At 41.7% G+C, this 278778-nt stretch overlaps 13 protein-coding genes and 1 long non-coding RNA gene across 31 annotated transcripts; 4 read left to right on the top strand and 10 right to left on the bottom strand.

Annotated features, from left to right (window-relative positions):
• Nucleotides 1-370: 370 nt before the first annotated feature.
• atp8b3 (ATPase phospholipid transporting 8B3) lies at nucleotides 371-38110 on the bottom strand. 10 transcript variants are annotated; one of them, XM_046392163.1, is made up of 31 exons: nucleotides 37748-38110; nucleotides 34831-34949; nucleotides 17073-17197; nucleotides 16564-16607; nucleotides 16225-16273; nucleotides 15639-15730; nucleotides 15377-15490; nucleotides 14532-14630; nucleotides 13826-13887; nucleotides 13087-13159; nucleotides 12745-12815; nucleotides 11251-11342; nucleotides 10957-11115; nucleotides 9838-9926; nucleotides 9553-9746; nucleotides 9227-9435; nucleotides 8337-8368; nucleotides 7938-8094; nucleotides 7368-7556; nucleotides 7092-7204; nucleotides 6083-6250; nucleotides 5747-5858; nucleotides 5534-5609; nucleotides 5328-5451; nucleotides 4486-4672; nucleotides 4094-4317; nucleotides 3914-3997; nucleotides 3133-3357; nucleotides 1939-2077; nucleotides 1545-1675; nucleotides 371-977 (listed from the first exon to the last, which is right to left on the bottom strand). In XM_046392163.1, the coding sequence occupies exons 3-31, from the start codon at nucleotides 17083-17085 to the stop codon at nucleotides 729-731; spliced, it is 3570 nt and encodes a 1189-aa protein (XP_046248119.1). In that variant the 5' UTR covers nucleotides 17086-17197; nucleotides 34831-34949; nucleotides 37748-38110; the 3' UTR covers nucleotides 371-728. The 10 variants fall into 10 exon arrangements, with proteins under 10 accessions (XP_046248119.1, XP_046248117.1, XP_046248113.1 ...); XM_046392161.1 differs by lacking the exon at nucleotides 37748-38110 and adding an exon at nucleotides 37431-37589; XM_046392157.1 differs by lacking the exon at nucleotides 37748-38110 and adding an exon at nucleotides 16918-17003 and having other exon boundaries at nucleotides 34831-34958.
• Nucleotides 25396-28532, top strand: si:dkey-172o19.2. Of its 2 annotated transcripts, none has more exons than XM_046392167.1 (2): nucleotides 25396-25493; nucleotides 26580-28532. In XM_046392167.1, exon 2 carries the CDS (start codon nucleotides 26589-26591, stop codon nucleotides 27687-27689), a length of 1101 nt encoding a protein of 366 aa, XP_046248123.1. In that variant the 5' UTR covers nucleotides 25396-25493; nucleotides 26580-26588; the 3' UTR covers nucleotides 27690-28532. The 2 variants fall into 2 exon arrangements, with proteins under 2 accessions (XP_046248123.1, XP_046248122.1); XM_046392166.1 differs by lacking the exon at nucleotides 25396-25493 and adding an exon at nucleotides 25516-25648.
• Nucleotides 28617-36446, top strand: nfil3-4 (nuclear factor, interleukin 3 regulated, member 4). The gene is made up of 2 exons (XM_046392169.1): nucleotides 28617-30913; nucleotides 34690-36446. Exon 2 carries the CDS (start codon nucleotides 34725-34727, stop codon nucleotides 35469-35471), a length of 747 nt encoding a protein of 248 aa, XP_046248125.1. The 5' UTR covers nucleotides 28617-30913; nucleotides 34690-34724; the 3' UTR covers nucleotides 35472-36446.
• A 4596-nt stretch (nucleotides 38111-42706) lies between the features above and the next one.
• On the bottom strand, nucleotides 42707-73901 carry lingo3a (leucine rich repeat and Ig domain containing 3a). Its single transcript, XM_046392382.1, has 2 exons — nucleotides 73117-73901; nucleotides 42707-46545 (listed from the first exon to the last, which is right to left on the bottom strand). Exon 2 carries the CDS (start codon nucleotides 46482-46484, stop codon nucleotides 44652-44654), a length of 1833 nt encoding a protein of 610 aa, XP_046248338.1. The 5' UTR covers nucleotides 46485-46545; nucleotides 73117-73901; the 3' UTR covers nucleotides 42707-44651.
• Nucleotides 73902-95246: 21345 nt separating this feature from the next.
• LOC124061000 lies at nucleotides 95247-96098 on the bottom strand. The gene is made up of 2 exons (XR_006843663.1): nucleotides 95767-96098; nucleotides 95247-95652 (listed from the first exon to the last, which is right to left on the bottom strand). It is a non-coding gene; the product is annotated as an uncharacterized LOC124061000 (long non-coding RNA).
• Nucleotides 96099-96824: 726 nt separating this feature from the next.
• Nucleotides 96825-98726, bottom strand: org (oogenesis-related gene). 2 transcript variants are annotated; one of them, XM_046392482.1, is made up of 6 exons: nucleotides 98551-98726; nucleotides 98357-98428; nucleotides 98060-98279; nucleotides 97488-97675; nucleotides 97065-97172; nucleotides 96825-96935 (listed from the first exon to the last, which is right to left on the bottom strand). In XM_046392482.1, exons 1-6 carry the CDS (start codon nucleotides 98605-98607, stop codon nucleotides 96888-96890), a joined length of 693 nt encoding a protein of 230 aa, XP_046248438.1. In that variant the 5' UTR covers nucleotides 98608-98726; the 3' UTR covers nucleotides 96825-96887. The 2 variants fall into 2 exon arrangements, with proteins under 2 accessions (XP_046248438.1, XP_046248439.1); XM_046392483.1 differs by having other exon boundaries at nucleotides 97488-97660.
• A 103-nt stretch (nucleotides 98727-98829) lies between these two features.
• Nucleotides 98830-100682, top strand: LOC124060998. The gene is made up of 2 exons (XM_046392481.1): nucleotides 98830-99386; nucleotides 99506-100682. The coding sequence occupies exon 2, from the start codon at nucleotides 99559-99561 to the stop codon at nucleotides 100513-100515; it is 957 nt and encodes a 318-aa protein (XP_046248437.1). The 5' UTR covers nucleotides 98830-99386; nucleotides 99506-99558; the 3' UTR covers nucleotides 100516-100682.
• Nucleotides 100683-103365: 2683 nt separating this feature from the next.
• Nucleotides 103366-107633, top strand: peak3 (PEAK family member 3). The gene is made up of 4 exons (XM_046392855.1): nucleotides 103366-103805; nucleotides 104041-104189; nucleotides 104555-105105; nucleotides 105493-107633. The coding sequence occupies exons 1-4, from the start codon at nucleotides 103741-103743 to the stop codon at nucleotides 106576-106578; spliced, it is 1851 nt and encodes a 616-aa protein (XP_046248811.1). The 5' UTR covers nucleotides 103366-103740; the 3' UTR covers nucleotides 106579-107633.
• On the bottom strand, nucleotides 107214-113331 carry oaz1a (ornithine decarboxylase antizyme 1a). The gene is given in 6 exon segments (XM_046392857.1): nucleotides 107214-107857; nucleotides 108924-109009; nucleotides 109383-109558; nucleotides 110219-110305; nucleotides 110307-110373; nucleotides 113144-113331. Coding segments are annotated over 6 exon segments (666 nt in total). The 5' UTR covers nucleotides 113263-113331; the 3' UTR covers nucleotides 107214-107726.
• A 3098-nt stretch (nucleotides 113332-116429) lies between these two features.
• Nucleotides 116430-119471, bottom strand: amh (anti-Mullerian hormone). The gene is made up of 7 exons (XM_046392856.1): nucleotides 119252-119471; nucleotides 118798-119064; nucleotides 118553-118722; nucleotides 118351-118462; nucleotides 118178-118277; nucleotides 117664-118092; nucleotides 116430-117478 (listed from the first exon to the last, which is right to left on the bottom strand). The coding sequence occupies exons 1-7, from the start codon at nucleotides 119370-119372 to the stop codon at nucleotides 117046-117048; spliced, it is 1632 nt and encodes a 543-aa protein (XP_046248812.1). The 5' UTR covers nucleotides 119373-119471; the 3' UTR covers nucleotides 116430-117045.
• A 1622-nt stretch (nucleotides 119472-121093) lies between these two features.
• On the bottom strand, nucleotides 121094-144620 carry dot1l (DOT1-like histone H3K79 methyltransferase). Of its 3 annotated transcripts, XM_046392851.1 has the most exons (29): nucleotides 144102-144620; nucleotides 139696-139739; nucleotides 139519-139593; nucleotides 139104-139167; nucleotides 138542-138770; nucleotides 138112-138206; nucleotides 137536-137598; nucleotides 137374-137429; nucleotides 136944-137023; nucleotides 135951-136019; nucleotides 135744-135850; nucleotides 134583-134624; nucleotides 134397-134492; nucleotides 133944-134166; nucleotides 133721-133834; nucleotides 133422-133513; nucleotides 133138-133239; nucleotides 132360-132497; nucleotides 132127-132252; nucleotides 131396-131835; nucleotides 131210-131306; nucleotides 130938-131087; nucleotides 130695-130737; nucleotides 129561-130177; nucleotides 129114-129319; nucleotides 128160-128233; nucleotides 127379-128071; nucleotides 125830-126660; nucleotides 121094-125667 (listed from the first exon to the last, which is right to left on the bottom strand). In XM_046392851.1, the coding sequence occupies exons 1-28, from the start codon at nucleotides 144180-144182 to the stop codon at nucleotides 125993-125995; spliced, it is 4884 nt and encodes a 1627-aa protein (XP_046248807.1). In that variant the 5' UTR covers nucleotides 144183-144620; the 3' UTR covers nucleotides 121094-125667; nucleotides 125830-125992. The 3 variants fall into 3 exon arrangements, with proteins under 3 accessions (XP_046248807.1, XP_046248808.1, XP_046248810.1); XM_046392852.1 differs by lacking the exon at nucleotides 125830-126660 and having other exon boundaries at nucleotides 144102-144617; XM_046392854.1 differs by lacking the exons at nucleotides 138112-138206; nucleotides 138542-138770; nucleotides 139104-139167; ... (1 more) ...; nucleotides 139696-139739; nucleotides 144102-144620 and having other exon boundaries at nucleotides 136944-136988; nucleotides 137536-137551.
• A 3699-nt stretch (nucleotides 144621-148319) lies between these two features.
• On the bottom strand, nucleotides 148320-181244 carry ell (elongation factor RNA polymerase II). 2 transcript variants are annotated; one of them, XM_046390720.1, is made up of 13 exons: nucleotides 181032-181168; nucleotides 167285-167329; nucleotides 160995-161116; nucleotides 160056-160113; nucleotides 159800-159963; nucleotides 158395-158645; nucleotides 158141-158265; nucleotides 155649-155718; nucleotides 153287-153914; nucleotides 152782-152848; nucleotides 151337-151508; nucleotides 151161-151205; nucleotides 148320-151066 (listed from the first exon to the last, which is right to left on the bottom strand). In XM_046390720.1, exons 2-13 carry the CDS (start codon nucleotides 167296-167298, stop codon nucleotides 150962-150964), a joined length of 1821 nt encoding a protein of 606 aa, XP_046246676.1. In that variant the 5' UTR covers nucleotides 167299-167329; nucleotides 181032-181168; the 3' UTR covers nucleotides 148320-150961. The 2 variants fall into 2 exon arrangements, with proteins under 2 accessions (XP_046246676.1, XP_046246675.1); XM_046390719.1 differs by lacking the exon at nucleotides 160056-160113 and having other exon boundaries at nucleotides 181032-181244.
• A 671-nt stretch (nucleotides 181245-181915) lies between these two features.
• fkbp8 (FKBP prolyl isomerase 8) lies at nucleotides 181916-189915 on the bottom strand. 3 transcript variants are annotated; one of them, XM_046390721.1, is made up of 9 exons: nucleotides 189760-189915; nucleotides 188881-189155; nucleotides 188497-188666; nucleotides 188286-188374; nucleotides 187623-187843; nucleotides 187080-187252; nucleotides 186923-187000; nucleotides 183750-183890; nucleotides 181916-183488 (listed from the first exon to the last, which is right to left on the bottom strand). In XM_046390721.1, the coding sequence occupies exons 2-9, from the start codon at nucleotides 189137-189139 to the stop codon at nucleotides 183402-183404; spliced, it is 1218 nt and encodes a 405-aa protein (XP_046246677.1). In that variant the 5' UTR covers nucleotides 189140-189155; nucleotides 189760-189915; the 3' UTR covers nucleotides 181916-183401. The 3 variants fall into 3 exon arrangements, with proteins under 3 accessions (XP_046246677.1, XP_046246678.1, XP_046246679.1); XM_046390722.1 differs by lacking the exon at nucleotides 189760-189915 and adding an exon at nucleotides 189416-189576; XM_046390723.1 differs by lacking the exons at nucleotides 181916-183488; nucleotides 183750-183890 and adding an exon at nucleotides 186164-186432 and having other exon boundaries at nucleotides 186894-187000.
• An 844-nt stretch (nucleotides 189916-190759) lies between these two features.
• ssbp4 (single stranded DNA binding protein 4) lies at nucleotides 190760-273164 on the bottom strand. Of its 2 annotated transcripts, none has more exons than XM_046391200.1 (17): nucleotides 272966-273164; nucleotides 262191-262263; nucleotides 258377-258438; nucleotides 250455-250539; nucleotides 212633-212722; nucleotides 202569-202652; nucleotides 200222-200348; nucleotides 199999-200066; nucleotides 198715-198779; nucleotides 197948-197993; nucleotides 197813-197848; nucleotides 197611-197665; nucleotides 195878-195948; nucleotides 195656-195734; nucleotides 195234-195262; nucleotides 195049-195150; nucleotides 190760-193764 (listed from the first exon to the last, which is right to left on the bottom strand). In XM_046391200.1, the coding sequence occupies exons 1-17, from the start codon at nucleotides 273019-273021 to the stop codon at nucleotides 193687-193689; spliced, it is 1206 nt and encodes a 401-aa protein (XP_046247156.1). In that variant the 5' UTR covers nucleotides 273022-273164; the 3' UTR covers nucleotides 190760-193686. The 2 variants fall into 2 exon arrangements, with proteins under 2 accessions (XP_046247156.1, XP_046247157.1); XM_046391201.1 differs by having other exon boundaries at nucleotides 190760-193951; nucleotides 272966-273162.
• Nucleotides 273165-278778: the final 5614 nt, after the last annotated feature.

Raw genomic sequence — 278778 nt, 5'->3', positions numbered from 1 at the left:
CCTAGAAGACAATGTTCAGCTCTCTGGGCTGCTCTACGGGTCCTGTGATTTACTGGCATTGTGGACATTCCACCTATTGCACTTAAAAACACATTGACGCATATACTGTATATATACACACGCCCTGGTGTAAACTCCCACCCACACACAAACGAGGGATGAACCCTCTCACAACGTCTGGTCAGAAAGCCTCTTTTCCCTCCTCCCACTGCAGAAGCCGGAGAGCCTGTGGAGGACTTTTAGTTTCACTCTAGTTGAGACTTTTGAGAAGGAAAAAAATCTGAGTAATAACTGTTACAGAAAAATAAAAACTTAAAAGGATAATATGGGTAAAATTGCGTGTTTTGAAATAAATTAACAAATAAAACAACTGTAAAACAAAGCGGTGCTGCCGGTTTATTGTGTTTGGTTTGATCCTCTAAGGCAATCCCCTGTGGCCCCCCGCAGATGGAAATTTGATTTTTTTCTTTTTATCACAGCAGTTTCACACAACAAACATAGAGAAACTCATGCAGAGGTAATGTGTCTATGTAAAAATAATAAACAAGATTTATAGAACATAATGCTCTTCATTTTATACATTGTATAGTCTATTATATTGGAAGGCAGTAGCTATACAAACCGGTAAGAATTGCAGTTTAGAGTACAGACATAATGAATCATCCTTTCAGGTCCATGTTGCAGTAACTGTATGATCAGATATTTTCCCACATCAAAACCTAAATCAGTCAATATTTAGTGCCTTTCAGTGCATCAGTCTTGTCCATCATGTGAATTTGACCTTGTGAGACAGTGGGGTTATCACTCGCAATCACCCTCTCATCCACTGGCAGCGCTGTGCTGCGGACGCAGGTGCCAGAGGAAATGTGGCGTCCGAGCCCGGCTCCCTGAGAGAGGGCGTAAGAGGAACGACGAAGAGACGTTCCTCTTCTCAACTCTGACCTCAGCTCCACTGGCTGAAGGGATACACTGTGGACCTGCATCACAGTCAGGTCACAGTGATGTTAGTGAGTGTTTTACCGTTACAAGTGTACGTTTTCGTTTTATGGTTGTTACACAAGCTCAGCCTCTAAAACAACATAGAATAGGAAACTAAATTCAGTATAATACTGACATCTGGATGTTTTTAATTTGTCACCAGCAGTGAGGACATTTTCCTGTCAGAGCTCAGAATTGAGAAAAATACTGAAAATATCATGCAATATCAACTGTTGGACACGTTCTCTGCACCCGAGTGAGGCGGCTGTAGGTTGTTCTGAAACCGTCTCTTGAATAGTTGGAAAAAAAGTCGAGGTGGATGTACATGAGCTAACTTGTTATGAGCTTAGTTGTCACACAAATTTCAACGCATGGTACGAATTTCCCCACTGCAGGAGTAAAATAAAAGGCCTATCTTATCGTACAATAATTTTGCTGAATAATATTTTTTTCTAACATCCAGCTGAGTGCAAAATGTTTTAATTTGCAATTTTAGCTTTAACTGATACTAACCCTCTTTTTCTTACAGCTTCAATTATCTTTTACTTTTCACGCAGACGCCTCACCTTGTGTTTGTCGCGGACTGTGAGGACGACACTGAGGGCCTGGGCAGTGACAGAGGGTAAAACAGCCATCCAGGCAGTGAGCAGAGCTGTGAGCCACACAACTGGATCGACAAAGGCCTTATTAGATGTACCTGATGAAAAACACACACACAGAGCAATCAAACCTGTTCACAGGGATGATGACATATCATCAGATCAAAAGAAAGAAAAACCATCAAAAATAATCACGAAAATAGACACTGCGTGTTCGGTTGTAGATATTTGTCTACAGCTTTGTTGATATTATTTGTCTCCACGTGAATCAAATCCAGCAGTTCCTGCGGTAATGGATGTTGAAATGGCCACAGCTAGGAGCAACAACACTGCAGAGACACTGAGATGGACAGAAGTGTACCGATAAAGTGATAGTCCCTGGGTGACCTCTGAAACAGCTGGGTGCCGTGAGTGATCCTGGAACAGATGAAGAAAAACACCAGAGACACGCACACAGCTGCTATGTTGAACTTTGTCCAGTATCTGGTCACTAGTACTATCTGAAAGACAGAGACAGGAGACAGGAGAAATCTACAGTCTGGATGTACAACACAGCAGATATCAGTGGTAACAGAACGGAACTGAATAATTTTATATTTTTCATTTCTTTAAATGAGACTGGATCTTCTCCTTCATGCAAAGTCAAAAACAAATGTAACAGCACAGTTCATGTGGACTTCACTGTATTGATGAATCTCTGTATAGGCCTTCATCACTAAGTGTAAAAACCAAAAGACTAACAAAACTAACACCTTCAGTATGAAATTAATAAGAGGGTAGAATAGAAAATAATGGAACAGACAAGAATAATAAAACAAATGACCCACCAAGGTGGATCCATCTGACACACAACATAAACACAAAGCACATAACACTGAGTCTTCATCTTTCCCGTCTGTTCCTGTTCACTCATCCAATGGTCACATGAATTCACTGTTCAGGTTACTAAAAATGCTGAAATAACTTTTATTGCTTTTCACCCAATACCTCTTAAACACAGATCAATGTTCTAATTAGTTCAATTTCAAAGAACTAAGCCATCTAATCATTTTATTTGTATAATTTTATATGAGACGCCTCAATCTGAAAACAATAAATGTAAAGTGCAGAGTTGTATATTTAATTATTTAATATTTCAGTGTGGATATGATGACACATGATTATCTCATGTTCTGCTACATTTTGATGCAACAAATGTGTGATGTAATAACTTCGCATTATGACATAATAGTCCTTTATCATTTCACAGGTGGTAGGGTTGTCCAAAGTACTTTGATACTTTTCATACAGCCCCTGTTTAAAATATGCAACATCTTAATTTGATAGAAGCAAAATACCATGGCTATAAAAAAAAAAGATACACAGTCATATATTAAAATTATTTCAAATGTGTTTGGTTGCGTTACGTGAAAAAAGTCACCCATTTTGTGTCCCTAGGTCATTTTGTACAGTATTGAAATAGGTATCAAGCATCTCTTTTTAAACTTTTAAACTTTGATACTAGTAAACTAGTATCAAAGTTTAAAATTGTATCTATGAAAAGTTCAATCCTGACCTCAATTGTGGCAGCGAACGTGGCTGCCATGGCCACAGTGACTGCCATGGTCTGGTAGTCAAAGGCCGTATCGTAGAAGACTCCAACTGGGATGAAGAAGAACACAAGTGATGCATAGACAGCATAGAGGAGCGATAAGAGCAGCATCAGAGGGCTGGACAGCTCCTGTCTCTGTCCAGACTTGTACAGCTCCGGCCACTTCAGACTGCTTTCAGCACTCACGTCCTACAACACAAGCGGAAAAACTAATTACCGCCTCACAGTTATAAGTAGTGACTGATCTACATCACATGATGCAACGACAACCATCTGAAGCTTCATATCATCAACTGGTGGACTACACTGCTCCAAACACGGATGTTGCTATCAAGAAGCTACAAATTCTAACACACGGATGCTTCACGCACATCTTCAGCCCATCGGCACAGATGATCTACACAATCAGCTCAGTTTGTAGTTGGACACCAATTCAGTATCTGACCAAATGTGAAATATGGTCGCATAATATATAAATATGGTCTCCCTTTCTGTTCCTGAGTTGTGATGGTGATTAATGGCCTGAAAAAGTGTCTGCAAAACATTATGATGTCATTGTGAAGCTGACCTTTGACCTTGTGGATATATATTATCCTATGAGACATTTGTGTGCAATTTTTTTCATAATTAGCACACGAATTCACGAGTTTTGGTTAAAGAATTGTTTTGTAAGGTCACATCTAATCATTTAAGAAAATGATGACTACTGAGTTCTTGAAAACACCTTCATCTTAAACTGTCTCACCTGTTCAAAGAAGGCCACAAGCATAATTGGGGACGCTGTGTAGAAGACAGTGTAGAGAGCGATGAACCACGTCTCATACAGAGACTGCAAGACAGAAATAGACAGTGGAATAAATGCAGGATGTTTCACCTCACTTCATGAAGTCTTTATGTTGCTTATTTTCATCCATGTACATCTGACCTGCGCACTGAAGCCATTGAAGAAACCAAACCATATATGCACGAGAGCAAAGCCACAGGTCTTAAACAGGAAGTAGCGCAAGAAGAGGGAAATGCGCCTGTAGGACCAGCGCCCATGGACCAACAGCAGCCTCTGCAGGAATCTGAACCGGGACAATGCAAAGTCCGCGTTCTGCACCGCCTGACCTCCCTCCACTCCCGCTATTCCCACGCCAACATGAGCCGCTGGCGTTGAGCGAGGACAAGAGTGAAAAAGGACATGGAATAGAAAGGAGGAGTAAAATGTAAAAACATAAGAGCAGCAAGCAGAGTCTACAATTGTCTACAATTTACAGCTGCAAACACACATTGTCAAAGCACATCTCTGCCATCCTTTCATTCAACCTGACTTACTCTTGATCATGTTTACATCATTGGCACCGTCCCCGATGGACAAGGTGATTGAGCGGGTGTGTTTCCTGACCAAAGTGACGATGTCAGCCTTCTGTCCAGGCGTCACGCGACAGCACAGCACCGACTGACACTGCTCTGCCAGGCTCATGAACGTGGCCCCCCATTCTGGTCTCTTGTCAAACTCTGCCTGGAGTACAACACCACCTCAACAGCTCAGTTCAGGTCCTATTCATATAAAACAGCCCTACTTTTTACTGGCTTTTAGAGAAGTCTCTGCCTTGCCTTTTGCTCTGCTGACAGCCTCGACATTTCATAGAAGAAATCTTGTTTTAAGGCTCTTACTTTTGCCAGTATATATTTTAAGGCTGCTATAATTAATATACTCATAGTAACAATGGGTCAGATTACTGTGTGATGTGAACGGGTTGTTTCAGCTCATTGTTTGGGGTTTTACAGCCCATGCTGTTTGGCTCATTGTCGCCACTCTCATTAGCACGGATTCCAGATGCGCAGGCAGCCGTTTTCAACTTTGCACTACCCACTCAGAAGCAAACAGCCAGACAGACACAGCTAGGTGGCTAATATAATGGAGCATTTCTCAGTTAAAGTGCCAGATCGGGTAGGCATGACAAGGTGTGAGGTCTGCAATTTTGTACTGATGTGCTTTTGTCAAATAAATTAAAGTAAAAAGAGCCACTCATTTCCACTTTCCACTATCCTATCCCATTCTCTGACACACACTGTTTCACAATACTGTGTCATGGGTAAACTATATGATGACAGCTATTCAAGCCATTTGAAATTTTTATCAGTAAACTATTTCCTGCATGTCCAGTGCTTACCAGCTCAGGTCCAGTGAGGACCACAGCAGTCTTGGCTGGAGCCTTGCCCTTGTCTACAGCCCACACTTCTATCTGTCTGGCCTTGGAGAAACTAATCCCTGGGTCTGGGGACTGGAGTATCTGTCTGCAGGGGCAAACACACAGAGATCAATCACACGGTGTGAGTGCGTGCATGCATGTCTTTGTGTATTTTTATCATTGCTAACCTCAGCTCCTGCCATTCCAGTAATCTGGTATCAGGATCCAGTAGTTTGCAAGAGTATCCAACATTCACTGCAGTCTCTACAGGCACAAAGAACAAGGGAGCAGGAAAGAGAGGAAGAAGACAGTAACCGCAATAAGATTTTGTTTTCATATAGCTACAGCACAGCATTCAAACTGGCGCCACTCCCACGCCCTGCTACAGATTGTCACAATACCTTTTTTGTCCCCAGTGAGTACCCATATTTTAAGTCCAGCCTCCTGAAGCAGAGCAATAGTCTCAGGAACACCCTCCTGAAGTCGGTCTTCTATTGCCGTCACTCCCAGAAGCTACAAAACATTAAAATTAACCTTTGTTTTTAGCATTTTTACGGGAAATTGAATTTATCAGCATGGCTGTCACAAGGAGACCAATAGATGATATGACTGACACTGAAACTCAACATGAAAAAGCACACAGGATTTTTAAACAGTAACGGGCAAAAAACATCAAGCACAAGCTCCTTCTGAAGAGTCATCTGTATTAGTCATTCTCACACCGAAAGAGAGCTCACCTGCAACTCTCTTTCCATCTGATCATATAGCTTGTCCAACAGTGCATCACGGTCACAGGTCGCCATGGCAGCAGACTGGGCCAGAGTCTTACTCCACTGCTCCCACGATGCCTCAGGAACAGATCGAACCGCAACACACAAAGTCCTCAGACAGGCCTGGGCAAACAACTGCCAGAGGACAAGTTAACACATTATTTTATTGGCTGCACAATATTTACTGAGGGATTGTTTGCTTCAATCTCAGCAGGATTGAGGAAGGAGAGCAGCAGGTCTGATCCTATCTTAAAAACTCCATTGATCTTTGATGGTCCAACAGTGTGTTTGCACTTTGATGGATCAGACAACATAACAATAATCTCATGCCATTCTGTCAGTTGTTCCGCCACTTTAGTCTAGACAGATCGCCATTAAATTTTGTTCAGACATTTCAAGATCCCCAGAGGATGAATCCTATTGACTTTGGGGATGTCCTTACTTTACCTCTAGCACCAACATGAGGTTGACATGTTGGGCTTTTAGTGAAATGTCCTGATCAATTGCATGAAATTTGACACATCATTAATGTCCCCCTGTGGATTAATTCCAATAATTCTGATTCCCTGATTTTTTTAGGAATTAGGAAGCTAGGTATTAGGATAACACATGGCTGTAGATGTTTAGTCTTCGTAGTTTCTCTGTTAGGAACACTAACAGTGTCATACACTGGGCTTTTTCCACAACTTTCCCAGTCTTTTGTTGCACCAGTCTCAGCTTATTTGACATGTGTTGCTGGCATCAAATTCGGAATAAGCATATATTCACAAAAATCAATGAAGTTGATGAGGTAAAACATTAAATAAACTGTCTTTATACTGTTTTCAATTGAGTATATGTCAAAGAGGATAAGTAAATTATCACATTGTTTTTATTTATATTTTACAGAGTGTTCCAACTTTTGGTAATTGGGGTTGTAAATTGTAGACTCAATATCAACACACACACTAACGGTTCAGTGGAAAACCTAGTTCACCTCCAAGGCTCTTTCAATCTGTTCCTGATATGGATAGTCCTTCTGCAGTCTCTCCAGGATCACTATGTCTGCCCCTTTACAGTACAGCTTTAACTCACCCTCCGGCTCCCGCACTGAAAGAAAAATCACAACCAGCATAGCTAGATAACTTATTGCTATACAAGTTGACCTGGAAGAACTTGATACAAGTGCAAAAAGAGGTAAGTAAAAGCAAAAAGTACAACAGTTTGTAGGATTAAATGGGTTGTTAGTGTGTATTTAGAGAGCTTCACTCACCCAGCACAGACATGCATCTTCTCTGACTGGTAAAGTCCAGCAGGGCCAGAAGCTGATACTGGCGAGTGACGCCCAGCTCAGACACAACGATACAATCTCTTGTCCTGGAAAGAAAGACCCAGCCCAGCTCTCTGGCTGCACCGACAAGAGCCTCCTCATCTGGGGACGCGGCCTTGTAAACCAGAGCCTCTGCAGGGATGCAATCAACACACAAGGTGAACATTAACATGTTGTTCTGCAGGAATGGTCAGCTGTGCCAATCAATAACTTAATCCACATATGTTATTATAATTGATTCAGACCAGTGATTTAACTTTTGAAAAAACAGCAGACAAAAATGAATCAGTCAACATCACACAAAAAAGTAATTGCACACCTATCAGGTCAGTCAGTGTAATACAAAGACACAGTAGAAACACGCATCACACACTGTGATTTCATCAAAAACACACCAGTGCTTTCTGTATAACCTAAAGTTCAACAGTTCTATCAGATGAATGAGGAGAGCTGAACTGCTTTAATACAAATCATGAAAACACACACACACACACACACACACAAAGACACAACCTTTGTTCCACTCTGCCATGACAGTGTGACATAAAGACAGCGCTGTGACAAATTGTCTGCTGAGAGGACACTGCTGTTTTCTGAGCTTCTCCATCAGGCTGGGAGCCGACATGAACAGACCACCGCATGAGAACGGATTCCAGCTCAGGTCCATGGGCTGCACGCACACAAGGAAAAAGATGGTACAACATATTGTGAAAGGACAGGACAGTGTTACAACAGTGGCTAATATGGAGGGAGCCTAATGCCGATGGCAGCAGAAATTAGGACATTTAAGCAGACACATAGACAAGACTTCCACTGAAGGAAGGTTAGAGAATAGCTTTTAATTAATTTGGAAACTTGTAATGAAGAGATAAAGAAAGATGCCGATCAGATTGGAGGGTAATTATGTGGTACCTCTGTGTCCTCTGCACTGACTGATGCATCACCTGTGAAAGTAGAGAAATTATTACATTTAATGACTTTCAAAAGCATGTGTAATGGAGGTAAAGACATGTGGTCTGACATGTGACACATGGCTGATGTGATTCTGACAAGGTTTCAATTACAGTTTGTCTTCAGTGGGCAGAGCCAGTGTTAAATATTTAGTTGATAGATATTGGCCGTTGGATATGAGCGTGCTAAGGTTCAACTGTTATCTCATCTGAGTTTTATATGAAGTCATCTCTCCAGAGGGATCTTTGTTCCATCATAATCCAGCAGGGAAACTTTGCTGCCTAGTTATTATCAAACTCTGTGACATAAATGAATATTTAAAGAAGAAAATGACTCTGTTGAGTCAACAGGATGCAGTCTTGTGCCTTCACACGTTCTTTGACGCAGACTGAAAAATCAAATGTCAAACGAGGGCTCTTGAGCGAACACAGACTTCCCATTTCTCATTGCCAGAACTCTTTTCTCAGTCTATCTATATCTATTTCAATCTATTGAGCAAAGTTATAATTTCTGTTTATATTTTATCTTATTTTATCTTTCTCCTAAATTAAGTAAGGTCATCCAATCAATAATGGCCTGTTAATGAGTATCCAATTTCAGGATTTTAACAAGATAGGAAGAGAAAGAATATTATTTGTCTGAACTATATATTCAACATGATCACTTCCTGATGTGTCAACAGAGATGACAAAGTTGCTTAAAGGCCTGTAAAGATGCATTTTGAGAGAATGTTCCATTCATAACGTGATGTACATCCTGTTTTTTTTCTGACAATTAAAATATTATGTAGAAATGTAGATACAGAAAATTATTTCTCCAGGTGGAAAATCATGAGATTGTTTCATCGTTACCATAGATCTCTCCAGCTATGCAGCACTGTCTGAAGAGCAGACGGTTCTGGGTCAGTGTCCCAGTTTTGTCACTCAGCAGGTATCCCACTTGTCCGAGCTCCTCAGTCAGCGAGGTATTCCTGGCCTGGGCTGGTCTGTCTGCCTGCTGCCAATACATCTCTATGTCCCAGCCTATAAACAGGCTGTGGACCGTGTGGATCACCTCAAACCTGTGGACACACACGTGAAGGACAAGTACACAAAAAGACAGAATACACATAAACACAGGTGTATTTCCAACTTGCTGCCTTTGTTAAAAAGAGCCCAGTGTTGTAGATGGAACCAACGTGATGTATAGAGCTATGGGCATGGCCGGGCTGAGCAGGATGATGTAGCTCCAGAAGATGAGGAATCCTGTGTAGGCGGGGTTGCCGTTAACCACCAGAGGAGACAGAACCCCTGTGTGGCTCATGACCCAACTCGAAAACACACCACTGCCAATGGCAAGGAGCAGAGCAACCAGCAGAACTGACAGGATTATCTAAAGATCCAGAATACAGACACACACACACTTGATAATAACTCCACAAAAAACCTCATGCTTGTCATCCCCCTGCCCTTTACCCACTCACCCCCAACACCACTCTGTTGAAAACTTTTTCCGTTCGAGTTGTCTTCACTCTCAGCTTCCCGCAGTTCCTCAGGATCTTAGTGTCCGCGCCTGGTACAGAAAAGACAACTATTAAATGCTATCGCCGCAGCAGCCTGGCTGAGCAAAGTTGGGAGTCCATTCTGCAGCCAGAGGGTGAAAGTTCAAGCCCTTGTGTCAGTAAGTATCTGCTGACGTGCCCTTGAGCAAAATGCTGAATCCCTACCAGTTCCGGGGGTGTCTGACCCCGCTGCTGAGAGGTCAGCAGGAAGAGAGAATTTCCTTTGCAGGATCAATAAAGTATCACATTATGTTTTCCAGTGATGTTGTCTCGTTCCCACATAAACTGCTGAAGTACATTGAGCTGCATGGGTAAAAATGACCAACAGTGAGAGTGTGTGCCGCATCTTCAAACTGTTCAAGGACACAAACTGATTCCAACTAAGTCTTCCTACAACAACAATATGCCAACCTTGATCCTGCATAATTGAAAGTACGAAGTGTCAAGTGGGTGTCAGGAGGGTTGGAGATATAATCAGGCTGAACTGGGGTCAAACCAATAGACAGCCTCTGATGAACGGTATAAAACTCATCGCTGGAAGAATTTGATCTATTGATCTGCTTTACCAGAACTGAAAGGGTCAGAGCAGTGAGATCCACGACACCTCTGCCTGGTCCAGTAATATCCGATCAATGATCACTTAAAAGACAGGAGGAGCCTGTAATCTGAGTTAACGTTAACAGACCCCACATTTAAGACACAGCTGCAAGAGTTAAGTACTGTCCATAATTAACAGTATAATGTATTCCACCTTATAAAATTTGTCATTGAAACAAGTGAAGGCAGCAGTCGAAGGTGAAATGAGAGCAGATGGACATTCTGCAGTCCAGAAAACATTTCGCAACTGTTATCATCCTCCACTACTCAAGAGTTTCTCTTGTTTTTGTCACCTTTATACTCAACAAGCCAATGGTGATGGTTGCTAGCACCCATTTTATGAACAAAAACTATAGTCCTACAATCCCACAACTGCACTGCAATTCCACGGAAATCAATGCCGATATTTCTTGTTTTAAACTGTATAAATTCTGCCACACGTACCAGCGTATATGGTCAAGCCGTAGGCAAACTCTGTGTTGCGTAGGACTGTTCCCCTCAGGAGGATGTGCTCATGGTCCAGTAGGAGACACTCTCCTCTCCAGTGCAACTGGCCTCTGAAGGTGTACATGCGATTGTTGGGCGCCTCACAGAGCACGACACCTGCAAAATGAACGGTTGCATTTGCTCTTACTTACAAGTCTCTAGTTTTGTTAAAAGCTCACTTGTGTATTTTTTTTGTTCTACTTTAGAATGAACATGTCTGAATTTGCATTAAAGACAAAAACATTTATTCACCATCAAAGGCAGCAAGCGCCTCCTCTGAGGGGTGAGAGGTCAGCTCATAGTGTGTAGCACTGAGCGCCTGGCGTAACTTGAGGTTAGTCTCTCTGTATGAAGATAAGACCACACTTACAAGTTATTATCAACACTAAACAGTTGATCCACTCATCAGAAATAAGGAGAAGACAAAGAAGTGTGAAGTTGGTGTGAATATACAGAATTATACATTATTAATTTCTGCAGCTGTGAATCAGGATGAGGATATTTCCATATTTTTAGCAGTCCAGAGAAATTAATTGGAGCTGTTTTTTAAAAACAGGTTTCTAGTCCCCAAAAAAATTAATTCATTCACCTTATTAACAGGATTTCAGTAGTATTATTTCTGAAGCATTACCACCAACCTTGTCGTCTAGGCTAAACAATGTATATTAGATCAAAATTTCGCAAATACAACATATGTTACTGACTTAGTTTATTTTGCAAAGAATGACACCAGTGTGCCAGTTAGCGCTCCAATAATACAATCTAACAATGAATGACTTTCGAGATTATTTACCAATTTTTTATGTTAAAAAGAGAGTTGTTGCTATTTGGCATGATTGATAGTTGTCCATTGGGAATCCCATGAGGCTTTGAGTTTAGTCTGTTATCAAACAAGAGGCCGTGTTTCTGAAAAAGATATGTAATACTGCCCGGCTTTCGATTTGTAATGAACTCTGACAAGACAGGAATGTATTTGAGGGGGTGGAACACATCCCCTAATTGTTCAGATATGCTTGAAAAGCCCCCACATATTAATGTAAAAATATAAATAAAAGAAATCGCTATGCTATGACAGGCAACCCCACACCAACCAAACTACTTCCAATACCCATACAACCATACTATTTAGTGCGCCAGCAAAAGATTTAGAATGTCCCAATATGTTGCATGTTAAATGCTCTTAGCTAAAAATACACATTTTGCATATGCTCACTGACAGATGGTAGTATTTTCAAACATGTACTACACATATTTTGTTACACATTTATATACAGACAATGACGGATGCATGAGCAGGGGGGTCACGGTGGTAGTATGTCCCAATTGTATGCCAAATGCATGAAAAACACTGTACACTGCAAGGGCAGTAAAAAGGAAACATTTACGATTTGCAACGCAGCACATATATGTTAATACCCGATCTGCTACAGGTAAGAAAAATGTGCATTTTTGATTTGGGGTGAATTATCCCTTTAAAGGTGACTCAGTGTCTGTCGTCAGTGGCTCATGGCTACAGAACCACCTGCACATCTTAGGTCTCTGAAATAAATATCACCAATTAAAATTGCATTTACTTAAAACTTTTTCACATAAAGCTTCTTATTTGACTTCCTAAACCTGTTATTATTTCACATATTACATATCATATATTTTATGTTGTAGTACTTCTTTCATTAATGTACTGCATAATGATCATATGACAAATTGTCATTGAACAGTTCAACAGAATGAGACTGTGTTCCTTACCCATCAATATCTGCTGTCTCCACATAACACACACTGTGAGGCTCTGAACTACACAGGAGGAGAAGGTCAGCCTGCAAAAACAGAAAGAAGGGAGAAAAACAAAAGAGAGAGGGCTAAGTGGAAATGTACTGGAAATACAAACAGAGCTACAGAGCATTTATGTGAACATCTCAAAGTTAAGCTGTTTCGTTCCAATAAGCTGAAATGTTCCACTATGAAGATTCTCTCTGGTAGGTAAATAAATAATGAATACAATCTTTTCCTACCTGTGAAACAACAATTCATCACTTTGTTTTCTATATTGCTGTTAATCTCTCCACTTTAATACACACAAAATCTCACAGGGATAATTTGGTCTTTGTGGATCCTCAGGACATCTCCTACAAGCAGATCCTTCCATTGTGCTGCACTGAAACTGAGACAGGAGGACAGACAAGGAGTCAGCACATTGAAGGAAAAAGAATCAATGGCTTTCATATGCTGAAATTTCATATAATTTGCTGCTCACAAATGCAATGATACCACACATATGAACAATAAATATAGTGAAGATACCGATCAATCATCCAAATTTAAAGAAATTTACAACTAACCTTATACTAACACTTAATTTCACTTACGTTTATCAGACATAAACTTATGAGTCCTATGCGACTATACCAGTAGTCTACAGTTCAGCAAAAATGGGCCTTAGACTCTAATTATATCCATTAGAAAACAATGCACTTTTCATTAATCCTCACTTTGGAGGATAGTGGAAAAAAAGATAGAGAAAATAAAATGATAAGTAGTCTATTAGTCCACAAGGGAGAGCATATCATCGGGAATGTAACAGTTTCAGAAACAGACAGAAGCAAAAGCGTCTCTGACGACAGGAGCTGTCATCAAGAGGTTGGTCACAGTTCTTGTCTTTCGACAAAAGCTCTGGAATATGCTCTGTGTTTTCATACCAGTCCAATGCTCAAAGGGACCATCTAGTGATTCACTCATTCACACTTCATTAGAGCTTCATTAGAGGGCTGTTTCAAACTGGAGCCGCTTGCTGAGTCCTGAGAGAATAACCCACCATCTTTGTCCTCACCTACGGGAGATGAGTATGTCACAGGGTCGGGAGTTAATCTGAGAGTCACTGCGTCTCCTTGCCTGGACCAGAGACGGAGAGAGGGAGAGGCAGAGACACCGAAAAACAGAGAGAGAGAGAAGAAAGAGATTGATTCGAGAATCGTGATGAGGACTGAGAAAAAGAGTGATGGACAGGGAACGTGTGAGAGGGAGTGAGGGTGGCCATGAAAGGTTGAATGGGAGAAAGGAGAAAGGAGAAACACCATTATGGGGCTCTACAGTGACACCAGCTGGGAGATTTACACCCTCCACTAAATGATTAGTCAATAGAGAGGGGTCAAACAAGCGTTTCACCCAGAGCTGTTAACGACCGTAACTCAGTGATGCACTTAACCAGAGAATTCTCCATGCAAAACATCACGCCTGCATTTAAAAGGAAAAGCTTTAATGATAGGAGAGAAAATTAATGCTACTGGGATGACTGGTTTTGTCAGCAAGGAGAGGACAAGGAGTCAATGAGGACAACGAAGGAGAGAAAAGTGTCAGGTGCATAAATGCATGCTTATGCATTTATGCATTTATGCATGCAGGCCAGTCGTATATTTGTGTTTAAGCTCATGCATTTGTGTGCGATCACACATATTCACTGCTGACTGATGTCCCCCTCTCCCAGTCTCCCCCAGGGTAAGAGAGGAAAGGAGACTACAGAGTGGCTGTGGTCTCACCATGTCGTTGGAAAGATCTTTCAGCCCTCTCACTGAGAGTACGGTGAGCAGTGGGATGATGGTGATGTACCAGGGTATAGATGAGATGGCAGGGACACACTGAAAACCACATGCAAATCACGGATACACACACAAGGGAAAGGAAACAGAGTCACATATACCATATAAACCATACACTCACACACACAGAGTTGTGTTTCCATCATTTTTGGGGACATCACACAGACCTACATTCATTTCCTGGAGGCTTAACCACCACCTAACCACAACAGTAAACATTACTTGCCTAATCCAAACCTTACCTTAACCTGACCCTAACATCAACCTGACCTAAAAGCAAGTCTTCAACCTAGTATTTAATTATTTTTGTTGTGAAGACTTGCCTTTTGTCCCTATAAGTAAGGTGGGTCATCACAATGTGGCTATGTCCACACAACTGCAGGAATACGCATCCACACACACAAACAAATACACACAAAGTGCTTCACAATTAATAATAAATATGCTAAAAACAGACATAACAATCAAAAGCACTGGATAAAGCTAGCGGCTAGAGGAAGAGGAATTCATTACATTTGGGTTCAATTATTGTGGTCATTACTCCCTGTTTAGACTTTTTTTGTTAAGGGTTAACATTTCATTTTTCTAAAGAAAGTTACCAAAGGGGACAAGTGTGTTTATTTAAGCTATATCACAAGATATGCAACTTTTACTTTTAATCCTTCTTTGCTTCCAGAAAAACAGACAGTCCGCATGTTCATTGAAGATCATATTTTGTCCCACAATCGAGACAGCTATGCTTCTTTGGACACAAGAGAGAGAGAACAGCAGAGCCTTCATCTGACCTGCAACACCACCATGAGGAGGAAGTAGAGATTGGCCACTCGCTGGAACTGCTCAAACAGCGTCATGGGCAGGAAAGTCAGGAGGGAGTACCTGTAGCTGCGCACCAAATTGTCCTGGCGACCAACAAAAAGAGCAACAGAGAAAGAGAGGCACAAGAGGGACGTACATGTCAACACATTATCCTGTTTTTCAATGAATCGGCACGTACGCAGGTGTTAGGTTAGATGTGGAGGGAAGGAAACACCTGCATGATTGACTCACCGCGCACTGCCCCCAGCGGAAGCACAGGAAAGACTTCTTCTGTTTGTGTTTTTGGTAGTGGCGGCTGTTGGCCCTCACCTCCCATGTGAGCCCTGTCAGACACACGCGAGGCTGACTCTTGGCTCTTAGATAACATTAACACGCAACAATTTAATGCACCATTTACATGAGCAGACAACAGGTGGATGAGCACGTCTGTGTGTGAGTGTGCGCGCGTATGTGTAAGAATGTGTGTTAACATATAAGTGTATGGAGCGTACTGCTGTAAACTAAATCTGCAAGTGGTTCTTTCACCGCACAATCAGAGCCTAAAGCAAGCAAAACTGACTCTGACAGCATCTGTCAAAGAAACACGAACCTCTAGATCATTTATGTCTAGATAAAAGACCACATGCAAGCTGCTACGTATGACACTTACAGTTTGTTTTATATGCATGTTAGAGTACGTTTCATTTCAAATCAAAAACACTGAACTCCACTTGCCCCTGAACGTCTCTCAGTAAATACAGAGAGATAAAGAGATGGTGAGCAGCAGGTGAAGAAAAGACAAAGATAAATAAAAGAATGGAGATCAAAACAAACATACCAGATTCAACACTTTTCTTGGCCATGATGCTGAGGAGACCTCGGTTATGCTATATAAAGAAGACAACAATATTTGCTGAGGTAGCTGTTTATGTCCCCCTCTAAGATCCCTTTCTTAGTCTAGTAACTCATTACACCGCATTACCATGCCAACCCACACCACAGCAAAACAGAAAAAATAATAAATCATCTGCTGCTGATGTGAACAAATTTCCCTGTCAGCTGTAGCTCTACAAGCCATCGTCTATTACCCACTTGTTTACAAAAACAGAATTTTACTAATGTGAATTTAAGGCAAATCCAGGCTTCTTTCTATATGATGAAACACTGAAAAATTTACCAGATCTTCTGGAAGATTCTCTGCTGGAATCTGCATGACCAATCCTGGTGAGAGAGAACCAAGGCTGCTCAGATCCAACCATCTGCATCAAGTCTGCGAGGATTAATGTGCATTCATTAGCACAAGATCTGTAATTAATCACTGTCACGTGTTATATTTTTAACTGTTGCTAAGTAATTAGCACCTAGGCCACATTTGTCAACAAATTAATAAACACAGAGCAAAGCCGAGCCGACATTCTGCTTTGGCTGTCAATGAATGTTGCCTGTAAGGCTGTGAACAGTGACTCTGTTGTTGAAATGAAACATGAGCAGCAGTATATAAACAACCCACACAGGTTAGAAAGTCATTTACCTGTGTTGTTTGCCAGTAGTGTCATTGAGCACTGTACAGCACTTGTAGCCAGGTGCCTTGGCTGAGCCACCAATCACAAAGTCCTACTGAGCATAGCTAGACATTATAATGGTTGTTTTCATAACCATTCATCAGCTGGTTTTTATTGCTCTCACCTGTTTCATCCATCCCCTCCTCTCGCTTTCTGCTTATCCTAGTGCAACATGTCCCTGGCCCCACCTTCCTCTGACTCCCAGGTGAAGGCTCTGGTATCACAGACAGTATTCCCCACGCACCTTACCTGAGGAAACAAACCGGAATGGAGGAGGGGAACAACAAGTGTAGGCATATCAAATCACTGTTTACCTCATTTTCAGTGGTTTTTAAACCATAAAAGGGGAACATTTTTAGTTTTTGGAAGTAACTACTACTAACTACTGAAACTAAGATTTCAGACAGAAAAAGGTAGAAGCCTTTTTTCCAACTACTTCAAATAACTTCAGCGTCGCAGAAAATCTTTTGTTGTGATGTTGCTTACTTGTATTGGCTTACAAGAATGCAGAAAGCAGCAAACCCTTTCAGTCACAGCCATACATACAGAAAAACAGTAATACAAAAGCCATACATCAAAAACATCAAACATATATCTTATATATAAACATTTTGATAAGTTTGGTCATCTCATGAATAGAAATCCATAGTACCTACGGTCACAAATATATTATGTTAAAGCCTTGCACCTACGTGACATGTGTATAACAACTCTTATTATCAACCTGTCTTACCTCAAGTCTGTTTATTGTTAACCTGCTACAGGTGACGACAGTTTGTCATTTAAATCAGCAAATACCCCTGAGCTAATTAAACGTGCGCTTCCAAAAGCACGCAAAAACACTTAAACGATCCAATACGAGGTCATGACCTAAATTTAGGTCATATTTGCAGTTTCATTTGTAGTGTATGGAAACCCATGAAGAATAAACTGTGGCTTGGCTGCCAGTGTTGAATGAGTCAGAAAAATAAATCAGATGTCTATTATCAAGTCAAACAAACCAAATTTTTTATATATTCTCAGAAAGAACTGTTTTTTCTCAATTTAAAAGTACTTACAAAGTACACAGTCGCACAGTTAATAAAACACTGAAATGTATTTTTCATATTGCTGATATTATTCGAACTAAATTCATCTGTAGGCAAAAGACAAGCCAAACATTATTTGTTTATGTGCTTGAGTTAACCATTGTGCCTTCATCATGAATCTAATGCCACCTGGTGGAGGTAAGGATCCACTACAGTTTAACCATCAGATGAAGGTCAAAAAGAGTAAGTACGACAACAACGGCTCATCTGAACAAAAGGCAGATCGCTGAATGTATATATTCACTCAATGTCAGTTAAATGTACTTTTTGTGGTTTCATATCTCTGTCACGGTTCTCTTCCCTATGTAAGTGAGGTCGTTCCCACAAATGCCACACATCAACAACTGAAGGTGTCTGTGTTTTACATCTTATATGTGTGTATGTGAGTGCTAGTGCATATCTAGGACGATCTTTCTTATCTATTTTTACACCTGGGCTGCACAGCAGGGTGGTTAGGGTGATGTGTTGGTGGCGTGGCATAGATGCTCTCACGCTTCCACAAACAATGACAGTCAATAGGCCAGGCTTTTCCACTACAGTTTAACTGTTGCCCATCACGGCTGCCAAATCTAACAACAATAACATGCAGAAGAATGGTCTTCTTTGATCCTGCAAGTTCTTGTCATACATTTTACTAATGTTTAGCTAAAGCTGACAGGAGGCTTCAGCTGTCTGACTTAGTTACATCAAGTCAGTATCTTCCAAGCTTATTATCTTTTAAGTGCAAAATTCTTTGTTTTTTGGGTTGTTGTTTTTTTGTTCCTCTGCCAAGCAGCAAGGAAACACTGCCCAGGGATATGAAAGGGGGACTTTTCAGACTAAAAAGATAGCATCCTTGCAAAATATCTTCTTTATTTTACTAACTCAAACTGATGACTTTTTTTAGCTTCTGCTTTAGCTTTACTATACAGTACATGATGTGGATTTTTAATTTCACCATCAAGGAAAAAAAGGGACATGTGAATAATGTTTCGAGAAAGTGAAGCTATTCTTTGAACAAATGTTGATGTTATATTTACATATAGCTAAAATGAAGCCTAAGAGATATAAGCCATATGTTATCTGTGCTAAGACAAATATACAACTAGTTTGTCCATGCCAGAGCTAGTAAAATTAAAAAAAAAAAAAAAAAGGGAAGTCAAGCAGCGAGCAACTTAAGCTATTCTCACATTAATCATGCAAGAAACCAATGGCTGCAAACATTAGTAACAATTCTAATTCATTTCAACGTGTTTTAAATTCTTGGAACTGACCAACTAAGATCTCACTTTAAAAAAAATTCATGTCACATCGAGCTAATGTTTACTCTCTTACTGCATCAGCAGGCAGTGACAAAATCACAAGAGCATCATGTGGCAACAACACGTTTAACTTCATGTTTTATTACAAAATGGAAATATGAACAAACTGCGAAGCACATCAAAACTTCGGGTACAAATAACGCAACGTAATTTCTTGAAATAAACTGAACTTGTCTCATTCTCTTTAGTTATTGTTAGCTGACACATGGCAAAACTTGTGCAGCGAGATGTTAATTACAGGAAATGTCTATTTTGGACATATCACAATTATCACTTTAAACAAACCTTACACTCAACTATGAAAACCACAGTTGACAAGAACCACGCCAAAGCACATTCATTATCTCTCTGCGATTTACCACACTTCATAAAAAATACAGGCAAAGTTTCCACTACACGTTTAATGTGAGGATGTTTGCTCTGGTCTTATTCTGTATCTGGTAGGATCTTAGCAGAGCATGACCCTCAGACCAAGTCAGACATCAGTACATCGAGTGTGAGAAAGTCTGTTTTTGGGCTGTGGCAAGCTTCTCAGTGTTCTGAGGCCTACTGTTAAGGTTTTCATGTGGCCCTGAACAAATGTCACATAAAAATTTACTATGAAGAGGCTTGCTGAGGCTCAGCTTCCTGTACAAAGAGGTTAACAGTTCAGGCCAGCACACTTCAAGTCCAACTCTCACATCTCTCTCCTAAACATGGTTGTAAAACAAAGTGAGTTTGACAAACACATGTTCAATAGGTTAAGATTAAGCCAAAAGCAGCAAGCAGTGCTTCCACTGAAGTGGACTTTCAATGTACAGCAGCAAGAAGCTGAAAGTAGAACATATTGGGTTTGGGTGGGAGTGTGTGTTTGTGTGTGAGGACTAGGAGTGACATAACAACATCAAAGCTTACGGGAACCAACAGATTAGACTAACCCCCACTGATGAGTCACCTCATCACTTTCACCTGAAAAACACGGTATCACTTCAGTGAAATGTGTGGGCATGCTGAAATACAGAAGAAAAAGAAGGAAAGAGACACATAAGAAGTATAGTAAGGTCCATCAGCAGAGCTATCTAGACTACACTTATCACTAAACATGTAAGTTATTTATTAGTTACTTTTCAATCTTGGTTCTGGGGACTGACTGTCCTGCTTGTTTAAGATGTTTCCCTGTTCCAACACACCTTATTCAAATGAATGGGTCATTATCAGACTTCTGCAGAGCTTGGTGACAAGCTGATCATTTGAATCTGGCTGAAATGCCTCATCAGGAGTTCAGCTTTTACTTCCATAACTTATCTACATCACATAGCACAACCTTGAATTCAGGACCGTCCTGCCCACCTTGCATTTGAAAACATGAAATTATCGGATATTTTTGATCAGATGAAGGCTGGTATGAAGCTATGTGCTAAACACAGGAGTTGCTCTGTTGTTAGCTGAAAGAATCAACACAGCAGTGAATTATTAACTTCACTTGTGATTTGTGAACTTTACAAACTTGAGGATGTGTGAATTTCACTATTTTACTGTTCATTTGGTTGATTAACCTGTTGTATTATGTGTTAGTATGTTGCTTAGCTAATGAAGCTACTCCAAATCTGGGCTGTTGTTGGATTAATCTTGTAATATTGATGGACAGTCAAGAGAGGATGTCAGTGACTGTGTTTTTCATGCTGCTTTTTGTAAATTTATACTGCAGTGTTAGCACTCAGCTAGCATTAGCTTCTTTGGTCTGCAAAGTCTTTTTGCTATGGGATCATTATCTATATATCTGTATGTAAAATAACTTGATAGACAAGCCCTACACGTGAACAAGAAATTGACAAACAGCAGGAATTCATTTGCTTGGAAACTTTGTGTGATTTTGATCATCAGCCAGCAGTTACCCTGCTAACACCTTACAAAGACAGATACAAAGACGTAATGGCCCACTGGGCAGTGAGGCTGAGGTTAACACGTCAAATCTGTGCATATGTTAAGATTGGTACAGCCTTGGGTTGAAAATCTGATTGTAGAGCTGCTTTTTTATAGCTTCAGTACTTTCAATACTATAAAACTCAGACAGCGCTTTGGTTTAAATGCATTGTACTGAAAAGGTATCGATACGTCAATACTATTGACAAATTTAAATGCAAGAGCAAAAGATGTAATTGAATTTGTCATCTGTAGGTCTTGTATGTCAGTAATGATGGAATTGTGGTTGACAGGATACTGGTAAGACCATGTGGTCCTGTGGAGAGCATATCTGGAGAATGATCAAATAATGTTAATTGATATTATTTTCTAATTGTTGGCAAAGCCTACTAGTTATACAGAGTCCAATATGACTAAAGAATGTGACCCTCATTTCTGGAGGAAAACACTGGGAAGAACTCTCTGCAAAATCTTTGAATAAGAGCTTATTATCATTTACTGCTGACACAAATTTTCAACATAAAATCAAGCACATAGTTTGGATAGAGTCAAAACCCAATATGTTTTAGAGTAAGAGTAAGTCTGGTGCTAGTCTATATGAAAACTAAAACCTATATTGCTGGTTTGGCCAGACTACATGCTTAGGTCTTTGCTGACAAACAGGCCGTTCGAACAACTGAAGAATCAATTACAATCTGTCATATTTACTATACCATCAGCAGTGCAAACACAGAAAACAGGTTTAGCTGGCAACCCCAACCCCAGGAAAGTATGATGAGTACAAGTAAGCAAGAAGAAAGAAAACAAGCAAATGCAAGGCGTTTTGATAAAAAGGCACGTTAAAGGTTTATGTTAGGCGAAATAGAAGCTATGTGTATATAAACATGTATGTTTCAAGTAACGTGCTGTCTTCACTAACATTTTTATTTTTATTTATTTTTTTTAAACAGAGAACTGACACAGAGCTTCATCACATGGTGTAACAACAATCACCTGAAGCTCAATATCATCAAAACCAATGGGACTGGGGTGGCCTACTGCTGTGTGCCTTGTAGTCTGTAAGTTCATTGATTGATTATATGTGTTCACATGCTCGGACAATAAAGCTTATTCATCATGAAGAAGCTGTAAATTCAAAAAAGTGGATGCTTCACACACATCTGCAACCTGGCAGAACAGAAAATCTATACAACAGCACAGTTTAAAGGTGGACACCAAAAATTAGTGTCATCAATTCATTATCTGGCCAAATGTGAAATACGGTCACAATCTCCAGTTCGGTTCCTGAGGTATGGTGATGAATAATCACAGAGGTGTTTTTGCAGAACATGATGATGAAGTTGACCTTTGACCTTTACAAAATAAAATGTCAACACTTCATTACTTTATTCTATTAGAATTTTGACATAATTTACCATATGAATTCTTGATTTATGGCCAAAAATGTGCGTTATGCTGTCACGGTGGCCTTTGACCACCAACACCCAATCAATTCATCTTTGAGTGCAAGGGGATTGTTTGGAGAAGAAGAAACTCCTTCAATGTAATTATCACATATTGCGTTCATAAGAATGAGACAAATGTACAGACAACCTGTAACATGAGGCCTGTGGCAATGACTGTCACTAGCACAAACACATAAAAATAGAATTTGTCACCAACCACAGCTATCAACAAAGTGTCATGCGAAGGGGCCACTGCATTTGCATTCTGTGCACAAGTAGCGAGGTGTTAATCAAACAATCACCAAACAAGACCGTTCAGGCTTTAATCAGCTGTGTGACTCCCTCTCAGACAAGGGCGTTTACTAAAGTGGACACTGTATCGTTACAAAACTAAGAGGACATATACTGCATAAGATCATTTATCAACATACAGTGTGAACATCTGCAACATGCAGTCAGGATGTGGGTATCACCACACAATGAGAAAGTGACAAAGGTTCAAAATTTGCAGGCCCACCATGATACACCACAATGCATTCTGTGCATGTTCATTTGAACAATGAATCATTCTTAAAGGGAGCACTGTGCAGTACAGCCAATCAAAGATAAATAATTTCAACAATACAGTCAGTCAGTCCTGTTCTGATTAATGAACCAGTGGCTGTATTGTTTCACACGTACTGAGAACATAACAATCCCTCTGTTGTTACACCTTGTTGCTCTTGCCATAGGGTGGTGCTAAGTCTGTGTTCTCCCTGTGCGTTTGTGTGCGTGACCATGTTTATGTGTTTTTTCCTCATCAGGGTTACCGGACAAATCAGAAAGACTCAATACAATCTGATATGTTACTACCTCTTTAAAAATCTGGAGACTAAGTTCTTACTGAAAGATTAACCTGACTGTTGGAACATGGCTGACTGTGGCCTCTGTGGTTACAGTGAGTCAGAAAGAAAAATCTGTTGGAGTTTTCTACAAACACACAGCTGAAAGCTCAGAGGACATTCCCCTCATGATCTGGACAGCCCCCACACTCAGCACAACACAATGAAATCCACAAGAAAGTGAACTTGTAAAATGCATTCTGGTTTTGTGATTTGGTGGTATTGTTTACCGTCGCTGTGCTGCAAATCAGGTGTCTTCCCCACATGGGTGAGAAGCTTGAAAGAGGAGGTGGTAAGGATGGTGCTTCTTGTATTGACCTGAACTCAGTAAGGTCTTGAAATGGAGTGCAGGTTTGCAGCTGATATTTCTGCCATTATCCTCTGACAAGATGCCTTGCTGCAGTTTGGTCCTGTCCTGCATCTTTAGTGATTTAACCATTACAATCTATAGATTCATTCCAGTTATTGAAGAGGTGAGGAGGGACTCAACTGAAGACTGCAACTCCTGTGACTCCAGGAAAAAAAGTGTAAAAATAAGACATGCTGACAGGCCATCTAAAGACGCAGTGAATGGTATCTGGACAATCTTGCCTTGTGGATGACAGCGCAGAGCCAGTGCAAACAGTAAGAGGAAAATAAATAGACAAATAAATGTATGACATGTGTGCACTGTCAATTGTACACCTCCAAACCACTTAGCATTTTAAGAAGACAAACTATCTGTAGCAGCACTAATAGCAACTTTTTGAGATTTGAATAGTTGTCACACAACAGATTAAATTGTTGCGTAAGTAAGCGTACATATTAGTATATTCAGCATGCGATCAAGCTGAGTGCACCGCACTGCACACCTTGTACACACATAGCATGTTAACATTTACAGCATGTTTGGCAAAATGTCATTTTCCCTCAAACTGGGCAAAAAAAGAAAAAAATAAAGATGATGCATTAGTGTTTCAAGTTAGGAATAAATCAAGCAGTGTCAAAGAAATGTGTATGCTTTTTGACCTACGGTGACGCCTGCAGTATTTTGTCTAACAGAGAAAATCCTGAAAAGCCAAAATGTAACACATGACTTATGGCGCGCAAAAACACAGTTTATATACATGCTAATGTGTGGTTGAAACAACAGATGGGTGAAGACACTTGCTATTCCCTCCTCAAACTTAACTGTGGCTACTTTTACAGTAATATGTGCCAGGGTGGGAGGGGGAAAGAAGAGTTACAAATGCAAAATGAGGAGTTGAGCATACAGCAAAAGTCATTTAACCCATCGAACTGGAAGACTTACTAGGTTGTCATCTTTTGCTATTACTAATAATATAAGATAGTAACCTTCTATAGTAACATTTGCCATTGAAAGAGAAGGAGAAGCCATGAGTTCTGATGCTGAAAGGCAGAATAGTAGATAATTACAGAGCCACTTCAGAGGATGTTTGCTGGTGCAAATAAGTTAATTCATCTTAACAAAGCTTAAATGTGTGGTTTTTCATTTTGTTTATAATTTTTTTAACTCATTCGCAAAATGGATTCTGGTTTATCTTATTTTTACAAGCTACAAAGTTTACCATTTAAACAGTCGCCCACCAATATGATTCACATTTTAATGCAAACCCCTGCCTGAAGGAAATAAAGCTTAGTGGATACGGCTGCCAGTGCTCTCTTCTGCAGGTGCACGAGAAAAGATGTGCAGAAACAAGAAAAAATTAAGTAGGTTAGCTGATCCAATTTGAGTCATTTCAGAATCACCTGTTGGTTTGAACTTGACCACAGTGAAGTCTTGGACTTCCGCTCTCCAAGTGAAGTTGCCTGAAGTTTCCACAGCGAGTCAGCACGATGCTACAACCCGATTGGCTGCATGCATACAGCATATGTGAGCACCGCCCAGCAGCTCGGCTCTCTTCAGCACCGTTGATTGTGATTGACAGGTAAGCGCATTACATCCTCAAACTTGTAGTACATGAGTATATAAGTATATGACCTAAAACTGTACGTCGCAGTGTGTGTTGGAGAATCACAACAAGCCCTCTCAAAGTTGATCGTGTCCTCCAAACCGTCCAACAGGTGTCATCTTTTCATTCAGGTCAGTGCGGCGCGCCGTCTAAACAACAAGTTCGACTCGGTTATTGAGACAAAACATTAATGCTATCTATTAATCTATTCATTTACATACTCGAGGTAATCTAAGGTCGAACACTTCATTGTGCTGTGGTTAACCGAAAGAATCATTTATTTATTATTCTGCGATGCAAAATACTCCACTAGCGCTCGTGTTAAAATCCTGCGGTCAAAATTTGACTCAAGTAAAATGTGAATCAAATCTGAATCAGCAAAATGGCCCCTTTCATTTGAATAGTAATATTATTGAATTATTTTACGGATATGTATGCAACAGTTGGAGCTGTAGCACTCAGTAATTTCCCCTATTTTGAACTTTGGGTATAGTCTTTGAACGCGTGAACTATAGCCTATATGTGGCATGACTCTGAACATAAAGTAACATCATATCAAAACAACTAAGTAACCACAAAACCTTAAGAGTTGCATATAGAATACAGCCCAACTAAGAGATGCATTTTAAGTATATTCTGTAGGATATTTAGATGCATATAGTCGCCAATTTATGTTTACGCCCGTGGGTACCCAAATCAGTAAAAGACCACCAAGGTGATGATTGTCATCGCTGCTGTCGTCTGTCCTACATAAACACAAACCACAACGAGACGCAGCGCTGCTCTGCTAAAATCTCTACACAGTACTGAGAGATGAGGATTTACATTCACATTGGTAACAGCGTCCCCGTGTATAATAGCAAAGGTTAAGAAAAAGACAACCATAACTTTTGGTATTCACCATGCAATGCTCACACACACACGGAGACAGTTAAATGGTTTAATTCATTTTTGATCAGTCTTAACTGTGTGCACTGGAGTATCCATATGATAACTGTATATGTATAGATCTATTACAGGATGAAATGAAAAGCTGTTTATTGAAACATTTGAACCCCACAGTGTAGAGCCATGTCCTCGAGGAGCCCTGAACGTCCTAGTCCCGCTGCTCCGTGCCAGCCCTCTTCCTCCTCAGCTGAAAGCAGTAGCTACATGGTGCCCGATCCGTGGGACTCTGGGCTCCTCTTCCCAGTGACACGGTCTACCCTGCTGGCTCGACATCTCCTGCGTTTACGCGGCTGCAGCAGCCACGGGCCCGTTACGCGCCGCAAAAGAGAGATGATCCCCTCCGACAAGAAAGATGCCACCTACTGGGATAAGCGAAACAAGAACAACGAGGCTGCCAGGCGGTCCAGGGAGAAAAGAAGGATGAACGACCTGATGATGGAGAGTCAGCTGCTGGCTATGGCCGACGAGAACGCACAGCTGCGGGCTCAGGTGCTCAGCCTGCAGTATCACAGTCGTCTGACTGCAGAAAAGAGCAAAGCCGCCTTTGCTGAAACGTTTGCTTTGCCTTCGTCAGCTAAACCGAAGAGCCGGTTTGAGCCACCTGGCCTCTTCCAGGCAGGACTCTGGTGCGACAGCAAGAGCAGCCCAGCTTCTGTCCTCAGCATGAGAGAACAAGAAAAAGCGATCCACCCACCTGAGGCGAAGATCCCCTGTTTTAGCTCGACTCGAGGTTTTGGTGGTTTTGATGGTTCTTACAGCTGTGGCACACAGCAAGGCCTCTCCCCCCTCTCCGGGCCCCGTGCCGGCTCTCATCGAACAGTCCTTGAGGGCGGGAGGTCAGCGGAGGCAGAGATGGATGCTCAGCGACAGGTCTCCTCCAGCGATGACATCCCCAACTCCCTCGCCTCTCCCATCCGTGCGTTGCTGTCCACTGCAGACACACTCCACAAGGCCTCGGTCCTCTCATACCCTGCTCCAGGTTGGGTGGTGCCCCACGCGGATCACCCGGCAGTGTGTAATAATTTTATACTGCCTTGGCGGTCTGCCTACCTGCCCCCACCGGCCATCTGCCCAGGCCTGCCTCTCTACATACAGGAGACACAAGACCAGGGTCTCGGTGTGGAGGCAGACGCTCACCGGGGGTTCAAGGGGAGGTTGAGCAGCGCAATTCCACCGGCAGGGCTGTCTCAGCTGGGGATGCACCTTCGTCCTGATGGACACTAACGGGACAGTTTGACTGTCATGGCGTGAATTACAAGGGAATGATAAAAACAACTCTTACTGTGCACTATTGACGTTGCATTGATGTCTTGTAAAATAAAAAAAATTCAGAATTAGCTGTGGATGTTTTAAATCGCCAGGGAATACTAAAGAGGCGTTGTGATTTGGATAACAAGTCCGACCGCAGCGTACAGGGCTTTCAGTTTATTTTGTCATAATGAAACACATATTTTTGTATATAATATGCATGTGTGTATGGAGTATCCGTCGATAAATTTTCCAAAATTGCATTTCAACGCAGCTCATACAATGAATTTAGTATCCTGGCTTTCTGTGGGCTCTTTCTGTTCATCACAGTGAAAACTGTTGTTACATCGCACAAACAGACCAGCACTGTGGGAAAAGCTCTAAATCTCTTTAACAATTACGCAGTCTATTTCAATCGTTTATTAATCGCCGTTTTGTTCTTCACTATTAAGCAGTGATTGATGAAGTATCAGAAGATAAACAAGTCATTCCAAGTATTATTTTTCGGCTATGATTAGAGATATAAATGAGGCTAAATACTGAACTGATTGGATTGAAAGATGGGTTGAGATTTTTGCCGTTTTTCTGCGGTGAAAAACATCGGCAAAATGAGCCGGTGGCAGTGGGTGCTTGTTGACTTGGTATTTCCCTTTATCCCCACTGCGTGATTTCCCAGCAGACTTTGAATGGAAAGCCAAACGTTAAACCATTCATTTGTAGACCTGCAGCTTTGTATGAGACAGGAACCTCCACTGTACAGGGTCAGGCCTCTCTTTTTGCTTCATTTTTGTTTAAGTCAGGACATGTCAATGCTAAATGCTTACAAGCAGATGGTTCACTAAGCAGTTTGTACTGTCATATAAAATGCTAACAAAAAAAAACAAAAACAAAAAAAAAAAAAAAACGCGGGGTATTTCCCACCTTCAAAAAAGATATTAATAGTACGTAATATCTCTCTGCAAAATGTTTCTTCGGAAAAAAAGTATTCATTGTTCATTCTCGCAGCTTGTGCTTATTCAGGCTTGTATTCATGTTGCACGCAGCAACACAGGTGTACATGAAGCCAACACGGTGGTCGGACGGTGTCAGAGCCTTTACGTTTCTGCATGCACCGCAGGGAAAATCCAGCCTGCTCACTTTCACTGCCACCATCAAACACGTTTCAATAAAACAGTAATCCAGGCTGATGAATTATTACCAAGTTCAGCTTCCTGCTGTGCTTTGGTTCGTTCGTTTGGTTCAATCTTAACTAATGTTGCGGGGGGGGGAGGTTGCTGCACGCGGTTTTCTTTCTCCTGGTTATCACGTTAAGACTGTGGTGGCCCCGCACAGTCTGTCAGCATGCGTTCCCAAGGCCACCAGCTGAGGGCGGCACGACACAATATTGATAGAGCTGCCTCCATCCTGATGCTGTAACGTAATGAAGCAGTGTATTGCTTACCAAAAAGATAAAGTTTTTGAAACTGGTCTCTGTATCCCCAGTATGCAGTTTGTGTATTTTTTTTCTCGTGGGGTAAGAGGCAAAAAAGCAGCTGTTGAAGAGTAAATGAAGTGATTACGGTTATTTCTGCTGATGTAACATTTACACTGATTTTACAGAAAATATAGGAGTTGCAACAAAATTTGATTTTATGGCTCTGGTGCATTAATGAAGAAGTCACCTTATTTTTTCCAAAAAGATACAGAAGTCTGCTAAACAAAGCTTAAAATTTTATGCTTTGTGAACAATGGTTCATAAAAGAAGATATCTCAAACTTATTTCCATAGACTAAAACATAAAAATAAATTGTACCTAATTGTTTCTGCTCTACTTGCAATTTTGCAATAGGACAGAAGGAAGGTGAAGATTTAATCTAACTTCATGGCTCATCTTAACTTGAAAGTGTCACCACAAAATCATTTATTTTTTCAACAAAAGGACTTTCTCACAATTTTATCCATAAAAAACACACACAGGCGTCTTAAATTTGAAAACTACTCGAGTAGACGTACAGCTTAGGCCGCATCTTCTCAGTCATGTGACGCAACAAAGGAGTCACATCTCCGCATGGACCTCTGGTGTGCATTTCTTTTTTTATATATATATTAACGGCCTTAGTGCATCACAACAGGAAGCAAGAATATTACTTGTCTAAATGTGACAGTGTCTACAAATAGAAATGGAGGTTGAGGTAAAATTTCCAGCCATGACGACACCATGCTTTATAATTTCGATTTCGAAGTTAATTTCTTTTCTTATGTACAAAAAGTGGTTTTGCAGCAGCCTGAGTGTACTGCAAATAGCAGATGAGTGGTGAGAGGACATTAAATGTGAAAAAGAAAAAAAAAATTAGGTGACAAACACTTCTCTTTTTCTGTGAATCTGAGGCGTCAAAGATTTAACCTTCATACAGGGAAAAAAAAAAATCTGTAATTTCAGTTTACTCCTCCCAGTTATGCTTTGCTGTGAATATCTGTAAGACACATAACTTTGTTGGTATCTTTTCTCTGGTTGTTGTGGCTTAGTTTCTTGTACTACTACTAATACATACTAGTATTACTATGACCGTTCCTATTACATTTAAGTGTTTTCTGGAAAGAGGCATGAGCGAAGTGCTTGATATGTATAAGCATGTCTGAGTGGATGAAACGTGATTGAATACAATACAACGCATTGTAATGTAGCTAGAATACAGTGAACATAGCAATGCACTGCAAAGACAAAAAAAATATGGCAAAGTTCCACTTGACGAATGAGATAATGGCGTGGCATTACTCTATTCTGGGGTGTTAAAAGCATTTCCCTCTGCAACGCTAGCATACAACAATACACGTACACGCAAAAACGTCTCTTTGAAATTGACAGCAACATCATACAAGCGAGAAGCCAGTGTGGGCAAGCCACCTACACCACAACACTATTAAGATCAATGAGTGCACTCAGACATTTTCCATGTGACAACACAGGTGGACAGTCCAAATTACAGGAAAACAACAGACAAAGAATGAGAAAGCAGAAGGAGGGAGGTGAGCGGGCAGGACTGAAATCATCAAGACATTATCAGCCCCCCTCAGCTTATTTGCGCATCACTCTCATGACACATTCTCAAAGGAGTGTTAGCTGCTGTAAGTTGCATATTACATTGGCGAGCACAGGATTTCTCTGAATTAGGTTGTTTACACCTCTGCAGCTGGGGGCTTTCTGTACACAACAGTTAAAGGTAAGGCCTCAAGCTCATTTTCACATTAAAAATGTTTAGGACCCTGTACGTTACCAGCCAACAGATTCAGGGGAGGAAATAGTTTAGGAGCCATTTACGAACAGATAGATTGCTCTTATGCATATATGGTCGACGGTCAACTTAGTAAATTTTTTTCATATGTTGCAAAAATATAGGAATAGGTTAAGAGCCTTTATAAACTGTGCGTGTTTGTGTGTGTTGCTGAAGTAAAATACCGAGCCGCAGTTACCAAACTTGTCTTTTCGAATCATCAAAACAACATATGAGTCATTCGGGACATAGAAGCATAAAATGTTATTTGTTAAAGTTCAAGTTGTAAAGATATGTGCAATCAGTTACGACTGTAGTGTGATACAGTGTGACCGCAGGAACATATATACTGTATATATACACATACATACACAGCCAGAGCTAAAGCATTAGTCTCAGCAAAAACAGAACATTTTAAGTACACTGACATTTTCTGATGCGTTAATGTGCAGTCCACTGCATCACAAAGGTGTTTCTATTCGGTATTAATTATAAAAGGAAAATATTTGTTGTGTGGTATATTTGGTCCTGGCCCTGTGTTTTTCTGTCTCCTGTTTGTTATTGTGCTGACTGCAGCAGCTATATGTATTCAATCTGTGAGGAGCTAAGTTCTTGTTGTATACTCTCCGAATGCTTAAATTATTTTACTATTTAAAGGAGCTGGGCCTCCTTGAAATTCCACAACCCTTTCATACCTGTGGGACAGATAACTTAATAGCAAGAGCTTTTAATGAAACACATCTAACCTGGATGCTTTCAAGAGCAAATCCTACAAAAACTCACAATAAACTACCCTCTGAAAGTACAACTATTAGATTACTGGGCATGAAGAGAAATCTTGTATACACTCTCAATGTAAAACATTGCATATACTGTATATTCTATGATTCTAAGATTTGACTTGAATTAAAAAAAACTGTCCATCCATCCATTATTGCACACTGATGGCTCAGTACCATACTCTGTATTGATGGAGAGAATTCTTCATACACTTGTTTTCTCTTTCCATAACACTAAACACTTTGATTACCTTTTAATTTCCATGTATAGTCATCGGTTCAAAAGAGTGAATGTTAGGTTTTATAGTGCTTTCCATTTGCAATATACAAAGGGTCCAAGAAAAGACGGTGCAATGAGTTATTATCGCTGATCTTCAAGGAATTTATACGTTAACGGACAAAACAAGCCAAGAACTGTGGGATGTTCCCAAGAGAGTATCCAGTGTCTCTAATTTCCACAATGGCAGTTTACAAGAGACATGCACAGTGTATACTGAGGTGAAAAGCCACAAAATACTGACTGATCAATTTTTCCACCTATGGGCAGTTATTTTAACAATGGCTGGCATGGCCCACAACAAGACAGCAGCAGATGGTATGAGAGAACGGATAGACACAAAAAGAAGAAGTTCGAGAGTTCCTTACTAAAAAGCAGGCTGGCTATAATTAGTCAATAAGAAACAGGTGCAAATATACAGCAGAGAAGCGAGCAGGCTCAGCCTCAAGAGAGATTTCACTCAGGAACCCTCTTTTTTTTAAATTCTCTCTCTCTCTCTGTCTCCCTGTATGATTATTGTTTTCTCTCTTCCTGCTGTAGCTTTTTTTGGGTTTGCTAGCACCGAGTACACAGCGCTTAGTCTTTTTGTCACACACGAGAATGCAGGTGTGCACATTCTCACACAGACAAACAAACATGGGCTTTACATCTACGTTCTCACTGGGCACAGGCTTGAATATTTTTAACCTGATGTGCATTCTTGCCACTGCACTCAGCGTACATGGCCGCTTTGAAACTTTTGTTTGATGCCTCTGGCTCAGTTTGACTGGTACGTAAAAATACGACTACACGGTCAGTGAATGTGTTAAGAAGCTGCTCTCGTGTGTGAACAACACAAATAAAAATGAGAACTTCCCACTAAACAGGACACCGCATGACAATTTTTGGGGTAATGGACTGTGAAGTTATGTTTGTGCTTTAAAAAGGGCACGTCAGTTCCTCATGCATGCAAACCTGAGCGACACTCTGTGTTGCAGCTCATCTATGAGGTGTCATATGTAAATGCTAGCATGAAGCACTATTTAACATCTGAATAAAAATGAACATATATATATTGGTGTTTCCAAAAAAAAAAGGTGTGAGGAAAACATTAATGAGTTCTAAGTCGTGCATGGAAGATCTGTGTGTGTTTCTGAGTATGTCTGCATGCACATAGGGCTAGCTGTGGTTTCAACATAATGTGCATCCTTCTCACACAGCGTCCGATGAAACCGCCCACAAACCCACGTGAATGAAAGAGACTATATTAAAAGCTGGCAGCTTTCCTTGCAGACTAGTTATTCCAAATATTCACTTTACTTTCTGCTCTATGAAATGAAATGGACAAACCCACTCAACTGCCGTTCCCCAAATGTAGAAGAATGAAGTAAGTAAAGTAGATAACAGAGATGGAGATGAGGGAAAAAAAAGTGGCAACTGGGTGAACAAGTCCATTAAAGAGGCAGATGTGAGAGATAAAAGAGAGACACAAAGCAGTGTCAGATTCAACTAAAGAATGGGCTCTTTTCAAACATCTCTCAACTCAAGAGATCTTGAGTTGAGAGGTGAGAGAGAGATTTGCTTGTTGAGAAAGATCTCAACAAGCCAGATCAGGTGAAGATCAGTACAGTAGTTATTGTTTGAAATACAGAGCCAGTTACAGTTGTTGCTTCATGACCTCATTCTTGTAAACAACTTTACATACCGGCATATTGATTATCAAACACATTAGTCAACATTCATCTTTGTCTATTTAATGTTTCCTGTCTCATTTTCTCATGTGGTCTCCAGGAGTGGGAGGCGAGGTGAGGACAGGAAAAAGGGGGGGGGGGGCGCGGTTCGAGGGCTGGAGGTGCTAGACGAATTTCGGTGCAACTGAGTGTGCTGTAGTAACATCTGCAGTTTTTTGGAGAAGGAAATAACATCTATGCGCAGCCTTACCTACCTGTTACTGGTTAATCCTTCGGATGTACAGGCTTTACATGGCAAACACAAACATACAAGTGCATAAAAACTGACAAATCAAGATAAACACAAATATGCTCAACAGCATTTATCATCATGAACCTTCAGCACAATCCAATTACATTTTTTACAATGGTGTTAAAAGGGACCCGTTATGCTTTCTCATATTTTCGGATGGACATTCACATTAAACATGTCTAAAGTTTCAAATAATGAGGCAAACGTATGTAAAGGTGATCCCTGACTTCAGACTGCTCTGAAGACTAGAATTCAAATGTTTTACTCTACTTTCACAATGGGCTGATAGCGGCTTGTTGAGGATTTCTTCACTGGTCATCTGCTCAAGTCCACACAGTAGGCGGACATATTCAGTCTGTCTATTTGAATGAAGGTTATTTACAGTAACCAAAATTCCTTCGGCTCTTTAACAGCAGTTAGCAGTTATTTTCTGCAACAAGAAAAGCTATCTGTCCATCATCATTATATCCAAAGTCCACAGCGAGAAACTAAGTAAAGCTGTGAACAGTCTGGTCTCATACAGACCAATCACTGCATTCAGAAATTCCACAGTGTCTTCGGTGAAGACAAACCAAGATAAGAAAAGGTTAAACCAAGATAAGAGAAAGTCAAACAAAATGAGATAAGTTTAGAATTTCATAAGAAGGAAGTACACATGTTACTCAACCTCCAACAAAAAAACTCTCCTCTACTGTTGTTCGTTTCAGGTCTCGGCTGGTGGTCACTCATTTTTCATATACCCATGGAGTCCCTGTCTTCACCTTTTCATTCACGGCAAGACAACCACACCTTACTCATGGAAAATGAACTGGTACAGAAGGGACCCCGTCGCAAAAGGGAGTTCATACCTGAAGAGAAGAAGGATGCTCTCTACTGGGAGAAACGTCGTAAGAACAACGAAGCAGCCAAACGGTCAAGGGAGAAGAGAAGGATGAATGACTATGTGCTGGAGAGTCATCTTATGGCCCTGAAAGAAGAAAATACCAGGCTTAGTGCTGAATTAATGGCCCTGAAGCTGCATTTTGGCCTGGTCCACCCTGCAGCCTACACTGCCCACCACAATAATCACCAGCAGCACCAAGCCCACAGCAGCACAGCCATGAGCACACATCACCAGTACCTGCAGAGGGACTTCTACTGGAGTGGTAGAGATCCTTCTGTTATGCCAAGCCACCAACCATCTCACCCTGTTTTCATCCCTGCATATGCCTTCAATAACATGAGAGGCTATTCATATTTTAACACATCCAGTACTACTGGCTCTGGCCTCCTCACTCCCCTCGTCCTCCCTCAAAATCTCTTGCCCGCCCGTTCATCCCATCGTGGAGCTCCCATACTGAAGCCCATTCCCACAAGAGCTGCCTCAGATGAAGAGGAGGAGCAGCAGGTCCCAGGGGTGTTGTCCCTGCCCTTCCCTGCTCCACCACAGAAAATCACCTCTAGAGGACACAGAAACTGTTCTCTACCAAAACAGTACATGTCTGACTAATATAGAGGGGTTTATCTATGGTACAGCTGTTATATTAACTGATAGACAAATCGTCCATTTCTCTTTATGCACCTGCTCACACTGTAAGTGTCAGAGCTCTGTTTTTTGGGAGTTAATGGTGCATACTGCAAGAAGAACTGTTAAAGTGCACAGAGCGTGGAAACCTCAACACTCTCCACTTTTTGTGTCACAGTACACACTGACAGTATATGTTGGATGATGAACATCGTACTTCAACCACATTAAGAGTTTTTTGCCCATAAAAACTAAAAGTAATCCAATCATATACATGTTCACAGCATGTCCTGCTGTGACACAAATATAGAAGTTACTTCAAATCTTATCTGTGTGTACTTTCTTCAACATGTCAAAGTTCAATGATCAACAATGGGTTAAAGCTCACCATTCTCGCATTAGAGGACTGCTCTTCATTAAACCACTCTAAGCTGCAAAAGTGTGATTTTTTTTTTTAATTTACATGTATAAATGCTGACTACAACTGTTACAGACATATTTTGTTGATGGATTAATATTACTTGGTGCTAATGTACATCTGTTAGCAGTTGTAGTCAAAATCAGACTAATGTAGTATTACGCTCCTTTTATCATACAGTGAAATGCAGCTGAAAACGTGTTAGAATAAACTTGTAGATTATATGCAACAACATGGTTTCACCCGCGACTGAAATTACCTAAACAAACTGTTGGCGACAACCTGCCTCTGAATGGAAACAGTGAATTATGATGCTGTATTGCTTTGGTTTTCCTGTGTGGGCAGAAACCTTCACCTTCTTCCACAGTGTGTTTGACTCTTCCAGTCTGCCAGTAAGTTTGGAATGACATTGTTGTGTTTTATATAATTCAAATAAAAAAATTAAATTGAAAACAATGTCTTAAGTGTCAGCTTTTACAGATCAGAAACCCTGCAAAAAAGAGAGAAAGAAATATCTTTCTCCATAACCCAGGAAATGATGTTAAATCATCATGCTGCTTGCTTTCTCAACAGAGGAGGAAATAAAGCTGTGCCCAAACACAGAGTCCATCTCCTATGATGTTATGCCTTGGGAAGGCCAAAGGCTTGTGGGCTTCAGCACTCTAAAAAATTAAGTCTTTGGTGCAGAGAAAAAGTCAAACTTTTGCATTATGTTACAGAAATGGTCGCCAACTACGCCATGTTGGCATGTGTCGTTTCTTTCACTGTATTTGTAAGTAAGCAGCACCCCAGGCTACAGCAGGTTGCTGGCTACTTAGCAGTGCTGATGGCAACATTGCTGCTGTTCAGGCAACCAGTCAGTCCTGCTGGCTCAAAGACAAACTCAAACAAACAGTCAAAGTCAACACACAAATAAAACAGCAGCTGAAAACTGACAAAAAGTCTCTGTAGTATAACACTGCTGTGTACTACAGCCAGGGATGCATTCACTTACTTGCTGTGGTTGTGGCTATTAGACATGACCAGTGAGGCCATTAATAGCAAGTAGTTAGATGTGCAGATGAGCAAATCCATCCTACACCACAGACAGGGCCAACTTGAAAAATTATTTAATTTTTGTGACACATTAGGCCAGTCCCTGTAGGCTAATTTGACTAATAAAGAAAACACAGTGTCTGGCATCATTTCAAATAAAAAGTGCACAAGAATTGTTTTTTTTGAGCTTACAAATATTTTCTCCTGATAAATACTACGTTGCGTCCTTGCATTAAGCAAGCCAATCTATTTATACTGGCAGTCGACACAGGTCGTTTGTTGGGCCAGGTTTAACTACAGGAACACCATGACTGGTTCAATTCCCTGAAATGACTCCTATTAAACTGCTATGTTGAGCATGTCCTCCCTCTCCAATCCAAAGCCTCAAGTAATCCAGTGCTAATTGTTAGCTAACTAAAACTGAGGCAGGTTAACTAGCGAAAAACTAAAAACTGTTTGTTTGTAATTAAGGCAGAGTCAGACATACTTACAAGAGAGAACGAGCCTAAGCACCCACACTGGTCATGTTAGCCGTTTACTGTGTACACCTGAAAAGACAAATACAAAGTTAAGAACAGACGTGTTTTGTATGTTTTACTCCCTAATTTGAAAAGCCGCGCTCCGCCCACATAAACACATGGGTCACACAGTCGTGTTTTGTTTGGGGTTTTTTGTTGTTGTTGTTTGTTTTCTGTTTTATTTGATTTGTTTGTTTGTTTGTTTTCACAATAACACTATTGATTTCTGTATTATCCTGCAGTGTGTTGACCAGCTACCTGTAAACTGTTATTAGGGGAAGAGTACTCACCTACTTCCTGCACCATCTTGGCACCACCTTGGTTTCACCCATTAGCCTATCAGCAGAGTCCCCACTAGGAGCGGTTCAGGTTCGCCCGTGGACTGCATAGTAAATAGGACTCACCTATGGGGCTCACCCCGTTGTTGTACTAATATTTCACCTTCGCTGTTCTCCAACTGACCAGTAGGAGTCGCAGGTGCGGCGACAAGGACGAGACCCGTCGTTTCCTTGCTTCCTTCGCACCAGCAAACACCGAAGTACCATTAGCGGAAATGTAACTTAAAGTATTCACCGTCCTTTCTGGGTCTGACTCATTAGATCATCATTAGGAGGATATTCCTGTCTCAGCCGTCAAGCTATCACAGCATATTTTACAGCAGGCCTTACTTAATCACGCATGCAAAAGCTGTTGCATAACTATGTTTGTGTGCGTCATTAGTTGGTACCTGCTGTCATTAAGTAAGCTTAATGACACGAAGGTTTTCCATAAAGGAATGTGGGACTTTCCTGCTGAATATTTATTTTTATTATTATTTTGTCAAGCTCAAATGGGGTTCTCCATGCAGTGTGTATTATCCTTAATGTGTTTGAATATTAAGCATAATACACGGACCCACAGGTCTTCTTGAATTGTGAGTTAACTGTGAGTTTGACTCCACTTCCTCTTGTTTTGTCACTGTGTGTAAAAACAAAAACCAGCGGGACGGTTGCCTACCATCAATTTGTAGAACTTGTCAGAATTTGTATGTGGTCCCTCTTTCAGTCTTGTGTGAAATTAAGTACAACTGTGAAATGATTTTCTGTAGCCATTTTGTTACTCTGTCACTCAGCTCTGATGCGTTGTCCATATTAGAGCAGATGGGCAGTTTAATGGGATTTGAAAGTGTGATGCAGTTTTCACTGTTTTGTGGCTTTGAAGTGAGAACATGTCAATTGTCAGCTGTCTTCTGTTGACACTAAACCTGTATCTGGTCTTCCATTTAATTATAACAGCTTTCTCCCTCTTCAGTCACCTAACCATCAGCAACAAAATCACCATTCACCACTGAACCTGCAGGAAAGAAACTAGCCTACCAGCGCACACAGTTGAGAAACCGAAACTAATCTTTGGTTGGTTCTAATTTAGTGACATTATAAGTCATTTTGATCCTGGGACACTTAAGTCATAAGGCAAGTTAAGTCAGCCAGGGTTCCAATTGTCACCAAGTAACTGCTTCAAAGTAATAGATCTGAAAACTTCCTCCTAACATGCACGTACACCTTTAAAATGGAAAGTTTTCATTAGAGCTGGAGAATTTTAATGCATTCTCAGCTGCTGAAATCAGAAGCATCTGATTTTGTGGTACTGTCACTTCCTAAGAAGAGACTTCCTAGAAACCATTCTTTGTAAATTATAGTTTGTGTTATACTGCAAGCAGATCATATCCTGATGAGCAGAGGAGCAAAGCTCTTTGCATACTAGCTCAGAAACTGTTAACCACTACCATTTCATGTAGATCTTCACATTTCACAAAAGTCACAAAGAAAGTGTGATTACTACCTACACAAACAAACTTGGAGGGGCTACTGCAGGGGCATTCATGACAGAGGGGGGAGGGGGGTAAAATGCTGTAAAATATATTGTAAGTTAAATGAATATTGTTTTTATAGGGAAAATTAACAAACAAGATGTTGATGATGTCATCATGCTGAACTTTACTTAACTAAAATACAACCTGGATCCTTTTTTATGAGCTGCTTCTCTGTCATTGTGGAGTAGGGGGCACGAGGTTTTAGATAGGTTTCAGCGTCACCACATAATACACACACCTACAAACACACACGCATGCATGCACAAACATTGTGTTACATCATTGCAATCACACATCAGTGTTCCCACGGTAAAGCTGTAAATAGTTTACTGAAGCAGAAGTAAGGGGTCTTTGTGTCAGAGTACATTTTCACATCATTTCCTCTTAACTAAATTTGAGAGAAGATTTAAGAGCACGGTGCACTTTAACACAGCTATTTACTAGGTGTAAATGAAATGAACTATTAAACTGATAAAAATCTATCTGAATGATTAATTATGTAATTTCACAGTTTGGTGTCTAATGCTGGGCTGGTGACACATCTTTCATCTGAAATGTTGCAGACTTAATCACCACCTCTACACAGATTGCCACCATCAACAAAGTAGGAGGAAGTTCCACTTGTATTACTTTGAAGTCTGCTTGCACGCTGAAAAACTAAATCGTCACAGTGATTTATAATGACAAGAAATGTCCTCTGTCCCCAGTCTAATGCCAGTTTCAGCAGGGTTTTACAAAGTGTCTAATTTGGATGCAAATGGTCGAATCTGGCGTGTGAATGAAAAGTTATTTTTATCTGGTCACAAAATATACTTTCATTTTGCAATTTGCGCTATGAAGAACACATAGAAAATAAACAACAACAATTCTACTTCTGCAAAATCATATATCATATGTGCTAAATGAGTGGAGCTATAATCTGTTGCTACTACAGATGGTTGAAATCTTTAAGATAAATCTGAATAAATGAGTGGAAAAAAAAATATGTAAATGCTTCTATACAGGTGAAGAACATAATACAAAAGCAAGCAACATCACATTGTGCCCTCTAGGACATGTTTAACAGCGCTGAAGCTGACAAGAAAGTAAAGATCTAAGTGACTCATTACAAAGACAAACATTTTGAGTGGTCAGAGGTGCCAGAACCAATTTACGCTGTTCTATATTGGTGTGGAAACGGGTGTTATGGTGAGATGAATCATACTTTACCGTATTCTTGACTAATGGGCGATGTGCAAGTCTGATGAACATCAAGAAAATGTGTGAGTCACGCTTAAGCCCTGACAGTGAGTGGGGCAGTGGTTTTGTTATACTTTGAAGGAACAATTTCTTGGTTGCGATCTACTTGTCTCCTGAGTGGGAAGGGTCGCCACAAACCCAACGAGATTTTGGACTGACGTGTTCCTGTACAGAGTTTGTTTGCCCAAATGAGGTAAAATCTTTTCAGAGTGATGTTCATTCCTCCCGATGGGTTCTTGGTCTGTGCCTTGGATCACTGAAGCTGTTCTGGAGGCCCCTAACACCTTATAAAGACAGTTTCAGTAATGTGGCTCATGGGTCAGGTCACGGCCTGTTTAATTCACCTTGACACAAAAAATATTTCACATTTTAAGCCATACAAAAAAATACTCTACTTGGAATAAATAAATTAAAAAAAAGATGCAAACTAATATTAAATGTAAAATTTACTGGACCACAATTAAGTGAAAAGTCCAGCCTGAATAAGCATAGTGGATTTGTAATGTCACCAACTTCCAAGGTACATGGAGAAGGGAAAATGTCTAAAGAGGCCAAAACTCCAGCAATACATGTAGTAGACATACAGAAAAAAAAAAAAAATATTGTTAGATCAGTTTGTTTTTGCTTGAGGCCAAAGCCAAAACTCCTTGTTTAAAAGTCACGCAATAGCATAGTTTAAGTTTTGACATCTTTAGAGGTTTAAAGTTTCCACATTGTAGAATACAGAATATCCACTTTGCACACTTGATCACAATTAGCCTTAAAAATTTAATTTGAAAACAGCCTTCTTGTGTCAAATTCTGGCCATTCATTCACCATCGTGTCAAACATCAAAGTGAGGTAACATTAAGAAAAACACATTCCTGATGTCATCAACAAATCAGCAATTTAAGGGTCCCATGTGTTGAACACTTTTCCGATCCCTCAAGGTGTTCCTGAAGTGCACACCGATTTTTATACCAGTAAGAATAGTACAGTGTGAATTCACTTCACCACTAAATAAGAAATGGGCTTAGTTCAGTTTTCTAACTTACTCAGTAAGTATTACAGTAAACTGAGTCATTATATCAAAATGAATCCACAGTCAGAATGAAGAAAACCTTTAACAAGCAAAACACACAGTCTGAATGCAAAAATATTTTATGTGCTTATAAAATTTTATTTATTTTCATGACTATGCGATGAATGCATAGAAAATAAACTGGAGTAAAGCTCCTCATATAGTACGCATATAGAACGCAGTACCTAGCCTATACAATTAATTAAAGTTTTGTTCTAAGCAGTACTTCTTTATATATAATGTAAATAACATCCACTTGACTAACTTATTTGAACTGTTATGACTTAAAATATGTACTACCCCTGGAAAAACATCAAAATGAAACTTTTCAACACAAAATTTCACAGTGACGGGGTCACAGGTTTATTGTAGACTTGCAGTTGACTTGTTAAACTGCCACCATAAGGAATGACTGACCACTTGACTGATATAAAAAAATGGGACAACGGGCAAGACATCATTGTAGCATAATATCGCATGCTTTATAAACGCTGTGCTTCATTTTTATAAAACAATACAATACAAAACAGTCTAGCACAATTTCCAGACACAATGATATCCATATTTACAGGACGGAGGATGATGAAAAGTACCATCGGTTGTTCACATTTCTAAAATGCACTGCTGTCAAATCAGTCCAGCAACATATTCGTAGTTCATTATTAACAAATCCATATTGTCAGTTACAGATCTAGTTTGTAAAATGTGATGCTAAACACAGATGCCAAATGAGGTAACATGGATGTTTATTCTGTCTGCAGTTCTTCCTATCCTCCTATTTGTTTTAAGCTGCAGCAGCGGGGAGGGGGTTGCTGTGTGAGTTAAGTTAGTGTCATTTAAAAATACATTTAGCTCCAGTACTACTGGATCCAGGTCAATCCTCCACCAACTTAACATTCTCATTTGGGGAAACTGAATAGATTGCTTACTGTCAAGTTTGAAGGTTGGGGAGATCAAATCCCATGTTACTCTTGTAATAGTGAAGATTCAGTATCACATATAACCAACAGAGGGCAGCAGAGTAACACTGTTGAATCTGTGCAGGCGAGCTTAATTCTGGACTGGATGATGTTGGTTCCAGGACAAAACCAACAGATCACTTTGGAGTTAGAGCAATATCAAGATGCTTAGTCACTCTCCAAACTTCATGGGCTGTTAACAGGGAAACTGAACTTTATGCTCCCAGTTTCTGTTTTTTTATAGTAATGAAACTAACACAGAATCTGCACAAGACCCATATCTGACACATTTGCATTTCTGTTATTGTCAAGTCCTGCAAGTGCCAAACACTTCATATTACATTCTCTGTAGCAGAACTGTATTCAGCAATGTATTAATATACAACAGTTTTCAGTTACGTGTGAGGGAATACAAAAACATGGTTTGTCAAGGTAAAACACTTTATTTTTTGATCCCACGTTAATTATCTTAATGCTGCATGAATCATATTGAAATCACCTTCATAATAACCACTTTTACAAAATGTTATACAGCTATCTAATGAGGAACATGTGACGTACACCTCTTTGCATCATAGTGTCAGTGTCTTGCTCGGACACCCTCAACTGCTCCTACTCTCTGGCTCAGTTTCATGATTTGTTTCAGTATGCAGGTCTTTATCACGTTAGCATTTTTCCCCTGCACGTCTGAGACAGATTGAGGTCCTGATGAGAACCCACTTAACTCCTTCTCCTGCTGGTCAACAAGCCTCCCCGCTGTCACTTACGACCAAAAATAGGCAAGTGAACTGAAACCTGACATTAACACCCTTCATGCGTGAGCTCATGGAGTGAGCAGGCATGTCTCAGACGAGAACTATAAAAGCTCTGAACTTCGCTGATTTGAAAAAGAGACGTTAACAGCAGAATTACAATAGAACAGAAAAACTCACTCAACAGTACTATAAACAACCACAATAATTTCAGTGTCAATGATTACAAATTATATAATACATCTTATACAGTATATATATCCTATCTATACACTGTGACCTATTCAACTTTGGGATAAATGCCTCCCTAACAAATGTTCAATTTACAAATAATACACGTTCTTCAAAGCAAGAAGCCAACACATGCGTTCATCTTTTACAGTTTAGTTTTTTGTTTTTTTTTTTGTTTTATTTTTCAGATCAAAACAGTAAGAGTCTTGTGACGTATGTACAGAATAAACAACAATGGAAAAGCTTTCTAGCAAGTGGGCATGATTTGTCACTACACAAATGTGCACTGGGGCCTTTAACTGTAGCTTAACTTGTAGAGTCCCAGTCTTATTAAAAACAGCTTGGACCGACATTTAGTGATTATCCAATAAGAGGTGACCCTTCTCTACACGACATTGCGCCGACGTTGATATTACATGGTGCTTTTTGGTCAAATTGGCAGTGTTCCAGAGAGTATTCTCTTGGTGGCTGTGCAAATCGGCGAAAAAGCAGAGCTTCTGTGTTTATGTCATAACAATACTCTAATATCCTGATAGTAAAGAAGTCTAAATATTATCTATATAGTGTACACCTGGAACTATTCAAATACATATTGGCAGGTCCTTGGCATTCATTGAGCACCACCCTGTTATAACGTATTCAGGAGTTTGGAGTGCGAATCACCTCAGACGGAGCTGAGAGGTGAAGTCCTTTAAAGATGACGAGGACAGAGTCCCTCGTAGGGAAGAAGGATGGAGTTGGCAAGAGCTTTCCAGAGGTTAAAGACTGATGGGACTCTTTTGTTGCTTTTGTTGATTGGTCTTGTAACGGCCTATCCAACATTTGAGACATCATTAACCATAATCCAGTTCTGCTCTGCACAATAATGTGAAAACACAACAAAGTGTTAGAAATATATCAAATTTATACAGACTTCCCTTTTTCTCATATATACAGTAGTTTCGAAAACAAAACTTTGTCTCAACAAAATGTCCTACAAATAACTGTCCTTAATGTTTTGCGGGCACAGATGTCCATTTCAGTGTCTTTTCCCTCCCGCTGGAGACTGCTTGTAAACAGTATCAGGTAAAGAATACCAATGAGAGACACAGTCCCAAATAATCAAATCATTTTCATGTTGAACTTGCGTGCCCCTCCCTGTCCTCCACTGGCAGCAGGTCCATCCACCTTTCTGAAGGAATATTCCACCGAGAAATTGTTCTTGTGCTGCCCTCTCCCTCGACTCCACACAAACAGCAGGATGAAACAGAAGAGAACTACCCCCAGGAACATGATACAACCCATAGCTGTAGATATGAGGATGGTCTTGAGGTCCAGAGTAAACTTCAAGAAGACTCTGGTGTCGTTCAGGTTTGTGTCATTAAGATCCCCAGCATAGTAAGTGCGGTTGGACATAAGAGCTGCGTCCAGTGGCAGCCCACTAACTGTAAGTGTTGCAAAATAGGTGTCATTTCCACCAGCATTGCTGGCTATGCAGATGTAGGTTCCACTGTCTGTTACCTGGGCATACCGTATTTCTAACGTGCCTTCTGGTAACACAGTCAAGCGGCCGCTGCTCTTTGTCGTGATGCGGCGACGTTGAGGAGAGATCCAGAATATCACCGGTGTTGGCTCGCCTTCTGCTCTGCATATGAATGACACAACCTGCCCCTCGCGGGCAGATATCTGCTGCAGTTTCCTGTTGCGGATTTTGGGCTTCTGGCAAGTAAAGTGATCAAAGAGAGCCGAGTCAGAGAAAGCATTAAGGGCCCTTCCCTGCACCTCCACGGGCGTCATACACACTGGGGAAGCGCCGTCAAAATTGAGGGTCTTCCTGCGCTGAAGGATCCATAACAAGCGGCAGTCGCAGGCCAGAGGGTTTCCATCCAAGCGCAGCGTCTCCAGGGTGTTGACAGACTGAAAGGCTCCCTCTTCCAAGCTAACCAGGCTGTTAGTGGAGAAGTTAAGAAGACGGATTTGCCTGAGACCACCCAGTGCATATGGCTGCACTACTGCTAGGTTTGTGTTGACCAGATGCAGCTCTTTCAGCCTAACAAGGTCCCGCAGTGCCCAGGATTCAAGCACAGAGATAGGGTTGTAGGAGAGGTTGAGGCTGGTGAGGTGAACCAGACTGCGGAGGGCAGAGGTGGGCACAGAGGTGATGTTTGTGTGCGTAATAGACAGCCAAGATAAGTTCAGACCCTGTAGGCTGTGAGGGGAAATGTACTCTAAAAAGGGCCAGTGATCGATCTCGAGGCCCCTAAGGTTTCCAAGCTTACGGAAGTTCTGGTCCTCTAAGGCAGAGATGCTGAGGTAGCGGAGCTGCAGAGTCACCAGGTTATGCAGGTAAGACAAAGACTGGCTTGAAATAGAGGTCAGATTGCACCTCTCAATGGTGAGCTCCCTCAAACCCACTAGACCCATAAAAGCTTTGTTGGAAATATAAACCAAATCATTGTCTCCAACTTCCAGGTTTTTTAGACTTTTAAGGTCTTGAAAAGTAAAGTCCAAAAGAATCACAATCTTATTCCCACTGAGGTCCAGTGAAGTCAGGTTGGATAGACGTGAGAAAGCCCCCATGGGGACCAATTTCAGTTGGTTACCCCTCAGTGAAAGCGACTGCAGGTTCTGGAGACCAGAAAAAGCATTTGGTTCCAGGACACTGATCATGTTCTCACTTAGGTCCAGCTTTTCAAGACGCTGAAATGGAAGCAGGTCACCGTGCTCGATCCAACGAAGTTTATTCCCACTTAGGTCCAGGATCTTGGTGTCCAGTGGGATGCCATCTGGTAGTGTGGTCAGACGTTTACCAAAACAGGACACAGTCTTGAGTTTTGCAATACACTCACAACGCTGGGGACAAGCTTGACCCTGGGTGGGTGACAATGTGATCATCTGTAGCAAGAACAGGAAAGGCAGGAGCCAGTTGACATCCTGGCCCAGGTTCACCCCCATGGCCCTCCTTTCTACTCCTTCCTGCTGCTCCTGTCTGGGGTTGAATCACTGGGCCAGATACCTGAGGAAAGTGAAAATGGGAAAAAAAAAAATGGGAGGGGAAGGGGGAGTGTAGGAGGCCAGTGAGAATGAGAGGGCGAGACAAAGAGACAGACAGTGAGACAAATTAATTAAACTCAATTCTCCTTCAACAACAGCAATCAAACACTCTAAGTGAGTGGAATTACACTTCCAAACTCTAATTGACCTGGCAGAATAGTGAAAATTAAAACTAGAGCGCTAAGATAATTCTCCAAGGACTGGGTCTGTATTCAGTTCGATTTGCAATGGCCGCCTGTGCCTTTCAAGCTGCCACGTTTCAAAATCGTACGGCAGCACACACAAAGGAAATTCCCCTAATAGCTATGAGTCAATTTTATATCTGGTTGTTTTGTTCCCGAGCTATTTCATGCATTGTAAATGAAAACAGGAACACAGGGAAATTGAAAACCTATTGTATTCATAAGAACTCATATGAGACATCTTAAAATGCATGAAAAAGGAAAACAATACAGGCTCTCAAAAGCCTTTAACAGCAAGCAGCACAACAAAATGGCTCATTTGTACAGTGTGAGACAGAATACTAACTAACTGCTCTGTAGAAGAAAGTACCGTCATGTAAACAGTTTGAATAAAATATGAACAATCCAATCAACAGTCATATGGCACAGTCTATCCAGTGTACAGTGTTTTGGAGTAAATGCTTGACAAGGTCACTCACCATAACGGAAAGCTATGACTCAGTGCATCACAATAACTCGGTTCATCACGTAATCTGCATAAGTCTCTGAGGCATGAGGCTTATCATGAGAGGAGCTTGCCTAGTCTGACCTGCCTATGGGTTTCATATGACACACACGGACATACACACTCAAGCACAATTACTCTCTCTCTCCTCCTGTCTCACCACCCTTCCATCTGCTGGTGGATGTTGGCAGCAGAATGGTAATCCCTTTATAAACCCATTGTGAAATACCAACTAGTGGGAGGGGAAGTAACTCGAGAAAACATAATCCTTAACATCATAATAATTGACTGGCGAGGCTGACAGTGTGTTAAAACATATTGAAAGGCCACGACTCCTGTGACTCTCACAGTTTCACACATGAGGACGCGCACATATCTGCTGGTTATGTCGCTAAAATGTGCTCACTGACACACACACAAAAAAAAACTGCAGACACATATCACAAGAAGCTGCTTTCTTTTGGCAGCCACTACTCATTTGCAAAGTAAAAACAGAACAATATATCAATGCTGTCTTTAACAGTACTTACAAAACACACGCACACACACACACACACCAAACTCCCACAATCAAAAGGAAGTCACATGATAGGAACCGTTTTGGTGTTCAGAAGAAGACTCACAGTGTTAGAAGGTTTTAAATCCCCACCGGCTACTGTTGCAGATGATTTAATAACCCCTTTAATGTCCCTCACCTCTACACATGTTCTAATTTACGATTCGGTCTGGCTCAGAGATGAATATTCCCATTAGCCAACCTGGCACTGAATGAAATTAGCTGTCTGAAATGTGCACAGAGCTGTCTGATAGCAGATAGGCTTAAAATGAACAGAACATTGTTGAAAATCACAATATGAAAATTTCTGATTTTTACAAACCCATTAGAAGTATCAAAAAGGACACAGATGTGGACAGAAATACATAGTGCCAACACCCCACACATACACGTCAGATATAAGAGCCTGACACCCAGCCTTTCACATGCAGCACACAAATTCTGAGGTCAAACAAGGCCACTAGAAAAAGCAAGTGCTCTGTCGGCACTCAAAGGTAGTCCTTAAGTTTTGTTTCTGGCTTTATGAAAAACAAAATAGCAGCTTAAGCTATTTTTTAAGCTTCCTCATCAAAGCCTGGTGTCTGCATTATTGCTCACTTCTTTCTAACTCCACTCATTGCAGATTTTTGTCATTTTACACTGTTTAGCTCCAACCGGTGCTCCTTTGAACAGACCAATGGTTCCCCTTTAACTACCACTGAAAACAGTATTTGGATGGATTTGTTGAATGACATTGGCCTTCAAGATTTTCCAAAGGTTTGGGACTTGAGGGTTATTTTTACATTTAACATTTAAAATACAACACATGCTCACTGATGTTATGATCTAAGATAAGATAATCCTTTATTAGTCCCATAACTGGGAAATGACAGTGTTACAGCAGTAAACAGGGCATAGAGGGTTCAAAGCATGCAAGGATAAGGGAAGGATGTGCGTTCAAAAAAGAATAAACACACAGGAAACAAGTATCTGCAGTTGTACACAGTACAGAAAAGAAAAAGACTATTTACACTAGAGTCCCTCCAGTTATGATTAGTGGATGGATTGATTATTGTACCGATTTGTTTCAGGAAAGACTAAGTATGTATGTACTGATCCTAGTAGTAGTGTTAAATCTTGTCTTTCACTGAGTGGACCTGCAGGGACATTTTTATAGCAAAACTTTACTTTATTTCCTTCATTTTAGCGCACACTGGGACAAAAATCATCTGCCGATTCTTCAACCAGACGATATTATTTCCATAGGTGCTTACACCATTGTCTATGTGTGATGATCCTACGCAAAAAAAATCTGCTCTATAAAAAATGGCTTCAGCGACTACTTGATGATGTACTTTGTAATCCAAAATGTTCAATCCACTTCATCCTCAAAAGAATTTCTTTTGCTTAAATTGTTTAAGTGTACTGTGATTGGTGATAATTGTCTCAAAACCGAATGGCTGCTCTTATTAGATAAATAACTGAAACATTAAGATGTGCTTTAAGCTGCCGTGCCATCTGACAGTTGTTGACAGTTGTGAATGTTATTTGGAATGACAGCACTGTCTGTATGGACTTCAACCGTCCACGCTCCGCATGCCTGTAGACTGCTCTTAATCCTTTAGCTGGTCTGACATTTTATCCATGTCAGCATCTCTTAGGGGTCTGCTTTAGAAAACTGTAGCAACTCACCTGCTTCTGCAAAATGTTTCTCCATAAACAGCAGGTGGCCAGTGACTGAAACAGAAAACCACAAACTTCCTCCACCCTACATTTAAAAATGTCAGTCACATGGGCGGTTTTCCGAAACCCATATCTGGTAGCAGTCACTCACTAATATGCCCAGAGGCCCCGGCCAGCTAATGCAATGCAGGTCAACAGCAGGTGCATAGAGCAATGTGCACTCTACTGTATACAGCCTGACCCTCCCTGCGGGCACCGGCAGCTCCACACAGAGCTGCTGTCCAGGAGGCTACTGTTACCTGGTAGTAAGCTGCAGTCAAAAATAACCGCTGTACTCTTTGATTACGCAGCAGGAGCACAAGTCAGCCCTGCCGACCTTCAGATGATGCAGGTGACAGAGGGCAGAACAGAGGCGCTGCAGAAGGGAAGGATCTGTTTCTCCTGACAGGAGAGAAACTGAATCAACACTCTCAACCTCTCCTTTTATTTCATTTGCCTGGTTATATGCAACAATGTGTAGAGAGTATAACATGAGAGGCACTTCAAAACAGCAGTGGATTACCTTTGCAGTGAAAGTCACTCGGTTGCAATTTGACAAATGAGTAGAACACGGCAGGGTTAAAAATGGCTGCTTCATCAGATAGACATGATGTTCCTGGCAGAGAGTAATGCTCAGTAAAGTTCAGTTACGTAAAAACTGAAGTCAGAGGATGTTCACCAGACCGAACTACACCAGCTATGTCTTGAGGGCAGAATCAATATGCAGTTCTGATTCAAATGCTCAGATCGGCTTTGAAAGGACAATATTGTAGGGCTCTAATGTTGTCATAGCAACCGTCTCCCTCAAACAACCCCCCCACCCCACCCCCCCAAAATCAAGCTTCAAACTTTCTCCACAGTTCCCTTTTTTCCATACCCAGATGAAGCACACCTGTCCACCAGACATCCTCAGCCAGTTACCCGCTTCTCTGCACTGTACCGTGCACACATCCAACAGCATTAGACAACAGGTCAGTTTTATTTATCTTATTTATTCATCCAGTGCTTTCAATGAGCAAGAGACTGCCTGTAATAGTGCTCTATTCTGGAAATGCTTGAGTATTTATACACAAATTGAACTGAAACATCTTTTTTGGTTTGTTTCTGTTCAGAGTGTTAGCCACACCAGCCTTATACACTTTGGCATCTCAGCTGTCAACAGACTGTAAAATGGTTCATGTAATGACTTTGTAAGGCCAAAGGCCTTAAAGAGACACTGACAGTATCAGCAAAATCGTTGTGCCCTTCAAATGCATGAAAGTATAAGAGATCATATCAAGCTACGAAGCTCAGACCTTTTTTAAACCAGAGATTTTATTACTGATAACATGAAGATGGTTCTGTTGTATTCAGGTGTCCCAGTAAGTCATGACAGAGAGCCAGCAGGCACAACATCAGGATCCTAAAACTGAAGCAGCTATATAGAATTCAGCCACCTTTAATTTTTATGATTTTACACTTGTGCTCTTAATACTGCAACGTGTCAAAATGTCTTCTGTGAAAAGTCTCTTAATGGCTGTGCTATACACCTCAAAAAGTGACAGATTTCTCTGAAGGGCATCATCAAAGGAAAAGTGACCAGGTGTAAATGTGATCTGTTGTGAGTTGAGAGACACTGAAGGTACGGTTTTACATGCTCTACGTGTCTTCTCGTCAGGTAAAACCCCCCAAGTGCTCTACTAAGTAGAACAGAAAGACTAAAACTAAAACACAAGCAGAAATCGGAGAAGATGGCTTCACACTGTTGTTGGCTGCTCTTGTGATGCTTGAAACTGTGGTTCACACAATGTGAAACAAATTTTAAGTGACATGTTTGCAACAAGAAATAAATTCATGTAGCCTGAAGCTTTCGTGTACTTGTAAATGGGCATGTTTCTGTCTTAATAAAAGCCACAGTACAGAAACTCCACTCTTACATTTAACATTTAGAAACACTGAAGTAACGGGGAATATTACAATCTTGTGGAATTCTAACAGCATAACATATTTTTTTCCAATTGTACTATGCTTTGACTGGGTCATAAAACAGCCAAATTAAAATATTCAGTACACATCTGGATGAACGCAGTCACGTGCAGTCATTGCCATGGTATCAACATTGAGCAGTCCTTAGTCAGAAGCTGACAACAACAGACAACAACAGGGAATAAGATGCTATTAAAATTTAATTAAAGAGACTTTGGAAGAGGATCTGCTGTTGTTGCCTTCTTTTTCACGATCTTTCATACAACACATAGCAGCTGCTGGTACAAACAGAGGTGCTGATTGGCTGTTAGTTCCACTGTTTCATTTTTCTTCAATCTCCATTCTTGTTTAGATGAAACTTTAATATAAGTTTCACTTCAGGGTACTTCTGTGCTTATGATCAGTTATTTATGTATTCGACTCATCTTAAATCTTTATTATTAAACACTAATTTCATTTTTACATGTTTTTGGTAGAGACTAGAGATGAAGCTAAGTTCAAATGCAATGTGTCCCAAATGACTTTTCCTCTTGCGCCACCAAGAGGTTGATATTCAATTTAGATGTTTCAACGACTGCTGGATGGATTCCTGTGAAATTTGGTACAGACAAATCTCATGATGTGAACTTTATACTTGCTAAAGATGAACATATATTCACTTTCATCATTTTAGCATAGCCTCTCAGTCTTCTTTAATTAACTAGCTGGATATCACTGTTTTGCACTTGGCACACATCTAAGCTAATAATGATAATGTCGTCTTGATTACAGTTGGAGTACAATCATTTGGAGTAAAGTCAGTAGCTTATGTGGTAAGCAATCATTTACAGTTACCCAGTTCACTTTAGGTTGCCAAGTCTCTCCTCTCCATGGCCAGCATCACTCCTCCTGAGCTCAGTCTGTGAAGTGCAGCTGGCCGAGTGGATGACCCGGAATTCATGTGCTCTCTGACCACTGCCTAATTACCATCCAAACACTGCAGTGGTGGAGTTAAGGAGGCAGAGAGAGAAGTGTGGCTTTTAGGCTAAAAAAAAAAAAAAAGCCAAGTGCAGGTTAGATAGCAAAAGAGCCATATTTAGACAGTGGGCTGTGGAACTGCAGGGGTAAGGGGGCTCAGTGAGATGCTCTGCCACCTCCCTACCCCCTCCTCTCACCACCTTTTCCTGCATAAACCGCTACATCATTTCTAAGACCACCTTTAATCCAGCCTTATGTCCTCTACAGCCTCTTTTTTGTTTCAACAGAAGCTATTAGGGCTTGACAGACAACACATTAAGCTAATGGGCCTTATGCAAACCTTGTCCTTCTCAGCTATTCAAAATAATAGATCGTGAGGCCACCACATGTTTCAGCATTTGGACATTAGGATGGGATCATACAAAGGGCACTGCTGATGCTTGGCTAAATCTTACACATTAAACACACTCACAGCCTATTAACATATGCTTAAAGCTCGAGTGCTTGTGTGTGTGTGAGATTAAAGAGTCAAATGTTGGGCTAGTGAATTGGGCATGTGTCTGCAAATGCAAAGCTATGGCCATGTTAGCTCACATTTTGTGAGATGTGACACATTAAAGGATAAGGCTGGTGAAACTCTATGTTTTCGTTCTTCGTGAAAAATCTCATGAAATGACCAAAACCAACATTGCATTAGTCTGTGTCTTAATATCTCTCAAATTCGCCTACTGAGGAGGTAAAACCAGGCCGCACACATAGCTGGGCACTGCGATTCTGAACAAACATAACAAACGTTGGGAGTAAACAGTGCAATTGTTGAGAACTGTTTTTAGCTGTGGATTAATACAATTTTTGTGCTCCACTGAGTATGTACAGCAGCAGGATGGTGTATGTGGGATGAACTCAAACTGCAATGCCCATGTTAATCAGCAGGAAGAAATATGTTAGCCAGGGAGGCTAACAGTGTGGCTCAGTGATAAGTGTTTAATAGTTTTTTGGAAAACAGTTGTGTTCTGTGGCACAAAGGAATAAGCTGTTGGTTTTGTTCATTTCATAAGATTTGTTGACAATAATAAAAATATAGAATCATCAGCCTTATCTGTTAACATCATGGAAAGAGCATCTTAATCACTGTACAGCTCTCTATAAAGAAACTTATACAAATGTGTGTGTGTGTATCTATAGAAAAAAGGGCCTGGAAGAATCAACAGCACTAGAAAATAGGGTGAGAGTGATAATCATGCTGCAGGTGTAGGACACAGCTGACAGATGAGCAGGAAGTGTGTCTAAGAGTGTGTAGGTGTAGCCAAGCGCTCTCCAGAAAAGGCACACAGACCAAAGCATAACATCCATAAAAGCTCCTCAAATGGCTGCACTCGCACTCATTTCTACCATGCCCACTCATCGTGCTTTACATAAGCACATACTGTGTGTGTGTGTGTGTGTGTGTTTTTATGTCTGTGGTATATGTGTCCACCAGAGAGAAAACACATTACTCATTTGCACTGAGGGAAGCCATCGTCAGTGTCCATCAATCCGTGTAGGGAGACCCTGGAGCCTCTGGCACTGCACGGTCCAGGGAACACACACCTACTCACACAGACCATTTCACACACACACACACACACACAATCTCACCTGATGAGAGAGGAGCAGAGCAAAAAAGAGAGAGAGAGGGGGGAGTTGCTTGTTCCAGGGTTTCATGACTGCAACTTCCATCTTGCAGTCTGGTGATGGATTGTCATCACTGGCAGGGTCATGTGACCCACCACAGGCAAGGACACCCGGTCACTGGGTGGAGGATAAAAAGCTGGAGGTGCTGGCATGGAGTTTGAGCACCTGTACTGTGTGTGCATGTAAGTATGTGTAATTCTAAAGAAGACTTAGTGTGTAGTAAATACAATATGTGTAGGTATTAGACCACACAGGGGTTGTTCCAGCAGCTGTGGACATTGAGGTGACAGCAGCAGTGAGAAGATGGATGAGTGGCGTTGTGCGCAAACAGTCCACTTGTATAATGTGGGTTTGTCCTCGGGCCCTGCATAGAAAAACTGCCGCAGTGAAGTGATATGTTGTAAATTACACCTATTGCCTATTGATATGAAATACTAGTCAAAGGGAGCCAAATGGGATTTTAATTATAATAATGGATTACAGAGAGATTCTTAAATTGCACTTCTGTCCTATGCAAGGTAGCAACAGTGAAGCCAAAGGACACAAAGGGGTGATTAAGAATGTGTCTTGCCATGTGCCATGAATCTTTAATAAGAGAGAACTGTTTCAGGGCTTATGGACGTTAAGGCTTCTATGAACAGGAGCTAAATAATTGAAGATGTTATGCTGCATGGTCATGTCCCACTGACACAGAGACTTTGACCTTACCTGGAGCTGCAATAGCCTCATATCCAAAGACACGGAGGACAAACACATGAAACCTATCATCCCTGTACAGTGACTGATGGGAGATAAGACACATCAGTCATACAGTGATACAGACACTGATCTTCCACTTGACCTGGAGTAAAACTATAAAGCATAAGGTAAACTTTTTGTGGTGTGTCTAAAGTTGAAGATTTGTGTGGCATAACCTGCATCTCTCCATGACAAACCTGAATCTCTCCACACAGGTGACACAACATGTGTGTCCTGTCTTTTCAGACATAAAAAAAACAACCTTAATGAGCTCATTAATCACACTAATGAACGTGATTGTTTAGTATATTACAAAGGCAATGTCAAAACATATTTCCCATCGGTGCTCAAGATTATGTTTTTGTCCTCATTAACACAGTTTTTAGGCAGAAAGAAACTCTAATCAGATCATCTGGTCTTAAGGGGAAACCGAGGGACGAATTGTTCTCGAGTTACTGTGCTCATAATCAAATTATTAGACAACATGCATTGTTTTCTATTTCTTTGTTTCTTTTATTCTAACTATGGGACTACTTCTCCTGGCACTGTAGCATTCATCTAATGTTATAAACTTGAAAATTAAAACCACCTACACGTACTAGAGGTTCACTAAAATGTATGCTCCGTTTATAAGCCACAATTTTGTGGAAAACTTGATTGCTTCCTACAGTCTATCAAACCGACAACAAACGCCTCTGTTCCTTCAAGCTGCACCGTCTTTAGAATCAGCGTATTACTCTCCAAGCTTATTTGCGTCTACTTGTTTGTGAAGGTTGTTTAACACTTGTGGGTAATTGCCACCACCAGAAAAAGTACTTTCATACTTTAATTCTGCGTGGAACTGAATCAGCACTGCAAAGTTTGATGCCAGTTTCAATTGCAGGATATCCTCAGATAAACCTCATTCCATTAGAAGACTTCTTACATTAAATCACACCAGTGAATTTCAGGTTTTAGTTTCCCTCAGAATAAGAGAAAAGGGTTACATTCACTATCCAGCATCAACACTAAAGCAGATTCATTAGTGACCACGATAAACCAGAAAGCAAGATGTGCTCAGTGTGTTTCCATTTGGGAAGCATAAGAGATCTGCTGAGCTGAAATTAGGAACAATCCAAAGAAAATTATAACATTTTTTTCTAAAATTATAACCTCTCCTCAAGATGTCCAGTTTTATTAAATCTGTCCAAATATTGTGAACGAATACTTCAAAGTATATCACATACTATAATGCTACTCTGTTTATAGTGGGGTCTATTTTTCATTCAGTGAGAGAAGAGGTGAGCCTGTAATACCTTACCAACTCATTATCACAACAAGGTCTGACCTGGCCTCTTTTTTTATCACTTTGTGCTGAGGCATGTCCACAGCTGAAGGTTAAAACTAATATTGGAGTTCCTACACAAACACTCCCACACAAGCCGAACCAATCCAAGCACGGTCAGACTGAGTTACCACAAAGGGCTTCATGGCTCAAAAGAACATTAAGTTCGATGCCACTCACTGAGGGGCCACCGGCCGTCGCTGTAATACGGGGTGACATATACACACACACACACACACTCACACCCCCAGTCACATAGGGAAAGAGTCAATGTTGCCAGTCGAGGCTGCCGAGCCCTCGGCAGTGCTATTGTATCGACACATGACCTAACACATTTTCATTAGCAACGTTTTGTAACAGTAATTCATTACTGTGCTCCATCAATTTAGGCCTATTACGTGGGTGGCCGACTTATTTATCCTGTGCTTATTTATTTCAAGGCCTCATGAGACTTCACAGTGAATACACTAATGATGATTAAAAAATCTAATTACACTCATTAATAATTTATATTAAATATTTGATATTTTAGCACTGAATGCCTTTACATTAAGAAAAGCATCGCTTCACTTTTGACACAAGAGACAACATTTGTGAAAGAACTATGGAAACTAAGGTTGAGGCCAAAAATTATGCTCAGGATTAAAGTTTTCTGAGTGGATCCAGTCCATACAAATGGAACCTGATAGGCAGGTAATTTAAAGGAACAGTTCAACACTGTTGAAGCAAGCATTTTGTTTTGTTTATTATATGAGAGTGGTATTCATCTTCTCATCTAACCCTTGGTCAGCAAACATACCTCCCAAAATGTTGATGTTATTAAACATCTTCTATTTCTCACTCATTTTAAAACTGTCTGAAAAAAAAAACAACAGCGGTATGAAGTGATCTGGAACACTTGTGGCTTTGCTGTTCTTTGCTTGTGGACACAACGATATGGGTGTCACCGTGGGACTACTGCACCGACCAGCCACCCGTCTGTCTTTTCAGACAGCCTGCCATGTGGACAGGCTGCCACTGGCAGCTAGCCTATTAACTGGCCATCCTCACTTTAAGCCCCCATGATCAGAGTGTGTCAGTCAACCAGCAGTCCTGCTCCCCAGGCAGCCTCCTAGGCTACTTACACAACTTCAGCAGGGATGAGAAGTGACAGACCACCAGGACAGACAGGACCTAATTGGAGGAATTGGTAGAATGGACAGATTGTTTGTGCTCAGTGAACATATCAAAATGTTCATTTGTCCTTGTCCACATCATTTGGGGCTGTTTTTCAAAGAATGAAAACAAAGTAACCTAGAATTTGTTATTGGATGCTGACCTGATTGTGTCTGGCAATTACTGATAAATTGATAGAATAGCACAATCCAGTCTAGAGGCGTCATGGACCATTTAACAACAAGATTTGTGTCCTTGAACGCACTCAGATCAAATACTAAATGTAATGACTTGGAAACATCCATTACTGTCTGACTCCCATAACTTTAGAGTAAATGGCTGGTTGTCAGCTCCTCTGCCTTGATTGCTTCAGTATGCACGGCACCTGTTCAGCCTACAACTGTATAATGCTCTCTTTTATTTCCATTATGCTGGAAGAATAGAGAACTGGGGGCAATTTAACACAGAACACTGCTGCTGTTTTCCCTCTTTTCCAATTAGTCCAGACACAGTGGACCCCTGCAGTTGTAAATTTGTACAAATAATGACAATTCATCATCTGGCTTCAGCGCTTATGGCAAAATAAGCAAATACTGGGTAATTCCAGCACAGCTTTCCCACATAAAAGTAAGTAAGAAGTAATAAATCAAGAAGCAAACTCCAGTTTCATACAAAATTACCCCCCGAGAAGTGATTTTCCATCTAAGCATGAATACAACCTCATATCAAAGGTTAACGAGACTCATTTTCACGAACTTAAATGACTAGCTACCATGTCGGCAGCCAACTTTAACACCTATAAACAAGGGGTCCTGAATGTGACTGTTGTGATGCCTAATTTGCACTGATTTATCCCGTAAATGCACAACTAGAGCTGTTAATCAGCATCAAAAAGACACTTTGCAGTTTTCAGAGAGACAAGAGCCAAAAAGGCAAAGTCATCAAGAGGTGGAGGCGAGTGTGATCAGTATCTCTGCTGGCATCTATTTCCTGGCTGGCTGGCCTGCCTGCCGTGTCACCAGCCATCACTTTTGGCTCGACTTGCCATCGCTCTCAAACTCACTGCCACATCCAGAGAGGCAGAAACAGGACGTATTAGGCCGGCGTTGCACATCACACGCTTCACATCATCATCATCACACACACACACACACACACACACACACACAGATTCTAATTTACACATGAAAACGAATGAATGCACAGAGATACAGAAAGAGACAGACAGGCATGCATATTCACACAAACACACTGCATTCAAAGGTTAGTGTCTTGGGGACACTGACCTTTAGAAAAATCCTTTTGTTTACCAACATCTCTGAATGAAAAGCAGCTAAGGATCAAGGTATGAGGAAGGAGGGGATAAATATCGAGTATTGCATTTCAGATACATTGTAAAAGATTTAAACTCCCATTCTATATTCTGACAGACTTGTCCTTTTTCAGCACCTCAAGGTTGAGGCACCATAAGCCTAAATCGGCTGGAGGCTGCTCTAATCCTTCTTGAAGCCTGCAGGCTCTCCATGTCCTTCTCATTGGCTTCATTAAAAGGATCCCTGTCCTTTCTACTTCCCTTTCACTGCCTGCTGCCTGCTCATCAACCAGGCCAATTACAACCCGTTATCAGGAGTAAACGACTCTCTGAGAGGGGTCACGCATGCACTGTGTCTTCCTCGTGCTTCCGAAGGAAAGTCAGAAATGAGGTGATGCCACTCATGTAGGAGTCAAATACAGGAGCAGAAACAGGGTCGCTCATGGTGTAACTGTATACAATACACTGAGCATCCATGGAGATTCATTTCTCAAACTTTTTACATGACTGGTGAGGTTTAGGTTTCAGACAGCAATCTGATACTGCCCTTGAGGTCCCTTGAAAAAGAAGTCTGACTAGCAGTGCAAGTCTGTGAAAGAGCAAGGGGAGCAGTGCGCAAATTGAAAGTAATCCTTACGCCTGGGCAGCACTGCTACTGGATTCACATCTATTCATAATTCATCACTCGACAGCGGTGAGGTGGAGAAAGTTTTTTCCATGTAATAAACCAGGAAGAGACATCTTTGAAAGGCACTGATGGAATCGGGCAGATCAGCCTCAGTAATACTGAAGGTCCCAAATGAAAATGGCCCAGGCAGGAAGACAGATGGAGCGGATAGCTGGGAGTCTGCGTATTTCACATCATATTAGATCCTACAGCTGTCCATCCACAGTGCTCAGGAGGACATAGCTGATAGCTGAGCCACTGTCAGTCAAATATGAACTGTCAAAAGCCTAATTAGTCAGCGTCCAAGCATCGCTAACAATGACTTATACGTTCACGCGCAGGTTTTTCTCCAGTTGGAGCCATTTAAGCTTTCACTTGCATGACCGCAAGGGAGTCAAACTGCTCAGTCCACCAGCAAGTGCATTCACTGAACCAAATGGAAAACACAGGGAAAACTAGTGAAGCTTGAACCTGCAATAAATGGTTTTTTGGCCACTTGGGCGCAGTGGAAACAAGTTGGGAGGTGTGAACACAATGATATCACCTTGTAAGTTGACATATGGACTTGCTAGCATCCAGCAGATATGGAAGCAACAATCTAATTCATTTGGCATTGTTGTCTTGACCTCCACCAACTTTTGATTAAAATATTTGGTTCTTTATCTGATTAATGCTAAATGCTATATGAACAGCTGCTAATTCACTCTTATTTTGTGTCACGCGGGATCCCATCAGGACAGCATGAGTTTATCTCAATAATGTCCAAGAAATGTCTCATTTCATCTCTCATTTCTCAATGCAACTGCAGCTGTGACAAACTCAAAGAAGAAACAACCTGATTGAATCACCATATTTCAAATCAGACTTGAGGCGTGAACATAACTAAAGCTGAAAATGTAACTCATGGGACACGAGGCGCCATCAGCAGGTTGATGCTGACAGTCTTGGAGAACAGCTACAGTTCCTGGACCACACTCACTAAGCTCAGACAACACTATGGAAAGTGACTCCTGAAAGTTAATGAAAGTTCAAGAAGAAAAGGCTTCACACACAAAAAAAACCTGACACATTTAAGGGGGATCACATTTAAGAGGTGTTTCACCTTCAAAGCACATGTTCACTGAAATGTCTACGCTGAGACGCACACAGCTTGTCTACCAACAACACGCTGCACACTGTGGAGGTGACTTTGGTTGTCAGGGGTGTTGGCTAGCCCTGAAGCAGAGTGGCCACCCATAGTTATGACACCAGAGTGACCTGAAGGCGACGAGGGAACAGTGAAACTGAAGAAGGTGAAAGCAGAGAATGAATGAAGGACAGCTCTCACGGAGGATGAGACATAGTGAGACAGGGGACACGAGTACAAATACCAGTGGGGGTTAAAAGACGTTGCAGGTTTACAGGGGTTATGAGCTAAACTATTTTCAGCAACGTCCTGGAGTTTTGTCATTACTGTACCCAGCAGAGGAACAGTCCAGCAAATAACCCGCCGTGTGAAATCTGATGTTTTACACTTTTTGGAGTTTGTCCTTGTTTTCTGTCAACTTAATATTAAAAAGAAAAAAATGTTGATCTACTGAAATCCAGGTCGGATAAGAGAGAGGTGGAGAGTCATTTTGTCGTGAGGGCAGTAGTAGTAGCATAAAGGGAAATAAGACATTAAAGCCCACCACGAGAATGTATTTGAAATCTGAAACTGGCTTTTTCTGCCCCTCTCTGCTGTAACATGATGCTGGCTGGCATTCCTGACCTCTCCTTCACCTCCCTCATCTTCGACTGTCTTCGCTGACTCTGAACTGCACAGGCTGATCATTTTCTCTGGAAAGCGGGGAATCATGGTGCTGCGTTGTTATTGTGTATCATGTCATTTCATGTAGTTAGTCTCTAGTTTGTCTGTTTTGCTCCTTCAAAGATGCTTAACACCTGGCAATCAAGTTTTCCCAACGCCATTTGAAGAAATGTCTCTCTCATGCCTTTCTTCGCTTTTTATAATGAATACAAACTACAAAAGGTTCCAAAAATAAAATGTACACTGCCAGCCTGTTTTTAGCATATCTGGAATCCTCACAGAGCTGTTCCAAATCTTTATTTCCTAAAAAGCAGACAAACATGAAATAAGACTCTTCCTTTTTGAATCTCATACCTGATACAAACCAATCTTGCACCAAAAAACAATTTCCGATAAAACAGGGCACATCTGTGTTCGAAATCTTGTGATTCTGCATCAAGGTGAAAACAGTAATATCCACAAGTGTTCCTGACCAAAAACTATCCCTGTCTGACACACATGCAGCCAGCACAGTGGCTGGCCTGGGATTACAGCATAATGACATGCTGATGAAATGTACTGGGCCATCCAGCTCTGTCTATGTTATGGTCTGCTGTCCATATTTCAGCTGAGCCTGTTTGTATGGCCTACTTCACTGTCCCACCCTCTAATCCTGTGCCGCTGGGAACTGCCACACTGCCCGGTCCACTTCCCATCTCTCCTCCACTCAGCTTTAATCTCGCCGCAGCCAAGACAGCGAGCGCTGAATTGGGAACGGCTGACTGTCGAAAACAGCCTCAGCTAAAATGTGCTCACATTTGTACCCAACAAATCAGTGGGGCATACAGAAATACTTAAGTGGAACCTTTTTTTATCTTATACAGAACTTAAATTCTCCACATCAATGATAAAAGGAGTAAATAATCTCATTTTGCAATATACGGTCTTAGTAACACACTACGTGTCTGCACAATAACGTGAGAATAGTGAGGTCTGGGATTCTGGCTTAATTATCCAAGAGTGTTAATTACAGGAAGTATTCTGAGGCAATTATAGGAACTCAGGCAACAACGCTGGCACTGAATCTGCTCTCACAGCACACAGACACTAAAAGAGTCTCATCACAGCAGCTAATTGTTGATTAATCTTCAAACATCGATATCACATTCTGCGCTCTGCATCCACAGAAATGGCCGCACGAAACACGCCCAGATAAAAATGTACCCATTCTCCGCTGTTTTTCTCTTTGTGCTGTTTTAATAATGAGGGGGTGTTTGTCTGAAAAGCAGCGCCTGTTTATAGCCATGAGCTGAAGTAGCAGAAGTAGTAGATCCCGTATCTGTGCCATGTCTTCTGAGAGATTAGCTAATGCGACAACTTGTTAACAGAAGTCAAGTGTTTGAAGACAAGGAGAAGAAGGGGTAGGAGAGAAGACGAGCCTGCATGAAGATGCTGACCATATAGAAAAAAAACACCCAAAAAACTAAGGAGTCAACAAAATATGGAAAAATAACACAAAAGAGAAAGGAAATGCCTTCAAAAACATTTATTCAACACAAGAAAGCACAGGACTATGTAATAAAATATATAAATAGAAGCAAAAGGAGGATGACAGATGAAAGCAGAGATGTGAGATGGCTTAGGGAAGGTGATGAGGGATTATACATTTTGACAGAGCCATGGAAGGGAGAGAGCCTTAGAAATGGATTTGTCGAAAGTGAGGCACTTCAGGGGAACATAGACTGCATTCGTGTGTGTCTCTATCTGTGTGTTTGTCTGTGTCTGTATGTGTGTCTGAGTGTGTATGTGTGTGTATATGTGTGTGTGTGTGTGTCTCCTTGGATGGGTGGTTGACAGCCACACTCTCTCATCTTTCTGGCATAAATCTCAACTCAAGAGAGAGATTCCATCAACGAATGTGCTGCTGCCGCTGCTGTCCGTGCTACAACTCTGACTAATAGGAATGCCTAATAAGGGACATGCAAGCTGACAGTAAAAAAAAAACATACCAAATATGTGCAGATAAATTCTGCTAAATTTAAAAAAAAAAAATTCACATATACACACTCAGCTGAGGCTCTGCAGGGAGTTAAAAGCGAACTTTGGCAAATGACACAGGTTGTCAGCTCCTGACGAAGGCTTAGTGAGAGAAAACAGACGGAAGGTGGAGGAAGGAGGAGCAAGAGCAGACTGAGGATGAAGAGAGGGAGGAGATGGTGACTCAGCTGCTCTCCCAAAAGGCCTCCAGGAGGAAAAGAAGGATGTGAGGGATGAAGAGACCCCAAAGAGGAGGGATGTTCATGCTCCTTCAGATCTTCCTAGTCATCTCAAATTTTCAGTCTCAAAAATGAAGAGAGAAACCAAGACAGAAGACACTTAAACAACTCTTCACAACAAATGTCCCCAATGCCAGTGTAGGGGGATGAGTCAGTCAGTGTCCTTGAAAGGGATCACCATGCCACGCCAAACAGGCCTCTTTAACATGTTTCGGCTATGGGTGCAGGGTAATTGGGCCCTGCCTGTGCATTAAACGTGGATCTGTTCAGACATCACACAGGAACTCAGCACGGGATGCGCTGGGATGAAACAGCATGCTGGATAGAGTTAGAAACACACAGTGAACCACACAAGAGAAAAAAAATCCTTGCCCATGCAAACAGACACAACCACAGCTACGTCCTGAGATACAAATTATTCACGGGCTCTTTTGAAACTGTTTACTCCAACACGCAGAAGCTGCCTTCCACACACCGAGACAGTCGAGAGATTCACTGAAAGTGGTTCTGATGAGACGTTTCAACTTGAGACAAAAGCAAGAGGCAGCGGGCGAGTACCAAGGAAATTCTCTGAAAGAGAGCTATGGGTGTACACTGTGGGACAGAGGCAAAGGAAAGCAGGCACGGTTGTCTTTGAAAGAGATGAGGCGGGTTCTGACAGTGTGCTGTCACGCAGAACAGGCCGATCTCTAATTCTGTGATCAATGTTTTTCTAAAAAATAAAAATAAATTAAAAAAGATGAATTTTCATCCCTAATCAATGACAGCCTTGTGAAGATGAGTGGAGCATCAGCCCCATATAACACTGTCTCACTGCCTCTCTATTGGCTCCCATGTTAAATTCATAACGTTCCCCTGGTGTCCAGAAGCATCTTGTCCTCTTCGTCTTATATTGCGGCGAACAGCACAGATCAGGAAGTGCATCTATCAAACTGAGAGAATGCGACAGGAGGACAATGAGCAGACACAGACGTCTCTATGTTCACATGTATGGGCAGAGATATTCGCAGACACGCAGATTCACAGATTGTGATCTATAGTGACAAACATAACCCTATGCTTCTCAGAAGCAGCACGAAACTCGCCCCCACATATAAAAAGGGACCGAGTGCACAGAGCGTTCCCTCTGTTTTACGAGCAGAGTGTAGCCTCTGTAATGCCCCAAACAACAGAAAAGAAACTCGCCACAGATGTGAGTCAGTTCAAAGCAGAAATCCTCAGCAGACTATTTCTGATCAAACACTTCTGACAGGGAAAGCGAATCCGTATGTTCCCAAATAGGGAGAGAGAGAGACGGAGGAAGACGAGAGGAAGAAGGAACCACAGTCTGTTAAGCAAAAGCACATCACATCCATCTGTCACAGCTACATATGGACACATACAGCTGCAGATTGATCAGTTCAAATGATGCAGAAACAAAGAAAGAAAGAGAGTTTTCTTCCAGGCTTTGATACCATTTTCAAACAGCAGGCTGAAAAAAGGCTTTTGCCTTAAAAATACGTTGCCCCTTATCTGGAGCTGCATGACTGAACTGGTAATACTGTTATGTATACTCACTTAAAACAATCGGCAATATCATCTTTAATTTTAGTCAGTTTCCAAAGATGCCAAGTTCAATTTTTTGACCTATTCCACAGTGAAATATCAAGAGTGAAAACACCTCTGTTTCTCATTAAACTAAAAGGTCACCTGAAAATAGCAACCCAGATCAAATTAACATCTCCATAATGAAGTAATGTGTAACACATTTTGTCAGTGGGCAGATGGTCTTAACACCTCCAAGCTACAAACTCAAAAGGCCTAATGAACACAACAGGACGGGTCTGACCTCAGTGTGGCCACATAATTAAGATGTGTTTTAAGGACAAAATCTGAAATGATGATGAGGCTCTTTCTGTGTCTGTCTTTTGTGATCATTTAGCAAGTAGAAGTTTGCTCACAGTGGTTAGGCAGGTATTTTTTTATTTTATTTCTACACCGTGGTCGTTGCACATATTAAAAAAACTAGATTCAATGTGTTCATTAGTGATCTTTAGAGGTGCTGGTAGGTGGATTTTGTTTCTTTAGGATAGAAGCAGGCCAGCTGTTTCCCATGTTTCTAATCTTTGTACCATGCTAAGCTAACCAGCTCCCCATGAAAGAGTGATAGGGATTAGTGATATTTGATATATAGTGATATTTCTGTATTTCCTGTAAAAAGAGGAAGCTGGGGATGGGCTTATCATGGATCTTGCCTGGTGTTTTCAGTAGTCCGTAGAAATAAATGTGACTGACAGAGGGAAGTTTGACAACAAGGAATGCATCACTGAGTTGTTGGGGTGTTTTTTGCCAGATCTGCCCACTAGCTGTACAGCTAACCACGCTAATGGCAGCTTCAGCTGGCGACAAGTAAAAAGCTATCTGTCCTTCAGGAAACTCCATAAGCCCTTGAGGAATGAGGCACAGCAGCTGGGGGACGTCAGAGTGAAAACAAAAAATATTTTCTTCAATTGTTTGGCCAGACAGGTGAACCATCAGCACAACACGTATGTGATCTGTCTTGATTTGAAAGGGAACTTTAATATTTACCATACAAATAAACAAACTGTCTTGAGCTAACTCTCAATACCAGTTAACAAATAAGCATAATGATCAACCAACTACTCCTTTAAATAGTGAGGACAGAGTTTAAGTCCCGCTTCAAGCCTTTCATCTTCAAGAAGTTCCAAAAGTATAAAGCAACACATAAAGCAACAAATGTAGAAAGTAAATCAAGCAAAGACAAACGAAGAGCTCAGCCTCACTGAGCACTCCTCAGCTGTACTGATCTCCACAGGAAAATGATGTGATCAGCTGATTATCTGATTTATGCTCACCAGCTAAAAAGAAGATAAAAGTCGGCTTTAGTTCTGACAGTGAAATCCACAGAGCGGAAAGAGAGTGGTGTTGAGGTTGTGGACTGATACGAAGATGCAAAGAGGTTTGAATCTTTAATCTTCATTCGAACCAACAGCTCACTGGGACATTTAAAACAGGTTCACAAAGTTCAATGACCAATTTCTTAATGAGAGTGAACGAAGAGTGAGGGAAGCAGACAGTATTTAAGAGAGCTCCATAAACAAAAACATAAGGGTAGGTCTCATGTGCACAACTAATCACATTAATCTTAACTAAATGTGTCATCAACATCACGCCACAAACGGCCAGCTGAACGCTTCAGAGCTCATCTGAGTCGAACGCACTGTTTCGCTGTTATGGTCGACAGGACCCATTTGAAGAATGATTAATTAATCTAGTGCTTAATATCCTTACACAGAGTTAAGTGTATGTGATCACAACAACCCTTAAAGTTCTCATTAGAGTCGAGCTAAAGACTGAGGGGACATCATGGTGGAGCAAAAAAAAAAAAATGCTACTTTAGATCGTCAAGCACAGACAAATCAATTAGGAGAGGCTGGTGACATCATGAGTGTGTATGCATGTGTGTGTGTGCAGCTACAGGCATCTGAACTTAATTAAGTATTTCAATCAAATTACAAAATGGTTTCTTTCTAAATGCCACAAAGGCGTGTTATGTTTCAGGGCTGAGGCAAAGAAAAATGGAGCACGATGCACACTGCACACTGCACACTGCATGTCATGTGTTAATCTAATCTTTTTCATAATTACATAATTGAAGAGAACTGATTAAAGAGCTAGCTCATGTGCAGGGCCCATGGAGAGATGGGATGAGAGATGTGTGTAACTTGAGTCAACCCACAGGACACAGCTGGTTCAAAATACAGTAAGTGATGTCTGCCTGGCTCAGCTGCTACAAAGAAAGACTGACATGCCCTCAAGCATCAAGTAATAAAATCTTTGGAATATCAGTGGGTTAATCTGAAGTAAAAGTCATATTCCATTTAACTGGTTTTAGTTTTAAAAATGTTATTTATGGCAAAATGTAAATGCGGGTAACAGTGTGAGAGTTATGAGTGAAACAGATGAAAACATTTTTAAATTATTAATTTTAAGCAACGTCCGGAATGAAGCAAAACATTTCATAAAACAGTCTGGAGAGGGAAACAAACAGCTTTAAAACAACCAGGCACCCTTCAGCGCTCGCTCAGTGTTTACACCAAAGTGCTGAAGAGAAGTAGGGTTATATCTAATTCAGACATGTGGATTTTGCTTGTGCAGCTGCAATGCTTCGACTGAGGACAGTTTTGTTATGGACCAAGTGTTGATGGTTCATGTTGTGTGCTAGTGGAGATAATGCTGGATGCTGCGGGGATCACCTGTGCTGACAGGCTGCCTACACATACTGTATACCGCAATACAGTATACAGTTACCTGCCTACTCTGGCGTACAGGTCATTACATGATCACTGATAGTGATGCCACTGTATGCTGCTGTCTGTATCTCAGACTACGGGGGCATAGTCGTGACATGGCAGGAACCTTCCCTGTAGATTTATAATCTATACAAACAGATACCTGCATACAAATACAGAATCTGTCGGCCAGAATTTGGTATCAGAGGCAGTCTGGGATTCAGTATGTAGCAGTATGTAGGACTGACCAATCAGAGTATAGTGGGCTTTGATCGCTTACATGCAAACAGTCTGTGTGGAGAGCAAAAGAGGGGGAATGTATTGGCCAAAATGTAATCTAATCAAACTAAACAACGCCCGGCAGCACAGAAGAAGAATTATTTTATTTTATGTTTTATTTAATTCATTTAATATTTGCTCAGTAAATTACGATAGTTAATGACTGATTACAAACGATGTATTTAGAATAATTCACGATACATAACTGTTCTCTTTTATGTTGTATAACTGAGATGTATATGTAATGTGATAAAAAAAAATAATTTGCATGATGAAAGTATTTTAGACTGCTGCAGAATTTCATTATCGGGTACAGCAATTTAAGTGTCAAGTATCATGTGTGACATTTAAGTTACTAATTCATGTCCCCTTGCCTCAGAGTCATTTTAGTTCCCACCTTCTTTTGTTTTACGTGGGACACTTATCTAACATGTAGAGTCGTGTGTCTGATGTGAACCCCCAGTGGGAGAAGACAGGGGTTTTTTATTAAGTCTTCTCTTATTTCTGTTAAATGAAGGGAATTATTCATGAGAAATTGCAGCCCTCTTCAGTCAAAATCAGTCATTCAGCTACATGTGTCAGGACTATCAGTGCTATGCTGTATGTGATCTTTGGACTTAAAATCATGCCTGATGCTGGTAAGGATGGCATCTCCTCATGAGAGCACAGATGGGAGCCTTAAACTCTATTTTCTCCAGCAATCTCAGTCAGGATGGTCGATCCATACTGGAAAATACAGTTTTACGGCTGACCAGTCTCAGCACTTAAACATGCCAGCAGAAGCAGAAATACATAAAATCAAATGAGCCAAAGAGTTTGACAAGTATATAAACTCCTCATATTCCTTTATTCCATAACAACAGTAGTTAACAGTGTTGGAGACACTTGATTCACTGTTACACACGGCTTCAAATATCATATCACTCGTGCTAAAGGTTTTAATTGTTGCTCTTTCAGACGGTATGAAAAGACAAAAACCCCCATCTCCTGGGGAGCACAGGCCAAACAAAATGACTTCATGCAAGCGGCAAAAGATGCAGTGAAGCCTCTGAACTCCTCCCAAGCACTGCCTACCTGCCCTCATGAGATTCCACGGCTTCGCTTTCAGTACTTATGTAATGCGACGGCTAACTCTTCACACATCCTTTCATCCAGAGAAGACATAAAATATGCAGCATCCAAAGAGCATAAACTCGTTCTCCCACCCCTCCCTTCACTTCATCTCTGTATCTCATCTGTGCTGCGGTTTTTGGTCTTCCTGAGTCCGGGTGGTGAAGTCACACAGGACCTATGATCTGCTTTAATTTTGTTTAGGGGTAACTTCTACAAACACTGAGAAAGAGTAACTGTGTGTGTGTGTATGTGTGTGTAGGGGGAGAGGGCATCAGAAACGCAAGGAGTAAATTACTAAGCCTGCTGCTTGCGCTGCATATTACCGAAGCACTTGGGCAGTGTGCGTACTCTACCATGCAATTTATATTTAGTAGGTTCTGCAGCTTGTACAACTTCTGTGTAAGCTAGTGTAGTTTTAAATTATAGACAAATATATTTTCCACTGGAATACATTGCGTCACCTTCAAAAAGCTAAAACACATTCAGTGAAGACTCCTCAGCATCAGAGCACCTTTATTACTCTACTGTATTGTACTGGGTTGATGTATGGTCCAGTTGAATTCAAAAACAAAATCACTAGTTGCTCCATTAGAGTTATCTGACGACACTAAAGCGACAAACTGCACTATGTGGTGCACTGACTTATTCATTTGTCTCAAGCCCCAGCCTATTTTCCATAGGTCAAGTGCTTGATTTTGAATAATTCTTGAAGACCTGAAGAACATGCCAGAGTCAAATGTCACTAAGTAACACTGAACATCATTTCGCCTAAAGAATGAGGCTCATTTTAATGTCATGGAGCTGATTGATCTCTAAGGTAGTGACTGCAAATGAGGGATACAAATTTGATAAAAAAGAAATTATGATGACATTAAAAATGCACATATATATCCACATTTCGAATTAACTAAAACGTGTGAACACCACATGTTGTGATTCAGAGCATGTAAGCCATGGATAAATGGTTGAAAATTAGCTTGAAGAAATGGACTTTTGGTGAAACAGTTAGCCAAAAGTAAGGAATAAAAGTGGTTTGGTCAATTCAAGTCAAGACAAAATCCATTTGTTTAGCACTTTAACAACCGCAGTTGTCCAAAGCGTTAAACATGAGCTGTGTGAATTAGGCTGGTTTCCATCAGCTGGTTTAGAGCGAAAAAGCAGAGCTACACAAGGAGTTGTTTCTCCAGATGGTGGCAGTATAGGCTGTTATGCATGGCTGCAACAGACTAAAGCAAGCAAGACGTGAACCAGTAACAAAACCAGTTGTTGACCAACCAACAGTGAACTCTGAGAAAAAGGGAACAAACCAAATGCTGTGGCTATCTACGAGGGAATATGGGTACAATCTGGCTTCAAGTCAATCTTCACAAGTTCAGACGCCTTGCTTCAACTCTTTGAGTGAATACGACCTGGATGACTGAGAATCTTCACAGACATGAAACTAAGGACGTTTTCTCAAATTTCCATTAGAGATGTCACAAGAACCCATGTTTTAATGGTAAGCCGATGCCAAAATTCTGAAAACCTGACTTGTTTCTCTGCAATATACGCCTACAAGTGCTCTAATCTGCTGTTGTTTAACAAGTCATCAAGGTGTATATATCTTGTACCTGAATAAAATTTGACTTTACAATCAATTCAAATGACGAGGCTTCGTTGAAAAGGTACTGGAATTGATCTGACAGACCTGCATCACTTCGTTTCACTAGAAAGGCTGGGAAGCGAGGTCAAGGTAAGGTAACGAGGTCATCCAGCCTCTATCCTCACCACAAAAGTCAAAAAATGAAGCAATCATGTTTGTAAATAAATCATTTGTAAGGCCCAGATGCACTGTAAGCTCTGCATTAAGGTTACGGCCCCATCTGAACATCTATAATGGCATTAGAGTAGTCAGTGAGTGGGAGGACGGCCAGCACACACAGGCCCCTGATCATTCCAGCTGGACATCTTAACCGTGACAGCTGACATGCCAGCGCGCCTGCAGGTGTCTGACAGCCACCCACAGGGGCACTCTCTCCTTTTCCTTCTGCGCTCCTCCACCACTTAATAGCTCTTTTTATTCCTCCTCCCGTTTCTGCATTGTCCTCTTCGTAAGAGCAGCGATGCCTTCACCTTGCTGACAACGGATGCATCTCTGCTTTACTGCCCTCATAAAAAGTCCAGAGTTGAAAACAATGAGAGTGGGCACGGGCAGTGTTAAGCTGAGGTAATGTCACTATTGAGCACGGCTGACAGCTTTATGGGCAACAGGAAGGATCAAAATGAGAAGGTAAGTGTAGGCGTAGTAATGGACAAGACTAACAGGCCTGATTCAACAATGCACTCAGAGGGCCACATAGGCCTGTCAGCAGACATTTCATTACTGACACATAAATCTGCCAAATAGGGAGGCTAAGTGGCACCTCGGGTACCATTAAGTGCTGCTGTATAATTGCATTCACTTCTATGCTGGTTTTCACTTGATTTTGACAGTAACATCTACTGTTTCTCTCAACAGGCGGGCAGGAAGCCGTAAGACCACAATGACATGTGGTCGAAGACAAGAAATATAAAGTTCTGTGCTTAATATAAATGTGAACTTGACAGCAGGAATTTTCTACCGTGTTAGAGGGGAAACGGCGTGCTTATCATTAGCTTAATTCATTATCTCACACACTAACGGCCGCCGTGCTGGCCATCTCAATCAATTTTCAGCTGCTCGAGAGACAAACAGAGGATTGAACAACAAGCCCGAAAATTACTGGACAACCCCCTCCACCGCCTGAGCAAGATCCAGTCCTCACGACGGACATACACCCACATTTTTGTGCAGCTATTCTACGTCACTACCTAACCCTTTGACAGGATACAATTCTTAAATGTTTAATTTGATGGTCAACACAGTGAGCATGGTGAAATGTTTGGGTTTTAATTACAGAAATGTACCAGCAATTAAAAACCAAAAGATGCACATTTCACCAGGTACGTGGATTTTTGCATTTCTGCGGTCGGTTTAACCCTGACCAGCTGTGACATTAATAAAAAAATCTCTGAGAGGGCTAGTGCCCTGTGAACAAATACATTGAAAGTACTGCCTCAGACTCGTGAGTTGAATATTAATGTCCATGGTTTAAGTACTGCCAGGGACCTTTGTTGCATGTCACTCTCCATTACTCATTTCCAGTCATCTCTGCAGGCTACTGTTAACTTTCTAATGAAGGCACAAAAATCCCCATAAAATAGTTCTGGTCACTGTTGTGGCCATTAGCAAACGCACACTAAGCGTATGTTTTTAATTTGCAATTGTCCTAGAAACAGAGAGACAGCTGCGCAATCTAAATTATAATTTGCAGTCGGTTACATGTTTTTGTGTGTGGAAGAGTTGCCGGCAGAGTGGTAAACCACGGTCCCTAACAGACAAAGAACGAGATTAATTAGCTTATTTCTACAACTGCACTAAGAAGTGAGCAGAGCCACAGCAAAGGCAGGAAGAGAGCTGAAAGAGGGCTGAGCAAACACAGGCAGAGGCTCAGATGTGTCACACCGACGACAGGCACTGAGCCTCTCAAGCTGAGATGACTGCAGGGATCGATCAAAGGCTGCCTTCCCCTTTCTAACCCACGTTTAGATCATTAAAACCTAATTGAGAACTGGTAACCAAAGACACACACACACAAACACACGCACACAGTGGCTGTGCTTGTACGGATACACGGGCACCCCATCTCAGGGATGACAATAGAAAAAGCACAGCCAGCGTGAGGGATTATGAGACTTGATGTCCGTCTGAGTTAGAGAGCAAATCGATCAGCCAGGACTGCATCATAACAGAGGCTGAGGGCATGAAGTAGTGTCACCATGATCACGGGGTGAATCTCTCGCTCATTGGGTCATCCTTGTAGATGAATCTTGACAAAAGCAAACTGGATGAAAGGCAGCAAAGGAAAGGAACACAAAAGATAAACGCAACATACATGATCTCTCTCCATATATATGTGGATCAGAATGAGGGTAAAAGTGTCAGGCATCAGATCAAATGGACCACAAAATGAGTGTGTGTGTGTGTGTGTGTGACTGGAAGTTGGCTCACCCAGGACTAGAACTTGCACAGCGTTTCTTCCACATTTGCAAGCCTGGAGGTGCTCTGATCACTGCTGGCCGTCTGCTCTGCTTGGGTCTGTGCAAAATAATGCTGCTCCTCAAGCTTCTCCAGACACCGAGCTTCCTCCACCTTCTCCTCCTCCTCCTCCTCTTCCTCCTCCAGCAGCAGCAGCAGGAGCGGCAGCAACAGCAGCTGGACTGGATTGCCTTCACTAACCTTCCCACCTCTGTGTCGCTTCTCTTCCCGAGCACTGCTGCTGAATTATCTGCCGCCTCCCGAATGAAGTCCCAGACGCTCTCCTCTCCCCACTTTCGTGCTACAAAGGCAGCAGGAGCTCCTCTCCCAGTGGGCTCCCAGCTTTGTGTCTAAAAGAGGCGGTGAGGGCTGCCACCGGCGGCGGGAGGCAGCTCGGACTGATGGCGCTCTCGCTATTGGATTGCATGTGTATGGGAGTCCTGGCATTTGTGTGTGTGTGTGTGTGTGTGTGTGTGTGTATTAGCGTGTATGTGTGTGTTTGAAAGAGGACTCGGCTGCTGTTCATTGGGGCGCATCTGCGCTGCTGCCGCTCGCTCGCTTTTTCTCTCTCGTACTCAGGCTGTTTTGTGCTGCATTCAAGTCCTGTGGGGGGAAAACGAAAGACGAGTCCTCTATTTAAAAATTCAGCTCATTTTAACCTTCAGGTGGTGGGTAAAGCTTACTCACAGTACTCCGTAGGGACAGACTGGATGTGTATTGAATAAGATAGTCTAAAGTAAATATACAAATAAATACAATAGTTCGTGTATCTTTAGACTTGGTAAGAATTAAGAACAATTTACTTGTCAGTCATTGACAGTAAGCCCCGCCCCTGCTTCAGCCAACCAGGTGCTAACATGGTTGGCAAACTCTTCCGAAGGTAGCCAGCCAACTCCTGTTGTCATTTACCAAATTACTCCACAAGTTACTGGTCCGTTTAAACCTGCAGTCACTGAGTTTGGACACCTGTGGGCAGTGCAACAACCTATTAACATAACACAGACACATGTAAAATTATAGATATAAAGTTGATGTTGCAAGTGTTAACAAACTGTTGCCTGTTTATGCATGTAACATACACAGAGCAACATGTCTTCTTCTAGCTCTAGTAACAGATAAATGATTGAAATACTAAGCTGAAATTGTTAGTTAAAAGTCGTGGCCGCTAGTTATCTTAAAGCACTGGATACATGTTTGGTAGTTTCATTTAGTAGCCTATGCAGGATTTATTAGTTGCTGTTTGTAAACACACATTTGCTAGTTGGCCCCTCCTCCCCAGCTCAATGGTCACTGCATGCATGTGGCATTTGTGGGTAACACACATGTCATGGTAGGACAGCAGCAGCAGCTTCCAGCGCTCTGGTATTGTATATGCTCAATCACTGACATGACCTACTGGGTCTCGTTTGTTATTATTCACACCCATGTGTGTCTTGTTTTGACAAGTCAAGAATGTCTGTCGTGAAATGGGCCTATTATCTGTTCATCTCAGTCAAAGTAATAAAATGAAGGATTTCAATCACATAATGGGTTTAAAAAAAACCTCAGATGTTCTTGCAGCGTTAGATACCAGCAATACTTTATTGCAGTGCAAGTGAATCCGTGTTGAACCAATTTTCCCCAAATTGAATTATCAAATTCCCCAGTATATATGTTCCCCACGTGGACTGAGTGATATCAACATTTTATTACATTACATGTACCCACTTATTGGGAGCAATTTGGTGTACAATGTCTTGCTCTAGGAAACAAAATAGGAGCTGGAAAACAAGTCACCCATAGAGCCAATCACACACCCACTATTACTACTACTTCTACTACCAACTGAACAACAGCTGCTGACTGCAGTGATACTGGAGAGAGACAGCCATGCCAGGTGGTTGAGACCATTATGAAGTGTTGATGGGTGGATTGTATTTCACTTTATGGTGAGTGTAGAAAGAAGCCACTGCCTTTTAAATGTCTATGGGAATGATACCAAAACATGTTCTCTGTTTTTTGTTGCATTTCTGAAAATTACCAGTGAAACCCCACTGTGAGAGTTTTATTCGCTATTTGAAATGTATGGATGTTTACCTGACAAATTTCATGTGTTTGTTTTTAACCTTAAGTCTTTTGGGGGGTTTCCAAGGATATTTTTGTGTCCGTGCAACACTGATGCAGAATTATTATGTTTTTTACAAGTTACTGTTAGATAACACAGGAGTAGAAAACATCTATCAGCAAAAAATAAAACAAATAGCAGCACAAAATAACAGTCAACATTTTTACAGTTTGAAGCAGACATGGGTACTTTTCCCATTCCATTCATTCCTAACTAAGGTGAGATGACTCCCATTTTACTTTTTAATAGGCTCAGATGCAGACAAGGAGAGGATAACTTGTTCTCTTCCTTCAGGCATCCTCACACATCTTTTACATTTCACTGCCACTTTTTAACAGAGCATAAATCGGAGCCCGAGGCAGTGTAGGAGTGTCATATCCAGGTGAAGATGGAGGCTGTGCCATGTTTCATCCTGTCTGCAGTCTACAATGCTGCCCTCAATGGAGCTTTCATATGCTGGTTCTTGCCTGTGCTGCTGTCTCTGATCGCAAACAGTGCTACTCTCCATGCTGTGGAATGAAAAATTAAAATGGGGGAAAATACATGGATGAAATTTTATTACACAATCTGATCACTGCCACTGGTTATTGCATTTGAAATTCAAACTGCTGTATCACAATAGCCCATAGTACAGTGACCTTCAAGGTCGTTGTTGTCTCCTTAACCATTTCCTTGGCTGGCTTAAAATAAAAGCTCTGTAGGAGCTGTACAATAATACAGCAGCACAGTAATAATCAGGAAGCCTCCCACTGTGCTTCATACTTGAGGGCAGCAAGCCAGTTCCAGGGGCTTTTCTAGCTGAATATTTTTAAAGGTTTCTGCAGAAGTATTGAGAGGGTGGGTGTTGATAAATAAGATATACATAAAACATGAGCACAATGTATCTGCCTTGTGTGCAGGTCAAAAAGGCTGTACATCAGCTCTAGGACTCCACACTCATTTGTCAAATTGAAAGCACTGCTTACTCTGACTTTGTCTGTGTGGGTGTGAGAGACAGAGGTACCAAAAGAAAAAAAAGCATTTTAACACATTTATGTAAGTAATGGTTCTTACTTTGTGATATTTACTATATTAAGTGGAAATGTTGTCAGCGAACCAAAAAAATCCTGCACACCACTGATCTCTTATACTTACTTTATCTCTAATAAAGTCTGCTAGCAGCTTGGCTAATTTATGCTATAGGCTTATGCTAATAATTGTGAATAGCAAAAAAAAAATGTTTTGTCTATGAACCATTAATACTGAGCCCAAATTTATACTTTTGTATAAAATTATGTTTTAAGCAACATTTTATGTGTGTTAGTGGAAGTAATTTAGAGTAAATTTTACTGCACTTAACCAGTTACAATTATTTATCTATTGATAAATAATTGGTTAGCTTCTTCAGTAACATACTGTGTTAAATGAGCATATGATATCGAATTGAATTGAGTCTAATCAAAATTGTTTCCTGACAGACTTTCTGGTATCAGCGAATATAACATTGTTGTCCAAAGAAACAAGATAATATCTTATCAAGATGAAACAGACGATTTACACCTTACCTCTCATTTGTTCTTCTAAACTTTAACTTTGCACAAAGACAAGTCCACAGCTGTTTGTAGTATAATATTAAATATGATTACAACATTAATCTAGCTGTGTTTGCAGCTGCTGCGTCACCACTTCAGGCCACGTCTACAGTAAATTACAAACACAAAGGCAACTGCAAAAAGTGAGTCATATCAAGTTGAATAGAAATCAGCAGCACAGTAAGCCTGTGTGTCAGCTTTAATAAACATCTTGCAATAACCTTTTAAAATGGGTCTCTAAAAAAAAAACACGCTAACTGCAAAAAGAAACAGCAGACTATTATCAACATTGAGTCAAAGAAATTTAACAGGACATTCACTTAACATCACAGCCTCAAAAATTACCATGAAGCTGTACCAGCACGCCATCACTGTCCACACAGTCAAAAAAGAAACAAAAAAAGCCCCACAGTTAATTAATACAGCATTATCACTCTAAGCTTTGAACCTCTACAACCACACCTCACACTGACTGAAGGCTATTAGCAAAGACTCACCATCTTCTGTCCGTTTCATATCAAACAGCACCCAACCACCCAGACAAACAACAAGCTAATGGCCTTGGACAACTTCAAGACGTTTTGCTCATTAATTTGCACCCACTCACTCAAAGCAAAAATACGCAACTAGGAGGAAATGGCAGATTTTTGTGAATGGGAAATAAAGAGAAGCATAGCAGAAGGATGTAGTAAAGGCTTACTTTACATTTCTCAAAAACTAATTCTACCAGTAAATGAAGGGGTGAGTGGAAACATCAGTCCTGTTTAGTGCAGCTGCTCTAAACCTTTTTGGTTTGTGACCTTTTAAAGTGAAACAATTCTCATAATCCCTTGTCACAGTTTCCAGATGTCTAGCAGTTCATGCAAATCCAAACGTTTCCAGCTCAAATTGTTTCATTTGTAAATGTCCTCATTGTCTGTTTCATTTAAGCATTTTTACAAGCCTGAAGATGTGTTGTTCATTTCACAACAAGAGTCTACAGTCTTGCTGTGAAACCATAGTAGCATCTGGCTGTTTAGCAAGTATAATATTCACAATATTCACCATCTTGGTTTAGTGTGTTAAAGTGCTAGTATTTTCTAATCAGCACTAAACACAAAGTGCAGCTAAAGCTTGTTATTTTTGCAGGTATTTGTGTCATAAATAGTCTTGGACCCAGAGAAATTTTGACCTGATGATGGCACTAGATGAAAGATCAAATTTCATGACAATACACCCAACCAAGACCTTTCAACCAAAACCACAAAACTCAACCCTATGGTAACATGACATGGTAATATCAATAAAGTCATTATGATTCAGCATCTGAGTGCTGTCTGTACGTCTGTACACAATTACATGGCAGTCCATCCAATAGTTGGTGTGATACACCATATAGACAACAGTATCCAGACCCACCTCTTTATGTGGCTGTTTTTCAGGGGTTGGGCTCGGCCTCTGACTTCCAGTGAAGGCAAATCTCAATGTTTCAGCATACCAAGACATTTTGGACAATGCTATGCTTCCAGCTTTGTGGCAACAGTTTGGTGAAGGCCCTTTTCTATTCCAGCATCTATTCCAGCATGACTGGTCCATAAAGACATGGCTGGATGATTTTGGTGTGGAAGAACTTGACTGGCCCACACAGAATCCTGACCTCGACCCCATCAAACACCTTTGGGATGAACTGGAACAGAGATTGTGAGCCAGAGCTTTTGGTTCAACATCAGTGACTGACCTCACAAATGCTCTGCTGCATGAATGGGTAAATATTCCCTCAGAAATACTCCCTAATCTTGTGGAAAGTCTCTCCAGAAGAGTGGAAGCTGTTATAGCTGCAAAGCTGTCGACGTATTTAGAATGTGATGTCATTAAAGTCCCTGTTGGTGTGATGTCAGGTTACTTTTGTCTGTGTAGTGTATTTCAGACTGAACTGAGATGGGACTGACCAATGTAACTAACAACACAGCAGCCAAAAACAGAGATTAGAATGAGGAGGGAGTCATATTCTCACTCAGTGGGTAACAACACACATTACCTGTGTTACTTATCATGGACAGCACATTAAACAATAATAAGAAAGTTTATTTGTATAACAGTTTTCAAAATGTTATAAGGGACTTGTTGTGGACACACCACAAACAATCTAAATAAAGATTCAGGAGTGAAGTAAGATATTCTGAAACATAAGACAGTAAATCTACAAGCATGACACATCACATTTTGGTGCATTCATGTCTATCATACCAGCTTTACATACACACCAGTGTGTGTGTTCAGGAGTGTGTCCTGCAGCCTTACAGAGAGTGCCGTGCTGAGCCCATCTGGCCTTTGGCTGCTACTGGACTGGTCAAACAGACGGACGAGACCCCAGTGCAGCTGTGAGAAGAGCAACCGCACCACTTACAGAAGCACTGTGTGTGTGTGTGTGTGCGCGTGTGTGTGTGCGTGTGTGTGAGTATGCATGCAAGCTCGCTGTTAGACATTTACTGCAGCTTTCCAAAAGGCTGCGTGAGTAATCATTGCTGCTCATCTCATCTTCCCTCTTTGTACTCGAAGGTGGCACATGTACTTCACAAACAGTGCAGACATATTCAGGCAGCAAGTACATTCATCACACCACAAGCATGAATGCACACACACAGACACACACACACGCACAAGGAGGCACAAAAGGCATCTGCCTTAGCTGGTGTTGGGAGCCGCTGATTTCTCCTCTGTGCTATCTGCTGTGCGATTACGTGGTGAGGACAGAAAAGAAGTGACAATGATGCATGTGTAACATATTATGCAGGATTCACCAGAATATAAGTCAAAGCTGAGACATAAAAGAAATGTTATGTACAAGCTAGAAACTGCTGCAATCAAATGTAGTGGCTACAAACAAATGTTGTAAAAAAAACATGACGGCTTCTGCTACTGCTAAAAGAGTCTGAGAGACCATGCCACTGCAATGTCTTCTCAATTACACGGCTCTCTATAGGTGAGGTGTGTGAACAGGTTTGTTTTTCTTTTTTCCTCTTAATATGATGTGATGACTTGAAGTGAGGATTTCCATGCAGTAGCCAGCCAGAGGCAGGATGAGTTATCTGCTGGTGCCTCAGTGTTTGCGTGACATATTATCATGTGTGCGTGTAGGCTGGACAGTCCCACACCCGCAGGCACGGACAAAGGTTTGATGACTCACCAGAGGTCCGCCGAAGCAGGAAGAAAAACAAAGTGATATAGAGAAGGAATGGGACTGGATTAATGGTGACTCTAAGATGTGGAGAGGAGAGAAGAATGGAAGAGAGGAAGATGAGAGAGGATGGAGTCTACAGGGAGCCAAAGAACCCAAAGGGAGAGGAGAGATGTGTGAGCAGAGAGTAGAAGGAGGAGGAGGAGGAGACATATGCTTCCCCTGAAGGCTGTACTTTGGGGAATGAGGGAAGGATGAAGTAAATAAAGAAGGGAGAGACCAAAAGGGGAGGCTAAGCAACACCCATGGGGGCTCTGAAGGAAGGAGCAAGGAGGAAGCGAGGAGACAGCTTGGAGGAGCTCTGGAGACCAAAGACGCTCGCACAGACACACACATTTTCATTTGGATGTGGGCAGGAGACCATATTTGCTCAAGGAAATACAGAGACAAATGAAGGACTGTGTATGTGCACAATTACACACTTTCTTTTCTTACAACAGTGTTTACATAAACAGGAACCAGAGACTGCTGTGGCTGTGGGCCTTGAGTAGTCTCTGACTTCTAGCTTTATGTCACACTGCTCTGCAAATCACTGCAGCCAGAGCCAGAGGTTATGTAGTTTTACTGTTTCCGCTGGGATTAGCTTGATGATTAAACATACTAGCAGAGACATACATACTTTCTGTGCTGCAGAGTCTGAACTTCATCTCAAAAGGCACCCTGCAGAGTTTTGTCCTCAAGTCTAGCGTTCTATTGTGAAGAAGGGTTTTGATGAGTGGATCTCTGAGGGAGGAAGTGCATTTCAGCAGCTGGTATTTGTGATTTACAAGAAGAAGAAGGAAGAACAGAACCATTAAAAAAATGATTTTGCAAAGTTATAATGAGAAAGTAAATTCATTCAAGGTGCTATTGTGACAACTGCTTACTAGCTGGGCACAACCACACACAACCACACACACACACACACACACACACACACACACAGTCATAACAATAAACATTACCTGTCTAATCCTAACCCTAACCCTATCATTATGTACTCACACCAATCTCGAATTATGTGTAACATGGGGATTGGTAACAGTGTTCGGGTTCTGTTTTGTTATTGTTGCCAACAGGAGGTAGGCCCACACAAGCCTCTGCCAGCCAGCCTTCACTTTCAAACGCACACTTTATGTTAGAGAATGAAATTGCCTGAGTAACAGTAGAAACTAACAAGCTGACAATTACTCTGCTAAGAACTGTTGTGAAGCAATCCCTTCCTCATCTGTAAGAGAGGGAGAAGGTATAGTTTCTGGTCGGTACATGTAGGTTTCAGAGGAGTACTGGCGATAAACATATGGCAGCAGAAAGATACCAACTTAATTTGGCGAAGTCAAACTGCTGAAGCCTAATATTAGCTTCAGCTGAACCTTTGAAGGCATTTCTGCACAGACTGAGATCTACACAATGAAATCAGTGGCTGACACCTACATTAAACAGATGAGGTTTTTGTAATGAAAACATTCAAACAATGCAATCAGTACCAACAATTCACTTTTGTGTACAATAAAAGCAGAGTTAGAAAAAAGTAGTAGAAAAAAAGCCTGCACTTTATGAATAAAAACTTCACTTCTGAAGAACATTAAGTTCCATGTGATTAAAATGAATGGATCAGTTTGGCTCCCAGGCTGTTTCCATTTAAGCCTTTATTTAAGTTCTGCTTGTGATTGAAAACACGATCAGTGCAAAGTTAAATTGAGTATCTTAATAACTAAGATAAAGCAGAACAATACAGGCTAAAAAAAACAGAGCTGCCAGATATTAAAGATATAATATGCAACGCTCTGACTTTAAAATGTCTAAACAATGACTCTTTCTTATATTTTACTGAGTTGTGTACTTAACATGGTCCCAAATGTTTCTTGCAATGTTCAAACCTAAAGAAATATGTAGTAGTAGTATTATTCAAGATAGCGGTGCTTTTCATTTGGTCACCTGTCGCTGTAACTGCTAGCAGAGCCGAGGAGTGAGGAGGAAAGTCAACCGACGTGGCTGAACGCAACGTGAATCAAACAGCATCACCTCGTCAGTGAGCAATTCCTGAGTCACTTCAGATGGATTTTCATCAGGTGTGGTGGTTGTTCAACACTGAAGACAATTATCACGATCCCACACTATCTCTCTATGTCATCACGCTAAATATTTGTTTTCACTGTTTTGAATGAGACCTCCTGAGGTCTGTTTAAAGCAATGTCGTGCAGAAAAACTCTATGAAACAATATTTACTGTTTATCCTCATATGAAACTTCCGGCCGCACTGAACACATGCAAAAGCTGAGGCAGCTTTTCCAGGGCTCTATTTTATTGGAGATGGGCAAATATGAATAGCAAAAACTCAAGTGGAAGCAAATCTATTTTAGTATTAACTTCAGTGAAACACTGAGAGAGCGTCTGTCTAACCCACTTTCGTTCTATCAGATTTTCTGTCCATCAGATCACTTGTCACAGCTACAGTCAGGCCTGCAAGGATGAAAAATAATAACGTCCTTCAAGGATGAAATCTGACCTGCACGCACATTTTTTTAATCAGCACACACACACACAAAAGTGAAAAAGAAAAAAAACTGACTGCAAACTGCATGTTTCTGGGTCAATGTCAATCCTGTTAGAGTGAGAGGTTGGCTCTGCACTTGAGAGACGGTCCAAGCCTTTAGTGTTGAGGGTCAGTGCCTCCCAAAAGGGATGTGGAATATCTCCCCAACTCTGCACACATCACTGCGTCGCATGAATAACCCCAGCAGCTTCCTGCCAATGTCAGGGACACACAGGGCATAAAGAACACCCACAGCGACAGCAGGGCGAGGAACCAAGAGAGACACAAGGACACATTTGTGACAGATCTCTGATTAAACACAGACATATAAATATAGCATTTCATTTTTTTCTGCATAAGTGCATAAGTCTGTGTAGCTGACAGCAGGACGGTGAGCTGAGCTCCACAGATCCAGAGCCATACAGGCAGCTTCAATGAAATGCTTAATAATTGATTGTTGCCTGGCAATAAGAAAGTAGCAGGTGTGCGTGAATGCAGTTCACAGTATATGACTTTGGCTCTGGCAGTGTATGAACTCGTTAATTAAGCAAAGGCTTCAGGATGAGAACAAACCCTGTAGATGAGAATAAATTCTCCTGCTAGGTTAGCTAATTAAATCACAGCAATTATTTATAACACAGTCATAAAGTTAAATTAATGTTTACCTTTAAACCAAATGTATGCATGCAGAGGGAACAGGGGAATAGACGATGGTGTCAGAGAAATGAGGGAGACACTGAGCTGAACATTTGTTATCATAGTAAAGAGAAAAAAATGACCAATAAAAGGCTGCACTGTTGTGGATGAGAAAAACCTAAATGAAATAAATAGTGCACAAAACATGTCCACGGCTCAGGGATAATACACAGCAGCTGAGATTATCCATCATATAAAGCTTTTAGCCCCGAATGAGCTGAGGCAGCAAACGGAGGTGCAGGTGAAAATCAGTCACGGATTCGTGCCTCAATAAAGCTGAGGTTGGCAGAAATGAAGTGAGTGAGACGAGCGGCCGCAAAGGAGGAGGAATAAGCAACAAGCAGTGAGCTGCAGGAATGTTAAGATCATGGATGCAACAGAATAGCCAGTCAGAGTAAAGAGCAAACTAAATTATATTTAATCATACAATGTCACTGACATGTCAAAAACTATTTGTCCAGTGCTTTAACAGACTGGTAGCTTCAGGTCATCATCATCCTTGTTTCTCTCTCTCTCTCTCTCTCTCTCTCTCACACACACACACACACACACACATACACACCACATGTCTGAGCAGACAGCCTTGGCATTTATGTGTATTAAAAATGGCTCAGATTATCGCACAGCTAGGAAAGACTGTAAACAAGATAAAATACTTTACCATCTGTTTTATCTTCCCAACAATGCGCTGCTGGATGTTTATTCCTAAGCTACATGAGATCATGGATCATATTAAATCAAAAGGATGAAGAATCAAAAGTTTATTTTAATTTCACAAAGATCTGGAGCGCTTGGATCTCCGAAGCACAGCTGCAGAGGGAGAAGGCGGCCTGTCGTTTATACACAGGGGACAGGACAACAAATTGCTTATAGGTTTAAATGAAGGGGAGTCACTGGGAGTCGTCTTTAATTGCTTCTTCCTTTATTTGACATGCACATTTTGCAGCTTATGCATGATACAACTGTTATTTTGCCTGCGGCAACACAAGCTCCTACCATTATTAAAGCAACAAGCTTGACATTGTGGTAAATGGGACTTTTGGCAGTGCAGTCTTGCTGCTGTCTGCAGTGACTGAATGATAAAAAATTAAATAAAAAGTAATTTTCCTGTTGTACTTCCTGTATTGCTCCTATACATCCATACATCATGACCTCACACTTTATTCACCATCGACTGAGATTTACGCTCCACCTCTTCGGTTAAAAACACACACGCCAAGCAAATCTGTTATGGACAAGTCTTCAACTGGTTATTGTCAAATCTGCCTGCCCTAACAAACATTTTTCTATTTTTTTCTTCGATTTGTATCCTATGGATCTTGACTCAGTCTACCGTTTGTCTTATGCGTGTTTATATCATTTGCTGACATAGTTACTGTGAGTGATAACATCATATGCAGAAGAGAAGTCTCATTGCTCATCTGGGCCCTGCAAGGGGTCCCATGTTGATGTCTGTTTGTGGGCCTGGGTGCCACTGGGCCAGTAAATGAGGAATGTGAAGTTCAGCCAAGCGCTGCTGCCCACAACATCATGGAAGAGCGAGTCTGGGCACTGAGCCAGGACTCAAACAAAACGCCTGCTCGTCACAGCCAACCTGTGTATGCACTGTGGCTGCAGGCTAAAGCTGGGCTTCCTGTCATCCCTGTACGAACAAGGATGTGAATAGACGTGTGTGTATATGGACTGTAATCTGTTGTGCATTTAAGCCAACAGAAGAGGGAGGGAGATATTGATTACTTTTTAGCTCATTTTTGGATTTAGGTGTTCTTTAAGTGTGTGTATGACTGTGTGTGTGCGTGTGAGTGTGTTCAGAGGGAGCCATCTGTTCCAGCCCATAGATTTAATGTATTATCTACTCTTACTGTCACCACCAGATTCTTACAAAGTTAAATTATGTGCAGCCATGCCGGTAAAACTAACCAAATTAAATTTAAAAGGCTGAACTGAGGGTGTATGTAGACGTTTGCCAGTCACTGAGTGACTCGTCCAGGATACAATTCTCAGATAAACCTGCATTGCTTACAAGTACAAACTCAAAGTCTTTCAGAGAGAGACAGACAAACAGCCCATATTTACTCACCGGGTAGGAGCCTTTGTCACCATCTCATCACATGTAATGACAGAACTGTCTGTAGCTGTCACCCAGAGAAACACACTGGCTTTGATTAATCCACCTCTTTCCCTTTCTGTTCTCCTAATTCGATCTCAGGTCCACTATGTTTCTTTTTTTTTTATATTCAGTCTTAACAAATGGACAGTCCTGTCCACAGAGAGGGAGACAGAGGGAAGCTGCAGGACTCACGGAAAACAAAAATCATGTTAGGGTCAGCTATTGATGAATCCCCAAAGACAGCGAGCAGGCCCAGACTGCAGAGAGATGGGCAAGGACAGAGACATCAGGAGGGAGGGACAGGGAGAGAAACAAGATGGGGGGAAAAAACTCAATTCACTGTGTAAGGCTGGCCGACTCGAAAAGTGAGCACAGCTGAGGAACGGTGTGGAAAATGTGATCACAGTTTCAATTTGAAGCTGTCAGGAGTAAATAAGGAGTACGTGGCTAGAAGGCATAGAGGGCAGGATTACTGAGCCCCGCTCTGCTGCAGTTCATTTCCACCTTTAGTACAAAAAACCCAAAGAAAGAGAGAGAGAGAGAGAGAGAGAGAGAGAGAGAGAGAGAGAGAGAGAGAGAGAGAGAGAGAGAGAGAGAGAACTTTAAACTGCTTAATGCCAGCAGGAGGACGGATAAGCCGACAAAAATATATGGATTCGGTGTTTAAAGTTCTAAATGCATCATGATGAAAACATATGAGTATTAAGAAAACATCTTTTCAAGCCTGTGCATCAGTGTTTCCTTATTCAGGGACTCAGCTGCAGATGTGATGTGATGTCACTCTCCACAACCTCTTAGCCAAGACAAAAATAACTTGGAAGTCGGATGTAAAATATGCAGCCTGTGGAACGTGTCAGAGGGGATTATGGTGGCTTGGTCATAGAGATATTGAGCGGTAAGTTAGAAATCGTCAGAGTTGCTTGGGTAAAGAAAAAAAAAAAAAGTTGGGGAGAAAACTTGTTTTTTCCCCCACATATTAGGGCTTTCCTCTCTGCATTTTTGTGGCTCATGTTTGAATCAGTGAGGTCAAGCGTGATATATAAATGCACATTCAAAATCGGACATTAATGTAGAGTGTGCACACCGCTGGAGGCAACAATTGCTCATAAAAACTCCCCTGAGCTTTCCATCACATCTATTTAAGCATATTGAGAAAAACATGCCGTATCAAAACAAAAGCTAGCAGAAACAGTTTCCAAACTACATTACAGCAAATCATCATCCCGTGAGTATCTTCAGCTTCTGGCCATATTTTCCTCACATGTGCAATGACAAGAAGAGCTTTTTATTTCCTGTTTGTCATGAAACGTTTTAGCGCAGATCTACACAGAGAACAATGAACTGCAGGCAAAAATGTAGGCTGTGCAAAAGCATGAAAAACAGGTGAAATCTGTTCCTGCACACTTCACTTGGGGATTGTATACAGTTCTGGTAGCTTTATTGACTGATAAGTGGTTTTGTGTGCAGAGTGTGTGTGTGTGTGTTGCCCATATTTCATGCAGTATTAGATCAGCGAGTTCACACAATAGCCTCCCACATCGTATGCAGATCGAGGCAGAGCGGAGGATAGTGGGTGGATTAGAAATCTCTGGGGTTATATTTCTCTTTTCTGTGGTTTACAGCCGGTTTTAACAGCTCAGACAAGAAGAATCCAAATCACTGCACGTGATACAAGTGAATGAACCATGGTGGGTACAATAAAAACCAATTAGATGGACACAAAAGGAAACATTTTCCATGCTCTGGCTTTGCTGAAGTGAAAAGAAATGTTATCAGTAAATCTACATTTCGGAAATTGGGTTTTTTAAATTACTTTAAGAGAGCTGAGAGATCATGCTCTCCCTTTGGCCTCTGATGCAACTATTGCAGCTGATATGTACAGCTAACACACACACACACACACACACACATTACAGCACCAATGGTCAACTGCAGGGTGAACGTATCCATGACTGACTCATTTTTCTTGCTGACCACTACTCCGGTTTGCTTTAAGCTTGTTAGCGCTCGGGCCGGGAGAGCCGATTAGGAGGGGTGGCCAGTAGAGTTAAGCTGAGTGCTGCAATGCACACAGTTCACACAAACATCACTACAAATGTCAGGAAGCAAGGGGGAGAGATAGAGAGCATGCAGGAGGGAGTGTGGAGGGATCACAGAGTGGAAAAAGATGGGAGTCCACCCTTATAAATCAGGAGTTGCGCAATCACTACAGGTACAATAGAAGGCAACACAGCGCGTGGGGAGGGGGGGGGGGCACAAACTAAACTCAGCTTGATGAGTCAACTGGAGCTGACTTTGGTTGAGATTATTTTCAGCGACTATCAAAGCCACACAAAAGCACATCTCAGTCCCTGAACACATTTCACAGAGATGGGAATTGAAAAAAAAAAGGTGTACTCCCACATTGTTCTCATCTGCTGCTTATTTTTAGACCTGTCAAATAGCCTCTGCTTTGGTGCCTCCAGGTATCAGAGGGGCGCTCCCTGCTGCCAGTTCATCAGTCCTGCTTGCATGCCTCTGTCTGGCTCGCTCTTCATGGTTTTTACGGTTACGTAAGGAGGCTGAAGCCAAGCAGCACATCTACAGTTGCCAGGTTCTGTTCCTGCTACTAATGCCACAAAGCTACTCTGACGCCACATCTCCTGCTCTCTCTGTGTGAGCCAGTTTATAACAGCACACACTCTCCCATAACAAGTCTCTGCTCACTCTGGGTGCTTGAGTCTTTTTGTGTCATGCCTCACTTCTATCCTCATTTCAAATTCAAATAACAAACACTGAGGCTCTCTTCTAAAGCTCCATCAGTGTGGGTGCTCAGGCAATGAAGAGGCCAAATGGGCTATTGCCCTTCATGGCCTTTCACAGTTAAATCAATCACACAGCTGAAAAACCTTCTGAGGGATTGGTATAAACTCACCGTGACCAATAACAAGTAGCCAGACAGCCAAGGTGAGGAGGAAAGAAAACCTATTAAACGTTGAGGTCTCCAGACAGTAAAGTTTCCAAAGAAATATGTCACAAAACCAGCACATCGGTGTGGAAATGTTATTTCCTGTGGCCTGAGGCTCTTTCAGTTGTCTCGGCCTTGAAGTGCTGCTGAGGCTACGAGGTGTTACATCCTGGTTTAATTTCCTGTTGGCTCACCAATCACAGATATCATCAACACTGACAGCAGCCCTAGGAGGTCTGAGAGAAGCATTAATACAACACTTAAATCAATAACACGTGGACACACGTGCACACACCTGCGCCTTTCTGTCCACATATCACCATCTATCCATCCAACTCACAATCAAAGCTGTCCCATCGCAAAAATAATATCCTGCATCACTGTTTGCTCTGCAGCCACAAGGGAAATTCATATTTGAAATGAGCTGAATGACTGATAAGAAGTCATCCAACAAACTAGAGTCACTCAGACTGCAGTCAGGGAGCACGTACCTCTGCATCCAGTGTGTGTGTGTGTGTGTGTGTGTGTGTGGTCCCCCTCCACACACACACTACATAAGAAACACAGAACAAGGACTATGGTCATGCTGTCCAAAAGGATGACAAATCTCATTAGTGCCAGTGGGCACATGAAAGATGCAGGTTTAGGATTTGACACACTCTCTCCCCCTCTCTGTTTCTCTTTCTCTCACTCGCTCTTCACGTGTGTGTGTGTGTGTGTGTGCGCGCGTGAGGTTTCCCCGTGACTAAGAGGAAGCTTAACATTCACTCTGCATGTTATCACTCCTGTCACTCAGCTCTGCCTGGCACATTCCCAACAAGTGCAGGACTACAGAGAGCTGCGGGGAAAAACATAATGACAAACAAAACGGCAGCAGACAGCAAACCACAGAGAACAACATATTGAAACAACTGTGGCATCCAGGAGACGCAGAGCAACAAAACACGCGTAATTTCTGCAAGATACATCAGGTTATCTACCCGCAAAATAAATACCATTTTCATAAGCCACAAAATGTGAAGCTCCAACAAAAGCCTCTGCAGTGGTTGTTCGACCTTCCCTCCACAGAAGTCTTTATGATCACAGCCCCTCCATCCTTTTATTTATCTGCCCTACATTCTGCAGCCAGCAACACCAATACATACTCCACTCATGTAACGGAAATTGTTTCACTACAAGAACAAGAGACATCAAAAGATATGGGTTAATTGGACAGCTGGTAATTGGAGCATATTAGTCTCTTTGCTGCCACAGACAGCATTCGGTGGAAACAGGAAAGTGGGGGATTTGGGAGAATCTCAAGCTGTTGATGGCCTAAAAACATTCTGGTGTATTGAAGAGAAGCTAAAATGTGTAATAAGTGTGGCTGTTAAAAATAAGGCCAGGATATCACAATCCAAAAATCATATGAAAGAACCAACTGGTTTTCACTATCAATCATGAAAAAATATAAGCATCACAAAAAGCAATGTACAGTTTTCAGGTTTTTGTACTTGAGTACTGCATTTATGTTGTACTTCTACTCCACTATATTTAAGCAGTAGTGGAAGAAGTATCTAAAATAAAAGTACTCAGTACAGAAAGGTTGCCCCTGTTGCCTGACTGTTAACTATTAGTATACTGTTATTTATTATCTCATTAGATTTTTAGGACTGATGGGTGAATGTCCTGGCTACCTCCCTTTGGGGGTTTCCCAGACACGTCCAACTGGAAGGAGACCTCAGGGTAGACCCAGGAGGAGCTGGAAAAAACACTGCTGGTGAGGAGGATGCCTGGAATATTCTCCTGCTGACCCAACCCTAGATAAGCGGAAGAAAATAGACGGACGGATGGACGAACGGATGTGAAAGTGGTGATTTATTCTTGTGCCTGGTTGAAGTGCCTGGTTTTAAAAACCTTTGATAAATTTCAAATAATAATAAGCAACTCCTAACAGTACTTGTTACTGAAGAGGACCGGGTCAAAACCTAGCATATGGAGAGACCTTGTATGATCAGTGAGCTCCTGAGGATGAAACTGTTAGCGCCTTTTCAAAAAACAATGTGGGTTCAAGCCAAAGGAAGTAATAACTGCCCAGCACATCAGCAGCTAGTTACTTTTTTAAATTAAAGGTGCTGCACTCTCACAAGGGTGTTTGCGGTTACTCTATCTGATTACAGCTCTACTCGAGTGTAAGCTGAATGCAGCTTTCAAATGCATTTTCTGGGAGCCCAAACGAGGCTGAGAAGAAGCCTAAATAGGGAACATAAGAGAAAACGCCTGTGTGAGTGGACTGTGGGTGTGCAGGGGCTGTTACATACACAAAATACATGATCACTTTGTAGCTGATGAAGACACAGATGATGTATTACTATGCAATAAACTAACAGGCAGCATGATAAATGCTTAATACACCATAAAGACAAAAGTATTGGAACACCTGGCCATTTCACCAACAGTGACTTTCCTGACATCACATTCTAAATACACAGACAGCTTTGCAGCTATAATAGTTTCTACTCTTCTAAAAAGTCTTTCCACAAGATTGTGGTTTCTGATTTTGGCGTTTCTTTGGGAATTTTTGCCCATTCATGCAGTAGATTGTAGTAGTAGAGCATTTGTGAGTTCAGACACTGATGTTGGATGAAAAGGTCTGGCTCACAATTTCTGTTCAGTTCATCCCAAAGGTGTTGGATGGGGTTGAGGTCAGGGCTCTGTGTGGGCCAGTCAAGTTCTTCCACACCAAACTCATCCAGCCATGTCTTTAAGGACTTTGCTTTGTGCGCTTCAGCAATGTCATGCTGGAATAGAAAAGGGCCTTCACCAAACTGTTGCTACAAAGTTTGAAGCATAGTATTGTCCAAGATGTCTTGGTATGCTGAAGCATTGAGATTTCCCTTCACTGGAAGTAAGGGACCAAGACCAACCTTTGAAAAACCACCCTAGAAAGAAATACTTTTGTCTATGTGGTGTATCTCGACCAGCTGCAACATTAAAACGCTACTTTAATGTATTAGCAGTTTCAAGTCAATAATATATAAAAAATATAACACTGACTGGATCCACACTGCATACTGACTTCCTAACTAGACACTTAACATATTCTTTATCACTTATTTACCTTTACTTAATATTTGACAGGCAGGACTTTTCATTGTAGTATTTTTACTGAAGCAGATTATCTGAAAACTTCTCCCAGCGTGTTTCTTTTTTTCATTTCTGAAGCTCTACATTTGCTATTGCTGGTGAATGATCCGTGTTGGGAAGCTCATGGCAGTCCTGTAAATCAAGCCAAATGTGGCAGTTAAAATCATCTGCGCACACAATATGTTTGCATATAATGGACAACCAGTTGGCAGCCAGCATCCGCCTTTCCGTCGTCACTTGGGGAATAAAAAGCCCCTGTGTCAGAGGAAGCCACAGACACGCTTGACTGTGGCACATGTGGCCAAAGAAGGTCTATTCACTTCGCTGCCCCTAACATAAAATGAAATTGCTTTTTCATTTAAAAATGAAGAAGAAACATCTGATAGTAAACTGATTTGCAGCTGATGTTCCCTCCTCTTGAAAGTTCATCAAAATAAACAGCTGACATGACTGTCTGGGATTAAAACCTGCTGAGGGGTGTAATTTTAGTAGCTCGGAGCACAGGCTCTGCTGCAGCTGAAGATAACATGGGGTGGAAAGTGCCAAAGTGTCTTTATTCAAGAGCTGCACCTTCTGTCAGTACAGTTTTGAAGTGCTGACACTTGAATATTTTTTTTTTCTTCTTTAGAAGATTTGACACTTTCCAAGCTTTGACACTGAGACTGTCTTGCCACCCGTTCATGTGCATTTTTCTACTTTAAAATACTCTTTTTATTTCAGAGGATAGTTTAAGACATAATTAGGTTACATTTTTTAACTTACTTTTCACAGTTTATTATACAGTTTATTAATTATATATTTATTAACACTTATGCTAATCATATCTTACTGTTAATGCAAAGTTAATAAATGAAATGTTGTTTACTTAATATTAAATTACAAAGATTGCACACTTGATAAGATGAAAAACCAGCGAAAACGGCAGAATAACAAACTTTACAAAACTTAATGAAATAAAGCTTTGGTTGTCTAAAAGTGTTCAATATAAATTTGAAGATGAAATATTTCAGATTTGCATAGGCAGAATTTGGCAGACGGTGTCATCCAAAGGAGGTTACAGTGCTACTCAGTATTCATGACTAAGACACCAACAGATCAAGTGAACATGAGTCATCTGACTTGACCGGTTTGCTTCGAATGAAAGAGATGCTTCAGAACGTAAACTTTGAGCACTAAACATGTTAGCTTCAATAAATACTCCAGTCCAAACAAATTTCACTTTTACTCCATTTATATGTCAAAGCTTTCAGTTGCTTCAAAAATATTTAATGTGCATCCGTTCGGTGGAGCAACAAACACAGCACATTTACTGTAGTTCTCCATAACTTGCCAATAAGAGTTTGTCACATAGCTCCTGTAACGTCTGACCCAAACGGCAAAATATCTGGAAGTGCATGTTTGACAGCATGTCTGTATTTGCAAACAGTGCAATCAATAGCAGAGGAAGATTATCAAACTATACTGCCATTTTATTTGACTTCATCAATTACACATCACATCTACATCCTCCACATCACCACCAGGGGGCAACAATGTGCTAAATGTTGCATACGTACTGTTATTCAACTTGAAATAAATCTTAAAGAAGCTGACTATGCAAACTTTCAAAACAAACCTTTGAGACTCGCTGCTGATATCAGAACCATTAAAGTCTGTCACATTCATTTGATGTGAACAGAGAGTGACAGAATCCCTCCAGCAGGTGTGAACAAACTGAGTCAAAGGTTAAAGTGGAATCTGCAGTGCAGCTCCTGACTGTGGACACAGATTTACAGGACGTCTGTCTGTGTCACAGGTAGACCGCTCTCACTATTTATCTCCGTCTGTCTGTCTGCATGCATTGGCTCCTCCAGCTGTTACGTACCTTCGCTGGTCTCTGGGCCATGTCTCAGAATAGCATCATAAATGTGTGAATGGATTTGCTTGCCAGCATCAGCAGGGGCTGACTTCACACACTTTGAGGGCCCTGTGCAGTTTTTCTTAAGCGACCTTCGGACAGACAAGGACAACCACAGGTAGCAGCAAAGCCTTTAAATCCTGCTGGATTGATCAAGGAGCCCAGTGAGACATAAAACACACTCATCTAGATGAGAAGCTGAGGTGATGCTGCCAGGCAGCTCAGGGGGACTTTGAGAATAAGCTGGCCTGTGATAGTTCAGGCCATCAGATTATCATGCTAAACTATTTGGGGGGATAAAACCAATATTAAGGAAATGAAAATCGCTGCAGCATCAAATTATCTTCAGAACAAATTTACTCGATCCTGTATTGTTCCGAACTTGAACTGATTTTGTGAGACATATCTGACTTCTGTGCACTTTTCCTTTACTCTGAAACTTTCTGAGAGGCATCAAAGTGTATGACTAACCGATGGCTCCACCTGTCTGCTTCATTTTTCATGCCCCTTTTCCTGCTATACTTCTCTGAAGATGATGGATGCTCTTGAAATCAACGGGGACAGCTGCTCATTAGGCTGAAGGTAAAGCGCTGCATGACTGTGTTGAGGTGGATGCAGAGGGGCAGTGAAGAAGGTTACAGCAGAAAAGTAAGAGGCAGGGGAGTGAGTCCAAGCGCTTTTGTTGGCTGACATTACAGAGTCACATTGTAATGCAGCAGATAATAGCCTGCAGGTCGGACAGGGGGCCTGGGGAGCAGCCGGCACCTGCTGCCATTCATTCAAGGTGACAATAAGCCGATGTCACCAAAAGTCCTAGCTGTGGCTCTGCAGTGTGTTGAGCCTCTGGGTGTGAGAGAGACTGTGTGTGTGTGTCAGAGAGGTTTTATCACAATCTGTGCTGCATCAACACCAGTGCTGCTCATACAAATCTCGTATAATGTAGTAGAATAAAACAGAATCTGTGACATAGTACGAAAGCACCTGCTGCCCGCAACTTAACCCGATGGCCAAAACCTCAACCAACCACAATGCATGCAGCCATCCATTACAAAACAAGACCAAGACCACCTCTACATTCACCGCATGAAGCAAGGCAGCCTCTGTTCTATAGCACACCTGGGACCGTGCATGAAATTCACAGCCCCTTCCAGACGCTGTGTTTTCACCTTGCTGTTGAAAGGCAAAGACAGAGCTTCTGGTTTAAAAGCGGTCTCCAGCTTGCTACAAACACCAGAGATAGAGGTCGATGCTCTCCATCGCTGCCTCCACCGAGCAGCCTACCCTTCAAACGTTCAGAGAGCCATGAACACCCCAGAGACCACCAGTTCCTGTTCTTTATCCAGCTCTCACTGCTGCTGCCCTTGCCACAAACACAACCTTTCTCTCTCTCTCTCTCTCTCTCACACACACACACACCAAGCATGTAATTCATACCAATGTGTGCTCTCTTACTTCCGTGAGGTGGCACCTGCGTTTGCACCCGAGTGTCAGGAGGTGAGAAACATCTGAGAGGAAAAGAAAAAAGGAAGTCACACAAGTTCACTGTCAAAACAACTTTTAAGTGTTTTCAGGAATTAATTGAAGGCAACTAGATCTTGGTGTCAACAACTGATTTACTTGATTACTGGCATTTTGTGTTTTATTTAATTGTGGCATCCGAATTCACACAAACTGAGTGGGTGTTTTCCACAGACACAATGGCCCCATGCTAAACAAATTAATTAATTAAGCTAACAACACTGAAAGTTTAAATTCTGGGATTGCCAAAATTGTGCAGGCTTTTTGCTGCTTGCAAATGTTAGCATCATTTTTGACACTTTTCCTTGTGTCATGTTATATAATTTAGTAGCGACTGCAACAGACATGGAAAAACAATTCCGTCAGAAAGCACTGAATAAGTGATTTTTAAGTTCTCACAAGAAACGACAACAAACAGTTTTAATCAAGATGATACGACAGTCATACAGAGACTCACTGACACTAAACAGGATATTTGCTTAATGCAAAGTCTTCAAACATGTCACAAGGTTAATTTGCATCTGAAACAGATGAAGTACAAAAAAAAAAAGAGATAGACTGATGTGTGGAAACAAAAGACTAAATTTATCCAATCTCTAACCATGATCCATTCCGCCCCACCATCAACGTCAACAAAGAAGCAGCCAGTGGCAGCATCTCATCTACAGCATGGGAAGAGTGGGTGCTGATTGTTGAACGAGCATAAGGACTGGTTCGGTTATTGTCAAGAGGTTCATGGAGCTCTTCACGGCAGCCTGCCGCCTACTCCCATAAGCGCAGCTCACCCTCTCAGCAGCAAACACAGACACTACACATGTGCAGATAGAAGAGGTGCGTCTGTGTGGGCAGCGCAGGATCACACTGAACAATATGTTCCTGAAGCCCGTCATGTGACAGCTACACGGCAGCAGCCTCTCCTCACCTGCAGCACAGCCAGTGGGATGGTGAAAGCTGCGATAGCTCATTTTCTGCTTGGACGAGCTCAGGTCAAACAACTCAAAGTCACGTGCTCCAAGTCAAAAACAGCACCGGGACACTGCCACAGAGACATGGTTGGAGGTCAGCAGACCTAGAATAAAAGTGAAGGTAATGCAAGCCCTTAAAAACTGAGTAACAATATACAGCCAGACTTTAAAATTAAAAGAGACCATTAGACTTCACTTGAAGGTAGCAACAGAGAAAAGCCTGGAAAAAGAAGATTGGACGAACATGTTGTACAGACAGATGAGCCCTGCCACACATATGGCTGAAATGTCCACAAGCCAAATATACATACCAATGTTGTGTTTCCACATCAGAATAAAACACTGAACAAATATAAATGAGGTCCAAGTCAGTTTGAGTGTTGTGTTCATTAGTTCTTCATCAATTAACGCCCAACTTTGATGCCACCATTTTAATGTGTCAGTTATTGGCACACAAAAGTTTAAACAAACCAGCAAAGCAGATATGGACTGAGTGATATACATAAAATAAACTTGCAACCATGAAATGTTTTTCATTACGAGGATTACATGCTCTCTAGTCTTTCAGTAGATCTAGTAAACTTGACAGAGGCTGTGTACTTCAAAGACATTTCCTGTTTAAGTTTATTTTTGGGTACTTTGTAGACGTGATCACATGCTGGTGTATCTGGCTTTACACAGGAAGCATAAGCTACACGTCAAGCTAGAAGGTGATTTTACCAAATTCTACCATGTCCAGTCTACAGAAACCCATCAACATTTTACAGCAACCTAAAAACAGTCAACATAAGGTAATTTGATTTTGTATACTAAATGAATATGGGTTTTTAAAATTCAAATGGTTTTGAATTTTCACTGGTTTTAGTTGCATGGGGGGGTGGGGACCACAAAAAACCCACACCCACAGCCCAATACCATGGGCACTTTACAACAGTCATTTCCTTATTTTGTTTGAGGCTCTCAGTTGTTGAATAGAAATATCATCACTGCCATCTAGTGGGTGGACACAGCAATGTCAAGGCAAAGACTAAAGTTTTATTGAATATATAAACATACAAAAACCACAAACAATACCACACTAAACAGCAGGGCAAGAGACTTGAGATCGAGTGGACAACTCGACACCCTATTGGAGAAAAAAAAAAAAAAAAAAAAAGTCAGGTTAGTTCACTCAGATCTCTAAATTAACATGTTAAAAAAGAAACAAAAAATCCAACAACAACAAAAACAAATCCTGTGCATCTATGATTCTTACCGTGTTCACATCTTCAATAATGACCAAGCCCTTCTCCTGAATCTCAAGGTCACTTTCTGTATTGTTGTGCGAGCGGTACTCTTCACTCTCCGTCTCTATTGTACTGGGCTGAGATATGGTCAGCATTAAAGATGAACTCTATGTCTGCGTCCATTAGAGCATCTTTAAGACTTCAGAAGTTAAACAGCTATTAAGTTTTGCATCGCATTCATTTGTTCCCAGAAACTGAACATGTGGGAATGTGCAGAACAAAAAATAGGCACGCACAATTTACACCATGAAGTTAGGCACTTTTTGGTACATCCTGACACACACACACACACACACACATTTACCAACAGGAATACAGAGACATCACCAACATCCTTAGCCACTTCCAAATAAAATTCAGCTCACAGCAAACCATTAGCATTGAGCACTAACCTCATAGTCAGGATCCTCCTCAGGGACGTCGTCTTCAGCAAGCTCCTGAGTGAGCGCCTCCACCCAGGTCTGACGCTCCTCGTCCTCCTCTTCATCATCATCTTCCTCGTCCAACTCGTCCTGCTTTCTTTTGCTGCCTTTTCCGCAAGGTTTAGTAGGAGAGACTCTGATTTCTGTCGGCAAACAAGCTGTAAGAGTTAGAAGCCCAGCAGCAAAGTGACATGACAAATGTGGAGCAGTAAGTCATGGATACCTTTTTGTTTGTTTGTTTTTGGAACACAACCTCTGCACTAAAGCACTTATCTATAATTACTCCCAGCTTCAGAGCTCAGTGTAACATCTTTACATTTGCTTGTTTAGTCCACTAAAATCAACCACGTGACTTGTCAGATTAGGTTTCAACTTCTATCTGGAAAAACAGGAGTAGACGCGTAGTGTGCTCCTCGTCAGCAGATCAATGAATCGCTGTGATCCAACAAGGTCAGATTCATGTTATGCAAACACGAACTGAACAAACCACCTGGACAGGACTTCCAGGTACAGTGTATGGGCAATCTACAGAACCACCATACCCGGGGAGAGCGAGCGCCCAATGCTGCTGGACACCGGGTAGCCCAGGCGGGCCTGCAACCAGCGGGGCAGGATGGACAGCAGCAGTCGGGTGACCCTGCGCAGGCGTTTACGGCCGGCGAGGCTCTGGCGCCCAGGACTGGAAACCGCCGGGCAGACGAGTGCTTTCTCCTGGGGCTGCCGGAAGCCCAGCATCCACCAAAACCCACGGTATGCACGAACCTGTAAGTTGGAGCCATGTTAGGCCGCATGTAAAGATACCTGGTAAAATGCGGTTAGACCTTAGTCGCTGCTCGTACCACGATGCCGAATGGCCAGAAGAGGCCGCGCAGCGTGGAGCGGAAAACACCGTCCCTCCTCACAACTCTGTCCTGCAGGTGAGGAGACAAAGCAGGTGAAAGCTACCGCACCAACCAGTTACATGTCCTCAACTGTAGCAGCCAGAACGACCAGACACGGACGACCGAGCTTTGATTTGCGAGTCCACCTTTACCTCAGTGTTTTCGACCTGATCCTGCTCCGAAATGTGTCTGTGTGTTTCTGTCGCCATCCTGCTTCGGGTCAAAGCCTGGTGTACCCGCCAGCCCGCAGTGACGAGGAGACAAAAAAAAAAAAGCTGAAGCACTACAGTTTGTGTAGGTTGCGCGCGCTAAAATGTACCCTGAAGTTGCCCCTGTGCAGCCAATCAACAAAGGACAAAGGCACCTGGCGCAATCAGAGTGGACCAATGAACAAACCCCGCCAATTAAGGCGCAGCAGGCCGGAGAGAAACAGTGGTCACGTGACCGGGTTGGTCCATTTTTTATCACTGTTAGCTGCGTAAATAAAATGATCTGTGATTGATGACGAGGCAGTCAAACTAGATTTATTTGCAACATTACACCAATGCATGCTGCATTTAAACAACAGTGATGATCTGAAAGTGATCAGAAATCTAAACAGAAAAGAAACTTAAAAACAGGGCATAACTTGATGAGTCACGTTTTGATAATGTATTTATAGTGATCATTAGTGCTATACTGTCGATTTAGTGAAATAGTAATGATGATTTATATAAGAGTTTTACAAATAATTTTCATTTTAAAGTTAACTTTCAGTGTCCCGGCACACTGTATCTTTAACCCTGAGTCTATCCAGGCAGGTTTGTGAAAGATTGTTCATCCATGAATATCCATGAATAGATCTCAAACTTCCTGCATCCCTCTTGTAACCACCAGACTCTCTGGGAGGCAGGCACATACTCCATCTCTGTCTGCTCCTTAGCATATGAAGAGGTTTAAAGAGAGAGGCCCATCATTATGCTTCCATACTTGACGAGCTCCCTAAATGGTAACCATTTCCGTCTCTGGCTTTCGTCACATTTACGCATCTGTTGATGCATCTGGTGGGGGACGAAAGGTGGTAAGTACAGAAGTATAAAAGCAGCTTGTCATCTCTCCTCTGGCCAGCCAACAAGCAGACCAGTTTGCAAAGAGACTGAAAGATCTTCAGACCTACGGAAATGGATAAGAACACAGTCACACGGACATTCAGCATTGGAGCTATCTGCAGCGGATCCAAATCTTCGGATGATTTCTGCACAACACGCAGGCACAGCAGCGCAGGGATCCGTGCACTCTTGTGGGCTACCAGCAGTGCGAAGTCCTTCGGGTGTTCTCTAGGATCAGACTCCCAGACAAGCCGGGAGAACATTTTTCCAAATATCCTGACACCTGACAGCATCCCACAGTTCACTATACCAAGCCTGTCTGTGCAGAACAGCTTAAGATCATTGGACAAAGAGACCCAGGAGGATTATACAGAGTCAGAAGAAGGCTTAGGGAGTTCTTTGTCACGCTCATCTCTATATACTTCTGCGACCTGTTCCACGCTCTCATCGTCTGCGTCATCCTCAGGCCTCAGTTTGGTTCTGTCAGACCGTAAGGCAGAGCGGAGTATCTCAGACCCCTTTTCCCAGAGGAGATCTCTTCTGCAAAGGGAAGCGTCCCATCCCTGCTCCTACACCGAGGCCCAGCACTGTTTGGACCCTGCCAGCAGAGCCGCCCTCTCCCTGCCACACTTGCCCAAGATCACCACCCCGTATGGCTTCATCACCCTGAGCCAGAGCCCTCAGATGGCGAGTGAGGAGGCACTTCTGTGCCAAGCTGGACTACGGCGCTTTAACAAAGATGAGGAGACTGCATGCTGTATTAGCAAAACTCCAGGGACGAGAACAGTAGACAACAAAGGCAACTCCTCTCACCTGTCAGGAGACAAGAAGACACTGTCTACAGACACAAATGACCTTCAGATTAAAGAGCCAATAAATGGAGAGATAAAAACATCCGCAGCTTCCTCCACCAACAGCACCCTTTCATCCTCGTCTATACCCAGACACCCAGACGGCAGGCGTAAAAAGCGCTTCTACGAGGTCATACGGAAACACTTCACCTCATTAGGAGTGAAAACATGGGAATGACTGTGTTATAAGACAACTTCACTTGATTTACATTGTGCCTCATTCGTGTAAAACAGTGCTGACTGCCTTCTGTTTCCTCATGATACACAGATTTTGTCTTGTGCCAGTATGCCAGTAAATGTATTAGCTGTTGTCACTTAAAAAAATAAACCAATCTGAACAGACTGCTGCAATATTGTGTGTATTATGGTACTTACAAATTTTAAGATCTTGTTTCCTGTGCTGAGGAGCACAGAGGACCATCTTTAAGATTCTCACAACGAGCAACAACGTGACCCCAGCCATGTGGTTAATATTAATAAATTCCTCCACCACTTTCATAATCTTAAATGTCAAAGCTGTCTGCTCCTGTTCAGTGCCCTGCTGAATATGTCTTATATCTCCTTCAGTAAGCATGAACCACAAACCACAGGTCTTGCACTAGAGAATGTGGACTGACGTGTCCCCTCAGCCAGAGAAACCAAGTAGGTTCTTCTTCCTCCTTAGCATATGAAGAGCCTCTGTGGAGAGGCCTTTAATGATGGTCAAGTAAAGCATTTGCAAAGCCCGCCTCCTCAACTCCCTCACACACTGAAACACAGTGAGTAAATATCATTATGACGCAGACTGCTCTGCTATAAGTGGAGGTCGAGGAGAATTCAAGAGCGAGTCCGTGAACACAAGAATAGATTAAAATGATCTAAATTTAAAATCACTGACCATTTTGTTGGTTTACGTGTGTGACATAAGTGATTTTACGTTAAAGCTTTAAGGGAAATAAGGGTTTCCGGTCTCGTTTCATTTGACAGTTCAGTCACTTAAAAGCAAAGCTAGTGTAATGAAGATAAGGATGACATTAGAAAATTCCAGATTTGTACACACAAAGCAATGTGGAGAACGGTGCAAGCACCAGTTTATTTCAATCAGCTACTCAACTGTTAAATCTCCAATATACCACGCCCAGAATTTAACTGTACGGTAATTTACCTTCAAGGCTCCCCATGATGTCAAAAGGCTGAACAAAATGTCAGTAACATGTCTCAGCGTAATGCAAGTCATTTCAACAGCACCACAAGCTGTAAATGATCATACAGTTGAATCAAAACCTCCTTTAAAAAAAACAGAAACAAACCGAACATTACAGCCTTCATAAAGATTTATTCCAGGGCTGTTGTTTTAGACTGTACAAGTTCTAGCTGCAGGCGAACCTAATAAACTGGCTATAGTCCTGTTGACAAGTTGATGGACTGCAGAAATAACCTCATCTATCAGTGGTTCCCAAAGCTTTTCTGTTGTGCAGCCTCTTGGAAGCCTTTTATATTGACAGAGACCTCAAAAGCAAAGACAGGCTTTGTCATGTTTTGGATTTGACTGATATGTTTGCTTGATGCCTATTTTCTCTCCAGTAAAATATTTGTCCATTGTGTGCTTTTGCGCAGTGAGCTTTTTGACTTACAGCAGGAGAAAAAGTTGAAAGTTGACCATGATCACCACACCAGCAACCACGTGCAGATCCTTCACAACCAATCTCCTCCTCAGCTCCTTATTAGACCGTTTTAAATTTGGCGGTATTATGCTATTGTCAGCCACAACATGTTTACACATCGTCAACATATTTTTCATTCAGACAATGTGTTACGGCGTAAATATAACAGAAGCGATACTGACAAGCCGTTAGAGAAACAGCAGCCCTTTGGATGAGTGAGTCATTCTGCGATGGGAGCACTTCAGCAGCACACGCTCCTCCTCCAGAATACACTCTAAGTAGCACAACAGCACAAATAAAGAAAGCATTCATTTGCTAAAATGTAATATCATGCACACATGTGCACTGCACCTATCAGGATGGTCAAAATCGGTCATGATAGTCAGTCATTTATCACACTGGGGCTTTATAAGTGACATTGTGGCATGAGACTTTGTTTATATAAATATTAATTCATAATTCATACTCAAGATGTTTCACACCTTGTATTTCCTCACATACCCAACATTTATAGTAGCATTTTTAGCCATGCTATACGCAGGGTCAGGGGTAGAAATGTTGATCCAGAGTGAAATATGCCAACAAGTAGGCCACTGGATGGATTGCCGTGACGTTTTAAAGAAAAAATCATGGTCCCCAGAGGAAGCGTCCTCAAAGTTGTATTTTGAGATTCATGCTTTACAGCCATTGGATGGACTGACCTAAAAAATGGCATTCACATTCATGTCCTCTTCCAGATGAACTGTGATAACTTTGGTGATCCTCTGACTTAGCACCATAGATGGGCTTCCAGCGCCATCATCAGGTCCAAATTTTAATTGGTCCAATACTTTGGATTACGACTAAAATATCGGCAAAAGCAATGACGTCAGCTGTACTTTGTGAGCAGCAAATGTTAGCATGTTAACACATGAATGTTCACAGAGCTGCTAGCCGCACAGTCATAGTTGGTTGTAAACGCAACACATCTGTTATTTATTTGATTGAGTTGTGTTGTTGAGTGAGGAGGGAAGTCAGTAAACCCAACGTGAATAAAACTTTAAAACGTCACTTTGTTGGTGAACATTTCTGCCTGAGTCACGTCTGACAGATTTGACAACAACTCTCATGATACCAAGAAAAGCAAGGCACACACACACACACACACACACACACACACACACAATGCAACTAAACAATGCACTGCACAGCTTCCTTCACGAGTTGATGACTTTGATATGTTTTCATAACACTGACATGCTGTCTTTATCTGCTTCAGTATTCTATCTTTCTTTAATGTCAGCGAAGGCAAAACGCTCCTATGAGCCCTGAAGAGGACATTGCATGTGTAAAGGCTCAAACTGCATCATCTAAAAAAGAGAGAGAGGGGGGGGGGGTATGCTGAGGCTTCACGTTGCCACTGTGGATCAGCTGCGACCGACAGAAGGAAAGAAACAAAAACGCAAATCGAAGGGGGCTTTGCTACAACTGTTCTTCCCCATCTGTCAGGTCGAGGTTAGCTCAGAGAGCAGTTTTGCCCTCAAAACAGACTACTTTTCCGGTACCAACCTCAAGCGCTGACGATCAGGAGAGAGAGAGAGAGAGAGAGAGAGAGAGAGAGAGAGAGAGAGAGAGAGAGTAACTGATATTGATGAGAAGTCTCTCAGAGAGGCACTCAGTCAGCCACCTGTGAGCTTCAAATACATTGCTGTTCAGTGACAGAAGTGAACTGCCACAGAGGTGGAGGAGCAGGTTAGGTGGTGCAACTTTGTGCAGTCCTGATGGCTTCTGATCCTGGCAGCGGAGCGGAGGAACAGCCGCCGGTGCTGCCTGTCAAACAGCGCAGGTAAGACCACCGGGCAAAGACTGTGTCCTACACTTAATAGTCACACGATGTTAACTGCATGATCCTAGATGTGAAATGCACCACAGGAAACACATACTATGTTTTTTTCAGACTTGAGATGCTCGTTGCGGACAGACTTTCCTCTGGAGAAGGATTGCAGTCATTAGCATTTAGCATTTATGTATGTGCATATATTTTTGGTAGAAGGATAAAGCTGTTTATTTTCCTTCCACAGGAGTCAGTCCTCCAGACACTCCAGTGTGGAGTCTGACTGTGTTATGCTCAGCCCTGTTGGACATGAGCGTGAAAACTTCGCGTGCAGCGACGTCTTCCCTGAACCCACTGATTGTAACGCAGTCCGGTGTCCCATACACCAGCGCTACGGTAAGTTCACGGAGGGATGAAGGGAGTCCGAGTGAGCGAAAGCAGCTGCGCGTACGAAACGCAACTGTTAAAACAACTCCACAACTCTTACACGCAGAGTTGTGCAGAATGCTGGGAAAAGGAACGACGTGCTGTAAAATGTGGTTCATTCTTCTCAGTTCGTCTTTCGCGTGAGAACTGAGAGACAGGAAGTAAACGCCTGAAACTTTTACTTTCAGTAACATGCGCGTTACATTCACACTGGTAACAATGACTTGACAATCTGATTGCGTCCACTGTGAATGCAGACCCCCTGATGTGTCCAGTCTGTTGCATGCTCATTGCACTTGCCCTGGCCTAAATCCCTCTCACTGTGTGTTGCTCAGATCCTTCCCGACACCTGGTGAGGTTCTTCTCTGACGATAACCCTCCGCCTGTTCCAAAGAAGAGGTTAGCTCGCACCTTCTCCCTCCCTGCCACCTGTGCACCTCCGTTCTCTCCTCTGTGTCCACCACAAAGACAACCTCAGAACTTTGACAACCCCCTGTACATGTTGGCACCTATACCTGATGACTATTTCCACGAGGAGACAGCAGAGTTTAAACCAGTCAGCCGGTCTCCTGTCCCCTTACTGTCCTTCTCCCAGCTGTCCTTTGACACCCCAGATGAACATCTGCCCTACATCTTCAGCAGCTTTGACGACCAGAGGGTCGTCTTTCAGGGGATTCAGCATCGACATCTACTCTTTCTGAGAAGTATGGCGCAGAGCATGGATGCCGGGATCCTGCTGCAGTCGGACGCCGCAGAAAGGGACATCAGCTCATACCCACCTCAGGATTTCCTGCTGTGTGAGGGCAGTGAACCAAAGCAGGTCGGCGACACGGTTTACTACAGAGTGCGCAGCCCCAGGCTCCCAGGGAGGGTGCTTGGTTTACGGGTAGGGCCAGACGTTACAGCTTTTTCATTCACCCCACATAGTATGTTCTGTGCGATAGTACATGATGTTAAATCATTTCTGTTGTTGTATACTATGCACCAACCTAACACTAAATTTGCAATTATGTGCAAAACAAAAAATGTGGTATGTGTGTTGCACACAGCAACCAGTTGTTCAAACATGATCTTTATCAACATGGGCAACTGTGATACTGACTTGCGGTACCAAAAACACTTCCTCTAAACCGTCATCAGGTGTCATAACTGCAACAGGAAGGCCAGATACATTTTTTTTATATGTAACACTGCATACTGTTGTACTACTGCAGTGTCTGGATTTCTTGAGTAAACTTTAATGAGTGGCTGTGTTTTCTGTCTTTCTGTGCAGGTACACAAGCAGACTGATGAAACCTCCTCTGCTCACACCAAAAGCCAGCCATTACATGTCAACGTGCAAGATGTTATTATTCATTTCCAAACAAGCAACACCTCGAGGAATGACTCCAGCGTGCTTCAAATTCAAGACCCTCCTAGTCCTTTTAAGACAGGCTGCACCTTTGCTGAACCACCAGGTGGAGGCAGCACTGAGTGTGCCATAGATAACAGTAGCCAGCTCTCAGTCCAGTCTTTCCTCATGAAAGGTCACTCGGTGAGTGTCGAGAGAGACCTGCCACAAGCCAGTCTGGAGGACTTTGTTCAGAGTAACAGCCTGCTGCGGAGTACAGATTGTTTGACTTATGACAGACAGGTATGTATTCTGTTGCTGCAGATATTTATGGGCTTGCAACATCTGTACAACATCAGTGCCTCTGCAGCTGAGCTCAGACCTCGGGAGATCTTTTTAGTGTGGCCTGAGAGAGAGAAGGAACAGGGAGGAAACAAGCAAGAACAGGATGCTTCTGAGACCAGCATACTGACAGAAGAAATGGAGTGGGAAAAGATGGAGAAAAAAGGAAACATCCAGATGTTATGGAGAACACGTGGTTCCCCTCGTGTGGTGCTAACCCCGCACGCATCTGCTCTTCCCATGCCTCAAACTCTGTTCTACATCAAATCCCAAACAGGAGCCCTAATTCAATACTGCCTCCACTCACAAGAGACACCTCCGGACACAGATCCCACTCTGTCCAAGTCTTCATACCGAAGGGGGCTTCTTTATCTGGCCTCTGTGCTCCAGAGTGAGGGCAGCGGGCCACAGCTGGCAGACATGGTGACCATGCTTCAGGTGCTCCTCTGGGGGCCACGTGCCCCACTCTTCAACCACCACCATCACCCTATGACCACCACTATACACAACTGGCTGACAATCAAGCGGGCCCTGCTGGTGATGAAGTTGGCAGAAAGAGGTCTGGTCCAGGATCTGTCCGCTCTGGACTGGGAGGACTGTATGTGCCTGCAGTACCTGTCATTTACAGACTCTGAGGCGGTTGTGAGCGCCATCAGTCAGCTATGGCTCACTCTGAATGAGAACTGAGATTTATATTCAACATGTGAAAGTCAATCATGAGATGAACTCACTCCTTTGATAACTCATGGGTATTTACAGTCCAACATGGCAAGTTGTTAAATCTGCAATGGTGACCAACAGTGGTCAGGAATACACCAAGAATGTGTATGCTGCCCTCATCCTCCAATATGAACTATTAGGATGTTCATGTAGGTTACTGCTATTCATTATATAAAGTTAAGTAAGATGCTGCACTCTAACTGAACATTCATTGCTTCAATATTAAAGGTCCTGAAAACGATTTTGTAACAAGATGTTCTTTTGTGTTCTTCTCACTGGTTTGAAAGAGGCAAGACTCGCTTAGAAAGAGCTGATGTCACAGATCTCCAACCACCAATCAGGATTTCAGGATTTAGCAATATCTGAATCTCAAATCTCATAGGCCAAACTCGCTGTTAAACTTTTAATAACTAACTTTGATTACTCTTGAATCATGTGATCATCTTAAGAAATCATTAAGTTAACAACAATAGCGAGCCACTAAACACAAGCATGAAAAATATATAGTCAGACAACACGTTATGTCCTAGCTCCTCTGATGCACACTGAGACCTAAACTCACGCACGCCGCCTGTCTTCACAAGACCACAGATGCCACTGTCTACGGTGAGCACTTTTATTTAGTAGTTACAACATGCAGATTTCTATCAAGTGAATCAAAGCAACAAATGAAAGTCATGCACACATTAAAAAAAAATCAATATAAACATGAGAATCAAATGATAATTACTATAAAACATACCTACTTACATGAGTAAGATGAATTAAAATTTATCATAAATATTACACTGTAGAGATGATCGTCAGGGTGCTCGAGGGGTGGGAAGGTTCGGTCAGCACTACACATCATGGAAAGTAATACAGTGGTGAGGACACTGCCCGGATATTATGTGGGCGTCAGCTTTACATTCCTGGTATATTAACATCTTACCTTAGTGCAAATAGCATTGAAACACAGCACATGGTAGGTAATGGTAAAACACAAAGGAACCTCAGACAGGAAACCTCCACCATACATAATTTGAAAAATATATTCATTTACCAACAAATTATAAAGATGTGCGGGGCATGGATTGAAATAAGAACAACAAACATTTGCAACTGCTCAGCGTCATTTAATCATCATCAGAAGAGTCTCGCTCGATGCTGTAAGCCATGAAGAAAGCGTCAGGGCGGGAGGGGACGAGGGGATGACCCGGTCTCACAATCTCAAAGCCCAGGAAACTGAACGTTCGCAGCAGGGATGCTGAAAGGAGACAAGACGTAAATCTGTAAGACCTGATTCCCAACCTGGATATTCTACACACACTGAGAAGCTGTTTTCTATAACCAAATTTATTGAAGTGTTGTGAATCCATTTGTGAAGGCTTGAGGAAGGGCAGCGTCAGTGTCACAGTAGCTAATGAGGATAAATACAAAAAGTAATTTATCCAGCACGTTTATATTTTATTCACAATTTAGGAAAGTCACATATTATGATTGTTCTGTATCCTGTAACCACTAAATGTTGTATTAGAAAGATGCAATCATCACATCTCATGTAACGTGAAAAACAGCCCTTGCTGCTCCTATGGAGTCACTATCATCATGTCACATAAATTCATTACAGAAGGCAACAAGAATATTGTGATTAATTCATCTCATAATTAACTCAGTGTAAGGAGAAAGTATCTGAAAACTTACTGTTAGCATAGGTATATTTGACCTTAAAGTTCACTTCTATTGTCTGCTCTTCAGCTATTTTTCGTGTGTTCCCGTTTTAACTTCACACCGTTTTCCTTCCTCAGTTTGTGCCAGCAAGTTACTTCTCTTTTGGCAGACCAACACAGATCTTCAGTCTCACGCATGTGGTCAAGTGTACCTGAAGTAGTGCCTGTATCACCTGCCTCATACTATCGGTCAAATGTCTTGTTTAGCTTCAGGTTTATTTCAGAAATGAAACCAAACGTGACAATAAATCAGAAGAGAATACTTTCTAAACCCGTATTAGCCTGTCTAGTCTGTAGTAGAAAACTGGTGATACAAAATGCCCTCAAGTGGTTCTATTTACAGTCTATTTAACACTGTACTTATTAACATATGCAAATTTTCCATTTAACTCAACACGCTTTACTCAAAATTTATGCAGCAAAACCTTTCAAACTTAGAAAATAAATATTTATTTATTATAACATCCTTTTTCTTGTCAGGCTTGGGCGCATATTTTTGACATGTGCTTAACTACTGGCTCAGCTATTTAAAACGGTTAAATTTAAACTGCCAGTGCTATAGAAAAGGACTCATATTAAGCATTAACAGTTTAAGAGACTCACCTCTATCGTCACGGCTCTTGTGAAAACAGATGAACACGTGATCAACCTGCAGCTGCTCCTCTGCAAATTCCAGCAGAAGGGCAAAACTAAAAAAAGCAAACAAGAAGTGTTAATGTGTTATAGAAGGGATGTTAATGAATTTAAGAAAAAACTAACTATTCTTGATGGTCTAAATACATCTGTATGACTCATACCACTGCATGATATTAACAATAAGATTACCCAACGTTTTGAGGACTATAACCTGACTTGAGTCAATCTGATAAAATAGTTCATCTACTAAACAAATTAAGAAAACACAAGAATCTGTTTTTAATTTGGCATCTGACAAAACCTTGAATGCATACATTCATAGCGACTGATCAATAATTAGCGTTTTGTATCATTTCAAATCATTAAAAATAATCAAACTGAAAGCATTTGAACATCTTTTTTCTTTCAATCACTGACAAAACTGACCTGTCTTTGCTGCCCTCAGGCAAAGTTCCAGGGGGGATTTCAACGTAAAGCTTCCCTCCTTTCAGCGCCGCCCTCCAGACACAGTGCTTGCCTTCAGGGCGACGGGGCTCAAAGAGCAAGAACCTCACTCTGCCGTTGGCAGGGGGTGGCTCCTCAAGAACCAGCAACTGAGTATCCTGGAAGACGAGAGGAAAATCGTGACGCAAGAGAAACACATCCACAGATAACATCAAGAATCAATTTACAACTACAAGTTATGATCTTCCAAAAAAAAAAAAAGGCTGTAAATCCTCAAATTAAGTAATTACTGAAAAGGAAATACAATTATGAAAACACAACACAATGTAGAACTGTCCAAGACAGGATTTACTTTTGACCCAAATCAGGCGACAAAGAACTGTAGCTGCATCAAATATGAAGCAACATAGATAGTTTATGTGCCTCTGATGGACAGGAGGAGGAAATTGAACACTAGATTGGGACATGCTCATCGTTATCAAACATGTTTGCAACATCAAGTGTGACCGACATTACCATGCAAGTTAAGCATCCTACAGGTACAATGAGATATTGTAAAAAGAAGGCCAGCAATTATCTGCGGCTGATTAACATGCCAACAAAACAATTGGCTTAGACTGGATTCAGAAAGTGACACCATTCAAAACTGCTGAACTGCAAAGTGCCTTTGTGCGTCTCTTCTGGTCCATAAGTTTCGTCACCGTTAGCCCAAAGTAGGTCCACATTACATTGCACCCAGAGACTGATGCAAAACACTTTCGTACTATGTAAAGACAACAGATTGCTGTAAAATATATGGAAAAAGTGGTTTAACTTACAGAATAGAATAGCTTAGCTGAAAGATTGCGATCCCGCTGGTCATTCCCTCGCCCACCTGGGATCTTCAGGGGTGGGAGAGGGGCATCAGGAGCACCACAGAGGCCCCGGACACGGGTTACTGCAACAGCGGGAGCACCTCCTGGGACTGGAGATACTGGAGGACGAAACAAACATACACAGAAACGGAGCCATCGTAAGTGGGGTATTCACTGACGGTTCTGCTACCAAACTCCCAATATAAACAGCAGACTTAGCATACATTCCACCATTGAGTAACTCATCTCTGAGATTACAGTAAAAGAGTTGCTAAGGTTGAGTAAGTTTTGAGAAACAAAATACAAAGCTGTAGGTCACAGTTTAATCGATAACTGTCCTCACTTTAAAAACACATTTGCATGACCTGCTGACAGAAAAACATTTGTGAGCACTAAATTAGGACAGGAAGCATATGCGGTTTATGCAACCCTACCACATCACTGATTCATCAGAAATAAAATGCCAGAATTTAGGGTTCAGTCAAACCTTCACTGAAAATAAAAACTCATTAAGATGCTATGATCCTTACAATGTGGAAAAATTCGCTGTTCCTATCGGAAGAGAGACATTTACATTCCTAAAACCTAACGTGTTGTGTGCCTTGGTTTCTGTAAGATAACTCTGAGCTTGTCACATGACAATTAGGGGACGGCTAAAAGAGGAGCAGGCTCTGTTAGTCTAACAAAAAGCCTACTTCGGGCCTACACTAAGCGCGCTGCTCCAGTTTACAACAGAAACAAACGAAACAAAAAAAACATAACAAAAAAAAAACCCAAAACAGTGGTTCAGACAGTGGTCTATAGGATTAGCTTGCCTTGCCTGTGCATATATCTGCAGTGATGAGAGTAAGCCTATTCACAGCACTCCTATTGGAAATGCAACCCATTAGCAGCAGTAGTGCTGCCAAAGCCAAGCACACTCACCCAGACTCTCACAGATGCTCTCTTACGCAAATGCCACTGCTGTGCTATATGTGGAGCAGATGCGTGAAAACCAAATGAGAACAACTGTCACTCCATAACTCTCAGTCAATGTGCAATGTACAACCTAGTGCCTGATCTTGAACAAAACTGGAAACCACAAACTAACACAGGCCCTCCCCAATCCTATTATCAGATTATGTAAAACAGCCAATTGCCATCTTCGCATAAAACCTTCTATGCCACCACTGTTGAAACTAATACAAAGCACAAGGGTTTCAATCAACCTATCCTTTCAGTTTATAGTTTTCTTTGAAATCCTCATGACCACAGTGAGCAGCAAGGCATATTTACAAGCTACTCACGAGTAACGAGTCTCTCAAACTTCTACTTACATAATAACATCTTTGCCATGTTTAGATTATGTAAAAAGAAAATCCTCCCCAAGTATACCACTCTATCAATAGCAGTGAGGCAGTCGGTTTAAAAGGGTACCTGTGTTCATATAAAAAAGGCACAATTTAAAGACTGCAAAAAACTGCATACAAATCTCTTTTTTCCCCCCAATCGTCACCAATCACTATCATCCACACAGTTACCATAAATGTCTCATATCACCAGAGTAAACACAAAAGGGTGAATATAATTACATATACATAAAACAAAGAATGGCTTCTGAGTACAATATGTCATCACTGGACTCAACATTCCCCATACCACCCCCCTACGCGGTGCAGTGGAAATTTCCTACGAGTCCTCCACAAAGCTAACGTTAGAGCCACACAAACAGCCTCGACAAAAATCTTGTCAGAACAAGACTGATGGTTTAAGAAGAAAAAAAAAACACCTCCGGGCTAATCGCTTAACCTACAACTTGCTGTAAATTCTTACCACATTACGCATCAAACCGAACTGTGTCCTCATTTACAGTGAATCGTCACATTCAATGTTAACCAGCAAACAAGCCGTCTCTTAGCTGGCAAACGACTCCGCAATGGTTTATAAAATACGAAACTAAATTAGAGCACAAGGTCATTCAAAATGTTACAAACCATCGCGAGTGAACGCCTCGCAATTACGCTAAAATTTGTTCATCTTGTTATTTTCGACTGTTAATGTCAATTGGCACCTGAGAACGAGGTCGAAATGGAAAGAGAACGAAGCCTAGAAGCCGTAAATTATCAATTCAACAATCATTTCAACGACGTTGGTTAGCAACAAGCTAAGTTTACATAACATTACATAGATATTAAAGCTCCTGTAGTCTCACAAGACGGGAGTAAAATAAATGTGAAATACACTTAAAATGTTGTATTTCCACCAACTGTTTCCAATATATTGCCCAAAATATGAAAACATCGGTGATGTAACGAAATGTACACGCAAGCCGTTAGCTAATGGAGCTAACAATTCCGCGACGCCTACATTCATATGAAATAACCACTCATAACAATCGACAAAATGCAAATATACCGCATTAACATACACACGGTGGTTTTAAATATAAAAATGGGCAACACGTTATCAAGAGCAGAGACAACGCTTCTAAGGTCAGTTAGCTAGGAACTCAGCATTTAGCTAACGCATTTCTGTGGCGTTTCATTTATTAGCCTGTGCGTTAGCTTAGTAAGCTAACTAGCGCATGGATATTGACAGCAAACTTGACTCGGATTTTGCTGAATACCACTAAATGTCGTTCAGTCGGGTTACGGTTATGTAATTCAGACTGAATTAGTAAAAACGATTATGTAAAGGCATCGATCCAAACACGTTTGATAATATATTTTGGAAATAGGAAAATATAGGAATAGGAAATAAACAGTGCTATTATGTAAACAAGAAACACGGGGAACAGTGTACGCTTGGAAATATACCGTTCCTCTTCGCTAGGCCGCGGATTTTAAACTTAGCTTAGCCTGCTAAGTTAGCTTGTAACAACTGACAACGACTACAACAACATAACGTTACCTTTCACTTTCAGGTTTATTACTGGATTGCTCAATGACAGGCATGTCGGATAAGTTTCTTTCTTTTTCTCTAACAAAACAATGACTATTCAAAATCGTCTGTAGGTTAGATTTAACCATCCGGCCAGCGTCCACACCAGCTGCTCGCTCTGTCCTCTCCCCTTCGCCTAATGTTGAGCTGATAGCTGGCAGGCTGCAGTATTTGTCAGGGGAGTGTCCTGTTCATCATGACGTGTTACTGTGAAAATATGGCGCAATCACTGAGTGCGTCACATTTTCGTTTAACGAAAACACTGAGTAGTCCAGGGGTGTCCTAAACCTTTTCCCCTTGAAGAATCAAAACTCGACTTAAAGGTGGGACAAGGGCCGAAAGCAAACACCTCAGATGTAAAATGGTACCAAGATCTCAAGTTCAGTTGATCCACTTCTTGTCACTCTGTCCGTCACGCTCACATGATGAAAAATAATTTATAATTAGGGACTCTAAATATTTAAAGAAGAAAAATTAAACAGCTTCAACCTAATTATACTACATATACATATGATTATTTAAGTATTTTTAAAATGTATTTTGATAAACCTCATCATCCCACAAGCCGTGGAGTAGGCTATTCCTGTGATTATGCTACTGATGCATTAATGTCAAAGTGTGTGGTGGTGGAGCTGAATTTAAGTACTTTACATACTGTTTTAAATACAATACAATATCATACAACAAAATATCGCCTTTTACATCTCGTTATATTTTAATGTAAAATCTTAATTTGTTGACTAGCACTCCTGCTCTCAGAAAAATAGTTAAGTAAAATTTGCAGCATTTAACTCTTAAATGTAGAAGTATAAAGTTGGAAATATTCAAGAGCAAATGTACTTAGTTACTTTCAACTTCTAGTACTAACACACTGGTAAAAGGTGTAAAAGAGTAGCTCTATTTTATTCTTCTTCAACAGGGAAAGATTATGAGTAAATTAGTCAAAGTGTAATTATTTTATCCCATCTGACAATTAATTTTTCTTATCAAATGCATATATGCTAATGTTGCTGACACTTGTCAGCTCAACTGCTGGTAAATATCAGCAGCATTGGTACACACTATTAATGTCATTTTCCTTTTTTCAATAACTGTCATCTGTGCCTGTCAATCAAGAAGCAAAGTAGCCTGGTGCAGGGTGTGTATAACAGTCTGGTGCCTGCAGAACAGAAATCCCCATCAACACAAGCACATTAACCCTCACTTCAATGGTGAGGCACAGCTGAATGGTCAGATCAGGTAAGTTTCTTGTTTTCTGAGCGCATATTGATATAAAGTTAAACTCTGAGCTCCTTTGAATCACATTTGTCCTCTTCAGCTGGCGGCACATGCCTATTTTAAGCTGTCTTGTGTTAGTCTATGACATGCAGTACTGGCTCAAAGTCCATGCTTGTGGCAGTGCAGGTACACATGCTTTGCAAAAACTTTGTGTATGGCAAAACTTACAGCTTCTTTTTGAATACAACTTTTAACTTGTACCTTGACCTGCAGGACTTTAGGAGCTTGAGCTGAAACACCTGACAACTTCATAAGTAAGAAATATGTCCACCTTAAACTAGAGACTGAGTGAATGCTGTGGCAGCTACTACATATATCTGACCGGTTTGTGTCTGTCCAAAGTGCCGTATGACCGGATTCTGTCCATCAAAAATTTGAGTGATGTTCCTAATCCATGGAGGGGATTGACTATGAACCGCTGCTTGGTGCTGGCACTGGCCGTACTGCTCGTGAGCTCAGGGGTCAATGAACTGCATGGTGAGTAGTGTAATCATGTCACACAGCATATAGAACGGAAATACATCCGACATTAAACTCCTTTAGTAAGCATGACAAATAAGCAGTATACCTGACGCTGAAACAGAAAGTTTCATCGAGTTTGTTTCTGTATTAGTAGATAGATGCTGGATGTCTACTTCTAACAGTACTTTCTGCTTTAGTTTATGGTTTTATTACTTTCAGTAACACATTTATTGTCTGATATGTGTATTCCCAAAATCTTTCTCATCCGTTTAAATCAGCAGTGTGTCAGAGTGATTTTTTGGTTTATTGTTTTGTTTTCTAGATGCTATGGATTCTATTGTCGAGGAGACAGGCATAAAATCTTTCGTGGGGAGTCTGCAGGACGGTTCAGTCATTCAGGTACTGTCTCTCTCTCTCTCTTGTTTATGCCTCAGTGTGTAGTTAGTTGAAGATACTGTGTGCCAAGTGATGGAATTATTTTAGTCTAAACTAAACTAAACTTCAAACTTTATTCTCAGTATATGTTTTATATACACCGAAATTCTCCTCTGCATTTAACCCATCGCTGGTTGAACACACACATGCAACATGCAGTGAAACATGTCAGGCGCGCGGTTAGGTGCCTTGCTCAAGGGCACATCAGCTGTTACTAATGGAAGGGGAGAGCATTGATTAATTACTCCACCCCTTCACCCAAGTTTTTTCCTGCTGGGGGAATCGAACCTGCGACCCTCCAGTCACAAGCCGATCAGTCGCAGCCCTGCAGCTGAACTGGCCAGCACTAGGCTAATGTCACCCTGACATAACTCTTTCTCATCAAGCCCATTTACTCGCTGTAAACTGGGGTCACTGAATCATAGTACTACAGCAAGTCACACTCTACAAAGTGAAGGTCACAGCAGATTAAGATTGCTCATTTTAATCATTTATCTACCATGGTGCTTTCTGTGGTACTGACAGTGGAACAGCTCCAGGATGTGTCTAGATGTCTAGATATCATCACCACAGTCAGTGTCTCTGCTGTTGAAATGTTAGACTTGAACACATACTCTACACACTACAACCAACCTGTAAAATCATACAGAGTAATCACTCTGTTTAAAGGTGTATTTCCTTCTAAGTAAAACAAAGCCACACTGAAAATCACAAAATGTAAAATCTTCTTCTTGAAGGGAGTGTATAATAAACAAGTGAATTTCTCAAGATATTTCACCGTTTCCATAGTCATGTGGTTGTATAATATGTGTAACTGAGCTTTTTTTTGAACTAAACTGTGTGATGTTTCCTGCTGTCTGCCTCCAGATTTCCATATGGGACAGCTTCACATGGTGGTGGGGATCTGAGGAACTTGGAGCAATAAGAAGGAGAAAAAAGCCGATTGTCAACAAAACAATCCTGAAACCCAAAATGAAAGAATGATTTGTGTACAGCTACTTGAAGAAAAGTGAAGGGTCAAAAATAAATGCATCAACTATATCACTATAACAGGTTTCTGAATAAACAACAACAAGCAGTGTTCAATACACTTTGCATTTAATTATATAAAGATACAGAAGGCTGTGTTTGTACTGTACATGCATGTGTGCATTATTCAGAAATGTTTAGTACATTTAATATATAATTTAAATCATTCAATCAAATCCACTTTTTAGAAGATTTAGAAATGTCACTTGCCACCACCTTGTAACACAGACTTATACTGGCATCAGTAGCAGTAGTTTTAGAACAATATTTTCACTCCTAATTTTAATTTTACTTAAAGGGCAGTAGTGGTCTGATGGATAATAAGAGATTTATCACAATGAAACAAAACTTACATTGTAAAAGCAAAATATTTATCGAGAAAGATGATAATACTCAAACTGATGTTAGGCAAAGACAAAGACCTATCTTTGGTGTTTTGTTTTCAATCGCCATGTGCATCGACTGCTAATAAGACATCATCTCTATATGTGAACGTATATAGCCTATAGAGACCTCTGTGAATTAATATGTGCATTTGCTACAATTAATTCTGTGTGAACAAATAAATGACACATGATGACACACAGACTTTTCCTCCACCAAACAGGCTGTGGTCAGTTACTGTTAAACCAGACATGGAAAATATTTTTTTTGAGAAGAAAACAGCTTTAGCGGCACCCACACTCCCTCGCCACCACATACTGAAGGCGCCTGAGTTCAGTCCCAGTCTCTTGCGCATTTAAGAGTACCAGGTCCAAGTCTTCGTAAGCCACAGGCACACAGCACGGAGCCCGTTGATCCACATTCCCACTCGCAGCCTGCTCGCCCTCAATATGGGAGTTGAGCAGGATGGCATGGTTGCTGGGATTGACCAGAGGGACGGCACAGGAGCCATGGCAGTTGTTGATGTTGGCAGTGTTTGGACCAATAACGTGCTTTTCGAGAGACACAGTGAGGTCCCTCAGCCCACACTGGTCACCCCTCACTGGATTGTTGGGGTCAGCTCTGGTAGCCCGCAGTCCTCTCTTCACCTCATATGTACGGGCCACCGTCTGAAGAGCCTTCAGCAGAAGAAATGCACGGTACTGACTCTCTCCTGTTCTATGCCAGAGAAGAAACAGAAATATCAGAGGAAAAAGTGGCAATATGGGATATATCTGCTTCTATGTTATTAACACATAAACAAGAGCCACTCTTGGAATCAAGGGGGTATTTGAGTTCCTCTGACAGGGTTGTGGGAGTGAGAAAAAAATGGGGAACAACTGCAGTTTTTTTGTCCACATCACCTGTTGTTGGTTCCTTCTTGGGGGACGCAGAGTTCTATGAGCCTCCCGAGCCTCTCCGTGGCCCTGTGACCCACCTCCTCCTCTCTTATTACCTCCATTATCTGCATCACAGCCTGCTCCAACCTCTGCCTGAGCTCCTCCAGCAGTGCAGGAGACAGGGCCAGCTCTCCACGATGCACCCGGAACACGGAGCAACAGCTGGCGAAGGAGAAGATGGTGAGGGCAGAGGAGTTGATCAGCCCCGCCAGCAGGGATTCGCTGGAGGATATTCCCAGTGTTAGGGGAGGCAGGGACTGCAGGGAGGTCAGCTGGAGCGGTGGGGACTCAGTTTGGTCCTGAGGCATGACATCACCCAGGAATCGCTTCAGCTCACAGAGGAAGGAGGACGTCTGTGAAGAGGCTGGGGATGAACCTGCGACATGAGTGTAACTGAGAAAAGAGAATTTTTAAAAAAATGTTACCTCTGACAAAAGTCTGGTAATATTTCAACGGGGAACATGAAAGCTAGAACAACCTTGTATCAGTTCCCCTTTCGCCTGAGAAAAGCAGAAGTGGAGTCGTGCTGATGCTGCTTCCTGATTTTTCACGAATGAGGGTGTCTTTCAGGCTTTGCTCTGCGCAGAAAGGAAATGTCACATGTGCTCTGCGTGAAACAAGAAATGATGACTTACTCATATCTTGTCTTACTCATGTCAGGGGATTTTGTGTCAACAGAAATCCTCCATTTCTGGTGAACATTGCCCTCTGATGATTTTCCCATTAGCATCATGTACTTTGTTTCTCCTGAAATACACACAGACTAGAACAAGAAACAACAGGAAATCAAACACATTTCAGAACTTCAGGACAGTATTTCGCTCATGTATTATCCAAAACAGACCTTTCTTACCTGTGTATTAGGTTGAAGCGACTCGCTAGTGAAAGTGATGTCCAGGTTACCTCCTGTGATGGGACTTTCACACCCCAAGAGCAGCACAGGGTTCAGCCCCAGCAGAGGAGATCGTGGGAGGTCAAAGGTCAACTTGAGTGTTCCTGTCTCATCTTCCTCTGCTGAGAGCACTGAAGGAGAAAATGAGACGTGCTGTAAAACATCATTCACACAAAAAAATGATGGCACTCAGAGAGCACCGTTACCTCCATCTCGATTCAGAAGCTCCAGTCCATTTCTCTGATTTCTCTTTGATTCCTTTGTAAGCTCTAATAAGACTGAGCCTGATGAACCAGATGCTGTGCAGACTCCAAACAGCGCCAGACTGTGGTTTGTGAGTTCACCGTTGTTGCCCACACCTTCTCGCAACGCTGCAAATATATCATCCACAAAGCACGGCGCACAGAGAGGAACACGGTTTTTAATTTCCAAATCATCTCTGGTCTCTGTGGAACCCGTTGCGTGGTGGTCTCCTTCGATTGAATTGGAAAAAAAATTATTTATACACTGAAAAATAGATTAAAGCTAGAAACAGGTACCACATAGAAACAATCCAGTTTATGCACAAAACGCAATAACTGACAAGCCATACAACAGCACCACAGCTTAAAAATGCAAAATATTAAATGCACAAATGGTTTAAGCTGTAGAGAGCTTGACCTGTTGTCGTGGGGTCCTGGACTGGGATCAGTTGTTGTCCATGTGAGACCTGCAGGATCACGCAGAGACTGGTCCAGCAGAGCATCAGTGCTCCAGTGTAGAAGACATCTGCCACCAGCATACTGCGCTGTCTGTTTGGGTGCCTGTGTGGCCGGGCCTTTCACACTCACTTGTTTTGAATGGGTCAAGCACATGAGGATGGGAGTTATATCCTCCCACATTCCCTTCTCACTAACTGGGCAACACGCTGCCAAAATAGGAAAATCGTGTGTCCTTGATGATCTACACTGTGTATTCTAATTGATATGTTTACTGCACAGAAAGGTGCTTTCTTCACCTCCAGAAGAAGTTTGGCTGGTTTGGATACAGACAGAGCCTCCCTGTCTGAGGACTCAGATAATGGATGTGAGGACACAATACCAGAGGTTTTAAGATTATAGGGTGTCCGTCTCACGAACTGTCTAAAATAAAAGATGTCCCAGGCTGCAAAGAGAGAGATGTTGTTTAAATTGTACAACCATAGCAAAGAACTTTTCTATTATTATTCAATTTAAAAACAGAAAAAACACAGATGAGTTTCAGCGCTGCTATTCAGAACAACTGAGCTGAGTGTCTGCATGTTTTGTTGCAGGGTCAGACATACTTTAAACACATGTTAATTAGCAAGCTTCTGATGTGCTGGTAGGCTGATTTTTGTTATCTCTGGACACAGAGCCAGCATAGTTGCTTTAAGCCTGTTAGCTTAGCTTAATGCTAAACTAAAGGGCTTCTGGTTCCATATTTTACCAAACAAAGAAAGTGAAAAGGCCTACGCATATCTCCAAAAACTATTTTTTTAACAGACTGCAGCGACGAGTCAGTCATGAATGATGATTCTTATGAGCACTAGTAATGGAAAGTATTCTTGATCATTTGTGCCAGCTGACTGCTGACTTGTTACCGATGACACTATGACTGAGAGTCTGAGTTAACTACGAAAACGAAGAAGATTTGAACAAGACAAAATCATTTAGTGCAGGACATCCAAATGAACATGTAGGATTTTTCTGTTCTCATTCATGCCAGAAGGAGAAAAACAGCAGAAAAAAAACTGCTCAGAAAGCGGCGGAAACATGATCAGGTCACATGGGCAGATCTGATATCTTTCGAAGAGCTGTCCCATCACTACTCTCACAGCTGCAGTCTTGTTTTGCAGACAGTCAAGGTCTCGGGACTGTTTTAGTAGCCACGTATCCCAAGAGATAAAGCCAAGGCTCATTCTTGTACAGCATAAATCTTCAGCAAGGACTGACAAGAACTGTTCTTTATTCTCTAATAACAGCAACATGTTATCAACGTAGTGTTTGTGGGACATTTCTTGGCAGGTATTACATCATTCCATTTCATGCAGGAAACTTCACAAGGTTATTTCTGTAAGTCTACACTGTGGGAATCCGGGCTTGTATTCAAGAGCGTTTTAATGGAAACATCTATAATCTATTTGTACCCAGAGAGGTTAGTCAGGAACTTTGTCAGTCACTATTGTTTAGTATCATCTCCATGCTGTGGTACTGGACTATCACGACCCTGTCAATGTCTTGAGAGATTCTCACAGTTCACAGCACAGCTCTCCAGATTATGGTACTAGGAGCTCCAGATATTTGTGAGAAAGCGGTACGGCAGCAGCACTCCATTAAAGGTGTGAGATGTTGTCTTTTTGCTTCCTTAGCGTCACCAACTTCTTTGCTAGTTAATGTCAAAATATAACATATAAAACTTTCAGGTCAAATCTTGGCATGATCTGCTTGTCTTCCATGGGAGAAAACAAAACCGAATCGGACATAAATGCCAATGCACGCAAAATTAATTCAAACATTATATGAAACATTTTTATTAATAATCATAAAATGCAGAAAAAACATTAATTCCATTTGTTTCATTATAACATCTTAGGATAAAAGCACCAACACCGAACAGTAACAATTTTATCATGAAAACCCAGGGCCTTGTGGAAAGTAGGTTTGCCTTTATTGCACCTCAAACCTGCCCTGGCTGCACCGATCAGAGATCACTATACACATACTGTAGTCCACGTGTCCAGTGTCGGTTTACCTCCCAAAACAATGGGAAGAATCCCAACAAAGGACAGTGAACCTCATTCTTAGAGACACAGATCTAGACGGAGGCATTTGTGAGATGAGGAAGATGCTGAAAGTCGTAGCCATTTCACAGCTTCTCGAGATCAGACCGACTCATAAAGCTTTATAAAGCTGGAGTTCACCGGAGAGGCTGGATGTATGCGACAGTGAGAATGAATCTGAAGAGATCTGACAAGACGACTGGCTAATTTTACCTTGAAATACACTTACTGAAGGGTTCGTCCTGGTCCTGAGTTGGGTTAGAGAGGGACTTCATCATGCCACAAGATGTTGAATAAGTTTGTGACATGCAATAGAAAACTGCTCACTTCATTACGTGATTTCAAACAATCTGGGGAGTTCCTGAGTTAAGACCTTTGGCAGGATTTTAGAGTAAACAGCCTCGACCGCAAAGCTCTCGCAGATTAATAATGTACCAGGATGGAACATGCTGGAGAACTGCACTGAAGCTTTAATCATGCTCATATACCAAAGGACTTGAATAACAGCACCTCACCTTTTTGACTGATTGTACAAGTAAGCTACACAACTGGTTGAAATCGGTAATGAACGTAATGTTTTTTTTGTCATTCCCACAAACTATTCTCACATGCACATACACCACATCGCCCCTCCAGATTAGAGAAACTTCCGTAGATTAGACTGGACTGTAAGAAAGTTGCCAGGCAAGCTCGTGTTGAAGATTATTAAACCATAAAACCCTGCAGCACAACAGGAAAAGAGTAGTATTTATCAATAGCTGCAATTTCCTTGTTTTAAGTGAAGGAGAGCACCGTGCTGTCCGTCTGACTAGTAGTATTAAAAACTGACAGAAATACGAAGACACAATTAAAAGCATAACATGTAACTGCAGTTGTATCAAACACCAAGAATAAGAAAATCAAAACAGCATCAATAATAATTACAAAAGACCTCTCAGTGCTGGTAACAAACAGACTACAGTCTCTAATTATGTTCTAAAACGACTTTCCGCTTTTCACTTGAACACTCGCAGGTGAGAAGTGAGTGCACAGGACAGGAGTTTACAATAAAGCTTTCATTATTAGTCTAATCTTCCCTTAGATATGCACTGGCAAGTGGAAAAAAAAAACAGCACACACACTCGCTCTCACACACGCGCACACACGCTCATACACACTTACAAACTGAGCTTAAGTGTATTCTCACTATCAGAGAAAAAGGAAGCTTGGTTGCTCTTACTCCTAACCAAAGTGATGCACACATGCACCCCAACACAAGTGTTCTACATCAGCATGTCTTTGCAATTACACAATATGCTCACATTACAAGGTAGGGCCTTGACAGTAAGACATCTAAAGACAGACAGTATGTGTGTAAGAGGTTGACACATAGTTTTGTATGCACCAGTAGAGATTTAGTTGGTAAAATCTGAATTGTTTGGAAACAGAAGCACCATTTTTTCCTGCAGAGTCTAGATTGCTAAAAAAAAAAAAAAAAAAGACACAAATATGTGAAAACATCCGATAAAAGTGAAGACAGTTCTAGTGCTGGAGTCGTGTTCCAAGCCACAGCACTTTTGTTTGCAGTAAAAACACGCAGCTTTTGAGTTTCTAGTTCTGTGGTCAGTGTGTGTGTGTGTGTGTGTGTGTGTGTATATCACAAGGATTCAGGTGCTGTTGTGTTGCCACGCTGTTAGGCACCATATGTGTGCAATGCTTAACTCTCCTTGGCTTCAAGCCTCCTGTTTAACAGGCTGAGTTTAAGGTCACAATGCAGCACCAAAACACCCCTATTCACTTATATATACTCATATATATATATATATATATATATTTATATATATATAGACTGTATATAGATACATTTTTATATACCTTTCTATTTATGATGGAGAGACAAACAAGGAAAATCAAAAGGTTATGTACAAAAACAGTGTGTCTCGTTCACTAACAGATAAGCAGCTCACTTTTGAGAGCAAAGCAGGCTGACTTATGTTCAAAACTGTGGCGTGAGAAACATGAACAGAGGTCCTCATACCTGTTTGCTCAGACAGCTGAGCCAGCTGTTGCAGAGCAGTTTTATGTAAAGGTGGTGCTCACAGTTGTACACTAGGCATTCAAAGAACCAGACAATAGAAACATTAAATACGAGAAAGGAAATGCCGGAAACAGCTTTACAAATGTCCCTGTGTACAGCACCACGTATTCGAACGGTTTTTTGATGTTTTCACTATAGAATAAATAAGATCAGGTACAGTCCAAATGTAGCACCATTGTTTTCAGACTGTGAGTCAAGTACACACACTGTTGAATTCTACAATGTCAACACATTTCAGGATTAAAAAAAAAAAAAAAAGGAAAAACAAATACCAAGGCAAATGGAGAGACTGACGGCATAAATATAATAATCTAAATTATACACAACTATACAGTCGGAGAATGAATCACATTCACAGTACAAACATTCTTTACAAAAATACAAATTACACAATTAAAAAAAGCAAACAAATAGGTGTGAAGAGAGTCCAGTAGTTCGCTGTGGTTATGATTACTGTTTTCTCAGTGTGTGAGGATTTGCATGCATGAGTGTGTGAGTGTGTACGTGTGTTTGTATGATCTGAATGCAGTACAATTCCACATACATGTGAGTCCTAAAACATTTGCTTAATCTGGCAATTCCAAACAGCAGAGATAAATAAGTTTAGCTTAGTAAGAGTTAAGAATTCCTGCTGCGGTCCCACATGGTAGTGTGATTTACCCAATTGACTGAAGAAGAAAATCTTAATGAAAACAGAAATGAGTTACCCTCTTACTGTATTTCTTTTACACCTGGTTTCAGCTTCACTAAAGCACTCATCTCACTGACAACACTGGGTCTATACTATTCAGTGACTGATCACATCTACACAGGCCACCATCTCATTAAGTGAACTTCATGGGGTCTTTTTAAAAACATGAAAATGTACTCAGCTCTGCTCAGCATTATTGGCACCCCTTGAAAAGTTCTTAATTAATTAATAAAAATAAATTAATTCATCACATACTCAAACTGAAATCAGAAGCAAGTCGTGTGTTCAGACTTCAGAACACTTCACTGCACATCATTCTTCAGTTCACTTAGAGAACGGCAAAACACCAGACCGCTGTCACAATTATTTTTGCAGTAAACAAACATACTTACACTGATATGTTAAAATTCTGGTATTAGAAGAGAAACACTGAACCACACCTTTATTTTAGTAACATGGCATACTTCACTGGTTTTGCTCCAGTCAGTAGCAAAGAAAGTAAATATTAGTTCTGTGTGCTAAACAGGGCAGAAAATCATTTTACAGTGGTTGTACCACTATGCTTTTAACAGATTGAAGAGTACGTACCCATATTTCAGTTTTCTTAAATATGACAATATTGTAAATCTTCAACCAACCATCATTAACCAGAGTTTAAGGGGTGTCAACAAACCAGACAGGACTTGTACATCTTCTGCTACACGAGTAACTTAACTATCCAGTGTGAAGTAAGACCAGATGTTCCTCATCTTGTTTCAGGTTCTACTAAGTTGCAACAAATATTGAATTTCACTGAAAGAACAAAACAGATAAGAGAGCAGGCATGCAGAGAGGCAAGCTGCATGACATCTGAGCAGAGTTCAGTGAACTGGTCTGTGTCGCTTGTGTGTTGCACTCATGCACAAATACGAAGTGAAACTGTGGAGGGAACGTGACTTCTGTTGACATTCAGCCTAAAAAGGTGGACTGTGTGCTTCATTGTGTCAATAAAAACAGATAAAACTGCTGAACACTAGTTGTTGGAACAGTGACTGAGACAAACAGACTGACACACTATCATACAACTGAGCACCTTAATGTTGAACCAGACATTGAGACAACATTTTTACACGACCAGTATCTGTGAATTCTGCTCAAAATTACCATAGTGGCGGTCTTTGTGTGTGTGTGTGTGTGTGAGTAAATGGCTACATTTATACAGCGCTATTATCCAAAGCGCTTTACAAGGTTTTTGCCACTCGTTCACCTATGCACACACACACACACACACACACTCACACACCAATGGCAGCGAGCTACCACACGGGATACAGGAGTGAGTGGGGATCAAACATCCCCCACCACCCCCCTTGAGAGAGAGTGTGTGTGTGTGTGTGTTGGTGTGTCAGAGATCCCAGTACAGAAGCCAGTCTTGGAGGCGGTTGGGTAGTGCAGACATTTTGAAGCACCAGTGAGTGAGGAGAGTGCCTTGGTCCACACCTGGACATTTGCATAGTTTATTTAATGTTGAGGTAGTTTTCATCAATTACCTGAAAAACCAAAGAAGACAGAAAAAGACATCATGAGTGATTCTGTGCCTGACAGATTCTACACAGCAAACAGGCCATAACAGTATTGTATCTGAGCACTTTCAAAATCCAAACTTATAATCCAGCACGACTATGATACTTTAAATCTAAAAGTTGACTTACCTTGTTCAATCAGAACAGCTTGTGGGAGCACAGGGAAAACAGGTATCCTGTCTCTCTCACTTCCTACCAGTCTTTCTTTCTTTCACTCTCTCCCCCTTTCCACCCTGTGATTGCCAATTGCCCTTCCCCTCTCCACCCCACCCCAACCCCTCACCTCCAAACCCTATCTAGGTCGGGAGCCAGGCAGCTGGGAGGTGGTGTAGGTACCATGCATGCCCTGAGTCCTCCACATGCTCCCGCCACCACCTGAGCTGCTGGCTGGTGGTGGAGGGGGCTGTCGAGGGGAGTAGTGAACTGCGAATGGACGAGACGAGGTGGAGGTTGACAGACAAGAGGAGGAGGACGACAGGGAAGCAGCGGTGGCAACAACAGAGACAGAAGCGGAGGAGGCAGAGGTGGAGGAAGAGATGGAAAGAGAGAGGGATGATTGGGCTCTCTGGTGGTGGAGAGAGGAGTGTGACAAGCGGGAGGAGTGGAGGGAGTCTGATCGAGAGGATGGCGGGGCATCGGAGTGTGTGGCTGCAGAGGAGGAGGCGGAGGAGAAGGGCACGCTGTGCAGGGGTGGAGGAGGAGGCAGGGAGAGCGTGGGAGGAGAAGGGCTACGCAGGACTGAATGGATGCGGCTGTGCTGGGCCTGGGACAGGGAGAGGGGGAGAGTTGAGGACACAGAGGCCAGGCGCGTGGAGGCTGGTTGGGGAGTATTGTGCTGCTGGGTTTGGGAGGAAGTAGAGGAAGAGGAGAGACTGAGCAGAGAGCTGAGGCCTCCAGAGGTGGGCAGCGTCGTCCCAAACTGATGGGAGGACACTGTGGGAACCACGTGGTGAAATATACCTGCAAATCATACAGCAGAAATGGAGGGAGGGCGAGAAAGTGGAGACAGAGGGAAGAGAGAGCAGATACAAGTTGCAAAGAGAGCGAGAGGGAGGGGGACAAAGAGAGAAGCAAGGACTGAGCCAGGTTGTGCATAGCGCCAAGCAAGTCTTTGACAAGCACACAGAAAGCCAACAGAGTCAGTCCACTGTGAGTGTAACCAAATCCAGGCTGGCCAATTTAAATTGCACTAAAACAATTCTCATGACAGCTAAATTTTTATGTGGGTTGATCTTAGCTTACAAGTGAAATGACTCTGACATAAAACTCAAACAGATACACCCACAGAAAATGGCAATGTAGTGACATAATAGTTATACTGAACATGTTCATAATTCATGGTCAATCACAGATTTTTCAGATTTTTGTCTCAAGTATTCATTCTGCTAAAAGGCAGCATTTTCCAGGGGTGTTTTCAACTGCAGCACTCAAGCAGCCAGTCTATGTCAAAGCAAGGCAGCACACAGAGTCAGTCAGTCAAACTGTCAGCGAAGCAGACAGAGAGACAGCAGCTTTGGACCATCACTTACCTGGCTCTATTAGCGGGCCCAATCCCTCAGACTCACACTACTCTTTATCAAGATGACCCCAGGTTAAGACTATGCCCTCACTCTTGACTGTTTAGTGATCCTGAGATAAAACTTCACATGTTCATCAGTTTGCTGTTAGTGATGCTCACCTCCAGCCGCTCCACCTGCCAGCCCAGCACTGGAGAAAGTTCCCAGGGCAGAGTGTCCGTTGACGAGTCGTGGGGTTCCACTCACTGTGGATCCGCCTGTCTGGGCCCCGAACAAGGATTGTAAGACTGAGGTCCCTCCGAGTGGGAACTGAGATCCCAAGTACTGTCCCACAGATGATCCTGCGGTTGAGGAAACTGCTACAGGACTGCCCCCCACCTTCCCACTTAGTATGCCCCCTCCACTGCTGGCAGCAGCAGATATGAAGAGGTTCTGACTGGCCAAGCTGCCGCTAGTCTTCAGTTCCCAATCACGGGAAGCCTTCTGCTTCTGGAGGGCCTGGCGTTGGTCTGAAACACTGCCTCCCTGCACACCACCACCACACCCGCCACCTCCAACACGGGTTCCTGCTTCCTGACTGAGGAAGGGGTTGGCAGTCATGTAGCTGGACGACTCTCCTTCACTCCCTTTCCTCACCTGCTGATGCTGCTGTTTGTGGTCAGAATCAGAGTCTGTGCCGCGACTCGACCCCCCCATGCCGAACGGAGAGCCCCCCTGTCTCAGGTCAGAGTTTGGCTGCTTAGGGTCAGAAATGGGTGAAAAGGTGGATTTCCACTTGCTGGTAGAGGACAAGGATGACGAAGATGAGGCGTCACTGCCTGTGCTGTTGCCACTGCTGCTACCAGATTTCCTGCCTAGCAGAGTCAGAAAAATGATTTGGCATCATGCAGCGAAGTACAATAATACATTTTTCTTTTAGTGTGTGACATTTTCTTTTCTTACCTCTTTCACTCTCCCCTAGTCTACCAGGTCCGTCTCTGCTCTCCAAGGATATAGTAGCAATTTTTCTTTCAATTCTAGAGAAAAAGAATAATGAACAATCAAAACAAACACAGCCACACATGGCAACATCATTGGGGATTTTCCATACACGTGTGCTGGTCTGGTTTGACTCAGTTTGATTCAGCGTGTCAGCCCAACATGGTAATGATTAGCATCTCCATTACAATAGGTCTTGCCTGTTTGAAGGTGTGTCTTTAACTGATAACATGCTTGGGGTGGAGAAACATTTCCTTTCCTCCTCAAATTGAGCCCATTAAAATTTTTTGAGCAATACAGAGATGGAATTTGAATTAGCGCAGTGCATCTTTCTCTTGCATGTAATTTTCCTCCCCACTGTACTGAAAAAAGACGCAAACAGCAAAATAAAGCAGACATACGAAAGTAAAAACAAGGATGCTAGTGAGAAACTAAACTTCAAACCACAGAGGTTCAGCTAGAGGCTACAGAAGTAATGAGAGCTGAACACACAGACACTTTTAATACGTCTTTCCTTCTTGTATCCTGTATATGATTTGAGTATCGCAACACACAATTGTTTCAAGGGGGCGGCAGTCACGCTTTGGTCAGTCAGCAAAACGTCATGGCAGTCGCCTTGGTGTTGGGCCGGGTGCCCTTTGGCCCCCGCTAGACACAATGTGGTGCACTTAAACTGGTGATGAAATTATCCAAATGTGTAAGGAGGCTTATAAAATCAAAGCAGAACTTAGGTAATCAAAGGCATAATGACATATTTCATATCCCTAACTTTAGAATGAAATAGAGTCAAAGGAAATGTTGTCTGCTGGTTACTAAGCGACAATACAAAAGACCTTAAAAAGGGGAAAACAGCCCCCATCTTGCAAAAAGAGCAGTTGCTGAGCAGTTACACTGATGTTACTTTCATCTTCAAATTACCGTGAGCTGGAGCTGTCAGCAGGGTATCCCGAGTCTTCATCATCAGAGCTGGGGGCTGAGGAGTAACGACTTGTGCCATTGAGCTCGAGAGGACGTTCTCTCTTCAGGATGGGAGGCTGGTCCAAATCAGGCCCATTGGGGCTACGGCTTGATTGTTCTGGAGAGGAGATGGCAGAGATCTCCAAAGGCTGGTTGATGTTATTCACCTGTTAGGGCAGAAGACCTGCAGATTACACCCGATGACACCCGACAATAGAAATACTGTGATAATGTAAACTAATTCTGTTCATCCACGTAAAATTATGGGTAGTAGTGTAACAGAATTGATTCATGAGCATAGCAAATCTATAATTGATAACTGACTGATTATTCAAATACATAACTTCATTATATCACAATATACTACAAAAGAGGACCTTAGAAAATCATCAGTGTAATCAGACTCACCATGGAGTTAATGTTGAGTGGTGATCCTGAGGAGTGGTTGTTTGAGGTGAGTCCAGGAAATGACCTCCTCTTTGGGGACCCGCTAGCCGTGACAGCCACCGTAGAACTTCGCTTCCGTCTCCCCCGCTTACGTCCCTCCTGAGCACCGAGGCTGTGAGAGGAGTGTGATGATGACGTGTGAGAGGGTGGCTGAGCGTGCTGTGTGCCGGGGGACTGGTGGTGGTGGTTTCCATGGTTACTTTGGTATCCCTGCTTGGCTGAGTTACCAGCGTGATGGTGGAGGCGTGATCCTCCGGCTGCACTGCCTCCACTGCCTGACAAAGAGGACGAGGAGGAAGAAGAGGAGGAAGAAGAGAAGAAGATTCTTCTACGCAGTTCACTGTCCTGGGGCTCAGTGTCAGATTCACCTCCCTGGTGATCCTTTCCATCTTCGGAAAGAATCCTTGGGGGTCCATCTGCATACTGGAGCACCCCTCCAGTACTGAGTGGGGGGCTCTGGATGGAACCTCCTCGGCCCATTGGTCCCGTCAAAAGAGTGTTGGTGTGTGGAGAAGGTGATGAAGAAGCACCATTATGGTCCTCAGGATGGAGACTTCCATTCATCAGCCCTGAATATCCTAAAGGGAGACCAATTAATAGTTAAAGAGGCACAGGAGGAACAGACAAATATCAAATATAAACCACAATGTACTTTATACACTTTATTACTCATAAATAAGCTACACAAACCTGATTCTTCTAAGCACAAACAATGGTTTGATGTGATACAGGAAATGAGGTCAATGGAAAGACTCACTTCTATATTAGGTTTAAGGGAAGGTTTGTTTGCAACGAGACGGCAGAAGTGGATACTTTACCAAAAGAAACTAAACAATATGTGGTCATACCTAAGGTAAAGCAACTACTGGGAATGCTTGATTTCTCTGTTACTACCTGGCTCTCCAACAAACTTTGTCTGGTTGCTTCCTTTACTTTTTAATTTTTTACCTACTCAGCCTGTGCTTTTGTTAAACTTTTAATTTTGACGCTGACTCTGTACAGAGGTCTTTAAAAATTGATTTAAAAAAAAGTGAGCTACATAATGAATATAAAATGCAAAATGTGAATATGAAGTGGCTAAAGGGTAATCCTTACCGTTGGTCTGATTTGCCTGAGACACAGGACTTGGAGTACTTCTCTGAAATTACAAAAATATCGTAATGTGAAAAACACAAAATGTATCTCAATTTTTCCAGATTTTTCTAGAATTGTCAAGGTGAAACCGTTAGATTTATCCTTCACAAGTCAACATTTAATTCATTACATCAGCAGCAGGGGCCTAACACAGACGTAGCCAAGTTAAATACTGCAATGCGGGCCTGTCATGAACATCCTCACCAGTCTCTCAGCCCGACTGGGCAGCACCACACTTGCCAGGGGGATGCTGACTGGTAGTTTACTGGGGTGGACAGTGCTCAGAGGGATGCTTATTGGAAGGCTTGTAATGCTGTTGTCACCCTGAACTGACGGGCTCCTCTCCTTACCACCCTAAGTGAGAGAGTAAAGAGAAAATTAATGTGTGTTACCAGTGCAAGAGCAAAACATCGCAAGGAAGGTAGGAAACCAGTTTAACAGTCTAAGGATACAAACAGCAAAGAAAGAAACATTACCCTCTCAGAACCTCTAGGAGTATTCTGGGTATCAGATGCACTGGGAGAGGGGCAGATTTGTTTGGCTCCAAGCGGAGAGTTAACACCACCCAATTCCCTAGAAATAAACCAAATAGGAAGAAATTTGTAGACCTTGAAAATAGAAAGAATCATTATTGGAAATCAGGTAATTGTTGGAAATCAAACCTATGCGCAGTCGGCCCTGGACCTCTCAGGTTAGCAGAGGCAGTGGGGTCCTGGTTAAGATGCCTCCGCAAGGCAATCTTGGCAGGCGAGAAGCGTGTGTAATCAGGAAGAGCATATGAGGAATTTTGCTGCCTCTGTCGCACATCAGGTGTGGCGGGTACAATCTCGTGATCTGGAGAGATCGGCAGGTAGCGAGAAAGAAGCTCCCCTTTGGTGTTGGCCCGGTCAAAACAGGGTGAGCTGGTGCCGTTGATAGAGAGCTCTGGGCTGACACCATTGAGGGCTGAGGCTGAGGACAGGGTAAGTTTAGAGGAGTCCAGGTCTGTGGAAGAGCGTGGCTCCAGGTTCTTTCTGTATGGGGAGTCCTCACAGGGGCTGTAGGATTTGAGCTGAAGCAGCTCCTGTTGCCTTTGACTTTTCTCCAGCTCAACAATGCTGATCTACAAAAAGACACCAGGGGGAGCCATTACACTAAGGAAGAGCATGCTACAATGATGCTGCAATGTCTGGGAAAATGTTTGCGACAACAATTCATCAGCTGCTCCAGAAAGTTACATTTTATTCATAGTTTAGGTGACAAGGCTAATTCCTTTGAATATCTTTGGAGAGCCAGTGAGATGTACAAAATGGGGAGGCAGGATGGAAGAAAAGTATGGAGTATACAAGATGTAGAAGAGAGATACAAGGATTTGGAAATGAACCCCATAAACTCAAGGAGGCAGACTGCGTACCTGCAGCTCCAGGCAGTGTCTCTGTTTCTCAGAGATTTGTCTGCGTAGCGCCTGCTTCTCCTTCAGCAAACTCTCCAGACACAAAGAGCCCCAGTCTAGCTTTAACTCCTCACATCGAGACTTCAGCTGGAAAACAAATGCAGAGCAACAGGAGTGGTAACAAGTGTGAACCACTGGGGATGATGCTGTAGTAACAGGGTGGAAATTAAAACAACAAAGCCCTGAGGTCTCACCAGTAGCAGACTGTGGTCTCTCAGTAAGGCCATGTCTCTCTCCAGCTGCTTAGTCTGCTCTTTGAGCTGACGATTGTGGGCTGATATCTCCTTCTGGGCCTGCAGCAGGTCCTCCACAGTCAAGGCTTTCACTCCCAGCTGATCATCACACATACACACAGAAAGGGCAATTTAACATCAGTGACAATCCTGTCTCTGCTGACCTCCAGTGGTTGAAGTTCTCACATTGCTGCACTAACGTATTAGTGTACACAGGGTGTGATCCCGGTAAACAGACAAGTGTTTTTCAACATAGCACACGTCACATCCAACAGGGACGATACATGTGTCTCAGGTGCAACATACCTGAAGTTTCAACCAGAAGAGATTAGTAATAAATTAATGGAAACAACAACACAACACTGCAGGAAAACACCCATCATATGCCTTCGCTTGGTAATACTGAAGTTGTGTTTCAATTTCTGTTTAAACCATGTTCATCAGGAAATAAGCTATCCAGGCTAACTATCAAATTGCTGTATTTAAGCACCAGTTGTTAGTATACATGATGTGCTTGGAAATGCAAAGCAATGTGGGTTTCTGTGTGTTTCCTTGATTTAATAAACTACTTCAAAATAAAATAACTGTATGCATTGGGGTGAAGGGAAAGAAAACACGGAAAACACATGATGCATATTTGTGGATGTTAAAAGTTAAGGCTAATTTTGTGGACAGTGTCTTTACATTACTTTAAAGTACTTTCCTGTGTTCTAGAGAGCAATAAAGTAGCAGTTCCCACCTCATCTAGTTTGGTCTGAAAGAGACCTTTGATCTTGTCCTTGTGAGACTGGCAGACAGAGTGGAGCTGCTCTGCCTGCCCTGACAGATCCCTGTGTTTTTGCTGGAGACAGAAAAACAAACAACAATACAGATAAGAGGTTGGGCCAAAAAAAAGCAGGCATGACAGTTACATCATTATTCTTTTTAGGAAGAGACAATTTGAATACATTTCATATGTGTTGGCATGGTATGGTACGTTCCTGCAGCAGTAACAAACCCGTAAAGTCTGTATTTACTGATTACCTTTTCCTGCTCTAAAAGCTGCTGCAAGTTGGAGCGGTACTGAGTAGTCCTCATGTGGGCCATGAACTGGAGGTATTGGACTTTGATGTTATCTGCAAAAAGATGCAGGTTGGAGACACAGAGGGAACAAGAGATTAAGATTTCATAAAGATCACATAGAGAAAAAAAAATCAATTTAAAAATTCTTTAAGAAAAACAAAAGTCACACCCCACTTTCTAAGTCATCTGCCCATATGAAAGCTTAACTGTAACTTTAAAACCAGCAATTTCAATGTTAGATGTAGTCTTCAACAGCTCACCTAGCAGTTGTTGCAGACCAGGAGGAGTCGGGCTCAGCAGCAGTTGACTAGAGGGATAGTGCTGGACCTTGGGAGGTAGCTGGTAGAAAGGACTCTGAGGTGGCCGGTATGCATCTGTACACACACAAAAGCATATTTATGTTAAGCTGAGATTCCAAAGCCACACACTGTAGATGTAAAGAGGGCATTCTCAGACAGCTTGAAGAATGATGTTCCGATTTACCCTGAGGGGGTGCTGCAGAAAGGGTCTTGGCGTGCAGCAAATCCAAAGCGCTCTGGTTCTTCTTGTTTTTCTTCTCTGCAGCTGGGGCAGCTTTCTTGGGTCGACCACGTTTCTTGTTGTTCAACTTGCGACCTTTGGCCAGGAGTCGGGCTCTTCGGGGTTTGGCAGAGGGCTTGACCACTGTCACCAAGCTAGGACGCTCCTCCTCACCACAGGAGTCCTGCTGTAATAAGCATGGATAGACACATACAAAGGTAATCAGAAAAAGAGCTGAGCACTTTCTGTGTTAAGTTGAGGTATGCATAAGCCAAGAGGGAAATGTCAAAGTGAAAACAATGGCAGACAGTATAACAAAAGGCAATACACTTAAAGTTGATTCATGTTTAATCCCCATCTACCTGGTCCTAGGAAATGCTTCCCACACAAAATCTTGTAAATCTGTGCATGTCTTACCTTGTTTTGTTCTTTAGGTTTTGTGGGTGTGGTGCTATTGCTTTTACTGTCCTTTGTATCCTTCTGCTGACGTCGCCTAGCTGCCTCTTGCTCTTCCTAGTATAAGATGAACCAAATTAATGACTTGAAACTGAAAATACGGTGAGTAGTGTGACAGCCTCACAGAGGATGAAGAATGTGACTTACCCTGAGTTTAGGATTTTTGAGACTAGCAAAATAGTTTTCAAGCTGAAAGACAAGAAAAAAGGATATTATTATATATATATTATTATATTATTACTTTCAAGTTTTAACAGTCACGATGTTCACATCAACTTTCAAAATCTTGTTATTCCGAAGTGTTGGCTGTAAACTCACTGCAGAAATGTCACTGTGAATACAATTTACATTTGATAAGTCTTCATGCAGCGTGTAAACTCTATAAAAATGTGTTTTGGTGTATTTGTGTATTTGGTTTGCAATATTTATGTGGGTGGTATGTGGCAAAGAACATCCATATGATTGCAATGTTCTGCTGTGATTAATGTTATTCACTTCACCTGTGAGTCGTGTTAATGTTGTGGCTGATAACAGATTATCAGTTTAGAACGCAAAAAACTATTTTAACACAAATATAGTGGCATGAAAACAGCACTGAAAATTGCAAACTGCTTTGTTTCTTCTTTCTGAGATGCTGTTGGATCATTAATGCAGATTGCTGATCGTCCCTTGCTTTAATGCAGTCACAAAATTTAATTTCATGAAGTAAGCTGGCAGTTGATTGTTTGTAGTTTATGTAATTTCAGAGGAACCGAGCACATATACACCTTTTTACTCAGTTATCCTTTACTCACTTCCTCTTAAACATCAAAATACATCCTCTACGAAGAAGAACAAAGCCTAATCCATGTTAACAAAAACATCAACCATGTCCACTGCTAAGTTACACCACCAATCTTTGGTTACAAATATGCCACATAACAAGCAAGGAGAGACCAGCCGCATCTTCTTCAGGTGGTGACACAGAACAACATTGACTGTTTGGGCAGCCTGGCAGCTCTCACAGGGATTCCCACTGGTAACCAGGGATTATTTAACCAATTAACGGAGTGAGATATATATATATATTATTGTATATTATATTATTGTCTTATGTGTGTGTTACCCTACATAACCCTGCTTAGATTGCTTACTCTTGGGACAGACTGCTCATTAAGACAGCAGCTGTTATTATGGTAGCTTATCTCTTGAGTTTAAGTTAGCCTTTGTCTCTAGTGTACAATGTGTTTCTACTGCTTGTCATCCTCGCCTCTAATAGAAATTCAAGTCTATGCATTTGGGTCTTCCTCCAAGAGCTGCAGTGCTTACTATGGTGCGGTCTATGGTATGCAGGTAGTAGGAAACTGGCTTTCCAGTCCAGGACACGGAGCCCCTGAGTGGAGAAAGCTCCACCACACGCATTATTGTGCCAATATCTGCAGGACAGATAGAAAAAACACAGGTCTGCATGTCAGATGCAAATCAAAGGAAGCATAAGTCAATGAAATATGCTTTTTCATCCAATGTGGTACTCACCGCTCAAGTTTCTACTGTTTATTCTAAAATTTAAAGGTGCAAAAGGTTTGGAGGATACAATTTTCCCACCTGGAAATAAAAAAAACAGAAGACAAAAGACAAAATGAAACATATTTTCTTCTGATATATTCTAGATGCTGTAAAGTAGACATATACAGTAGCTTCTATGAGTCACTAACATGAAGCAGAGTGGCATTAATCCACAAATAATATATTGTGAAAACTGAGAGTCAAGCAGTGTAGTAGAGCTGTGAGGTCAAAGATCAAGTGCCAAGAGTTGACACAGTGGTCATTGTTATTTTAATCACCAAGGTCTTGACGATCTCTACAAAAACTAAAAGATCTGTTGTAATAAGGAAAGGCTATTAGGGCCTGCTGTTTAAAAGCCTTACAGCTACAGCTACGTTCCAACATAAATAAAATCAATCTAGTTATTACTGACTGCTCTTGCGGTTGCAGAAGTATATTGGAAAGTTCTTCATTTGAAAATGTATCCATGTTTCACGACTGAATAAGAAAACGAGGCTCAAACAGCAAAAGAGTCTTAAATCTTCCTTTTGTTGCATCAAATTTTAGAAAAGGTTATGTCTTTGGTTTGAAGAAATGGAAAACTGCCTTGCATTTCGTTAGTGTACGCCTCAAAGGCTGTCACACCATGGCCTCCTGACTGCTGGCCAATTCGGAAAATATTACAATGAATTATACTCATGTATAATTCACTGTAGTATTTATTGATAGTTGCCAAACACTCATAAAGGATTATATTAAAAACAGAAAAAATACAGCAAACAAACAAATGTATTAATTTGACCACTTTGAAAACCACCACCTTTTTTCCACTATCTAGACTGTTTAGCCTCGTACGTGTGTGTCTTCCTGGACTTGAAAGTTAATATACTGTGGTTCTTTTTGAATACACTTGGGCTGCATATGGCTATAATCCAAAATTGGTAATGACGAAAACAATTTAGTGTTTCACTGAAAAACACTAACCTTCCTTCATGTTAGCAAAGCGCTCCTTCAGCTGGTGATCTACTTCTGGACCAAAGGCAAAGTTATTCACAAAAATAATACTGGAAGACAATCAAAGAAAGAAACATTTCAGAACTACAGTTTGCAGTAAAATATACCTTCAACATACCTTGAGAGAGGAAAATGGTGTAGCAAAATTCTAAAATGAAATCTAAATCTTCCATATGTATGCTTTTTACACCTACACACTGAAGACACAGTGTCAATAGCAATTACAATAGCAACAGTTTCATAGTGTTAGCATTCTGAACTTTTCTTCAGTCATATACCACAAAGTGAGAGTGCATTAAACTGCATAGTAGTTTCTATATTTCTCCCTCTGTGAATAAATTCAGCTTAAAATGGTCTAATTATTGGAAACAAATGGTAATTGTCATCGTTGGTATACCACCTCGTGTTGGCAATCCTGTCTTTCCATTCTTCAGATAGAAAGTCACCTCTCTCCAGCTGACAGAAACAGAGTAGAGTAAGGGTAAAACTCTTACATTGACAAAATACATGTGCATCTGCTCAACACCCAATATTAAGTAAATGCCACACTGAGTCAACTTACTGTGTACTCCCCATGTTTCTTCCCATACCATTTCATCCATTTTTTAAACTCTTTATCCATGGTCTGTAAGATAGAGTATTAATGTAAATATGCAAACAAAATGATACTTTTTTCTCAAACAAACAAACAAAAGGTTTGTTGAAAGGGGGATTAGCAAGTTAGCAACAGCCCTCCAGTGAAATACTGGATACTACATTCACGGTTCACAGAAAATGAAGAAAAATGCGTCTTTTATCATGATATATGGCCTTTTGAGTTGTTTAAAAGCTGGTTAGATTAACTGAAGTCAGGACACATTTAGATTAAGAATAGCCCCTTGGCCCAGTACAAGGGTAATGATGAAAACATGCAATGTGAACCGGGAAATCCATTTTGAAAAAACTTTTTGCCAGACTACTGTGTATTAGCCAGAGCTGTCTGTAGTGGCAATCACACTGAGCCAGCACTGTGCTCACTACAGTGACTAAGAAAGCAGTGAGTATTTACACAGCGCTGTTGTTTGGCTGAATGCAGACACTCTTGCTTTTCTCTGCTTGGGATACCCCTCTGGCTGTGCACAGATAATCATGTACTCACCTCTGCATAGGTAGCTGGAATGTCTGCTTTCTCTACCCCATAGTAGTGTTTACAGTTGGTTGCTGCTGCAACCTGCAGCACTACCTGCCCCACTCCTGCAAATAAGAGACAACCGGTATATGTCTTACACCAGCCGGGTCTAGACTATTATGTTGAAATGCATTTTTTTCCTTTTATCTGCACTGGCATCCTGTCCAACCCCTACATCTTTAAACATTATTGTTCTTTGAGCCCAATCAGTAAACTGTTCCCACAGTAGAATTTGTGATAAACTAACAATATATTTGAAGGGTTTGGAGATAAACTATTGCTTTTTTGTATCTCTACTCAGTAGCATTTGCCTTTGTACCCTAGAAATGGTGTGATGAAAAAGTTGCGATGGATTAATTCTTTGTGAAACCTGGACACCTGAAAATAACTGCTGACTAACCGCTGCCGAGGTCAACAAAGGTGTCATCTTCCATCATTTCCATCTCGTCAATGATCTGAGACACCAGGTCGAAAGAGGTCTCTCCGTACACCTCAGGTGAGAAGGGCTCATAGTTGTTCAGCTTCTCCGGGTCCGTCACTGAGTGGTTGTAAACCTGCTGCAGAATGTGTCTCAGCAGCCCATTGGAAGGACGCTTGTTCAGCTTCATGGGCTGGGTGGTCCCTTTCCACTATAAGACAGGATTATGTAAACATTCACACACAAACAGTCAAATCACTTGCCTCACACCTGAGTGTGTGGATATTATCAAGTGATGCTGACATTTCAAAGAAGTGGAAAAAATACTCTACATGTTTTATAGAAAAAAGAAACCCTTGCAGATTTCTGAACAAAATGCAGAAATAAGTGTATTTGAGAATTCTGGGCCAGATCGCAATTGCGCAGAAATAATTAATTGTATATACATATACTGAACTTTGGTATTGTAAGACAATAATAGGTCATGTGTGCCACAGATTCTGACATTCACAGCACTAAAATGCCTTCAAACATTCAAACTCACCAGCTGGTGAATGCTGTCGATGGCTCTGTTGTACTTGTCACAAAGCCTCTGCATACTCTCGAAGCTGCGAGAATCACAAGACACAAAATCAAGCCCACCATTGTGTACAAGTTGAAAGCCAACTTCCCAGACCAACGCCTAGTTTACCACTGACTGTCCAAGAACAACTTTTATCCTGGTGTTAATCTGAAAATACTCCAATAAGACCTTTGTTTCAATTGTGACATGGACATGACTCAAGGTAAAAAAGATTACTACTGACAGTTTCAAATTCCAGTTATACTACAGTCCTTACAAAATCAGCCCAAGACAAATCAGAAACAAGTTTCAAAAAAACCTTTTAGTATGTTTTCTGAATTGTTTGACTTTTCAGTATGAGTAGCACAAAGAGATTCTGATGTGACCTTAAGCTCACCTCTTTGTGTCATAGTCAATGAGTACGTAGTTTTCCATTGCCAGTTTGAGGTCTGGGATCTCCTCACACACCCACCTACAGAAAGTACAAAATCATCATTAGATCATACACCTGACACAGTCACTTACTGTCTGTGTGAAAGTGGAAGCTTAGTCAGAGAGAGGAAAGGTCACGTACCGAATGGTCTCGATGATTTCATGAGCAGCATCATGGTGTTTATCCTGAAAACAGAGACGGGGACAAATTACTAAACAGCTCAGTATGACCCATTATGTTCAACAGCACCACACCACCTTTAAAAAAAGTTTCAGCAAAACTGAACACCATGACCTCCGAGACAGTAGTGTGCATTGCAGAACTGTAAGAAACAATATAGAAAATAAAGTCTGTATCGACTTTTGTTTAGTAATTTGAGTCACATATCTTTTAACCTTACCATTTACTACAGTGTACAAATATAAATGTCAAAGCCATCTTGAAATCACCATGATCATGCCTAACAGAAATGTCACAAATAAGAACAAATTAATATAATAACACAGAATAAGATTTTAAAGGCCAAAGTATTTGAATAACTATTTCTTGGCTATGCATACCATGTAATTATTGGTGGGTAGAGATGAATGTATTCCTTAAAAACACAAGCGCATGGAAATAACGTCTTCACAACTACATGTTACTGCAAAGCAATTACCCCAAAAAATATTATGTCAGAATCATCCGCTCATTGACATCTGACAAACACAATAGCTGCTGTACACACTGTCAATGAATGAATAGACTACTGAGGAGTGTTTACAACACATACTTGACACTCTGAATGGAGGAGACCTTTAACCATAGTAGTCCATTACATAAGCCTGTAAACCTCCATATCAGACAGGACGAAAAATGACAATCAAACCATGCCTTAATCTAGTCAATACAGTCTTACATTAGAAATAGTTACTTCTCAACTATGGAGTCAGCTTACAAAACACACAAAAGTCCATGATGTGGTGCAATCTGAATAGAAAGAGACAAAACAAACAAGTAAGGACTTGGAGAAATGGCACTATAGCTGCCCATCTTTGCGGCAATAATAAAAAGCTTGGGCTCCAGCAGTGAAATAATCTCCACTGCACTGTTTTTGTAATTGTAAATATTGGAAAAACATTTCACCAGAATTATTAAGGGTGTTTGGGTAATAAATCCTAGTGTGCTTAGTACAGGATACTTTCAAATTTTGGGATTTTCAACCCAAGACTGCGCAAAGATTAACATTATCACAAATGTGTTGGTGTGTGGCGGATGTTAATTGATCTAACTAAAATCTTTGGTCTGGAAAAAACTTAAAATAAGATGAATTGTGTTGAACCCATGCCAGGAAACTATAGTTAGCAATTTTAGCTGCAGTGCGCTGAGCTGCTCCATAGGAGCAATAGGACTCAAGTTACACTTAGAGCGCAGCCAGCCTGAGCCTGTTGCCTGAGCTGACCCACTGACCCACTTTCTGTCTCCTGCTCCAGCACACTGCCAAGGAGAGCCTCTGGTGGAGGAAAAGAAACGGGGCAAAGTAACAGAGGAGGAGAAATCAGAGGATAAAAAGGAAAGAAAGTGAAAGCAAGTAGAGCTAGAAACTGGTGAGAGTGTGTGGGGGGGGGGGTATTTGTCAGCTGTTCCGAGGCCTGGCACAGCAGCCACAGCTAACAGCTCAGTGCCTGGAGCTCCCAGCTTCCCGCTCAATACTGCCCGCCACCACTACTACGCAAACTTCCGCCAAAACTCAAACATGCATGCGCACACACTCAAATATGCATGGTAACACAGGAAATCTACTATTTCTGTCAGCCCAATGTTCCATTTAGAGCTATATTGTTAAGCTAGCTACTAGCTGTGCTGCTAATAAGCTACTGAGTTACAAATCCTGTTTAACATGCATGAGCAGATTTGACATACTGTGTTCCATTGAATAGGGAAGGTATACAAGGTGTGCAAGGGTCTGAAAAAGACTGTGTGCGCGAGCGAATGAGATGCCGAAAGGGGGAGGTCACCTGCTCACACAAAGACGGCACACAGCAACACCAGCATAGGACTGCTGCTAAAAATAAACACAGTCTGAAAGCGAGAGTCAGACAAAAAGAACAGGAGACCCTCCTCTCTCCCCACCGTGGGTATACTGACGCATGTACGACTCCTCCTCTCTACACCACCTCTTCACTCTAACATCAGTGTGACGCATCACGGGTGAAGGTGTTTTACGCTACACCATGCTCCACTACCTCAGCAACCCACGAGAACAAATGACTAAGGCAGGCGTGCCACTTACACCCTTCTGCTACTCTTGCTTACCCTGAAATACAGCTAACTCTTTTAACAGCAAACTAACACATAGAGCATTGGTCTCCAACACTGGTGATCACTTATCTTTTTCTGTCTTTTAAGCAGAGAATATGTCTCAAAAAGTATTTTGCGTCTTGATATCATGGTCATCTGTTTATCTTGACAGACATGCACAGCTTGTCACACTGTTGATAACACTACAAAATAAGTCACGACACACTGTGCATTAAAGTCACAGTGTTGTTTATATGCTGTGTAGGGCTGGTTAGTGCGCACACACCCAGAACCAAATAGACAAGGAGCTACACTCTTCATATGGAAGTATTTATAGACAGACACAGATGTGGGGATTGAGTAAAACAGTGGAGGAACACAGAGCAGTTGAACAAAAGAAAGAGTATTTTTATGGGCTTCATTCTGGGTGTTGGATTAGACCAACATGCCTTATACTACAACAGCCTGTAACAGCCATGGTGTGTGTGTGTGTGTGTCAAAATACAGACAGCACTGTGTTCATGCTCTGTGGATGAGATAAGCAATCTTAATGCTCTGTGGGAGGAAAGAATGAATCTACATGGAGTGGGATCTATTCCTATCAGCAAGCAGTTCAACATGGGTAAAAACTCCTAAATTTAGCTGGAAAAAAACACTTGAACACAGATAGTAGCATGTGTTTTGAATTCTATTAATATAACACTGATGAATAGGAGCAGTCTCCTCTCTCTTCTTTCCTGTTGATTTGACCATATGGACATGAGAAGAGAGGAGAAGGCAGAGGAAGTCTTTCCCCTTTGAAAACAGGAGGAGAGCACCACATGAATAGACTCCATATTGCAGAACACCACATGCAGGACTATCAGCTGTTTCTAATTCAATGCACGACAGCTAGTCCCAGTACAAATAGCTAAACACGCAGGTCAAGAGTATATTCAACAGTATAAATTCCTGACATTCTTGTGCTTGTGTTTATCCTTACAGACCATAACATAAGGAAACAGTTGAAGTCGGGAGGGCGGACCTCTGAGTGTTATCAGACTCTGGCCTGGTGCTGTGGGAGGGTCAACTCTATCAGCCAAAGCAGAGAGAAGCGGCTCACTACATTAACAAGTGACTCTGACTCAGTGACTCGAAACTCATTCAGTTCATAACGTGATGCTGGGATGAACTATATGATAGAATTGAATAACCAGACTAGGTAACGTGGGTGAAGAAGAGATGTACTCCAAGACTTCACTCAGACATTCTGAGAAATTATCTTTTTTTCAGTCAGCACCAACTGTCTCACCACAATTACTATAAATGAGAGATACAGTTTAAGCTAACTACATCAACCATTGAAAAGAACACAAAACTTGCAACCGCTTCCCTTTCCGTTTCTCTACAATGAGTCAAGTGCAGTCACCCACTGACATGTTGACAGCACGCTATACATGGGAACACAACTAAGGGAAGAGAAGTCTCTTTCTTGGCAAGCAAAACTATTACTGTCTGACAGAACTGACAGAGCAGGGATCAAATGGATGTATATAGATCAAGACGCCAAACACAAACAGCTGGTTTCGATCATATGAATGTCACGAGATGAAAGAAAAAAAAAAAACAACACAGAAAACACTCGAGGAATGCGGTACGACCATTCACGTGAATATAGTATCGAGAAACAGACCTCACCATTTTCATTCACACAAATCTTGTACTTAATCTCTACACTGCTATACGTCCATGGGAAGTAGTAGTAGGGAAGACAGGTTATGACTTATTTATATACGACTTGGACCATTTACACGTGCATGTACAGTAGGAACATGAAGGACCATAGCCGCAAAACTTTGGGCAAAATCTACTTAAAAAGCTACGACGAGCTTGACATGATGATGGATGTGAAGGGTGATTTGGGTGATATGTTTAAGTCGCTCCAATTTCAAAACAGCTATTACTCAGGGTCGATTTCTGAATTAGTTGTACTTGGCGCTATGTAGTACCGTCAACGCTATGTACTACAGCCGCTGTGTTAGTAAGGTTACTTTCTAGGAATCATTAATGTTAACCCATGTGGGAAAAATGATTAATAGCTCAACAGCTCTCGTTGCTGGCTCATACACAATGTCTGTCAATATCCCAACCAGTATGACCTGACTCTCCGGACGAGCGTGCCATTGCTCCTTCAGCTAGCCAATGTTAGCAAAGAGGTAGCTAACAAAGACAAAAACAGACACAAAATGTAAATATATACCCGCTAACTTTTAAAGTGTAATACTCACGTATACTGGTAATGGCCACGGATAGCCAGCAGGTTCTGCTCCAACCGGCGATTTGAGCTTGAGCTCCAGCTTTTCTCCCATTCTACTCTTCACGGCGGCTTGGCTGTGATAGATAGCTAGCTAACGTTAGCTATTAACTGCTCTGTGTTAGCCAGCTGGTCGGTTAGCGAGCGAGCTACAACGTGAACATTTTGTAAGAAAAAATCGTTGAAACGCGTGGAATAAAAATACGTCGACTCTCGTTGCGCGGCAAATACATACACAATACGGCCAAGTGGGTAAATATATCTGCCTCGCTTTTCTATTTTGAATAAAATGCCTGTTTATGTCCACTTGCAATAAGACCTCGTCCGTATCGCCGCCATCTTGCCCGGCATGAATATATATGGCAGGAGGCCACTGGTAGCAGAGGGGACACAGACGTCAGCGACGGGACAGTGATCTCAGCGCGTGGGCCAGCAGCACTGAGCAGCAGCGTGCATCCGTCCCACGGCGCGTGAGAGCATTAATTTGCATTATCACGACTCTTTTCCAGCTCAGTACAGAAATATTGATGAAGCGACTAAATGACTTCACAAAAAAAAAAAAAAAAAAAAAAAAATCAAAACAAAACAAAACAAAAGTTAGGCAGACTGACCAACCGTTAATAATTATTAGATTTAATATTACTTAAACTTTGTATGATCAATCTGTAAATCATGAATTCACCCAGTGCTCACTCCAACTTGGCCAAGTCATCGGGCACACAGTCAGCATAGAACAGGCTACACATTTTTTGACTTTGACAATTTAATTATACATCATAGTGTTCTTAATCTATTAATATGATATTAATTGTCAAAATCACCAGTTTCTGTCTTAATAGCTACATGCTACCGCAGTATATTGCAAAACAGGTTGCTATAAAGAATCAGCACACATGTTCAGAATATTGCACACATTTGAAACTTGGTATTGTTCCTATTTTTCGCCTCCATCAGTGAGTAGGACTGAATTATTCATTGCATGTTCAACAATTCCCCCAAACACACCTCTTTCAGTTCCTCTCTTCTCTCTTTCTCTGTCTTTCTTCTGTAACAGACCTTTAGTCATGTAGCAGACAGCAGTGTGTATCAGTGAGTCAGTCAGCAGAGCACCTGGGTCCTAGAACTGGCATGTACAAATGGAATGTGCATGCCCATTAATAATGATTACACTTGTATGTGATAAATAACATGTCAGCTTGGATAAATGCACAGTATATGGGCTGCACAGTGCCTCAGAGCAAATTATTTTGGGGCTGTGTGCAGTTTCTCCCTGTGACAGTGAGAGTTTGCTCATGGTGCTCCAGTTCGAGATATTCATTATGGCTTGAATGAAAGTCTTCTTTTTATGTTTCTTATGTTATTGTTTACTGTCATGGAAGACAATAAACAATGGAACAATAAATACGGAACTCAGACTGAAGCAAGTCCTGCAGAAAATGCATGTGAATGCTGACGGCTGAAATGAACTGCCTGAAAAATCTGAAGGCGCGCATTGCACTGCGTTCCTAAATCAATTAAAATAAAATAAAACCTGGAAGCTGAACTGCATTATCTAAAGGAGCTGAGAGCTGAAATGCATTGCTGGAAAACCTGAAAGGTAAACTGAAACACTGCCAAGGCTGAATGTTGAAATAAATTGCCTTAGAAAGCTGAAAGAAGGAATGGTCTGTATCAATATCAGACAGATGAGCTGCATTGTTGCAAAGAGCTGAGAGCTGAAATCATATCACTGCATGAAAAGAAGGAGGCTGAACAGCACTGCACTGCATAGGATTATTGCAAAATGCATTGGCTGCATGTTCATACGAAGGGTAATAATGTATTGAGAACGGCTATATGGTAAAATATCCAACTGTTTTGACTATTAGATATAATTTTTATTGACCTAACGAGTTTAATGCAAGAATGAGTGGATATGTGACACTACAGAACGGTGCGTTGAAAATAAAAATGTCTTCAACTCATTCACAGAAATGTTGGCTGATTCAGCGTGACAGTCTGCCACAGAGCCAGCATTGTTTAGAAGAAGGTTTAGTCATGTGCAGCCTTAATGTCAGCCATGAAATTATATGTGTGTATAATCACACTTGCACTGACCAGCACAGACACCACCTGACTTGCTAGGATCTGCTTTTCCGTAATCACAAAAAGGGTTTATTGGATGCACGGGGCTCATTACTTTTCTCGATGTCTATATCTAAACCTCTGTGTGTTTCTGATTGTTAAATCAGAGGGGTAACAATCGTCCTTTTAAAAGCTATGCTGAAGCACTCACTGCAAGTATTTCAAGTAAATTAAAAAAATGATGTCAGTTTGTTGAGTTTGGTTATAATAATGATTGCATTTATTAATTTTGGACAGCAGTGTGTGTGTGTGTGTGTGTATATTGCAATTACTGCCTTGCTGTGTGCTTTCAGCCCTGGTTTGGGGACACACGTGCACGACTCATGTTGTGTTCCTTCCTCCACCATGAGAACAAAATTCATAAAACGCAGAGAAAGCCACAAACAGCAGTGCATCAAAAGTAATTGTGAGTCTTATTGTTGCATTGGCTCTTTCACCAGCAGCAAAGTTATTTTCTGTACTGCACTGGTTCAGATGAGGCTTCAGTTATCGCATGTATTTGTAATAGAGGTACCCTATTAACTCTGTTGGAGAAATCACACTCACTCCACTTGCCTTTCACTTTACGGATTGTATTTGTTTATTTAATTTTTTTCCCAATTTGACTATATAAGGGCTGTTTTTTGACACAATTGCTCGTCACAGGTTGCCAAGCTGACCAGAGTTCAGGTGCCAGGAGTTAGAACTGTTTTCCTCTCAGCACATCAGCCTACACATGTATGAGTCCAGTATTAGCTGTTTCTGTTTAGATGCGCAGGTTACATCAAACAATGAACAATTTTACTGAAAGCTATGTGGCAATTGCCCCAAAGAAATTGCTTTATTTCAACTGCGGCCTACATTTCCACATTAAAAGTGACCTGCTCTTAACAGGGAATCTAAATAGTAGACCCCTCTCTGCATTTCAGTGCAGAGATCCCAGACAAATCAAATCCTGGATGACAAGTAAAACCTTTGAATCACAGAGGTAAAGAGCTCTCTCTGCTGCGTGTGTGTAAACATGTCAGTGTATATGTATGCTGCTGTATATTGAGGAGGGAGAGAGATGGCAGACTGCCATAGTGAACTCACTGACCGAGCCCCCCTCCAGCTCCCTGAGCAGCGCTGAAGCCAACTTTGGGATGGGAGCCAGTGGCAGCATAGTGAGGCTCAAGCACAGCTCAGCCTGGCCAACTGGAACACAGTCGCTATGTAGATTTCTGGGCTCTTTCACAGTGTGTCAGATTACAGGCCCTGTCCTCTCTGTTGCCTTGCAGGAGCATCTTCTGCCCACGCTGCCATGCCAGGGCCTTTTTTAGATCCATGTTTCAGTGTGAGGCACAGATGTGGGAATTAAAAAAAAAAACAAAATACAACCCAAAACAAACACATTCATGGGTTATAAGAGCATGCCCATCATATGCAGACAACACCCTGAATGCAAAAGGAGTGGTTTAACTAATCTTTTCTATTATTCCTGAGGGGGTCACCGATAATAAAAAAACAGGAGAATTAATGTAAACTCGGGAGGCCAGAAAGATCCAAATGTTTCTATTTCTAAATTTGTTGCTTTTTTTGGGCCAGCACTGTGTGGAGGATTTGGACACTAACAGTATGAAACTACTGCCATCTACAGGACATCCTTATCACTACATGTCTCAAGAATGGTAAACAAATGTTACACAGTAATAGAATACTGAACAGTCCATTGAACAGAGATGAGAGAAAATAAAGCGCTTTTGGATACACCAGTTTCTCATTTTTAATAGCTTTATGGAATTGGATATCCAGACTTGATGGCTCAGTGCTTCAATTATCCTGTTTAGAGGGCTAAAAGTAGATGCTCTGTACTTTCAAAAGGGAAAAAAAGAAGCTTTTTTTGGCTTGTAAAAGTAAAAAAAATGTCAAGATACAATCCTATACATCTAACTGTGTATCCATCAGAAACAAACTAAAATGCAGCTGTATGTGTTGTATTCATGGCACCACTATCCTCCTATAACCTCACCGACTTCTATGCGGCAACTAACGCTAAAATTCAATTTTATTACAATAATCGACAGCAACAACTGGTTCAGAATTTCACAAATAAGGGTTTTAAAGAATTTTATTGAAACAAAGATCAATTTCAGTCCCAATCCCTTATAGTTTTCAAAAAGCGTGCTTTGGGTTTTAGCGCCAGCATTTCATGACTCTTCTCCAAAGCCCTCTTTGCTTATACAGCAGCATGTATATACTCACAAAAGAAGAAGGAGGAAAAAAAAAAACCTATACAACAGATCATTTTGGCACAATCAACTCATACAATGGTACTTCCTTGCTGGCATATCATTACTTTCACACAAACTTTACTCATCATCATTGGAGCAAAACATGTTTACTGATGAACATTTCATAATGTATAACAGAGGTGTAATACAGTGATCGTGTCAGAATGTTTCTAGGAAACAAGGTACAGTAAGAATGGTGAAATGCGTCTTTAAGTTGCAGTGCTGGGCGATGCCAAGTGTTGCTTCGGGTAAAAAGACATTCACCTTTACTAAACTTTACGTCCCCCTTGCCCAGGCATCACCAAGTCCCAGATCAAGCCTCAGCAGTATTGCTGTGGTGAGTCTTGGGAGTACTGACCTTGATGTAGTGTTTGAGTTAGAAGAGCGATATAATCTGAAACAGCCCAGTGTTGCAAAATCCTATCTGGAGCAAAGGAGCGTCCTCTGACTTCTCACAAGAAAACACTGAGAAGGTTTTCACTGGACTATAAATTATGACAAAAGACACTATAGTAACAGGAAGTAGAGAATACTGTGAGATGTTTCTCTGCCAACATGTGGTAGAGCATTTTGTTTCTTCCCATTCAATAAGCACTTTGGTATACATGCTGGTCAGAGCCATGTTGAATTGATTACATACTAATTCAGGTGGACTCACTCGTGGATTTTGATATCCGTGGGCAGTTTTTTTTTTCTTCAAGTAAAGATACAAAGGCTGTTCACTGTAACACATTCATAAAGCATGCACTCTGATGGACAAAGAGAAAAGTCATTTGGACAAAGCCCTCAGGTAACAGCAAGATCAGGAGAAAAAGTGCTGATTTTTCATATTCACATAAAAAGATCGATATAAGAAATGCATTTGCTTACTAAACTTGACTCGCCCGTTCACCTGGTTAAGTTCTGATACAGCATTTCTAATTTGTCTACGAATCTGTCGACACTTGTCAGAGGAGAGCTGATCCAAGAAAACAGGTCAACGTTCGTGAATATCTGACATCACGCTTGAAAAAGGCAGAAACCGGTTGCAGGTGAGCCCTCCTTCTCTGAGAGGCCTCCACCCACAAGATGGTCTTGATGGCTTCATCTTAACAGTCATCTTGATGGACTACCATGTGGGTCAGTGAGCAGACAAAAATAAGAATTTGATCTTTTTAAAGAAACTGTAAACACAATTTTAATATAACTAAAAAGGTGACAACGACGGTAACTCGGGAGATACCAGATCTGTGGCTCATCTAATATTGAACATACTGAAGATGAAAAAAGAAAAAAAAAAAGAGAAGAAAAAAGCCTGTAGATTCCTATTGCCCATCTGCATCATCTTACAATTAGAGGATCTTCTAAAGCATGATGAAGAGTGCAACTGGCAATGTACTCTTCAGATAACCTTGAATCATTCTATTGCTACAAAAGCCATCACGATATAAACTGGAGAGACAATCAATTAAGAGCTAAATCTAGATTTTCACTGATACAATATGATGAACCATAATTAAGGACCACTGCTGTAACCAATGAACAAGCGCTGCAGTTCGTCATGACTGAGTGAGGAGACCACGTTCAAAGAAAGCCCACAGCTCAAGAGTGACTGGAAACATTCACACGTGCCCTCTGTTAAGACATCTGCACACGATTTTAGGAGGGGGGGGAAAAAAAGAAAAGAAAAGAAGCCAAGCACATAAACCTGCGTCTGACTCTGCATTTAGAGGCATTGTTTTGATTTAATCAACAGTATTATCTGCAACTCTTTAGAAGAGAAAAAAAATGAACGCAGACAGATTGACAATTACATGGGCAAGGCAGCTTCTGAGTAAAATACTGGCTGACATTCATAATGCGAGAACGGAAAGTAAGAGACCGCTTTTAAGTACTGATATTGAGGAGTGTAAAACAGACTCAGCCTCCCTCCTCAAAAATAAATAAAAGGAAAAACAGAGATAAATTCAGCATCGCAACCATTCGATTCAGTATACGGGGAAAGTCACTTAAACTTTTCTTTACTCCAAAACAAATTAGTTGTGTTTGGCGTACTATCTGCAGTTGTCAGCTCAGTGTCCCCCTTCTCTCCAGTTTGAAAAGCGGGAAGGATGCTTTGAGATCTCCAAAGACAGCTTCCATGTCTGGCTCTTGCAGACCTCAGTGCACTATAAGCAGGGTGGACTGCTGTGAAAAACAAAGCCACACAGAACATTTTTTTTCTGGATGCAATGTAACTACACAGACGAACCTGGCCACACCAGGCACAACTCCATCCTCCAAAAAGAAAGGAAAACAAAAGGAAAGAGAAAACAGATTGCGTGTCCTGCTTAGTCCTCACCAGAGCCTTTGGCCCAGATGAGGGTAACACTCCCTTCATGGCATCGTTCAGGAGAATCTTTTAGTACAAGTGGAATCCAGAGTTTTCCTTTATCTGCTTGGTTTCCAGAGATAACAGGGAAACAATGTCTAATAACTACTTTTAAAGTTGCTGTTGATCGTACTCAGCGATAAGTCTCTTTATATGTGCCAGTTTGTTGTGTAGATATTCACAGCGGTTCTTCTCTTGACTATAGTTTGGATTAGTCTGCAAGGGATATGGAAAAAAAAAGCACATAGTCACAATCTGCTATTGTACTCAGAGCCAATATGCCATAAAAATCTGTTCTAGTGGGACTTACCTTTTTAATTTTACGATACTCTTGAAGTATCTGATGGTGGATTGTCTGTGAAGAGAAGATGCAAAGAGGAAAAGGAGTATCAATAAAACTGATACTGTATAATGAAGCAGCAAAATAAAATAAGACAGTTTTCTAATACAAATGACGGATTTGTGTGCCTCCTTTGGGGAATTTACCTCGTACTTCTCTGTGCCTTGTTGATGTTGTTTGAGCTCATTGTCAAGCACAGTGAACTGCCGGGTGATGCCTTCTATCCGAGCATGCAGACCCCGGTACTCATTATACTCAGCGTTGAAATCATTTTTATATCTTTGACGCTGTTCTGGAGAGCCGATCACTGTGTACTTCCTAAAAGGGAAAGTAGAGCTTTGAGAGAAAGTCAAAAAGTATACACACAAGTCTCTTCAGGCATTTAGCTCACGCAAGATGAACAGTTATCACTGGAGGGAGACTTAATGAAAGGTACCATCAAAAACCTATTAAATACTCCCAGGGGTTTTCAAAGATTAAAGCTGTGGGTCCCAGCCTTCAGTCAAAGTAAAGACAACTGTGCTGGGCTTCTGGTGGGTCCCTGAATCCTGAATTCTTAACCTTATTTTATTTTTAATTTTGGAAATTTATGCCAGGTAATAAATGTATTATTTTTTTAAAGAAAAAGGTGAAAAAGAAATAAAAACAGGATGATTCTTAGACAGGTTCTGGGTTTATAAGGAATATATTTTTTGTACGATTTCCATGCAGATGTAAGAACATTAATGTGTGATGGACATCAGAAATCTGTGTGTTTAGATTTGCCTGACTTTTGACCGTCGAATCAACAATCTTATGACTAAAGAGGCCAAATTACGCTTTTTCGGGTTTCCTCTTTTCTTTAGTGTGTTATTAACCTGGTGCATGTAAAGCACTGGCACAGTTACAAAGAAGAAGAAGTCCATGCCGTCCATACTGCAGTTCAAGCTCAAATAGGGTCAGCGTTGCTGCTATATGGAAGCCTGTTGGCACATGTGTGTGTTGTTGCTATCTGTACATTTTCTTTACAGACAAGCCCTGAAGGTAATGATATAGGTACATGAGAAAAAGAAATGGTCAAAAAGCAGGAATTCATCTGCTTGGCATCACTGTAACTTTGATTAGCAAGCAGCAGTTACCTTGCAAAGACCATTAAGCTGTAACATTAATGGCCTGCTGGCTGTGGGACTGAGGCTAATACAGATCATATTCCTGATGAGCATGTATGGTGGTGAAGTTTTTATTTTAGAAGCAGTTATTATAGTGATATTCACTCTAGAAATACAGCTAGAATGGTTTCTAAAGATTCCCTGGCTGCAAACACACAGGCAGAGGTGATGGAAACAACGGCTAGTGGTGCCTACACTGGGCTTTTCAGGAGGAGTAGAGGGGGCATAAAGAGGCTAAAAAAAAGGCTAAAAGGCTAAAAAAAAAAAAAGCTAAAGGAGTGTTATGAGACAGAAGGTGAAAAAAAGGTCCTGAGGCAATGTATGGTAGGAGAAAAATGAAGAGTTTTTTTAAATACTCAAACATGTAAATATATTCTAGTAGACCCAAGACAAAATAAAAGTATGAACCCTGTTGGTAAATGGACCGATCTTTTAATACTCACAATAAATACTCTGCCACCTCAGGTGAAGATGAAGGAGTACTGGTACTGTTGCACATTCCATTCAGATCTGAAACAAGTTCACAGTTAGAAAATGGCATTAATCTGTACATATTATCTTTGTTAAGTCTCTGTGTAAGAACTTGCCGGTGCAACACCACAATAAACATTTTTATTTCTGATTAGTTATTGTTTACATCATTCATCTCTTAAATGTGTAATCCTCTAAAGATGATATCTGACAGTTGGAATCACGGGTGTGTATTTGAGGCATAAAGCTGAACAGCTGAACAGCAGGGGTCTCCATTCATTCACTGAGTCACATACCGATCACATGATGCCCTCAGCACCTACTCAAAGCAATGACTAACTGGTGTCCATCCACATATCAAGCACTACTTTTATTCAGAAATCTTTCATCTGATGCAAGAGCTGTGAAACTGAATTCAGCACATAACACATTTTGTACAGAATCAGAACAAGATGTTTGTGTGTGTGTTGCTCTCACCTGCACTTTTGTGTGGAATACTGTTGCTTTTGAGGTTTCCTGGGCTCATCTCACAGGCTTTGTTAGGCTCAGGCACACAATCCTCACGAATCTTCCTCTCCTTCTCCTTCTCCTTCACTTGTGCCCTGTCTCTCGCCTTCTCCTTGTCTTTGCTCTTCTCCTTGTCTTTATGCTTTTTTGACTTCTTCCTGGATTTGTTGTTGCAGGAGGAAGAATTCTTGTCCTGAGAGGCCTCCAGTACCGTGTGTCCAGGGGATGATGTGCTGACGTTGGGCGCAGAGAGCATTGTTGAGCCAGAGAATAGCAAAGGAGGTTGGCCGAGCCTCTCAGACACTGCTGTTTCCTGAGAGTCACAGTCCCTCCCGTTGTGGCTGGAGTCATTGCTGACATCCGACAGTGCTTCGAAAGGACGAGGAATGTCCAGCACAGGAAGCTGCTGGGAGCTGGACGTCATGCTGCCATCTGATGTAGAAACAGCCACTCCTGCCTGAGCTCCACTCGCCTCTCCTCTCCCGTTAGAGGAACTGAGTTTGCCATTGACTGGGGCTGTTGCAGCCTTGCTGGCGAGGTGTGATATCCTGGGCTTTTTGTTGACAAGGGGGTCAATGAAGTCAGTAGCAGGCCGTTTCTGGCGGGGAAATAGCAGCTTTAGTAACAGAACCTCAGACAGGTTTCAAAATGAATTCTCTTCACCTCAGACTGAGCAAGAGGAAAACAGTAGTCCAGATCAAAGCAAACAAAAATGGTCTGAACTGTGGAGGACAAAGGAGTGAGGAGAGGAGAGAATCTAGTAAGTGGAAAGATGGAGAGAGCAACATAAAGAAAGAGGGAACACAAGGAGCATTAGAGGATCAGTAATCTCAGCAGCACTGAGACTATGATGACTGTGCGCCTTTTCACAATACCAGGGATTACATTACATTACAGATGGGTCATGTCTGACCCAGCCCACATTAATGTCTTTGGGAGTGGCTGACTCGGTCACTGTATGCTGGTTGTCCCACCAGGAGTATGTTGGGGTTCTGTAACAATGAAAACTCTCGAGAAATGGGACTGGCATCCATAGCCCTAATTCAGATTACTGCTGGAATGCACAATTTCATTGTTGTCCCTAGCAAAAGACGGAGATAGAGAGATGTTAACTTTTGTTTCTGTATTCCAGTATGAATGGAAAACTTTCTGAGAATGAATGGAAATTAAACACAAGTATAAGACATAATTTTTTCCCCAGATTTATCAGCCATTGTGTGGACATGGTCTCACCCTGTTTGCCTTGCAGTTCTCCCTGAACCATCACTCACCTATGTGAGGTTTACACACAGCTTTACCTGCTGTGGTGCTCTCTTTTTATACCAATAAATCTACAACAAAAATAGCCTGGGGTACTGCTTGCTTGAGTGTTTGTATGGTGTGTTTACTGAGGGAGGAAGCTAAAAGGCAGGGGCATACAGTAGGTGTCTGAGGTGAGAAGAACCTGAGAGGAAGGAGCTATTAATATAACAGAGCAGTATCTAACTGCACCTAATGGAAGTGTAAACAACAAGCAAAGTCGGAAGTCTGGGCTCACGTAAAAAGAGGGCAGCAGGACAAGGGATATGAAAAGTGAGTTATGCAATGAGGCCACAGAAGAGCTTCACTAAAATAAAGTGCACCATGGGTTAATTTTGGTTTAATAACAAAGCTTTACTACTCATGCAAACTATATATATTTGTTCAAAAGTTCTTGAAGAGCTCAAAAGAACCTTGAATAAGCAATACAGTACTACTGGAACTTGTTCATAAAACATATACAGTAAAAGCACTGAAATTCACTGCTGAGGCTGAGAGAAACATTTGGATGGAGCCAGATCATCGAGAGAAAAAAAAAAACCTCCCTGGGATATAGCAGATACCACCAAACTGCAAGGACAACTCAGTTAGTACGCTGTAGTGTTTGGTAAACTAGTGGAAAAAAACAGCTTCAATACAATTCCCTTGCCATTTCCACTGGATCAGCTGAAAAAGCTATAGGTAAACAAACTGTGGTTAAAGATTGCCTAAGAAGAGCATATTTGCACTCTACTGGCTTAGAATCAAGCAGTTTGAGTCTCAAAAATAAATGACAAAAGAACTGCATTGTTGGATTCCCAAGAAAAAAAAAAACAGGGTTTTGAGAGGATTATTTTACTTTAAAAAGAACTTGACAGCATAATGAGATGATAACCTTTCATGAATGAGAAATATCATGACATTATCATCCATCACTAGTCACAGGGTAAGAGAAAATATGATAAAAGGGAGAACGTGAAAGCAGAGTGGAAGTCGAGGGATAGAGAAGTGGGTGGCAGTGGGAGACAGGCAGAGGAGGGAACCAGAAGCTCACCTGAGATGGCGAGCTGCTGGCCAGCTCTTTGGGCGGGCACTCCAGCGGAGGGGCAGAGCTGTTCTGTTTCCTAAGAGAGTGAATACAGGCATGGAACACAAACACACACAGAGGAAAGATTGGAATATTATTTCTGCAGGATCTAAACTGTAAACCAGCACTATAGTAACACTGCTTTATCTATCAAACTACCTGCTGAGGTGACACAGCATTTCACTTCGAAACTAATGCTGCAAGTCATCAAGCAGACTACAGACTACATAGCTGTCAGGGCAAGCTAATTCTGCAGATGTATGAGGACATTAAAAACAAGTTGCAACAGTTGCTTTGTGAAGCTGGGCGGGTAGCTATGACAACAGAGGAAAGGAGGACCTACTTAACAGCGCAGCTTTATCATAACCACGCACTTCATTTTGAAAATGGACAAGAGAAAATTTCAATTGTTAATTAAATATTCTACGACTTCAGCTTTTTTTTAATAAACATAATTCTGCAGCATTTTCTTTTCTCCAGAAGAATAAGTACATGTCACATTGCTGCCATGTGTATTTAATGGGGGAACAATTTTGGCAGCTATTTCAAGACAAGTGAGAAAGTGGCACGACACTGCAGTGACAAGAGAGAAAAGTGAGAGAGTCAGAATATGGTACTGCAGCTCACTTTGGTTAAAGATGTTGTTTGCAAGGTTTATCAGACTATATCTACACTACAACGCAGACTAAATGATCATGCAATGGGATCACAGACATACAGCATTTGTTTTCTCACCACACTATCAACCACCTCCACAAGAGGCTTTGGTAACTGCTTTCTTCCCACCTGTATTTAGTGCTGTCCACGTGTGATCATGTCAGCAAAGAACAATCTTAGTGCCAGGTGTTAACGAAGACTCAGACTGATTATGATGCGCTAAACTATGACCTTATTATATACCAGATTAATGTGTCACACAGCAGACGTGCCATTACAAAAGAGCTGTGCTAATATACAGCTATCTTGCCAAGATGAACAGAATCATACAGAAGATACAGAAGAACACTTAAAACATGCAGAGATGCTGCTGTGACGGCTCATGATATTATGAGAAGGGGACAGTTGGGTATGCCAAATTCTGTCAATGCCCCACCCAAGCTCAGTAAGGGTGTGTTTTTGTCTGTGTGTCTATGGTGCAGACAGTCAGATACTCAGGCAGGAGCTATGAGTGAGACAGCAGGCCAACCGATTTGGTTGAACCTTGGACAGGCGCCACCTCACACACAGATCAGCATGTGCTGGAACACTGTTGCATCATGTGCGTTCCAATCATGTTGCTGGCTACTCCTGCGTGACTGGCTGTATTAACTCAAAACTCTGGAGGAGCTGGGAAGGGGGAGTGGTGTAGGTGGGAGGCTATGGTTGTTAGTCAGCTGATAAACTCAGAGCTCAAAGTACAGTAACAAGAGAGACACACAAATAGAGTGGAAGTACATGTGCAAGCCTGCATGCCTTCACACACAAAATAACTAACTGAAACCTTTCTGTTTTTTTTTTATTGGACCTGTGCCAGAAGAGCTGTCATTTGTGTTATTATTGTATATGCAGATGAAGTAAACAAAATACCAGACACACAATTCAGAAGCCCAGTACACAAAACATCAGCAGTGTGACGATTTTCCTCACAGCTTGTTTCATACTTTGTTTTGTTTTGAAATAACTACAATTTGGAACATGAAGTGAGTAAGTAAGTAAACACTTCTCCCAAGACCAGTCTACATACACACACACACACACACACACACACACACACACACACACACACACACACACACACACACACACACACACGTATATATAGCACATAGAGGAAATTTAGTAGAGTACATAGAAATCTTCCTGAGGACGCACAAGACAAGACCTGACATTAAAATAAATTCAAAAAGCGGGTTTTGGGTTTTGCACAACTGTAATTTTATATGTGCATCATAAATTTATACTCTCTCAACTGTAACTTGAGACAAGCCTACATACACAAAATAGGGGGAGTGTAAGGGAAGTATATCAGATATGATAAGGAGATTAGTATAGACATAAAAATATATCACTTTAGAAATCCAGTCCACTGCTACAGTATCAGCTATTGTTACTCAGAAGCTAAGGGGCTGCTGTTTTACTACATCACCTAAGACCTCTTCCCCAAGCACTGCAATATGAACTCCCCTAACACTTACTTGAATATAACAAAAAAAAACAAAAAAAAAAAACAAAACAAAAGGAAAAAAAACAACCAAAAAACGACCATTTATCGGACAGGGGACTAACATAAGCATGGCAACAGTAAAATATACATTACAACATTTTAAATTCAGTGGAAAACATTAATTTCACAAGTTTTCCATATTTTTAAAAATCACAAAAACGGTTCAGCTGCTCCAAATTTATGGCTGGCGAGAATCACCATCAGAATAAGTTGATGTGCATGTTTCAAGTGAGAATAAAACACAAATCTGACGTACCGAAACAGGATTCTCTTGAGAAGTTGCTGGTCTCCTTCTGTGTAGCCTGGCCAGTCCTTCTGAATTTCCCTATACAAAAAGTCCTTCAATGTGAAGGTGTTGTCTCTCCCATTCAGGTTTGCCACCTAGGAAATGAGAAAAGAGGCTGAGTCTACAGCCTCTGCAGTTGAGGAAAATCAGAAGCAACCGCTTCACTGTGAATGACCTGAGGTGAAAAGTTGAGGCGTGTGTGTGTGTGTGTGTGTGTGTGTAACCTGTTGCAAGTGGCTGTCCAGGGAGTCCTTGTCTAAGGGCAGGAGGCCGTCTTTCTGCAGTCTCAGGATCAGCTCAGGCTTCTTGTAAGGCTTGAGGGCCAACAGGTGTACGAGGCGCTCCCGGAGTGGCCTGTGCTGAGCTGAGCTCTTTTTTAGCGTACTGCTAGAAATGATGACAGGCCGAGACGTCTTCCGTGAAGGGGCGATGTCCAAGAGGCCAGGGCTCGATTTCCAGATCTGAACCTTCTTACCTGAGGTGTGGAGGAGTCATAGAAGTGAAAAAGAGTTTGACTTTAGAGAAGCTGAATAAAGATAAGTCAGACAGATAAACAAGTCTAAATAAGGCTAAATAGACAAGTCGTCTTGACAACTCTTTGGGATTTTACAAAGAGTGGAGGGTGTAATCATTTTAAAGAAAAAAATGCTTTGTATAGTTAACATTTCATTTCAAGTTGTGATAACAATTTTGCTCACAGAAGGAATTTAGTATTACAATCTCCCACTGAAACACTGAACTGCTGGTAGGAAAGGACTCATTGAGTGACTTTTGGCTTTCAGCCAGCACTGGTTTATATTCTTAAGCAAAGAAAATAACGATGACCTCAGATAGAAATATATTAATTTCAGAGAACATAACTCAGTGAGGGACAACGGTTGAGAATCTGCAGATGACTCACATAGGATCATACCACTACCACGTCCACCCAAACTCATCTTACATTACAAACATTAGCTATTATCACCTTTTTCCACCGAGACCTTTTGTCAGGTATCCAGAGTCAGATGAAACCTGTGTTGATTTCCTACTGAGACCGAAACACTCTATAGCACACATGGACTTAACATTTCAGTGAATAGGCTGGATTTATTTCTTCTCAGGCTAGTGGCAGTGCCTGCTGTGGTTTTCTACTGCAACTTTAGCGCGATGTGTTTTATAGCGCAGGCCAGAGACCAAAACAAGAAGACAGAGAGTTAGGCCTGGGGGACATTTTTGACTCTGTATGTTTAAATTACATTCATGGAGTTAGGGAGAAAAGAGGATCAGTGTGTGTGTGGCACATTATATGTTTGACCACTGAGGAAATTACCGCCATCAAAGTCAATAAAGTCTTTCTTACAGATGAGACATGCTGGCAGCGTTCTGGCCCTCTGACATTCAGCCCCAGACCCATCCACCAACAGAGAAAGTCTACACAAACATATGGGTCTTTTGGGTACATAAGTTCTTCCAGTCTCTTCATGCCCTTTAACTTGCAACAACTTTATGGTGCCCCAATGGAAATCTCTCTTTCCCGTCCACCAAAAGTTCAGTTTTTAAATACAGGTCTTTGCACGACCACGAAAAAGCCTTAACTGACTGGTTCAAATTGGGCGGTCTGCATGTGGCCGTACGATGTCTCCTCACCTACATATCTCCCCCCAGGCTTGATGACAATAGCACTCCTACTGCGAGTCTCCTCCTCAACCTGGGCCATGCTTTCCCTGGCCTTCTGGTAAGAGTCGTCTGTGGCACATACTGTAATCTTGTCCTGGATCCCACCCAAACAATCCAGCTGAATGCTCCCTTCACTGCCAAAACAAAGAGGAGATGGTGAGAGAGGAAGAGAGGTAGGAAGAGAGAGGGACAAACCGATATCATGTTATATTTTAGAGGATGCTACCTTAAAGCACTCAGCATAAATCCAGCAATTCCTGCGCAGATGAGATCCATTAAACACCCTGAGGGCACAACTATTATTTTTTCAATTTTCATCCAACTGTGGGTTCCCACAGTATGACTCACTGCCGCGTCAAAGCCCTTTCTTTCCTGACTTTCCGGCTCTCTTTGATTCCCCTCTACTTTGATGAGGATCTGGCAGAAAATGAGGTGGTGCTGGCGCAGTCAGTGGAAGCAGAGCTCTGTCATTTGGGTTTTAGATTGGAACACGAGGCTGATTAGGATCCAGTCAGAGATGTGGATGAACTCCACCTGACCCACTTGTTAAAAATATTTTGTGCATAATGGGGTCACAAACTTGACTGTCAGAAGCAGAAGGTTCTGGTTGTTCCACATTCTGTTTCTCTACTTCCTTCCCCTTCCACACAGACATCTGGTCCTATTCATTTGATTGAGTCAACACATTTTTTCATGCGTGCAGAATGTGTTTATTGGGCTAATACATGGAAAGGGATGGACTCACATCAAAAACAGATCTTGCGCTGTTGCAACTGCTACTACAGAAACAGACAACACTTAGAGCAGAAACCAGCGTTGTCTGGCAAAATGTATTTGAACACTTAATTTACACTAAAAATGTGATAAAGCCAAACACTAAATGCATTCACCGTTCTGAACAACTTCATCCTCCTTCAAAAAGTTATTACATTTAATACAATAGTTGGAAAAAATGAATTTCACTGATTCACCTCACGTCCTCACTATGTTTAAAAAAAAGACTGCCTGCCTGGAGACACTCAGACTCATCTCACAATATCGACTATTTAGACCAAAAACAAAGACAGTAAGGTTAGTGACAGTGACATTGCGTTTCTGAAAAAGAAGAAACAGTAGCACATTTGATAAAAGAGAGAAATGGCTGAGATCCAGTGTTTGGTTTCACCTGGTGATGTATTGCTGGATGCAGTCGAAGCTGCCCTGGGGGTTGTCTCTGCCCACATTTGACAAGTAGAAAGTAAACGTTTGCAGTTCACTGGAATTTTCTGACCGTGGTATAGAAATTTTCTGTTGAAGACAAAGAAGAAAGACATGGGTGTATGAAATCAAGATGAGGTGTCCCCGTGGCCTCCAAGTTATACCTACTTTTAATAAATCTCAGTTCTGAAAAGAAATTAATATTTCCAAGCCAAACTACAGACAAATAATAGTGACATTTTCCATCTTCATAAATGTGTGTTTCTCCTTTTTGGGACCTGTGTATTATCAATATCAGTAAGATGCTTTTCAGTCAAGCTCTAAGAAAAGATGACTTACTGCAGACTTAAACACCAATTTTTCTATTTGATGTACTCAGTCCTGTCAACAAATTACAGTGCTATATTGCTTGAAAACCTGTCCCAGACCAGACAAAACTGTGAATGAGCCCCAGGCATTTTCATTTTCAAAACACGGCTTTCAACCGCTTAAAAGCTTAAAATCTGCTTCCATGTCTTCTTCCATCTTATTTCTAGTAGGATAATCTATGCGCTGCAGAGTGTTCATAATTGTGTTCCCAGTTTGTGACTAGAGGAACCTCTGGCAAATTACTATAACAGAAGAACTATGATAGGTATTTGTGCAGTCTCTAGCCCTCATCAGTTATGCACATCCTATTCCCCTGCCAGAATAACCTCTCTCCCACACTATAGGTGTTAGTTTTTAAAAACTATAGCAGAGGTGGGATTAGCCACTGCGAACTAGTGCTCCCAACTTCTGCAAACCTCTAATCATCAGCAAGCTGCTGGATATGTAATAATCATGCATGCAGATGTGGTATTTTTGCTTTACATCTTGCACTATTACAGTTTAGGCACTGGGTGAAAATGGTATATTTGGAACATATTTAATGCAGTAGTCAGTAATCTTCTTAGAGAGAAACATGAAAGGGAGAGCAGAGGAAACACGGGGTGACACTGAAACCTTGCCCTGCCAATTCAGCTTACCCGATTCTACCTCAAAATAGATTTAATGCCCTGGTATTAGAATGTGCATTCAAGAGTTAATTAATTTGATAAGGCCTACGGAAAAAAAATACGGCCAAAGTAGACTAATGGTAAGAGCAGAAAGAGTGTTATGTTTTCAGCAGGGCCTAGTATGCTGTGCATCACACTGAGCCAGGGTAACAAAGGATAGCTGAGGTTACCAAATAAATTAGTACTGCCAGTGCACGTCCTCTTGACCAGTGAGCAGCTCACTGCCAGTGACCTAACCTAGTAGAGAGGCTCAGCCTGTGACTCACTGCTGGGACTGACATGTGGCCTGGCTGTGGGCAGCTCAGCCCTGTTTACCAAAGGTCTTGGTACGTGTGAAGGCTGCAGGTGGCAAACTATAAATAAAACACAATGTCCTTTATTTACCCTCCTGTGCTCTAAGTTATCAATAATGCTCCATTCCTATATGACAAAACACACAGTGCCTCAGTTGCAGTCCAACACATGATCAAAAATTAATAATTGGCATAGAAAAATAAACTAATAATAATAAATAAATAAACCCTTTACAAAAGATGGTCTGAAACCCTCGTGATGAGCTGACTTGACTCTGGGTAACAAGATACATTAACGTTATAAGTTCTGAATGTTCTTGCTTTTTATTTGCACTGCTGCTTCATTCCTGCCTCTTGCCCAAGAGGCACTACTAGACCTCAAGTGCATTCTTTGCTAAGTCTTACATGATGTTAAGCTACGTCATGGCTACAAACATCAACCAGTCAGTACTGCCATTGCCAACAACAGGAAAATAGTTCTGGACAATCCAATCATGACACCGTTAGCCACATTTTCACTTGTATCTCTGCTTTAAAATGTGAATTACAGCAAACAGAGAAAAAGCAAGGAAGAAAAGAACACGATACGCATATTTATTCTTGGTTTCATGACAGTATTACAGGCTATGTCCAGTCTCAATGGTGAAAGACACTTTACAGAACATAAAACACAATGTGGTAGTTTAAATAAATCAAACAGTAGGCTTGTTGGCAGGTGGTAAGCTATACTGTGCCATGGGCGTGGAAAAATATCTGAATCTACAGCTGGTAAAGTCTTATTAGACACTCGTGTTGTTGCAGAAACACAGATGAGATATGTTGAGTGTGTGAATCCAGAGAGGAACTCACTGAAAGGCAAGGCAGTGGGGGGGTGGCACAATCGACTCAGTGACTCACATCACAGAGGATGAAAGAGGCTCTCCCACACCAAATGGCTCAGGTTCCGGTTTAACAAACTTGTGAGTGTTGCAACCACGATGTGCATACACTATTTTACTCATCCATGAATGACTACAGTTTCTAAAGAAAATGGGTCAGATGAAAGCTGATTGGGGCTTTTCTCTACTTTGTCTTTACTGTGCATCCAGACTGCACTGTTTCTTTGTTCACTTTGAGACTGGGTGTTAGGGAAAAGCCAGTTAACTGCAAAGTTATATGTGTATATAACATACATGTAACAAGATAACATTCAAGATAACATTGCAACCATAACTGATTTCTTCTCTTAGTAACAACTAAAAACACACATGTTAAAATTACTTTAAACTGCAAATTAAAAACATTGGTTGAAGTCATTATCAAAGTTCTGAGAGCTTCAGCCAACTGTTGCCATAAAACCAAGACAAAATAAAGCAATGGAAAAAAGCACACATTAAAAAGAGCCTGGAGAGATTACTTAAAACACTGACTGAAGGGTGGGGACTGACAATTAAACACACCACCTCTACAAGTAATAATCTCCTTTACCCAATGCATTCTAAGGGGTGGAGCTGATTTAAAACAGGTTTTCCATCCCCTCCTTGTTCAGCCAGCATCAAGCCTCATCTTCTCATTGTGCATGGCATCTAGCAAACAATGCCTCTTTTCAGGTCGGGGTTACTGAGAGAGGACTGACCCCCACGCACTTCATCTAGTCCTCTGTTCGAGGCCAGGGAAGAGAGAGAGAGGGAAAGAGGGAGCAAGAGGCAGATGAGACAGAAAACAAAATCAGACCGAGATGGCCAGACACACAAAGGTGACATCAAAGATAGTGACAAGTGATTTGCTTCATGTCAACTCAAGTCATCACATCTTTAGTGTTAAAAGCACACCACACTGTAAAGACTACAACAACCCATGGCCAGCTCACCCTTGTCTGCTTCAGAATGAGATAACTAGACAGTAGTCTGTATTCGTGATACGAAAATCAAAGACAAAAATGAAAACATGAGATGAAAAGTAAAATGCAAACCAAACTATGCGGGTGACATTGCCGATTTGTCCTACTCAGATGAATGCTCTACTCTATTCAGAGAGCTCTCTCTCTGCCTGCCTCTGCAGCAGATTAAACATGCTAAATGGCCAAAGTGCTTTGGAAGGGTCGAGTAGTGTCAATGGTGCTGGATGAACTGGCAAATCTACAACTAATATTCAGCTACATACGCTCAACAATAGCCTGTCTATTGCTCTGGTTTGTTCAGAAAAAGAATAGAACCTCCATACACTCAATGCCACGGGTCACTTGTTGAGTGATAATAAAGGGGAGAAGCATGTATCACTGTTTTCTTTGCATCTATCATTCGTTTTTGGCCTTTAAAGCCTTTCTTCTCTTAAAAAAGGTTGCAAGAAACATGTTATATATGTGCACAGTTAGTGAGAGCTCAGGGAAAGCTGTACAAAATGAATGAATATGAGTGAATGAAAATGCAATCTTGTCATGACAGCCAGGCCATCTGCTCTATAATTTAGCCACTTTCACACTTCTGACTAGCATTCTCATCTCAACACTAACAGATTTTCCTCCATGGTGAGCCTGCTGCACCAGTAAAACACATTCATTACTTTAGTATTTCAACAGCCTCAAAACATCACGGGCCGTATTCACAAACACCGTGACAATATTCTCAGAGGGCTCCGAACTGAGTCTAATAATATCTAGCAAGGAGTCCTCGCTTAGGAGTGATTGCAGAAAATTCTCAGAGCAACTCTGGGGCAAGGAAGGGTCAAAGACTTTTATCTTAGTGAGAAGGTGTGATTGACCCTCTTCCAAGGTATGATGCATTCTGTTAATTACTGTGATTGGTTGATGATTAAATAAATAAAAATCCACTTTTAGTGATAAAGGACCAAGTATGTCTTTATTACGCTATCCAATACCGTGCTTGCAAGCTGTGTGTTATACTGCAGTGCCCACAGAAAGAGGTGTTGGCAGTAGTTGTACTATAATGTGAGGGTGCAGCTGTTTGTAAGCAGTTTTTGCTTGTCATCTTTGTGCCTCAGACATGGGAGTGTTAACTCTAAGCGTAAATTGCTTTGGTACCTGTAGGTCACAATGTGCCACGACTCTATTTTCTACTGCATTCCAAAGTTTTACTCTCTTTAATGAGTGGTGATTTTCAAACTGTATTCAATGTTGAACTTTAAAAATAACATAAGGCAAAGTATTCTGGGCACAACTCTGTGTTCTTGCTGTGTCATTATTTAAAAAAAAAAAGAAAAGAAAAAAGTTTAAGTTGTTCCTCATCAATTTTCAGACAGTCTTTTTTCTAAAACTTCCTCCTCATTGTAGTTTTAGCGATTGTGTTATTTTCAAATTTAGATGCTGACACTTCGTGTAAGACCGGAGTAGCAGACAACAATTAATAAATAATTAATTACTCTTCTACACCAAGGACCCACATTTAACCAGCCTCTCTCAATATGGTTCCAACCACTGCTGGACCATTTAAGATCTCATTCAATGATCCTGTGACAAGCTAGTGTCAAACCCTTCTCACAAGATAAAGGCAATGTTTAATGTTTTACAGAGAAGGCAGTGGGATTCAAAGAAACAGAAATCTATAGAAATGGAAGGAATCTATAGAAGAAGACATATATCTTAGAGATGCCAGAAATCCTGCCATTGTATGTAGGTGGCCACGTTTACAGTAATGCTCTCAAAGAGCCTATAATGACAACATTTTTGGCAGAGAAGGATAGTCAATAAAAACACAGTGCAAAACACAAATCACTAAATGAACAAGATCTTTGGATGCCACACTAAACTGAAACTCACAGTACAGAATTGCACATTACACAGATTGTTCATTCATGTCAGACTGGATAGGCTCACACATGCAAACCCTGCCTTTTGCCATACAGGACGCACCTGCTTGTGTAGGGAATGCTTGAGAGAGCATAAGGATGTTTATTGTCTCCTTGGGGACTGTTAATTGCTCATATAGAAGGTACTGGCGCCATTGCGCGAGTTATGTCACCATCATAAACAAGCAGGTACCAGTTAACAGAAAGAGGCACAGTTTCTTGCATTCTAGGACACAAAAACAATCCACTTGCCCCTATTGCAGCAAAGAGGCAAGGCAGGCAGAGGTCACTTTAGTTTGGCTGCAGTGGTGAATCATAGCAGTACATTCTTCCCCTTTCCTTACCTGTTCTTTAAATACTTCCATTTATTACTAGTGCTGTTAATACTGTAGAAACTAAAAATTACTGATAGTAGACACTAAGCCATCAACAAGGCATCAGCGACAAAGTAATGGAGAGCAGCCTTCTCCAACAGAAAAGCACCACATGTGGTACTTGATACTATCCGAGAGATGTCTCAGAGAAACTGATGCATTAAGGTCAAATTTCATCATTAGCCAGAGTTCCCACTATGAACAGAAACTTGAGTCTACCAGGAAAAAATCCAAACAAACATGGTCATTCCTTTATGTTTCTTGATATACTGACAGTACAAATGAGAAGTTATTAAGAACAATGCAGAGACATTTTAAAGAGGTTTAGAAATACTTTTCCTGTCATGTCACACATGGTGAGGGTCTCAGTTAATGTTTGACACATTTTAGAGCCAAAATTAAATAAACCAAACCTTGCTGACAGTTGCAAGAGAGACTGAGGAAAATTCTGCCAGTTCATGTCCCAGTGACAGAAGCGATTTAAGATCACACAGTGCTGACACAGCACATGACACATATGGAAAAAAGTACATCATTAAATTCTAAACTGCTTTGACAGCATCCAGCAGTCAAAGCATCTAGGCAGTCAACTGCAACTAAGACATGGTAGTGAAGGGATAGCTAGCTTTCAGATACCATCATCACATTTTGTTTGAAAAAGCATGTGTGCATGTGTGTGTCAGTGGTGTCTAAGCTTCAAAAAGATCTCTTGAAAATTTTAATTACTGAGTTGCAAGTCAAGATGAATAAAAAGTAATATCTGGCTCTTACCCCTTGGTTCCCATTAAACCTGATCAATGGTCGTGATGACAGAACCTAGAAAAAACAAATGACAGCATTGTTAGATAAATGTCACAGTAACACATTCAAGGAGTCACATTTACACAGGCACATTTACAGACAGACTCTTACAGGTTATGAAACTGACAAACTGTAATGAACTACTTCTGTATGTCTTTAAGAATAAGAATTTAATTAGAGCTATTGAGATTAGTTAATGAATCAATTAGTTACAAAGTTGCCTATTTTGATAATCGCTTAATCAGTTCAGTCATTTATCAACCAAAGATATCAAACAATTGCTGGTTTGAGCTTCTTAAATTCAAAGATTTGCTGATTTGTTGACTGTGGACTTTTTTGACATTTCATAGACTAAATGATTAACCATAAAAAATAGATCAAATCAATAGTCAAAGTAAGGTAAGTAAGAAAGACAAACTTGAATTACCACTTGACTATCGCCAGCATGGAGGCACAAAATGGCAATTTAAGTGCAAATAATTGCTGGAAATATTACACTGACTTTTTAAGGCATACACCAAGCGCTGCAATATCAATTCATCCATAGCTATGGTTAAGTCCACTATAATTTCGGATTTCATCGAGTTTCTTTTTTTACTGCCTTTGTTCTCAGCTATGGAAAAGAGAACCATGTACTTTGACAATGCAGGCTCCTACGTAAAACCTGTTTAACACAGGTTGACTGAGAAAGATTTACATAAAAGCCTTTGTTTTAAGTAGATGTTAAAAGAGAGAAACCACAATTTTAACATCATTCTCTATTCAAAACCATGAGATTACAATTCCAAATTTGCATTAGCTAAATTTACATCATGAATTCACATTATGAAGACAACTTCTACAGGCTTGGTCTACTACCAACAACCATTTACTTTTTAAATCATTTATCAAGATCCAACGCAGGTTTTAGTCAACAATACATTATTTATAACTGATGTAAATTCCTTACACTTATAAGAAATGCTCATACAAATTAAAAATAAATAAAAGTGTTAAGAGTACATGTTGAATCTCATCATTGCTTTGCATATTAAGTGGACCACCTGAAAATCTAATGACTGAAAAGCACACCCGTCACATTCAATTAACTTCCTCTTCAAGCCAAAACAGTTAGCACATCTGGTATCATTTGACGAAAACTGACTGTGTGATTGTGTGTGTTGTTGTCAGCCAGTAACTGAACAGCTGGAGCACCAGCTGTTCAGTTACTGGACGTTTTAAAAAGTATTTCCAGAGAAAGAGGTCAACCAATAAAGCTGCAGAGCAGAAACACAATGACTTCGCTGTGGTTGAACATGTTAACGTGACAGAAAAATAATTTATTTTGAGTCATTTTTCATGCACACGTGCCAATCTTTGCCAAGTTTCAGCTCCTCAGTTGAGAAGTTTTGCAGATTTTCAGACAAAACATAAAAAGGATGACATCACCTTAGACTTCACACAAAATTTCACAGGCATTTTTCACCAGTTTCAAGTCTCAGCAAATTAATCAGTAATTTGTTTTTGTTTTGACAAGGAAGACATATGGTTATTGTTTATCGTCCAAAAATGCCTATTCCAGTGTGACTGAAGTTGTAAAACAAATATGAGAGACTCCAAGCAGGTTGAACACCTTTACCCTGTGGATGCTGAATACGTCAAGTAAGATGGCCTATTTAATGAAGCACAAGAAGCAGAATAATGTCCCCCTGAAAGTTATGTTAATTTGGGAAATGCAGGAAAGAGGAAGGGCTGAAAAGAGTTTCTACTTCACTTTTAGTTGTATCCAGCCATTTCAGTATCAGATCCACAGTACTGGGGTTTCTCTGTGCTTTCAGTTTAGGGTTAGATTTCTTAGTTTCAACATTTTAAAAGGAGTAAACCCAAGACATGCAGCACTTTCATTCCACTAAGTACAGATTCTACAGAACCAAAAGAAACAGTTAACAGCAGTCAGATTCCAGTTGACCGCAGCAGCTGGACAACTATAACTGTCAGGCCCCATCTTTTACATGGAACGGCATTAGCAACAACAAAGCAGCAAATCAAAGAAATAAATCATTGTTTTCTGATTGTTTCATTGCCATTACGTTCTAAAGCACAAATAAATGCACCTTCGTACCATCCTGCAGAAAAGTGTCAAATTGCTGGATTGAAAAGACAACAGACCTGCAGCTATACATCCATGACACAGGCTGAACAAAGGACAGAGACGGCGGCAACAACACAACTTGGTCGCTACATTTTAGCCTGTAGTCCGATCTCACACCTAGCGTCATTGGCTGGGGGCTACGTGCCCATTATCCAAAGTCTGAAATGTCCCCAGGATGGCAAAATAATAAGAAGGAAATAAAGGCACATGCAGGGTCTCTGCAGACACCACCATACACTTCTAATGGGCCATAAGTGATGACTGAGAGCTGATGCTGACATTTCAGCTACGCCCAACAATATTTTTACATAATTATAATGGTTATGGAAATATATCCAGGATACACTGGTTTTATTTGCAGATTGCATATCATATCATATCAGTGGACTACCAACAGTGGCAGAGGTATGCCCTCTCCAAATGCCCTTATAGTTGGTAAATACTATCGCTAAGGGAACAAACTGTGAACTGTGAGAGGAATAATTTTGGAATTTCATAGACTGTAGGAACTAAAAATTCATGAGCATCAAAAGGAGGAGGTAGCTTTCTTCTTGTCTCTTCTTCCTTAGTAGTGCTTTTGTGGATCAATGAAATCAAGTGGGAGAGCTAAAAGTTCAAGGGAGGACATGCCTATTAAAAACGCAATGTGCTGTGTATTCTTGCTTGGTCCTGACCCAGAGATATGGAGCATGCATACACAGATGACCGTATGTGTGTCTGTCTGTCCTCTGTACAGCTTTACATACACTCCAACTTTCAGTTTTTTCACTTGAAGTCTAAATCAGTGTTTGGTTTCATTTAAAATCTAGATCCAGTCCACTAGGTTAAAACGGGCATCAGTGACTTTTAATTCCATGACATTATGCAGATGTACCACACCTTTTAATTATGGCTGCCTGGTGAACACTGCACTTGAGAAAAAGATTTCTGTTCATGTCACAGATGTAGAGAGTCTATGCAAATCCTGCCCAAACTGTACTGAAAGAGCTTTGGAGGTTGCAACTAGTTTTGCAAACCTTTTATTAATATTGCTACTTAATACCTTGACAATACTTCCCCAGCTAAAAGCACCACCAAGTCTGTTACAAAGTTTATTTACATTTATAGATTAACAGTTTAGCTGGAAATGCTGGACGTGGTATGTTCACACAATCTGAAGGAGTAGCATATTTTGTACCTTTTTACAGATACCCCTTCAACCACAATCACTGACCATCTTATCCCTTCACTTACTTCTAATCCTGCAACTGTCACTACTATTACTTCTACTACTATACAAACATGTCAAAATAACTGAAGAGGTTGCAATAAATTGGGAAATTAACTTTTTTCTGTCCAGTACAAAAGATATCCAATCTGTTGATCTAGGGTTCTGAGTGTTGATGGTTTGTAGGGATTATTTATGATTATGTTTACAGACCTAAGTAAATATGGTGGCCAATAGCTGACTGTGTCCTCTCATAGTAATGCAAAAGATCTGGCATCAAACTGTGGGCCGTACTGTGTTTTAGCCACACTAATGGAATGGTCCAGACTGAAATATCCCGTCTTCCAGAAAACTTTATCAGATCAAAATTTTCATTTGATTTTTATTTTGATTTAATACTCAGTACCTGCAGCATTCCTATCAGTCTCATCTGCTCTTTGTGTTTAGTTACCAAATGTTAACATTCTAAACTGAGATGAGCATTTTGCCATGCTGCCTTTAGGTAAACACTAAATTTAGCTAAAAAACTAACTAACATGCTGTGTTGCGCATGGTATCAGAGACAGAAGGCACAGCATAGTCTAGAATAGCAATTCACCTTGATTAACCTTTCTTGGCCTTAAATAACAAAATCAAATCAGAATTAGACAAAAGAAGAAATCCACGGCTTTGTCTATCTTGTCATTAGCACAATATTGTGTCACTTAATCCTGAGCTCTAAACACTCAGAGCCTATCCAGAAACACCATACCTTTCATGGAGCCACGCTCCCTGGTCTACCCCTGTAATGTATAACGCAGCACCAGTTTTAGCTCTCCCACCCTGTGCTCCCCACCCCACCCCCACCCCCACCCCAGCACTGCTAACATAGTGCTACCCTCAGCCTGTTCATTTGAATGGGCTGCTGACATGTCACTATTCTCTGGGACCAGAGCCCAGAACGTTCCACAGAGCTAACCTTAGGGACAGAGTACAGGTCCTGACCATGGATCGATGACAAGGCTGTGGATGTTCCCACACGCTGCCAACTAGCAACAGTGTAGGGATCAGCTGGACATAGCATGGACTTGCAGCCAATCAGCCCGTGATAAATCTGAACTGATGACAATGTGTTGTTCAAGCCTGTTTCCCACTACAAAATAAACGTGCCCTTCACACTACACTTTTTCTCCCGGTATTAGGAACAAATTTTACACAGCCTTATTTTCTGTGAAAAATATGCTTTTTTTAGTTTTAGGCTCTAACATTTCAGCAGGTAATTCTGTTATAACACAGAATCTTAGTAGTAGCCAAAATTTTATGAAAAGCTGCTTTTATTCAGTGTCTATTCTTCATGGTCCAACATAAATCACATAGTCCAACAAATAATGCAGTCAAGATCTGAGACTTTTATACATTGGAAGATTTGAAGTGCACTCATGAGTTCGTCTTGATCCAATTATTAGTCATTGTTTAAATTTATTTGTTTAAATGATCTTTGTTGGACAAGATATCCTTGACATGCTCATGATTGTTTTGCCAAAAGATCCAAAATGTATTCTTAAAAAGGGATTGAGAATAATGATATATATTTGAGTAACTTTCTATTTGGTCTCTCAGGTTGCAGTGCCAAAGGATTTCTTTTTGTAGTGATGCACACAGGAATAGCTATGTTTAAATCTCTATGGGTTTGGCTGCGTCATCGAAATTGTCAGGTGTTTAGTTGCATTACTGTCACACTGATGAGATGGTGCACCTGTCTAGGATTTCAGAGGTGGAGGGAGCACTTTGTGCCAGGTACTCTGAAAGGTTTAAATGGTACTGGGTGTCCGTACTCTTAATACTCAGTGTGCATGCATCACTGCTGAATGTGTCTTGTGTGTACAAACGTGCTATACCAGTCTAATCCTTTAAAAATATCCAACAAGGGAGTGTCAGATGAGTTTGAAGTGACAGTGTGTTGACGTAACATACTAGCAGAAAAGGTTAACTGAACCTACTTGTTGGTGTATTTACTGTAAGTGGCACCTCAGTGCAAAGAAACCTTTGAAGCTTTTAGTGTTCTTTATTTCAGTATTTCAGAGTATTGAGCTACCTTTGATCTTGTGCTTGAAACAGCAATACAGATTTCTTGTATGCACTACGTTTTTCTCGTGGGGGTGCAGGTTGAGTCTGACACACTACAAGCACACTACATTATCTTTATCTTATTAACAGCAGTTCCCAACCAAGTTCCCAGCCCAAATTGTTTTTTTTTTTTTTTTAAAAAACGCATTGTGTTTGCCTTACATTCTTACTTAAGCCAGTCCAAACTACAACATGAGACAATTCAGGTTGATCCACTTTACAGAGCTACATTTCGTGTACTTTGACGTGAGCGTATCACTACTGAACTTTGAGGAATCAAAGGCACACCTGCCTCATCACAAAAGAGACATTTAGCAGAAAACTGAAGTGAGCGTCACTCCTCAACTGGCCACCAAAAAAAACCTACTGTCAGATCTTCCTCAAAGTTCAAACAGCTGTCATCTACTACTAATGTGCAGCCTTGACAATAGTGATGTGAAAGTGATGACCCAGCAGGCATTTAAAGTTAACATAAAAAGGGTGAAAACTAAAAGCCTGAAGCAAAGCAAGAAAAATAGCAATTTCGATTAATTTGAAAGAATGTAAAATTTGTTATCGGCCTGCACAATATTAGGAAAACCTGCAATGATTAGAAACATTGTTCAATGTTGTGATGCTGACATGTCCTGCAATAAAGCAAAGAGTCTCATTTCCAGGTGTTGCAGGCCTTTAACTTAGATAAAATAAACAAACAAATTTCAGAACAGTTGTATGACAGAAAGTGGATCCAGCCTTAACATAAAATAAATGAATAAAATGAAAAGCTGCAAGACTTCTGTCTCACACACACACAAACAGAGAAAATGAATTGCAACAGTGATATCTGTCATCACTTTCACACATCACTTTCAATTATGAAAATAATTTTGTTTGGAATTCTCTTATAGAGAAACTGATATTTTATGATTTGGACAACCAACATTTACTTTGAAAAAAGTTAAATTAGTAATACCTTGTATTAAAAAAAAAATTAATAGGCCAGTGTTGATTAAAAATGCCTTGCTTTCTTCACAACAACAATGCATCATTCAAGTACATGAAATTTTATATATATATAAAAAAAGCTGCATAACCACTTACATTACTGGTGTTACCACTGGTGTCAGATGAAGACAAAAATCTAGTACATCTGGGCCATTTCCTTACAAGTGAACAAAAGAATATTTCGGTGCTGCCTGATTTTGCCCTTTTTACAGTTTCCCCCATACTAAATGATGTAACAAAAGATGGTCATACTTATATGTGACTTAGAGGTACTGTTTGTCGTCTCTCAGCTGGGTTGAAATTGAAATTAAAAACACAGTCTGACTGGACATGGGAATGTTATTTCCTTGCTGCAATTACCATGTACAATTGACTGTCACTGGGCTGACAACACTGATAAAAATAAAACATTTTGACCCTGCAGGGTGAGAGGCTGACAAAAAGAAAAACTAGACTAGTAAAATCTCTTTTATTAGTCTTTTCAAATTTGGAGAAGCCTGCACTGATCTCAACAGAGATTCCTTCAAGGTTTCTGCATTGATGCAGCAATTTTTCAGACACATAAAGGTATATTATGCAGGATTTCCCTAAAAAACAATGAATAAAAAAATACAAATATACAAAAATAATCCCTCCCTGTCATCCTTTTTGCTTCATTACAAGTGTGTGGCAGTGTCTATATCTGCAGAGACTCTGCCCTTCATCTGTATTTTCTTGCTGTGTTTGGGATGTTTCTAGATGTTATGGATTCTGGGGACTGTTGAGTCTCACTGCCAGGTAGTCAAATACATTACTGATTTGTGGCAATTTGATGAAAATTTATTGCAAATGACACAAAGACAAACTCTGCTCTATGAGGTTGTCAAATACAAATATTTTGGGTTCATGGCAATTTGACGACCTGGAATGGGACTCTTCAGAACTGCTTACTGATGGGTTTACAAACAGCAAGAGACAAATCTGCATAGTACGCTTTTTAGTCTGAGCAGTGATTTATTATAATTACTCACCTACTAAGTGACACAAAAAACTCTACGTGCAGTAACATGTTCCTCTGGCTCCAGTTAAAATTTTACACTTGTACGTGTTGACAAGCACCAAAATGTATGAATACAGATCACAAACCACAAGACTGTTTGTGAACCAAAGACTGCACTGACTGATCTTTGAAAAAGACATAGCAGGTCAAGGGAGTCTGCTCTGTGTGCAGTGGCACCAGGTTAACATGGTCACTTCGTGGCAACCCTGTCACAGGACAGAGGAACACCATGACATTTAGAGTCATATTTGGCCTTAGTGGTTATGGTCATCTCTAGCAGTGTCCTGTGATCTGCTGAAACTGGGGAGTCAGCATTCCTGAAATAACCATAGCACTGGCACAGGCAGACCGGGGTGAAGAAATAAAATCCCTCCCCGGTCTCCATTACTTCCCATACCATCCCCATGGAGGTGGAGACAGGAGGTAGACTGCAGCTGAACACAAGAGAAAATTGAGATCGACTTGGTGTGAACGGACATCCTTAGTGAAGCCTATAGCCTTTCATCACAAGTGCTTAACTGAAGATAGATTATCTGCACAAACACCTATCGCAAACCAAATGTCAAAAAAAAGAGGGAAAAAAAAAGAAATATTCTCATAGCAATTTCCCAGTTTCTTTTGTCCAACCAACAATCGCAAAAACCTAAAGATTCTTCATTCACTATCCTACCTGACAGAGGAGAGCAGCAAAATCCTTTTAATTTAAGAAAATGTAAAAAGCAAATGCTTCATTTTTGCTTGAAAAAGGACAGAAATTATTAATCAATTATCAAAATAGTTGGCACAAATTTTCTTTCAACAGACTAACTGATAACTTTGCTAATCTCATGGCAGCTCTATTTTACAGTTATCAATTGTTTGTTTACCTGAAGAAGAAAGCAAGCTGAGTGGATCAGAGGACCCATTTCTCATGATACAATCAGTTCACCTTTCTGTAGTGATGAGATAAAATGCTTAGTTCAACCCCTAACAACCTAATCTAAATATTTTAAATCTCTTACAAATGAGCACAAATGAGTTTCCTGAAAATACTGCAGGGCAACTCAACAACTCTCCATTCTGGCACGATCATGCAATAATTTGACAGGCATGACATGTTTATTGTTGCCTTGTTTATCTGGTTCAGTCACTATGCAACATGCGTAACACAGCAGGTAACTTGTCTGTCACCCACAGATGACAAAAAAGAAATAAAAAAAGAATCTGATCTGAATTGTTATATTCGCTAAAGGTCTCAAAATGTAAATGCAAAGCAGAACAAACCAAAAGATGGGTGTCCCTACTGTGATGTATGTCCTTAAAAATGAAGTTCTTACCAGGTTCACCAATCAATTACCTCACCACTACACAAAGGGCCAACAAAACATTTTAACATTCAAACAGACCTACTCACCTCTCACCAGTGTTATACTGCACTGCCAGCATACAAGATTTATTGTCACTTCATATGCAAGATCTCCCAGACTGCCCAGTTTATATTTGAGACAAACTTAATATTTTAGTTTAATGCTTATATTTTATGTGCTTTATATTCTGATAAATTTAAAACATCTGCATCTTTCCCACTAAAGAAAATGAAAGAGTATTACAGAATCAGACTATTTAAACACTGTTTTCCCAACACTGTGCTGTAACAACAGTCATCCAGAGACAAAATTACATAAAATTTTATCTCTACTCTAACACATAACATTCAGCTTGATGACACTCAAGTAGCCCTTACTCATTTCCTTGCTGATGTCAGAGCCATTTTAAAAAAAGGACATAGCGAGTCTCTGGGCTGCCAGTCCTGCAGCAGGAGCTCCAGTTCACTCTGTCCTCAAACGTACCAATGGCGGAACCAGCTGACAGTCACGTCTCACACAGGAAGCAGTCAACACGCTCAACTATTCCTACTTGATGACTGCTGTTGCACCGTTGTGCACTTATTGTTTACTTGTAGAAATACAATAAGAAAAGACAAGATCTGAATAGAGTAGTGACTACTGAGTGAATCAGCTTTGCATCAGGGTCAACATTTACTGTTTGCAAATAATAAATAATAATAATAACAAGCAAATAATAACAAGCTCACATGAATTTCTTGTTACATTACAAATAAGAAGACTGTAGTGTCTTTACAATGATGCGATGCTTGGGTCTATGATTTAGCAAAGTGATTTTAGATTACACAGCTTCCTCATAAAAGCAGCTGCGTACACATTTTCCAGCAAAACAACAGCAACACTGGTGGTCACGAGCATTGTCAGGCTTTGTCCGATTACATCTTAACATCGCCACAACTTTTACATTGAAACGCATGTATCATTCTGTGGCACTTCCTCATCCTTCACTGAATTCTCAGCTCTCCCCTGCTGCTGAGTGGCCAGCCAGTGCTTGAGTTATGAGGAAGCAGGAGGGGCTCAGCTCCCCTAAAGGTACTCAAGCCACACTGAAAGCAAAATGAGCTCAAGTTTGGGCTGGTAGTGTGTGTGATACTAATTACTCTAAACTGCATTAGTAAATGACATTTCAACGCCAAAGCCCAGGCACTACTGATCTGAGTTGTTCCGTACTTTATCAACATAGAACAGAACTTGAATTTCTCAAATGAGCCTGTTTGTTTCTTCTTATTTAGTGTAGGTTAGATTTTTCCTGTATTTCATGATCTAATGTGAAAAGAGAGGAAAACATTGAAAAGTTGATGTTAATCAGTCACGTCAGAAACCGCATCTTTTGCTGCATAAATGTAAAAAGTAGTCTTTTCTCAATCTGTGTTTGTGCACTTGTGGTCTGTGTTAGCTGAAGGATTTAATGTATTTGCACAGCTCCATGGAAGTATTGTTGGGCTGCCGCTGTTGTTGTCTTTGAATTTGAATACGCAGATTTTAAATACACATGGTTCAGTGCACTGTGTGGCAGACTGAGCAGACTCCTCTTTGCATACCAACATAATGTGAAATATGTACACATAAATGTAAACAATTTCAAAATGCAGCACACGTGCACTTCTGTGCATGATTACTTTGTGTGAGATGGGTAGTCATCTGTGAAAGTGAAAGTGTTTGCAACAATAGCTATTAGTAGTGCTTCTATGCCTGTGTGGTCTTTATTTGTGTCTGATAAAACAGAAAGTACTCTGTATTATCATATCTCGATAATATGCCTTTTTCAATGCACGCGGCCAGCTAAAAAATAAACCATAATAAAACCAAAATAAATCCAAGAGTACAAAATTTGAGATCCCATCTCCTGAACTGTTACACAACCTCTTGTCACAAAAAGCCAAAATGTGATTTGAAAACTGTCAACAACAGCAACTTAAGTGTAACATCCTCAAAATGGCGCAGCATGCAATTTCATCATCATACTGCTCTGAACCTTCGCCACAAACCAAACACCCATTGCTATACCATACAGACATTTTTGTTTACTCAAAAGCAATCTGGTCAGACTGTGAGTAAGGGGTTTAACTCAAATAGCAGTGAAAAGATGACACAGTAAGCATACAGTGTTCAAAACAGCTTTTACAGATTGTGAGTGTGCAAGTCTGTGCAAGAGGCAATTCTCAACAAAAGAGGTGCACATCTTAAACTGTAAAACATAATTCAACTTGCCTCTTCCCACATCTATCTATAAAACCAACTACATAAATGAAAAAGACTGACAAACAGAACTGATTCCAAAAATGCTGGGACACTGTATAAAGTGCAAATGAAAACAAAATGCAATGATGTACAAATGCTTTTCAACCAATATTTAATTGAATACAGTAGAAATCAGCATATTTAACATTCACTGTAATAAAGATTATTGTGTTTTGTGAATATACACTAATCCTGTGTTTGCTGGCTACAATATAAGAAAAAAGTTGGAACAGAAGTATGTTTACACCTTCTCCCTTCACAACACTCATAAGTGTTTGGGAACTGAAGACTCTAATTGTTGGAGTTTGAAGTCCAACGTTCCTTCCCATTTTTGCTTTATGTACATCTTCAGCTGCTCAACAGCATGGGGTCTCAGTTGTTGTATTTTGTGGTTCATAATGTGCCACACATTTTCAATGAGAGACAGGTCTGGAGTGCAGGTAGGCCAGTCTAGTAACCACGCTTTTTCATCACAAAGCTGCATTGTTGTAACACATGCAGAATGTGTTTTGGCATTGTCTTGCTGGAATAAGCAGAGACCTCCCTGAAATAGATGTCATCTGGGTGGTAGCATATGTTGCTCCAAAACCTGTAAGTACCTTTCAGTTTGAATATTCATAGATATGCAAGTTACCCATGCCATGAGCGCTAACCCACCCACATACTGTCGCAGATGCTGGCTTCTGAACTTTGTGCTGGTAACAGTCTGGAGGACCATTTTTCTCTTTAGTGCAGAGGTCATCCAGGATTTTCAAAAACAATCTGAAATGTGGTGGACTTCCATCAGTGGTGGTCAGTCCATCTCGGGTGAGCTCACGCCCACAGTAGTCAGTGGTGATTCTGTACATTGCTAATATAGGTCTTTCATTTTGCATGGTAGAGTCTTGACTTGCACTTTTAGATGCAGCAACAATCTGTGTTTACCAAACATAGTTTTAGAAACTGTTCCTGAGTCCATATAGTCATATCCTTTATTCTATCATGTCAGTTCTTAATGCAGGGCCACCTAAGGAATCAAAGATCACAGGCTTTTGATTTTGGCTTTCATGCTTGCTGTTGTTTTTTTGTTTTTTGTTTTCAAATTCCTTGCAACTGTGTGAAACATTGTTCTCAAAGCCCTGCCAAAACTGTGTAGAATCCAAGATAATGCCTCCTTATGAAAAACAAAACCTATTTCTGAATTACAAACACTATCGATGAAAGGCAGTAGTACAAATGATTGAGGTTGTATATGCTTTTCCATATTTTAGTCAAAGTAAGAATCCAGTTATACCAGACATTGGTCCTGGAGGATGAAAGACAGTGAAACTTGTTGTACCTACCATACTACTTTGTCTACTGCGCTTCATGTTTCAGTGAAAAAAGTAGATCACCTTTACAGTGATGCTTGAAAAGCACAAAACAATTTAGCAAAAACCACAGGTTTAAAAAAATGAATCACCCCATTTCGACAATGTTTCTTTTTTATGTGTATCACATTTGTTTCAATAACCACTTTTCTCATAACTGGTAGTCCCCAAATTACCAATCACAACTGTATTGTTCTGCCTTATCAGCTGCAGTCCTGCTGCACACAGCCAGTGAAGCTGGAGAGAAGGCCCTTTACTCCTGGCCTTCCAGGTTTTCCCTGTCAAATATTTATAGAAGCTGAAACGTTAGATGACCATCATCAGACTTACGGCTCTCCACACAAGAAGCCAAGCAACCAGCAATGGTAGAGCCACTTCAGACACCAAACCTTGAGTTCCCTCGTGTTTAAAAAGGACTACTGACATGACAATGTGTTTAACCTAACGCTACCGTTTAATAACTTTGACGCACTTCTCAAACTATCAAGTGAACATGAGCCTTTAATGGCAGCGAGGGGGTTGGGAAACGAGATGGCCATCTTTCGCATGAATACTGGGTACTTTTCCAAATTTATCACCATGGTGTCATTAGATCCTCAATCGAACCAACGCTGTCCCTCAATTTATAAGAGAAAAAATAAGATAAATTGAAATAAAATTAAGCGAAAAGCCAGGGCTTATGCTGTGTATCCAGCGGTAGTCGTTTACTTGCCAGTATGTCTGAGCTGCTGGCTAGTTTAGCTAGCAAGATTTGTCTGATTTTTTGACAGCTTAACAAACTTTCTGGAAGCATCTGTAGTCGTTATACAACAGAAGTTGCTCCACGTATTCGATTAAAATTCTTTTAGGTTATTATAAGCATTTTGGTACGACAAGTTAGCAACCACATAGTTAAAACTGTTACACCAACAAAAACAAACACCTTAACACAACGAAATAACTATTAAATGAGCTGCGAGCTTGATACGTGACGGAGCACAGTGTTTTAACAGTCTACGTGAAGTGAGTCTGGGTGTAGCTACAAAATGTTGAACAGCTACCTAACAACCAACATCAGTCAGCCTGACCGGTCGGGAGCTGCTGGTCGCTAAACTAGACACTTAACAAGCCAAAACTAGCCAGCCTCGACCAGCCTGCTGGCTGTGTATCGCAGCATGAAGGCACCACCAGCAACAGCAGACTGAGTGGGGACTGACCTCACTCTGCCTGTCACAGCCGCCCGGGCAGACTTCAAATGCAAACCAAAATGTCATAGTGCCGGAAAGGGCCATTTACCTTGCTGCTCTGGTAGCCTTCAAACGCTCTCAGTGCGCTGTCAGTGAGTTTAACGTGAAAGACGGAGACATTGCTACCGTTGCTCACTCTTCCACAGGACAGTCCGTAGCACTGCTCCTCCTTCAGTGCCGCCATCTTGCTACCGTTCCCACCACGCGCACGGACGCACTCTGTCGTAAACCGAGAACTCCCGTTGCTTTTCAATGAATATTCAATGACCGGTCACTGATGATGAAGTCACCGAGCAGTAATGAAGCCCGGTAGCCACACGTGGACTGTAACAAAAAGACCTTTACACTGCAGCAAACATACCATAATTCAATATTACAGACATAGTAATTATTTTTGAGTAATCAGTACAGTTAATCATCGACTTTTGTTAAATTTACAACTAATTCGGAGACGACGCGCGAATCGATTTAGATTTATTATACTCTTTTATTTAGCAATTATATATATTTTTTCATATAGTTAATGATGTAAGACAAAATATATAATCTTTCCATTATTCGGGAATGAGCTTTGCACATCAGTAATGCGTAGGAAGAGGAAAACGATAGGTCATCTGATTACGTCAGCGAAACGTCAATGCCTGAAAAAAAGCCACCCATCTTGGGAATATCCAGAAAATTTGGAAACATGGAGAGTTATAAAGAAAACATATAAACACCGAATATTTTAGTTATACCAATGACTCTATTATCCTATCATCACACAACCGAGGGCACTGTTTTTATACAGTTTATAATGCTTCGCAAGTTTTGTAAAGCATAAATGTAGATGGAGCAGGAATATTATGTGGAATAAATCCAGAGCTGGAAATAGTTGGAAATGACTGGATACCTTGTCACTGCACTGAAAGAAATTATGATAAGACACACATGGAAACTGTAGTCTGATAACAGACAAATTTTTATTGTGGTGATTATAAAATTAACAAATGCAGGAAGCCTTTCATTTCATTACATTACAGAGTTTATGCAACTTTGACTCTGTCAGCCTACCACCTACTCTGAAGAAGCGCAGACTCAGCGAAGTCACGTAGCCATACGTAAGAAAGTGACGATCAAAAGCGGTGGAATAAATAAAACACCCAAACGAACAAAATTAAAGGAAAAGTTCACAGGTGAAAAATGTAGGGGATGGAAAAAACACACACACACACATCTAATATTATCATCCTTCAACATTTGGTCTTAATCATCAAAAACTGAGGTATAAATGAATAATAAAAATAAACTCTCCTTCACCGCTATTCATTGCCACATCACAGAGAATGTGCCCCATCCTCTGTACTTGTTTCCAACATAAAACAATACCTCCATCAACAAGAAATTAGTCATTTACCAAATGTTGAAAGTACAGCAGATCTACTCTAGCTGATGCGTTAACACCTCTATACACAAGTGCCCAGAAATATAGACACCCTCCGACGTGTTGCGATGCAATTGTGAACTTGTGATGAAATGCAGTCATGTATAAACTTTAAATGTTCTTATTTTTCACCATTGTTGCTGATTCAGTTCCATATTACTTTTTGAAGCTATAGATGGTTGTATATTTTTAACTGCATTAATATTGTAATATTTATTTCTTCCCCTATATATGTTAATGAGGTGGATACAATTTCAGGAAGACCTTTCAATACAATGGCACAACAAACTCCAGCCTCAATACGTACCATAGAACTGACTCAAACCAAAAAACAGTTGCAATAAATCGTACAGGTGTTTCTATTTTTTTCTGGTAACTCGCTGTACGAGTGGAGTCTCTGGTAGAAAGGGTGTGAAAGCTAGCAAACAAGCCAGCTTCTTTTCCCTTGTTTGGACCTAAAATAATAGAGCAACTGCATTACACCAGTCAGCAAGAAATACTGTACCGTAATTAAAACAAAATGAAAACACATATTCTCTCTCGGACAGGGAAAATGACTTTACCTGTACAACACTTTAAAACTCTAGCATAACATAGGACCGTATCACAATAGCTATTTTCAAATGAGAAAAATATTTTTAAATAGCTCACATCTGAATCTAGGTTAAATTATCTTTTATTTTAATTTTCCAACATTAACTACCAAAGACAAAAACAATGGCAGCAGACAAAAAACAGTGGCTGGCAACATGAGAGATGTGCATAAACCTACACATTTATAATGTTGGAAAAACAGTTCCCATAGATGCTTTATGATTTGTCATATAATAGTTCTCAAACATAGCAGAGAAAAAGAGAGTGACAGTGAAGAGGCAACCAACCAGATGATATCTGTACCCCACTTGGCCAAAGGTCAGAAGGCACTGCCAGATGTGCTTCTATGTTTTAGGCTCTTACACTGCAGTAGCTTGGTCAGGCCATCACTACAGGCTTGGCTCAATTTCTAGCAGCTATGACAACTGATAGTGCTACACCGCCAATGGCTACTGCAGTAGCACCAAATAGCCACTTCCAGCTGAGACCCTGTGGAAATAAAAAGGAACAAAGGAGGAGAGAGTGGCTGTTACATAGACAGAAAAATATCATGACACAGTAAAAACCTCAAACCACGACATATGATTTAAAATACTGATACACAAGTCATGCTCACTGTTTATTACCACACAAGTGTTCCCTTGATGATTACATACATATCTCTCCAAAAGAAAGTGTAAGGGCATCACGTCAAAATGGATTCAAGCTGCATTCTAACTCAAAATGACGAAAACTGAATGACTGCCTCACCCATGAAGATTTGGCCCGGTGCTTCTGTGTGCTGCTGCTGCTGCTAGTGGGGTTACCCAGCATCTTCTTATACATGGCTTGCTCTGCTCCTCTCTGCTCTGAATGCTTCTTCACCAGCTTGGAGAGCTCCGCATGGATAGTCTGTACAGAAGAGACAGAGACAGTTCAGCACCCAAACTCCTCTCTATTGCACCAAACAGGTATACCAGCATGGGGGAAACAAAGTTCTGCTACTGTGTAACATGACGAGACTGATTTTCTTTATTAATAGGAATGTTTCAGGAAGAAAATATACTCACATCAACAGACACAAGTACTCACCAAGTTGTCTAGAAAGCATGAAAAATGATGTTACAGGGCTTTTTAAAAGAAATACAATTGACCGTTCTTCTACAGTCGTGATAGATGGATGAAGCATCATTTAAATATATAAATACTGGGGAAAATATTTATGCTGTTCTTTGTAGTCTTGCATGAAATCACAGGCTTGCATCACAGAATTAGCCTGCCATTCAGCCCACATGTCCACACAACTCCAGGATATGGGTTTGGTTATTGTTCCAACACCGTCTAAGATCTGAGTCACTTTACTGCTCTTAAAGCTGGTGAGTGACTAAGCAAACTGATGCTTTCAGAGACAACAAAAATGTTTCGGCTTGTATATGCCTTTCAGAAAGACTGATGTAGCGCCATAACATAGAGTTTGCAGCATTGTTCACTTGATAGCAATTTTATACTTCAGCACAGTCTACCCTTGAAGACATTTGTGGGGAATTACGAGTCGTTGTGTGTCTACACCAATATCTACCATGAGGATTTATCTGCTAAGAACAAGCAGACACATTTACTTTTGTGCAATCAGCTACCCACCAAAATGACAAAAATGACACTGGCTTGTCCCAAAACATGTAACATCCACAGCATCTGTGTGCTCAAATACTGCGCTGAGACAGTCTGAAGCTGTCAAGTCTGCATGTCATATCAAAAAAAGCACAGACAAATAAATCTCTTCTCGTCCATTTGAGTGGAAGACAAAGGGTGTCAATAACTGACACCAATGTGGAAAATTTAGACAGCATGTTTGTCACTGTCTGGAGAATAGAAATTTAGCATGTCATCCTGTCACTCCATGAGGCCCTCGCTTGTTTAAGACCGCCTCATTGATTATAATGGCAGCATCTTGAAGCACACCCACTGTTCTTCCTGTTAGAACATGGTGTAATTTCAGGACTTTCCCCACCATTATAGCACTAAGAGACAAATCCATTTCAATATTAATACAGACAACCTTGCACCAAATTAAAAATGTATGCTGACACAGATATCAGTGCAAATATAACAGTGGAGTGTCTTGATGAGGGCGCAACAATATGCAAATCTAGAATACCCACTTGTTGTTGTATGTCTCAGTACAGCACCCAAGTTCAGGTTACAACCATGTCTGTCCAGACTCTTATATATATATTATGTATATAACATATACAGTGACTGACACAGAACATGGTGCAGTGACAATCACCTAAAGCTCAGTATTCACAAAACCAATGAGCCTGTGGTGGACTGCAGTGCTTTAAATGTGGATGCTGCTGTTGTTAATTTAGATTTGGTAATACATCATATGGTGCACCTTTTCTGTAATGTGATTGTTGGTTTAATAATGAGGTGAAATGGACCAGGTGACATACATGAAGCTGTCAGCCTCTCATGCACTTGCCTTACCAACTAATAGAAAGTGGTTTCAATTCAATAAGAATCAAGTTTAATGTTACACTGGGGACATCGTGTCTGTGGTCTGTTTTCTGCAGGGTTTTGAGTTTTCTGGTGTTTAGAGCTAAATGCTTGTACTACAACAGCAAGTGTTTTTTTCCCTCTTCTCATGGTGGATTGCGCATGTTACAAGCTAATGGTAGTTAGTCAGTTGGTTTACTAGCGAAAAACAGACTGTCAGATTTTTAAACATCAAAGTATCAAAATGGCATAACTTTTCTATGCTCTCTTCGGGTATTGTCATGCTGCTTCACACTGGAGAACTGCTTGTGAACAGTCAGATACTTCCGTGACTTGGATTTTGCACTTGGCCATATTGCAATTTCAGTAATATTTTGATTAACCATTCAGCTCTAGCACAGGTACCACCCTGTCAGGTTAAAGGGCCTGCACGCGCATATAATCTACACCATCCATCTTTGTACTTCAGACATGAGAAGACTCTTAATTGCACATGAGCCCATAAAAACAGAAATCCACTATTACTATTGCAAAATGTAATGTAAATGTTCACAAAATGCTTAAGAGGCAGCCAGGCCATGTGCTGTTTGACAGATTGGTGTAGGACTCAAGTGGGGATTCTGGGCATGAATACCATGCTGCTGCAGCTCACAGCTGATCCAAGAAGCCCACACACTGAGCCGAGTTCTGTCATATAGCCTTATGTAGCCAAAGTACCACGCATACCCAACTGCAAGCAGGAGAACAGTGACGCTAACCAGCTAGTAGTTAGGGCTGGGGTGTAGAGCAAACCTGTTTACAGCAATAACATGAACGCAGATCCTCTTAAATGATGAATCAGCAGTCCGCCTGACCTTGTACAACAAACTAAGTGATTTGATATTTTACCCTATGGCACCCTCTACTGGCCAACAGAAAGAAATGCCATTTCTCCACACTAAAAGCTGTGTTTTATTTAAGTCAGTCCTTCTCAAATAGTGGGGCGCGCCCCCCTGGGGGACAAAAGTAACCCACCCGAAAGCTAAGACGAGGAAATATGACGAAGCATATGTAGCACTTGGCTTCACTGTGACTACAGTGGTAGACGAAAGACCGGTGTGTTTACTGTGTCTAAAAATGCTGGCAGCGGACAGCATGAAGCCAAATAAATTAAGGTGCCACTTGAAGACATTACATCCCAATCATGCTGATAAGCCGCTGGAGTTTTTTCAGCGAAAACGTGCCGAATATTGCCAACAATCATCCCGCTTTGTGAATGCTACTTCAGTAAACCAGCGAGCACTGTTAGCATCATATTATTACATATTATTAAATATTATTATTACTATTATTTATAGTCGTGGTGGGGTGGGGAGGGCGCGAATTGTTTTCTTCTTGCTGGGGGGGCGTAACAGAAAATAATTGAGAAGCGCTGATCTAAGTGAATGTGGAGAGGCAAAAAGTACCTTGTTGCTCGGTTCCAACTTCAGCGCCTTCCTCAAAGTTTGAATGGCTTCTGTGTATTCACCTTGCAAGGCTAGTACCTTGAATGAAAACAAATAATTAATACACCAATCTATCACAGACTAACAGGGAAAGTGAAACAACAAGAGTAACGTGTACCTTGCCCATGCGGAAAAGTGCTTTTATGTTGTCTGGCTGGTGTGCCAGTGCTGAGACACAAGATTTTAGTGCTGCATCATAGTGGTCCAGTTTCAGCTGTGAAGCAGCCATATTGTTTAAGCACTTCACTTTTACATCCATCAGCTCATTCTCCTCTTCAGGACTAATGTCAACTGCAGCAAAAGAAACCACAACGTAAATAAAAAGTTTCACAGTATACAAAAGTGTTAAACATACAATCTTAAAATTATATTATTATAATGCCCATCAGCACATCATTAATGACTTGACTGAAACTTAGTTAAATGTTTTCCCTGCCAATCACTATCTGGGGCGGGCCACATGTAACATTTTGGGGAGGAGTCCCCTCAAGTTTTTGGGGTACAACTAAAGCTTCCAAAAACACATCAAATTAAACACTCTTTCAGTGCCATGCTTCTCGTCCTGCCAACACACTCTGTATGCTCGGTGCTGAGTAACAGAAAATCCCCCACTGAGAAAAAAACTTTCCACTGACTCCTGAGTCGCTGGCCTGCATCTCACCTTTAGAACTTGATTCTGTTATTTGCAGAGCAATGCTATATGAATTGACAGCAAAAGCATAGTCTCCACGCTGATAGTGAACATTGCCTCTCTCTCTCTTTAGGCTGGCCAGGGCAATCTTTTCTGCAGGGGCCAGCAGCTCTAGGTCTGGGGCATCAGTAGCTTCCAGCAGTTCCACTTCCAGGGACAGCTCAGCATAGGGGGGAACCTCAGGTTGCAGACTGGAAAGATGAAAAACCCACAAGTTTACAACTTCAGTTCGCAAGAGACATTAGTCACTAGATTACACATGAGGAATTTCCACCATCACATGCTACACTCTAAGTGTGTGACCTGTAGAATTAAAATTGAATTGCAGCCTTTGCACAAGTAAACCATCCAACTATTTAAGAGCAACGTTTCTCTGCATCTCTATGCATGTTACAACATCATTGTTTCATTGTAAAACTGTGGTAACTAGACTGACCATACCGCACAGCAACTGAAGCTGTACATCAAGCAAGAATGGTAAAGAATCAGTCTGAACAATTAATACCTGGTCTTACTGCATTTCATTAAATACTGGTCAAACAGGATTTGCAAATCATTGCATACTGTTTTCATTTACACTTTAGTGTCACAGCTTTTTTGAAATCAGGGTTATAGATTAAAAGACATCTATACCTCCCCTGAGCACCATATGCATATTTTGCATCAGTCTGAATGAGGGCCTTCTCTCCCATTTCCATGAGCTGCACTGTGAGATCCAGAGCCTGAAAGGAGAACAATCGCACTGCAGTAAGATACTGAACACAACATGTTAAAACCAACTATGTATAATCTGACGTGAGACTGAGAAATCTCTCCATCGCAATTTATGCAGCATCAGCTTTACCTGAATGACATCTCCATCTCCAAGAGTGAAACAGAGGTCCAACTTCTCCTCTACAAGGGTTCCATCCTTCAGGTATGTTTTAAGATTAATCTTTACATTCTGTCCTTTCTGTGGCCGACTGTCTCGTCCTTCCCCTGCCTCAAGGATTTTTTTCTTCAGGTGATCATTACCTGGAAACAAATACACTAAAACTATTACCACTGACCATAGACTGTGCAGTAACGACAGTTAGAAACTTGCTCAAGGAAGCAAGGGGGCAAGAGAGGTGGTGCGAATGTGATCGGAGCAGCTTCCTATCATCATTATCAACCTACAACCTGCTGCAACAACCCCTAAAGGAGTGTTTTCTGTCACGTATTACTCTGATGCTTTTTTTTTACTTGCCTAATACATCAAGCCATTCTTCCACTTGACCTGGAGGATCTGGATCGCTGTCTCCATTTTTCTTTTCTGATTCATTCCTTTTTTCCCCCTTCCCACCACCGGCATCTTCCAGAGGAGGGGGTTCGTCTCCAATGTCTTCTTCATCTAAGACCTCAAAGTCCTCCCCACTGTCCAGCAGCGAGGTTTGTCCATTCTTCTTTTCTGATGACGCACTGTCACGGTTATCAAAGGCGTCCATAGTCTCCTCTTGTTCAGTCATTTTCAGTCAGAATACCCTGAGAGAGGAGGTTAACAATTTCAAAAATGCAACCTTTGACTTATTTAGCTATTTGTGCCAAACCGGAAGCACAGTTAAAATCCAAATAATCCTTTAAAGATTCACCCGCTGCGATAATATCAAAACAGGGAGCTTATACCCTGTGCATAGCTTCTATGCTAACATTGCATCTGCTGTAAAAACTGCCATTCAGAATCACCCGAGTGAGTCCGAATTTCTTATTATCATTAAACAGATTTAAAACATGATTAAACTTACATTTCACATGTAACTTTTTCCTACATGAATGTATTTTGATTAAGAGCGGCTAAGCTAGCCACACGTTTCCAGAAGTTTCTGACAAGTATGCTACAGCTCTTCAAGCGGCTAGCAGGCTGGTGCTAACAGACATTAGCCGGAGAAGTTGACAATAGCCAGCTAGCATTAGCTGTAATCTGGCTAGGTGTTCTAGCCTAGTGCTAGTGGTAGTGTTGATTAAATGGCTGGGATTTTTTTTTATCTTGTCTTATAGTGCACCACTGCTTATATCAACCTCAGAGAGAGCGAGTCATTCAGAGAGATACATGGGATTAACCCATTTATCATTATGAACGGAACCTTACCTTCAAACACTCTCTGTGCAGAGTGTTGTTTTGGTCCTGGGCAATCTCTCCTACAGTTTAGAGCAGTGAAGTCAGTTTGCTGTTGAGGAACAAGAGTCCAGTGGGACCTCTATGGGTTGCTGTAGATACAACATCAAACTGACTTCGCCGCGCTCTGTCGCACATCCCAACAAGCCTTTTCCTTTTAACCTTGAGCTCTTGTACTTCCATTGGGCCGTTTCATGCCTATTAATTTTTAACTTAGAAGTCACCCAAATTATGTTGTTTTAATAAACATCTTAATCGGTCCATCTCTGTACTGGTAAGGTACGTAGCCAGTTGTAACTGTATCCGCTGAGACTTCATCAGTAGCTGTTCATAAATTACACTCTACATGTATAATTACCACTATAATGTAGTAGTAATTACTACTATAATTCTACTGTATAATTCTTCAGGTAATGTGGTATAGTCAAAGAGGAGCATTACCATTATTGGACAAAAATGGCATTATTTCCAGTGACATAACACAACATGATTTTATGGTGAACAGTTTAACTTTGGAGTCAGCAGTTTAAAGTCCAAAATAGTTTGCTACTTATTTGGAGCTTTGATAAGTCATAAAGCTCAAAATTGGGGCTAGTATCTTAAAGTGTAGTTTTACCCCAGACTAAACCATTTTTAAAGGTGTAAGCATGTGTGTGAATCCTAAAAACAATGCTTTTGATAGTGTAGTGAACAATTTAAAGTTAAAATGTGAAACAGGGCACTCTAATCCTTTCCAACTATTTATATGCGGGAAGTCCATTCAAGTTAACCCCTATTCTTCATCAGTCTTTGCCAGAACCTGCCACTTTAAATATCATGCAGATATGTAATGTATTAATTGACTTGACTTTCCAAAATGTAAAAAGGGCGCACCCTCTGAAATCTATTTATTTATTTTTGAAAGAGAAAGTCATCCTATTCTATACTGTGTAAGCTGAATGTGAGGTCAGAGGAAGAGATTCAAACAACAGGGAAAAATCAAATGACATTTATTACTGATGCATTGTTTCTTTTTTGATAAGCAAATTATCTGTTTTTCTTTCAATCTAAAGAAACTTTACAATATAAAGAAACATACAAAGAACATCTTTATTACCTACACAAGACACCTAAGTCCCTAAGACAAGATTCTGAACTATCCTACCATGTAAATACAAAGCAAACCCAAGAGACAGACTGCTTCATACTGAATACTGCCGTGTCATTAGAAAGGACCATGAACAGTACAGGAGAATCATTCCTATCCCCTTCCCTTGAATCCCCCACCCCTCCCCAACTCAACATAACCAGCCCACCCGACCAGCAAATCTTCCTAATGGTACAGTATTATACATCACAATAGAAGTACAGAGATGGCCAACGATCGATATACACAGAGGACTGAGAGAGGATCAGTGAGAGAGCTTCAATCTATACGCTATAACAGGAGCAGATAGCAAAGGACACAGGAACCTTTTGATCTATTTTTAATTTAAAATGAGGTTCTCATAAGCATTTTTTTTTTTACCTTTTTAAAAGTTTTCTTAAATTGATAAAAATCCTTCATATTAAAAAATGCAATAAGAGGTCCCATGATTTTTTTTGTGAGAAGATGCCCTTTGGAAAAATATTCAAAATGATTATTTAAAGCCAATAGTAACATTTAAATGAAACATAAGGAGACGAGGGCAGAGTGAGGACGCCACAGTTTGGTTGCTTCTCTCTGTCCTGTCCTCTCTCTGTCCTATCATCCCCACCATACAATTCTTTAGCATACAGTCTGCATTTATTGATTTACTGTATTCTATACATTTTAATGGAAATTTAGCCACATGAGCCAAATAGTCAGCGCATCTGTTCTCTATGAAAAACATGGACAGATTTATTTATAATTTACTTTCAGCTGTATTCATTGGTAGTGACTGACATATCAAAACATGTCAATGATATCAAAATGCATTATACAGTATTTACAAAAAAGAAAATTAAAGAGAAGGAAGGAGGAGGAAGGGGTGTTTGTGGGGTGAGGGATGGGATTGGAGGAAAGAAGGGAGGTGTGTGTCACTAAATTAAAGGAACACTGGAGAGAGTGTTTCCCAGGCCACCGATAGCCAAATCCTGGAGATGTCCCTGTTGAACTCTGGGTACAATCTGTTTCACATTGATATCAGAAAATTGATAAGTATGTCACCATCACTCGCTGAGGCTGAGACAGTGTGATGCAATGAGAGATCATCTATCTCTTTGAAACAGTGACAGAGAGTTGATCAGACCAAGAGTACATTACATACGGAAAGAAACAAATTAAATAGCATGATACGCAACTATGCTTTTCTTTGTGTGCAGATTCTATGGGCTTTCATTTTATTTTGTTGAGTACATTTAAAATAAAAATAATAAAATAATCTGCTGAAAACAATCCACAAAAATGGCAATATATCCATTACAAATGTATCCCATTATTCCTCTTTTTTGACTGATGTGGCTGCATGATCTGGTAACTGAAAGGGCATCACTATGCTCCCATCCATCGGCGCTGCTACAGTCTCCCATAACTCTGGATCCTTATCCCACACAGATGGGACTCTCTGAGGGACCTGATTGATGGGAGCTTCAAGGAGACAGTTATTTAGCCAATCCTGTCTGGGTTAAGAAAGTGGATCACACAGGATCTGTGAGTTCAACCCAAACTCGAAGCAGGCTTGATGAGTGTATCTGAGGTCCCATAATAATCTCCCAGTCCAAAAGGAGACATCAGAACGAATCCTGGGAGGAGAACAGTGCCGCCTGGAGTCCACAGTGAGGTTGAAATCAAACAAAGCGATGAAGGGGAAGGAACCACGTTTTAAGGATTCACAGACAACTTGTAAATAACAAATAATAAACAACCACAATACAAGCTAAATATGTTGTATTTACAGACAAGACCAAATCCATAGAAGAGATGTTCTTTTGCTCTGCCTGTTACTGAATGAGAACTGGAGCCTATCCTGACAATCAGCACAGGATTTCATCAGAGCCATTCCAACGCAGTAAAAACAGAGACATATGAGAAGGGGTGCTTATTAAGACAAGACAGAAAGACGTACAATCATTCAGGTGCATCAGCAGAAACACTGTACCAGAAAACAGCAATGCTCTGAGAAAGCCTCTGTTTTAAATATATGTGTAGTTTTGGAGATAACACCTCTGCACAAGCTACTTTATTCAGTGGAGACAGTCAATTTTCCAGATTAATCCTACTTTGAAATGTTATGCAAATGGTAAAAACATTTAGGTGGCATAGACTTGAGCTACATAGTTCAGACAAAGTTTTCATGAGAGGTATGTGAAGTGAAACTGGCTGTGACAAAAAAAAGAAAAACAAAAACAACAAGACAAACAAAAAATCAAATAACCTTAAAATCATGTAAACAGAAAATCATTGTGCATTTTTTGAGTGTGTGCTTATTCTGTCATTGTTAATGCTGCTGCTGATATAAAATGTGCCCTTTACAGGAAATCAGAACTACATTAGTAGAATAATATCAATTATGAAAATTATAACAATAATATTACCACCAACAACAAAAAACACAAATATTTAATGAAAACCATTCTTACCCTAAAATAACATTATCAGTTCATCTTTCTCTCTCTCTCTCTTTTTTTAAATCAGTTTTTGAAGGAGAGCTTTCAGCCCCTGTCAGGCAACAACTGCGTGCCCTCATACCTTATGATCAGCATGATATAATGGAGTGGTGGTAGATGCAGAAGGGCATCTTGATTGAGCTTGAATGCCTCCCATGAGGGCAGGTTTTGGGGTTGGGAGAGACAAGCTTGGAACAGTTTCAGGGCCTTACTGTCCTAGGGCCTAGTGTCGAGGCCCGGCAGGTGAGGAGAAGCGAAGAAGTGACCCATCCTGTTGCGTTGAGGCCTTTTTCATGTTCTTACACCCATTTTACAAGCGTTGGGATGGGGGATGAGGGGAGGCCTGCTTTCCAGGGGCATCCCCAGGGGCTGTGCGGCACAGCACACCGTCCACGAGGAGGAGGAGGAAGGGTGGAAGGAAGGGAATGAGGAGGGTAATGCAAGACACACCAGGTGGGTGGGAAAGGGAGATTGGGATAAGGGGAGATGAAAAAGAAATAAAATAAAAGATAAAATAAAAAAAAAATCACACACTCATCGTCATGTTGGGTGAATACTGTAAAGAGAGAAAAAAGAGAGGGAGGGGAGAAAAGATAAGCCAAAACTATATTAAACTTATTACACTACCCAGTAATAGATGAAAGCAATTCAACTAACTAGGCTAAATGCCATTTCCAGTACAACGGCCTTTTGCAGCATACATTACACACAAGAATTAACCCTTTCTAATTTACTATGTCAGTAAACCAGCGGCAAGCAAAGCAGAATCCAGCCAAGGGAGAAAATGTTAGGGAATTTCAGTTCACAGTAAAGACACCATAGCAAAAAGTAGTTATTAATCTCTCCATGCATCAGAGAAAGCATATTATGTGCTTCTTTTCCATGCTTGTGTTTGTGCATGCTGTGTTTGTGTGTTTTTTTTGTGTGTACGTTGGGTAAAGCTGGGAAAACGTGGCACAACATAAAGAACTGATTATCAGCTTGATTTTGTCCTGAAGACTGGTTTCAAGCTGAGGGAGAATTTTTGGTAGTGAATGGCAAACAGAGCAGAGACTGGTTTCACAAAGATATTTGAGACTGGTCTATAGATTCTTAGCCCCCCTTTTTTCCAGAGGGCAAACATTATCAGTTGGAACAGTGCATGGAACTGAGCGATTTAAGGTGTTAGCCATGTTTTTTAGTTTGAAAAAAGGTCCTAATTTAACCAGAATTTGTGGAAAACTAGTCCAGCGGAGACAGTCTAAAACTATTCAACTTTGTGCTACAGACAAATTTAAACATCTATCTGAAGTCTAACTATGAGCTTAATCTAAGCCATAGTCAAAGTCCATTTGCGAAACCAGCTGGGTTTGCATGGACAGTTAGCACACAATTTTGTAGTTTACGGGGGGCTAGGGTTTAATTTCTTTGCCCCTAACTAAGTTTCAGATCAGATGGAGGAATCACAGTTATATCAATATATGATGTTTATTGTGACTCGACAAATCTAAATGTAATCATGCTATTTGATCGCGTTACCAGTGGAGATTTGTGCAGATAATCTGCAGTAGTAAGCGATTAAACATGTGACTCTTGTCACAGTTGAACAGGATTTTAAATAGTCTTCTAGTATGTTCCCAGCCTGATAAGTATGTTGTTTACATTGGTACTCACACTTTCACTTTGGAATGGGTTTAAAAAGTTGCCCGCCATCTCGCCGTCGTCCCGCGGAGTCCCAGGAGGATTGTTCATGCCTGCCATGTTGTTGGGAGAATTCTGCAAAAGAAGAAAGCAAAACGTAAGATAATTCCAAACAGACAAACTGACACATAGATAGATGGAAAGTCAGTGATGCTTACCTTTGGCAACCCATCCATGTCACCAGATCCTGCCATCAGAAATGGAAAAGGAGGAGACTTTAATCATTGTGACGTATCTGCTAACTCACCCTTATTTAACACCAGTTCAGGATATCTAGTGCGAGTAGAAACAGCCTGCCCTCTCAACATAATGACCTGTAATTAAGCTATTTGTTTCAGATACAGATGAACACCAGCTCACTGGCTTCACTGATCACGTCTCAGCCATCTACAGGATCAATTGGCCTGCTCACTGCCCCGCTAATCTGTTTTAGCTTTGTTCAATACCAGGAGGAGGGAGAACACTTCCTTTTCAAGCCATAAGATGGCAGAGTCTTACTCATAAAGGCCTGTATTCATAGAAAGAAACAGGTTTCACAAGAACCACTTACAGACACTGTACACTGTCTTTGGCCACTCACCTAGTGATCCATTCATATGATGCTGCTCCATAGCACCCATTCCACCCATGGGCCCATCAGGACCTGGTCCCATTGGGAACTAATGAAAAATAGCAGTAAATTTTGAATTATCTTGTGCTTTGCATGCTTGGTTAGAATGACAGAGTAGTAGGTTAGACAGCAATTCTTAAAATATAGAAACATTGATGGTATTTATTGTAATTCAAAGTTACTATTACTTACATTAGGTCTATTTCCACCAGGGCCGATGGGGTTCATCATTGTGTAAATGTTTTCACTTGAGTTTGTTGAATCTATGAATTGGGAACAGTTGCATATTTGAAGTCAGAAAAGTGTAAAGCACGTTGCGCCTGGATACTGAGTCACAAATGGAAAATTACAAACTAAGCTGCACAGAAATGGCTGGAGTGACACAGGCTTTTCACTGCATTTGATACTGTTTCAGTTTTACTTATCCATTATATCTAATATATTATTATATTACATTTAAATACAGCCCTGACATGTTCTTATTTCTGCTGAACAGGACAAAGACTACACACGTGTTACTTTAAGGTAGTATGTGGAATATTCAGTCCAGTTATTAATAACACCAGTGGCTCTTAAGTGAATTTTGCTCATGCTTGCACACTGGAGGCACAAACAGGCGTCATCTTTGCACTGGCCAAAACAGTGACATGACATACATGAGACTGAACACTGGAATGAAGAGAGGCAAGGCACTTAAGCAGACTTAACATCACATCAAGATAGGGTCATCAAGATAGTTGGAGAAGATATCATTTTTAAAGTTTTTTTGGAGTACGTTCACACATCTGCTATACAAAGCAATTAATTGTAAATTGCTTCATATTCATACCTATGGTACCTTTCAATCAATCTACACACTGCTCTCAGGAATGTACCATAACAGAAAGCCATTATCACTTATTCCTACAGTCAGGAGATTAGATTTTTATATTGACACCCTGGCAACTTAGTAACAACTGGGATATGTTGTGTCGCTCCTTGTGTGTCTCTCTGCTTGAAAAGATTCAAAACAATGTGGTGACCTTGATCTGACACTGAAGGCAGAAATTTGTGAGTGGAAGACTCAGAAAATATGGAAAAAAATAAGAATAGCAGACTGAATGACAGGAGAGATGGATACAGTATGCGCAAAGTGGTGAAGAAATCTTGGCAGTTACCATCCCTGAATCTAGCTTGTGTTGTCGTGACTGGAAGAGGGGGGCAATATTGAGTGGGAGGTGTGCATTTTTGTGGGAGGTTTGTGTGTTTATGTGTGCATGTGTTTGTGTGTACATGCTCAGTCTTGGCGACTGCAGTGGAAATATGTTTTCCTTCCTGGTGTACGTGTGAGCAGGAGCATTTTGTGCAAAAAGGTTGCCCCGGCAACGCATCACAATAGAGGTATGTATAAATAATAAATAGTGGACACAAAAAAAAGCTCTCCAAGGGCCAACAGAAACAGAACATCTAAAGGATATCAGTCAACAGTGTTTTGTTCTCTGGTAATACTCCACAGAGATACTAGACTGATGGGTCAAAGCTGAGATGGATCACTCATTTGGCTGCAGACGAGCATGCTTCTGCTTCTCTTTCATGCAACTGCCTCCACAATGAGAAAACATGGTTAAGAACACTGGAATATTTTCCAGAGTGTGCCTAAAGAGGAAAATACAACAAATGGTGATACCTGATCACATTTCCTATCCTGAATGTGTCACATACAATACCAGTGTTGACTCAGTGTAATACCTAACCATTTTCAATGTTTTACACGTGACCAAAACTACTCCTAAAGGCTCAAATCCTTTAGTATTTAGAGACCGATCACCGCCTGTCTCTTCCAAAGAGCGATGTGTATCAGACAGAGAACAGGTTTGATGTTTCTTTGTTCAGTGCACACTAGATAAAAGTTGAAATCAGAAGGCAAACTGAGGTGTATAACTCACCTCCGGGGCTAGGCATGATTGGAGTTCCTGGTGGGCCGCCTCCCCCTGGAGGGCCCTGAGGGGTGAAGAAGCGAGAGAGAGAGAGAGAGACAGAGAAATGAGTGCTGAGTGCATCTTGATGGCTGTGTGCCTGTTAGATATCACTGCATGACAGGTAATTTATGGCCCGTAGTCGAACACGAGTCTGTGACGGGACACTCACCACATAGTTGCCTGGAGATGAAGATGAATATGCTATCTGTGGAGAGAATAGACCCGAGGTTAACCAAAACATGAGACACAGTTATTGTAAACATACTCAGTCATGTAGATAAAGATGTAAGAGAATGTGACTCACTGAGTTGGTGTTGGGGTTTGGCCAAGGACCTCTTCCACCAGGACCCCTGGGGAAGCAAACAGAGAAAAAGATTAAGAAATTTAATAGAAAATTGCTGGCACAAGTAGCATGCTTCACAGGAGATGCTTGTCACATGTGATAATTTCTACTGTAAGCAGTAATTTCTTAAGAGCATAAATACAGTCTGTTAGTTAATGTGCAGATATAATCCTGATTTCTTGGCATGAAGAGGTGAATTTACATGATTAAATGTACATTTTATGCCTGGTAACACATCACTTTAACTGTATAGGACACACTTCAAACAATCCTAATACAGTGATTAAAATATAGTCTGTCAACAAAGAATTTAGAAAAAAAAAACAGGATTGTTCATGTCAGACGTGAAACTGTCAATTTGGCTTATTAGGTTTTATTCAATGAGATATGTTCACAACGTGTTGGTGACAGGATGGTGGTTTTGTCACCTATGTTACCCTGAGATCTGAGGACAAAGTAGTTCAAAATGGCAGAAAAATGGACAATATTTGGAGAAAAGAACAAAAGCAAAGCCCGCAGCCATTAATTAGTGTGTCCCTTGTAAATGTCCATTTGATTTTACAGATCCACGACAAGTTTAACAAACCACACTCTCTGCCCTCACATCTTACCAGCAGACTTGGAGAGAAAACTATGAAAACTAACCCTAACAAAACAAAAGAATTAAACCTTTTTTTTGGCAATGAAATCCACAAACATTTCAAAACTTTTTTGTCCAGTCTACTAACATGTTCATGCCTGGCATCCCTGGGCCCATAGAATTTGGAGGAGGCCTCATCCCGCCGCCGTAGTTCTGCACAAAGAGAGGAGCACACAGTCAGCACGCCGTCTCGCACCTGCTCTGTCTAAAGGTCTGAATCATAATGAAGGTCAGTGACGATCATGTCTCCTGCTATCTAGTGTTTAATTATGTGATGTATGAACTGTGTGTGAAAGTGGACAGCTGTGTCTGAGTGTGTCTGTGTCTGTCTCTATGTTGTGTGTCTCCGTGTATGTACCTCTGTGTGTCCATGCTCCCCTCTGTGTGTTTGCATGTATGTTTTCATAGCTGCCCGGCAGGCGGGTTTGGCTGGCACAACATGTGTGTACTTGTGTATGTGTGTGAATGAGACAGATATAAAGAGAAAGCGACTATGGGGGCAGGCCAGAGAGCAGCTCCACTCAGAGGAAGAGTTTTGTTCAGCAGACGATTACACTTGTCGAGCAGATGCCACACCAGCTGCTGGTTCACTCCTTGCCAAAGTCACCGAGCCAGGGTGGCACAGAGAGGGGCCGAGGGGCACAGGGAGGGGTGTGTGTGTGTGTGTGTGTGTGTGTGCTTGTGTGTGTGTGTGTGCGTGCGTGTCTCTGTGTGAGGTGATGTTGGAGCAGGAGGTGGTTGGGTGCAGGATGAAGCAGCTGTCTGGTAGTGGTAATTCAAAAGGACACTGTTGTTTAAGCATCTTATGTTTAACACTGAATCACATCCACAAAAATTAAAGTGATAAAAGGAAACCAATGGTGCCAAAACTGGCACCATTTTGGTCAAAGCGTGTTGGTGGCTGGCGGGTTGCTCAGAGCAGCCTGAGCATCCCGCCTCTGTTTGTCTCCCTAGGTGGGAGTCGGCAAGTAGGATTTAACATGCAAAACTGGCATTGGCAGTGGGTTAGCTTTGGTCAGAGCCAAGCTAATCATCAGAGCGCTTCTGACATTTAAAGGCAAAGTTATGAGGCTGGCAGAGCCGAAAATTTCTCTTCAGCAGAGAGGAAAGATTATCCACATGCAGTTTATAGACTGCTGGTTTGACATTATAGCTTTTTTTTTTGTTTTTATGGTCGCTCTTAATGAAGGGCAACCAAACATTGGGTTTCTTCATAAAATGACAGTCCAAGCCCCAAAATCTGTCTGTGTGGCAGCTGCAGAGGTGGAGTGCAGCGGGCTGGTAGTGCTTAAGGACACCATCCACTGACTTTATCAGCACAATCCTTTGTGCTTTATCCTGCATGACTCTGAGCAATAAAACCAGCCCTTACCTGTGGGCCCATGCCTCCCATGCCTCGAGGGGGATTCATTCTCATTGGTCCCCCCATGTTTGGATGTCCTGTGGTGAAACACGGAGAGTGAAGCTTGTTACGACGGCACCACTGTTTAGATCAATAACAATCCCATAACTGAGGAGAAAACATTCTCGCTCATAAGCCAATATGGGAATGCTCTGCAGCCTCTCTCAAATAAAATCACATGTTTTGTCAATACCTTGAGGTCTGGTGGGGTCCAGGCTGTTTGGTAAGAGAGGCTGTGACCCAGGGATGCTCCCAGGAGGCTGATTTGGCATACGGAGAGAGGGCCTTGGGCCACCTGGGTACCGTGGAGACATGAATGGCTGCAGAAAGGACAAAAGAAGGACAAAATGAGTACTTACATACGTTACACTTCTTGACAGATGAGCTTTAAAATATCAAAATAAGTTTCCTCTAGACCTGGTTTTAATAAATTCCAACATCTAAGATAAGATTATGCACAAGAAATCACAGATGCCATAGTGCACTTTCCATTTCACTGAATTTGCACCAAGTTGAGTATCTAATTCATAATTAAATTCAAATTCAATAAAAATAAATGTAACATTATGTCTAAAGACAGAGAATATTAAGAATAAAATAAGATACTGTCTTTCACAACATCTGCTAATTCCAAGTGAAAAATAAAATAAAAATAAGGACAGGTAATTATAATTATAATTAATTATATTGACAAGATTCATCTATAAGAAGGTCTGTAAAATTAAAGCAGCAGTTCACATGTAACTACACAGATTTCTAACGGCATGAGCAGAGATGAACTTACATAAAACAATGCATACATCCTAAAATACATGAACCACCAGTGCACACGTCTCAGTGTGCTCAATTCAAGCTTCATAACAACATAGGCATAAATGCTAACTCCACTGTTTGCTTGGTGTTCTAACCTGAAAAAATACTGACTTCTTCTTTTACCTCTCTCTTCCTTAAAGACGCTATTAGTTTGGGTTTTGTGCAAATTTAGTGCAGATCTCAACAGAACACTAATAACTCTTAACAGTATGATAATGTCATTACAATCAGTCTCTGTTCAGTATCTCTTGTCTCAGAATATCTGTGCAAATCTGCTCTTAAGAAGGAGAAATGCCTCCACTTAGAATGGATTAATTGCAAGGTTTCCCTCAGTTCATCTTGATAAATAATACTCATACTGTATAGGCAGGGAAACAATGCACAGAAGGCTTAGCAAACCTGATTTGGATACAGTCAGGCTAGTTTTGAGGTGATATCTTCCCAAGTCAGCAGGGGGAGCTATTGTGTTTAAAAATAATTTACTGGAGTAGTGTTGTTACATTTACCAAGAAGGAGGGGCCTTTCATTAAGTTTTGGAAAGTAAGACCTCAGGAGGTAAAATCCATTAGGATAAAGGTAAAGAAGGACAGATAAGAGAGAGGCAGAAAACATGCAGGACAGAGACTTGGACTTGAAGAACAATGTGGGAGAGAGGGAGGTGGAGCAGAAAAGAGCAAGAGCATGATACAGTCAGATGGGAGGACGAAGTCCTACAAGGAGGAGGAAGTGTTTGACATCTTAATGTTGCCTGTTTTGTGCAGCTGCACATGTGCTGGACATTTTCTAACCATGTCTGTATCACCAGACTCCAGTGCTACAAAAATGCAGCCTGGGTACTGGTGATTCATCGCAGAAACTGAAGACACCATCCACACAGATGTTTCAGCAGAGAGCGGGCAAAAGCTGGTTGGCCGAGACACACATACGGAGCCAGTGCACCGCTAGTGAATAATGTAACTCACCACAGACATATGGTTTTCAGAATTACCTATGAGAGTTCGCTGCTGCTAATACAAATACCCACATCCAGCGAGCCATATTTCAGTGCCAGATGATAAGAATTAATTCCAAACTCAGTCCAACTATTTAAGTATCAAAGAAAAACCTGCTGATCTGAATGCAGATCAGGTAAGGGTTTTGTGTGTTTTGGTCACGCAGCATGAGCAGCAGAATAATGTTCACATCATCATCTTCACAAGGAGATAAGCACAGACAACACAAATACAACAGGAGACTGGCTTTCAATAGCAATTATGTACTGTATGTTTTATGTGTCAGTGTATGTGTGTGTGTGTGTGTTTGGGGCGAGTGGAGGATGAATTATATAATCCCAGCTAGCCCTTGAGGCGAGGACTGACTTACAACTCTTTTTTTTTTTTTTTTACCCACTTCCCTCCTTCCTCCTCTCCTACTCCTTCCCTTTCCTCTTCTTCTCTCCTTCCTCTCTTCTTTGACCATGTTGTGGTGGGTTTGTGCACGAAGGGCTGCACTGTGTCAGGCTCTGCTGCAATATTAATGGTCTATTGATGGACTATGGGATGGTGAGTGCTAGGCTGAGGAAGAGAGAAGGCCCTGCAGATGCACCTCCGCTCCTTACAGCTGGGCCAACACAGCTAAATTATTCATCCAACCCACCATCATGGATGCGGCCTGTCCTGTCTGTGAGTGAGTGACTGAGTGAGTGACTGAGTGAATGAGAGAAGAGAGCGTAAATATTTGTGTCTTACCTGCCCGTGAGGTCCCATCATGGGATTACTGGGGTTGTGAGGAGGAGGCTGTGTATGAGGGGAAGGCTGAGATCCTGGAGGACCCTGGTGAAGAAAATTCAAAAAGAAATCAACAGAGTGCTACGATAATGTATTTGGTGTTATTCAAAGCAGCAAACACATCATGTTCACCAACCTTTTTCAGAATGAGCACTGGAGTTATTCATTGAAAGGACAATGTGATCACGCTTTCTTCTATTTGTATTCGTATACTGTATTAGTACACAACATCTTCAAATCTGGGTTTTAATATGTTTGTCCCGAGATTAACCTCAACATGTAATGAAATTAAATGGAATTTTGTTTGCGATGCTCACAACATTAAAATAATAATAATTTTAAAAATCTAATAGCTACTCCCCTTTCTATAAACCATTTCCCTCTCACCAGCTTTCATATCTTCTGTAAAAAGTAGTACAAGCATTAGATGATTATGATCATGATTTTGATGACTCTGTAATGTGAAGAGGTTGCAGTAACTGCTGAAATGGTCGAGTATGGTACTGCCAATCCCACTGACAATCAACACCAAACTCCAGTTTTCTGTTGCTTTTTGGACACTTTTAGCTCACTGTTTTGGTGTCCTGGTCTGTGAAACTGAGTTCCAACATTGTTGGCAAGATAGGTACGGTATGATATCTGCACAGCATTACAGAGTTACGAAACAACAACAACAAAAAAAAGGGACTGCGAAGAGAGATACAGGTAGATAAATGGTGTTATTTTCATCTAGAGCTACTGAACCAGAGGTAAAAGGCAAGTTAATACTTGATTTACATCAGATGAGTGGAAACCCAACATCAATGGGATCATAATTCTGTTTCATAATGCTGTTCTTTGTTAGTGTCTGAGTGCGTGAGGAAGTAGTTTTTAGCTAACATTTCGTCCATAAGAACCTGATAAGTGGACATACAGTGGTAAAACTCCAGATGACTCTATTTGCCATTACAATCAGAGACTAATGACACTGTGTCCAAAGAACTTTCTATAATTACAGCACAATATAGAGATATTATGCTGCATCATCAGCAAGGGGTTCACATTATAATGTACATGAATCATTTATTGCCAAGATGAGATCAGATCAATTCACAAGCTGGACTTCAATCAACATTCTTTTACAACCATGTTAATAATAATTATTGTGGGAATTTTTAAACATGGTTTTATTTTACTTAATTCTGCCTTGATGATGCCCGATCCAGTTTGAACGAGGTGCTGCTGTCCAGTCAAGGGCAAAAGCAAAGCTAATTTTGGCGCTCACTTTCACTCTGCAGACAAGTGCCAAATATTTGAACCCAATCAAACATAATTATGGCAAAAAAAGGGTCCCAGGTTGAAAATAACTGTCTCTTAAATCCACTCAGGATTGAATACTCAATCCCTGGTATGTGAGCTGCAGTTTCAGTTTGCATGTGTGAGTGAGTGAACCATTTCTTGAGTTAATCTCTCAGAGCAAACACTGCATTAAGTACATTTAAGTTAATACAGTGTGAACTTTGACCTTGGCGTCTTTTGATACAGTAACCTCATCTGACTCCAGCAGCTGCCGCTCCAACAGAGAACTGTTACTACCTGAACATCAGTACGGAAAAGGAGGACCACCCACTGCCAGCCCAGGCTTATCTACTAGTCTGCCAGAGCCTCCGTCAAGCACTCTACTATCAGGTAACATCACAGGTGTGTGTGTGTGTGTGAGAGAGAGAGAGAGAGTTGAGCAGCTGAGCGGTGATGAGTGTGAATATGAGATCTGTGTCTTTTTCACAGGTGAAAGCAGGATCTCCTTCTCTCAGGCGCTGAGTGTGTGTGGGTGTGTGCGTGCTCGCTTGAATATGTGTGCGCGTGTAGAGTATGTTTATTGGAGGGGGGCTACTTCAACAAGTGTGTATCTGAAGTAACATCACAGTGAAAAGCTGAAAGATTACGTATATAGGTATATTACCCACGAACATTATAACCTGAGAAACACACACAATCTGACAGACACGTTTACATAATTTTACCTTCATGTTTTCATGCAGGAAAAGATGACAGGAAGGCTGATATTTCCTTCCATGATTTAACATTTGTTTTTCTAATATGTGCTTCCAGTGATTATTTTCAAAGTAATTGTTTACACTGTAAAATGTTAAAATAACTAGCTAAATAAATAAATACCCATGTACACATTTCTACAGGATTCACATTGTATGATCTTTATAAATGATGGCACAAGTTTTGCTTGGTGAAAAAGTGAAACAGTCCTGGTGAAAACTGCTGAATTCATTTCATTTGTTCAAGTATCTAAGATCAGTGTCAGTATCTCTTTTGATATGACTATCATGGCGCCACAGTCATGAATTTGAAATTCTACACCTAGCAGCTTGCATATTCATTTTTCACAACTACCATCAGTAGTTTGTTGCAATTTTCTGCTGACCGGCTTTGATAAATCAACTGACTGTTTCAGCACCAACGCACATGCACCTCTTCACCTGTGTGGATCACCTGTGTGCTGTATCTCTCTAGCCTCACACATGCATACACACTCCCTTTAAATCTCTCTTCCCTCACTCTCACCCCCCTCCCCTCCCATCCCCCTCTGTCTCTCCCTCACTCTCCCACACTGCCCACTGCGCCGCCCTCCCTGTGTGAGTGCTCTGCTGGCATGGTTGGGACGGTGGAGTGCCGACAGAGCTGAGCACCAGGAACCTGTGGGCGCTGCCACGCTGGGAAAATAAACATGCCCGACTGACAGCATGAAATAAATACGCTCCCACGGGCACAGATACAGTGCTGCTGCGCTGCCAGGTACACCGTATAAGAGCACAGATTTTGGCAGGAGACATGAGTTTGTACATACATGTGAAAACAATACTGCTCATAAGTAGGAGCACAGCCCTTTATACAAAAGCACAAGTTTGGCACTCATCATCAGCAGCAGCAGCACGGTCTCAAAACAGGTGCTTCCTATGCTTATGAGGCATGGCAGGTGACTTTTTTTACTGCACTGGTTGTTTTTCATTTCCTTGTCATGAAACCGACTCATCTGAGAAGCAGTCACACGTTCAATAAAGCCACTTGTTAACCAACATACAGCCAATCAATAATCTGTTCCAGCAATCTGGAAATGTTTATTTAGTTGTACATCAGTGTACCCTGGCTATGTTGGCACAGTTATGACGTTTGTCCTGGTGCCACTGTGGTCGTTCTGCCACTCTGTGTGTGTATGTTTTGGGTGGTTAACACCAGCTGTACTGGCTCGCTCTGTCTCTCAGCAGGTTCACACTGGGGCTAATGCAGCGCTAGCTCTGTCTGACCTCAGAGGTTATTGTTGTTGACGTGCCAGTGTGTGTGTGCATGTGTGTGTGTCTAACAAGACACCCCTGCGGGGTCTGGCTGCACTGATCCAGCTGCAGGAGTCTGCTCCTCTTCTAAACACAAACACACACAGCCTAATTTTAGTCACTTAGGAGGACATTGCAATGCCTTACAATCATTTGCTGGAGCCTTCAGCTAACTGTAACCATAGCCACTACATGCTTAACGCCAGCCATTACCATAATGCTAACCTACTTTTAACCAAAAACCCCAAAGTATTAACACTGAAATTTAATATTTTATCTTGTGGGGACCAGCAGTCCCCATATTGTGTCTGCATGAACACATTTTTACTCCAGCAATGTGGATAATACACAATCTCATTCACACACACACACACACAAACGCACGCGCACACACATACACACTCTGTGCTTCTCTCTTGTTCCTCTCTATAATGTGCCATAATGGAGCATAGCTCCTTTGGCTGGGCCTCCCTGGGCCTTCCTGCTATTACATCTGAATGGGCCAGCATATGGCCTTTATGGCCGTACTGTTCTCTCTACAGGTCCCTGCAGAGAGAGGCAGAGAGAGAGAACATTTCAACTGTCACTGAGGTGTATGTGGGGCGAGTCTGAAAAGTAGCTCGGCTGGAGTGTTTGCATGCTGTTGTTTGTGTATATGTGTAGGAGAAGGGAGGAAGGAGGGGGAGCGTTAAATGAAGCAATTAATAAAATCATTTTCTACCCGGCTAAGGAGATAACAGCTTGGCACAGTACCACAAACCCATCAACACAAGCCCCTCGCTTCCCCACCACTCATTTCAGCTTAAGGAAGACCCACACTGCTGCCCCTGATGGACCGCAAACAGAGGGGGAGAGAGAGAAAAAGACGGAAGAGTAGCAGTGTTCATTCCTTGTTTACAGCTGCTAACACTAGAGGGCAGTGTGTAACTGCCATCAAACTACTGGACACACACACACACACACACACACACACACACACACACGACCAGAGCGAGAACACAAAGCAGCCTGCATCACTGAGCACAACAAACAAAGCCAGGAGGAACAGCACCACACACACACACACACACACACACACACACACAAACACACTGAGTGCACACTCATTGTCATTCCTTGCTAACATTCCAGAGAGAGCGGCAGTGGCAGCAGTAGGTCTCCTGCTAGCTCATGGTATATACCATGGCAACACGTCAGCTCTGAGATGGGAGCACGCTATCACGGGTGTTTTCTCCCAGAGGACAGCCATGAAAAGCTGACAGCCGTTTAAACATGTTAGGATGGCACCAAATGATTTATATATATCTGTGATCCTCTCCAAAGCTGAGAGCAACCATCTGAGCTTACAGCTGAAGTTTCACTAACACACAAGGAAATGTGTGTGTGTGTGTGTGTGTTTAGAGGGAGCTCACACATGTGTCTCGAAACAGATAAATCATATTGTAATGGGAAAACATGCTGCTGATAGGGACAGAGCGTATACTATGGGAGACAAAGGCTACATTGAAATCCCTGTTTAACAGTGATGACTGTTATCAGCGTGTTTGAACTAAGTCTAGCAGTAGCTACAGGCGGACAATGGATGGAGAAAACCTTTGCTGATGACATGCCTCTCATTTCCAAGGGCCTGTCATTCAAGGAGAATTGTTAGCTATCATTTTTGTTGCTGTCCTCTCAAGGATAAGGAGTGATGATAAGAGCCAAAGACGGGTTCTCTCTTCAATGAGTTTCAGTTCAGGCAGAAGTGAAAAGTTCTACCTGCACACTCTCATCTGGGTCCTTTAGCATCTGTCTTTTTAAGTCTTCTATTCACAGCACCATTTCAGATGGAAAAAGAGATTTAAGTTTTTCAACAAGCTTTTAATACACAATCTGTTGCCCTCTTTTATCCAGTGGTCATAGAAGTTGAACTCCTTGTTAGATTCACACAGTTCCCCGGCGACAATGCTCTGTCTGGTGTGTAAGGAAAGCCACGGCACAACCTTGTGACTATCTTTCTGTCCCTCACAATCTAAACGAATAGTTGACACCCTTCACAGAAGGACCAACAACAATGCCTCCGACCGAACGCTGAGATCTGACATTTGACCCCTTGCAGATAATAAACAATACCTGAGCCTCCATTCTTCAACCATCTCTACAGGATTTTCATTCTCTCATTCGCGTGTGAAAGCACTTCACCTTATTTATCTGCATCTTTGAAATACAACTGACCAGAATGAACCCTGAGGTCAGTCTTACCTTTGATAAATAAATTACTGAGAGCAGATGTCTCCCTAATTCGCCATGTGCCTGCCATGTGTCGGCTTTGAACAGGTTCTTAAAATTTGTCTTTGATACCTGGGTTGCTTGTTCTTAAATGTGTAATCAAACCTAATCCGCTTGTTGTGCTTTTTAGTGTTGTCCCTGAAGAGCTGCAATTACCTGCAGTAAAACACACTGCCCTTGACTTCGGATCCCTTTTTTTTTTCTTTTGGCAAGAGGAGCCATTCCAGTTTAGTAGAAAGAGGCTGCCCCACCCTAACTGGTTTACAGACTTAATGGAGCGCATTAAGTTTTGGAGTACCTGACGTACCACGTGTAGATGAGAGAACAAGGTCAACAAAGAGGGATTTCTGGGGCATTATTTGACAGATGGACCATATAAATCTCCAACGAGCACACATTTTATCTAATTTGCTTTTCCCTGGATAGAAGCCTGACACATTTATTTATGCTGGTTTCTTCCAGATTTTGTGTCCTTTTCTCATTATGCAGTCCAGTTGTCGATACATCTGCTTTACGCTTGTGTGCATTGTAAAAACTGTGTGGTAAATCTTAACACTGGGAATTGAATCCATTAACTGTCCACTATTGTCATCAGCTGTCATCGTCGTCAGTGATCAAATATCTAAGACAAAATAAAATAAAAAAAAAATTCTGAAAGAATTTCCCGACGTCTCTGTGTCCTGTCCTCTCCTCGACGCTCTTCCCCCCTGTCATTAACTCTGTCCCTCCTCGCAGCCTCTCCCCCCTCTTCCTCCTCCCCCGTCATCTCACCCCTTTGCTTGTCCTCCCCAGAGGGCCATGACGCAGCAGTGATGGACTCTGGCTGAGAGAAGAGGAGGATTATAGTTTATAGGAGGGCTGTGCGATATCACCAAAATCTCATATCTCCATATAAGTCATTTGATATCCACATCACGATGCACACCACGATGTAGCACAACTTCTCTAAATTCACTGAATTAATTGTTTATATGAGATGAACACATGGAAAGGCCTATTTTCACAAGTGAAAGGTAGTTACTAATAATTGATTATTTTTTTGTTCTTTATTAAAACCATTGTGCAAAATATAAAATATTAGTGTATTGTAACTGCAGCACAATTTGCAAGGCTGCTCTTTCAGGTACGAGCTCCTTGTTTTGTCCTGGCTGGTTGCAGTCCCTTCCTGTTGGGAACTACCCTGTTCTGTGCCACGTTCACTCTCCACCACGTTCGTTTGTTTTGCCTTCATTCATCCTAACTTCCTGCCTGCATCTATTGAAAAGTATTGCTTTAAAGAGCGTTAATTCATATGAAACAAAATAAAAGATAAAGCACAGTAGGAAATGACAGATGTTTTTCTGTTGTCACACAATATGTATACCATCACACTGCACAGCCCTAGTACATCGCATAAACAGAGAGAGAGATCCTCACAGCATCTTTCTGTATTTTTGCCACTTTGTCTCTCAAGCTCAACTTGTCCTGCAGCTACAGATCAGGGGACCACGGGGGCAAACACCCTCCCCCTCCTCCCCTTCCTCCTCCTCCTCTCTCCACCTCCATTTTCCTCCACTGTCCCTTCTTTGCCCCTCATCCCTCTCTCCCAGGACCACAGCCAATAACATTGTTGAGGTCACCTATGTTAATTACCTCACTAGTGCAACTGGGAAAAATTTCTGCAACACACACACACACGGCACACATGGACAGTTCACACACAGCAGAGTCGGTGAGTAAGCATATGTCACTGAAGCAGTGCGTGTGAGAGCGAGAAAATAATAGTTTCAAAGACAAGGGAAATGGAGAGAGTGAGGAAATGTCATGGAGAAGGATGCCAGGCGTACAAAGGAAAGAGGATACGGAGAAGGTGGAGAAAGCAAGTTGAGACAAGGACCAGAGTGGAGTAATGACTAAAGCCCGGAGAAAATTCTGTTTGAGTGGATACAATCCATTCACAATTCCATATCATAAGCAAACATGTTTGAGTTTTGAGTCTGATGCACTTAAATGCTACAAATGTGGACTGACTGACCTTACCTGCACTGAGATGAGACTTTGAGCAAAATCTCAACAATGTGTGGGAAGGAAAGATAGTGAAAAAAAAATCTGCTTTCCCTCCACCTGAATGAATAAATGAACTGCAGAAAACTGAGTAGGTTGCACTTTTAATGCCGACTGCACCTGGAAGCGAATGTCAGCTACCTGAGCATTGACTGTGGTTTTAGCTCGAGCTGAAGTTGAAAGATGCCGTATGGACACACTATAGCACATTTAAATACACTGCTGTTCTGGCAACACCATCTGGTTTAGGAAAAGCTGGTGTAAAGTCTGGAGAGATGCGGAGAACATTTTGTCCGTGTTCCTGTGCAGGCTCTCTGTTCACACTTTTATTTTTTTGTTTTCTTTTCCTGTGCCTGCTTTGCTGTTCAGATTAGCTGAGCTAAGCAAAGAGAGACGAGGAGAGAAGAGAGTGAATATTGCTCTCCCCTCTGCCCAACCTGTCTGTCTGTCTATCTGTCTGTCTGTCATGCACACGGGGGTCTATTTATGGAAAGCAATGTCACTCATGCAACACCATCAGATAGATTTCTCCCTGGCCTGCTCACTTCTCATACATCATTAACATTCTCCACGACCCCGGGCACACACACACACACACACACACACACATACACACACAGCACACGACTGCCTCATCAACTAGTACAAGACGACAGAGGCAAAGGGCTATACAGCCCCACACTATGTATTTACACTTCATGCTCAACAGCCAGCTGGAGGAAATGTGTGCATAATCACGAGGAGCACTGTGGAATACTGGACATTTTGTTATTCTTACAAGTAAATAATAAAAACATTTTTGCCAAATACATACAAATACGTAAACAACTGCAATTACTTTCAATTAATCTGTCTGTCATTTTTTCAACTCACAGTTTGCTGCAAATAGCGAAAAATATGCCACACTGTATCTCCAAGTGAGGTGATACAAGTGAGGTCTTCAAATCCCATATTTTAGCTGACCAACAAACTCCCCATCATTTTCACTTAACAAAGAAAAGTGACAAATCTCACATCTGAAAAGGCAGACCTGATACTTAATTTTCTGCCTTTTAAACTGATTAAGCGACAAAAGATTTCAGCATTGATACATTTTTCATTCTAGAGACAGCACTGCAATGATTCCCACTTAAAAATAGGTTTGGACATTTTGGGAACTTATCCGCTTCCTTGCTGAAAGTTAAATAAGAAGACTGATACCACTCTCGTGTCTGTAAAGTAAATATGAAGCTGCAGCCTGTAGTGGTTAGTTTAGCTTAGCATAGAGACTTCAAACAGGGGGAAAGACGTAAGCGTGGTATAGGTATTCTCACTCGACATTCAGCAAGAAAGCAAATATGCATAAAAATGTGAAACTACTTCTTTAAAGGCTCTTATCTGGAGAAAGATGAGTTGTAAAGTATTTCTCAAGGACACAAAAGCAGGATGACCGTCTGCTGAAGGAGTTAAACTTACGACGTTTTGGTATCGCACAGTCTTTACAATCAGACCTTTTACCTGCCCTGCCCGTTACAAAGGACAGTCAGATTTATTCCTTTACTTTCACAAAAATGTAACTGCTCCCAAAGCTTGAACTGGCAATAATATGATGAGACAAAACCTCATATTTGTAGGTGATTTTTATGTGCAGCTGCTGTTTCACTTAAACAACTGTCTTGATAGAAATGTTCTTTTCCAATTACTTAAAGTGGTCTAGCAGTTTGAAGTTGACATCATTTTTGAGCTGTCATGTCACTTCTGCCAATTGCAGATATTTTAAGTGTTACTAGTTTAATGTGTGTCAAAGTGTCAAATAAGGATTGTATGTGTGCATGTTTGTGTACGAGAGAGAAAGAAGAGAGTGATGGAAACAAAGAGTGAGAGAGAGAGACAGAGAGAGAGGGAGGGAGAGTGTGTGTGTGTGTGTGTGTGTGTGTGTGTGTGTGTGTGTGTGTGACCTCGTCAGCCTCAGAGACAGCCTTCAGAGAACAGCGATGACAGGAGGAATTAGTGAGGCAACACAAACCAGAGAAAACAGCCTCCTCTCCTCTTCTCCTCAACCAAAGAAATATCTACTAGCACTTTCACTAGCTCACTAATGCAAAATTTCACATTCAGGCAAATGCAAAGCAACTCTTTAGGAGTCAGTTAATAGTGTTTCCAGTGTAACACAGAACACCAGGAGTTAACAACACGACCACAGACATATGGGATGGAGGCACAGAGACAGAGAAGGGAACACATCTGGACTGGGATTAGGACAGCTAAAGAGGCTAAAAAAGGAGGAGGAGACAGAAGGATAGGCTTAGCGGCGGCTATGGGAGGGGCAGGGGAGCTGTCGGGGGCATGTGATGTGTGAAGGTGGGGGTTGGTGAGAGATGAAGTGAGTGAGAAAGTTCTTTTCCTTACTTGAAAGAAGCCCGGGGGCATGGGTCCTCCCGGCATGCCATCATTGGGTGGCATGTTGCCCATCACTGGACTGGGTGCAGCGGCTGCACTCTGAAAAAAACACACAACATACTCTTAGGATTCATGTTCGATGGAGGAACACGCAGCTGCCGGACAATTAAAAAAATTAAAATTATGGAAAGAGAGATATGGCATGTGGAAATTGCTTGCCACAAACTTCCTGATTATTCTCAATGAATTTTAGGACATAAATGCGGCAGTTAACTGAGATAACTGATGCAGATATCTGAGTCTTCAGAGATACATTATTTGATGAAGAGCACAAAACTATCTTGTCAAAGATACAGATAATTTAGGAGGAATATTAAGGCTTCAGTGTGTTTCCAGCGAACTATAGTTTGTACGATGCACCGATTGACCAAAGCAGACAACCAAATCAGTCTGACCTTTTCAGAACTGGCTGAACTTGAAAACATGGCAGCTAGCTGTCCTGTTGCAAACTATTTTCAGGTCTGCTTTGTTAAGATGTAAAAGAAGTCCATTTCTTTCGAGCAAAGTTCCAAAATAATCTGTTGACCATCAAAAACTATGTGAAATATTTACATTTACACAATGTCTGACTGAAAATAACATTCCTTGGTGTCAAATCTCAACACTTCCTGTAACTGTTTCAAATTAAAGGTCTTCCAATGGTGCCTCTGTGTAGGGCCAGAGCTCAAATGTCAGTCTTGATACTCAAAACAACATGTTTTCAAAGTCACAAGGCACAAGAGTCTGATCACGCTTTTCTTGCAACAGTTTTTAGACTCGACTTAGAGACATTGTGTGAAAGTATTGAGGTTCATCATCCAGTCCACCCCATTCTTTGTTGAAATTTGTTAAATTCCTATCATTGTTTTATTCCTCCTCCATATAGATGAATAAGGTGAAAACATGTGAATCAGTACCAAAGTCTTGATTTATACAGAGCTGCTTCTACCTCTGTATGAAACGGCTATTTAAATATGCCCCCCAAATACATTTCTTGCAATTTTCCTTCGTCTTTGCGCTCAATCATAATGATTTTCAACATTGGGAAGGAGACAGATGTGACAGTCTCTGCTCTAATTTTTCTTCTGAGGCAGTGAGGCTGACAGTTGGTGTTTGGTCATGACTGCCTTGTCTGAGCTCTGAGACGTTCACACATGGCCAGCGCAATGAGAGGAGGAAACAAAAAAGAACGTGAACGTGAAGCCAGCTCGTGACTTACAGGATAGCTGCAAAAGAGGGATTATAAAGCTACAAACAGGCCTTCTTCTAAACTAACACACTGTCAGTGACCACAGTCTTTTCTTAAACAAGTAGCTCTAGTTCCCAAATGTGCCTTAACCATTGAGATGGCAGGTCAGAAAACTGCTTTTATAATAAACCATTTTGTTGATTAGGTTTGAGGGCTTGTTGAAAAAACGTAGGGGAACCACAGAAGTTGTAACAGTCTTAATAATGCTTTTTTAATTTCACAAAATCTGTAAGCTACCAAACAAAAGACAAAAATCTACAAACACACACACAGTGCTCTCCTCCATCCCCTCCCCACTGTAACTAGAGCTTCATTCACTTCCAGAGCAAACAATCCCTCCATCGCTCAACTGACCCACACGGCCCAGACACTAACACTAACACTAACAGGCCCTGGGGCCGTGAAGCAGGACGCACACATGCACGTACGTGAACACACTGCACTGGTAAGAGGGCGTGAATCTGTGGGACTTACAGAGTGTGGACATGGACATATCCACAGGAGTGGACAGAAGGAGCTGGCAAACAAGAGAGATTGAGAAGGAGGGAAGAAGAGACAGAGGGATCTCTCAAAGGGTGATGAGAGGTCAGACAGTAAAGAACAGTCTGCCAAAGATGTTTCTGTAGTATTCTGAGGTCCGTGTGTGAACTATATCAGTTCCCCAGAGCCTCAACAGTAGACAAACAGGGAGAGGATGAAGCCAAAAGTGTCAAAAGAGCTAATTCACCAGCGATGTACCCAGCATAACCAAGTTATTAACTATGCTATTCATCAAACACAACCCATGTCGACAGTGAGTCTGGTTTAAGCTGATGGTTTAAGGTTCATAAGAGATGGACATTAGCCCCACTGATATGAGGTATAGGCACAGTTTCCAGCCTTTCACCTTTTAAATTATATAGAAGCTCCTTGCAGCCTGGTGGTTTGGGTCAGGTATGAAGAAGCACTAAGGACCTGGGGATGGGGAGCTCTGTTGCATTTCATCTCCCCCTATGTTTCTCATCACAAGTGCTAACTATAAAATTAAGAGCAAAAACACCATATAAATATCTTGGAAAGACACTTCCTGGTGGACATTCTCATTAGTCTGGTTCCTAGATCCAAACCACAACCAGAGTCAGGCTTAAATTATACAGAGTTTAAAGTGGTCAGATCCTGTTGTTTTGTTGCTTGGTTGCTCAGGTCTGTGTGTAATACGCACGGACTGATTTTCAGCTCAGATCACATTCGCAATTAGTCAAACATAAAAATGTGTTTTTGAGTCAAATTGGAGTGTGAAGTGCAGGAAGAAAAATGTTTTCCAGTCTTGTTAGCTGGTGTTCTCTCTGTTTGGGTCTATTAGAGTCCAGTGTGTTTTTAGGCGAGTCTAATTATCCTGATGTACATTTGGATATGGTCTGACTGTCCTCGGATCCCATGCTAATGTCGTCTCTTTTAAAAAAACAGGTGGGTTTTCCAGCGTTCTGTCGAGAGTCTAGAGAGTGTCCAAACACACATGCAAACACACACACATGCACACACACACACAGATTGTATCAGAGAGCATTTGGTGTTAAGGAGAGAAAAGAGAGAGAGAAAAACAGAAAGGGTGCAAATGAAAATGAGGGGAGGAAGAGAGGAGGATGAACGGCAGGGCATCTCAGGGAGAGGAGGGAGAGTGAATGGAAGTGGTGCTGGCATGTAAGTGTATGTGTGGCGAGTGTGTGTGTGTGGCTGCCTGCCTCAGCCAGCCAACGAGGCTCCACAGTACTCAGGTGAAGCAGCAGCAAAAGGCCCCTTCTCCTAGTTGCCATGACAACCCCGACCTCAGCTCCTGCTCTCCAGTGCCCATTAAAACCCTCAGGCCGTCAATCATCAGCATGGCCAGGGAGCAAGAGAGTGAGAGAGAGGGAGGGGGAGAGAGAGAGAGAGAGAGAGAGAGAGAGAGAGAGAGAGAGAGAGAGAGAGAGAGAGAGAGAGAGAGAGAGAGGAAGAAGAAAAAAATAAGAAGAAGAAGAAGAAGAAACAGAGATGGAGTTTAAAGCAGCCTGTGGCTTTTGATAGCTGCCCTGTTTGCCACTATCTCCCTCTTTTTCTCTCTCTGCACACAAACAAACCTGAACAGTGTTAACTCCTCACACACACACACACACACACACACACCACACTCCTCTGTCTCACTCTCTCCACACCTCCATAAAACCATGACACTTTATTCTTTTTTCTATTCGAGTCTTTATTCCTCTCAAATATGCTCTCATAAATGCTATCTTCATTCAGCACACATTTCTAACTAATACTGCCTCCTGTTCACTACATACAGCGTCTTCAGTCTCAATTCTGCATCATTCCATACCTCATCCTCCATATTGGAAAAACTGCTTCAAGATCAATTAAGCATTCAATATTCTCAAACTCTAAAAGCACTCCGTTCATTTATTCTGTTTTCTAGGGTGTTGGCTTGGTATGACTCTGATCTGTTAAAACTTTATTTTTTGAAGAGAGAAACATGCATTATTTTCTTACTTGCCCACAGAGGGAAAAATTCATTGATGCACTTTTTCATGTCTCTGCTAGCAATATGATGTCGTGTTGAAAGGTGAAAGCTCCTGAATGGAAAGGAGATCAGGGAGCAATATGTTTAAAGGAGTAGGCTAGTTGGACATTTTGGGAAAAACACTCAATAGCTTTTTGCTGAGATGAAAAGGTTGTTGCCACTCTCATGTCTGTATGGTAAATATCAAGCTGGAGCCAGCAGCTGGTTAGCTTAGCATAAAGACTGAAAACCAGGGGAACAGCTAGCCTAGCCCAAAGTAACAAAATCCACTCACCTGTTTAATGCTCAAGTGTGAAAGCAACAAGGTACAGGTCAAAAGAAAAATTCAGCAGATAACCCTCTTAAAAACACAATTTCGCGTGTTTTGTTTGTATTAAATGAGATGCAACAGGCTAATTAGTGAGCTTTATAGGTGCTGCTAGGTGGAATTTGTCACCTTTGGACAGAGCCCAGCTGGATGTTTTCGCCTGTTTTCAGTCTCTATGCTAAGCTAAGCTAACTTGTGTTTGCTACATGTTTGGCACACACCATGAGAATGGTGTCAATCTTCCCATCTAAATCTTGGCAAGAAGGCAAACACTGGCATTTCCTCAAAATATTTAACTATTTAATTTATGGTTGGCAATTACTAGGCTTTCAACCACTGTATTCATTGATATTATTCATATATTTGTACAGTTGTTCTAAATAAACTACATAATGCAGTTTCACATGAATGAAATCATTAATGTGACTATAGTAATAAGGCAGTTTTTTTTATTTATTTTACTAATTCATAATGTTTCTTATCTCTCAAAACTCATCAGCCCAAAGAGGAAATGAGGTTGTTTCATAATCCAAGTTCATTTTATGTTAGATAAAATAGGCTAATCTCACTGGTCAACATATTCAAATGGTAGGAAGAGTCATTAAAAAGGAATCTATTTTTTGTCTCACTGATAAAATGAGAAGGAATAGACCACTTGGAGTACGTTTGTTCCCCTTCTGCCCCTGGTTGTGAGCCTCTTTAGCACCACAGTGGAGGCTGGATGGCCCACAGACAGTGAGTGAGCGGCTCTATCAGCCCGGTGATCAGACCTCGGCTTCCAGGGGGTAATGGATCTGCTGTTATCTGGGTCCAGACAAGCAGACCAACACACTGCTACCTGCTGGCCACAACAACACTGATACCGACCTGCTAGTGCCTGTGTTGAGTGCGTATGTGAATATATGTGTGCAAGCCTGTGTTTCTTTCAAATCACGTGGGCTCAGCCTGATCTGCCTGGACTGACCTTACAGTCTTCAGTGATCCCCACATAAACTCTCTCTCTATACCCCTAACACATACAGAAAGTGTAATGTGTTCACAGTCACATAAAAATGTTAAAAGTCCACACTGGTGCCCTAAGGCTCTGAACAAAAGTTTTCACACACAGACACACACACAGTCCAGTCCAGTCCAACTCTTCTCTGAGTGCACATTATTCACTCAAGGGCTCTCTCTCTCTCTCTCTCTCTCTCTCTCATACTTCTGTTTATATCCTCTCATTCTCTCTCATTCTTTGTCTGCTCCACAGTTATACAAAAAAACACAAACTGTGAATGCTGCAGAAATAGCAGAAGGGCTGAAGATGTTAATGTAAAGAACTTGTCCTTGGTTGCAAAAGGGCTACAAAGAAAGTGTGAGGCTCAATCAGAAAAAAAAAGAACGATACTCATGTTCAAACTGAGATCCACGCAGGCACAAACAGTGTGAACATACATATGAAGGGACGCTCCATTGTGTGTCTATATGTGAAGTTTCTGCAGCTCCCACACTAATCTGCAGACAAACTCCTGGCTTCATCGGGCCTCGTGCATCTCCATAACCAAACTAGGAATTCCTCCCCTGTCATCGCCGTCACCTTCTCCTCTTAGCTCCCCCATTTGTCTTTCTGTCACAGCCCTCGTTCTCCTCCTCTCCCTTCAGCTTCGAGTGCTCCAATAACTCTGTCAGTGAAGTCAGCTCTTTAAAGATTAGCGGAGAGGCAGGTGTGTGTAAGCAGGGCTGCCGGCCGACAGACGGGTCTAATCGATGGAAGACAGAGAGCTGCCTGGATGCTCTGGCGGGAACCCGACTCCCACCCCTGCCACATGAAAATGCCCTCGACGGCAGGAGCTGCTCCCTGCACAGGCATGTACACACACACACACACACACACACACACGCCACTGCCTTCCCATAGCTCCAGCAGCTGTTATGTCAATCAGGTGAATTAATTACCGGTAAACAAATCTGCTTGGGATCCCCCCACAGAACACACACAAACACAAACAAACACACACACACACATATCCCTCCTCCCCGTATCCCGAACATCTTTTCCCAGCATCAGGGCCCCAGGAGCCTGGAGCTGCTGCCAGGCACCGCTTGGAGCAGGAAGCCCAGAGGGAAGGCGCTGTGACTGGAGGACGCTACCACGGCTCTCCCCCTGCTGCCCCGGAGCACCTGCCTTTTCTCCTGCTGCTGCCTCTCAGGCTAACCAATCAACCTATGGCAATTCACACATACCTCCTGACAGGAAAGACACACTCTGGAGTGTAAAAGCCATAAACACACAAATTTATACATTATGCACACACACCCTGGAAAAAAAAAGCTTTAGAAAAAACAAACAAATGCAGAAACACAGACAAATGTGCTTGTCAGTTCCCACCGCCTGTTTACATGATACTGATGTGCTGACTGTCTGTGGGCTACATGGCAGCTGACAGACTGAAGGGAAGGATCCATACGATGGGACAGACAAAACCACTCTGGTTTCTCTCTTAGTTAGTTTCATAGTTTGAAGTCATTGTTCCTATTGGAAATCACAACATGAAAATACAAGCAAGCAAACACACTTCTAGGTTAACACTTGATGTAAATTTGACTGACCTGTTGGTTGGCTGATTGCTTACAACCTCTCTGATCATGTAGCCAGTCATTCATGCTCCACTGTACTTTGTTCTAACAGCTTTTTCTGGATCTCACTGACAACAACTGTCGTCACCATATCGAACAGAAAAGATCATAACCAATAGAATAAAATGGATAAAAAGCTGTAATCAACCCAAACTATCATCTTGTACATTTACAAAAAGATATTCACATGCTTCTTTGCAACAACACAGCACTGGTTCAAGAGCTGAAACAATTAGTTGCCAATTATTTTGAACAATCTCTGAATCCAGCCTCTGAAATGTGAGGATTTTCTACTTCCTCTTTCCTATCACTGCAAATGGAAGATCTTTGGGGTTTAAACTGGTGCAAAAGAAGCAATTTAAACATGCTGCTTTGGGCTCTAATAAATTCTGACGGCATTTTACACCATTTTCTGACAGCTTACAGAGCAACTGCTCGATTATTCAGAAAAATAACTTATATAGAAATTAATAAAAATAATCTTTGGCTGTGGTGTGATAACAACATGACTGATTAAACTAAGAGCTGTTAGCAGGAAGGTCCTCAAGCCTAGAAGAAGATTCTTCTTCTTCTACCAGGGAGCTTTACTGTTAAACCATAAGCTAAACGAAAGTGACACAAACATGCATAAACTGAGTGTGCAAAACTCATAGACGACTGACGTAAAATAATTTAGTAGCTGGCCTCTTGACACACACACACGCAGAGGTCTTTATTGGCTTTATTGGTGTCGGTAGATGATGACCAAAGGTTGGTGATGGCCTGCTGCTCGCCCGGTGACCCTTTCTAACACAGGTCCCCCCTGCTGGCACTGCTCTTTAATTACACACACACACAGACACACACACACACGGCCTTTCACTCCCTCATTAGGCAGTTGGTGTTGGGTGGAAAGCCACCAGAAAAGCGGAGGACAGGGTGTCATGATGACGCTCGCACGCACACGCACACACACACGTGCACACACACACACACAAACACTCTTTGAATGAAAGAGGCAAATTTCTACATGCACTCTAAGCTATATGCCTAATTAAAGATTATTAATGCTGCTAATTAGGGAATAATAGCATGCTTGGAGGTTGGAGACTAAACGTAATGTGAAGACCAGCATAGATGCAGGAAAGGTGTGTAAAGGTTTATCTGAGAGAGAGAAAGAAAGAGAGAGAGAGAGAGAGAGTTAGGGGAAATGATTTTATCATGCTCTATCTCCCTCCTGTCATCTGAAATAAGTGGCTGGTGTCACGCTACCACGGCACTTATTCACTGAGTCCAGACGTGTGCTCTGTACACAGCAGGGCTTCAGTCAACGTTCACCTCTGCAGGTCAGAGAGGGCTGGAGCAGGTAGATCATCCCCTGAAAGGCCACTTCACAGGTGATTTCACCCTAAACACTCTGGCACTTTTAAAAAGTGGTATGCAGTGATGTGTGCTTCAGTTCTGTCTCTGTTTCATTGTCTTTTTCTTCTGGGACAAATGTAAGTTCCCCAATGCAAAACATCTGCAGTAAGTGGCGGGATCTGGTCTCAGTACCTCAGAATCAGACTGCTGTGTCCTGATACACCAACATTCAACAATCACACACAGAGAGATCCATTATGAAAGAAGCACAGACAAATTCTGCTCAGTCTCCATAGGCCTGAATGTAGTGCAGCCAAAAGACATGTCACGCTTTGCCAAGCAGATGCTCACTTTTTTCAGCTTCAAAACCGCAACTTCCCTCACTGCTCCATTGTCACTTTTTACTCTTTCACCCATGCATTAAAAAAACATAATAAAAATCACAGCAAAATCAACAGAAACGCTGAGGGAAAGCTGATATCACAAAAAGTATGTAAATAATAAGCAATTCATCAGCAAAAAGACTCCAGGAGTGCACTGAACATCTCACACTGATGATAAATAACAGCATTAGAGAGTACAACAGTGGAGTTTTCCTTCAACACACACACACAAACAGAGAGGATTCACTCACATAGACACCGACACAAGCACAAATAGACAAGGATGTATATGCACTACACACAATGACATTCAGTGAGCAACACCATGTGACATTTACATGTCTGCAAATTTATTTTCTGTACATTTGGACATCCACATTCATGTTCCTACATCCTACAAACTGTACAATCTTTTACTTACTACATCCTGTATATGTTTAAATATATGTCTGTCGCACATTTTTTTGCATATATGTTTACATATTAAAGCTGGGGTAAAATTGGAGAAACGAGGAAGAGCCGCCGGATTTGAAAGCATCCAACTGAAAAGACTCCAGGACTCCCTACAAAGCCTCTCCTCTGAAACACATGGACGCTCACTGCCTGAATACACTGACTGCCCTTCCAGCTGGGAGATATGTGTGAGCAGCAAGTTTGCCACGTTCCACAAGCTCTTAACTCTTTCAGTCTAATAAATACAAAAATAATCAACTCTGTGAAATGCCACAATTAGTACCTCAGCTAGATCATGTCTCATTCACGTGTAGCACTTATCCATCCATCCATTTTCTATACCGCTTATCCATCAGGGTCGCGGGGGAGCTGGAGCCTATCCCAGCTGACTATGGGCAAGAGGCGGGGTTCACCCTGGACTGGTCGCCAGTCAATCGCAGGGCCAACACACAAAGACAAACAACCACACACTCTCACACTCACACCTAGGGGCAATTTAGAGTAGCCAATTAACCTAATGTGCATGTTTTCGGTATTGTGGGAGGAAGCCGGAGTACCCGGAGAAAACCCACGCAGGCACAGGGAGAACATGCAAACTCCACATAGAAGGGCCCAGACCAGGATTCGAACCTGGAACCCTCTTGCTATGAGGGCCTGTGTAGCACTTATCAATATCAAAATGAAACGCAAACAACAAACGTCTCTGCTGTTAGCACTCATAGCTGTCCAGTTAGCATGTTAGTATTGGGAAATTTTGATGACACTTTCTCTGCCATTCTTGTGCAACCAGTTCACTAACAGCTTTACAATACATCCACCTAGCCTTGTAGAAGACTCACATCACAGACATCAGACTTTTGTCTGTAACTGTTCTCACTGATTCCAGCAACAAACATAAAGAGAATATTACACACAAATCTTGGACAAAAACACTGAAAATCATCTATGTTTGTTGAATATTTGTCATCCACAAAAACAAGCATGTTTTCTTAAGACAGATGCCAGAGTTTTGTATTCAACACGCATCACTTCCCATATGTGCACCAAATCTGCACATTTGCAGGGAACACTGAACATCACCATCACTAACAGAAAGAAGCAGAGGAGAAGAGACACAACACACTGAATGCTGAATGCTGCTATGTTGCTATTTTTAAAATCTTTAAGCTGAACACTAATTTGTTATGTTAGGGGCATCCTGGTGGTCAGTGGGTCATCAGACTGACTTTAGTTCAATTTTTGCTGTTTTTAAAACTTGTTAAGACACTGACCATGTAATTGTAATGTCCTTGTATGTTTGATCAAATACGTTTCTGCAGAAAGTACAAAAAGCTTGTGAGCGCTGTTGGATCAATCACTGCTATGCTATCAAAAACAGGAAAGGATTAGAAGACTGAAAAGTTGTATTTGTGTGTTGCAGATTAATTTTGATTTATTTATATTTACTCAAAATTGAAATGTAAAACCTTTAAAGAAACTCTAGAAAATCCAAAACTCACATGCATCTTCACAGACTGAACAATTCTGTTCATTACTTTCGCTGCAGTTTATCTAACCTACAGACTCACTTTCACACTTGCCACTGTTGGAATCTGTTGCAGCTCAAACTTTGCCAAGATTTAATAATATAACATAACACTTTATCAGCCAGACCTCCTACGGGACTATTAAAAATGAAAAGAGTCTCTGGCAACCTTGTTAGCAATATCTACCTCCTCCTTATTCTTTGGCATTCTTTCATATTCTCCTGCTCACTTCTTTTCTCTCTCTCTTTTTCTCATGTTAGGCTCACACAACTGGATTTTATTTCTGCAGAGCTGAAAAGGTGCATGATGAAAAGAAGAGGAAGTGGTGGTACCATATACTGTGAACACAGAAAATGGAAAGAGAGAGAGCAGCCGGGGAGTTACAGTCAGCCTGTACACATTCCATAGTGCCTAAAGCAACATGGTGGACCTGAAAAGCTGAAGTCAGACGTCTTTAGCTCGAAACTGTTTAAGAATTACCATAAATTATCCTGGATAATGTGGTAATAGCTGAAATGAGCTGAGTAAACACTGTGCTGGGGATACAGAATAAGAGAAATACCGAGGAGAAAAAGTCACTGCCTATGACTGCTTTTATTCTGCTCTACTGTAACAATAGATGTGCGCTAGCACATTCGACATTCAGGCCAAATTCTCACCCGTCCACTCTCACAGTCCGAGTGTCCAACACTTATGTTTAGCAACCACCAGAAACAGACCAGACATTTAAAACCATCTCACGCCAGTCTGATCCACTCACTCCATTTATATTTTAGAGTATACGTGTGTCTGTGTCTGTGTGCATGTGTGTCTGTCTGTGTGTGTGTGTGTGTGTGTGTGCACGTCGTACCAGACAGGAAGAGGCATTCCCATAGGAGCAGTCCTCCAGAGCGCCAGACATTGGGGGGTTGGGTGTGTGAGACACACACACACACACACACACACACACACACACACACACACACACACTGACACATGCACACACACACACACATACACGCATACATGCTACCAACTCAACATTTCTCATCTGAGAGGCACCACCATGTGGACCAACTGTGCTTCAAATTCACAAATTATAAGATTTGATTCAAATGGAACAGATTCACATAAAGCTTTTACATGTTTGGTGATTGGGATTCTTTTGTGTCTCATTGTTTCGTGTCTCATCATGTCCTCCATCATGGTGTACAAACATACATATAAAGAGTAAGCACACTTCAGTAGGATCAAGCAGTCAGTTAATCCCACAAACTTTCATAAGAACATTTACACATTTGGTCAAACATAGACTTTTTGTTCCATGTTCAACCTTTTTTAAAAAAATTATTTTTAGATAAATTAATTGTAGCTTTACAAAAATGCACGCATTTATATTCACTTAATGATCAAATAAACAACATTCTACAGAGCTGATCGGACTGAGCATCTCTAGACTTACAGGCTTGTAACAACAAACAGACATGTCAAACATCATCTGTCTTCCCCAAACAGCGTTCAGATTTCCACCAAGTCTGATGCCAAGTTTAGCCTCATCAGCTGCTTCACTCCAGGTCCTAAGGTTAGTCAGGTTCCCCTCTTTAAAACCAGTGGCCTTGAGGACCCAGGAGCCAAACATCACCTAAGCCTGTCTCCTGCCAGACAGGAGGAACAGGAGGAGGAGGAGGAGGAGGAGGAGGAGGAGGAGGAGGAGGTGAGGGGAGACAGCAAACCGCATTCCCAAGACAATAGACGGTCTGTGGGACTTGCTGAAACTCTGAGGGCCCTGGGGCACATTGAGGAAAGAGGGAAAAATTGAAGGAGAAAAGCAAAAAGAGAGAAAGATTGTAAGAAGAGCAAGAAAAAACGTCAGAAATTAAGAAAGAAAAAAAGGAAATATCAGGGAGGTAAAATGAAGAGAGAGAGTGCCCAAACAAGGAGGTGTAACAGAAAGGAAGTGGTTGCATGGTTGTGGTGATCCCAGGAGAGGAGGAGTGTGATGGTGTGTGTGTGTGTGTGTGTGTGGGGGGGGGGGGGGGGGGGGGGGGGGTTACTTGTTTCAGTAACACAGTGATAGAGCAAGACAGAGAAAAGGGAAAAGGCTTAACTATTACTGCTGCTACTTTAGCTTACCTATGAGCACTTTCAGTTCAGTCACTACTTGTGTTTCATCATATGCTGTGTTCATGCCACGTCACACAAGGCACAGTGGGTTAAAACATTTACAACGACCTCCTAGTCCAGGGTTTTCCTGAGGAAATTGCTGAAGAGAGGTGCTAAACCACCCAGAGGCACACCACGTCTCCTAATCAGACTTCTCAGTGGATGACAACCTAAACAACATTCGTTATTTGAAGTAATATCACTACCCTTCTTTTATTTTTACCTCAAGGTTCATGTTTTATTTCATAATGTTTATTAATCTTGCATCACGGTTAGGGTAGGCTGTTTACAGGTGAGGTGGCCGGCCTCCACTGCAAAACACTGCAGGGATTACGAGTAGGAGATAAGGAGATTTTCAGGCAGCTACAGCAACTCCCACTTAGCGAAAAGAACTGCTGAACTCCAAGTCCAAAAAACTTGAGCCAAACTAGCAGCTAAGTAACTGAAAACAAAATCCAAGACAAATAACAATGCAGAAAACATTAAGTTAAGTGCTAAAATAAAAAAAAAACCAAATATATATATTGGGGGAAAAGAATTTAAAAATGAAACACTTTGCCTTTGTGGGATACCATGCAGCCAATGACGGGTGGTAGAGCAGGAGGATGACAGACGGAGGTTCACCCTTCTATGAACCTTATGACTGTACCTGCCTGCCTGCCTCCTCCCTCCCTGCCATCACACCTCCACTAGGTCCTCCCCCTGTCTGTCCCCAAGAGGACACACTGAGAGATAAATGGCCTTGCAGGACCTGCTGACCTCTGGACCACCAGTCGACAGACTCCCAGAGTTTAGCCGGGCCTGGCATACAATGAGATCTGACATTAATGTGCTCTATTTGCATTCTTGCTTCCAGGAACTATTTCGGTTGCCAGGCAGCGTAGCTCATAGCTTGCCATAGCTTGTTGTCAGAGACAGCGGCGTCGGGGAGGTGCTCTTTCAGGGATAATTTAAACTTCCATTTTAGTGACACCCGCCTTTCAACCTCCACACAAGACCTGACAGAGAGTACGAAGCAGCTAGTTCCCGTCCGGCCGTTCGGGGGTCAAAGAGCCAACAATTCCTGGGTCGGCCCCAGGCGTTGTCATTAAGAAGGAGGTTGACAAATATTTACTCTGGTGGTGTTGTGGAAAGGAAAAGATGAAGAAGAGGAAGATGGGGTAAAGATTTCCATAGAGCACCTCACTTTCGCTTAACGCAAGCACACATGTAGGCTGGCGAACTCTCACCAGCATCGGCATCAATAAATAAATAGAGGCTGACAGAAATATCCCCAGCATAGTCTCAGCCAGCTTAGCATAGCACTGGCACGCACAGAGAGAGAACCAGAAAGGGGACAAACACACACACACAAAGACTGAGACGTAAAGATAAAGGCTGGGAGAGATAGCAACAGAGAGAAGAAAACAAGAAGGAGTCAACCAGAGCGAATAAAAAGGGAAGCTAAGAGAAACAGAGAGAGAGAGAAGAAGAAAAGAAAACGGGGAGATTTAAAGGCAGAGAAAGAAGACATTCTTTGTGTTTGGCCCAGGTCTCCAGTCAGTAGAAAGGATTAATAGCTGAGGTAAAACATGCTTACTGTTCACTCCTGTTTGCAGGAAGAGAGGGGGGTTATTTTCTCTCACACACTGAACGCCCCACGTCCCCCTTTGCCCCTCGCCCCACCCAAGTCAGATTCTCCCTTTCCCCCTAACCTCCTCATCTCCACACCCCAACAGACGGACACAGCAGACTGGGCTCTGCGGCTCTGCAGCACACACAGTCTGGAAACACACACGACGACCCCCCTATTTGAGCCTCTGCTCCGTCACTCTGTCTCAACTTCTGGTTCTGATTTAGAAACAAACTCCTCTCGTTCATCCCTCTCTCCCGTTCTTCTCTTCAATTCATCTCTCTCCCTCTCTCTCTCTCAGCGCGTGTGTGTGTGTGTGTGTGTTTGTGTGTGTGAAAAGAAAAAAAGAGAGAGAGAGTAAAACTCTTGTCTCCTACAAATGGATACACCAACACGTGTGCAAGCACAGCCTGAGACATTTATGCCCCCTGTGTGAGTTGTGGCTAGATACACACAGACACACACACACACACACACACACACACAGACAGGCGCACACACACAGCATGCAGCACCCGAGATCATATTCATGGAGAAACATGCTCCCTGCTCTTCAATGATTAGTTTAAATATGCCAGTGATCACAGAACGGCAGGAAGACCCTGTACACAAGAAGACACCCCCCCCACACACACATACACACACACACACACACACACACACCACACACACACACCATCCCCTCTCTCCCTCCTCCATAACACAGACACACACTTTTCATTTGCTGTTTCCCCTTCGAGCAGTGCCGGCAGGCTGCCAAGCTACACATAAACATGGTGCATTGCATTTCACAGCCTTTCTGCAGGTACAGTAATGCAAACACTGGAAAATATTTAAGCCACATCAGACGGCCTGCTCGTTCTCAGTCAGAACTGAGGCTTCTGAAACTCTGATGTTTTTACCATCAAATCACACCAGTGAGCAGTAAAACCGCTGGTGGCTGCTGTGTGTCTTTCTGGTACAAATTAGAACAAAGTACCATTGATTGAAGATGGGAGTTTATAAAAATGTTAATGGTTTTCAGTTACAAGTTAGCTTGTAGGTTTGTCTCTTCAGCAAAACATTTTATCTTTATTTTCTATAATTATTTGGTTTGTTTAAGTGAGGTCTACACAGGATGCCGACACCACAATACTGCATGCAATGTTTAGGCTGTAAAAGCAACTGTGTGCTTTACAGCAAATCAACCAAAACCTAAACATCAGGTGATTTCACTACTCCAACTGGCATGGCATACTGGATAAATGACAAATAAAATCTGCACATTCTCAGTCCTCCAGGCTTTGAAGAGACCTTTGCAAAAACTTCTGGCCGTAACATTAATCCAAATATGTTCAGTTGTCTTCATAATTTGCTCCTCTGATCTACAAAAAGAAATGCATAAATCAACGTTATGCTGAGATGGCAGTGTTGGTCAGTCAGTCCGCCACTTTGGTCCGGTTGAAGCGTATCTCAACCACTATTGGATGAGTTGCTATGAAAATGTGTAATGACATTCATGGTCCACGGGCAATGAAGTCTACTGATTTTGATGATGCTTGACGTCTTCCCGTTGCACCACCACCAAGTTAACTTTTCAGATGTTACTGCATGCTATTACACTGAACTGATAAAGTGAGTATAGCAGGCATTATACCTGCTGCACATTAGCAGTGGCTCGCATTGTCATTGTGAGGGTGTTAGCATGTTGATGTTAGCATTAAGCTAAAAGCTGCTGTGCCTGTGTACAGACTAACAGAGCTGCTAGCATTGTAGACTCTTGTTTATGGATGCTTTTCTAATCAATGGCAAAAATCTTTTTCCCCCACAATATAAGTGGAGCAAATGTTACTCCATGTTTTGCCTTTTGTCTTACTATTATACTGTCCCTGCAATCAGTTAATTATATTTAGGCTATAGCATTTTTTTGCATTTTCATCAACTAACAAATAACAAAAAACAGGAATTGTTTGGATTTTTTTTGTTTGTTTTATTTTTTGGACAACAATTTTTTGAACCAACTTGAACACATTGCTGATTGTTCGCCACGACATGCTTTGGCTGTCAATTACGGTCTGTCAGTAGACAGGAATCTGACTGTTTATTCACTGTGAGAAACATGCCATTTAGCTTAACTGTGACCAAAGACTGAAAAGACAGTAAAGGTAAAGAACAGTGAAACTTTAAATTAGCTAAAGGTAGGATCGTTCTGAAATGATGATTGACAAGTCAACAATGGCCGACTTTTCATCAGCTTGGTGATCGGATTTGGCTGTGGAGATGGGATGTTTGTGAAGGAGCTGAATCAAAGAATAAGCTCTTTAAAGTGTAATATGGGTAACAATATTTTGTATTATCCCTCTTGATTTTATTATTGGTTGGTATGTAGCGGAGGGTAAGTGCGTATAAAGGCAATTTTTTCAACCTTTTCAAATGTGACATACAGTTGACCAGCCTTTACACAACCGCAGACAAATATAAAATACTGGGAATAGCCAGCAACCTAATACCATTTTAGACTACATAATGTTTTTATAAATATATTTACAAAGATAACATAGACATATTTATAATGACCACTTCCTTCAACCTCTACTCTTGATGCACTCATAACTGTTTCTTCTGAGTTAATCCATGAGGTAAGGTGGAAAACCGTATAAGACATGATTTGTCAAAATTTGTTTTAAATAACTTTTTTTGTTTTTTACACCCATGCATACAGCCTGTATTCAGCCATTTACACACAAACAACACACAAACCTGGACCAGCAACTTGATAATGCGACTCCAAGAAGATCATTTACACATATGCTTCCACACCCTTCAACACAAACTGACCTCCTGCTCCCCCGAGCTCCACTCCCTGACCTCTCTCCCACCCCCTTCTCCCTCTATTTTATCCCTCTGTATGTCAAACCTGCACATGAACATGAAAACGTGCACATGAACATGAAAACCAGCACATGAACATGAACAGGCCACATTGCCCCATGAGGAGAAATGTGGTTGTTTGCTTCTGTTATCTCTTTTTTCTCTGTGCCAGCTTTTTTTTCTACCCCTTGCTTAACTTAGTACTGCTTCTCTTTCTCTCTCTCCCTCTCTCACTTTCACCCCCCCCCCCCCCCAAGCAGCCCTCAGCCAATGGTGTCTGGGTGTCAGGCAGCTCAGAGAAGCTGTTGTCATGGTGACGGGGCTCCTGTCTGTGCTCTGTCCCTCAGGCATCCCAGGATCCAGAAAGCAGCATCGTGTTTACGTGAGAGAGTAGAGAAGAGGAGAGGAGAGGAGAAAATGATGGAGGGGAGGAAGAGGAGGAGAAGGAGGAGGAGGAGGAGGAGGAGGAGGAGGAAGAAGAAAAATAGTGCTGGGGATAGACATGAGGGACAAGAGGAGGAGGTTATTGTGGAGGGAGGGAGAGAAAACTGCCCCACTTTGACCAGCTTTTGTTCTGCTGTGTCTTCGGATTTGAAGGCCTCGCATAAGTGTGCGTTTGTTAATTTTGCATTGGTGTGTGTGTGTGTGTGTGTGTGCACCTCACATGGCCCTGTAGACATCCAGGCATCTCACACCCCTATTCCTGGCACCTCCACCCAATCTCTGACCTTTCTGGGACTTCAGCACACACACACGGACCTGACCCAGCAGCACAATCGCAGCTCTTTATACACCTCCCCCACTCCCCAACACACACACACCCACGCACACACACACACACATACATGCACACACGCTCATCCAAGATCATGTAACCAGCCCAAAACACTTGCACCTGGTGTGGCCTAAAATAAGGTCCCCAGGCAGCCATGTCACAGGGTGGCATGATGATGACAGCAGCTCGAAGGGTCAATGTAGACCACTATGACCACACACACACACACACACACACACACAAACAAACACAAAGTCTAGATCATTTATCTCCAGGGGGCATCTGTTGCTGATTGGTCGATGCCATTGTCTGTGCCCTGACCATGACACTTGCAGTATGGGGGTGTGCATTTGCACATTTTAATTCTGTACATCGTGTGTGAGTAGATACATAACTACTATACCAACAGAGCAGGTGTTGAATAGCACCTCAGGCCCTCCATACTGTATACTGAACCCCGCCAGCTCCTCTGTCTGTATCAGTGGTGGCCTATTGCTCTATAGCCTACACACTTGACTTTTTCTTGCTTTTCACAGGACAATCCAGCACGTTAATTGCAAGGTAAACAACTGAAGAGGAGCGTCAACCCCACAGGAGCTCTTTTGCTCTTCTCTCCTCTCCTCCCTCCCTCCTGTTCCTTCCTCTCGTCTTTTCTGAGGCAAGGTTGGTTAAGCCCCCCTTCAGAATCAGAATCTGGAAAAGCACCAGTTGGAAGCTAATCCGACTCGCCGACTGGACCCCTCCTCCGAAACAGCACAGCGGGGGGTGGACTGATGAAAGGGAGGCTGATATGAGGGACATGAAAGGCATTGTAGAGGCAAACAGAGCTGCAGACAGTCTGCCTCAGACCCCCGTGCTGCGTTCTGCACTGTACAACAAGCCATTTAAGACATTAAAATGGCACAAAACTGTCATAGTCGTTCGGTTATTCAGGCTCAAGGCTGGCGTCCAACTTTGTTTCAGCTGAACGTTTCTACTCTGCTGCCACTTGATGCACAGGTTAAGGCACTTAATGTCTAAACTCTGTTCACACTGTGTTCTAACAAATATTAACATCCTGTTTGTTCAAGGCCAAATCTCTCGGCTAGAACATTACGTTTTGCTCACAGCCAATGAACACAATTACCCTCTACTGGAGTAAAAGGCCTATATGAGGAAAAAGACTCAAGGTCACCCTAAACGATCCTTTAGCACAACTGCTATGTCAATAGTAAAATGAAATAAGTAGTAAAAGTATTTCATTTTAAGGTTGAAAATATGGCCCCAAAATGGATCCAGCATGAGTCTGAGGTCACTTCAACCAAGCCAAATGTTTGAAACCGGCAGGATTGTGGATGTGCGCACCCAAGAACCTATCTTACTCTGAGGTTAAATGTCCCCCTCTTAGAAAATCCATTTATGTCTACAGTTCTTTTATAGTTTCAGTTTGGTTTATTTGCTAAAATCTCTCCAAACAGTATCGTCTTATTGTCCAGCTGCCAAAATCCAGATGAGAGGAGAGATGATAAAAATGTTGCCTTTAATCATTACCATATGCTCACAGCAATTAAGCTTTATGAACAGCAGTGGGTGATTTGAGCACTTACTTCCCCGAGTTGTGCCTCTCAGGCTCCTGCCCTAACCTCTAATTGGTGAAGGTTGTGCCTGCAGCCTGAAAGACAGACTGACTGCAAGCACAACTCAGGGTTGTGAAAAACTTATGTGCACAAGAAACCCCCAACTAATTTATGTTTTTGTTTACAGCTATCAGCACTCGACTGTGCTTAGTAACCCTACTGGAACTGAATGTGGGTTTTTTTTTCTATTTTATGCCATTAATTTGGGAAAGCCTAATATCCAATTGAATTAGAATGTGTTAGTGGCTATATCCATGTGAATATATTATGGCAGAAAACAGAATACACATACTTTTCACACACATACTAATTTCTTGGTTTTATAGGAGAACTTCTAACTTTATGTGCCTCTCTCCAAAGCACAACTAAAACTGAACCAAAGCCCTTGTGTGCACCCCTACTGTTAATCGCCACATTATCCTCGCTTTTCATGTTCAAATTTCAAGAGATTAAAAATAGCAATAAAAAATAAACACAAATGACCTGCAGCCAACAAAGACAGAAACTGGTGCGGTGCTCGCTGAACTGACAAATCTGGCGAGGCCTCAGTCTGGGCATTAACTGTGGATGAAAGCCACGTGAGTTTGAATGACTTTGACAAGATGGAGTAAAATGACATTTTGATGTTTTCATAATAAAGGAAAAGAAAAATCAAGCCAAGGACGTTTTTGTATTTGGTCTTTGAAACACAGAACAGACTAATTGTCTGGTAATATCTGAAGTGTATCTATTCATAGACTAAGACAGGCACGCACACACACACACACAGAACAACTTGATGACAGATGGAAAGAAATTAGAGGCAAAGTAGCATTAATATTCCATCTCTTAATAACAACCAAAGCCCATCCCCCACCTCTGCCACCACATATTCACACAGACACAAACGCATGCACGTGTGTACGTGCACACAATCAGTCTTGTCCTGGAGAGCATTTGGGCTTGGCCTGACACAAACAGGAAAAAAATCTACAAAATTCATTCTGCTCCCATCCTCCTCCCTCTTCCTCCTCTCCTTCCCTTCCCTCCTTTTCTGTCCTCCCTCAACCCCACCCCCCACACCCATACACACAACCTGGTCTCCTCCACCCCATGCACCCACCCTCCCACCCAGCCCCACTGCCCTCAAGCCCTGCAGCCTCACAGCAAAGTAGAGAGCAATCCCTTGGTGGGTCAGCCAGATTAAACTGCCACTGTAATCCGCTTGGCTTTCACCTCCTTGTCCTCAGCCGAGGAGAGAGAGAGAGAGAGAGAGCGGGGAGGGGTGGTGGGGAGGGATGGATGGAGATGGGGAGAAAAAATGTAAGATAGCAAAGGAAGAGAGACTGAGGAAGTGGAGAGAGAGAGAAAAGAGAGGAGGAGTGAGGGGGAGGGCAGAGCTGAGGGAAGCAGCTAAATGACAACAAGGGCATGGAGAGAGAAAAACAAGGGGTAGAAAAAAAGGGGAGAAAGCCACAGAATGAGAGAAAAGCAGAGAGAGGGAGACAGAGAGAGAGAGAGGGAGAGAGAGAGAGAGAGAGAGGCAGTACAGAGCTGAATTAAAAGAGTATGAAAAAAAGAAGTGAATAATGAATCTCATAAAGGAAAGATATTAAGGACGAATAAGAGTCAAATAAACTGTGTTACAAGAGGGAGTGATGAAGGACAGTGGGGTAATCCTGATGGCAGAGCTTCTGTGGCAAATATAATGAACCAAACAGGAAACTATGTTGAAGTACGCCCTCGTATTCATGTAATGATGAAATTTGTTTTGTATGAAATTTGTAGGAAATGACACCCTAACCCTGAGGGCCAATGAGTGAATCTTTCCCGGTTCTGACCTGCAATTGCCGTGTCCCTCTCTTTGGGCCAACTAATGTAACACTGAAAACATTGCAGAAACGTGGTAAATTGTGTCATCCCCTCAAGTTTTGTTTAAATCTCATCAGGGGTGTCAAAGAGATCAAACATGAACAATAAAAACAAGTGAATGAATAAGCAACGTGGTTGTGAATGCTGCAGACGAAACTGGCTCCTGTTGAATGTAAGCAATAACAGATTGTACTGTCTGGTCAATCATGACTAAATAGAGCATTTAGGATCTGGATAGCAGCTTGCTAATTCATCCATTAATATATGTTTTACTGTAACCTTTGACTGATTCCTGCTCTGTAGAAAACACTTCTGTGTTATGTCCTCTTAAACCTATTCTTTCCAGCTAGCATTGCAACATGGTGCCTAGACATGTACATCCTGGCTTAAACGTGTAAAAGCAGATGAACAGAAACAAGTTGTAAACATAACACTGACTTACAAAGTTGATGATACGGTAAATTTGCTAATTTACACATCGAAGGGATGTGTAAATTAGCAAATGTTAGCAAACATCAATATTCATTTGAACTCGGGTCTCTCACCACCTGGCAAATATAAGTCGGATATACACCCTCTTTTAGCTCGGTTTTTGGTCTCTACCAACTCCTGAGGGAATTATCCGGCTCTTTACTGGTTAATTCCTCCATCATGTTCACCACCTAGTCACTGTGGCCATGGCTGAAAGAGCCCAATATTATCTGTAGGAGGAAACTGGGTGTGAAGAGCAACATACTGCATCAAAATCACTGTGTGTTCCCAACAAACAACTCTGACGTCCGACTTTTGTGGTTTTGGGGTTATACATCAGCGTCTACTTCCACATTCCACAAATTCACCTAATTTCAAGTTCTGAGGCTGTATAAATCCAAAATTTCACATCAACACATAGTCAAGCCAAAGCTTCAGTGTGAATGTAGGAGCAATAGGACAAAAGTGCCAACACAAATAACCATCAATTTAAAACTTTCACTGCAATGTTTTTTAATGCTGCACCCTTTAGGGCACATATACCAATTACATTAAGGAGTTATTTTTGTTTTGAAAAGTCAGTAAGTCTTAATGACTGTGAAAAGTGATTCCTGTCATACTTGAGCTCAGTCACTCCAAGGAAGAACAAGCATCATCTCCGTTCTCTAATTTGACCATTTCAATAATGAAACATTCAAATAAACTCTGAACCATGAGCGTCTGAGCTCCGCTGTGCTGGTAAAATGCAGATGTCCAACATTATCATCCATGTGTGTGTGGGAGCATGTCCGCCTAGTGCATGGGAGGAGTGTTAGAGTGTGGAAAAGAAATAGAGTTAACAGGTATCCCCCCCTTCTCCAGACCCCAGTTGATAGGCAGAGGGGTGATGGGCGAGGGAGTGAATGAGGGAGAAAGAGAGAGGGAGAGGCAGGAAGAGGGAGGATATCCTGTGAGGAAGGGCTGTGATATATGAGCAAGCTGCTTCAAACGATTGGGGGGTTGGGGGGGGGGACTCCTCCAATAAAACCAGGAGAGGCAGAAGGCAGGGGAAGAAAGGAATCAGCGAGAAAGAGAGGGAGCTACAGTAGAAAAGAGGAAAAGTTAGAGGGAAGTTGGTGCCAGATGAGCTGGAGTGAATATGCTATGAAGGAGAGTGGGGTGTCCCCACTAACAACGACACAATAAAACCCCCGAAAGAAGAAAAGACTGACCAGCTATATAACTGCCTATAGTCACAAATCAGCAGGAGGGCATCTTTAATGTTGAATGAGCTCAAGCGAATAAGAGTGAGAAAAGAGCTTAAAACTAATGCTGCCACTGTTATTTCACCAATGACTGATTTATTCATTTAACACGTAAAGAAATGCACTTCTTTGAGTCAGGGGTTTACAAAAACTACAGAAACGATTACAGTGGATTATTTCTTAAATTTTACATGACAGTAAGTCTTTTCATTTCTCAACAATCTTAACCAGAAATATCCAAAACTTAGAAAAAAGAAAAAAAATCATCAGATTTTCTCTCAGATTTTTCCAAATGTGGTGGTTCCTGCTCTAAAGATTTACTGACAATTGTAGCTCAATTGCACAATCACAGCTCAGACTGCTCCTGGTGAAAGAAAGCAAAAGAGAAACATTTGGAGCAAATGCAAACATGCTGCTGATTAAGTCTGTCAAACTTATAAAAGACATCAATAAATGGTTCAAACACATAGTATAAAGTATAACCCACTTTTTATTCTGATATTTGTGATTTTTCCATGTATTCTTAATTGTCAAAATGAAACACTCCGAGATTTATTCAGCACATAATTTGCCTTTAATATATTAATTATTTATCAATTATTTAAAAGAATTTAGCAGACTTCCATGAGATTCAGAGCTAAAACTTCCCAGCCACACATAAATGTACATACACGTGGACACACACAGCCATATCCGTGTCCTACAACAAGTGATTGATGACTTCAGGAAGGGGCTCTTGGGCAGAGGAAGTCCAGTCTGGGTCAGACTTCATCGACACATCCAAGCTTGAGCACCATCTGCATGCACTCACAACTCACCCCCCTACACACACACACACACACACACACCACCACCACCACCACCACCACCACACACGTGCACACGCACACACAGAGGAACAAGCTCTTATACTGATTTTGAAATGCGATACTGTTCCTTTCATGCTGTAATGTCTTTCCTCTCACAGTCGTGTGAGTGTGAGCAGCATGGTGGGCACAGAGTCAAGGTGAGCGGAGTGAGTCGGGCACGACGGGCTCAGCGTGCACTCTACGGTTTTAGGCTCCATGTGCCTCTGCGGGCCAGCGTGGGGCTGTTTTTGACAGCAGCCATTACAACAAATAATTGAACAGCAAATGAAGACAAATGATATGATTGCAGAGCGCGTCCCAGCAGTCAATCTGCTATCTAGGTGGTTCCCATTCAAAACCATTGATCAGCTTTACAACCTAAGTAGCTGGCCAGGAAACTAAATGGTGGCGATCAATGCTATTTAACAGATTATTGACTGCTGACTGGTTGCCTGAGATCAAAATAGAGACAGCGGGATGAAGAAATAAGCAAATAGAGGAATGGAATGAAAACACATGAAATTGGAATCGGTTCCTTTGCTTCAGTGATGATAAATGGGAAAGAAAAACACTGAGACAGCAGAGAGCGGGTAGAAGGAGAGAGGTTGCATTTTTCTGTGTGCGTGGCTGAATGTGCATGATCATGTGCATTTAATGAAGAACGCAAGCAAGGAAGACAAGAAAACAAACAAAAGAAGCCAGAAAGAAAGCTCAGTTTGCATACAGTCTGTGTTATCTAAAGACTCTTGTTTGGAGCTTCGCATGTGACCAGATGTGGTCTGTGTACCTCTGTATTCATGCCTCCTCACGCTCCCCACAAGGGCTGCACACCTGAAAACTCCATGCATTAGTCCTGCTTTGGGAAAAATCAGTTCAATGAGGAAGAACCTCAGCGGAATCAGTTGGTACTTTCTGTTCATCTTTGTTCATCCAATCCTTGATGGAGCTTTCAAGTGGCGCACAAGCTGGCACATAACAACAGCTGCTTACACCGCAATTACATCCTTTTGACTATGTGCTCCTTCACAAGCATTTCAACTGTCTGTCTGCACAATGCATGAACCAGACTTGAGCCACCCTCATCAGGCCTTTGGTTGATGGGAGAGCTTTGTGTCTGTGTGAGATCATTAGTTAATGAAAATGAGTCAGGAGCAGAGTGAAGGTTGATTCTTCTAAGGAATGACTCCAGTCCAGGCAGAGTCTGTCGTGGAATGATCCTCATGTGTGTAAATGTGAGAGGGAGAGGATGGGGTTGGGGTTGAGGGTGTGAAACAACATCCAACAATCCCAAACCACTGTAGTGTTTCATACACAAAGTGGTGTGTTACCCTGGTGACTGGGCCCAGCTGTACAGCCCGGCACGAGGGTGTGTGTTTGCTGTGTATGTGTGTTATAATCGTGGGTGCTATAAAACCAGCACTTACACCAAAAAATACCGATTGCTCCATTCGTGATGGCTGTCCAACTTTTTCCAACATTTCTTTAGATTTACTTTAAAACAACATAGTGTTTGCGCTTTGAACAGGCAAAAAGTGGCCAAGCTTCAGTGACTCGCTGTGGACACGTGTGAATGTGAACATGGGCTTAAATATGGCTATGGCAGATATGTGCCTGTGAGTGTGTGACTGTGTATGTGTGTCTCCCTGCCTGCGCCTGTGTGCGTATGTGTGTGCGGTGTGTGTACACTCCCCTTGCCTTTTCTCAGTTCAGCAGAACCTCATTAATTCAGCAGGAATGGAAATCATTTCTGCACGGAGTGCACAGGAGACAGAAAGAGATGGAGGGGAAGACGTGTGGAAGGATGGGGGCGGTGGGTGGTGGGGGGCACAATGAACACTCAAATTTCTTTATTTTTCTTTACTGAAAATCAGTCAATTAAGAAAATAATCATGTTGTGGATAAATAGCACAGTGAATTTGCAGAATTAGTCACAAAGGGAATTCTACATTTGTTTTAATCATTTCCAATCATAATTGTGCTACATTGTGATTTATTCATTTGGTTGACAACTCTTGAGAAATAACACATATGTCTAATCTCAGGCTTGATTTATCTAGATTGAAATCTCCCAAGGTTTATATGCAGACAGACAGACTGGACAAACAACCAAATATAGCAAACATCCAGATGGATACATTAATAAAAAGGTAATCTTCCTTATGTAGCAGCAAATCAGAGCCTCTTCCATCCCTGCCTCTCTCCCCTCCTCCTGCCATCTCTCCATCCTGCAGCCCGCCAACAGACAATATGGAGCAGACAGTAATCTGGCCATGCACTGAAGAGATTACAGCATCCAGCAGAACATTTCAGCACAGAAGAGAGCAGCTCTGTTCAGCACAGCACAGAGGAGGGAACTCACAACGGTCGTCCACACTAAGTCAAGACAAAGCAGAAATCTAATGTACATCAAGCTATTGAGAAGAAACTCTCTCGCTTCTCTCTGGCAGCAGCAAAGCATTGGCTGGTCGCATACTCTCCTTCAGTGAAAGCTGACCTTTTCAGAGAGCAACAGAGTGCAGCGTTGTGGATCTCTCTATTCCAAATGTCACTTTTTACAGAAAAGATCTGATGTTGTAAAAACAGATCAGACGGTGCAGACGGGCACACGAGATGCATAACACAATAACACATGTACACTACACAAGCATGTTCGCACACGCAGTCAATCTCTTGATCCTGGGTTTTCTCCTTCTTTTCTTTCTTTCTTTCTTTTTGCAGACATACATACATGAACTCACACTGGAGCTTAAGTAAGTCCAAACATTCAGTCAATAATGAAACAGATGTGCTGCCCTATTTATCCACTGAACTTAATCATGAGAGATATAAATAACTGATCTGAAGGCTTACATCCACGCTGCATGGTCGAGGTTGGAAGTTCACACGTTTCACTTGTTACTAAGTACATGATGTGGATTTTTGGATTTTCTGGCCCTCTCAAAAGAATAAACCCTTAACGGCAGCAGGGGCAGCCCCTGACCCCCGCTGACCTTAAGGCTGACTAATACCTCACCCGCTGTCAAACACACACACTTGTACACCGATATAAGCACTTATATTTTTTAGGTTATTTGTCTTTTCTAAGTAGCTGTGACAAAGAAGAATGGACATCATTGTGGACAGGAACTGCAAAAAGATCTTCAGTATCTGTTGTAGATCAATTCTTTTTAAAAATGATCATTGTCTTTGTACTGCTGATTAATAATCTATAAAAGTATAAACAGTGAACATGACTCCATCTCATTCTTATCTCACTCGGTTTAACTACCCATATTAGCCGGTTCTCAGCAACGCAAATCTAAAACAGTGAGCACAAGCTAAAATGGACAGTTTAAAGGTGGCTGCTGACTTTTACGGGTCCCAAGGCCTACCTTCATGGAAAGTCGACATTTTCTCCTCAAATCTACATACATTAACAATTTTTAACAATCGAAAGCCATAAACACTGAGCATTCTTCAGGATGCCTGTGAAAAGCAGACATGGATGTGTTTAGGAGTGTAAATGTGCAAGTTGAAGGAGTCTGAAACATGAAGCTCAGGCTGAAGTGATGTTTGCTCCAAAGCTCAGAAAAGAGTTTCCAAAAAACTGCTACTTAAAATCTAAAAAACTATCATCTAAAATCAAAAGATTAACACATTACTCCTTCAACTTTGAAATAACAAAGTGGCTTCAGAAAGGTGCAGGAAACAGTACTAGGTGTTTTACTCTTAATGTAAATTAAATTTAACAATCTAACCCTTAACTTGACTTAAAACATTCAGACATGGAAGGAAAGAAAAGTTGGTAACCAAGACAAAAGTCTGATGATGCACAGGATAGAGAAAGAAAGAAAGAAAACACATTTAATAGGAAAGTGTTAAGTGTAGCTGAAAAAGCCTTCACCAAAAGGTACTTCATCATTTCAAGGTAACTAAAACCTCAGATACATGTGGTGTGTATCAAACAAATACTTAACTGTCTGAACTATAAAACCAAATGGAAAACACACTTAGCCAGCTTTAATTATTTTTAAATCTGTATTTTTTCATTTTTATAAGTATTATTTCATGTGCATTTCGGCTTGACGTTCACAATGCTGTCATTAAATACGACACCTGTTTACCTCGCCAGACAACTTCACAGACTTGAAAAGGTAAGAGTAAGTTTTCATGCATTAGAGCCCCATAAGACAGAGTGCTGTTTTTGCACTCAGAGACGTCCTTTCCAGCGAGCCTTCTGTAAGCTGCTAATTCGTGTTTTACATACTTAAGAGTTTTTGGAGGAGCTTCAAGTTGAAAAAACTTCACTTCAGTGCCCAATGACATTTATGCTTTTCTCTCATTGTACAATCCAATGAACAGAAAGACAGGACGAAAAAACTTCACAGTTTCTTGGAAACAGCAATTGTGGAGGACAAACTAATGCTGGCTGTTACTGGATACCTGTAAGCTGTATGATTTTACCAAGTGCAATTACCACAACGTGAGCAAGAAACAGCAGGCCTGGAGCCAAATTAGTACACCACTTGAGATTTTGGGTAAGTTGTTTTCATTAATTTAAACTGTTAGGTTGCCTAGCAACAATTAAAAAATGCACCGCACCACTCCTTTTGCTCTTTTTTTGACTATAAAAAAGGGCAATGTGTTGCCCCTTGTATTTTGCAACCTGCAAAAGACGCTCTGCTCTTAAGAAGTTAAAACAGGAGGAGAAAAAGAATAGCTATTAAAGGTGCAGAAGTAGTCTCAGTCAGCAGGTTGATATCAAGTCACTAAATCAGTAAATTTAGAGGAGTAAAGGTGTAATGATGGAGGAGGGGAAGAGATGAGGAGATGATAAAGGTAACATCGCATAGAAACAGACCAAAAAATGAAGGTGTAGCTCACTACTGAATGAAGGTTTACCGAGAGAGAGAGAGAGAGAGAGAGAGAGAGAGGTGAACAGATGAAGGAGTAGTTATAAAAGGGGAAGGTTCTCAAGGTGTTATGGTGGAGGGGAGGAGAGCTGAAGGAGCCAGGTGTGGCAGCAGCCACAGAGGTAATCAGTGGGCCGACGGGGAGTCATTCCACTCAGAGCGAACGGGCTGGCCAAGTACCTGGAATAAAAATAATCATTACACTGCATTAAAGTCACTGTCTGTAAATATACCCTGGGCAGCAGTAAAGCACGCTCACTGTGGCTCCCGCCATCAGGACACTTGCGCACCTTAACACACACGTAGGTGAATATGTAAATACACATGTGTGCAAATTAAAATAAAATGCAAATATTCCTGAGTACATGAGTACGTCTCTCTCTGCACAAGTGCTGTGAAAATTAGCGACTCCCCTGCTGATTCTGTGCATTTATCCTGTCATTACAAAGCCAAGCTTTTAACAGAAACAAACCATTCTCCAAATATAACTCAGCCAGCTCAAAGCACATTCATTATCCCCCCCTCCTCATAACTTATAAGTGTTATTTTAGCAACAGAAACCCCGACAGAGGCTTGAACTGGATCTCTCTCACACATTTATTCTGCCTTTCAGTATTGCTGCCTTTGGAAAATGGGGATTAAGTCTGCATTTAGGAGAATCTGAATTGCAAATAAGGCTTTGTAATTGTTTTAGTCTTTAATCCTTGCAGGGAGGGCCTCAGTGTAATGCAAAGTTGAGACAGGCGAACATCTCAGGCATTCATCTGAGGAAGGACGGTGTTTGTTTCAACACTCGGTTCAATGAGACTTAATAAGCAGGGTGTCCGATCGGCACCTCACACTCACACACACACACACATATGCACGCATCCATAAACACAAGCAAGCACACTTCTGCACAAACGCTTCAGCTTACGGGCTCACTGATAGTGCGGCCAGTTTATTTTGGTTGCGAGTTCTGGTGCCCAGCTGGTACTTGAGACTGGTGGACTGGCAGAGCTGTGCAGCAGACAGCAGACACACACATACAGACACACACACGCTGTGCCAGGGACACACCGTGCCAGGCTGCAACGTTTGCCAGCTACAAGCCACAAAGAGAGGCGCAGGCAAAGGAGAAAGGGCAGGACAAAGTGAGTGTGAGAAGGACAAAGATGCGAGGAAGAAAAGAAAAAGGAGTGACTGACTTTGAGAAAAAAAAGAGTTGTTCCAGTGTTTAGAAGGATGAATCAAACTCCCAAGCATGACGCAGAAAAGCAGCTATGACTGAAGGGAGCAAGTGAAGTTATGTAGTTAAAAGAAAGAAAATAATTATTATTATTTTCTCACAGCAGTTTAAATCTGCTGCATTTGCATTTTAACTGGATAAACAAACAAATGGCCACTGAGCTTGCGGTGGTAAACAAGCGTGCAACATGACATTGAACAATGCAGAACACAGTATAACCACGCAGACCAGAAATTGACAGTAGAATTGACAGAAGGGAAGTGAAGGCTGCAATCTAACTGAAGGTTTGCTTCATGTTTGACAAGAGTGTTTGGTGACTGAAAAAAAAAAACAAAAAAAAACAAAACATGTCATCAAACCCTTGTTAGTGGTAGGAATGCGGAAACAAATGAAATGTTACCTTAGTATCAATATAAGGGTTTGTGTTCCATTGTGTTGACTGTTGGGTGGGTTTAAAGGCAACAACAATCAAAAGCACCAACAACACAATCACTGCTTTGTGATACACTGTCAAGTGTTTTGTTGCGGCGGCAGAACATCAAATTGGCACGACCACTGCACGAATCACCCGAAAGACTGTGTGAGGAAGCTCTGAGATCTGTAAAGACTCAAACCATGCTGCTGCACCACTCACAAGTTTCCACTGGGATCCCCCTCACTTTTTTCTCTCTGACTGTCCTGCCACCACAGCCCAGATCAGTGCTGAAGAAAATGTTGCTATCGTTTTCTACCGTTTTCTTCATTTCCTGCCCTGAGTTTCACCTCTCAGGCAACTTACAGGCTGTCCTCCTTTCATGGTAAAGGCAGCTTTGGCTGTATGCAACCTGAAGAGAATACCTGCAGACGCTAATCAGGGCTGAATGAAAGGTTAGGCCAACCGTACAACAAATAAGCTCCTAAACAGATGCTTTACAAACTTCAAATATCTCGTTTAATGTGTTTCGACACCACGGTCAAGTAATATGCAGGAAGGCTCCTGTCACTTAAAAAAGACAATTATAATTAGATAGGGCCTTTTTATATCGCAGGTTATCTTCTATCCTTATGGATTGCTAAGCACATATTTCATTTAATGTAATAGAATGAAATACATATATGCAGTGTTTTTCTTTCAGACTAAATATCTCAATCTGAAACGTCCAGTTTAATCCATCATCTGAAAGCTGCTTTCCCCCAGTTCTTCATGTCCTCCACCTGCTCAGTTTGCAAAACACCAACTCCCTTAACAGACAGTTAACATCAGCTCCTGGACCTGTAAAACAGCAAGCAATCAAGTTTGACTTTTCTCAACTTTTCTCATATCATGTCCACCACAGCAGGTCCAGCGTGAGTTGATGTAATTTTGGGACTTGGCGTAAAAGGAGGAAACGGCTTCCCATCTCCCCGGGTTATCCAACAGAAGTGTATGTTTAAAGATAGGTTTCACTCCCTGGGCCCTGCCTGACAATCCTCCTAACTATCATCAGTGTTTTAGGACATAATGAGGAATGGCAGTAATGGAGTGCTGCTCCAAGCTTTGCTCTGGGAAGAGAAAACAAGGAGCTCCACAGCTGGAAAAGTCGACTGAGGCAAGCAGTGTCACATCAGTTTGAAGAAACACCTTCCTTCAAATTTACTAAAACAATAAAATCCACACAAACACCTTTCACTGTCAGAACATTTCACAAGGTTGTTCTTCCTTTTCAGGACATTTCCAACTAAGCAGAAGCAAACACAGCAGAAGCGTCATAATTGCAGTAATTTATGCCACTTTGTGCAGAACAGGGTCTTTTTACACAATGCATAACTGGATACCGAAAGCGGATGTGCTTTGGGAGTCACCAGCGTCGGGGACTTCAAAGATGGCAAAAGGGCATGTGTGTGTGTGTGTGTGTGTGTGTGTAAATGCAGGCTTGGCAGAAGAAAACACCATAGACAAGACGCCACAGACACAAACACCTCCGACATGGAAGGTCGCCCTCGAACTGCCAACCCCCAGACAAATTGCTCGGTTCAATTCTCCACAGTAAACTGGTCACAGTCGTGGCAAACGAGTGATGAATGTTGCTTTTTTTAATTATTGAACCATAATTTATTTCCTGAAAATGACTACACTGACTGAAACAGAAATGGCAGTGTTCACCAAAGCTTCACTGGGAGAGATAAACAAATGCCCCAAGGATTTTCCACTTTTTTCCAGAATGTGGTACTCATTTAAAGCATTCGTTTAAATTTTATGGATGATGATGTTGCAACTACCAAAGCATTAATGGGTAACTGGTTTAGGCAGGAAATCTGCATTGGAAGGAGTGAAAGTAAACGCTGCAGTGTTTGGATTCTACATTAACTTTGCTCAGGCAGCTCTTTGGCATTTTACGCTGCTCTGGCAAGTAAGAGGCATAGCTAGCACCAAAACTCAGATAAACTATGAAAAATGCAAACCTCAAAAAGAGTCCGCAGTGTCTTCAGACACCTCTTTCTTCCTGCACGCTGATGCATCTCTCGCCCCCCCACCCCACCCACCCAAAACTCCCTTCCCGTGTCTCTCCTCCTCTTCTCCCCTCTGTCGCCTGTATTTCTGTCCCTGCCCCTGGTTTGTTGTCTCCATATGTCTGTCTTCATGTCTGTCTCTTGTCAAACACAGATCCGGGAGCCCACGCTTTCAGCGTCAAGATCAAATGCTAAACCACGGCACATTTTTAAGCTTGCCCAGAATGAACCTGCAAGGAAGGGAATCATAAACAATATTTGATCTTCTGCTTCTGTCACTTCCAGACCTCCAGCCGAACACACACACAGCTTGAGGGCAGCACTTTCAGGCTTTGTTGCTTCCCTCGGATGAGGAAAGGTATACACAGACAGAGGAGCCAACTGGCCTTTTTCATTTAGACGGCAACAAAGGTAAACAACGGCACACAAAGACAGCGTCCTCTCGCTCAACGCCAGTCTGCCTGCAGCCTGCACTCCATGCACTGTTTGATATTAAAAGACGACACAGCCGCAAACGGAGGAGGTGAGGGAGGGAAGGGAGGGGGACAGAAAGATATAAAGACAGATAGAGAAGGACAGAAATGGAGACACAATGTTATGGCATGCCGTTTGTGTGTAGGCTATATTTAAAATGACAACGGCCAGGAGAATCTGTAGAAGGAAGACATCGCCGTGCCAGTGCTGACTCCTTTCCTCCGCTCTCTCTTTCTCTTCTACATCCCTCCATCCATACCTACTCTGCCTATATTATGGATGTTATTATTATTCCTGCATGTCGTCATGTCGCCCCCGCTTCTCTCCTTCCCCCGAGCAAGAAAGCGGGCACTACTGGCACCCAGCCAGATTACCCAATCAATCTCCTCTGAGAGAGGGGGAGGGCGGTGGGAGGAGGGGGATTGGAGGGAGGGAGGCAAAAGGAGAGAGGGGGGAGGAATAGGAAAGAGAGCGTGGAACAGGGAGGAAAGGAAAGAAAGGGGGTGTGGAGAGTGTTGGTGAAAAAGACCTGAAAGGAACTGAAGCAGGGAAAAACGGTGCAGGATGAGTAAATTCTATCTTTGGCGAAAAGGAAAGAGACAAAGACAGCCATGAAAGGGAAGGAAGGGTTTCAGCAGACGCGTGGCGTTAAAATTATTCAAGTGAGCACCTGGTACGGCGACACAGAGAGTTGCAGAGATGGAAAACACACACAAAATCACACAGAGAGTCCAGACAAAGGCTTGGCCATCAACGGTTGTTTACAGAGTGCAGCTCCTCCCCTTGTACCACCTGTTACTGTGGTCCAGCCTAACAAATGTTTAACCCTCTCAAAGAATCACCAGGCAACAGCCAGCAGTGCACCTCCATCTATATGCTGTCTGCACACTGCATGATGGGAACAGATCAGTCAGGGCTGCAGCTAACTTTTTATTTTCAACAATTTTTCTTGAGATTGGTTGATTTAGAGCTTAAAGCTATTTAATCATAAAAATTAATCAGCATCATTTTCATTTTTTAATATTTCCTTGTGCCAGCTTTTCAAATGTGAGGACTTGCTTCTTTTGTTGTCTAGCATGATTGTAAATTGAATATCCTGAATCAATATGTGACTTAAACATTGCTTTTTCAACTAACCATTTCCCAAATCTATCAGACTCATACTAATACGTTTTATATATGTAAATGTCTATCTCAGCCACCGTGATGACAGTTCCCATCAATAAACAGAAAGCTGAGCCGAGTCAGTGAAGCACAGCGATGTGAATGACGCACTTGTGGCACTAAATCTGTGACGCTCCGCAGGCAATGAACCCGGGTTGGCATGAATCGCAGATGTTCGGGGTTGCGACCTCTGGCTGGGGCGAAGCAAAATGTCTGCAACAACAAGGCCGAGTGTATCACTTCCTGAAAGACTGTTTGTCTGAGACTGCAAGTGTGTGCACGTGTGTGTGTCACAGAAAACAGAGGCTCATTCTTTTCCCTGCTTTAATGTTAGCAAGAATTTGTGTGTGTGTGTGTGTGTGTGTGTGTGAACAAGCACGCCGGCTCACTCGTCAATACGTATGCTTTCTTCATCACAAAGCTCCCGTCCTTTAATCATTCATATTGAGTTACTAAAGATGTGCCATGTTCTTATAATCAAACACGTTTCCTCAACAAAGTGTTCGTTTGAGGAACATCCAAGTTCCAGCAGAAAAGAGGACTATAAGATGTGCAGATCTCTTTTAGGAAATAAACATGATTAAAAAGCAAAGTGAAGAGGAAGGACAGCAACACAACTCCAACAATTAAGACGACAAGACAGACCACTTAAATTGCTTTAGTGAGGTACGAGCCTTCACTTCTGTTCTAGCTCTTTATGACACAATATCATCTCACATACTTTGAGCATGTACACTCATTTGCATATGAGTGTGGGTGTGCGATCTGCACGCAAGCGCTCCTGCATGTGAGAGTGTTTCTGCGCGATGTTGAGCGAAGATGAGTGCAAATTCACCATCCAGGGGTGAAGCCAACCAGAGATCCAGCTAGTCAGAGGCCTCCAGTTCTGGGAGTGTGGCCAGGGCTCCAATCCCACCACATTCCCCTGGATTAGCTGTCAACCAGTCCCCAGATCTGAGGATTAGCACATTATATTCCATTATCTTTCCCAAACTGGAGAGTCCATAAAGCCTACATCATCGCTCACAATGGGGGCCAGTAGGACAGAGCTGAGTAAGAGGAGCCTTCAAACCGGGCCAAATTGAGCCAAACTGAGCTGAGCCAAACCAAATCTGTAACTAAGACTCTACTCTGGCTCAATGTTGCCTAGCAACCATTTCAGTTTCAGGAAACAAATAAGCAAACTGTAATTCTAAATATCAATTTTACTGCCCATTGCTGACATTTTTTTCATCGCTATCCACAGCAAACTGACGGTTACACATCCAGAGAAGACTATAATTTATGAAAAAAAGAATAATACATAAATAAAAACCAATTTATCTTGCAAACATTCTTCTTTCACAATTCCTACTGAACAACACACACACAGCGGAGTGTGTGTGACTCCCGGGAGCTGTGTTGTTTTTCACTCTGTGATCCGGGGGGACTTGGGGGAATGAGGGAGCCGTTATCAGCAAGGGGCCGTGATAGAGACTTGATCAGGCCGTCGGTCTGCCGGGACCTAGGAGCCAGAGTTAATCAGAGACAGACAGACCCCTCATCACCCTGGGGATTCACACTCGCTCTCCCTCCCTCCCTCTGTCACACAACACACACACACACACACGGTAACAGTTGCAGAAGCACATGTGAGCACACACATGTGCTTGCGTTTTCCTGTCATCAGAGCCTCTGCCACACCCTCTGTGCACGCACACTCACATTGTTCTGGACTGTGACTTTGGGTTAAAACATTTACAATCAAAAACAGACCAAAAAAAAAACATTTTTTTAAAAATGCTGGTGATGATCCCAGCAAATACGCAAGCCTGAAATTTGGGGGAATCATCATATTTTACTCAGTAAAAACATCTTAAAGCTTCAATGAGGAGTAGATGAATTTTCCAAGCTCACCGCCACGTAAGGGGAAGTTATTAATGGAAAACAGAGGGGTTCACGGCTAACAACAAATTCCTAAATTAGGAATTTTTTCCCTAATGTGTCACCAACAAATCAGTCCCCTCAGTCAGACAGCTCATACACTCTGACCTCCTGAACTTGAGCCAGGTCGAAGGTCACACAGCGCTGCCTGAATCCTCGCACTACTACAAAGTGGTGCATTTGTTAAAAACAAGCTGTGGTTTATTCCGCCTATGATCCAATATACAGCGACATTATTGATCTTGATTCTCAGATGACTGATTTATGTGGCCGGAGACTGACACACGGACTTTTAAAATGTACAATTTCTGGCAGCACAATCTGAAGCTTGAAGTTCAGCCATATATTGACCAGACCTGTCAAACCAAAGCCGTTAAAAGGGCTGACATGCAGGTATCCAGCTGGCCTACCTCTGGAGAAAGGTGTAGGAAATTATATTGCATTTAGATTAATTAGACACAGTTGTCAGATTTAATTAACTACTAGGTTTAATTAACCATGTAATTAATCTTATGGTGGTCCAACACATGCACACGCACACACACACACACACACAGGCAGACAGGCAGGTGCAGAGACACACACATCAACCCCCCGCACACACATGCGTAGTACATGCACAACAAATGTAATCTGTTCGGCTGACAAGCGCTCACACTTTTGCTGTCAAACCTCACAAGAGAGTTCAACTGAATGGGTGACTGGCTATGGGCTAAAACAGCCTGAATGAAAAGTGCATGGTAAGAATAGCACCTCTAATCCATTTCAGGTTCCACTCCTGCTCAGGTTAGATGATAATATAGCAGTTGTGGCAGTCTGACCTGGGTAGCATCCTAATCCTTAGTCAAATACATCTCAGACAACACAGTGCAAATATTTCATATAGTGTTAACAGTAAGGAAAGGTTCACATGTCCATCTTACAACCCCAGCTGACAGAAGGTGACAGTCTGTGTGTGACCTCAAAATGGCCATTTGTGATAATGAGAGCTAGACCAACAAAGACTTTCAGCAGAAGTCGATCCGCTCACAGATCAACCAGCTCTTCAAAAACAATGTGTGCATGTGTGTTCAATGGGCTACTGATCGAATGCTCCAACTCTTGAGGATGAGAGGGTCAAGGGGGCCGTGGACCCTGACCTTTCATCACCCAGACCATCGCCTGCAGCCACAACTACCAAAGCCTGTCCAGCTCCAAATGTGTCCTATGTGCCTCATGCATTGTTTGTGAATGTGTGTGTTAATGTGCTTGTGCGACCAGCCAGCTGCTTTATGCTCTGCGACCTTTACTGAAGCCTTGAGTGGACCAGTAAATAGCGAGGCAGTGTTGTGACCTTTCACCCTAAGCCGACAGTTTCGCTGAGACCTGAGGGGTCAAGGGTCGGCATTTGAGGAAGTGCAGCCAGAAGATGAGCTACTCTGTTACACTGCTTAGGCAGATGTTAGAAAACTCATATCTTATCAAGGCTGATCATGTGAAATGTGGCAGAATGGCATGAAGACTCACCATTACACTTCAAATATTGAAAGATAGGAAGTCTAAGGGCTTTCCCATAAAATATACAAGTGGTGCTCATAGGTTCTGCATTTTTAAAAGCATGCTATTTCAGACGTCTGGCTCTGTCCCATCCAGAGCAGAGGCTGCAGCGGGCAGACCAGACGTGTCAAAACAAGAACCAGCAGCATTATCAGTGACAGAATAGTCTCTTCTCTCTGGTAGACACTCTGCATGCTCTCGAATGTGCTCACAAGCATGTGTGTGTGTGTGTGTGTGTGTTTTTGGTTTTGTGCCCCTCATACAAGGGTTGGTTAAGTTCACTCACATAGTCATGGAAAGCCTTGGCCTCGCTGGAATGTTCACATGTCTCCCTCCGGTCCGGGGCAGCGCAGTACAGATCCCAGAATACACTGTGCACACAGGACAAGAGAGACACACTTAGTTAAACACTTCAACTGTATTATGCGCCTGGTTTGTGTGTTTCTGATGCAGATATGGTTGCAGTTCCCAAGTTAGACACAAGTTTGTGTACAGTTTGTGAGTGAAAGTGGATTGATGCAGGTACAACAAATCTACTCAGAGAATTGAAAAGTAGAGCAGTTTGAAATGTTTGAATAATGGTTTCAGTAGAATGTTAAAATAAAGATTTTTTTATGATATAAACACAAAACAGACCTAATGGAGTAACTGCACTCTGTTACAGCAGTGTTAAATAGTGCCTGAACTTAAGAACTTTGCAGGAATTAAATAGTTTAGAACATCTGACCATCCATTTTCTATATCCGTCAGGGTCGCGGGGGGGGGGGGGGGGGGGGCACAGACACACAAAGACACACAACCAGACATGCACACACTGTAGAGTGGCCAGTTAACCTAATGTGCATGTTTATGGGATTTGAGAAAATCCACGCAGGCACAGGGAGAACATGCAAACTCCACAGGGCCTCGAACCTGGAACCCTCTTACTGTGAGGCAACAGTGCTAAACACTGCACCACCGTGCTGCTTAGTTCAGAACAGCAAAGACGTAAAGAAAGAAATATCTAAAAGAAGAACAATACTTGAACATCACTACAACTCACAATTATTTTCATTATCAATAAATCTTATTTTCTTGATTAAATGTCTGATAAAAATGTCCATCACAATTTATTAATATCTGAGCTGAACTGTCAAAGACTCGACTGTGTTCAGATTCCTATCATAGCGGAAGAAAACGATCACACATTTCACATTTGGGAAGTTAGAACATTTGAATTTTTTTGCATTTTTTGTTAATAAACGTACGTTACATTAATCGCAACTTATCAGTGAGACAGAGACTTTTTGGCTCTATTTGACAGTTTTCCATCCTCAAGGCTGTGAACGCATTTCGGTCAACAACTCAAGAACTTTAAGGATTCAATACCAAGTCCAATTGAGGAGCCATGTAAACACAGGGACACTCTGCACTGCAGCTGCCACTTTGGCCATCATACAGTCCCACAGTCCAGCCTGAAGCCGGCAGCTCAGCTCCAGAGAGCGTCCATCCAGGGAGAACAGGTCGCCAAATGTGCCTCTCAGCCTGGCGACCTGCACGTTATTGACCAATCAGCTGTGATTATGTTACTTACTGCCCAATCAACCATACTCATATTAGTTAATTAGACCAATCCCTCTGCTTCAGGGCAGCAGGGGCCACCAGGTCCCACTCCAAATGGACCCTTAATTACTGCAGTGAAATTAAGTACCTGCTAAGCTGGTCCACATTAAGGACTTCTCCTTCCTCAAGATATTGATTTCACAGACAGCATATAAAAAAAAGGAAACTGCTTACGTCATGGGAACAAATTCTTGCTGTCATTTAAAGGTGCAAATAAACTGTTAGATGCCTTCTTTGTGCTGATGTTAGAATCAGCCGTAACACTTGATATGACAGACTGCGAAATGGAGCAGAAAATATTAGCTGATAGCCCATAACTGTCAGAGAAATTGCTCACTAGCACCCTGTCACATGTTGTCACTTTTCAATGAACAAGATGTTTGATTTTCATGGTTTGGTGTTATTATCTCTCAAATACGGTTATTATAGCACACTGTTGATCACTGATCTACACTTTTCCATATGTTCTTTCGTTTGTGATTTGAGGGCGTAAAGAGTCAACAATAAGTGTCCTAAAAATAAAAAGAACGCTAAACAAAAAATAACTTTCAGCACTTGATACCAGCCTCTCAAAGCATAAGAACTACAATATAAATGTGATATTATAGTGTTTAAAGATTAAAAGACAGAGTTGGTGCCCTGAGGCGCTCGGCGAGCGCTGGAGTCCCCTCAAGACAAGGAGGGCGCTGACGGAACAGAGAGTGAATGTGCAAAGACGGTGGTGAACACATATGGTGTGTGTGTGTGTGTGCGTGTGTGTGTTGTGCTGCCCTTCTGTCACTTGACAATAAAGCCGGTGTACATTATCATATCTATCGGTTTGGCGTTAAAGAGATTGCTGCTCCGTCAGACACGAGCTGCAGTGAAAAAAGGCGCGACCATCGCAAATCCAATCAGCTCTCAGGGAAATGAAATGGGACGCAAGTTTCAGTTTGTTACCGAAAAGACACGACCAGGTACAGGCGCAGGGGTAGGGGGGAAAGGTGATCTAACATCTCACGGCCTGTGAAGTCTGAAATATATTGCGATTTGAACAGCTGACCTGCATCTGTCTGAGCCACGCAGGGAAATCTCATTCTGCCTCTGCATAATCTGAAGCAGGATCGCTGGTGGAAGAGACTAAATGTAGAAACTGAGATTTTCATTATTCTGATATTATTTTAGGTGGCATAGGATATTTATGTATCGAGTTACAACTGGAAGAAAAGTAGCTGAAAGGAGCCATTAGGCACGTAAAAGGTGTTTAAATTAGCAAGCAAATGTAATCTAATGTTGAGCTGATGAAATCAGATTTTCTTAAGAGAAGATTTTCAGTCTTCAGTGTTCTACAATTAGCTGGAAAAAAAAAACCAAACTCTTCCAATTCCCATGTCCTGTATCACTGGGACTGAATCCAGGCAGAGTCAGGATGGGACCATTGTGAGCACTGATCTGAATATCCCACCCACATTTAAAAGGGAAAGCCCATGTCGTAGCTGTTGATGCTTCCTTTACAGAGACACTAATCTTTAAAAATTATCTGGAAAGTCAACATACGCGGTTAATTAGCACCAGCATTCTGCAAGAAATCTTGTACACTACACACCCTTGTAATAGTACATTTTCTATCCAATTATCTAATCATTCCAATCTAATCATCTCATCATGGGAAGCTCCTTATGCTGTTACGGGTAGTAGAGCCACACTGTGCTGTATGGAAAAAAACTTTAACCACTTTTACTATGAAGAATCACCAAGAGAGATTCAAGTTACAGTTTAGGGGTCATGCAAACTCTTTTTTATTATTATTATTCATTCAAATAAGAAACAAGGGTATACAAATTATGAGCTGGCACTGTCAGCACACACACTCACACACACAGAAACACACTTTGTATCCAGAACAGAGGAGCAAGGGATTAGCGTCCAGCCGTCCAGAAGAAGACAATTACTAAAATTAAATGCCATCACGATAATTATTTGCAATTAACTGTGGTCTGACAAAGCCGATGGTTACAATGTACTTTCCCATTATAATAAGAAGAGTAAACAAAGACAGACACAGGCTGCTGGTGGCAGGTCTACATGATAATCCTGTGTGTGTCCTTAGCCAGCCAGTCGCTGACAGAGACAGAGAAATACACATAGAAATGAAGACACAGATCGAAACAGATGGTGCAAGGAGGCAAACCAAGCATGAGCGAAAGAAACAGGCTCCAAAAAGACAAAAAGTTATAGAAAAGCCAACCATGCTGTCTCCTCCTTTTATTTGAACTGGCTCTTCTTAATGGGACAAAATGCTGCAATCAAAGAGAGGAGGTGGAGAAACACAACCCATCCAGTTGTCTTCATTACCTCGACTCAAGTACCAGCTATTCTCCTGGCAGCAGCAACGCACTCAGCAAGCAGGAGGAAGCTACAACATCACTGCACCATGTAAATCAACAACACTCCCTTTGGACTGTGGCTAATAATTACAGCAACTGTCATCGAGAGGAGACTGATGGCTTGAGAGGAACCAGCAATAATAATAAGTTGTGTGTGTGTGCTGTTAGATAGTCACACACAGAGGGGGATGGTGTACTCAGGTGAGTGGTGAAGGCTCGAGAGAGAGCCTTTCTGGATAAGAAGTGACGTGGCGAACACTTGTGCTCTTGCAAACTACTTGTGTAACTGGACAAAAAGCACTTAATTTCAGCAGAAGCCTTTGTTATGCATTCTCCAGTCTCTCCACTGACTGTAACCCACGAAGCCTAGGTCATGTAAAACTACACGGTGAGATGCAGCCAGTACGACTGCTTCTTCTGTCTGTTGCCATCTCGGTACAAAAATTCTGTTCAGGTTTACTCCGCCTCTACTGCAACAATTGCACAAAAATGAAAAGATTATGAACAGAAGTTTTGCTGTTATAAATGACAGTGTGACAAAACTTAAAAAAACTAAGATTTTTTTACAAGCTAAGATGAGATTGATTCATATTTCAGAATTCCAAGAAAATCAAATCTCTTATGTGAGCATAATTCTGTTAGGCTTGGGTTGTATTTGAATATGTTGCAATGTTAGAGAAACAGGAAGAACAGGAAAGCCTCCAGGTACACTATATAGACAAAAGTACTGGGACACATCTCTTTAGGTGTGGTATGGAGCTGTTTCGCAGGGGTTGGGCTGTGCCACTTACTTCCAGTGAAGGGAAATCTTAATGCTTCAGCATACCAAGACATTTTGAACAATGCGATGCCTACAACCCCACAGCAACAGCACAGGGAAGGCCCCCATCCACTCCAGAGCACAAAGCAAGGGCCACAAAAACATGGCCATATGAGTCTGGTGCAGAAGAACCCGACTGGCCCACGCAGAGCCCTGAACTCAAGCCAATCAAACACCCCCTGGGGCGAACCAGAACGGAGACCAGGAGCTAGCGTGAAGGGGGGACAAACCCACAGCAATGTCCATGCACTTAGAATGCGATGTGACCCAAGTTCCATTTGGTGTAACGGTCAGGAGTCCCAATAATTTTGTCTGTATAATGTAACTCCCAGTAAGACCGTTGACGCATTATTCCATGATTCCCACGCACATCATCAGCTGTTTCGTTACAAATTTGCTGAAATTTGTTAATGAGCGAAACCAGACACAAACAGTGTTTATCTCCCTTCAAATTAGCTGACTTGACTGTCTTAGTGTTAATATTTGATTTTACTTAGATGTAACTGCCGGCGATGAAACTGCAACAATGAGGCCGGCGCGGTTTTTCACACTAAAAGCTGCAGTGATTTAAAATCTGATATGATGCGAGGAAAGACGGATAAATTAAGCAAGGTGGGATAAGGAGAGGAGACCGAGGGAGAGAAAGAGGTGAGGATTGTCTGATACCTGTGTTTATAAAGAAAAGTCCAGACATTTAGGAGCTGAGGATGGCTGTACTCTCACTGTTTTCTCTACCCCTCACAAACAAGAATTTCAGCTAGAGGCTATCACACAGAGGATCCCGCTACATACTGTTGTTGTACTGAGGTTTTCGTGTGTCTCTGTTTTGTTTGTTGGGGTGTGTGTGTGTGTGGGGGGGGGGGGTGGGGGGGGGTATTGAGGATTCAGCAGCCATCCAGTGAAAACTGGTTAAAGCAATCGATTTTGGGATAAGGAGGAGACAACTAGCGGCAGCCAATAGAGAGGGAGCTAATGACACAATCAACACCTGCAGCCCTCGCTGAGCCTTTTCTTTATCCTTCCACCCATAACAACAGATGTGGATGAGTGACCCCCACCACCAGCCTCGTTCTTCCTCCCCTCCCCCCTTACAACCTCGGTCTCATTCTGAAGCCCCCCCACCACCACCACAGTTCTACAGAAACCACGCCACAGAGACAGGAGGGAAGAAAACCCCAGTTTGGTGCTAAGAAGGGGACAACGGGGGTGGGGCTGGTTCGGCGGTGGGGTCAGGGTCTTAGATTTGGCTGTTTAACACAAAAGAGGCTGGAATGCAAAGAGTTAATCCGTTCAGGGGTCTCTCTTCCGCAAACAAAGGGACAGGCCTCCACACAAAGATTGAGGGAGGGGGAGCTAAGGGTGAGGGATGAGGGAGTTTGGTGGCTTTCCTACCATCTGGAGCTTTTGTTTTGGGGGAGGCTAGAGGTGGGTGGGGGGGGGGGGGGGTGCTGCGTTGCATAGGGATGGACAGGGGACTCCTCCCCCCGCTGCCGACCTCTGGACCCCACCCCCAGTGAGTCTCAATGTCCACGTGCTGCGTGGCCCAGACAGACGCCCCTCAGCTAGGTCATACTACACTAGAGCCCTGCCCTGCTCAGCCTGGCTAATCATCAGCCTACTCTCCAACTGCTGTGTGTGTGTGTGTGTGTGTGTGTGTGTGTGTACACTCATACTCACATGCACACACACAGACACACACATATACAAGGTCAACTCCCACACTGCGTTGAAATATATCAATACAGTCTGAAAACAAACTAAGCTCCTACGTTCCCTTTCTATTCCCACTCTCTCTCATACACACACACACACACACACACACTCACACTCAGTGGGCCAGTCTCCCTGAGCCCTCTTATTGGTTCGGGCAGAGGCGAGAGCAAACTTAAGCTGCACTGTATGTTTGTGTATGTCATTCTGTCAGTATTACTGGTAGCTGTCCAGTTGAGAGCTGTCAGGTTGAGAGAAGCCAGGCTCTTTAAGGACCATTATGAACCATGCCAACAAGCTGCACAATTACAACACACAGTGGGGCCAGAGAGGATGAATGAATCAAGCCGCATGTCCGGGTTTATTACACAGGGCTGGCCGGGGGGCTTTGGGGATGAACAGGATAGCATGAATGACAAACAAAGCAGGCCCTGTCAAACCTCTTATCCTGGCTCTCTGACTCTCGTGCTGCCTTGCTGAGGGTTCAGCTTCACAACCTCCCTGCCTGTTTGCCAGCTTGATTCTTTGTCTGCATCCTTTCCAACTGCCCAGCTTTCCTCTCACTGCCTCTCTGCTCCCCTCTTTGCCTTAAAGTTGGATTTTCCAAGCTCCTGTATTCACAACTGGAAAGGGGGAATCCTACATTTGGACATAGCCATTCCCTCTCATTCAGACATGGAGAAAAACAGTGTACACATCAGGCACTAAGCCCACTGACCCTGTTCTTCCAGCCAGATACAAAACACTGATTTGTTTAAAGACACAGAAAGAAAGGAGGAACAACCCACGGCAGAGAAATGTTCAGTTAAACTGAGCGTCTGGTTAAAAAAGACTCAAAATCCTGAGGACAGACGTGGGGAAAAGACACTGCGTGAGGTGAAAGGAACAGGTGCATGCAAATGCTCTGAAAACAACAGGAAGTTGGCTATGACAGTTTGGCCAGCTCACCAACACAGTTAGCATTTGCGGCAGCAGCAGAGACTACAACACAAAGCTAAAACCACGATTGTCGTACACTTTCTGAAGACACCATTCATCACAAACAAACAATGAATAAATCCACTTAGAAATCTCTTTTCAAAAAGGCACTCCTTATGACCAGAACTTGCCTGAGATTTTCAAGTTTTCTTCAATATCAAAGTAACCCAGTGATAGTCATCTATACAACCATAGGAACACTGCAAACAAGAACTGCTGAGAGCTAATTTTGCACGCTTTTAATGGTGCCAAAATGTTAACAAATATATGCTTTAAAATGGTGGGCTCAAATTGGAGTCCCGTTTACATGCCCCAAACCTTTAAAAGTTTAAAATTTCAGCATGAACTGAAGTGCAATTTTGAGGAAACCCTGCAACAGAATAACTCTCTCTGCTTCCCACTTTGACTGGACAGTGCATACTTCTGTGTGAGTTTTTTTTTTTTTTAAAAAAACAGTTGTATGGTTAAATAACAGAATAAGACAAGTTAGTTCACTTGTCTATCAGAGAAATGCCAGAGGTACTGCACTTAAACGTGTGAGATGATGCACTTAGCTTTCCCTGCAATTACTGTCCCACTCCACCCCTGCACATTCTCTCAGACCATCAAGACTCCTTCTCCAGTATGAAACACAGTGTGTGTGTGTGTGTGTGTGTGTGTGTTTGTGTGTGTGTGTGTGTGTGTGTGTGTGGTCAAGGGAGAGAAAGAGCAAGAGGTGCAACATATACATACCACCACCATGAGTGTAAAAATCCCGGAGGTTCCCCAAGCGTGATGTTCTTCTCCCATCGGATCTGAGAGGCAGAGAGAAGGGGAACAGGGGAAGGAGAAGACAGAAGAGGGAGATGAAAAATTAGACAGCATGTTTTATGCATAATGTAATCATTTTGCTCAACTGTCCTTCCAAGTTCAGACAGATTGTCAGACAGAAAAATAGGCCAATGGGCAGTGCGCTGAAGTGCAGTGCAGTGAGGAGTCTGTGGATAAGAAACTGTGACTGTCTTGAAGCAGCGACCCTCTCCACTGCCCTCGCAAACCAGCAGAGCTCCTGCCTGTATCTGGACACTGAGATAAGATCCAGCGAGAGATAACAGATCCGCCTGCCTGCTTCACACACTCCTACTGACACAACTGTGCACACACATACATACATGATTTACAATAGTCTGTCAGTGCTGCATGACAGTAGCAAGATCTTTTTTCTGTATATACATATATAGAAAAATGGATTTAGACTTCTATTGAAGTCTTGACACTATAGATTTCCCCAGTGCAGTTTATAGTGATGTGATGTGCCGTATGTGGGTTGGGCCCGTTGATTTAATGCTGCTAAAGAGCTGAGTGCTGCACCGTGCAGGAGAGCACAGAGTGGCAAAGTCCTCTTGGGGACAGAAGTGAATTGTGTGTATACTATAAATGTGAGTGTGTGTGTGTGTGTGTGTGTGTGCGCACTCCTCACTGGAGAGGAACAGAGGCTAATTGAGGCAGGAGAGTCCAGGTGATAGCATTCTCATTAGATAGAACTGAGCAGGTGTGTGTGTGTGTGTGTCTTCAGTCCACCTGTGATGGGAGAAGTCCACTACATACTGAAATATTTACGTGTTTTTTTTTATGTGCGTGTACATTTATGTGTATGAAAGAGACTGTGAGGTACATAGGGTGCTGCAAAGGCAACATTTTCACCCCTTCGGAAGACAGAAAACAGGCGAGGACAAAACACCAAAAAGTTACATCCCAAGAGAAGTTCACAGGATGCACTTAACATGACATGTTGGAGGTGATGACTCGACAAACACGTTAATTTTGTACTTGGCTCATGGTTCAATTTAGAGTTCCAATAATGAGTCAAGTAACTGATTAGCTGATCAACAGATAGTTTATCAGCAGCTATAATGATTTTAGTTGTATGTCAAATAAGAAAAAAATTTAAAGAGAAGATTTTCAGCTCCTCAAATGTTAGGTTTTGATGCTGTTTTTGTCATTTGTAATACTAAAGTGTTGGGAAGAATGAAATGAAACCAAGTTGCAGCAGTTGCGCAGTCCACTTACTAACTTTTGATCTTTCATTTCTTAGTTATGAACTACTGTTCGCATGATTTAACTAAAGGGACGTAAAGAAAAAGGTCAAAGCAAGAAGAAGGTGGTTTTTGTGTGCACTGAACAAGTACTAAGATGGTAACTGAACACTGAGCGACGCAGATGAGTATAACAAATCATGTCTGTTAGAAGCCTCAAATACTCATGAGAATCCCTCAGTGCTTTGAATCCTACTGCTAGAAATGCATGATGGGAAAAAAGGTGAAAAGGTCAAGCTGCTGTGTTTGCTCAGATATGTACCCATTACTATAAATCTAATCCAAATACACTGACTTTGACCATATAAGACAACTAAACACAAACGATGTTGTGGCTGAAATAAACAAAATCATTAAGCAATACACTGTTGCAGGCGCAACATTTGAGACAACTGGCGTCAAATTCACTTAGCAGTCTTAGCGTGCATGCCTTGTGGACATAGTTTGTGTGTGTCTGTGTGTATGTGTTGTTTTTTTTTTAATCCCCGTCTGTGTAGATGTTGTTTTAATTCCTGTTTGAGGCCGTGTAAAGTGTGCGTGGGTCTGTGTGAGTCTGCCTCCGGTTGCCTGTGACCCAGAACTTCACCCCTTTCCAGCAGCTCACCAATAACACTCAATCCTTGTGGGTGAATCTTCAACCACGAGGGCTCTGAAATAAGCGAGGCTCTCTGCAGCCCGACCACTTAATCTCTCTGTGCAGCTCAGCCATCTTTGTGTCATATTTTAGATGTCTGCTCGTGGTCGTTGGCAGCTAGGCTGGCCTCCAGCGGCCCTGCACACCCTGCTGCCCGCCTGCGTGCACACTACAGGCAAAGGAAACCAATTTCTGTCTGACTGGTTCTGATTGAGACATCCATGTTTCAGCCATGGTGATTTGGGGCAAGTATCTTCTCAGAGGTATTTTTCTCAATTATTTTTCTATAAACATCCAAAACCTTTTCAGTACCACTGGAACAGATGTGTTGAACAATTTGAATAAGGGCATTATCATATGACTGATAGCGGCAGATTGTTACAGCTCACTTTATCGCAGAATAAATGGTTGTGGTTGAAAGCAGTCAGAGAAAAAACTGCACAAAGACTCTGTCAACACTACTTTAAATATTAGTCTGACATTTTACTTCTTGCAAAGAGTAAGATGAGAAAATTTATACCACTCTCATGTCTGTACTGTAAATTAAAGCTACATCCAGTAGCATGCTAGCTTAACAAAGAGCTTGAAAGAGTTGGAAGTCTTTGGAGTCTGCACTGCTTATCTAATAAAACTCGAGGAAGTTACAGTCCAGACAGTCCGAAATAGTCCAGGACATCATCCCAGTAAAACTACAACATCTTCTTTTAACATTTAGTTTTGGTACAGAGTAAACAGGGTTTATAGTGAGCATTTGGACACCTCTGGACAGAGCCAGGCTAGCTGTTTCCGGTCCTAATGCAAACTTAAGCTAACCAGATGCTAGCCATAATTTCATATTTTCCACAAAAGACACGAGCGTGGTATAGATCTATTCATCTAACTCTCGAGAGCGAATAATTTCCCAAAAATGTCAAACAATTCCTTTGATACCAAGTAAAGCTTGATTATCACGATTTTCAGAAAATCAGTGGCATTGCTCATTTCAGCTTCAGCTCTCTTACTTCATCAAAGCCTGTTTGCTTGCACTCTTACAGATGATCAGCTGAACTGCTTGTTAAAACTGTGCAGCTCGCATCAGGTTGTGCAGCATACACTGAGCCTACCAGATGACATGACAAATAAACAGCGTCAGTATGAAGTTGAATAACATAGACCTGACTTTGCTTGCCATCAGAGAGCCTCTCAGTGCTGGAGAGCGTATTAAGTGGAGCTGAATAAAGCCAGTGGGCAAGAGAGGTGTTGTACAGGAGACGACCTGGACACGGGACCATTAGCAGGAAGGATGTCCATTAAGAAAGAGGATGCAACACATTAGAGACCTTACCTCTTCAACAGTTCAGGGGCCTAATATGAGACTAATAAGTGGAGCAGACCTGGGACAAATGGTTGTGTTTGGAATGGTTTCAAGTATGAAAGGCACACTCAAACTTAGGAGGGACCGGCTTCTCTTCTTAAATGTCATCACAGAAAGTGAGCAACAACACGCGCTTGCAATCTGTCAAACTGCTCTAATTAGACACTGTTTATGATTACAAATTAGTGCTAATAATGAAGGGCGGGTAATCATATTAAGTAGCCTAACTGATGGCATGTTTACATTGTCTCAAATTAACCAACAGTCAAAAGAACATAGCGGTTATTCGGCAAGTCCTGTGTCATTAATTTATTAGAACTGTCACAGTCTGCCATGTCCAGAGCCCAGCTTTCAGTGAGACTGCTCCACAGCTGCTTGAACCAAGAACAACTTTTAATGTGAATTCCATCCCTGGTCATACAATAGAAGGGGAATCACACAGACCCTTTAGGCACAGGAAGTCAAGCTGAAAGAACGTCTTACCTCTGACAGGAAGGTCTGTGCTGATTTCTGTGCGCCGACATGCAGCAAATACTCATACACATATAAAGCTAACCTGGAAAACAGAGACAGAGACAGAGATACAGAGAGAGAGAGAGAGAGAGAGAAGTCAGTGATCAGGTTGACATATTTTACACTCCATTTCTTCAAAATCTCCTCATTTTCACTCTGGAAAACAACACTCATTCAAAAGACTGTTTAAAAATGTAAATGTAAGACACCCCCATGTTCTCTCTTCATCCCTAAATAACATCTTTCAATCCAAGTAGCCCAACAACATAAGTCCAACAAATGTGCACAATTGGCAGAAAATCATCATTGTGTCATTTTACATGGCGGATAATTTGGATAAACAAGATTTTACAGTATGAAGATCATATACACTGTGCAGGGGTTCTAAATGTGTGATGTAAAGCCATGCAGCTCTGAGCTAAAGAGCCCCGGTGGCACTCAGCCATATCCCTGTGGTTTTAGGAACTCTGCTGCCGAGGCATAGAGGCTGAAAACAAATCAGCGAGAGGAACATGGACAGAGGAGATGAAGAATATCCTAACACGTGGCTGAAGCTGGACTCTCAGATGTCAACAGCCTGCCTGTTGGATTACTGTTATTTTTAGGTGTCACACACATGGTGGTGCCGACGTATGCATTAGACTGAAGGCCGGAAAATGGCTAAATAACTATTACTAACTTATGATGATGAAAGATCCCTAAACAAACTCACACCTCATATATTACTGGCTTATGAAGCTGTTACAGATGACTTGTAACATAACCATCACATTCAGAGCAACATCCTAGCAAGTATTAAGTCCAATATTCACATTTCAGCTATGGCTTGGTCCATTAAACCCAAACACAGTTCATTCACAAGGGTGTTAATGACAAATGCTGGGAGTCAACTATATACTAAAACAACAACACACAGCTGCTGAAAGTAACAAACGGCTGAAAGTCAGGTGTTGCCTCTCAGCGGGTTTGGCTCTACAAACGTGGCTCCCATATAACAAGGAGTCATTTGATTTAGTGTTGTTAACAAAAACAAGCTTTTATCCAGCTTTAACTCTTCTGGTGCTAAACAATACACTGCGTATCTTCTTATTGACACATTCCTCCTGAAATCAATGAACGCAGCGTATTTGCAACACAAACACAGTGATGACGTAAAGTGCATTTGAAAGAAGAAACAGGCTGACTGTTCCCCATTTGCATTTTTTGTCAAAAAACACCATAACTAACCATGCTTAACATTTCCATTAAATTGGCTTACAACTATATGATTTTAAACATGTCGTGCTAATTTGGTTTCTCTTGTGACCAAGAATTAAACACACAGTTGAACTTTCTCTATCAAAAAATTCAGAGGAGGCACCGAGTTTGTGTGACACTTCACCATTCATAAAAGCACAATATGTTGTTTTTATGCTTTATGTTATATATGAATTAAACAAACAAAATAACAGCGTGTTAATGGCTTGCAGGTGTAGATGTTGTAGTCACATTTTGTTATCTTCAGACAAAGCCAGACTGGCTGTCTCCCCCTGTTTCCAGTCTGCTAAGCTAAGCTAACTGTCTCCTGGCTGTATCTTTTAACATTTTAACATGTGGTGTTGATCTTCTAAACTCTCAGCTCAGCAGGAAAGGAAATAAGTGTAATGCTTCAATACTGAACTAGTCCATTAACTACTACTTTGAACGAGCAAAAAGCTAAAATATCGGAGAAGACTGTTCAGAATCAGAACCATCTTCGTGTGACAGTGTGACCAGATCATTGGCCTCTTCCTCTCAGCTGACTCACCCTTGTCACATGTCATTGTCTATCAAGAATACTGCAGCTTAGCCAGACTCAAATGTCAACTGAAGGACAACTTAAAACAGTAAGGATGGTCTTCTCTGCAACACAATGACCATGAACATCTCTCACTTCGACCATTTCAGGACAAAAACAACCTTTGCCACGATGCAGAGAAGCCTGGATGGACATCACTGCCTGCAATCGTCTGAACGTAATTGTCTCTGGGTCTGAAAGAAAGAGTGGAGGGAAGCCACTGTGCTTGTGCATATGGTGGCCGACTGTTTTTATGCTGATCACATGCGTCAAGGCCAGAGCAGACACAGAGTTATGATGTTTGGGTTGATGCTGGATGATACTGAATGAATCAATAATGAGCTGGGCCAGAGTTGAACAACCAGACTCTTCATCTTAGATATGAGTGAATTTCACAGCAATGGCTTGACAACCATCTGCTAAAAGAAAATTATCTGCTACAACTGGTCCAAACCAGTTTCAACTAGCATTAGACACAAGATGCTATCGTGTCTTTTATTTCTCACTCTTACATCAGATACAACTGTATCAACACCCATTTCAGATACGTAGCGTAAACACGCCGTTTAACTACAAGGATTTATAGCAGGACAGAGTTTTTCATTAGCGCGTGTGTGTTTGTTGGATGAATGTGGTGACGGAGGCGTGGTCAGTGTTTCTGTGAGGAGGAACGCTCACAAACTGCATGTGCAGAAAGGGACTGTGAGAAGCACAAGACACAAGGAGGAACAAACTACTTGTTGTAAATGTTTAATGTTGAACTCAAATAGACAGACTGGCCTGGATTCGTTGAGAGAAACTGATCAGTGTTGTGTTCAGGAACACAAATCCGTCAGGTGATTTGTTTAGTTCAGAGGCCTCTCTTTACACGTAGCATGGAACAGGTTGTTGGTTCGGCTTCAGAAGTGGTAAAGACACAATGAAGTCAGAAGTGCTTCATCCAAAGTCAGTGCTACGTCCTGCTATTATACAGATTCATATCACTCTAACAAATATATTATGATGACATTGTTGTGCTTTTCATAACAAAGGCAATTACATATAAATAAAAACAGCAAGAAATTGCTTAGTAAGAAAATATTGCAGCAGCCCTGCTTAAAATCACAGTTTCCTATTACTTCATGCTAAAAAAAGAGTACTGCTCATTTCCACCATGTCTTTGACTAATGTTGGATTGTAGCATTTTTAATAGTAGCTGCAAATAAAACATAGAAATGATTTCATCAAAAAACCTAAAAAACATAAAGGAGTTTTAGTGACTACAGTTCTTCTGAGGGACCCTTTGGCCTCGTGATTAACATAAAACACTAGTTTGGTTAAGTTTAGGCACATAATCTATGCAGTTAGGTTAAGGAAAACATCTCTGATGTGTGTTTTCCGCTCACACGGGACGTGAACTCGGGTCTCCCGGGTGAAACCTGCGTGTGACTCACAACTCAACCCCGACACCCACCCCTCATGGGACTTTCTCACTTTGTAAACTAAGTTGTGCATTGTGCAGCTGCTCAGATGGTCATTGGAGGTGCATTAAGGGCCGGCATGTCTCATGCTGACACACAAGGATACCTTCTGCTTCTGAATGACACACTGAGGGATGGACCAAAAAGACAGTGTTTGACGCCCTGTGAGTGGGACTGAGATTCGGATGCAGAATTTGATGCTTGGGGTCAGATGATAATTTGGTAAGTCTAGAAGAGCTCATTCAATTATTGTCAATTATTCCTGTGCATGGACAGACAACAAGAAGTCAGCTGGCTGGAGGCATGAAAGTATAAGGAAGCCCACAGAGGCATTTTCAGAGTAAGCATCGAGCGACCAACTGTCACAGGAATAAAATGGGCACCATTGTTGAGATGATATCCAGTTCTCTTGAATCCATCGTATACAACCCACAAAACCTCTTGCCATGAGGAAAGGGAGCCTCTTTCCTAAGGAGCAAAACCCAGACCATCTATGATCCACGTATCTCTTGCTCCTGCTCACACACCTTAACAGCAGTGAGTGCATGGCAATCATCTTAACTGACAGTCAGAGGACAGTGTTTAGATGCATCTTAGTAGGTATAACAGAGAGAAGAACATATCTCTCCCGTCCTGAGTGGAGATTACACCACTGAGTACATTTTAACACAACTTGACCTATCACGTCTGCTCTTTTCTCCCCACTGATTTTGGCATTTGGTGTTTCTTATCATTCACTGTAATTCTGAGGTAACCATCTTAATTCATTTTTGTGCTCCATCAGCCTGAACAGTTCAGGGGACGTTCCCAGCTAAAGTGAGGAGTCCGTTGATATAAACGAGGCCCTCTTTGCAGTGTGAAATAGCCAGCAGCAACCGTCAGCTCCCATACATACCGTCCGAACTGTACAGGATCGAACTGCGATTCCCATGAGCACTGCGGCAATGAAATTTTCATGGCAGAGTCTGGCGTGATCTGAGGGGCTCTATGCCCTAGCGATGGGCACCTGCTCTGGCTGCAATGCATTATTTAAAAACACTCATTCAATGCAGGCTTCAGGGGACACCTTTTGTTACTCTGTCAGAAGCAGTAAGTGTAACTCCACTGAGGAGGAGACTTTTTTTTTTGTTTTTTGCAAGCTGATGGAGCAGAGCCCGAGGAAGGCCAGGTAGATAAAGAAGACATGGGGTGGGGGGGGGGGGGGGGGGGGGGACTGTACAGGAGAGCTGTGTCAGAGGGAAACTGAAGGTCAGGGCTTCAACTGTTTCCTATGTGGATACTGTAAACCTGAATTGCTTCCCTGTGAACCCTGCACCAGTTACACATGTCACTCAGGAATAAAAGATGAGATGCTTACAAGACAAACCACAACCACACGGCGCACTCCACATCTCACGTTTCCCCTACTGCACATTTCACTCTCTCCTTCCTCTGCTGATGAGGTCGTCCGGATGAAAGATGAAGTTTGGCCAATGAAGTACGGTGAATGCAAACGACGTGATGACAAGCCGTGGATCAGTCTGAGTGGGAGGAGGATGATTTGGCCCGTGCTTTGACCGCTGAGTGGTTATCAAGGTTCATGATATAAAGCTGGCGTGTGTGTTTTTAACTTAAAAGAGCAACAAAACAAAGCAGTTGCATCTGCTGTCGGATTCTAACGGCGCCTCTCTGAAGCTCATTTGCAGCAGTTTGCCGCCATTTAGCAACTTGGTGAGACTTTAACTGAGGCAAAAACAAAAAAAAAAAACCAAACAAAACTACTCCACCATTTCTGAGCTTCTTTGCCATCCCGAGCCTAACCTCAGGTGGATTAACTAGTACTTTTCTCCATGTCCACATTATCGAGGAGATCTCTCCTACAGCCACGTCCCTAAGAAACACACCTGACATTTAGCCCCCGGCTGCCCCATCCGGCCTTCCCTTTCCTTCACTTGCCTTCAGAGACAAGGGCATCTCAGCTGCATTTAGCCAACTAAAGCACAGACAGTTAGCAAATTAACTTCCATGTCTTCATTTCAATAATTCATCAGCAAGAGCAAGGGCAGGGTGAAGTAAGGTATGCAAGGGGGAAGTGATGGAGGAGGATTAAGCAGCAACTGCATCTGCTTTCGTATATGATCTACACCTTTCAGAAAACAGTAAACCATTTATAATTCATATGTCCAGTACCATAGTGAATTTAACATAAAGTGAAACTGTGTAAAAACATAAAAATATTATTTCTTAAATACTTCTAAATCATCATATGAAAGCAGCACAGGCCTGACACTGTAGTGGTGAACGAGTGTGAAGGTTGTATCACTGGAAGGTGAATGAGAGACTGGATGTCTATATGAGACACCTGTGATGCTGTGAAGCTGTTTCACTAAAGCTTATTCCCACTGCACACACTGTTTATATTTGCTTGGCTCGGTTATGGCAGTTCCTTTGTCAAAACAAATCAGTGTCAATAGGCGTGTAAACACGCATGGCTTTAGCCATGGGTTAATCCACACACTATCAAACACACACACACACACACACACACACACACACACACACACACACACACACACACAGGGATCCACACTAACACAAACACACTTACATTTGCTGTTGCAGTAGCAGGCCTGACTCTGTGAGGTTACTTATGGACAGACTCACCTGTAAACATCCTCACCCTCACAGCTGAACTGCACAATCATTTGTTCATTTGCAGCAAAAGTCTGATTTTCAATCGCAAAAACAACGACGACATTGAACGACGCTGAGGAGGGACATTTTTAATGATTTGCGATAAGAGATTATAATGACATAGCTGACATAGTTTTGTTATCACCAGAGCCTCCTCCCACAGCAGTTAACCAGGACAATAATATGATGCAACTTACAAAACATAATGAGAAAGAATCTCTTGTTCTCCATGTTTAAAACGACTTTATCCTCAGAAACCCGTGAAGTCTTCTGTACCTGATCAGCTTTTCTCCGTATGCTGATAATAGACATACACTCTTCTCTTCTGTGAACTCTGCTGCCAAAATGATTAACAACTTCAGGCACGCAGCCTCAATATTTGTACAGTTTCCTTTATTTCAAGTGAGAAAACTCGCAAATTTGTGCGGATGCACCCAAAGCAGCTGACGAAAGGCAGCATTAATTGACTGTTGACATAACTGAATGAAAGCACAGTCAACCAAAGGGTGCCGAGGGTAAATCAAGGGTTTCTTTACTTTTTGAGCAGTGTTTCTGCCTATGTCAGTACGCAGCTCTTTATGCTTCCTTCAAAAGGCTAAAATGCAGATGGCAGAGCCATCTGTGTAGAATCAAAACCATGCATTCAGACCTGAAGAACCCTATTAAACTGCATGTAAATATGTGGGAGGAGCCAGAGGAGGAGTGGAGGATGTAAAGAACCCCACGCTCAAAACAAACTGATTAACTTGAAGTTTCCCAAACAAATCCAGTAGCACTCGAAATCGCACAAAATACCGTCTGTAAACAAACGCGAGGATTCGGAAACAGACGCAGGGAGCAGAATTCTTTCAGAAACTAAGAGCGTGCTTTTAAAAAATGAGATGTTTGATCAAGCTATTAAACATTTTTATGAATGGCACCATTAATTAAGATGCCGGATTCATCAGTGCATATTTCAAAGAGGTTCCAGTTACTAAATAATAAGGTGACACTAATATTGAAGCTGCTGTATTACCCATGTTCAAATTAAATTCTATAAAATAAAAAAAAAAACAACAGAGAGAGAGTAATTAATTTCTCTGCTTGCAAGGGCAGCAGTTCCTACCTTTCTTATCACCATTATTTTTATTATTATTATTATTATTAGCATGGTCCCTTTCCACAAAATGTCTAATCACAACACTGTTTGTCAAGGATGTGTGTGAAGAAAACACAAAACTCTCGCGATCTCAAGACAGTGAAACCTCAACCTCAACAGGCTCGTGAATTCGGCGAGGCCTTTTCTGTGTGGAGGAATCCGCAGAAGTCGAACACGTTCATGTGACCGTTCGCTTCCTGTCGTATTTATCAACAAGCTGTTCGGATTAAAGCCTCGGTTTCAAGGCTTTAAAGGAAATAAAAACACACACGCTGCACGCGCAGCCATTTAATCCACACTTGAACTTGGAAATTGGAGCATTTTGTGAAACAAAACCTCACACAAGTGATGCACACTATTCAGGTGTCTGCTAACTGAAGCGTCCAGTGTTACAAAGACAGAAGGATGTGCTGTACGTGAGGAGGAGCTTTCTCTTTCTTCTCCTTATCAACTTTTTTAGATTTCAGAGCTGACCACTGCACACCTGTACACACCAGGCTACATGCAGCAACAACAGATCATCGTCACCTGTGGCAACATAGGAGGACTGGAGCAAATACCTAATAAAAAATTTTTAAAAAAGCACCTGAAACACTGACAACATCGCAGCTCAGACAGCAACTATTTTGTTGCAATTGATAAAGAAAGTTTATTCTGGTTGTCCTAAAACTTTCTGAGTGAGGCTAATCCACAGTTTCCCTGGAAGCCTCGAACGGCGCTAAAATGACACCAGACTGCCAAACAAGCTAGGTGTTAAAAATAAATAAATAAATAAACAGTACACTGAAATAGTGTATGGGGGGGGGATCAAATGAAATGAAGGAAATTGATTGAGATTTCAGATTCTCACAGCGACAAAAATGACCGCAGGAACCGCACAAGGAAGCAGCTCATAAAAATCAAAACACACTCATCAATAAATATTCATCCCTGCAACTTCTTCCATGTAGCACCAGTTGGGCCGCTCTAACTCACATGCCCTGCCCACACTCGTGTGTTGTGCAATTGCTTTCGACTGTACAAGGAAAACACAGCTGTGAGCAAATTACACTTTATTTCTCAAGTCTCCGCTATCAGTCCCTACTTTGCCTTCGACAAGTTCGCCATGTCTAATCTAACTGGTGTCCGCATCCAACAAATAATAAGCTTAAACAGGCCCACGTTCACACTTTACTGGCATTAAAAGAGAATAACCACTAATATATCTGATTAGAGCCGATACGCAGTAATAACATCCAACGGCCGACCAAAACTGATTCCAATATTACTTTATGAAACCAAGAGAGAGATAAATACATCATGTCATTCATTTACAGTTTGTTTAATCAAGTAAGTATATGGCTTGATAATCAGTCCTCTAAAGCGAGAGCTGTGGTGCTCTGTCATGCTGTGTGCCCGGTTTAATCGGATCCTTCAAGGGTGCCCCCTTTTTAGTATCTTCATGCGTATATGAATATGTAAATGTGAATGTGAGCTAATTCGCCGGTGCACTGGGACAGCTGTTGTGAGCGCCACATTTACAAGGAAACATGTGCTGGCCCTGCAGGGCAGGTTAGGGCAACAAGACAGGTGAGGGGACAGAGGGCAGGCGTCGTCCATTACGTCTGGACATTTCCTGTAGGCCTGTGCGCTGAATGTACACACAGCTTTAGAGACCGTGACATTTTTGCTGTGGACTTTCTAATGTGCGAATGCAAACACAGTAAAGAAATCCAATAATGCTGTTATTCACACGCAGCCTTAAGACAGAAGCATTCATCATTTCCAGTTCTCAAAAGACTTGTATTTCTCATGAGTTAAATTATTAATCCTCCTCCTACACTATCATTTCAAATACATGCTGCCTCTGCACTGATTTCACTCCCAATAACACATGGAACATAATCCACACTCCCTGTGCAGTCGAGCACAACTAAAAACTGTCCAGAAACACACAACATTTAAATAATCTATTGCTTTCAACGTACTGGAAATAAAGTGATGAACCTGAAGCACACAGACAGGTGTAAAAGCAGCCTGACGTCTGCTGATGGCTCATATGCAATATTAAAGCATCATATGCTGGTTCAAAGGTCACTCTGCCTGCTGTTCATAAAACCACATGGGACTGTTTTCATTTAGGATTCACTCGTCCACCTCAACGTGGGCACAAACGCGCACGGAGCTGCTCGCTTTTCCAATAATCTGATGCAAATTCAGAGTGAAATTAAACGCTTCGCGGCACCAGACGTGCACAAAGTGAGTAGTGTTCGAGGAAGCTTACACTAAGAACATAAGCGAGCCACATCTCTGGGAGGCTTAATCAATTGAATATGACACTGCAATGCATCAAAAAAATACAAGAGAGTCTCTGAAGAAATTTTGTTTCTATTTCAGATGTATGAGGTGCTGTGTAACAGCGCAGCCTCTCAGGACCTGACAGTGTTTTTAGATCACAATTGCATCTCAGCAGGGATCCCGGCTCACTCCTCTAACCTCACACTGTTTAGTGCTCAAAAATAGCTAATGATGATAAAAGACTACACGGATCTGAAATGCAGGGATGCAAAGCAGGTCCAAATTTCTGAATGGCCCCCATGCAGAAATATTGTAGGCAGCAGCAATATTTAAAAAGAAAGAAAAAAGAAAAGCATGCCTGAAGAGAAGTGCAGCCACAAGACTGCGAGGGACATTTAAAAGTTACGTCGTCCTTTTATTTTGATCTTTAATCCCAAAGGCGGGCACTAATAAATGAGCTTTTATGCGAACAGAAAAGAGACAAGAAAATGAAACACTACACGTAGTACAAAGCTTAATGAACCAAATTTTAAAAACACACAACAGTGATTTATTGTCGCGATATTTCCAGACAACAATCAACTTAAAGCAAGAATCCCGATCATCATCTGGTCTTGTAATAAAAGTCTGCTGCTGTACAAATAACAGCTTCATGTTCGTGGCAGCATGACTCCCTCTCCTTCGTGTGAGTGGATGCTAAAAAGTTTACCACCGCTGTGTGACTGCTGAATGGGACAAAACTTTTCCCTTCATCGCCAACGTTTGCTTGCGCCCGGCTTTACGCTCCAGAAGCACCGTAAAGGAAAGATGCAAAGCATGCAAAAGCAAGGTGACGATTTAAATATATATACATATATATATATATATATCACTAAAACACGAAATAATTCACCCATCCAGCAGCTTAACGTTTCCAAAGTTTACAAGAGGCGAGCGGGGGAGCCCGGTCCGCACAGCGACCAGCACACAGGAACATGTTTCAGCCGAAATGAAATGGAAACGCGCTTCCTTTACTTTTAAACGCTGCGGCGTCTTACGGAATGAAAAGTAAAGTGTTGCTCTCCAAGAGGCTGCGCCGAGTTACGGGAGGCAAAAAGCGCTAACAAGCAGACGATGTTAGTTGACTTCCTTTGCGAGAACTCAAAAGACCAAACAAGAGGCACAATTAAAAAAAAAAATAAGAAAAGTTTAAGAGACGCACATCCAAGGTGGTCGGAGGGGAGGGGGGAGGGTGGCGGTGCGCACGGAGGAGCGCACTTTAGTACAGTACACTCCTTTTAAATTACAGTACCTAGTTTAGAAAGTTGGACTGCCCTCCTCTGCCCCCCTCGCCTGCACGATAAGCAGGTAAACTCGTACATACAGCGCATAATTCACTTACTTTTCTCTCGCTTGGCTATCGGAAGGGACGACAGCTCCTTTACCTTTGGCGTACATGCTGGATTCTGTTTTAAGACTTTTGCCCCACTCAACACCTGTCAAAGAAAGCAGCCAGGAAAACGCTCCATCTCCATAGCTACCCCTTTAGTGTTTTTCCTCCCCCCCTTCTCCTCCTCCTCCCCCTCCCTCCTCCCTCCTCCTTCTCTCTCCTCTCCCTCCCTCTCTTTCTCTTCTCTCTCTCGCTCGCTCGCTCTCTTTTTTTTTTTTTTTACATCTCCAACATTGGCCACAAATCAGGCACAGTTTCTATTGGGGGGACTTGAAACCGTCCTCTGTTGGATTTTTTTTCCCCTCCTCAGCCGCTGTTCCTCAGACCTGCTCCTCCTCCCTCCGCTGTGCATACGGTGGGGGCTCCTTAAAGGGAAACACACACTTCTTGTTTACTGACCTCGGAAACATGAGGAGAGAAGGGGGGAAGATGGGGGAAAAGCATGCCGGCTACAGGCTCTGCACGATTGCCAGCTCCTTGTGGAAGGTCGGCAATAGTCAATATGTTTCTTATCTTCTAAAAATAATAAAAAAGACATTTTATGACCGCAACTCTAATTCATGAGACTTTGACTTCCACCAGTGAGAACACTTTTACCATGTTTCCACACACTGTTTCCGAAGGTATTACAGGCTATATTGTGTTAGCCTACATTTTTAAGTGATATTTATCAAACACTTGCTTTGTCACAATCACAAAGTATTAACTGAGTTTGTTATACATTGCTCTGTAAATGAAAAATTATTATTATTATTTAGGATGGCCACAGGAAGTAGGCCTACTCCATCTATGTGTGGACACACAGCAGCTTCAGGACACGCCTGATTCATCATACACCCTTGAAATGGTTAAGTTTAGGCAGCAAAAGTATTTAGTTAGGGTTAGGAAAAGATCCCGTGTGAGGTCGCATCAAAGCGGGTGTGTTGGGTAGTCTGTAAGACTGCAGTTCCACCCTTCTATCTGCAAGGACACCTCTAGAGATGGTTGTGTGTAGGTCTGACTTTCTTGTGGGAGACAGGGGTTTGTGTGTCTCCACAGACTTGCAGTTAATGTTCTCTGTTATTATTGTTATTAACTATAACCTAGAATGTATAAAATATGAATGGAGCCTTATAGCTGCGTTCTCTCTAATGGTCAGCAGGGGGCGACTACACTGACTCCAAAAGAAGTTTGAGAAAAGTATGAGTATGAGAAAATTACCTTGCTTCTCTCTGAATTCTTACCTCAGGAAACACTTTTCTGATGGGTTTATGGCCTCAGTCATTAGTTTGAAGTCTTCCTCAATACAACACAAAGTTCATTTCATAAATTATGGTCCCATTTAGAGTAAAACAATAAGACGGTAAAGCAGGCTAGGCTTCAAGGTGTGGCTACTTTGTGGCTGACACGTCGCTCCTGCTGCTAAAGTTTATCCAATGTAAACTTAAGCTTTTAGTTGCTGAAAATCACGACAATTACTTACCCTGGTTTGTTTGCCATTTCCACAATCTTTTCCTTGGCTGGTGTGTAACAAAGATGATATACAAAGACACTGTAGAAATAAATCATTTTAAGAATATTTGTATCAAACTGGGATTTTGCAGAAGTTTTGTTCAGGATAAACTTTCTTATCTGGCAATAGCTTTCATTCTTTTACTTTAAACTTTAAATAACAATTTGTGTGTGATTGATTTTAAAATTTAGCAGGAGATTCTTTTTATCCTCTTCCAAACCTCTCTTTTTGTCATCTTACCTCCATGTGAAGTGGAGTGACAAAGCCACAAGATAACTGTTTTCTTCTAATATTTTGAACTTGCCTAAACATCTGCATCTTACTTAGCACTTCAGATTGCATAGCCTGTGCGTCCATTTGCATTTACTCCAGCTTTTGATGTTTCTTAGTCCACAAAACTTTTCTAGAGTGTAACAGCATTCTATTAAACAACTGAAGAAGCTTAGAAATAGTTTTAAAACATAAGATATCAAGCAAATAATATATAAACATAAAATGGCTCCATACCAAATCTTCAGAAGCACATATACATACTGCGAAACAAGGTCATTCAAAGCTTGTGATCTCTGCATACCTCAGTGTTTACCTGTTGCCCTGAAGCAGGTTGTTTTTCTGCATTTTAAAACAAGTCTCCAGCTTCTTCAGGTGTTTAGGGGAATGTTGCAAAGCTGTTTTGCTGTGAAGCTCCACAAATGTATGGTGGGTTCGAGAAACTTAACACAACTTCCCATTGGTATGGGGGTGAGTGGGTAATGACTGAATTTTTGGGTGAAACTATTCCAAAAACACGCCAAGGTGTCTTAATATAGCATAAGACTACTTCTGGGGCTAAGTGGATGTAAACGAACTCCTTTGTATTGTGTTCTTTACCTCCACCTTACCTGTTATTTTAAAATGTCAGGGCAGTTTGCTTCATATTTCATTTCTCATTCCCCTTTCATTCAGTGTTATATGGTATAGTGACCATGATAACACCACAACAACCATCCATTCCAACACAGGAACAATCTGTTTGGGACCCTTTTACAACAAACCTGATGACTCTTGATATCTTTCCATTAAACCTTTTCCACAGGTGGTTGTAACCTCTCAGTCGTCAGGCAGTTATCACTGATCCCTTCAAACCTCTCCACCAAGCTACCCACATGGCTCAGACCCTGATCTTATACAAGTCAACTTGTGACCCATGCTTAAAATAAAAACAGAAGGCTCTAGAAATGTTTACAATATGGATCGCTGGCACGAGTGCAGCATGGACCTTTAAAAGAAATAAGATGGTTTCGTTAAATTTGTACTTATGTTCGTGGGTGTTGCCCAAAGATCATCGCTGACTGAGTTCGTGGTTTCTGCACCTTCTTATTCAAAATTATTTCACTTCGGCTGAGAAGTAATCATTCTTGCAGTCTGGTCAGAGTACAACATACCACAGAAACAGCTTCGAGGCTTACTCTACTGAATCTGCTCCCTAAGCAGCAAAGGACACATGATCTTTTGTTACTCAGATTATTAAAAAATCAAAAATGAACAGGCTGGATGTGGATCCAGAAGCGATGAGTTAATCAAGGGCGTTCTTGTTCAACACAGGGGAGGCTTAAGCAGCAATCTCCAGTGCTCAGTCATACTCACTGTTGTGCACAGAGAGAGAGAGAGCGATCATCCACAGTCTGAGCTAAGCTTCCAATGGACATTTCACGTCTCGCACAAGTCCACAGTCCTGATGAGATCTTTAGCTGATTTCTTGTTAGCTAACAGGGGATTGGTTATTATCATTCATTCCATCTCTGACGCCCCCAAAGACCTGAGGGCAGCCCTCTTTGCATGACACTCCTACACCTCTGACTCCAATTACAAAGCAGCTGTAGGGAGGTGGCACACTAGATGTTCCATAGGACCAAATGTGACCAGCTCTGTATAATAATATCTATGATTGGCCACTAGATCCTTAAAGTAACACACATTCATGATATTTGTCGAATAAGCCTAAAGGCAGGATGTGCTTGTGAGCTCTCACTTTTAATATCCTACAGCGTGCTCACTTATCAGATGTCTCACAGAGATCAGTGTGTGATACTGCGGTGGCAACAGGAAGGAGACACAAGGCAGGGCCCAGATCTGAAGTATACACAAGGGTTAAAGCAGTTATGCAGTCGGTTATTTTGTGTTTTATATTTATACTTTGTGTGGTAATCTTACAAGTTTTGACTGCAAAAGTCACCAGAGAAGATGAAGAACGATGAAGGTATTCTTACTTTAGTGACTAGTCCATGGTTCAAATTACATTGGAGCAATAAAATCATACATCTGTGGAGGTCACTAAAAGTGCAGCATCATTATGTCGTAATCACAATTAAAGCTCTTTTCCCTACAATATATTGAATAATATTTATATTAAAGGTAGACAAATAGCCTAGAATGAACACATTTTCCTAAAGAACTTCCAAAAGAGCACCGCTATGTGGCACAGGAGAATGTTACGCAAACTTTTGAGAGCTTGCGAAAATTAATGTTAATCCTTTCAGAACAACTACTTTCTCACCTTGGTTTCGTTCAGTGGTTTTCAAGACAAAGACCATGCCACTGAAAAAGGCCACTGATGTTGACTTTGGATGTCGGATGTCAGCATCATGGGTTCCAGGAGCACAACCACAGCCTGCTGAACTTTGGTCTGTTTTGTGTATATGATGGTGAGAGGATGGCTTTGACTTTCTGCTTTCTGCTACTCCCTGCCATGCATTCTCCCTCTGTTTAAAGCGTTTAAGAAAATTAGATAATAAATAATAATAAATAATAAATCACATAGCCTCTCGCTCATGGAAAGTGCACCTATTAGGCTATTTATTTCCTTATTATTTACTTGCTGCATCCATAAATAAGCCACCATTCCTTTTCTTAGAGACCCTTGCAAAGATCAAATCATAATCACAATTTGAACCCTGCTCAGTGTGGTTCAAGCTCCAAAAATGCTGGGTCCTACATTTTTCATAATGGCATCTTTCGTTAGAACCTTCCTATCCCTCTTCAAAACCTACAGCCCTAAACTGTAATGTGGTAATGCTAAGTCACAAGACATCATCGGAATGCTCACTCAGTTTGAATAAAATGCTTAGAAAACATTGCAACAGCAAAGATAACACATAGGAACAACTAACAAAGACAGTTCAGATAATACGTTCTCCGATTGGCTTCATGCCACATGTTTGAGGTGAGAGGTAGATACTGTTAGTCCATCTGATAAAGTAATACATGCTGGACCTCATAATAGTGATGATATGTAATGACTGTAATACAATCTGGTTTCAAAGAAGAGACCACACCTTGTAGAAGAGTATCTTTGACTAGTACCTATTTACACTGTGTCAGGGTAAAGGAATGAGCGTGAGAAATATAGAATAAAAACAAGATAATATGGTGTTACAGTTTTAGGAGGAATTTAGAGGTGAATGTGCTGTTTATTCCCTGCTTCTCAAGTTTGGGTGGCCTTTTTTTCAATTAGGCAAACAATGTAGTCGCAAAGCCAGAAACCACTAAGCCATTTCTGGCAACATCAACTTTCTTTACCCCGAAATGTGTGTTAAACTCTCATTGCTCCGTTTGAGTCTGCAGAGTGCAGTCCTTCCCCATTAAAGACTTTCATGTTATGCAACAGCTTCAGCAGTGATAGGCCGCATCAGACTGCAGACATGCAGGCATCCAGTACCCCTGTAGGGTCTCTGCTCCGCCCCGGCATTGGCCTGCACGGGAAGGAAAAACACAATAAGCTGCAGTCCAGACCAACAGAGGAATTCCCCCAGCCCCTGCCTTTGTACGGCCAAATTATAATTAATCACAGGTTGAATAATTCAGCGCAGAGCGAATGGATGCCTTTCTCATCCCATTTTTCGGCACCTGCCTCAGGAGGCGTCCCCAGAGCCTGCACGCATGTGTGTAGGTTGAGTTTGTGTGTGTGCGTGTGATGGAGGAGCTTCTCCAGGGCCAGTAAAAAGAGAAACACACAACCCCAAAACAACTAAACACAAGGCAGCAGTGAAACCTCCACCCTACAATCCCTATGAGTCAGCCTCGACTCACAGCGGCCCCTTGATCCACCTCTTCTCTTCTCCTTTGCTCTCAGTCCATCTTTCCTCTCCTCCTCCTTGACATCTTTACTTACAGAAGAGAAATTGTACTTTTAAATGCAGTATGAAGTCCTGGATTCCTCAGGAGGGGGTGTTGGTTCCACTCAAATAGCTCTTTACCCTCTTTATGTCGCTGACTGGGACGACCAGTTGGAGGA

Source organism: Scatophagus argus, chromosome 6 (genome assembly GCF_020382885.2).
Source record: "Scatophagus argus isolate fScaArg1 chromosome 6, fScaArg1.pri, whole genome shotgun sequence".
NCBI lineage: Eukaryota > Metazoa > Chordata > Actinopteri > Scatophagidae > Scatophagus > Scatophagus argus.
Note: the sequence above shows the minus strand (reverse complement) of the source record. Positions and strands in the feature narration are given on the sequence as shown.

What these genes read in the sequence shown, in the direction of transcription:
- nfil3-4 (XM_046392169.1), top strand. Translation starts at nt 34,725, where the DNA reads ATGGAGTCCCTGTCTTCACCTTTTCATTCACGGCAAGACAACCACACC.
- org (XM_046392482.1), bottom strand. Translation starts at nt 98,607, where the DNA reads ATGGCGACAGAAACACACAGACACATTTCGGAGCAGGATCAGGTCGAA. An exon ending in ATCAGGTCGAAAACACTGAG is followed by an intron (nt 98,429 to 98,550) that starts GTAAAGGTGGAC and finishes CCTCACCTGCAG; the next exon opens with GACAGAGTTGTGAGGAGGGA. An exon ending in AGGAGGATCCTGACTATGAG is followed by an intron (nt 97,173 to 97,487) that starts GTTAGTGCTCAA and finishes ACCATATCTCAG; the next exon opens with CCCAGTACAATAGAGACGGA.
- ssbp4 (XM_046391200.1), bottom strand. Translation starts at nt 273,021, where the DNA reads ATGTACGCCAAAGGTAAAGGAGCTGTCGTCCCTTCCGATAGCCAAGCG. An exon ending in CCAAGGCTTTCCATGACTAT is followed by an intron (nt 212,723 to 250,454) that starts GTGAGTGAACTT and finishes TGTTTTTTTCAG; the next exon opens with AGTGCAGCCGCTGCACCCAG. An exon ending in GGGATGCCAGGCATGAACAT is followed by an intron (nt 197,994 to 198,714) that starts GTTAGTAGACTG and finishes TTGCTTCCCCAG; the next exon opens with GGGTCCTGGTGGAAGAGGTC.
- amh (XM_046392856.1), bottom strand. Translation starts at nt 119,372, where the DNA reads ATGCTGGTGGCAGATGTCTTCTACACTGGAGCACTGATGCTCTGCTGG. An exon ending in GCTTCTGAATCGAGATGGAG is followed by an intron (nt 118,723 to 118,797) that starts GTAACGGTGCTC and finishes TTTCTCCTTCAG; the next exon opens with TGCTCTCAGCAGAGGAAGAT. An exon ending in CACAAAATCCCCTGACATGA is followed by an intron (nt 118,278 to 118,350) that starts GTAAGACAAGAT and finishes CTTTCTGCGCAG; the next exon opens with AGCAAAGCCTGAAAGACACC.
- ell (XM_046390719.1), bottom strand. Translation starts at nt 181,166, where the DNA reads ATGGCGGCACTGAAGGAGGAGCAGTGCTACGGACTGTCCTGTGGAAGA. An exon ending in GCCTGGGGGGAGATATGTAG is followed by an intron (nt 158,646 to 159,799) that starts GTGAGGAGACAT and finishes TCCACACCTCAG; the next exon opens with GTAAGAAGGTTCAGATCTGG. An exon ending in AAGGCACAGAGAAGTACGAG is followed by an intron (nt 151,206 to 151,336) that starts GTAAATTCCCCA and finishes TTCTCTTCACAG; the next exon opens with ACAATCCACCATCAGATACT.
- lingo3a (XM_046392382.1), bottom strand. Translation starts at nt 46,484, where the DNA reads ATGGGGGTGAACCTGGGCCAGGATGTCAACTGGCTCCTGCCTTTCCTG.
- si:dkey-172o19.2 (XM_046392167.1), top strand. Translation starts at nt 26,589, where the DNA reads ATGTCCTCGAGGAGCCCTGAACGTCCTAGTCCCGCTGCTCCGTGCCAG.
- atp8b3 (XM_046392155.1), bottom strand. An exon ending in CATAGCTGGAGAGATCTATG is followed by an intron (nt 8,369 to 9,226) that starts GTAACGATGAAA and finishes CTACTTTCACAG; the next exon opens with GTGATGCATCAGTCAGTGCA. An exon ending in AAGATGCATGTCTGTGCTGG is followed by an intron (nt 7,205 to 7,367) that starts GTGAGTGAAGCT and finishes TTTTTCTTTCAG; the next exon opens with TGCGGGAGCCGGAGGGTGAG.
- dot1l (XM_046392851.1), bottom strand. Translation starts at nt 144,182, where the DNA reads ATGGGAGAAAAGCTGGAGCTCAAGCTCAAATCGCCGGTTGGAGCAGAA. An exon ending in TCGACAGCATTCACCAGCTG is followed by an intron (nt 138,771 to 139,103) that starts GTGAGTTTGAAT and finishes CCTGTCTTATAG; the next exon opens with TGGAAAGGGACCACCCAGCC. An exon ending in CTCCTAGAGGTTCTGAGAGG is followed by an intron (nt 131,088 to 131,209) that starts GTAATGTTTCTT and finishes TCTCTCACTTAG; the next exon opens with GGTGGTAAGGAGAGGAGCCC.
- LOC124060998 (XM_046392481.1), top strand. Translation starts at nt 99,559, where the DNA reads ATGGATAAGAACACAGTCACACGGACATTCAGCATTGGAGCTATCTGC.
- fkbp8 (XM_046390721.1), bottom strand. Translation starts at nt 189,139, where the DNA reads ATGACTGAACAAGAGGAGACTATGGACGCCTTTGATAACCGTGACAGT. An exon ending in GAGATGGAGATGTCATTCAG is followed by an intron (nt 188,375 to 188,496) that starts GTAAAGCTGATG and finishes TTCTCCTTTCAG; the next exon opens with GCTCTGGATCTCACAGTGCA. An exon ending in GCATATGGTGCTCAGGGGAG is followed by an intron (nt 187,844 to 188,285) that starts GTATAGATGTCT and finishes TCATCTTTCCAG; the next exon opens with TCTGCAACCTGAGGTTCCCC.
- peak3 (XM_046392855.1), top strand. Translation starts at nt 103,741, where the DNA reads ATGGCTTCTGATCCTGGCAGCGGAGCGGAGGAACAGCCGCCGGTGCTG. An exon ending in CTGCCTGTCAAACAGCGCAG is followed by an intron (nt 103,806 to 104,040) that starts GTAAGACCACCG and finishes TTCCTTCCACAG; the next exon opens with GAGTCAGTCCTCCAGACACT. An exon ending in TCCCATACACCAGCGCTACG is followed by an intron (nt 104,190 to 104,554) that starts GTAAGTTCACGG and finishes TGTGTTGCTCAG; the next exon opens with ATCCTTCCCGACACCTGGTG.